This window comes from Lutra lutra, chromosome 1, assembly GCF_902655055.1.
Source record: "Lutra lutra chromosome 1, mLutLut1.2, whole genome shotgun sequence".
Taxonomy (NCBI): Eukaryota; Metazoa; Chordata; class Mammalia; order Carnivora; family Mustelidae; genus Lutra; species Lutra lutra.
In genome coordinates this window covers 113,316,285-113,604,642 of record NC_062278.1, presented here as the reverse complement: position 1 = coordinate 113,604,642, position 288,358 = coordinate 113,316,285, and the positions used below count along the sequence as shown (strand labels likewise).

General features: G+C 39.3%; 4 protein-coding genes and 1 pseudogene across 4 annotated transcripts in view; 2 read left to right on the top strand and 3 right to left on the bottom strand.

The window, feature by feature from the left end:
• CLDN1 (claudin 1) overlaps positions 1-1,171 on the top strand; it is a 16,345-nt gene extending 15,174 nt beyond the window's left edge. Inside the window, exon 4 of the mRNA XM_047732939.1 lies at positions 1-1,171. This exon is cut by the window's left edge and continues 1,503 nt beyond it. The gene's annotated coding sequence lies outside the window, so the exon portion shown is untranslated.
• A 22,618-nt stretch (positions 1,172-23,789) lies between these two features.
• LOC125082450 (60S ribosomal protein L32-like) lies at positions 23,790-24,276 on the bottom strand. Its single transcript, XM_047698170.1, has one exon. It carries the CDS (start codon positions 24,259-24,261, stop codon positions 23,854-23,856), a length of 408 nt encoding a protein of 135 aa, XP_047554126.1. The 5' UTR covers positions 24,262-24,276; the 3' UTR covers positions 23,790-23,853.
• A 108,486-nt stretch (positions 24,277-132,762) lies between these two features.
• Positions 132,763-285,490, top strand: P3H2 (prolyl 3-hydroxylase 2). The gene is made up of 15 exons (XM_047732912.1): positions 132,763-133,531; positions 252,253-252,405; positions 253,555-253,744; positions 258,815-258,946; positions 260,936-261,078; positions 261,412-261,501; positions 263,474-263,514; positions 264,835-264,929; positions 271,136-271,263; positions 271,820-271,915; positions 272,489-272,639; positions 273,498-273,615; positions 276,043-276,118; positions 281,156-281,296; positions 284,513-285,490. The coding sequence occupies exons 1-15, from the start codon at positions 133,046-133,048 to the stop codon at positions 284,603-284,605; spliced, it is 2,133 nt and encodes a 710-aa protein (XP_047588868.1). The 5' UTR covers positions 132,763-133,045; the 3' UTR covers positions 284,606-285,490.
• LOC125089329 (uncharacterized) lies at positions 167,873-168,017 on the bottom strand (annotated as a pseudogene).
• On the bottom strand, positions 274,014-275,170 carry LOC125102144 (hsc70-interacting protein-like). Its single transcript, XM_047732926.1, has one exon. The coding sequence runs from the start codon at positions 275,168-275,170 to the stop codon at positions 274,061-274,063; it is 1,110 nt and encodes a 369-aa protein (XP_047588882.1). The 3' UTR covers positions 274,014-274,060.
• Positions 285,491-288,358: the final 2,868 nt, after the last annotated feature.

Below are 288,358 nucleotides of genomic sequence, written 5' to 3'. Positions count from 1 at the left end.
GGCACCTTCCTTTCTTCATTGGCCCATCTCCTTTCTACGAACGGTGTCTAGCATGCTTTTGGTTCTCCGTTCCATTTTAACAATTGCTCTTAGTTTTCCTGACTGAGAAATTGCTACTTCACTCGAGCAAGATGATGTAATGGAAAGGTGTTGGCTTTGGTGACTGGAGACCTGATCTGAGTCTTGGTGCTATCAATTACTGTTTGAGTTTCAGCAAGGCACTTGGCTGCCCTAGATTCAGTGCCTCATCTGTAAAAAGGAGATTGTAATTCTTGACCTGCCTACCTCACAGGGCTGTTGTGGGGATCCAGTAAGATGGGATACATGTAAGTGTGGTTTTAAAAGGTAAAAAAAAAAAAAAAAAAAAAAAAAAAGTATACTGTTCTGGGGAAAGAATTAAGGATTTAAGTGAATTGGTTTAGGATTGCTTTTCAAATCCTTGAAAGGAGAGAAATTCTAAGAAATGGTTTTCTTGCCTTAATCTCTCATGTGATGAGACACTGAAGTGAAATTCGCCTTCTAAATGAAAAAGATTCTAAGGAAGTCTTAGTTTCTTCAGTGGGTGTGGCCTGATGCTTTTTATGGCTAAGCTTTTCTCCTTTCAGTAATGCAGACCTTACACTTAGAATGTAGACGTGCAAGCATCAGCAAAGCCAAGGTACAGAAGACTTTTTTGAATTAAAATAATTTGCAAGAGTATTCAAGGTGAGTTTCTGTTAAGTGATGCTATTAGAGGTGTTGCTTTAGCTGGCAGGGAGCACTGCTCAAATAGGTAGTTTGGGAATGGTAATTCATAGTGAAACCACATCAGGGGAGTTATCCAAAGGACTGCATCATATGAAGGTATGAATCCATAAAGTTTAGTATGTCTTCCAAACCTGAAACTCTATGTTCTTAGAAGGTATAATTCAAAGAGTCTTTGCTACATACAAAGGTTCTAATGATGTCTGAGTGTAAATGCATGGTGGTTACTGGTTGCTAAACTCTACAGAGAAATTGATAGTCCAAAATGGCCAACAGAATTGGTACACCAGAATTCATCCAATTTTGATATTTTTGTATTCTGCTTCTGTGCCTGGAAACAGACAAGTTTTGTAATGGGAATTTGTATAAAGCATTACTCTTTTTCAATAAATTGTGTTTTTTAAATAAAAAAAAAAATAAACCCTTAGCTTGTTTTTCTAATTATTTATTTCAAGATCACCATGCTTGAAAGCTGCTGTGGTTTGGGATAGGATCTGACTCACTTTATGAACCTGGGAATGCACTATCGTGCTTCTGGGCTATCTGTCAAGTAACTGAGTAACTCTGCCCACTTGAATGTCCTATTTCTCTCAAACTGAGTTTCTTCCTCATCAAGGCTGGTGGTGATAGAAGAGAATGCCAAGAGAAGTTGCTTTATTTTCCTCATCCACAAACAGTGGGTATGCTACAAATGATGACTAAATGGTAAAAGAGCCAACTGGAAAGTATTGTCCAAGCTTAAGGAGGGTGTGTTCCTCAGAAGATAGAAGAGTGACAGACGGTAGGCTAGAAATCCATTATTATTTTGGTAAAGGTTATTATCAAAACTACGTCCAAGGAAAGCAAGTGATGAAACACATTCACTCATTATCTGAAAATATCATTAATTGATAAACCCTTAATTGTAGCCTCTCCCTGGGCAATTTTCATATTAAAGAGATAGGCTTGTCAACAAATGATTATGACTCTGTGTGGAATTTCAGACATCAGCAGGTTGTATGAGAGACAAAGGTCAGTTTGACTTGAACTAATTAAGCAGATGCATCAGAATCCCCCTGTTTCTGCAGAATATAAGTCTCGGGGGGTGGGGTCCAGGCCCATGACATTTGAGAGGAAATAAAATACCTAAGTGCTCCTACAAGAACTCGTAAGAGAAAAGCCTGGATTGTAAATCATACCAAGTAGGCACACACTTTCATGTGAGCTCATCCTTATTGGATGCCATTATTCTACAAACCATGCTGTTCCCCTTTCCTCATGTAGGACTTCCTATGTGGATGTGTGCCCCAGTTCAGGGAAAACTCCATGCCATTTTTAATATTTCCCATCTTCAAGCTTGTAGCTAATCCTAATAAAATCTGGTAGTGAATTCTTTCCCTTCTTTTTGCATGTAGCAGAGGGGTAAGATTTCCTAGTACCCTTCTCTCCCACCCCAGACACATTCCATGTGCCCCCAACTTGCCCTAAAATCTCTACAATTAGCTGGTGCCATGGAAACTGACAGAAGTCCCTACAGATTCTAGGATGGTGTGGGGACAGCTTGTTGAGTACAAAAATAATCAAAAACATTCTCAATGCTCTGAGCCTCTGCAAACCTCATCCATTTTGTATACTCGACTTCTATTGGCAGGTTTTTCCAACATGGCCAGTATTGGCAATTGGACATGAGATAGGAATTTATTCATTTAATATTTACTAAACATCTATGATAGGCCCAGTGCCATTAAATGTAGACAAGGATAAATGATGTAGGAAATGAGCAGGACCCTCTGCTGGGCCTGCGCAGGGTGAATGATGTTGCGTAGGAAGAGAACTAACTGGAATCTGCACTGATTCTGCCATGGGTCAGCCACAGTGAGCTGTGGAGATCTCCATCCCTTGTTTTTCAATCTGTAAAATGAGGAGTTTGGCCGCAGGCGGTGGTTCTTATCCATAACAAAATCGGAATCACCTGTGAAGTTTCTAAACTTCCCAATTCCAGGGCATTATCCTAAGTCACAGCAATCAGAACCTCTGAGAGGAGGGTCGTAGGTAGTAGCTTCACAAGAGATTCCAGAATGCATGATCTGGACTATAACCCACTGGGCTGTGTCATCCTTCAGCATCAGTGATGCATAAAAATTGTTCTGGGCTAAACACATACCCAAGTACTCCATAGATTACACTGTTGTCTACACCCTTCCTCTAATGCTATGGTTTTATTTTCTGCCTTTTGTTGTTGTTGTTGTTGTTGTTAGTTTGTTTTGGTGAGAGGAGGGAAGGAGTTAAAAGGAAGTGGTTTTCAGAGACTACTGTTGTCTTTTTTAGTAAATAACGTATTTTCTTGTCATTTTCCATAATTTTAAATTACCTCCCCAAAATGGGCATTAATACAAGGCAAATTCTTTTTTTTTATTTTTTAATTTTTATTTATTTTTTTGCAAATTCTTTTTTTAAAAGCTGACTTCAATTTAACAAATAATACTATCTTAAGAGGATAAATGATTATAAAGCAGAGTCTGAGTTATTTTCCTCTGTTATATGAAATTTTCAGGGAAGTCCTTAGCTAAACCATAATCTCAATATATTTATTTTTAATTGATTAGTGATTTTACTTCATTTATTTCATCATCTCTATAACATAACTGTTTTGATTCTCTTTCCCACCCACCCCCCCCAAAAAAGTGAACACACACACACATATACACACACCTCAGTTTGGGAAAGGTAAAATCTGAAAACTGGATGAGTATTTCTTAATTAAGTTGAACTGAAATAAAGCACTTTATTCTCCCAAAGGAGCTTTTATTTTTTTTTAAATTTAGCACAAAAATTAATTCCATATGGGTTAAGGACTTGAATTGGAAAACTAAAACTCAAAAAATTTCAGAAGGAAAAAAAAAATCTGAGAACCAAGTCTTTATTATGAATTACAGAATTTTTTTATTTCTTTTTTTTAAGATTTTATTTATTCATTTTACAGAGATCACAAGTAGGCAGAGAGGCAGGCAGAGAGAGGAAGGAAAGCAGGCTCCCCACTGAGCAGAGAGCCCGATGCAGGGCTCGATCCCAACACCCTGAGATCATGATCCGAGCCGAAGGCAGAGGCTTTAACCCACTGAGCCACCCAGGCACCCCCAGAATTTTTTTTTTTAATGTAAAACACAAAAGGAAGCAATTTTCCAAAAAGGATGTTTACAACCCCATCAAAATGAAGAACTTCTGTTCACCAAGAACATAATAGGGACATACAAAGACAGTCCATAATTAGGAGTCGATATCACCACACAGCATATAATAAACAAAAATTTATTACCCGGAATATATAAAGAACATCGATAAATTAATTTAAAATATACAACTCAATAGAAAAATAAGCAAAGGTCATAAAAAGGCATTTCATAAAAGATGAATAATGTAAGGTCACTAAGATGCAAAAGTATGTCCAACTTCATTATAACTATAATAATAAAACCTTATCAATAAAATTAGTGAAATGTAAGTTTAGACAATAGGCATAATCCAAGACGTCTGATAATATAAATGTGGAAGGGAATGTGGATGAATGGTGGTGGGTCCCTCAATTGGTCCAACAAAGTTGGAAATATTGCTGTACTGTAAATTTGAACAACCAAACTGACATAAAAATGCACTACTGGAGAAACTCCTATAGCCGGACACATGAGCACAAATGACCACTCTAGTAACTATAACAACAAGAGAACTGGAATACTTCCAAATGTTCATTGATGAGAGAATAATAAATTGTGGTGCATTCATACTATGGAATATCTTGTAGGAGTGAAAATGAATAAAGTAGAGCTATACATAAAATAAATTATTTTATTCATTCAATGACTATGTTATTTAGAAATGTAATTTTGAGTCATTAAAAAAAAAAGTCCCACAGGGACACAATGAACATAATACCATTTTTATAAAACTAAGTAATACATTGTTAAAGCATATAGACATGAGATGAAACTATGGAAAAAGAAAAGCATAGGAATGATCAATACAAGATTCAGAACAGTGTCACCCACGGAAGAGAAGTGGGATAGGTGAAAAACTTCGAGGCATATGGATGTTGTTGGCTGCGTTCTAGTCCTGGGTTAGGTAGAGGGTTCATAGGTATTCATTATATGTAATTATTATTCTTTAAAACTTGCATGTGTTATATATTATTTTGTTTGTATCCAATAGTATGTCAGAAAAGACAATGAAGAGATATGTAATAAAACAAAGAAATGTCAGTAAGCTTTCACTTTTATGTCTCATTGAATAGAATGGTGTTCCCATGGCCACATTCCATAGCAAGTCGGGAAGTTGAGTTGCACAGATGTGCACACTGCTGCCTATCAATATCAGATTTTGCTTGCCTCGTTAGTTATATCACCTCAGCCAACTTACTAATGTGTCTCAGCCTCAGTAATAATTTGTGTGTGACCTAACCCACAGAGTTTTAGCAGAAATCAAATGACATATATATGTGAATGTCCTTTATAAACCAAAAACACTGAACAAATGTAAGGGATTATGGTTCTCAGGAATAATTCTCTTGGTAAAATGAAAGCCATTACCTTGACAATTTTAAGTGCACTGTTGATTGGATAGGGTCTTTTCTCTGATTTCATATATTAACCTACCTCCATATCTGTCTTCCAGAATAATACACAGACTCAGGATTGAGAGACTCATATTACAGAATTAAAAAACCAGGTTACTATTTCAGGCACATTTCCTGATGATACGACTTTTAAAAAGATGATAAAACATAAAATGCACATATAATAAAACTGTCTAGAAGCACCCACTTTACTATTTTACTTCTTCATGAGATGTTGGAAGGGAAGCAATTTTGCTAAAATGTTATCAGTGAAACTATCCTCTCCTCAATTTAGTGCTTACTCTGTGCCAAATCCTGATGCAAACAGAAAGTACAGAGATGAGTAAAACACAGTCTTTGCCTCAGGGTCACCTTTTTTGCAAACACCCAGAATGACAGTATTCTCAAGGTGGTCTATATGAATGATGTCCCCTAGAGATTGTGCCGTGGATAGCCCAGAAGCCCACACCGAGGACCTCAAAAACAAAACTCCTGAGGAAAATAAAAGTCAATGAGGGTACAAATCAGGTTGGGAGAAATAATCAGAAAAAGACAGTTTTCTATTCTTCAGAGCAATAAAAGTCTTAAGACCTAAAAACACCAAGTGTTGGCTAGGATATAAAGAAATGGGTTCTCACCCTCATTTACAAATGTATACTTGTCCATCACTAACTATAGAGAACCAATATCAAATATCAAAATATCTAAGAATATTGATTCTTTCACTGTGATCCAGCAATGCTAACTCGAGACAGAAATCCTTGAGTAGCAAACATACATGCATATCAGCGTGGCAAGTGTGGTAGAGGTGAGAATTTGGTGCTGAGTGCTAAGGAGCCCATAGGCAGGGAGCAGGTAAGAGCCCTACAGAGTCTAAGAAAGCTGAGAAGAAAGCACCTGACCAAGGCATGGTCAGGAACCTACCAGATGGACAAAAGAAAGAAAGGCAGTCACAGTGGAGAGCAGGGTAGGCAGACACAGGTTTACACAATGAAATAAATGAAATGCAGGAGCTAGGCTAAGTGACCCAGAACACTTGAAGCAAAAGTGGAAAAGAAAATGTGATAAAGCGGTGCCTGGGTGGCTCAGTGGGTTAAGCCTCTGCCTTCGGCTCCCGATCTCAGGGTTATGATCTCAGGGTCCTGGGATCAAGCCCCACATTGGGGCTCAGGCCTGCTGAGCAGAGTCTGCTTCCCCCCCAACCCTGCCTCTCTGACTTGTGATCTCTGTCAAATAAATAAATAAAATCATAAAAAATAATTAACAGTATTAAAAAAAAGAGAGAAAATGTGCTAAAGATGAGACATATGCAAAGATTCAAACTTCAGAAGGAATTTGGGTAGGTGTTTCACGATCTACAAACATTAAATAACTTTTTTTTCTAAGAATTAATGGGAAGATATGATATAAGCTCTAGAATTTAAGAAAATTTTACACTAAACCTCTTTTGATACTAGTCATCTTTAATGATTTTAAGGTCCAGTATTCACTCCCTCCTTCTAACTAAGGGCACTATGGTTTGTTTCAGAGAAATATCCTACATTACTCTCTGTAGGTATGGTTCAGATGGCCTGTCCTACCATCCAGAAGGATAGGAACATTGTATATGTGTATAAATATTTACAATTTTTGGAACATCAGTGTATTCGATATTCTTGGGTGGGCTGTAATAATCATGATGAATATTATTATAGAATATAGAGGAAAAATAGACAAGACTCCCTTGGACATGCATATCCAATTTTCCATCTCCATTTCATCCCTAGGAAGGTGGGTATGTCTGGTGGATTCTTCATATATTATGATTCTTGGTCTTTCTCTTGAAGAAAGAAATTTAATCCATTAGTGACCCCTGTCAACTCTACCTTCAAAATTCGTCCCGTATCGGACCATTTCTCTCTATCTGCTACTGCAGCCCAAACCACAATCCTCTCCTCTGAGACCATTGGGGTAACCTCTCAAATAATTCCCTGGTTCCAGTCCTATGCCCTAGAGTCTATTCTCCAAACAGCAAAAAGATTGGTCTTTTGAAAATGTAAGTTGGCTAATTCCCTGTCTTTATTCTTTACAGTCCTCCAGAATTTCCAACTAATGTAAAATGAAATCTGACACTAGCTATCTTCCCAACCTCATAACTTACCACTGTCCTCCTAAATCATTCTGCGCCAACCTCTGGTCTCCTAGCCAGCCCTGCAACACAAGCAAGCATCTTCAATTTATTGTTTTGCTCCCAGTTTCTCCCGAAAGAATCACAAATATCACATCGGAAAGGTTGTGTCTAATCACCCTATATGAAAAAGAGCCCTACCACTCTCTAGTCTCCTGTCCTACTTCATTTTTCCTAACATGACAAGAATGGCAGAATGTTATACTGTATATTTATTCATGTGTTAGTGTATTGTCTGCCTCTCCCTCTGATTAAATGCTTGATGAAAGCAGCAAATTTATATGTTTATATATTTATATATTTATATACTTGTTCACCACTATATCACAGAGGTCTAGGACCCTAGTGCCTATCCCATAGTAGACCTCAAGTAGTTATTAGTATATAAATTAATTAAACAAGTGAAGAGTGACTATTTTAAGGCAGAACCTATGAACCAAGTTGGACCAATGAGACTTCATTCTTGTTTTATTCTTTATTATAATTATTGGGGGGGGACCTTTATTTTTCTAGAATTTGCTAGATGAAGAAAGAAAAACCTATAGCTAAAAAAGTTAATAATAATAAATAACCCCCCCCCCCATGAGAAAAGCAACACTGTAGGTTGGAGAGGAATAGTGCCTAATTACACAATTCCAGCCCCTAGATGCAGCCATGCCTGAAGTTAGCTGTGACTCCACTTTTCAGTTATGGGCACTGGTACATTTCTTATTTTCTTAATTCTTTTGACTTAAATTCTGTCATTTGCTTCTGAAAGAGTCTTGTCTAATATAATCATCAATCTCTTCATATACAAATAGATCACGGTTTGGTAGGGGGCACGTTCACTAAACTCACGAAATTAATGTTGGAGCCCAGACTTAGGCTAAGAATGTCTGAGTCCAAATCCTGGTCCTTCTCCACTCTATTGCTTAACTGACTGCACAAATAGATTCAAACCTCCCCCTCCTCATGATCTCAGGTTATTGGACATTTATAAAACAGCTTAGTATTTGGGCCAAGAATCCTAGGAAATTAAGTAGATTGAGATGAAGTTCCTTGTGTTATTTAATCTTTTAAAATTTAAACTGCTCCCTCACCATGGGGGAGTTTAGCTCAGAAAAAAGAAAAAAAAAATTCCTTGAAAAAAAAATACTAGGATTGATCCTCTCAGTCAAACCTAAGCTATAGGTTCTCTAAAGAAAAGAAAATTGTTTTTATAAAGACTTGTTGTTTCCTCAGAAACTTGTAACATTCATGTGTTTTTTTTTTCTTTCCATGGTTTTATTGCACGTCATAAATCTTTTAATTCCCTGCATCCGGATGAATGTAACTGAATCATTGCTTCTGTGCACTACTGTGGCCTGGCCAACCCCCACAAATTCAACCTCGGGATGATCAGAGAATCTCAGAAAGTGTCCAGCCCAGTACCTGGCACATAGTAAGCATCTGATAACTTCTGTTCTTGGAAAAATGAACACAAATGTGTCTTTTCCATAGTAATGAGGAAGTTTGCAGGGCAGTTTTCCTAAATTTTGCAATTTTCAAGCTCTGAAACAATCACTTCTATTGAAGCCCCATGCTTTTAATATATATTAACAGATGATTAAAATAAAGCTAGAAAAAAGCAATCCCCACATTATATTTTGATTTTACTGGAGAAGAGAAAACATGAAATTTTGTAGATTTTATATAGAATTCTTTTGTAGAAATTTGATAGACTTTATGTTTTAATCCTCATTACTTTCTTATTGAATTTTTAAGACATTTTCAAAAACTCTACTTAACCCAATTTTTATAAATAATGGAGTTTCTAGTTTATATTCAAGTATTTAATATAGTAGGAGCAACGTAAGTAACACCTGAATCTGTCAGAACCAATGACTTGGTTGTTGGGATAAAATTAGGTTAAAGAATTTTGTTCTTTAGATGGACTTTAGAGTTGACTATTTTAAAATAAGGCATTAAAGTAATGTTTATTGAATATATCATTTATATGAATATACCAATTTGTATGAAAATACCAATTTTTTAACTCTTGACGGACATTAGTCAGTTGTTTAAACAGGGTATGCTGAAATGTTTTTACTACTCATGGTTTTTTAAACTCTCTTTAAAAATACATTACTGAGGGGCACCTGGGTGGCTCAGTGGGTTAAAGCCTCTGCCTTCGGCTCAGGTCATGATCTCAGGGTCCTGGGATCGAGCCCCATGTCGGGCTCTCTGCTCAGCGGGGAGCCTGCTTCCTCCTCTCTCTCTGCCTGCCTCTCTGCCTACCTGTGATCTCTGTCTGTCAAATAAATAAATAAAATCTTTAAAAAAAATACATTACTGAATTAATTCTCATTCTAGATTAAGATTTTGTAGCTCATGTATTCACTTTGTTAATACATTGTGCTTTTATGCTAATTAGCCTTTTATTCAACCAAAATTATAAGTTAAGTGCCCACAACAAACTGTATATGGTGTGCTCTGAACACTTACCTAACACTAATAAAATTATTACCAATTTTTTTTTTAATTGAGCTGTCTGCCCTGAAATAGTCTTAAAGCCAGGACTTCCCTTTATAAAGATTGTGAGACATGGTTTTAAACTACAAGTAGCTTAGAGGGTAGTGTTTTCAGTTAAAAAACAAAGAACAACAACAACAAAAAAAAAACGGCGCTCGCTGAAAAATCCTCTAGAGTGGGATAAATCTGAACAGGAAACAACTCTCAAAACTACTCATCTTCTTTTGGTTTCTCCTTCATAATTTGTTGTCAATACCCTCTCAACTAAAGCCATCTGAAATTTTAAGACTCCAGACTCAAGTTTCTTCAAAAACTCCAAACTTGATATACAGCTACTTACTCAACATCTCCGCCAGGAGTCTAATAGGAATCCCAAACAAAATATGGGCAAAAACAAATTCTTGATACCAAAGCAATCCAAATGAAAATTTGAGACTGTCGCTCCCTCTTCAGTTTAAAAGTGACTGCTTCTTCAGTGCTCCCGGCCAAAGTTTTAACTACACCTTCGACTGCTTTCTTTTACTCACACAGTACATTCAATCCATCATTGAATCCTGTCAAAATCTGTCTCAAATCTATCTCTCACCACCTGTTTCCAAGTCCCATCATCTCTCATTTGGATTACAGATGTTTCATTAGACCTTTTCATTGCTCACTGGGCTTCAGTCCTCATCTACTTCCTTGTGGTCTGATTTCTAGGCAGCAGCATGATTATCCTGAAACCCAGTTCATATCATGATATTCTTCTGCTCAAAACCTTCTGCAACTTTTACATCTTATTCAGAATAAAATTCCAACCACATACCTTGACCCATTGCCTGTAAATCCCCTTGCATTAGATGACCTTTGTTTCCCTTTCTGATACCATTCCCTCCCCCTGGCTCACTCTTTCTGAATCGCAAATAACCCTCACTTAGAAAAACCATATTCCCGGGCGCCTGGGTGGCTCAGTGGGTTGAGCCGCTGCCTTCGGCTCAGGTCATGATCTCAGGGTCCTGGGATCGAGTCCCGCATCGAGTTCTCTGCTCGGCAGGGATCCTGCTTCCCCCTCTCTCTCTCTCTGCCTGCCTCTCCATCTACTTGTGATCTCTCTCTGTCAAATAAATAAATAAAAAATCTTAAAAAAAAAAAAAAGAAAGAAAAAGAAAAACCATATTCCCAACCTAGGACCTTTGCATTTGCCATATCATCCAACAGCACAGCTCCTCCCTCAGAAAGCCGGGCGGTTCACTCATTCCTCATTACACTCAGGTTTTTGCTCAAATGTCGCCTTGTTTAAAAAGCCTTCCTGACCAACCTAAGCACAACATATAACCAAGACCGCCAGCACTGACTGACATCTTACCCGCATTTTATCCATAATTCTTATCACAAACAGATATATTATACATACATACTTAGGTGTATATATTTCATCTCCCCCAACAGAATGTGGGCTACCTAACCGTGGAGGATGTTTCTGCTTTGTTCACTGTTCTATTTCTGGCTTCTACAATTCTGCCTGGCCCAAAGCAGGTATTCAATAACTTCTTGATTAATTAGTAAGTAACTTTTCTTCTTTTCCTTTAACGTTATTCTATAGTTTATTCCGTGGATTCTTAACAAAGAGGAACTATAATAATTCTTCATGTCTGATTTTTTCCATACCCCTTTATAAGATATAGTATTGCACTTCTGTTTTAAGATACTCATTGTGAGGGTGCCTGGGTGGCTCAGTGGGTTAAGCTGCTGCCTTCAGCTCAGGTCATGATCTCAGGGTCCTGGGATCGAGTCCCGCATCAGGCTCTCTGCTCAGCAAGGAGCCTGCTTCCCTCTCTCTCTCTCTCTCTCTGCTTGCCTCTCCATCTACTTGTGCTCTCTCTCTGTCAAATAAATAAATAAAATCTTAAAAAAAAAAAAAAAGATACTCATTGTGAAATAGCAGAGGTATGGAATAAAAGATGAAATATTCTGCTTAGTTATACGTTTGTAAAATTCCAGGGATAAACTGACTACCTGACTACCAGGAAGGGAGATGAAAATGATAAGGAGGAAGGCAATATGTTTTCTTTGGTCAAAGTTCTCCCCTACCTAAGCCTGCTTAGAGTGGTACAATCTAGAAGAGGCTGAATCCTCCCTCCAGCCTCCTACAGGAGTGATCATCCTTTTACCTCCAAAGGAAGAAACTCACTGAAGTGCAGGGCCATGGATGTCATTAAGTCAGAAACTTCTCAGGTCTACCCTCAGGAGTACCTTTTAGTACATTATGAGATTATCTTCTATTTGTCACTAGAGATTTTTTTCCTGCCAAGTTCCCCAAAAACTACTTTCCAGATCTTCTGTCAGCCATGATCTTTAATCAAGCGTCAAAGCTGTCAGCATTTCTGAAGCTCAAAAACAGGCCCTTCTCTCTCCGCCCAGCCTCGAGGCCTTGCAGCAATGTTGTCAGGCTTTCTGTAACTGTGACTCAGCTCCTAGATCACAGAACGAGACACTGTTGTCTGAGAAACTCCTGGGAGAGACTCTTTTGTCATGAACATACATGAGGGCTAGATTATGGGAGGCTTGTCAGTGCCGGTGAATAGTAATGCCAGTCACAGTTCAAAGAATGAGGAGCCACTTACTTGGACATGAGCTTTCTTAACTGTCTCTAACCAGTTCTGGAATCTACAACGACACTTAAATAGCTTTATGATTAAGTCTCTTCCATTTACTACTCTGTGACCTTGGTGAGGTCATTAATCCTCTCAAAGCCTCAACTTCCTCAGCTTTCTTTGGGAATTATGGGTACCTAATTCATTGAGGTGATGTTGGTATTAAATAGTTACACTTCTTAATAGTCACTCAGTAAACTTATCTATTATTCGTTATCCTTTCCTTTATAATAGCATGGGGAAAATAGCATAAGGTTTATCTTCTAGTATTCTTTGCTATTGGTTCAGTGAAAGTTCCCACTTAGAAGTAACTAAAAGGTAAGCTTTGTCAGAAATTGTAAAAAAAAAATTGGATTATTGATCATTCCAATAGAATTTTTATATTTTGCAAATATATTGTTCTATTAAAAGGTAATTAGGGGCTTCTGGGTGGCTCCTGGGTGACACCTTCAGCTCAGTTGGCAAAGGCATCTGCCTTTGGCTTAGGTCATGATCACAGGGTCCTAGGATCTAGCCCTTTTCGGGCACCCTGCTCAGTAGGAAGACTGCTTCTTCCTTTCCTACTCCCCCTGCTTGTGTTTATTCTCTCTCTGTGTCAAATACATCAATAAAACCTTAAAAAAAAAAAAAAAAGACTGCATGACCCACAGGCCAAAATTAAAAGGTAACCAAGTACTTGAAGACATTCCACTTAATAAGTAGTATCATAATCATAAGACATTTTATTCAATTATTTAAACAGTTTGATAACTTTCATTTACATTTATCTTTTCTTGTCATTATTATCAACATTTACTCTCTATGGTAACTCTGGGTCTCTCAGATATAGTGGGTTTGGATTTTTGCACAAATGGTATGGTCCTGTCAAGGTGTTGCAGAAAATCATAAAATTAAAGGCTTTTCCAGTTCTGCAGCACAATCACCCAAATTCGAAGGTTTTCAAAGTTTGATGTTCAATCTTTTGGAGGACCCTGAGACTTGTTCAGGAATTTTCTGAAGTCAAAACTAGTGAGTCTTTTTTGCTAATGGTGTGAAACTTCCAGTGTATGAGCATGGATCAAGGCTTTGACATCCAACTGTACTCATAGTCACTGTATTCTTCTCTGCCACATCAGTTTCCTCCATTCATTGCAGTATATCCTTCAGGAAGTGCTAGGGATTATTGATTTTGTTAAACCTCAACCCTTGGCAACACACCTAGTTAACATTCTGTGTGATGAAATGAGAAGTATACATTAGGCACCTCTATTACATACCAAAGTATGATAGCTGTCTCAAGGAAAAGCATTTGAATGGTTATTTGAGTTGAAAACTGAACCAACTGCTTCTTTCATGGAATACCACTTCTACTGGAAAGGATGACTGAAGGTCAAACTATGGTTAATCAAACGTGGATATTAGGCAGCCATTTTTTTTACAAATAAGTGACGCTAGACTATCACTTCACAGAAAACAACTAAGAGTATTTGTCACCAATGATAACATTTGCACTTTCAAATAAAACTGTATATCCATTTATAGTTTGTAAAATGTGTATCTGCACCCAAGAGCTTGACAGCTTACCAATACTTAGACTTTCCTGATGAAATTGGTGGTATCAACCAAGATGAGTTGTCAACATGGTGGAATGAAATATACCCTCCCTGTAGAAGAGCTACATAACTTAGTGATCTTAGTTATCTACATAACCACTGTATTTCCCCTCATGGCTGTGCCAATTTACATTCCCACTAACAGTGTGTCAGGGTTCCCTTTTCTCCAATTTCTGGCCTAATCGCTGGGGTTAAGTCTTCTGGTAGTATGTTAAATGGAAGGGACGAGAGCGGGCACCCACGTCTTGTTCCTGATTTGAGAGGAAAAGTTTTCAACCTTTCACTCTGGAGTATGATGTTCACTCTGGGTTTATGGTCCTTACCATGTTGAGGTACATTCTTTCTATATATAATTTGTTGAGAGGTTTCTTTTTAATATCATGGAAGGGTGGTGAATTTTCTCAAATGGTTTTTTTTCCCCTCTATGCAGATGATATAAGATTTTTATCCTTCCTTTTGTTAATGTGGTGGCCACATTTACGGATTTGTATATGTTGAACTATCCTTACATCTCACAGATAAATCTCAGTTGGTGTGCTGTTGAATTGGGTTTGCTAGTATTTTATTGAGGATTTTTGCATTGAGGTCTTTCCTAGTTTTCCTTGAAGGTGGTAGTCATATCACTGCTCTACCTAGACCAGAAAAAAAATTAAGTCATGTCCCAGTCCTCTGGTATAAATCAAAATATCAGCTTTATGCTATAAAGTTTGATTATAAAATATCTAATCAAGAACATCTTAAGCCCAGAAGAACATCCTGTTTCTAGCCCCATAGAACTGATTTATGCACCTAGTCATAGGCAGAGGAATTGAAAAATGTCAGGAATTTTCTTCAGAGGCAGAGCCTGTCCTCAGATGCTAACCCATAGGAAGATGTTAGAGAAAAGAATATCTGAAGCCCGAGCATTGGCCAGGATCCAGAAAGGAGAAAAGGCTAGATTTTACATGTGCAATTACACCTTTGGAGAGAAGGCAGACATCCCCCCCAAAATTCCAACATGAGAGAAGTTCTTTTATGAGCTGCTGCCGCAAGCCAACAGAAAGAAAGATGCTTACCGTAATATCGTCCAGTGTCTGTCCACAGATAGATAATTCTTTTCATTACTATTACCAGAATATACCTTTAATTTAGTGTTCTGTTTATTTCATTCAACACTGATTGTATTAATATTTTTCATGGCTCTGCTTAGTCTCCATAATCATTGTTTTATCACCTAATGTTGTCCACTAAAAATGAGACATATTTTACTTAAATATTCTCTTAAAACTGTACATTTTAATTGTTTCCCATTTTCAGTTTGGTGATGTTCTCCTTGCATATAGCCATTTTCCTACTTTTAAATTTTCCTTGCTATGTTTACATAAATGGGATTACTGGCTATTTTTACAGTACTTCATATGTCTTACCAAACTGCTATCTAATGGGTGATACACAAATGCCAGATTTTGGCCTAGACATCACAAGGTAGAGGACTCCAAATTTGAAAATGTTGGTTTTTCAAAACTTTCTAAATCCCCTTTCTACCTGGTAAATATTCTACACCTTACTTTCTGTTATCTTTCTCCTCCCATTGACCAGTTTGCCAAAGCTCCAAAACAGATGATATCTTTTAGCCTTTTTTGGAGTTGAATAAAGCTAAAAACCCAGGGCCATAGTCAATGAACTTTTCAGAGAAAGATAACTGAACATTACTCTGAATTTACTCAGAAGCCTCACTTTCCTCTTTTCCTCTCCTGCTTTACTGTCCAATAAATTCTTTTGATTTGAGGACCTGCATCTTGCTTGCTTAGAATGTCAAAATTTCTGACTGGACTCTGATTGTAACTACCAAGTATCTTGAACAAGTCCTGGTTCTATCTGTAAATATTTTAATTATCTCCCAATGTAGCTCTATTGGTTTTGTACCTGTAGAATGAGAGTTAGGTGTTAACACCATCCACAAATCAAAGATCTCAATCTCAGTAGTTTGGCCAACTTGCTGTTCATATATTTTCTATCAGAACATTTGTACCCTGCTCTTCAGGTTCCCAGCACTGATAATTCACCTGATTTCCTAACTGATTTTCAGTGATTTTCCTTTGAAGATAGTCCATTTTTTAAATTATTATTCCTGGTACAGAAATGTATCTCCTATAATTATCTTGTTGGACTTCAGAGATTCTGTACAGGTCAAGATAGCATTTGGGGGCATTTCTGACATGACCAACTATTTAACATCTCTTTTGTCTATTTCAAATTTTTCATTCATTTTAATCTGATAATACCCACATTATAATGATCTATTCAAATCCTGCAACCTAAGTACATATATTAACTTCTTCTGATTCAAAAATTCATAGTTGTAGATGTTTTTCCCATGAATGTAGATGGAAGTTTCAGTATATTTGAGATCTCTATACGTACCAGGAAGGTGAATTTGCTGGGAATTCAGTGTTATTCGAACTAATAAATTATGTTACTAAAGTTAAAAATGAAAGGATTTTGTTGTAACTGTGCTGAAACTTGCCCTATATTTCTTTGTAATCCTTTCAGGATCTAGCATAAAAAGCTCTGCCTAGGGTAAGCACTTAAATATGTCTCCTTAGTGGGCCCTAGAGATAACTTTATCATCATATGCTTGGATTATTACTAATAAAGTTGCTTCAATTATCTTTTGCTCACATCATTACTAAAGTTAAAAATTTATAGAATAGTAATAATGGAAGCATCTCATGTCAGGATTCTGGCTCTCCGCTGAGGACTTCGCAGGCAACAGCTGCTAACAGGGAGTCCAGGGACTACTGAGCTCTTCTGTCCACTCCACTTCACAGATCCCCACCCCTCACATGCAGGGACAGCTGCAGGAAACAAGCCTGCCGCTATTCATGTTTCGACTTGCGAATTCCTTAGACACACCTTAGTCTCCACCTTTGTTTTGACACCTTGAATTTAAAACCTTATTTTTGGACTGCCTAATTGGCTCTTTATAGAAATTCTCAAGGTACTTTCAAGTACTTAATACACACACACACACACACACACACACACACACACACTCCTAGCAATGACCATAACTGCTTGCTATGGTATACTTTTCATTTTTCTAGTGAGCTGGTCTTTATAACTAGTAAAACAATACAGCTTTTCAGTCTAAAGAGATATCCAGGAGATGTATTATTCCACAAATCCTCTGTTCCTCAGTTATATAGCTTGCTGTTCTCTTCTGTGGCTCCTGATAACAATAACCAATGACAATAATCACGGTAACCCTAGCAGTAACCAATCTCCTTCTTTCTCTGTGGTCCAACCAAATGCTGACCACCTTTTCTTCTTGCATGTTAATAATTAAAGGAACAATGTGGTTAAGCATTCAGGGGTTTTTCTGAGTAGGAGCCTTATAGTTCTGCAGAAACTGCAAAACAAACCCAATCAACGAACACTGTTAAAGTCATTCACAACACTTTTTTTCCCCCTTAATTTTCAATCTAGTTGTCACTAAGTCATGCTTTTTTTTTCTCATAAATATACCTCAAACCATCTATTTTTCTTCAATATCTCTGCCACTACCTTAGTCTAAGCCACTGAACTATTTAAATACCCACAAATATGTGACCCCTCACCCATCTGTTCCCACCTCCTCTGCCAATCCCCTTAGACCAGTCCCTCCCTTTCCCCATGTACTGCTTGACATTGTAGGAGGCTCACGCTCCCAGATCATGATAACTAGGCTATGCGTCAGCTGGCTTCCTCCTGGTTCTGCCAATGGGAGATAGTGGCAGGAGATTGGACGACAAAGGAAGGAAGAAAGCAGCTATTTCCCTCTTCCTTCTGCACCATGGGCAGCCTCTCTGATACTGTCTGTCTTCTGTGATCTTGTTCCCATTTTCCATCCTTCCAGCTTCTGCCAGGAGACCCTGGACCCTAGGCACCAGTTTAACTAACACCTCCTTCCTTGGTCCTTTCAGCCTTGGTGTGTTAGAGACTCCTACTGTTGCTAACTCTGGGTTACCTTGTTGTCACCTGTTGACTTTAAAAATTTTTTTAATTATTATTTTTTTTTTTTAAAGAGAGAGAACACATGAACAAGGAGGGGCAGAAAGAAAGAGTAAATCTTAAGCTGTTTCCATGCCCAACATGCATGGGACTCCATCTCACAATCCTAACATCATGACCTGAGCCAAAATCAAGAGCCACATAGATGCTTAAACAACTGAGCCACACAGGTGTCCCATTACCTTTTGACTTTTAAACCACTTCATCAACTGCAAACTGTCAGCAGATTCTTCCCAGATTGGACCTGTCAGGAGAGAAATCTGACAACTACAACCAAGCAATTTTAGGGTCTAGCACTGTTGTCCTACTTGTTAACTCCAGTGGCACAAAGTAACAAAGCTATTATAATGAGATGTATCAAGACCCAAGACTACAAACCCACCCTTGAAACTGAATAAAGTCACCAGTTAGAAGCAAAAATCATCAACCACATAAAAACAAACAAAACAAAACAAAAACAAAAACAACAACAACAAAAAAAAACACCTTGTACTGGCATAAAAACAGACACATAGACCAATGGAACAGAGTAGAGAGCCCAGATATGGACCTTCAACTCTATGGTCAAATAATCTTCGACAAAACAGGAAAAAATATACAGTGGAAAAAAGACAGTTTCTTCAATAAATGGTGTTGGGAAAACTGGACAGCTATATGTAGAAGAATGAAACTCGACCATTCTCTTACACCGTACACAAAGATAAACTCGAAATGGATAAAAGACCTCAACATGAGACAGGAATCCGTCAGAATCCTAGAGGAGAACATAGGCAATAACCTCTTCGATATCAGCCACAGCAACTTCTTTCAAGATATGTCTCCAAAGGCAAAGGAAACAAAAGCGAAAATGAACTTTTGGGACTTCATAAAAAACAAAAGCTTCTGCACAGCAAAGGAAACAGTCAACAAAACAAAGAGGCAACCCGCGGAATGGGAGAAGATATTTGCAAATGACAGTACAGACAAAAGGTTGATATCCAGGATCTACAAAGAACTCCTCAAACTCAACACACACAAAACAGATAATCATATTAAAAAATGGGCAGAAGATATGAACAGACACTTCTCCAATGAAGACATACAAATGGCTATCAGACACATGAAAAAATGTTCATCATCACTAGCCATCAGGGAGATTCAAATTAAAACCACATTGAGATACCATCTTACACCAGTTAGAATGTACAAAATTAACAAGACAGGAAACAACATGCGTTGGAGAGGATGTGGAGAAAGGGGAACCCTCTTATGCTGTTGGTGGGAATGCAAGTTGGTGCAGCCACTTTGGAGAACAGTGTGGAGATTCACCAAGAAATTAAAAATAGAGCTTCCCTATGACCCTGCAATTGCACTACTGGGTATTTACCCCAAAGATACAGATGTAGTGAAAAGAAGGGCCATCTGTACCCCAATGTTTATAGCAGCAATGGCCACGGTCGCCAAACTGTGGAAAGAAGCAAGATGCCCTTCAACGGACGAATGGATAAGGAAGATGTGGTCCATATACACTATGGAGTATTATGCCTCCATCAGAAAGGATGAATACCCAACTTTTGTAGCAACATGGACGGGACTGGAAGAGATTATGCTGAGTGAAATAACTCAAGCAGAGAGAGTCAATTATCATATGGTTTCACTTATTTGTGGAGCATAACAAATAGCATGGAGGACAAGGGGAGTTAGAGAGGAAAAGGGATTTGAGGGAAATTGGAAGGGGAGGTGAACCATGAGAGACTATGGACTCTGAAAAACAATCTGAGGGTTTTGAAGGGGTGGGAGGTGGGAGGTTGGGGGAACCAGGTGGTGGGTATTGTAGAGGGCACGGATTGCATGGAGCACTGGGTGTGGTGCAAAAACAATGAATACTGTTACGTTGAAAATAAATTTTAAAAATTAAAAAAAAAAAACAACCTTGACTTTGAACTGTTTACTCCCCACATAGACCACTAATGATTGTTTACCATGTGGATTCTCTCAGGCATTTAACTCTTTCTTTTTGAATATGATGACTGGTGGGAGCTTCTGCATCTGGCTAGACAGACTACATGAAGGCAGATGCAGAGGCAGCAGTATACCAATGGTGCTCAGATGAAAGTCTCTGGTGAACAGGGTCTTTTTTGTTCTGTTGTTTGCACAATTACTGAGCAAAGAGTACCAGTATGGGCTTATCTTTAATTGCCAGACTCCTATGCAGTGCACACAAGCCCCTTTCTGCAGTCTTAGCAGTTTCTCAGCGATGTTGGTTGTCAAAACACTGTGTACTAGGGGTGCCCTGGTGGCTCAGTGGGTTAAGCCTCTGCCTTCAGCTCAGGTCATGGTCTCAGGGCCCTGGGATCGAGCCCCGCATCAGGCTCTCTGCTCGGCAGGGAGCCTGCGTCCCCCTCTCTCTCTGCCTGCCTCTCTGCCTACTTGTGATCTCTGTCAAATAAATAAATAAAATCTTTAAAAAAAAAAAAACTGTTTACGGTTCCAACACTTTGGACCACTCCATAATTTTAAAATGTACAGGCTTTTAAAAAAATATATAGGCTTTTATATTTATATCCCATGGAAATCATACCTTGAACCTGGCTAGGTCTTATTTCCTCACAGACTTAATTTCCTGTAAACTCATTGCAACAAAATTGGAAAGAAGCAAAAAGGCCTGAAACTGTATTTAGTCAGATGCAATGTAATGTTTATAGTTTGAAAATTATGAGTGGGAAACATCATGGTCTTCTTCCATTGGGGCTCTGACTACATGATTACTTATCTTCAAGCTGAGTTTTTCAGAAAAATGTATATATAAATATTTGGAAGACACAGTCCAGTCCTTAAGAAGTTCAAGATTAGTCATTTCACAAATGATGAAGCCCAATTATTTTTCTGAAAAAAACACAATAAATATAAGAAATGCTTTACATCGGGGCGCCTGGGTGGCTCAGTGGGTTAAGCCGCTGCCTTCGGCTCAGGTCATGATCTCAGGGTCCTGGGATCGAGGCCCTCATCGGACTCTCTGCTCAGCAGGGAGCCTGCTTCCCTCTCTCTCTCTCTCTCTGCCTGCCTCTCCGTCTACTTGTGATCTCTCTCTGTCAAATAAATAAATAAAATCTTTAAAAAAAAATTAAAAAAAAAAAGAAAGAAATGTTTTACATGGTTGCAAATAATTGAATGAGATCACATCTTATTAGAAAATTTAGAAAAGACTTCATGGAGGAGCCTTGAAAGATAATTGTGTTTCATCATGAAAAGCTAAAAACAGCAACAGCAAAGACATCCCAGGAATGTCAGAGGTACTTGTGGGGAGCTGAGAATAGTCTATTGTCTAAGGCTTCTCCTGAGTAGAGGTGATCAGTACCCAAAAGTGAAAAAGGGGTTGGGGCCATTTTGTGGAAGGTTTAGAACATGAGAATGAACAACGTGCGTCTTATCTGATAGTCAATAAAGAAATTTGTAAGGCAAGATAGCACTGTTTATTATTGTACTTTTGTATCTTACCGTTAACTTTGCTGCCTAGGTTCAGATTCTAGAATATTTAGACATGAAATATAGCAACACTCGAATTCCAAGAATAAGATCTAGCCAGTTCTTTTACTTAAAATATGAACATCTGGATTACTGCTTGGAGATTTAAGCAACTGGTATTTTTGTGCTTTGAATTCTTTGGGCACAAGAATAAATAGACTCATACCTGTACATTTGCACATTTGCTTAGTTTCATTACAGGCCATAAGACATGTCAGAATAGCTCAAGTCATATTTTCCTTCCCATTGTAAACATGAAGAGAAATTCAGGTGTTTTAGTTCAATTCACTTGATAGAGAATTGGGAAATTTCTGTCTTTTTATGGAACGTCAAGGAGGAAAGGAAGATTGTGCTCTGTATTACGGGTTAGAATATTCAGAGAAGATAAAAACCTATTTTTTTATTTTTTAAGTTTTTTTTTTTTAAATCATTTATTCATTTGACAGAGAGAGAGGGAGAGCACAAGTAGGGAGAGCAGCAGAGGGAGAGAGAGGAACAAGCTCCCCCACCGCGCAGGGAGCCAGGACCCTGGGATCATGACCAGAGCCAAAGGCAGACACTTAACAACTGAGCCACCCAGGCACCCCACATCCTATTTTTTTAATCAGCAGTTGAAAATGTTATGAAGAGTGTCATAAATCCTGCTGCTACAGTGAATCCCTGTGGAAACAGCCCATCACGTATAAATAACTGCTTTGCAAAAACCAGTACTGCTTTGCTAACTTACATTTGCAAAGACACTGCCAATGATAACAACCTTTTCTTCATTCTACGTTTCCTCCTTCTTTCCAATCATTAAAGTAAAACAAATCTATTTTCCTTTTTGTCTCTCTCTTCCCTTTCTAATCTCACCAAGGATTAGCAATTTTATTAATTTTTTCCAGCAACCAACATTTGATTTTTTTTAATCCTCTCTACAAGGTAATTGTTTCTTATTTCATTGATCTCTATATTTTCTATCTTTTGTTTTACTTCATTTGGACTTAGTTATTAAAAAAAAAAAACTTCTTGAGATAGATGAGTTAGGGTTCATGGATTTCCTGCTTTCCTTTATTTCTAATATATAAATTTAAAGATAAAAATTTCCCTCTAAACATAGCTTTTTCTGGATCATTTAGGCTTTGAAACATATACTTTTGTTATCATCCAGTTAAACATATGCTATAAATGTTAAACATATGCATATTTTATTTTACTGCTTTGTGGGTTAATTTGAAGTTTTTTGTTTTTTTTTTCTTTTTTAGACCCATTACAACAGAAGTTTAGTTGAGAAAAAAAGTGTATAGGACACTATCGTAACCTATGGTCACTATGCTGTGCTTTGGATCTCCAGAAGGTGGTCATCTTATAGAACAGAAACTTTGTGCCCTTGACCAACATCTCCCATTCCCTCTCTGCTCATCCCGTTCCTAATAAGTATCATTCCTCTCTTGCTTCCATAAGTTGGGCTTTCTTAGATTCCACAGATATGTGGGATTATACAGTATTTGTCTTTCTCTGTCGGCCTATTTAACATAATGTACCCAGGTCTATCCATGTTGTCGCAAATTGCAAGATTTCCTTCTTTTTTTAAACTAAGCACTGTTTCTTCATATGTATACTACACATTTTCTTGATCCATTCATCTGTCAATGGGCACTCGGGCTGTTTCCATATCTTGGCTGTTGTGAATAGTGCTGCTGCCAGAAAACAGGTATCTCTTTAAGATCCTGATTAATTCTTTTGAATAAAAACTCAAAAGTATTGGGGCACCTGGATGGCTCAGTGGGTTGAAGCCTCTGCCTTCGGCTCAGATCATGATCCCAGGGTCCTGGGATTGAGCCCCATGTCGGGCTCTCTGCTCAGCGGGGAGCCTGCTTCCCTTCCTCTCTCTCTGCCTGCCTCTCTACTTGTGATCTCTGTCTGTCAAATAAATAAATAAAATCTTTAAAAAAAAAAACCCTCAAAAGTAGCATTGCTGGATCATGTGGTAGGTAGTTCTATTTTTAATGTTTTGAAATACTGTTTTCCATAATAGCTGTACCATGAAGTTCATTTTTAAGTTTTTTTTTTTTTTTTTAGTTTTATGGTTTTATTAACACAAATATGACGTGCACAACAAGCTGTCTATTCATTTTCTTCGCTGCGCAGCCGGGCGTTGGGATTGGTGACTCTGATTGCCAGCTGGGCTGCTCTTTCCACAATAGCTTTGCGGTTCTTGGAGGAGACGTTGTGAGCAATCTCTGCACAGTAAGATTTGTTGCACATCAGCAGCACTTCAAGCTCCTTGACCTTGTGCACTAGGAACTTCCTGAAGCCGCTGGGCAACATGTGCTTTGTCTTCTTGTTGCTCCCGTAACCAATGTTGGGCATCAAGATCTGGCCCTTGAATCTTCTGCGCACCCTATTGTCAATGCCTCTCGGCTTCCGCCAGTTGCGCTTAATTTTGACATATCGGTCTGACTGGTGCCGGATGAACTTCGTGGTCCTCTTTTTAACGATCTTGGGCTTCACCAAAGGTCTGAGGGCAGCCATGATGCCTTCAAGAAAGAGGCAGAGATGGTGTCAAGCAGTCCTGGAAGTTTTAAGTTTTAAAAGATGTGACAATTTTTGTTTTAGCTATCTCTCTTTTAATTCGTTAATTTTTATTTTAATTTTATTTTGGTCAAAAGATATACACAGTAATGTCAGTCCATTGAAATTTGCTAAAATTTACTTTATGATTTAGAATATAATCAATTATTATTCAGTGATTAAAAAGAATGCATCACTTGAAGTTTGGAGTATAGTATTTCATGCATGTTAATTAGATCAAGTTTTTATCTATATTTTTCAAATATTCATAGAGGAATTTTTACTATTTTGTTAAATAGCTTTTATGTTATCTTATATAATTGGAGTCTGTGTTTTTAGTACAATGTGTGTTATTTGCATATGAACTTAAATTTATTATATCTTTGTGAATTAAATATTTAATCATTTTGAAGTCTGATACCACAATAACCACACCAGCTTTCTTTTGGTTAATATTTGCATGGCATATATTTCTATCCTTCAACTTTTATTCTTTCCATATCCTTGTTTTAATTGTATCTCTTGTGAACAGTGTAAAAGTTTTATTTATCCAGTTTAATAGTCATTCCTTTTAGTTGCAATACTTAGACTCCAATTAGATTTAGTTTAAATTTAACTTTGCTTGCTGTATCTGCCAAAGATTATGAGTCTTTCAATATGTTGTTTTATGTATTTCTAATTTTTTTCCTTTTATGTCATTCTAATGTTATTCTATTCATAAAGGTTCTGTCTATTTAGTGTGGATTAAATATTTTTCAACATAAAATGATTTTGATGCAGTATAATTATTTTTGCCTTGAATCGTCATATTTTTATTATTATTATTGCCACCTCCCTTTTCTCGTTTGCCTTTGTCTGATTATTTATTATCATTTTCATTCTTTTATTTTTAACCTGTGCATAAGTTTTACTTTAAGTTGGTGTCTTATACAGTTAGACTTTATTTTATTTTATTATTTCATTATTTTTTTATTTTTTAAAGATTTTATTTATTTATTTGACAGAGAGGGAGATCACAAGTAGGCAGAGAGACAGGCGGAGAGAGAGGGGAAGCAGGCTCCCTGCCAAGCAGAGAGCCTGATGCAGGACTCCATCCTAGGACCCTGAGATCATGACCTGAGCTGAAGGCAGAGGCTTAACCCACTGAGTCACCCAGGCACCCTATTTTATTTTTGAGTTTTTGTTTTTTTCCTAAGGAATCTAATCTACTTACATTTTTTATTCTTGCAAAGGCACAATATCTCTGCATAATGCTAAATTATCAATGGGCTATGGAAAGAAATAAATGTTCTCAAATGTCACCTGCTCCTTTCAATATGGGAAAGACTAAATTACTTAATGTATAAGGATAAGTGCTCTCTTATACACAATAATATTTCCATATATTTGTATAGTAATTAATAATTTATAATGTATTTGTATAAACATTGTATTAATCATTATATAGAAAGCATCTAGCAAAATATTTGTTACACAATACGTGTTAATACATTCTGTACTAGTTTCTTATAACATTGCTTTGAGTTGTGCCATAAGTTCACCCTAAAATCTTGTGAAGTAAGCAGGACAGATCTTATCTGATTATATAGAAGAAACTGGTCACAGAAATGGCATGTTTTGTACAGGAATGCCCATTTTTTAATAAAGAGAACTAAGACTCAAACTCTGTTCCAAAAATTTCAGGTACATTGCTTTGACCTTGAACTCTAAATTCCAGTTCTATTTTTGTAGTTTTTGTTAATGCATTCTTTCTCATGTAGATGTCATTGTTTAACAATATGCTGATCTAGTGGCTCTGGATGGCTCAGTCCTTAAGCTCTGCCTTCAGCTCAGGTCATGATCCCAGAGTCCTGGGATTAGTCCCCACAATGGGCTGGCAGGCTCCCTGCTCAGCAGGAAGCCTGCTTCTCCCTCTCCCACTGCCCCTGCTTGTGTTCCCTCTGTTGCTGTCTCTCACTGTCAAATAAACAAATAAAATCTCCAAAACAAAATGAAACAAAACAATATGCTGATCTAGTGTCATCATTCAAATAAAAACATGATTGTTTCAATAACACTATCTACAGTTGAGGCCACATATTGTTTGTTAAACTTATTTGAAGATAGATAAAATAAAGTTATATTATTTTCTAGTTTTTATCCCTCTCAATTGAATGATTCTACTGTATTCCAGCATGTATGGAAGAGTGGCAATGGGTTCCTAAAAGGCAGATGTCATTTTTAAAATAAAGGACCCTTTTGAGCTGCAGCTTTAGTCAGACTTTTTAAGGGAGAGACTGGCATCAGCCAGCCTATTCCACACAGTTGGACAGGAGCTGGCCTTGGCTTTTCTGAAAGGATAGTAACAAGGTGACAAGCTTTACTAAGACACAGAAAGGCTCTCCTAATTCCATTTACTATAATTTTTACGGATAAGACACACACAAAATCATTTTCTAAAAGTGATGAGGTATAGAAAACTCTCAGTGCTATGGATTTCAGCTAACTTCGGTGCTACTCCATTTTAAACATATAAATAAGCAGATGTTTTAGTTGGAATATTTGAAGACTTAAAAGCATTGAAAGCCTCTTCCTTTTTAGTTTAGTGTTATTTTAAAAAACCCAACTTCTTTGTGACAACTGGTCAGATATACGGAGAAAGAAATCTTAGCTATAAAAAGGATGGCGGAGCTGGAAAATTTCAGTGCATCGTAATTGCGGCTAATTCTGAGTGCATGGTGTCCATAGTTCTGTTCTAATAATATTTTCTCAAAGGTCCTTGATGAGAGAAATGTTTTCCTTTTATAAAATTTTAACACCATATTAAAAAATAATAAAGATAATTTGTATCCCTTTTTTTTTTTAGAAAGAGAGAGTGGGAGAGCACAAGTGGGGGTGGGGCGGGGACAGAAGGAGAGGGAGAGAGAGAGTCTTAGGGAGATTTTATCTCTGGACTCAGTCTCAGGACCCTGAGATCATGACCTGAACGGACATCAAGAGTCAGATGCTCAACCAACTGAGCCACCCAGGTCTCCTGTATCTTTTTATTATTAGAAAATGCAATCTATTTTATGCTTATCTTGAACACTTATATTATACAAAAATAGATTCTGTGGCTAAGAGGAGAAAACTTTAAAAAAAAACTTGAGGTTTTCAAACTGTGACCAAATGGAGTAAGCAAAAATCAGATTTCCCCAGATTCAAATTAAGCTACTAGAGACTTTGTTTTTTTTAAAAAAAAAAAAAAAAAAAAAGGATAATGCCCCAGGTGTGGGAGGGTGGGGAAAGATGGTGGAGATAGTGATAATCTTTACAAGATATAAGTACTAACCACGTTTGAAAAGGCTTAATACAAATCTATCAGCTTTTTTTTTTTAAGTTTATTTATTTATTTATTTGACAGGAAGAGATGACAAGTAGGAAGAGAGAGAGAGCAGGGGAAGCAGGCTCTCTGCTGAGCAGAGATCCCGATGCGGTGTTCGATCCCAGGACCCTGGGGTCATGACCCAAGCCAAGCGCAGAGGCTTTAAACCACTGAGCCACCCAGGCACCCCCAAATCTATCAGCTTATTGTTAAGTACTTCATTTTTTTCTTTTTACTATGATGGATATGTATAAAATAGGACATTTATATTGAGTGGTACTCAAATAAATATAAAATAATTTGAATTCTCATTTTCCTTTGTTATAAAGTTGAAGGGAACACATTAGAAAATAAATTCTTATCATTTATTCCAATAATTCTGTTGTGAAATCATTTTTAGTGTCTTTAGTATTTATTACACTTCATGATTCTCTGATGGGTTTCTATCATTACATTATAACATTAAAAGTATTTCTGTGGTCTGATATATTAGGAAAATGTACCTAAAATATTGGGAAGCATTTATATAGGAAAGAAAGAAAAAAAAAGTATATACATGTTTACATATGTACACACACACACACACACACACTTTGGGATGAGACAGTCCTAGACTTTAATTTTAGTTTTGCTAACTATCTGTATGACCTTGGGCAAATATATATACTTACCAAAGAACCTTTATTCTATAAGAAACACAAAGATGCTATGAGTGGAAGCACTGCCATTGGATTGGAAGGAACATCAAGATAACTTTCGATACTTTGATACTGGAATTTTTTTTTTATAACATCTATACTTCAAGCACTGTTGCTTGAAGTTCACTGATAGGCTTCAATTCATCTATGAATTGAAAGAGGTATAAAGAAAAAATATCGGGCGCCTGGGTGGCTCAGTGGGTTAAGCCGCTGCCTTCGGCTCAGGTCATGATCTCAGGGTCCTGGGATCGAGTCCCACATCGGGCTCTCTGCTCATCAGGAAGCCTGCTTCCCTCTCTCTCTCTCTCTCTGCCTGCCTCTCTGTCTACTTGTGATCTCTTTCTGTCAAATAAATAAAATCTTTAAAAAAAAAAAGTTTAAAAAAAATATCTATATGTGTCACATAGTAAGATAGTTATTCAATGTATTATCATATTATTCAAATTTCACAAAGATGATAATATATGATGATGATGATGATGATGCCTTTAGGCCTAAGAGCATAGATGACCTAAATCATGAAAGTGAGAGAGTAAATATATAGATGGACAATATCTAGACCATATGTAAAAACAGCCTCCTGATCCACAACCTGCAGGAACTTGCCCAGGAAATCAACTTCTTATCTATAATAAACAGCCCAGAAAGCCAACCTGCTACAATGGAGACTTGTAGGAAGCCAGATTGTTACCCCTAGTAATAATCTAGGAAGCTAAAGAATAACTTCTGTAATAATTGGCCCCAAGTGACCAAAATTCCATTATTAATTGACAACTTCTTTAATTTTTCTATTTCCACTTTACAGTCAACCAGAGAGTCAAATATGCACCCCTAACCAATCACATATGACAGCTTGCCTCTAGTTAGACCACTTATAGCTTCCCCAGGCCAAAAACTTACTTACAGTCATGATACTCCTGAAACCTTCCATTTTTTCCGCTATAAAGTTTTCCCAATCTGCATGTCTTTGAGTCTCTATCAGGATGCAAGCGATGGTCGCTGACTCCCTTCCTATAGCAAACTATCAGTAAATAGTTTACACTTTTCTTATTTAGTTGGTCTTCATTTATTTGCACAAAAGTTAATAAAAAGTAGGATTTAAGAAATGATTGCATGTGTACTATAGGCTACATGTGTAAGAGCATTCATTGTGACATAGTTTGCAATAGACAAATGTCCATCAATAAAAGACAAATACACTGTGGTATGGGTTATACATTGGAAAACCTTACAGTAATGAACAATGAACAAACTACAACTAGAGACAGCAACATGGAGGACTCCTCCTTTCAGAGAATAGGTATTTGTGATTATTAGGAAGATACATATGGGGGGATTGCAGCACGCCAACATCTGTAATTTATTGACCTGCCTGGAGGGTTCATGAGACTTCCTGCATTCACAATCCAGACTCCTTGACTAGAATACATTCCGTTCCTAGGATAAATTCACAATTACTTATTGGACTTGCAGTTTGGGTACAAAACGTGTGGAATATTCCAGCTACCGGGAGATAGGTTCTTGTTTCATGCTGAGACAAAAATTCTTTCCTGGTGGCACCAACTCCCCTTAAACTCTACTCCTAAATTCCTGTCTCATGCCAGATTTGTGCATTTCCCATAGCCAGAGTTTTCTGCTCCACAGTTGCTGGGAAAGACTGATCACATAATAAAATTGCTCTGGAACTCATCTGGATTCCTAACAGAATTCTAACCCATGTATGCAGCAGGCATACTTTTCTTAGACTGTGACTAGGTTTATCTTTCTTATCTGGGCTCCTTCTTAACTCATCCCATAAGGAATGAGAAAAATAGCTCTGAAATTATACCATAGAATTTCAAAACTCTGTTATATAATTTTCCCCATAAAGACTATGGTTAAAAGGACAGATCGCTCCTGGTAGGGTTTTGGTGAAGGTTTCATGGAGATGTCATGCTGTCTTAGGCCTTCAAGTCATAGAAAGTGCCTTTGTTTAATCATTTTAAGATATCATATGGCCTTTTCTAGCCTTTTTCTTATCCATTTTCCTTTTTTTTTTTTTTTGAAATAATTTTAGACTTAGAGGAAAGTTGCAAAAATAGGGTGGAGATTTTCCACATATCTTCACCCAGCATCCATCTCCTAATGTTAACATCTTGGAACTATATATGTATGTGTGTATATATATATATATATATAGAGAGAGAGAGAGAGAGAGAGAGAGAGACCAAGCATGTACATACCTCTATGTTTACATTTCTGTATCTGTGTGTGTGTGTGTGTGTGTGTGTGTGTGTTTGTATGAACACCAAGAGTCCATGCTGATATCTCTGATCCTATTTCAACACCACAAATTTCATTCTAATCTGAAATGGTAAGATTTTGACAACACAGGATCTTTCTATATGAATGCAAACAAAAACATAAAGGTTCAAAACCCTTAACTCTGCTGAAAGCATGGCCAGGTTTTACATGGATAAGGTTGCAAGAGGAGAGTCTTGGTGTGAAAAGTGCTGACAATAGATGGGGAAGGGAATGGAAGAGTGAGGCTGATACACGTACTGATAGAAGGCAGAGCCACACAATGAAGCCCACATAAAGCATCTGTTTCATTTATTATTGAACATAGGACTCCAACATAAATCTACATTTTAATGAGTACTTCTTGCCTTATTAGGAATTCTGTCTCCATCATGAATAAATTCTCTCCTCCATATGTATTTTTCTCATGTCCCAAGTCTACAGTCTCTGAGCACTCATGAGCAGAAATACATGCTCTTGCTTCCTGAAAGTTAGAGTCATCTATGTTAAGATCCATTTCCCCTCTCATGATCTTGGCAGCACCTAGGTTGTCCTCTGCCAAAATTCCAGGCAGCTGTGTAAAACATGGTGCTTGGGAACGAACAGCCATGCGGATTAAGTGTGTGGGTGCTATTGTTTGGTGAAAATTTATAGATTCCCCTTTTGAGTTTTAGATTTATAAGCAGCACAAATAATAATGTACTTGGTATAAGGTTGTAATTTTATTCAAAAATGCACATCTAACACTGCAAAATATTATTATGCTTTTGTATTATATAAGTATCTTCTATGACTTATCCAATTATTACGTTTAGGAATATTCACTGATTCTGGTGATTAACTTAATTATACCAGTTTCTTGATGGGTGGGATGGTTTGTCCTTTCCTATTGACTCAACAGTAATACTGTACAATCTTGTGAGCTTCCACTCTATTTAGGGCATTAGCTAAATATAAAGTTCCATAAGGTATAGCACATATATACCTTTTTCATAAAGACACTCATTCTACATCCAACAACTTCTGGCTTCAGCTCTGACAATATAAAGCACTTAGAAGTCATCACTTCTGTCCTTATAACAACAACAACAACAACAACAACAAAAGATGGACAAATTGAGAATCTATTTTTCTTGGACTCATCAGAAAAGTGAGATCACCAGGAAAGCTACCACCCAGGAAAGGACAGATAAATTCAGAGAAAAGCAGCAGAGCCATTTACCTGAAGTGAAACATACTAAACTAGTAGGAACACTTAAAGGATGATTTAAATGAATTGCTAGAGGCTGAGTATAAACTAGCATAAGAATAAGAAAATCCTGGGGGCTACACTCTTAGGGAGATTCCCACTTTTTTGTAGGTTTTACTTCCAGGTACCACACCAGGTTCTTAAGTTGAAGATCCAAGAAAGATGCTCTTATATCTCTGTCAGGAAGAGGAGAAGTATAATCATTGTGAAATATACAAACATTCCCCAGTAACAAAGGCCTACTCTCAAGGGAAGAAGACTACCAGAACCTTATTCTAGTTGAGGGAAGTCATTCTTCCCACTTCAGTCTCCTCTAGCCTTCCTGTATCACCTGAGTGGGGGAAAACTATATCACTGAAGAAATTCTCATGAAGGTCATGGCCAGAAACAAAGACCCATTAAAAGACTGAGATTTAATCATAGGATTACAGAATGTTTCCCTTCCCCCACACTTTACCACCAACAAACTCTAGCCCAGTAACAGTGGCTTAGAGATGAAATAGCTACAAGATATAGACTTTCTCTGGGGAAGAGTACTTGTGGGAAGGCCAAAGTCAGGACAGGAGACAAAACAAGGACAGGACAGGAATTGGAAGCCTCTGGCACTAACAACTGCAATAAGCATTAAAAATGGTCTAATTCCTGAGCAAGTTAACATAAATCCTTACATGAAAGTATTACTTACCTCACTTCCTAGTACGTGATACATGATATTCGGCTTTAAGCAAAAAATTATAAGATATGCCAAAAGCCAAAAAAATGTATGGGCTAAAGAGGCAAAACAACTATCAGAACAAGACTCAGACATAACCCAGATGTTGAAAGTATCAAAGAATTTAAAATAACTATGATTAATATGTTAGACTTCAATGGAAAAAGTGGACAACATAGAAAAACAGATGGGTAATATAATCAGAAATATGGAAATTCTTCAAAAGAATCAAAAGTAAATAATAGAAGTAAAAAATCTCTTTAAGAAATTAAGAATGCCCTTGATGATTCTACCAGAGACTGAACATGGATGAGGAAAGAATCACCTGAGTTTGGAGATAGATCAATAGAAACTCCCAGCTCTGAAAAGGAAAGAGAAAAAATAATAATAATAAATAAAACAACAACTCCAGAACATTCAAGAACTGAGAACAATTTCAAACAGTATAACATGCTTAACTGCAATACCTCAAGGAGAAGTAAGAGAGATGATGACTAGTTTATGTCTGAGGAAAGATGTCAAGATCCATTCTGAAGGCATGAGGAAAGCACAGAGCCATAATGAGACAGAAATAAAATATAACAGATCAGAAACAGGATAAACAGATGTGACAAGATTTCTTTGTTTTCCAATCCATTCCAGAATTTGCATTTTTTTTTTCCAGCTGGATGACTGTAGGGGCTGCTACAATAAGAGTCAGATCTCATCCTGATATCTAAGGGTCAGCCCGGATAGGTTGGGTCAAAGCTTTACAGCTTTGTTTGTGCAAACACCTGCCATCTATAGCATTCTGTTCTGTTTCCCCTTGTTTTTCCCTATCAAACCAACCTTCTCTAGAGACAGAATCATAGCAGGGATGAAAAATAAAAGAAGCTACACCAACAAAAGCCTCGTTTGGTCCTTTCTCAAGCACTTTTGATATTCTTTGCATATACAATACGATCCTTAGTTATAAAGTTGAGAAGAAAGCATGAGTTTTTCCAATATTATTATATCCTGCATAAAAAAAAAAATCTCCTTATCCAGATCCCTGGCCTGGCTTTCAAGGTCCACGAGGCTAACTTATTGTCTAGCATAAATTAAAAGCTTTCTACCAGCCTTGTTGAGAGTGGCTTTTTAGGAGATAAGCCTGGCAGCAGAGCAAGCAGGAAATGTAGAAGGATTTCCTGTGAAGGTGAACAGGGTCTGAACTGACAGTGGTGATCTTGGGAAAGAGTAGACTGATGAGGAAGAGATGCCATGGGACAGAATGAGCAGTGGGCAGAGATAGAAAGAGAAGCTTATGTTTGAGGACTTTGTAAACAAAATGTATTCCCTAACAAAGACACATTAGTATTATTGTTTATAGGAAACAAGACTTACAAACACGAGTGGAACAATGATGAAGTAAGCCTAATGGGAATCAAGTCTATATTTTAAAGAGTCAGAGAAAAGTTTGCCAAATGTAAGGGCAGCAGGTTATGAAAAGCCACACAGGTTTGATGTATTTGAACCTGAGGCCACAGACAGGAAGGAGCCAATGGAGATGCTTGAATGACATCAGACAGCAATTTGAAGGATGAGTAAGAGGAGGGAAGGTTGGAAGTAGCGATAGAAAAAATAAATAAATAAAGTCTTTGCAGGGTCTCAGGCTTGGAGGGAGCAGCACCAAAACCAGGCAGAGGGAAAAGTGAAGTTGGAGAAGACTCCAGAGTGATCAAAGGCATTTGGCATATACCTGTAGACCTGTTTCTCATCTCTAAAGGATGAGTGAGTGGCAATCTGACTGTCACTTCATCGCAAAGCTCAGAACAGCTCTGCAGCCAAATAGATGAGCGTACACAGTAGAAACCAGGCTTTGTGGGTTAAAATCCCTTCTCTGCTACTTACTGGATGAATATCCCTGTGCAAGTTGCTGACCCACATGTGCCTCCACTTCTGCCTTTATAGAATGGAACTTAAAACAATACCTACTCCAGAGGCTTGTGTAAAAGTTTATGGAATGCATGTACACAAAGAACACCATTCAGTGCACAATAAATGCTATGTTAAGAGTTGGCTATAATTATATATAGAGAGAGTACGTTGCTCAGTACCTAATGCACTGCTCAATAAATTATATAGCTTATATTTAAAAAATATAATAGTTGGGAAAAAATATAATAAGTGAGGACATAAAGGACACTAGTTCAATTCCACCCAAGACTCTGCCTCTAAGACTCCCCTTACAGCATCCTTGTCTCACACTTGTTCAACCTCTGCTTGAACAATTCCAATAGCAAGGAGCTCAGAGAGTCATTTCATGAAATGTGCCCAAACTGCAGGGTAAGATTTGCTCTTTGCCTCAACCTCTCTCCAGCTTCTGGCTAATAACCGTGAGTCATTGCCCAGTTACTCTCATCAGGGATCATTAAACCAACGCAGAACACAAAAAGACCCTGCCCTTCCACCAATGGTTGCAGCCCGATTTTCTTTATTCTGTGCTTCTCGTACAAGCTGTAAGGATCCACCTCCTTTTTTTTTTTTACCCTGTGCAAGTCTCTTGGACATTGAGTTTGATCCTCTGTCTTCTATCACAACCCTATGAAAAGTATAGACTTCCATATCCTTGTCTAATTAAGCAACTTCCTGCTGTACTAACTGGGGATGATATATGTAAAGAAACCTAAAACTTGATAATTAAAATAATTCAACAAATACTTATTGAGCATACATCAAATATTAGGCACTGAGTTAGAAGATGAGATTAATGAGTTAAATCAAATGTCAATCTTTCCCTCTAGGGCCTCAACTCTTATTGGAAAGACAGACTCCTATGAATAAATAAACTTCAGGGCAGAGTTCAAAATCAATTTGATAATAACAGACCCTAGACTTTCTATTCTGAGACTCTTGATGTTCACTTCTCTTACCTTATGCCAACAATGGCCATTCAAATCCTGGAATAGGTAAAAATAATAAGATTTTTTTGAGAATTTGAATATTGACAAGGATATCCATTGTGGTTCTTAACTTGGAGCACAAAAATACAATTATAAAAATGATAGAAAATATATGGTTGCAATGACATTATGAGTTTCTTTTGGGGAAATGTTTACCATGAATTTGAAAGCTGCACTGAACACCTAAAAATATTTCTTCTACTATCTTTTTTTTTAAAAAGATTTTATTTATGTATTTGACAGAGAGAGATCACAAGTAGACAGAGAGGCAGGCAGAGAGAGAGAGAGAGAAGCAGGCTCCCTGCCGAGCAGAGAGCCCGAAGTGGGACTCGATCCCAGGACCCTGAGATCATGACCTGAGCCGAAGGCAGTGGCTTAACCCACTGAGCTACCCAGGAGCCCCTCTTCTACTATCTTATATAACTTGTGAGAAAGTTGAAACCAAGACCAATGAAGAGACTCACCCAAATATGTGTAGGTGGTATGCCGAAGCAAGAAGAGGTAATGAGTTGATGATGGGGTATCTATAAAAAGATGTATTATAAACATTTGGAAATCTGCAACTAGTGTACAGGTCAGAGCCAGACAAAGGTTATGATGGCATCTCTTGAGCACCGAGGTACCTCAAGTTCTGCCAGTGAATTAAATTTCTACACAATAATTGTTTAGAGAGCGAAGATGAGAGCCAAAGGCTGAGTTGCATGGAAAATAATCATGGCTTGGTGAAAGAAGGAAGAAAAACTTGAGGAGTAGGAAAATCAATTTGCCTGTAAAATAAAGGAAAATGGGAAGAGAATAGTTTCATAGAACTTCAGAGATATCATATCTCAGGGTTTCAGAAAGAAATGAATGGTCACAGGTGGGATTCATCCCTGCGTTACAAGGATGGATCAACATTTGCAAATCAATCAATGTAATAGAACAAATCAATAAGAGAAGAGAGAAGAACGACATGGTCCTTTCAATCGATGCAGAAAAAGCATTTGACAAAATCCAGCATCCGTTCCTGATTAAAACGCTTCAAAGTATAGGGATAGAGGGAACAGTCCTGAACTTCATAAAATCTATCTATGAAAGACCCACAGCAAATATCATCCTCAATGGGAAAAAGCTTGCAGCCTTCCCGTTGAGATCAGGAACATGACAAGTATGCCCACTTTCACCACTCTTATTCAACATAGTATTAAAGTCCTAGCAACAGCAATCAGACAACAAAGAGAAATAAAAGGTATCCAAATTGGCAATGAAGTCAAACTCTCTCTCTTCGCAGATGACATGATTCTTTATATGGTAAACCCAAAAGACTCCACCCCCAAACTACTAGAACTCATACAGCAATTCAGTAACGTGGCAGGATACAAAATCAATGTACAGAAATCAGTGGCTTTCTTATACACTAACAATGAAAATACAGAAAGGGAAATTAGAGAATCGATTCCATTTACTATAGCACCAAGAACCATAAGATACCTGGGAATAAACCTAACCAAAGAGGTAAAGGATCTGTACTTGAGGAACTACAGAACACTCATGAAAGAAATTGAAGAGGAGACAAAAAGGTGGAAGACCATTCCATGCTCTTGGAACCGGAAGAATAAACATTGTTAAAATGTCTATACTGCCTAGAGCAATCTATACTTTTAATACCATTCCGATCAAAATTCCACCGCTTTTTTTCAAAGAGCTGGAGCAAATTATCCTAAGATTTGTATGGAATCAAAAGAGACGCTGAATTGCTAAGGAAATGTTGAAAAACAAAAATAAAACTGGCAGCATCACGTTACCTGATTTCAAGCTTTACTACAAAGCTGTGATCTCCAAGATAGCATGGAACTGGCATAAAAACAGACACATAGACCAGTGGAACAGAGTAGAGAGCCCAAATATGGACCCTCAACTCTATGGTCAAATAATCTTTGACAAAAAAGGGAAAAATATACAGTGGAAAAAAGACAGTTTCTTCAATAAATGGTGCTGGGAAAACTGGACAGCAATATGCAGAAGAATGAAACTCAACCATTCTCTTACACCGTACACAAAGATAAACTCGAAATGGATAAAAGACCTCAATGTGAGACAGGAATCCATCAGAATCCTAGAGGAGAACATAGGCAGTAACCTCTTCGATATCAGCCACAGCAACTTCTTTCAAGATATGTCTCCAAAGGCAAAGGAAACAAAAGCGAAATTGAACTTTTGGGACTTCATCAAGATCAAAAGCTTCTGCTCAGCAAAGGAAACAGTCAACAAAACAAAGAGGCAACCCACGGAATGGGAGAGGATATTTGCAAATGATAGTACAGATAAAAGGTTGATATCCGGGATCTACAAAGAACTCCTCAAACTCAACACACACAAAACAGATAATCATATCAAAAAATGGGCAGAAGATATGAACAGACACTTCTCCAATGAAGACAAACAAATGGCTATCAGACACATGAAAAAATGTTCATCATCACTAGCCATCAGGGAGATTCAAATTAAAACCACATTGAGATACCACCTTACACCAGTTAGAATAGACAAAATTAGCAAGAGAGGAAACAACATGTGTTGGAGAGGATGTGGAGAAAGGGGAACCCTCTTACACTGTTGGTGGGAATGCAAGTTGGAGCAGCCACTTTGGAGAACAGTGTTGAGATTCATCAAGAAATTAAAAATAGAGCTTCCCTATGACCCTGCAATTGCACTACTGGGTATTTACCCCAAAGATACAGATGTAGTGAAAAGAAGGGCCATCTGTACCCCAATGTTTATAGCAGCAATGGCCACGGTCACCAAACTGTGGAAAGAACCAAGATGTCCTTCAACAGACGAATGGATAAGGAAGATGTGGTCCATATATACTATGGAGTATTATGCCTCCATCAGAAAGGATGAATACCCAACTTTTGTAGCAACATGGACAGGACTGGAAGAGATTATGCTGAGTGAAATAAGTCAAGCAGAGAGAGTCAATTATCATATGGTTTCACTTATTTGTGGAACATAACAAATAACATGGAGGACAAGGGGAGTTAGAGAGGAGAAGGGATTTGAAGGAAATTGGAAGGGAGGGTGAACCATGAGAGACTATGGACTCTGAAAAACAACCTGAGGGTCTTGAAGAGGCAGGGTGGGTGGGAGGTTGGGGGAACAAGGTGGTGGGTATTAGGGAGGGCACGTATTGCATGGAGCACTGGGTGTGGTGCAAAAACAATGAATACTGTTACGCTGAAAAGAAATTAAAAAAAAGAAATAAAAATAAGGAGTGATGAGGAGGATGAGAATAAAAAAAAAAAGAAGTGAAGGTCAACAAATCCAATCATCTGGAGAGGTCAGGGAAATTGTTGACTGAAAATTGACCAAATGAGCTCCCTAATAACGTTTGGAAGTTATTTCAGAAGAACAGCGACTGCAGATGCCAGAATTCAAGGTAGTAAATTGGGGATTGAGGTTTGCTTTTCATATTAGCAAGTGTTATCACTCATCTCTTTGACAGGGTAACTGGGAAGACTGCAGCAGGACCCTTGACCTGCTGCCAGCATGGAATGACTCTTCTTTACCTCAAAGGAAGAGCTTCAGAGTTTATAGAGCTTGATGCTTCTCTCTGCTACCAGATTGCATGGCCCCTTTATTTTAAAAGATCCTTGATTGCTACATCTGAAGTTAGTGTGTATTCTTTTTTCTGGAAGTTTCCAACTAGACCCACATGTTCTACCACTGATTGGTAGTATTTTCTAGACCCTGGTTACTTCTTAATCCATGCTATTATATTCAGTTAATAAATAGCCTTAGGCTGAGCTCTGTGTGTTATGCCCAATGCCATGTGTGCCAACTAAAAATATAGAATTCAATAAGGCATAACCCCTGACTTGTGGGAGAAAGATGACACAAATATCCAATGAGTTTATGCAGATGAATGTGAAGTATTGAGAGACACAGTAGATAGAGATGAATTGCCTGAAGGCTGTCAACAGAAATTTTATTTTCTTCAGACAAGCTCCCAGTCCTGGGTCTCTTGCTCCCTTTCCCTTCCCCCTTCCTGTCCACATTAAGCTGTAGCAGGTCGTGGGTAGCAAGTGTTCCTATACAGGTGGAAAGACGTCATTTTAATAGTATGTTCCTGATTTTCTTGACTTGCCGGTTAATGTACCATCTGACTCACGGCGCCACAGGTATTTATTGCTCAACAAGCCAGGTGTGATAGCTCTGGCAGATCCAAATCCCACAGCCATAATAAAGGCTAGAATTTTCATTTAGTAAACAACTTGGTCTGTAATTTTGGTTTTGTTTTCTTACTTAATTGAGCTGTTACCTAAAAATACAGGCTTTTCAAAGCACAATTTTTACTGTAAATTTATTTCTAGAAAGTCTGCCAGCTTAACTGCAAAACTTAGAATACATTTTCCTTCTCTATTTTCTTGAATGTCTAATTAGATTCAGAATTTCTTAGAATCTTGTAATATCTGCATAGGAGTGAACCTTAAAATGAGCTAATCTGGGCATCCAATCTGATTCTTGAATCAGCTCGTCATCATTTCTACCACGTGGACATCTTGCCTTCCAGTCACTCAACAGTGGGTGGCATGTAACTAGACTTATGATCGGTCCTTAATACTGGGCTCTCTTTATAGAATGGCCTATTAAATATTTTGTGTGTTATGTTTTCTGGATTTTAGAGCAGATGCCTCATCATAACAATCCTATTATCTTAATGTTGCACAATTTTCAAATTGCTTTCACTTGCATTTCCTCCTATGGTTCTTACATTACCGTAAAGAGGACAAAACTAGTATTATCACCATATCACCAGGAAAACAGCCACCTAGGTCTCAGTCCTACTTTATGTGTTCTACCTCATACTATGATGATTGTCAAAATCTTTTTCAAAATACCCACATGACTGTCTCAAGAAGCTTTACCAGCCCTCAGTTTATGCTATTACAGATTCCTCAGGGACAAATGTATCATGTCCTTATGTTCAAATTAACTTGATGCCCCTCAGTGTGGTTGTATGGAGTTGGCTGGGGTGGGGAAGCTATATGTTCATGCTATTATGCTCCATCATCATTGTGAGAGAAAGAACACTATTAATTTTTCACTTGGAAATACATGTGGATCCTTCAAGAGGCCAAACCCTTTAAAGAGTAGCCAGAGTTTAGGCCAGGAGTCATATCAAACAATAGCCACTGCTGCGTTAGTGCCTACTACGTGGCAGTTGCTGTGCCAAATTCTCTGTACACATTATCTCCCTTCAAGGTGAGCTAATGACCACTCTGAGTTAAGTGTCATTAACTCTATTTTATAGTTGAGAAAACTAAAGCTTAAACAGTTTGAATAACTCACTCAATGGTGGATAGCAAGGGACTTCAGATTCTGGGATTTAAATCTAGACTATTTTAACCTGAAATCCTGAACTCTTAGATGCTGTGTTAGCATTTCTTCCAATGTGCTGTTGAGACTATGTACCTTGGATTTCCTGAGGTATCTGTCAATAAATCAAAGCTACCAGATGGGAATTTCTGGAGATATGACCCAGCCATCTTCACTTGGAACACTAAGGTTTGAGAATCATTACATTCTGCTATCCTCCCTCTCAAAAACTTTCATAAAGGGGAGGAAAGGGTGTGGAGAAGCTTTGGCTTCATTTTACACATGAGTGCTGCCACATTGTAATGACTGTGACCAGTGTTTACCGGATTTATAGCCATCAAAGGGTTGGTACTTGGCTATTTTGACACTGCACAGGATACCATGAATGATGCTGGAAAGCAGAAAGTGTTTGCTGCTTTCCACCCTTATGTTTAGAGACAATGAGGATAGATGAAAACTTAAAATCTCAGAACTTTTCTGTTTTGTAGAAAGTCTGCACACATTTTTAAATAAGATCTCTTCTTCCTGTTCCAAAGTCTCTACAAGAATGTGTTCCCATCTTCTTGGGCTATACCTGCCTCAGAGCTTTCTCCAAAAATGGTGGAAAGAATGAGTATACCTCACTGAACCACTGAGGAGTGTTTATTGAAGAAAGAGATGCCAGGAAGAAAATCATCATTTGCATTTTTCAGGAAGGTGGTGTCATGTAGAGATCACAGCTCCTCAAAAACTTTATGAAATGTATAAAAGAAGATGTCTATGGGCTGAGACATAGGATGCCTCAGTGTCTTCAGGGTTTAGAGATCCATCCAATATTGTACATGAGGAGACTTCATAATTAAATTATCAGTATGAGTTTGCACATCAAGATTGCTCCTTCTTGCCTTACTCTTATGTGTAGGTTCTGTTTCTTTTTTTAAAAAGAACTTTAAAAAATATATTTTATTTATTTGAGAGAGAGACAGAGAGAGGGAGAGAGAGGGAGCGAGCATGCCCAACCAGGGTGAGGGGCAAAGGGAGAAGCAGACTCCCTCCTGAGCAGAGAGTCTGACACCAGGCTCAATCCTGGGATTAGATCCCAGGATTCTATCCCAGGATTCCAGCATCATGACCTGAGCCAAAGGCAGACACTTGACCAACTGAGCCACCCAGGTGCCCCTGTAGGTTCTGCTTCTCCAGGGAGCACATCTGCCATTCTACTTTGTGATTCCACCAAGCCCTAATGCAGTGAAATACACTCATTTGGTGTTTTGTTAATGCTGATTATGAAAACCCAGTTGTAATGGGTATAGTGCACTTTTTTTTATTATGTTCAATTAGTCAACATATAGTACATCATTAGTTTTTGATATAAAGTGGAGAATCTTGATTATCAAAAGTTGGAGAAGTGAGATATTACTCCTCTGTATGTATACATGGATCCATCTATCTATCTGATTATCCAGTCAGAAGGGCTGCCTTGTATAGGCAATATACACCTCATTTTTAATGGAAAACATAGTTGTGAGAAATAAAGGTAGCTCCCCAAAGTGACAGAGCTAATGCCAGAGTCAAAATAGTAATTTAAGTCACTCCAAACTGAAGGCATTTTTGTCTTCAAGAAACTTCCATGGGAAAAAAAAAATCATTCTTCAAAGTGGGATGGAAAGTATAAATTACCATTGTTATTGCTGTACACTATTGATATTATTATGTCCCATGTTGACTTGGCTTCACTCCTTCTCAAAAGCTGATGCCTGTGCCAGGGACTTCATGATAATAAACTGTAAAAGATTTCCTGCTTCTGAATGTTTTGAGATTAAAAGTGCAGAATCTACTTGCCGGGCTAGGTATTGTTTTCTTTTCTTTTCCATGTGGGTGGTCTGCTGTGATTCCCAAGACCACCACTACTGCAGAGCTGGAACACTAGCTGATGGTGCACTAGGGAATTAGGAACTGTTGTTTTGTCTTCCAAAACAACAGCTGAGCTAGCCAAGCCCAGGTCAACATGCACACACACACACACACACACACACACACACACTGGCACACAAACATACACACCTGCATGAAGAGATTAGCCTCCAGCTTCAACTCCACCCACTCAGTCCCTTCATCAAAACGAGCTTCCCCCGGCTTTCCAAGGCTCCCACTCCCGTCTGCAGACATCTAGAAATGTCTGTGTGCTGATACCAAGACACCAGGGACAGGTTTACAAAAGGAACCTACAATTCAGTGACCCAGATTTCTCAAACAGCAGCCCGAGCATAGGATCAGAAAATTTTACATTTCGCAGGGTAGTTAGTTCTGCTATCTTGAAAATGCAGTCACTCCAGAACTGCATCTACCCCAACTTCTGCCTTTCTGTCCTGAGACTCCTTGTATGCACTGAGCCCAAAAAAAACCATTCTGCCACTCATCATGATATGCTGCCGTCTGGCTATTTGACAGGCATTAAGTATACTCAGCAAATCAGACGCAGGCCTGGAATCTATCTGCCCAGCCTCTGGACTCTTAATTTTCAAATTTCAATTTATTGTCTATGCAGCTCTTTGGAGAAAGGCTCTACTAGTAACTATCCATAGGGCTTTTACGGTGTGCCACTTTAAAGAAATGCTCTTGGTAAGTAATGTTGTGCAGTCCCCAGAGGAGATGCCAGGTTGCTGTGGGAGTCAGCCATATTTCAGCATTCCAAGTGAGGAAAAACTAAGCAAAGACCGGGGAAAGTACCTCTGACATGTTGGTTTTAGACAAACTTGTACTGAAAAAAAATGCAGTAGTATTTTCCCTTCTTTTGTTTGCCCCAGTGAACTTTTGTTCAATTAGAACTGTTCTTTCTTCAGAATCTGGCATCTGCTGTTCAAACCACCCCCTCATGCTCAGACATGTTTATGAACTTTTCTCAGAAAGTTCTGACATTACCTCTCTGGGAAATTTTGTCAGAAGCTTTTCTATGCAGCCAGACTTGAATGAATTCACGACTCTTCTGGCCACTAGGGCCTCCCTCAGAAGCTGCGGTGATTGGGGTCAGGTGGTCAATCTCTACCTTTTACAAAGAGAAATGGAGGAACGATAATGATCTTGAAAGATCAGTCTCAGGCTCATTCCTAGAATATTCTCCCATGAAAGGTGCAGCTTGGGACCTGCATAACTTTACCCTAGGTTCAGAAATTCCCCTGAGAATGGGTAGAAGAGGTGAATAGCCTCAAAAGGTCATAAAAGAGGCTAAGGGAAAAGGTAAAAATAGAAAGGATCATAGAAGAGCACCTGGGTGGCTTAGTTAAGTGTCTGACTCTTGATCTCATCTCAGGTCTTGATCTCAGGGTTGTGAGATGAAGGTCTGCATTGGGTTCCATGCTGGGCATGGAGCCTGCTTAAGATTCTCTCTTTCCCTTAAAAAAAAAAAAAAAAAAAAAAGGATCTTAACAAAGAATAACAGAAGGGAGTGTTGTGTTTTGGGAGAAGAGTCAGCAATGGGGGTAGCATTGTACAAAAGGAAGAAAACTCATGCCTGCTAAATAACTATTATGACTTAGGTCCTTGGGAAAGCACCTTAAGCATCAAATCAAAAATAATTTTCAAGGAAGATTGAATTGTTTCATATCACCCATCCCCCAAGTTCATATATTAAAGTCCTAACCCCCAGTACCTCAGAATGGGACCTTACTTGGAAACAGGGTTATTGCAGATGTAATTAGTTAAGATGAAGTCATTTGGGTACACCCTGATCCACTATTACTGGTGTTCTTTTTTTTTTTTTTTTAAGATTTTATTTATTTATTTGACAGACAGAGATCACAAGTAGGCAGAGAGGCAGGCAGAAAGAGGAGGAAGCAGGCTCCCTGCCGAGCAGAGAGCCTGATGTGGGGCTTGATCCCAGAACCCCAGGATCATGACCTGAGCTGAACCCAGGCGCCCCTGACGGTGTTCTTATATAAAGGAGAAAGTTGGTCCCAGACTCCCCAGGAAGGAAGACAACGTGAAGTGACGCAGGGAGAGGACAACCATCTACAAGCAGAAGAGAGAGACTTGGAACAAATCATTTCCTTATAGCCCTCAGAAGAAACCAACCCTCCTAATAACCTGATTGTAGACTTCTTGTCTCCAGAATTATGAGGTGGTATATCTCCGTTGTTAAAGCTACTATTTGTGGTACTTTGTTATTGAGAGCTTGGCAAACTAATACAGGAGGTATAGAGGACAAGGTCAAGCCACCCCAAGATGAGCCACTTAGGCATGAAGTTTATTTTGAGTTAAAAGCAGCCAAAACCCAGCAGATTTGGGGAAAGCTCTGCACCTACCCCACAAACCGCCTGAAAGGAATTAAGATAGAGGACCTGTTCATTTTTCCTGACTGTCTTTGGGATTTCCTCATCTGTGTGGATTCCTTGTTTGTGTAAAACTAAATTTTATTTTCTCCTGTTAATCTACTTCATGTCAATTTGATTCATAGTCCAACGAGAAGGAACTTGAAGTGCAGAGAAAATTATTCCTCCTTTCCTCCCAGTTATCATTTCACATAAGAGGAAACTAAAGCTTGAAGAGATACTCAGGCTCACTCCTAACAAGTGAGTTGGAGCTTGAACACAGACCTGCTTGAAGCCAAAGTCCAGTACTTTTCCCTGCCACCCAGTTAGAGCTTGTTGCTAGAACAAAATATGGCTCTCTTTGAAAAGAACATGATAATCCTGTGGTTTTCAAACATTTGTCTGGAGATGCCTTTGTTCACAGTGTAATGAAGAAGTTCTGTGCACTAAAACTGCAGTGGGTGACTGATGTCAGCCTCCTGTGACCGTCCCCAGTGACCTCAAAGAGGAAAAGAAAACCAGGAACACTGCTTGAAAACCACTGTATATAAAGGGATACCAGATGGGTACTAACATAGTACCGGCGTTAGGCATACCAGAGGGAGAAGAAATGGTCATTATTAAATGTTATTAAATGCATCATATAATAGCAGATATTGTACCCCCTCTTCCAGCATACAAAAAGGATGTAAAGCTTTAAAAACATCTCCATGTCAGTAGATGGACTATGTCAGAGAAAAAAGAGAACTAGATTGGAGGAAATGTGCCACTTATTAGCTATGTGATGCAGGGCAAGCTCGTTCCTCTCTGACTCTGTTTCCCTGCCTGTAAAGACTAGTTTACTGTGTATGACCCATGTACCTCACACATTCAAAGAAATGACTAATGACATGAGAAGAGCCTTGCAAAGCATGGAGCAAAGTACCCCAACATGATGAGGACTATTCTTTCGGTGAATTCTCTAAGCCTAAAGAAATTCCGAAAAGAAAGATGGATACCTGGTTAAACACCCTGAGGGATCAGAGAGTGACCTTGGGGTGAAGGTTCCTGATTCCCAAGCCAAGCCAGTACGAGTTGGGCTGAACACCATGTCAGGGAGAATCAGCACACCGTGAAATTATGAAGTGTGATCGTTAACCAGACCATTCTGCACCGGCCTTCCTCTCTGCATTCACCATTCTCTTTGAAGTCCATGACCTTGTATGTGTCACTGAACTGCTGAATGACTACTCATAACAGAATCGAGCATCCCAGCCCACCCTGCTGATGCAATCAGACAAGGTTCACTCTGCACAGCCGGAGTCCCGAGTCTACATTCAGCCTCACAATTCAAGTGGAGCGCGTCGGGGCGATTAAAACGTGTAAGACCTGCATTCAGGCATAAGCCACCGACTTCAGGAATAAGAACGATGAGCCTATGGTTCATTTTTGTTCTTCTAGTCCACTGGAAACTCTTGGACATTCATTGATTTTTCATGGGGAGTTCAACTAATAGTCAGCTAATAATAATGAAAGGGTACCATTTCACTTTATAGCTAGATTTCAAAAATTCCAGAATTTAAGAGGAAAGGAACTTAGAGGTCACTTAGCCCAACTCTCTCATTATAGAGCTGGATGAACTAAGTTCCCTCAGTGGGTAAGCAGGAGAGCAAGTTTAGGACTCAAGTCAACAATCTCCCAACGTTGTGTTGTATTTACGGACAACCAAAAGAATGGGCATGTTAGCATTACAGGGCTGCTGGGGAGGTTGAGAGGTGAGATCTCATTGGTACAACGTGTTTGGAGCCTCAGCAACACAAAGTGCATAAGGGCCTAAGTGTGTGGTTCTGTGCTGGGCATAGAAATTGTAGGTTGTGTTAGGTCACGGTACTTGTGAAATAATGGTTTGAATATATATTTCGAGTGGATGCATATATCAATGAGCTTTAAGTAAAATATCACACAGCTCAATATCCGTACGTATATTTTCATAAATTGCTACCTGGTGACTTAGTTTGTGATAATTTTGATAAATCTCATAAGAACAACATCTAAGGGGCGCCTAGGTGGTTCAGTGGGTTAAAACCTCTGCTTTTGGCTTGGGTCATGATTTCAGGGTCCTGGGATCGAGCCCTGCATCGGGCTCTCTGCTCAGCAGGGAGCCTCCTTCCCCCCTCTTTCTCTCTCTGCCTGCCTCTCTGCCTGCTTGTGATCTCTGTCAAATAAATAAATAAATAAAATCTTAAAAAAAAAGAACTTCTAAGACATCACTGGCAATCAATGAATTAAACAAAAATGAAGTTCCTTACTAGAATGGATAATAGCTTCTCTATGCAAGTATATATTCTGAATGTATGTATCCACATATCTACAGAATATACCTCAGTAGCACTTTAGGAAAATCCTTATAAAATAAAGTTTCACTTCTTCATATTTTATTCCAAGAACCTGAGAAGGGAAATGACGCATCCAGTTCTCACACTTGCTTGCTACACAGCTATGGGCAGATGCCTGAACTAATCTGTGTCTTAATTTCCTCCTGTGTAAAATGCCTCACAGACTGTGCTAAGTGAAATAATGTGTGTAGAGCACTTTTTAGGGATGAGCTCCTTTTATCACTAAGCATCCAAGTTCACACAGAGCAGAAGTGGTGCAGCTAAAACAAGAATCTGTGGTTTCTTTCTTTCTTTCTTTCTTTTTAAGATTTTATTTATTTATTTGACAGAGATCACAAGTAGGCAGAGAGGCAGGCAGAGAGAGGGGGGAAGCAGGCTCCTTGCTGAGCAGAGAGCCTGATTCGGGGCTTGATCCCAGAACCCTGGGATCATGACCTGAGTAGAAGGCAGAGGCTTAACCCACTGAGCCACCCAGGCGCCCTGACCTGTTTTTTTGTTTTGTTTTGTTTTGTTTTGTTTTGTTTTGTTTAAGATTTTATTTATTTATTTGACAGAGAGATGCAGTGAGAGAAAGAACATAAACAGGAAGAGTGGGAGAGGGAGAAGCAGGCTTCCTGCTGAGCAGGGAGCTCGATCCAGCGCTCAATCCCAGGAACCTGGGACCATGACCTGAGCCAAAGGCAGAGGCTTAATGACTGAGCCACCCAGGCACCTCAGAATCTGTGGTTTCTGACCCCAGTTTCTCTGCCCTTCCATTCTGCTTGTCCTTTTCACCTTTGTTCCACTGAAATGTTTGATTTCTCAGTAGTGTGTGGGTATGTCTTCCCTCAGAGAGTTTCTTCCCTCAATTTGGGGCACCCAATACCCCCCCATTTCCATTTTATTTTAAAAGTAGACTTTATTTTAGGAGTAATTTAAACTTTTCTAAATATCTAAATAATGAAACCTAGGTATTGCCAGCTTTCATTGCACCATTATAAATTGATAATCTGAACTTTATTTTTTTTTTGAAGGGAACAATATTTCACTCTTTTAGAGTACATTACCAAGATAAGATGCATTCATATCCATTATGTAATGTGATTTTCAAAAGAACCTTGTGAACTTCATACAGGATGCATATGATGGTTGAGGACCTGAAGTCCAGAAAAGCTAAACAATGGCAAAGTCTCAAACCATCGTAAGTGGCAGAGTGAAGACTGGAATCTAGTTCGAGGGCCAAGAACTCAAATTCCCATGAAATCTGGACGGGAGCAATACAACTGAGAATAGTGAAGTCTGTGGAAAAGCAGGGAGCTCCAAACACAGAACTGTTGGCTCAATATTCCCTGGCCTTCCAATTTTTAAAGAGAAGCCAGAATATTTTTATGTGAGATCCAATTTTTACAACATTTTGAATTCCAAATAAAACATATCCTTGGGCCACCTGAATGCAAATCTTGATGTAGACTTACAAATTCCTGGCCACATAGGCCTCTTTCTCCTGCCCAGACTGAATTTATTTCAGAAGAGATTATGCTTATCGAAATGTTTCTTTTTCTCTCAGGCTAGAACAAGCCAAGTCAACTTTTTCTAAACTCAAATCCTAGACTCGGATGTCTAACAACCAAGTCAAACTTAACATAACACTCTGTAGTCCTCTGAATGATCCTACCATCTACCCAGTTCCTCACACAGAGACCCCAGGAATCATTCTTTATTTTCGTCCTACCCTAGTGTCCCACATGCAACGTATCAGAATGTTCTGTGACTGGTCTCTGAAGCTAAGGCCTGGTCCAACTCTGTCTTGTCATAATACCGCTGTGAACTACACTCCAGCTACACTTAGTTCCACTTGTCCTGTGACTGCAACATTCTAACGGCTCACCCTGCCTCACTTTTGCCCCCAAGATTCCATCCTCTGCACAGCAAAGCCACCATTAAAAAACGAAAAGCAGATAATATCACACCCACCTTTGCTCAAAACCTCTTCAAGGCTTCCTATCGCAAGCAGAATAAAGTCTTAACCTTATGCAGCTCTACTTCACCAGGTTCCAGCCTAGCTCTTTTTTTTTAAGGCTTTATTTTATTTATTTGACAGACAGAGCACAGGCAGGCAGAGGGAGAGGGAGAGGGAGAAGCAGGCTCCCCGAGCAGGGAGCTCCATGCGGGTCTCAATCCCCAGACCCTGGGATCATGACCTGAGCTGAAGGCAGACACTTAAGTGGCTGAACCACCCAGGCACCCCGACCCTAGCTCTTTTGCTTCTTCTTCTCTCCCCCTTGATTGCTCCCCATCAGCCATGCTGACTTTCTTTTGGTCTCTCAAACACACTACTCTCACTGTCTGCGAAGACCTTCGCTACTTTATTTCTTCTTTCTAGAACATACTACTGGCCCAGCTTACTGAGTGGTGCTATAGCAGAAAAGTAGAGGCTCTGGGGCTAGGCTCCCTAGCTCAAATTCCAGCTCTGTCACATCTGGCCAGTGTTTCATGTCTCTGTGCTTCAGTATGTTCGTGTGGGTAATATGGAGATACTAAATAATAGTACCTCCCTTGTAAGGACTGCCATGAAGCTTAAGTTAGCTAATAAAAGTGGAGTGCTCACAGTCCTAGTACACAGCAGGCAGCAGGCTTATCTTCAGATGTTATCTCTGCATCACTACTGACTTCCTCTTACTCAGGTCTCAATTAAAATAACACCTCCTCAAAGAAGCCTTCACCAATTGCCTCCTAAAAGAGCCCCCTCCCATCTCTTTCACATTAGTCTTTTTTAAAATAACACTTCTTAGTAGCTGACATTTTCTTATTTGCTTATGTATCTGCATGGTTATAGAACATCTTTCCCCATTAGAATGTGTGTATGCTCCAAGAGGACAGGGGTTCTCTCTCTTTTTTTAAGATTTTATTTTTATGTAATTTCTATACCCTATATGAGGCTCGAACTCACAACCCCGAAATCAAGAGTTGCATCCAGAGACATTGCCAGCCAGGTACCCAGGGATCCTATTTTGATAAGCACCTGAAATACCTGAATTCAAAATGCTGCCATATTACCAAGAATGCCTGACTCATGGTGGGTGCCAGCGAAGATATATTGTGTGTGTGCCCCTCAGCATCACTGACATGCAAGGGTGCTTAATAAGGATTTGCTGAAACGAATGGCACTGAAATACTTCTTAGCATGCTTTCCCACTTAGGAAACTGACACCTTCAGAACTTTAGAACAGCCTGTTCTTGATTCCCTAATAAAGTACCATCACCCCATTAGAATTTTATCCCTCTTTCCATAATCAAGTCTGGAACAAAACAAAATGCTAAGCGTTTTCACACATTAGACACAATTGCACTGCAAGTGTTTAATGCTATGAAGAATTCTACATAAGAAATTTGTTCTTGGGCTTTCCCATTTTAGGTTATGGAACTCTAGTTTTCCATAGAGTTCAAAGAGAAATGCTATATGATTCTTCATTAAAATATTAGCAATAGAAAATCTTCGTCAAATAAAACCTCTCCATCCACAATTGCTACTACCCAGAGATGTTTTAAACTGTATTTGAGGGCAGTATCTTGCTTTTAAAAGTGACAGTTACTGTATCTGGTCCTAATAATATTGTGTATGAGGAGAGTCAACACAGGATTACGGTAGGAAGGATGTTGATTTAAAACCTTATTTAGCATAGGTGCAAATGAGACCCGGACTCAGACCAGACCAGACTCAGACCAGACAAGACCAGACTCAAGTGGTTTTGTTCCCATTCCAGAAGTTTCTCCACTATCTAAACTGAATGTACATATTCTTTTTTTTCCTTTTGACTTCCCATTTTTTAGTATAAAAAATTTCAAGCAAATGAAAAAAGGAACAAGAACAGTGTAATGAATATTTTTAAGTCCATAATCTAGACTGGACAATTGTTAATATTTTGCTATACATACATCATCAATTTTTTTTTTTTTTTTTACTGAAGTGGTTTAAAGTAAATTATCCATTGCATAACATTTTGTCTCTGTGACACATTTCCAAAAATCAGGAAGTTTCCTTATGTAACCACAATATCATTGTCCTACCAAACAAAATTCAGGATAATTCCTTAACATCATCTAATACCCAAATGATAGTCAAATTCTTCCAAGTGCTGTCATAGCTTCACTTATAACTGGTTTGTCTAACTGGGATCCAAACAAGGCATTGTCTCTGATAGCTGTTTCTTAACTCTTTTATAGTTTAAAATAGTCTCCCTCTTAAATGTCATATGATTTCATTTTATTATTTTGATTTTCAAAAATACTGACTTGTTGAAAAGACAGGCGAATTACTCTATAAAATCTCCACCCTCGAGTGGCCCAGTCCATTAAGCATCAGCTTTTGGCTCAGGTCATGATCTTGGGGTCCTGGGATTGATCCCGCATGGGCTCCTTACTCAGCACGGAAACTGCTTCTCTCTCTCCCTCTGCACCTCCTCTCTGCTCATGCTCTCCTTTCACTTGCTCTCTCTCTTTCTCTCAAGTAAATAAATAAAATCTTTTAAAAATTAAAAAAAAAATTTAAATGTCCACCCTCTCAGTTGATATAAATTCTTCCTTATTGGTGTTTGATTTGTTCTTCTATCCTCCATATTTCTTATGAATTGGAACACTGATCTAGAGACTTCATTACATTAACATCAAAGTGCCTCTATTTTTGAAGATATACATTAGCAGTCACTTCTCTATTCTAATCAATTGAACAAAATCCTGAAATTGACTTACAGAGAATAACAGGAAAAGCCAGCAGGTGGTGTGGGAAGGAGGAGAATATCCCAGTTATACCACTGCGTTCCAGGATTTGGCATTTAGCTGTGGTCCTCAGAACTTGAATGGATTTAAAGGGACACACAAAGGGAATGAAATGCAAACCAGAATGTTACCTTTATGATTTTCGCTGAGCTGCGTAAGCATGAAACCTCCTGGAATATTATCACTGGTAAGACTAGTGCATTTCCCCCTCTTGGCAGTGGTTTCAGAGCCTACTTGCATATCGGAATCATCTAGGACTCTTAAAAAAAATACTACCACCATAGATTCAGATTTAATTGGACTTGGAAGACGGGGCATTGATTTTTTTAAAACCTCCCAAGGTAGTTCAACAATGTTAACTACCTGGGAAACACTGCTGTAGGTAGGTCTAAGCAGAAGCCAAATTGTTATCAGAAAGTTGTTTTGGAAACATAAACGTAGAATTTGGGACGTTAGGGATATGAATAAAGAAAGTCTGAAAAGACAATACCAGTCAGTGGTACTTCAACATCTGTGCCCATGAGAGCCATTGGAATATGCTTACGTTAAAAACCATCGAACAAACAAAAAACCCAGGAAAACTGGATCCCTGCTTTCCACATCACTCTCATCTTCCCCATTTACTAGGGTGGATCCCTAGATGCTACTCTGGCACACAATAAAGGTGATTCTGATGTAGGTAATCTATGATCCACGCACTAAGGAACACTAGTCTGTATCATCTGGGATACACTTGCTTGGAAGAGTTTAGGTAAGACCAGTGTTGTTCTCAAACTTAAGCTGCCTCAGAAGGAATTGTAAGGCATGTTGAAACACACCCCTCTCCCCTAGCTTCTTTTTTTTTTTAATACTACAATTTTTTTTAAATTTCTTTTCAGTGTAACAGAATTCATTGTTTTTGCACCACACCCAGTGCTCCATGCAATACGTGCCCTCCTTAATACCCACCACCTGGTTCCCCCAACCTCCCACCCCCTGCCCCTTCAAAACCCTCAGATTGTTTTTCAGAGTCCATAGTCTCTCATGGTTCATCTCCCCTAGCTTCTGATTCAGTAGATCTTAGGTGGAGCCCACAGTCTGCATTTCTAACAAATTTAAGGAAGTGGTTCCCAGCCAGGTTTTTGCTTTCCAGGGGGACATCTGGCAGTAACTGAAGGCATTTTTTTTTAAGACTTAATTTTTTTGAGCAGTTTTAGGTTCACAACAAAACTGCCTAGAAGGTAGAGATTTTTTTCTCGGTACCCGTGGCCCTCACATGCATACCTCTCCATTATCAGCTACTCCACCAGCAATGTTTTGTCATTTCCCACAATATTTTGTCACTTCCCGGCAATATTTTGTCACTTCAAGCTCCCCCTTCTAATTTTTTTCATCTACCCTTTATGTCTCAGGCTATTGGAGACCTCTTCAAAGAACACTCCTCCACTACTTCCTTTTCGGACTCCTTTACAGAGCTCTTATGTGTGAACAGATTTGTGTTTTCTTGAAAGCCATCTCTCCCTTATAAGTCCTGGTCATGAAATAATTGTTAGTTTTGCTCAGAAGTGTTTGGAATGCTTTCATCTATATAGCAGTATAAAAAAGAACTTAAAATATAGTTATTTGGAGACAATAAATTGTATTTATAATTGTATTTTTTTTAACTTTCCATGATTTTTTTTTCATATATGATTTAGGCCAAAATACTGATTTCTTAAAGATAAAGAATCTTCTTAAAGTCTGGTGCACATATCTATGTTAGGTTAGAGTATGATATTAGGTTTCGTAAAATGAGAAAGGGTGGAACTTCTTTTTGGACTGAAGACCTCTTTTCACAGAGGTGGGAGAACCAGTCTTGCAGGTTTGAGGACAGCCTCTGGGGTGCACAGGTAACCTCAAAAGACCACAGGGCTTGAGGGTTATAATCATGATCTTCCTACTCCAAAGTGCAGGAGTGAGGCCTGGCATTCCTTATTTTAACCTTGATTTATTGTTTATGATGTATTATGATGATTTATTATTGTTTACTATTGTTCTGATTTACTGTTAATGCTGATTTATTGTTGCACCCGCACTTTTCAGAATGAGGAAAAATAGGTATTATAAGAGCTTGTAAAATCGCACCAAGAAAAACACCATCCGGTGAAGCAGACCTACAGGTGCCCAGTAGGAGAGACTGACCATTATACGAACAACTCTGAAACAGACAGAAAACCCGAGGGCAAGTAGACGCAGGCTATGACCTGTGGTTATATTTGATTTGAGTAATCAGAGGAGGCTTCACGAAGGAATTGCCTTAATGGTGCTGGGATTTGAAAAGGTAGAGCTGGTGAAGGACACTTGAGACTGAATGAACACTCTTGAGCAAAGATCTTTGGGTATCTGAAGACAGTGCAGGCGTTAAATGCATCTCGAACAGTGGCTGGAGCTCCAGTGACAAATACAGAGGCTTAGTGGAAATTCCCACTGACATGAACTGAACAGAAATAGTCATCTGGCTATTAGCGCTCACTTTAAGAACAGCTCCGAGTCTGGCTACATAATAAGGATCTTGGTGGGTATGTTGGTTTAAGCGTCTCTAGAAACTGTTGTGCTGCATCCCTACGGTAGACAGGAAGGGGGTGAGATATGGCAGGGCTGGGTCTCTCCGCCCTGGAAACCGAACTGAACTCACTCTTAAGGAACATAGTTAAAGCTTCACCTCTGGGTAGGACTGCATTTTGCATAGTTGTAAGGCCAAGAAGTGTCAAAGCACAGTCTTAACTGTCTTCATTATTCGCTGGAATTTTCCCTTGGGAGTTGTTTTCTTCTTTAAATCTTTTGCTCCCATATGCATATTACATTAAGTGGAATGTAGCTAATCCTCCGGTTCTCAGCTGTAAATAAATCCCCCATTGCTGAAACTTTTCAAACCCCTGCCTATTGCCTTCTATCCCAAGTGTGTTTTCTGTGACAGGACTGGGAATCTGATCAGAAAGATAAAAGATAAAGCAGGAGGACATCCGGTCATATTTTTCAAGAACCTTTAGTAAGCAATTGAATTAGGCCTTCAACGTAAGCAGACTCTGCGTTCCACGTAGCCACCCTGAGGTAACCGAAAGTGAGCCTAGTCAGCCCCGGGTTTGAGCAATCCCAGGGGAGGAGCCCTCTAACCGTGGTATTCTGATGATGGAATCAGCCCAGAATGAACTCCCTGAAAGATCCCAGAAAGTCTGATGTCATTTAAGATCTCAATTATCCAAGTAGAAGAAGAAGAATGTGAAGTGGGAATTTCCCCTGTCAGCTCCTTGGCACAGACCCCAAAGATCTGAATGTGCCACAAAAGGAAGCAGCTCTTCCTCTAATTCTGTAATGCTTCCCTCATCAGGCAGGGCTCTGTGAGTGGGGCATCTTAGATTTATTAGTAGGTCTTTGAGTCAGAAAGGATTGCCAGAGGTCAGATCAGGTTTCACCATAGGTCCTCATACAAAATATTCTGGAACCCTCAGATGGAACAGAGGAGGTCTGTGACAGAAGAAGCGCAGGCTTTAGAATCAGAAAGTTGATGTTGAAATCCCTCAGCCACCACACCTAGTCATGTGATTCTGGCTTAACTTCTCAAGGGTTTCACTGGAAAATGGAGTTTGGGAAGGGCAAGGTATTGACAAGAATTATGATGAGGACAAAAACATTTTTTTTAAAGATGTTATTTATTTATTTGACAGACAGAGATCACAAGTAGGCAGAGAGGCAGGCAGAGAGAGAGGGGGAAACAGGTAGCTGCTGAGCAGAGAGCCCAATGCAGGGCTCGATCCCAGGACCCTGAGACCATGACCTGAGCCAAAGGCAGAGGCTTTAACCCACTGAGCCACCCAAGCGCCCTGAGAGAAACATTATTTAGCAAGTACTTGCTAAGTTGCCAAGGAGACTTAGAGGGGATTTTATGAAAAGGATCCCTTAGAAATCATTCTGCAATATTTGTACATCATGTATATTTGTACAATCTATACATTTGTAAAACTGTAAAATTTTGTAATTGTAAAATTTTGTAACTGTAAAAGTGTGAAATTTTACCATTTTCAGGACACCTTCTCATATGTGGCCTCCTTTATTCTTCACAAAATGGTAAGATAGGAGAGTATCATTAGGCCCATTTTGCAGATGACGAAACCAGAAGTCAGAGAACTGAAGTGAGTTGTTCAAGGTTATACTCAGTTGCTCCAACACTAGGACAAAGTCCCATTCTTCTGATCCAGAATCCATGCCTCTCTCCTTTCTGTCCCTGTCCACAGCACTTAGTGCTCTGACCCAGGAAAGTTACAGCTTGGTTTGTTGAACCCTGTTTATGAGTCAGGCTCTGGGGAGGGAACATGAAAGGTGTGGGACATCACAGCTTTGGTTACCACATGTCCACCTTCAGCAGGGAGCCCGGGAACGTGGATATCTTGCATGCAAATCACATGAGAACCTATTCCAACCCTGCATTTTCAGATGATTCATTTGCTTGTTTTATTTCCAGCCAAGAATGCAGTGTCCTTTTCGCTTTGGAATGTTTACAGATGAGAGTTAGAGCCTGGGGGTGGAGGACAGCTTGATTATTACAATCATCTCAAATGGGGCCTGGTTTTCTACTCTTCCAGAATATTCTTCTTACCTCCTCTATGATATGGCCCTGGCCACTCCAGCTCATAGTGATCTCAAACTCTTTTTCCATGTTCATATGAACTCTGGGGTGAGTAACGCCTACAGGGCACTTGGCATCGTATGCTGGTATTCTGCCTGTGGTGATATTTTACTCATGGGTGTGTGTGTGTGTTTCTATTTCCTTGCCAAATGAAACTGGGAGTTCTTTAAGAGCAGGGACAGATATTTTTCACGTTCATCTTATACTGAATGATGGAAATCAGAAATGGAGATACATCGTGAACACTGTATTGGATGTGGAGTCAGATCATCTAGGTCAACTGCTCATTAGCTATGAAATGCTGAAAAAGACGCCAAAAGTCTGAGCCTTTGCTGCCTCTTGTAGAATATGAGAATATTAGTACGTATTTCATACTACTGTCATGAAAAGTAAGTGAAATAATCTGTGCGAAAGTACTTCATAACCTCATTAGGAGCTGTACAAATGTAAAGAATGTGTTTGTGGGGCACCTGGGTGGCTCAGTGGGTTAAGCCTCTGCCTCTGGCCCAGGTCATGATCTCAGGGTCCTGGAATCCAACCCCACATTGGGCTCTCTGCTCAGCAGGGAGTCTGCTTCCTCCGTCCCTCTGCCTGCCTCCTTCCTGCCTAGTTGTGATTTCTCTCTGTGTCAAATAAATAAATAAAATCTTAAAAAAAAAAAAAGAATGTGTTTGTGCTTACCTTTAGAAAAATGTGCATTAAATAGAAGGAGTCTGCTGGCACCAGCAGTCATGCACAGTGTGCATTTGTTTCCTCCCAGAGGACTTTACATTTTTATGTCCTGCTATGTAAAGAAATACAGCCACATAGAAACAATACCATTAATTTGCTTTTGCAAAAGTGAGAAAGATAAAAGATCTATGATTCAAAGAAAGCTGATACCATCCAGATACCAAGAATGTTCATTAAGAGCTGTCAACATTGTCACTTCATGGAAACCAGATCCTAGAAGTTCAGCTTTCACTTAGGAAATTCCATTTTATTTTATTTTACTTTTTAAAGATTTATTTATTTATTAGAGAGAGAGAGAGAGTTCATGAGTGAGGGGAGGGGCAGTGGGAGAGGGAGAGAGTGAACCTCAAGCAGATACCCCAATAAGCATGGAGCCTGATGTGGGGCTCGATCTCAGGCCCCTGAAATCATGACCTGAGCCAAATCGAGAGTCAGGCACTTAAACAACCGAGCCACCCAGGGGCCCCTGGAAATTCCCTTCTAAATTCCCAGTGTTCTGTGGGAATATTAAGAGAAATGACATAACTGTGAAAACCTCTAAGGGGATAAAAATGATTCACTCTCAGAATGAGGATGCTAATATATGCAGAATACATATACCTACCAGCAACTCTGAAGTGATTCTAAAAACCCAGACCCTACCTTCCCTTCCTACTTATCCACTTACTGTTGGTATCAAAATGGTTCCTGGTTCTGGGGCCGAGATCCTTCCATAGCATTCCCTCTCCTCTCTCACCCCACCTCTCATGTAGTAACAGTTGCTGCCTACTGAATACCTACTAGATGTCATGAGTTACATTGATAACTTCATATCTGAAATCGTCCAATATATCTTGCAATAAGGTTTTCATTGTTCCAGTCTTGTAGAAATCGAGGTCCCAAGAATCAAGTACTTCGCTTATAGTCCTTCATGGATCAGGTAGGGCCAGATTTCCAACTGGATCCCTGTGACACTTTGTCCTTGTTCTAATTTTCACTATATCCATGAATTCACAAATTTAGGGCCATTTTTCCCCTAATACTCATGAAATTTACAATATAACTTAAACATGCTTATCCTTATACCCCAAATTTTATGTATCATCAACTGTTTACAAATCACACTTTGAGAAACGCATTTTCCAAAGACTGTTGGTGCCCTACGAGCACACCTGTCCTTATAAAGAAGAAGACATAGGCAACCTGTGAAGGAAAGTCCAGGGAGGATGAAGCCCACGCCCTGTCTGCCTTCACTCTCCACCTTCTGATTTCCTTTCAACACCTCCCCAACTCATCAGCTCCAACCGTCTACTCCACTCTGGAAATTTCCACCACCATCTAGTCTCACCTTTCAGAATCCTTCTCTATGTTCTGTGTGTGGACAATTCCCTTTCATGCCCAAACACATCAAAGACAGAAAAGCACATGAAGTAGTAACTTTATTTTGGGGGGTTTTGGGGGGGATAGTAACTTCAAAAAGCATAAGGGTTTAGTTGTCCATAGTCTACTTGAAGAAGATATTTTCTTTCTTTCTTTCTTTCTTTCTTTCTTTCTTTCTTTCTTTCTTTCTTTCTTTCTTTCTTTCTTTCTTTCCTTCTTTCTTTCTTTCTTTTTTAAGATTTATTTATTTGACAGAGAGAGAGAACATGATTAGGTAGAGTGGCAGAAAGAGGGAGAGGGAGAGGCAGGCTCCCTACTGAGTAGAGAGCCCACCGATGCTGGATTCAACCCCAGGATCCCGGGATCATGACCTGAGTCAAAGGTAGATGCTTAGCCAACTGAGCCACTCAGATGCTCCAAGAAGATACTTTCTTAAGTGGACTACATAGTCTTCTCCTGGATGTCAGAACACCCTAAATAGTTCACTCCCAGAAGTCACTGATGTCATTCTGTCCTTGGATCTCTAGGCAGCTTGGTTTAGAACAAGACCTCATTTCCTCTTTCTGGTTGTTTGGTTGTGAGGGAACAAATACTGAGCTGGCTGCAGTCCTAGTCCTACCACTAAGTGGTCCTGTGTCACGAACAAGTGATTTTGCAGCTCTATGCCCCAGTTATTTACAGGTAAAATGGGGAAACAATTTTTGAAAGAGGTGTTTGTGATATTTAAATGGAATAACATGGGTAAAATACCTCTCATAGCATTTGGTTGAGTTTTTTATCAAATGTCATTTCCACTTTGAGTATCTGAAACATAGTTACTATCTGGCTATGATTGCTGGTTCCACGCTTTAAGAATGCTTGTCTTCTTTGGTTACATTTAAACTGTATTTCTTTCTATGCTCCTGGAGAGGCACTGTCCCCATGAAGACCTCTCTACATTATATCAGCTTCCTTGGCCAGACCTTCATGCTAAATCCCTGACTTCTGAAGGACGTGTCATTTTTCCCTGTTTTTTGGTCTGTAGGCAGCTAATTTAAAAGGAGAATTTATTACCATGACTGTTTTAGCCCTTTCTGGCTTAAAAATCCGTAATTCCTTTCTGATAACTATTCAAGTGCATACCACAACTCACAGGAGATAAAACAATTCACATGTCCAGTAGTGATAACATCCACTCAGCATATCAACGTTTGGCAAAATGTGAATATTTATCAGCAAGAATACAATGGGTGCACAGAAATCATGATATCAGTGTACTCTGATGGAGGTTTCGAAATTTCCCTAGTAACATGTAAAAGGATGATTTTCTGTTATAGAATTCTAAATTACCACTTGAATCCTCTAAAACCACAAGTGTTTCTCCTGCCTCTTACCTCCAACTATCTCCAAAAAAGCTTGCTTTGCTCCAACTCCTATCCTTTATTCTGACCAGAAAACTTATTTACCTTCCTACGCAGATGAAGCAGTTGATTTGTCTCTAGAGCGTACACATAGTCTTTCTCTCTTGCGTGGCACGCTGACCACATTCCTGGCCTATGAATGGAATCACTTTTCTTCTGAAGACTGCTAACGACTGTGTCTTCCATGAAGAGTTTCCACGGCATACTATGGGCTGCGTCTGTCTCCGTGTGGTCAGGATGAGTAAAGATGTGCGCCATGTTTCTATGACAACCTCTCCCTTCTTTGTTTTTCCAAAGGGGTCAGTTCCACCTTCATTTTAGTTTCAAATTCCGCAAGAACAAAAATGATGTTTTCCACTTCCTTAAGACTTTGCCACAAAATCAAATGCAGCATATTTTGCAGTGTGAGCCCTCAGGAGGTATAAATTCAGAAATTTTTGTTTTCCTCTTTGGAGATCTGAAGAAATCTATGACTTCTCCAGGAAACCTAAGTGACAAATTTCCATATAATTAAGACCAGGGTAGAAGTGATGTTGGGGGTCTGATGTCTGGACAGCTTCTATGGGAAAGGCCATTTTCTGACTTTATCTCTTTTTTTACTTTACATGTGGAGATTTATTTTTGATCCTATCTCATTACATTAGTCCCCTTTGTTCCTCTTTTTCCCTTCCTACTGATTTAGTAGCTGTTAGTGGCGAAAAGAGGAGAAATATTTAATACAAAATGATAGTACCTTGAAGGTGCTTAGGAAGTATTTGCCGAGCAAAGAACTGAATTGCCATCACCAGCACCCCACCCAAAACTTTTCCCCCCCCTTTGAGGAAAGGTGAGCCTTGTGTAATGGCATTGAGAGGCAAACTAGGTTTAGGATATTGAATATAAAGAGAAAAGCACCCTCTCTCGAGAAGGCAAGAAGCAGGAAAGCTGTAAAGGACAGAAATGAACTTTTTTCTCAGGCTCCTGCTACATGCCTAGTCAACTGGGGTAGTAAGATTTCTGATGAACCCTGAAATCCCTAACACTTCGGTCCCCAAAATCCAGGCAGGCGAGACCAGAGTAGATTATCACAAGGATCCCTTCAAATTTGTATTTTAGCATAAGAAATATATTTCAGTAATTTCTTTTATTATTATGAAGGAAGAAGGGAGAAAGAAGGAACATTTGGAGAAAGAAACAAGGAAAGAAAAAAACTGAAAGAAAGAAATAACCAAAGATTGGTAAAGAGAAATTGGCTTCTCTGTTAAAGAGAAAAAAGAATGAGGGGTGCCTGGGTGGCTCAGTGGGTTAAAGCTTCTGCCTTTAGGCTCAGGTAATGATCCCAGGGTCCTGGGATTGAGCCCCGCATCAGGTTCTCTTCTCAGCGGGGAGCCTGCTTCCTCTTCTCTCTCTGCCTGCCTCTCTGCCTACTCGTGATCTCCATCTGTCAAACAGATAAATAAAATCTTAAGAAAAAAAGAAAGTGAGAGAGAGAAAAAAGAATGAGAGGGAGAGAGGGGGAGAGAGAAATGTATCTGCCTGCGGATGATTTAAGGTTAAATAAATAATTAAATCAAGTAATTCTAGAAGTTATGTTCAAGTGGCTCCACCTATAGGCGTGAAGATTGTCTTTCCCATCCTTAGTCACTGTGGCCTTTCAAGTGACAGTTGATTGCTGACAGTTTAAGCCTTGAAGCAGAGCTGAGAGGGTTCTGTTGTCCCAGGAAAATGTGTTGCACATGGCTCTGAATAATGAGATGAACTACTCAGCTTATAAATATTGGAGATCTGTGAAATCACTACTGATTTTATTTTTAAGAGCTACATTAAGAGACCTTGTATTACTGAGACACTGTAATAAAAATTTAACAAGACCACACACTCTAGAGGCTGTATTAAAATACAATTTTTGTTATGATTTCTTTGGAGTCCATTCTCAGCCGTGCTGGAAATAACCAATAACCATAAATATTTATAACAAAATAACATCTTTTATAGAATGAAGATTTTTATGAAGTCATTTTTTATTAGTTAATCCTTTGAATAGGACAGAATTACAACATTGCCATGCTTTCAAATGAATAAATGTCAAAACCAAGACACAAAGAGAGACCATTACGCTAATTTGGATGCAAATTAGTGGCTGAGGTTCAAGTATTAACCTGACACAGAGCTGAAGAACTCGCTACTGAAGAATCAGTCCCCTTAGCTGCATGAAAGTAGCGTAAATGTCCTCCTCCCATTTCTGCCTCTGAAAATTACAGTGATACATCAAGGGTCAGATCAATTACAGCCTTTCCATCATATCTCCCTGATTTTCAGACTCAGGAAGTAACACTTTTTTTTTTTTAAATTCTTTATTTCTACCACGTTTTCCTTCTACTTCTTTTATTATCCATTTAATATTTATATGTGATGATTATTGACTTTATATTTATTCTGTGATTACTTAGTGGGCAAGGGGCACACATTCTTATTTGTCAGCTGTCCCAAATTTTCACTGGGATGAAAAGGAGTATCATTAATTATAGGTTAATTACTTCATTTACAAAGCACTGCATAGTAGCTGTCTCTCCTCTGTTTATCTTTCAAGTCTTCATTACATGGTTAACCAACTTGATAGTAAACTCACGTTTTACCTTTTTTTTCCTATCTACTGTATCAATGTTCTCGAGAGAAACATAGCCAATGAAGTGTGTGTGTGTGTGTGTGTGTGTGTGTGTGTACATACATAGTGGAGTGGGGGGAGAAGGGGTAGAGATTTAAAGGATTCACTTATGTAATTGTTGGGGTTGGGAAATTTGAAATTTGTAGAACAGTCCAGAAGGCTGGAAACTTAGGCGGGATTTCTATGTTATTTACGCTCAGGCAGAATTCTTCCGGAAATCTCCGCTTTTGCTCCCAAGGCCTTCAACTGATTGGATCAGCCCCACCCACAGGTCAACTGACCATAAAATTAACCACATCAACAAAATACCTTAAGAGCAACATCCATGGGATGCCTGGGTGGCTCTGTGGGTTAAGTCTCTGCCTTTGGCTCAGGTCGTGATCTCAGGGTCCTGGGATGGAGCCCCATGTGGGGCTCTCTGCTCAGCAGGGGGCCTGCTTCCCTCTCTCTCTCTCTCTCTCCCTGCCCCTCTGCCTACTTGTGATCTCTGCCTTTCAAATAAATAAATAAACTCTTAAAAAAAAAAAGCAACATCCACACAAGTTTTTGACCAAATAATTGGCACTACTACAGCCTACCCTAATTGACACATAAAGTTAGCCATCATATCCATCTTTTCTCAGACTCTGGTTTTAGAAGGACCCAGGCTCAGAATGTGGAAATTAATATAAAAAGAAACCCATTATCTTGAGTTAACATGATTTTTCTCCAGTAATAGAAGGTCAAAGAACTGGCAGATGAGAGCTTCTGAATATCTCCTTGGACATTGAAGGCCTCGAGAATAAATCTTTATATTGAGGACAGGATGCACAGTGTAGAGCATAGGCTCTGGAGCTGGACTACCAGAGTTCAAATGCCAGTGTGCCCCTAACAAGCTATGAGACTCAAAGCAAGTGGTAACCTTCGATCTGAATGATTTTTTTTTTCCTTTTCAAAATGGGGATATTAATGATGTCTGCCTCACTGGGTTTTGTGGGAACTGCATTAAAATATGTAAAATGCTTACAACAGTGTCTGCTATGTACTAAGCGCTACAGGTGTTATCTGTGGCAGTAATGATAAAAGTGAGCATGATGCGATGGTGGTGATGACCATCAGCAGGGGGAGAGAGTAATTCTGTAGATCGAGTTTTCTGTGAGTAAGGCCAAGAGATGATAGTTTTGTGGAGGACTTGTGAAAGACACAGACAGATGGTATGAGCCTGAGAGGAGCTGAACTCCTGAAGAAGGAAGAAGAAATTTTTCAGTTCGGGTTCTCAGGAGGAGGCAGGGAAAACACTTGTCTTCACCTGAGCTTCCTAGAAGACATACCCAGGAAACACTTAAGAGTTGAGATAAACCAGAATGTGAGATACATTGGAATTAGTCCAGATTATTTTTCAGAAAAAGAGATATTAGATCAAGTGTGTAGCATTCGGAAACTTCAGAACGATTGATCTTATTTAGAGCTTTCTCGGGGGGATGCCTGGGTGGCTCAGTCATTAAGCATCTGCTTTGGGCTCAGGTCAAGATCCCAGGGTCTTGGGATGGAGCCCTGCATCATGTTCTCTGCTCAGCAGGGAGCCTGCTTCCACCTCTCCCTGCTGCTCCCCTGCTTGTGTACTTTTTCTCTCTGTCAAATAAATAAATAAAATCTTAAAAAAAAAGATTTTTTTAAAATTTTTTATTTCTTTTCAGCGTAACAGTATTCATTGTTTTTGCACTGCACCCAGTGCTCCATGCAATTCGTGCCCTCTCTAATAGCCACCACCTGGTTTCTCTGTGGTTGGGGCGCCTGGGTGGCTCAATCAGTTACAGGACTGACTCTTGATTTTTGTTCAGGTCATGGTCTCAAGGTCTTGAGATTGAGTGAGATTGATAAAAATGACCTTTTTGTGTGTTGATTATATGGACATTTCACCTGTCATATGTACTGCAAATATTCATTCCTCATCTGTGTTTTTCTTTTTTAATATCATCTATGAAGTTTTGCTACCAGTCTTTCGATTGTCTGTCCAAACTGTCTGTGATACTCTTACACGGCGATACAATGTATTACTTTCATATTTAGTAGAACCTCTTCTATCCTGTAAGAGTAAAGGCAGAAGTAATTGTGAAAGAGGAGTAAAGATAATTTTTAAGATGCATTTTAAGGTTATAGTGATTAGAGTAGTATGATATTTTCTTAAGACCTTAATATATCACTTAGTCTGAAGATCTGACTGATGTGGAAGGAAGTATAATTTCTGGTATGGAATTGTCGTTTATCAAGTTTTCCCCCCCAAATTTTCAGTCTTCTTCTGTTGGGTCATTTCCATTTGTGCAGTGGATATATATTCCTGGAAAATGTGAAATTAATTATATATAATATATATATATATATAAATTATATATAATTAATAGCTCCAGTTGAGTAAGGCAGTCTCCTTTTAAGAAAAATTATAATACTGCTTTTGAGCTGGACCACACCTGTTAGTTCAGGGGTTCTATACCGTAGTTATAACAATCTACCTTCTATTCATTTCTGTCTCTGAAAATACTACATTTCTGTTTGTGTAAGCTTGAAATAAATGTGGAAAACACAGTACCAATTAGGGGCCTGGAACACTGTCCTAACACTGCACCTCACAGAACTTTGTAGCGATTTCTTTATAACCCAGAAGCGACTTTATTGCTTTTATGCCGCAGAAGTTCTCTATCTCCAGGGACGCAGGGAGAAGGGTATTGAAATTTCTTACCATTTTCTTCCTTGACTTTGTTATTTTGTTTTATTGACATCGTTTTAACTGCTGCTGCTCTTAATATTTAATACCAAAAGCACTACAGAATTCAAACACAAATAAAAATTTACTCTGTTTTTGTAAATTTCCATCTTGCTTTTTACTTTGATAAATGTGCACACACAAACAGATGTCATATCATAAAAATAGCCATTCTCCTTTGCCCTTTGACAAATAATATCTGTTGGGATCCCTCTCCCTGGTATTTTTTAAAAAGATTTATTTATCTACTTGGGGGGGGGGGTGAAGGGGAGGGGGAATGGCCAAGGGAGAAAGAGAAAGAGAATCCCAAGCGGACTCCCAGCTGAGCACAGAGCCCAATGTGGGGCTGATCTCACCATGTTGAGATCATGACCTGACTGAAATCAAGAGTCTGATGCTTAACTGACTGAGCCACCCAGGCCCCCATCTCTTTGGTATTAAAAAAGAAAAAAAAAAAAAAAAGATTTCAAGAACTAGCTATGGGTATCTCTTTTTTTTTTTAAGATTTTATTTATTTGACAGAGATCACAAGTAGGCAGAGAGGCAGGCAGAGAGAGAGGGGGAAGCAGGCTCCCCGCTGAGCAGAGAGCCAGATGTGGGACTTGATCCCAGGACCCTGAGATCATGACCTGAGCAGAAAGCAGAGGCTTAACCCACTGAGCCACCCAGGCACTACTAGGTATGGGTTTCTTTATGTAATCTTTAAGAAACTTTCTAACATATGATTTAATAAATGACATCTAAGTTACTAAAGAAGGAATGGCCAGTGTCAGACTTATTTTAGAATACCTATGAAATATCAAATATCATGATATTCTATTAAAAGAGCTACTAGTCAAGTAGTAAAGTCACCCGTGGCTCTTCATGCTGCCAGATCAACACTTATAACCTAATGGTCACAGTGGCTGTGGCAGTACATTTAGAAAGATACTTTCAGTCTGTGGGATTCTACTTCTCTGTGTATAAGCTGAATCTAGGTCCACCCATAGCTCTTCACCACAAAAAGGGGAAGAAAAATGAGATAATGTTTGTAAGTGTGTTAAATGTCTAGAACTCACTGTCTAATAAGTATAGAAGATCATTAGGCATGCAAGATAAAATTTAAAAAAAATTGGTTTTTAATCAATGAGACAAAGAGGAGAACAAGAGAACAGAGCATTTACTTCCATTCATTTATTCATTTATTAACTCATTCAAAAATGTCATTGAGAGCCTACTCTATCCCAGGCAGTGTGTAAGGATTGCAAAGTTGAAAATGGTATAGTCTTTTAAGGAACCATCTAGTGGGAGGAACTGATATAGCTACAAAGAGCTGTCATGAATTGATGAGATTGAAAGTGACTATCAGCAGTATGGGGTAGGAAAATAGCAGCTATAGAAAAAGAAAAGGGAAGTAGGAGTTTGTTGCAACTGACTTTTATTATGTAAAGCTATTGGGAATATTCTATAATATTTATAAACTGCTCTAAGAAAAAAAAAATTAAAAGATGATACCAGCACTACAATATCAGGGTCTCCTAGTATTTCTCTTAATTTTTATTAATTTCAATTAGCTTTCCTTAACTCATGTATGAAATTTAACCAATATTTTAAGAATGTAAAACTAGCTGAGCAGAGTGTGAATCTTACTCCATGGCCCCCAGCCACTACTCCACCATCCCCCCTCACAGGTACCCACTATGGATGGCTTTGTACAAATTCTGTGGTCCCCCTCTATAAATTGATGTGCATATACAAATATGTCAAATACATCTTTAAAAGATCAATGAGAAGCATTACTAAGTAACTTGTGTGTTGTTGTTTTTTTTTAATTATGATGATTTCTTGGAAATTTCTGGATCCTTTCATCATTTTTTAAAATCACTATTGCATAGAATTCCACAATATGATTTATCTTTAGAATAATATGGGTGTCTGAGTACCCAGGGTTGCTCATAGATTTTCCAAGAACGATTGGGAACGGAGAAAGTAAACGATTTCCAGATCTTTGACTTTCAAATGAACTTTTCCCTAAAATTGATTTGCCTGAGAATGATTCTATTGTTTGAAAGTCTTCCTCTTCTGTCTGCACTTTTGTGATCAATCAATCACCATTCACCTGTTTAACAGCAGAGAAGCACACTCTCACCAATCCTTATCATTCACTATGATGCAACTGCCTCAAGATAGAAATGATTTGGGGTACAAATCAAAAGACAGTTGGAGAATGCTTAGCTTCTAGGGGGAAGGGGTCAGGAGGAACAAGGCACAGAATGTTTTACCATATTGAGAGATAATATCAATTTAATCATGCAATTGGAAGAGCTTAGAATTGGAAATGAGATTGTTGTCCCAGGTTTTATATACTGTTTGAATTGAAAATGAAGCAAAATATTTGTGACACAAATATAAGAACTGTCATTGCTATCTGGATTATATGGCAGATATTTTTCATAAGTTGAATGAGTAAATTTTTAGCACCTAGATTTCGATGAAAATATATTTAAAGCATGTACATCATATTGAAAACATCAGAAATCATATATTTTGCAATAAAACATTATTTTCTTAAAGATTTTATTTATTTGTTCATTTGTTTTTAGACCATTCTCCATTCATTTAGATGGAGAGGAAAAAAGAATCACCAGCAGACTCCACTCTGAGCACCAACCCGGGACTCAGCCTCAGGACCCTGAAATCATGACCTGAGATGAACCCAAGAGTCAGATGCTTAACCGACTGAACTACCCAGGTGCCCCACAATAAAACATCATTATTAAAATAAAGTCAATGTCATAGTTTCTCAAAGGCCGTTTGAGGAACAGGTGAACAAATTTTAAAGATCAGTGTCTTATGATACTCTCCTATCGGTAGATGTCCATCATTCCTTCAATTGGCAGATCCTTATGGAACACCTACTGAGTGCCCAACAACTATTTTAAGAGCTGGAGGTATATGAGTGAATAATAATAAACAGAATTATCCAAGGAACCAAACCAAAAAAAAAAAAAAAAAAAAAAAAAAGACAGTTAAAAACAATATTGGAGGAGACAGAAAATAAATACACAAATTTGTAAAGCATAAAATATACGCTATGTCAGATGGCAAAAATGAAGTGTGCAATTTTAAATAGGGTGGTCTGGAGAGGCTCAGTGAGAATGTGATATTTGAGTAAAGGCTTAAAATAGGTCAGGGACTAAGTAAAGAAATACAGGCAGAGGGAACAGGAAGTGGGTGGGCCCTATGCCAAGGTTACATCTGGAGTTGAAAGATTGGGAAGGAGGGCGAAGCGTCTTGAGTAGGGTGAATCAGGAAAGAGTGTTGGTGGGGGTTCACGGAGAGGGGAAAAAGTCAAGGAAGGGGTGTGCTGGGAGGAGAGGAAGTGATGTTGAGGTAAGGTTAATAAGACTTGGTAAAAATGCTGGCTTTTACTGTGAGTGAGGTGGGAAGCCAGTGGAGAATTCTAATCAGAAGAGAAACAGGATCTGCTTTTCTTTTAAAAATCATTCTATCTGCTCTGTTAAAAGTAGACCACAGCGTAGCATGGTACTCTGGAGACCAGTTCGGAGGCTGTTTCTGTCATTCAGGTGAGAGATGGTAGTGGCTCAAACCAGAGTCCTCAGAATGGAATTGGTGAGCAGTGTTTGGAATCTTCGTATATCTTTAGACTACAAAGTCAGGCTGTATGAATTTCTGGCAAACTGAATATGAAGAAAGTGTTTCAAATATGGCTTCTAGAATTTTGGCCTGAGCTCCTGGAATGATGAAATATCTATTTATTGAGATCTAGGAGATGGAGGCAAGGACAGGTTTGGAAGAGAAGATCAAGAGTTTGTTTTTCAAGTTATGTGTGGGATACATATAAGATAAAGAAAAGGAGATGTGAGCAGGCATCTGGAGGTCAGAGAAGTATACGAGTTCGAAGCATAAATTGCCAAGTGGAGAGTAGCAGATCTTGAATCAGAACCAAGAGGCCAGAGGAGGTCACCGAGGACATGAGGATAGATGGAAGGGAGGACTTAGAACACAGTCCTGGGAACTGTGACCCAAGGAGTGGGAGGAGATGAAAAGGATGAAATCTCAGGGACAAGGAGGAAGGAAGACATTCAGGAGAGCAACAGGTTTTGGAAAGCAAAAGAAGTTCGTTTGCTTTACCATGTTTCCCATTTGTCATTCCTATTTAAAAAAAAAAAATGAAGCAATGAACATAAATCTTTGCGAACATATGTGACTATTTCCTGAGGATTCGTTCCAGAAGTAGAATTGCTATGTCAAAAATATGGACATTTAGAAATTCTATAGATTCTGCCAAACTGCCTTCCAAATCTGCTTCAGCAGTTGCTTACTCTTCCCGAGTGTTTGAGAGCGCTCATTTCCGCGTGTTATTACACGTTCTTAGTCTTTCCAGACTTTAAAAACAAGTAAAAATACCTGATTTGGATTTGCTTTTTTCTGATCCATTTCAAGTGTGAGCATCTTTTTACCAATGTATTGTCCCTTTGTATTTCTTCAGTGAATCCCGGTCCAAATCATTTGAGCATTTTTTTTTTATTGGCTTGTTTTCTTATTGATGTGTACATGTAGAAGCACTTTTATATCCTGAATGTAATTTCCAGTCTGTCACTTGTTGTTTAACTTTGTTTATGGTGTCTGTCATCACAGAGAAATTGAAAATTTTTATGTAGTTAAGTGTGTCAAACCTTTTCTTATGGCTCCAGGGTAGTGTTTTGCTTGGATTTCCCCCCACCATCTGGTTATAAAAATTACCCTGCATTTTCTCCCTAACACTTTTATAGTTTTGCTTTTTACATTTACCTCTCTAAGCCATAAGGAATTTATGCCGATATATGGGTTGAAGTTGAAAATAACTACTTTTTTTTTCCAAATGCACAACACATTTTGGCAACACCATTCATTGAACACTTGCTCTCTTTTTCCCTCTGATTCAAAATGTCACTTTAATCATCAGTTTAATTGCAATATTTTTCATGATTCTGTTTCTGGCCTCTGTGTGCTCTTCAATTGGCCTATAGATCTATTTCTGCATAATTTTATATCTTTTAATAACTATTATTTTATGATACTTTTCATTGTTGTTTAAAATTTTTATTTTTTTAATTTAAATTCAATTAATTAACATATAGTGTCTTTACATTTTAAACAAGTTCTTTACCTTTTGGGGTTATTGTTTCACCTTTTCCCTTTCATTTAAACATTAGAACCAATTTGGAACATTCCAATATACAAACAAATAAAAATCATTTGGGATTTTATTTGATTTGTAGCTAAATTTGGGGAAAGCGTGCATATTTATAATAATGGATCTTCCTTCAATAAGCACAGCATACCTTTTCATTCTTTCATGTCCTATGTCTAGGGTTCTAGAATTTTCTTCATGAATGTCTTATTCATTGAATGTTAGGCTTATTCTTAGTTAGTGTGCAGGTTCTCCTGGAATTTTATGAGGAAGAATATTTTGAAAAGGTGCCCAATATCCACTGTAAGAGGAAAGTCACCTCAGGTTTTCATATGTCAAGTCCTGTTGTTTGGCCATCAATATTCACATAGCATTTACAACAATTAAAATGTGTCTTAGGGTAAATTTTCTGGTTTTTCCAGTCCTGCAGTTAATTTACAGCTGACAGTAAGAGAACAGACCACTAGATGGCAGAATAAGCCGTCTTTCCCAGATTTGTGTAAATCTTTTTAGACAAGAAAGGGATCCATAACTCCACTGAGAATAAACAATGCACCAACATACACTAGTGATTTATTAAAAAAACAATATAAAATAGATCAATGATCCTGGACTCCAAAACAATTGCCATAAATTATACTTTATTAAAGTCCTCAAATCAACATTGTGGAGGTGGTGTGGTTTTTTTATCCCTTGAATTCATCTTCCTCACTCCACTGCAGAATGGTGGGTATTCTGTAGAGTTCAGTTTTTTACTTTCTGCTTCATCCTGGTGTTTTTTCTCCCCCAAATAACTACTGCAGAGTTTCAACCATCATCTCTGTACCCAGAACCCCCAAACTGCGTTCATGACACTGAACGCACTTTCATTCTCAGGTGTCATAGTTTTAATAATGGACCAACATGTCTCCTAGGCTACCTGGGTTTTTCTCCTCCTGTAAGGCAGATAGGTTGCTAGTATTTCTCTTCCCCCAGTCATTACTTGGCCAATACTTCTTAGGCAGTAGGTTGTATCCCATTAGTAGGTTGGGAAATTAAGTTAACTGTATCTAGCAATACAAAAAAAATGAAATATAGTGGAAAAATAATAGAGTGTAATGACCATAGTAAGGGAAAATATTCCTTCTATCAGATACTTGTGTCAGCTGAGTGCATGCTCTATGAGTATGTGTACTGGGTGATGATAAAAATGCATTTTTTACTGTGGGTCATGGTAAAAAATGTTTGAAGAAAAAAAAAAAAAAAGAAACCCTACTAGAATCTCTCAGACTTTATCTTACCTGATGAGGAAGTCAAGGATCCAGTTTCTGGATTTTAACAGGTCGCCTCATGTCTAGCCACTCAGTCTTGGCACAAATATTAAATTCCTATACTATGCCTCCAGGTGCACCAGACCATGAAATCTACCTAGAAGTCCCTCTAAAAGTCTTAGATGTCCTCCCCTTTCCATAGGTGCTCAGGTCCGTCAAGTTCCCCCATCTGTCCTGCCACAATTAGCTTCAGAGCTCCCTCAGGCTGTCCTCTAAGTGCTGCCCTAGGTTATCTCCTTGCCTGCCTGCTTTGCAAAAGTAGGTCTAAACCCTATTCATGCTGCAGTCCCATTAGACATTCACTTATTTGTCTTCCTGTCACTTAAAAACGAACACATTTGAATCTTCATTCATTTTATTTGTCCCAAATCAGCTCATATCTTGATTTTCACAGTATTAATAGCTTCATCTATCTGGTGCTCACTTAGGCTTGAGATCTTAAAATGACTATTAGGTTAGATGTTAAGAACATTATCTGTGGACTCAGAAGAATCTGTCTTTGGGGTAGCCAGTTCAGCGATTGGTCATGATTGATTTCAGCTCAGGTCACACTCTCTTTCAGATGGTGGGATCCAGCCCCACCTCCGACTCAGTGCTCCGAGCTCCAAATGGAGTCCTCTTGAGATTATCTCGGCCTCCCTCAGCCCCCTCCAAATAATTAAATAAATAAATAAATAAATAAATAAATAAATCTTTAAAGAATCTGCCTTTGAATATCAGCTTACCACTTTTTCCTCTGCGTGTCTGTATGCAAGTTTTTTAGCATCCTGAATCCTCCCACGCCCTCACTGATGCACTGGCGATGATGATGGTGTTTGTTATACAGGTGTTGAGAAGACCGATGTTATAATGCATTCAAAGCTCTTAACACTGTGTCTGGCAAATAGTGAGAACAGAGTAAATGTGAATTATTGTTTCTAATAGTAGTAGTAATGATAATAGCAGCAGCAATCCTGAAAAATCTCAACAGAATCTTTCATTTGCTTTGGTATGATCTGAATTCCCTTTTATTTATTTATTTATTTTTAAAGATTTTATTTATTTATTTGACAGAGATCACAAGTAGATGGAGAGGAAGGCAGAGAGAGAGAGAGAGAGGGAAGCAGGCTTCTTGCCGAGCAGAGAGCCCGACGCTGAGATCATGACCTGAGCCGAAGGCAGCGGCTCAACCCACTGAGCCACCCAGGCGCCCTGAATTCCCTTTTAAAAAATCTGAATTCTTTTGAGTTTTTGAACCTGCATAGTATGTAGCTTAATGTCTACTACATGGAATGCATTCAGTAATAAGGTGTGCCCATGATGCATTTTTTATTTTAATAATCTCTATTTATTTTAACTAATCTTTTAATAGTATCTTTCTCAAGTACATATTTGTGCCTTTTATATTGGAGAATTATTTTTTTCTAAAAGTACTGTTTATATTCCACAATTTTGTAGTAAAAATTGTGAGGTAGTAGTGTTGTTCCTTTTAAAAGAAGGGGGGAAATACATATCTGCCTTGTGTTTATAGAGATGAGATTAATAAAATCCACTGTTTCTCATGATGAAGTTCATGTTTTAAATCTAAAATGAGAAGTGTCAGAGCCTAAATGTTGGAAAACTACTCTCAAGTAACTTAAAAGCCTTTTTTCCTCCAAATACTTGATGTATTATGAAAAATTTAAATCATCTGGTTCCTTGACATTCTCAAGATATTCTGACAAGAATACATCTTCATTGTCATAAAAAAAAAAAAAAGAGAGAGAGATAAGATCTTTGGAGACACTTTGTTCCCTATGACATTCCTACATCTAAACCAGCTCCTGGCATGGTGCTCAACAATATTTACTGAAGGAATGAGTTAATAAATAAAAATAATCACATCCTAAACTTGCTCGTTAATATCCTGACAGCAGTCAAGTTATTAACCTCTAGAATATAATTCCACTTCTCTTAAAATGGGGAAAGACTACCTTACAGGTCTAGCATCACGTAGAACGAAACCTGTATGAAAATGCATGACAGATAGTAAACGTATCATTAGTCTCCTCCTCCTTTTATTGATGGAATGATCAAATTAATGGCCAGGTTAGTCTTATTAATAGAGGTTTTATTGTTTTGGTAAGACTATAAATGTGTAGGATCAACAGGAATTCAAGACTACTGTTTAAACATTGAATATGACTGCTAGCTCTAGAAAGGATTTCAGGCCATCTAATCCTACTGCTTATTTCATAGATGAGGGAACTGAGGCACAGATAGGTGGGGGTATGTATCTCTTTCCCAAAATCCCACAGTAAGTTAAGGACTTCAATGGAACCACATTCCAGATACCTTGATTCCACTACAACACAAGATAATCTTCTCTCTCAATCTTTCTCTCCCTCTCTCCGTCCTTCCCTCTCACTCTCTCCCCCACTCTTTTCTTTCTCTCTCTGTTTCTGTCTCTCTTTCATTTCCCCATCCCTCCCTTTACTAGGCGGCTTTCCAATGTTGGTGTCAGACGGTCATCGCCCAAGAGGGACCCACCAGAAAAGCAGGCAAAGTTAAGACACAGCATCTGTTAATGTTTTATTCTCATGTTAAACATCAGCTAGAAATTCGGGAAGAGCTCTCTGGGGTGGCCGGAATTCTGCAGCTCACATGCAACATCTGCCATCCACCCTGGCCTTTGAGACTCTGGAGCACTGATGGGAAACTACGGGGAAATGCGATGGCAAACGGTTAATCAAAGGGCTTCTCCATATGTTGCTGGCACCTGTGTTCAATAAACCTTTAGTCCTTGTATTCATGAAGTGTTTAGATATTTCATTTGCTGGGTTTCTTTTTCAAAATATTTATTGACTTGTATTTATGTCCATTATTTTAACTACATGTTCCTATATTATGTGTTAAAAATATTTTGAGTCATAAAAATAGTTTCTAAGAAGCAATGATTTCTGCTCATTTAAAACTTTATCTTTGTATAATTGCATTGATCTTTTAACTGAAATATGTTTTGCTTATTCAACCATCTCCCTTCTTCAGATTTTTTTAAAAATTACTGGCTTCTGTAAAAAAGGTATTTGTAAAAAAATATATAGGTGATATCATCTTTAAATTTTAACTTTTCTATTTAAAAAATCAACAAATTATCATTAACTTTAATAACTAATGAGTAGATAAAATCAGTACCATCATTTGAGAATTTTTAATTTCTGTAGACACTGAAATTTGACCTACAAAGTAGAATTAATTATATTTTAAAATGCCAATCATTTAGTCACTCTACTGTTTATTGAGCATTTCCTATTTTCTAGGCCCATGCTAGTGCATCTGTTACTGTACCACTTGTTAAAAAAGGCTTCATAGGGGTGCCTGGGTGGCTCAGTGGGTTAAAGTCTCTGCCTTCGGCTCAGGTCATGATCCCAGGGTCCTGGGATCAAGTCCCGAATCGGGCTCTCTGCTCAGCAGGGAGCCTGATTTTCCCCCTCTCTTTGTCTGCCTCTCTGCCTACTTGTGATCTCTGTCTGTCAAATAAATAAAATCTTTAAAAAAATTTTTTTAAAAAGTCATTATGCCTAGCATTGGGCTTTATGAATCAACAGAAAAACTTATCCCAGTGAGCTCAGCGACTTGTGAAGGACATAGATGTGTGAACATTAAACATACACAGAGTACTTAGGAGTTCTAATGGAGGTGGTCAAAGACAAAATCACCAACTTTGGGGCACCTGGGTGGCTCAGTGGGTTGAGCCTCTGCCTTCGGCTCGGGTCATGATCTCAGGGTCCTGGGATCGAGCCCCGCATCGGGCTCTCTGCTTGGCAGGGAGCCTGCTTCTCCCTCTCTCTCTGCCTCCTCTCTGCCTACTTGTGATCTCTCTGTCAAATAAATAAATAAAATCTTAAAAAAAAAAAAATCACCAACTTTACCCCAGATGGCTTCTCAGGAATAGAGGCAACCAGAAGGCATTCCTTTTTTTTTTTTCCTCTTCTTATTTTTTTTTTAAGATTTTATTTATTTAGTTATTTGAGGGAGAGGGAGAGAGAGAGGGAGAACACCAGCTGGCAGGCAGCAGGGGGAGCAGGAGCAGAGAGAGAGGGAGAAACAGACTCCCTACTGCGCCCTGAGCTGTATTTGATCTGAGGATCCTGAAATCAATTCCTAAGCCAAAGGCAAATGCTTAAACAACCAAGCCACCCAGCTGCCCTCCAGGAGGCATTTCTTAAAAGAAAGGTTTCTGGGGGTGCCTGCTCTCAGTGGGTTAAAGCCTCTGCCTTTGGCTCAGGTCATGATCCCAGAGTCCAGGGATCTAGCCCCGCATCAGGCTCTCTGCTCAGCAGGGAGCCTGCTTCCTCCTCTCTCTCTCTCTCTCTCTCTCTACCTGCCTCTCTGCCTACTTGTGATCTGTCTGTCAAATAAATAAATAAAATCTTAAAAAAAAAAGAATTCTTGAGCTACATCTTTGAGAATAATAGCAACTCACGCTGCAGCAACAGTTCAGGCAATGAGTGAGAAATCTTGGTAAAAAGATCAACTTGGATGCCTGGGTGACTCCATTGGTTAAGGGTCTGCCTGCAGCTCAAGTCATGATCTAGGGTCCTGGAATCGAGTCCCACATCAGGCCCCTTGCTCATCGGGGAGACTGCTTCTCCCTCTGTCTGCTAATACCCCTGTTTGTGCTCTCTCCCTCTCTCTCTCTAACAAATTAATTAATTAATTAACTAATTTTTTTAAAAAAAGAACAACATGTGCCAAAGCACCGAATGTGAGTGGCAAGATGTGATTGGGGAACTGAACACAGCGCTGGGCTGGGGGTGGCAAGATGCACTTGAAGCTGTAGAGTCAGGGCGGGACCGGTCATGCTAATCACTCTGCCTTAATACAGTACTGAGCTTCTGGAAGAGGGAAAAGCTTTGAGAAATAACTGTTTCCCATGAGAATTATCAATATGTTGAACAAATAAGTGATCAGGGCTGATCTCTATAAGTCTTCATTATTCCCTGACAGTAAGCACTGTTTTTCTTCAAACCCACCTTGAGTTTCAGGTGATTTCTCGGAGGCACAGGCAACCGAGACAGCTGAGGTTGACAAGATGTCCGAGAGAAAGAGAGAGAGAGAGAGAGAGAGAGAGAGCGAGCGCGAGCGAGCTCGAGGGAGCACGCGTGCAGGGTCCTCTTAGTGTGGGGTCTTGGGCTCTGGAATGTTAACCAGATGTTCCGACAGAGCTCTGGTTTGTTTTCCTTCTGACCATAGTTCTTACTTTATCTGGGAATGGAGGCTGGAAGTGAAGGGGCTTGCAGGAGTTCTAGGAACCGTGAAAGGAGGGAGATGAAAGCGTTGGCTTTTTAAATCTTGACTTCCGTTCCAGATACCAGTGCTGATCTTCCTTCACTGCTCCGAAAGCAGTCCACAGCTTCAGTTGGAAAAATAACATTTTCCAAAGCTTTTGAGCAGCACTGGTGGGACTACATTTGGGACAGAATGGGCTTGTGCACCAGCACGAGCCAGAGATAAAATTTATTGCGGTAACAGCCCTTTCTATGTGTTAAGCGCTACGCTAAACATTTTACAAACATGAGGTCATTTTTTTTTTCCCTCACAGTAATTCCATAAGGTAGGTATTACTTTTCCTAGTTTGCTGATTAGAGAGCCGTGCTTTGAGAAGTTAAGTGGTTTCTCAGGCTTCACCCTACAGTCTGCCTGTGTAAGAGCAAGGATTTAGACTCAAGTCTGGCTGATTCCAAAGCCTGCCCTCTGTAAATAAAGAGGCAGTTTTACATAGTGGAAAGAGCACTTTTTAAGGAGTCAGTCTGGATCTAACCTCTCCTTCTGACACTTAATTTGCTGTGAAATCTGGGTTAGGCCATTTACTCTGTCTCTTGGCTTCCCTACATGCAAAATGGGATTAATAATAATTTTATTTACCCCAGATGCTTCTTATGGAAATCAATGGAATTCATGTATATAAAAGAGATTTGATGATTGTTGTCAAGTGCTATGTAAAAAAAATTATACATCTTAAATTTCTTTCAAAGCCTCAGTCTTCTTACTTATACATTTGGGATAATACCAGTGCTGCGTATCTCACATGGATGTTGGAAGAAACAACCAAGATGATCTATGAGGAAGTACTTTATAAGCTGTAAAGTATTATACAAATGAGGTAATGTGCAAGCAATCACCTTATAATTCTAATAGGCTGTAAAGGATTATAGTGATTACTGTCAGTTCCTCTGAGACTAATAACATGTATCACTAGTTAATATTCTCTCACTTTTATTAAGTTCCTTCGATTGCTGTGGCATATATATGTTTCAAATAACTTGGCGTGGAACTTCCTCCTATCCAATTCTCCCCCTCCCAGCCCCTCTGTTGCTATAAAACAAGATGACGCCATTATGAAAGCAGCAGCCTGTTCTTTGAATGACCTGCCCAAGTCAGGGCTTCATGTATTACATATCCTAAGATCTGCACATGCATTAATACTATAAAAGAGGTTTTGTGTGAGAGACAAATACAAACACCATGAGGTCACTTCTTCCAGAATATAACAGGATGCAGACTCTTGGAAGAAAATAGTATAAATGTCCTTTCGGAAAATTTTGTCTCTGAGCTCAGAACACATTATAAATTTTTCCAGAACCCTCCAACATACAGTGCATCAAACAGAGTGCCTTTTCTTTTCTTTCCTTTATTTCTTTCTCTTTTTAAGTACCATTTTCAGAGAAAGGAGGAATAGCTGGGAGGAGTTCTGGTGGCTAATGTTTTCCAAGGTCAAATTCTGCTCTTAGGGCTCCACACTTTGCAGAGGGATCATTGTAGTGGGTCCAAAATCAAGGCCCCTGGCCCACTTTTCCAGCTGGGTGAATAGTTCAATTTTTCAGCCCTCTTCATCTGCCAAGAAGGTCAGTATGACATGCCGTTAAGTAAATATTGAAGTAGAAATCAGGAGAGCTGGCTCTATTGAATAATTCTACAAACAACTGTAGTATGACAAAATAACTACTTTTAATGAGGTCTGATAAGTACCTGACACCCCTTCACAGAAGCTTAACAAGCAGTGTTGAATGATGAAAAAATATATATAATAATGTAAAATAGTAACCAGTGAACAAAATTTCAATGCAAGCATTCTGATCTCTGTACTTCTAAATTTCTGGTAGCTCTGGCTATAGTATATGACTTGTTTTTTAAATAAGGGGAAAACTCCAGAGAAGGCATAAGAGCCACGAGTTGATTTCCAGCTGGTTACCTCCACGATGCTGTGCTGCCCCTGTGGTGAGTGAAATACCCTCTCTGAACTTCAATGTCCCCATCTATAAATGAATCTAGGTAACCTATTCTGTATCCAGCTCTGAGGATCACTTGTAGCTCTGTGAATCTACTCCTCCACTACAACACATAACGTTCAACCCTAGACCTTCAGTATTCAGTAATCGCTCAAAGCTAAATCCATTCCAGGAAGAGACATCAAACACACAAGAAGTTGTGGAGTGTTGCCTGACAGATAATACTGTCATCATTTCCTTTGGTGTCTTATTCAAGCATTTGGTTAACTATTGACTCCTTATCCAGAAACTCTAAGTAGCAGGTTGACGTCTTTTGCTTTCATTTCACACCCTGAGTAATCAATTTTTTTTAATTAGCATTAATAACTAATTATTATTATTTTCAATGGATAACTAATTATTAAATTTTATTGGAAGACTCAAAGACTGTGATTGTTGATCTTCAGACTTTTCTCTCTAGACCAGTGGTTTTCACTCATGATTGCACATTAATGTTATATAGCTTTAAAACAGAAGGATTTGGCGGGGGTAGAGGGCATCTGGGTGGTGCAGTTGTTTGAGACTCCTGATTTTGGCTTAGGTCATGGTCTCAGGGTCCTGAGATCAAGCCCTGAATCAGGCTCCTTGCTCATCACAGAGTCTGCTTGGGATTCTCTCTCCCTCTTCCTCTACCCTCCTTATTCTGCCCCCTATCATGTATGTGCTCTCTCTCTCTCTCTCAAATAAATAAATTTAAACAAAAGAAGAAGGATTTGGGGCCTATTCAGTGAGACTTGATTTAATTGGTCTGATTTAATCAGAGTAGAGTCCAGGCATTTAAAAAAGATTATTCAAGTGATTCTACTATGTAGTCAGTGTTGAGTGCTACACTAGAACAGAGTCTCTTAAATTTTAATGTACAAATAAATCATGTAGGAAACTTGGTCAAGTGAAGATTCTGATTCTATAGGTATGAGGCAGTGTCTGGGATTCTATATTTCTAATAAATTCCCAGGTGATGTTGATGCTTTGACCCTTACCACTAGAAGTGTGATCCATGGACCAGTAGCATTAGCATTATCTAGAAGATGTTAGAATGCAAAATCTCAGGACCCATCCCAGATCGACTGTATTAGCATTAACCAAAGAAACAGAACCAACAGGAGAAATATACAGATAAAGAGATTTCCTTGTAAGAAATTGGATCATATGATTTCAGAGGCTGAGAGTTCCCAAGACCTAGGAGAGCCAATGATGTTCCAGTCTGGGTCTGAAGGCCCAAGAACCAGGAAAGCTAATGCTACAGTTCTAGTCTAAAGACCAGCATTCCAAGTGTTGGAGGAAAATGTTTCAGTTTGACTCAGAAGGCAGGAAAAACCAATGTCCCAGCTCAAGGCAGTCAAGACTGGAAGCATTCCCTCTTATTCTAGGGAGGATCAGTCTTTTGGATCTATTCAAACTTTCAAACGATTGGATGAGGGCTACCCACATTAAGGGAGGGCAATCTGCTTTACCTAGTCTAGGAATTCCAGTGCTAATTATATCCAGAAACACCTCATAGAAACCCCCAGTATTATATTTGATCAAATACCTGTCCACCCCTTGGCCCCATCAAGTTGCCACATAAAATTAACTATCACATCTACTGAATCAGAGTGTGTTTTTTTTAACAGATTATGCATATGCATACATATAATGCACAAATGAAATATGTGAAACACTGCACTGTAATAACAATTCTCAATTTTTTTCCATTGACTGCTTTACACTCTTAAAAATTATTATAGAACTCTAAGTACTTTTGTTTATATAGTTATATCTATTGATATTTCCTATACTAGAAATGAATACTGAGTATTTTTGAAATTACCTATTTATTCACGAGTTTTAAATAACAACCTATTATATGTTACCATAAACAACACATTTTAATGAAAACTAACCATATTTTTTGAAAATCAAAAACTTGTGAGTAGAGTAGCATTGTTATACATCTTTGCAAATCTCTTTAATGTCTGGTTTAATAGAAAGCAGCTGGATACTTGTACTGGCTACTTGCTTCTGAATTTAATATGTGGCAATATTGTACATTATGTAGACTCTGAAAAATTGTACTCTACTCCCATAGAATAATGAGTGAGAAAAGACAAATAACACCTTAATATTATTGTAAAAGTTGTTTTAATCTTGAACACTCCCTGAAAATGTCTCTGAGATTTCCAGGGTTTCTGGGATGACACTGTGAGATATCTCTTGTAGAGACAATCTGTATAACTCCTTCCAAAACAGTCAACTTGGATCTCATCAGCAAACTTGCCACAATTCTACTGAAATCTGGGGCAATTACAGTATTTTCTGGAGGAAGCCAGCCCCTTTTACCACCAGCAAATTACACAGTACTGCCAGCAGTCTCAAAGACCAATGATTAGAATGTCAGCTTTGCAACCTTACTAATCCCTCATTGTACAGAAAGTTTTCTCAACTCCAGTGCTGTTGATATTTTGAGTCAAAAAATTCTTTGCTGTTGGGGGCTGCCCTATGTATTATGGAATGTTTAGCAGCATCCTTGGCCTCACCCACCATTTCCCTATTGTGATAACCAAAAATGTCTCCAGACATCACCGTATGGCCCCTGGATGGCAATATTATGCCTAAGTAAGAAGCACCGCATAGACTAAGAAAAACAGTGTGGTGGGGTTGGGGGCAGGTAAGGGTAGGAGTCAAGGCTCTGGGCTCTGATGTTGTCATCTATGTGAATGGTAGAACCTTGAACTGAAATAGGGAATAAAAGGGGAAGGGATGTCTTGAGAGGAAAAACAACAAATTCAAGTTCATGGTGCTGATTTTGAAATATCTAAGGGCTCTCTCTGCATGGTTAGAAAGTGAACAGAATTATCAAAGGAACTGCTCTCAAAAGGCTAGGAACAGAGGTTCTCCAGAGTCACAATGTAACTTTCAGAGAACATCCTGTGATTGGGTATAAAAAAGAAATTCTTTTCATTTGTTTCTTATGTTCCAGGCACTTCGTAAGACCGCTTATAAGTAAGAGGTCTAGCTAGTGTGGCCCTTCTACTGATGAGAAACTGTGATTAAGAGAAATTGAGTAACTATTTTTTTTGTTTTGTTTTTAATTTTTTATTTTTTCAGCATAACAGTATTCATTATTTTTGCACCACACCCAGTGCTCCATGCAATCCGTGCCCTCTACAATACCCACCACCTGGTGCCCCCAACCTCCCACCCCCCACCCCTTCAAAATTCTCAGATCGTTTTTCAGAGTCCACAGTCTCTCATGGTTCACCTCCCCTTCCAATTTCCCTCAACTCCCTTCTCCTCTCCATCTTCCCTTGTCCTCCATGCTATTTGTTATGCTCCACAAATAAGCGAAACCATATGATAATTGACTCTCTCTGCTTGACTTATTTCACTCAGCATAATCTCTTCCAGTCCCGTCCATGTTGCTACAAAACTTGGGTATTCATCCTTTCTTTTTTTTTTTTTTTTTTACAGCTTTATAAACATATATTTTTATCCCCAGGGGTACAGGTCTGCGAATCGCCAGGTTTACACACTTCACAGCACTCACCATAGCACATACCCTCCCCGATATCCATAACCACACCCCCCTCTCCCAACCCCCTCCCCCCATCAACCCTCAGTTTGTTTTGTGAGATTAAGAGTCACTTATGGTTTGTCTCCCTCCCAATCCCATCTTGTTTCATTTACTCTTCTCCTACCCCCTCAACCCCCCATGTTGCATCTCCTTTCCCTCATATCAGGGAGATCATATGATAGTTGTCTTTCTCCGATTGACTTATTTTGCTAAGCATGATACCCTCTAGTTCCATCCACATCATCGCAAATGGCAAGATTTCATTTCTTTTGATGGCTGCATAGTATTCCATTGTGTATATATACCACATCTTCTTTATCCATTCGTCTGTAGATGGACATCTAGGTTCTTTCCATAGTTTGGCTATTGTAGACATTGCTGCTATAAACATGCGGGTGCATGTGCCCCTTCGGATCACTATGTTTGTATCTTTAGGGTAAATACCCAGCAGTGCAATTGCAGGGTCATAGGGTAGTTCTATTTTCAACATTTTGAGGAACCTCCATGCTGTTTTCCAGAGTGGTTGCACCAGCTTGCATTCCCACCAACAGTGTAGGAGGGTTCCCCTTTCTCCGCATCCTCGCCAGCATCTGTCATTTCCTGACTTGTTAATTTTAGCCATTCGGGGACTGGTGTGAGGTGATATCTCATGGTGGTTTTGATTTGTATTTCCCTGATGCCGAGTGATATGGAGCACTTTTTCATGTGTCTGTTGGCCATCTGGATGTCTTCTTTGCAGAAATGTCTGTTCATGTCCTCTGCCCATTTCTTGATTGGATTATTTGTTCTTTGGGTGTTGAGTTTGCTAAGTTCTTTATAGATTTTGGACACTAGCCCTTTATCTGATATGTCATTTGCAAATATCTTCTCCCATTCTGTCAGTTGTCTTTTGGTTTTGTTCACTGTTTCCTTTGCTGTGCAAAAGCTTTTGATCTTGATAAAATCCCAAAAGTTCATTTTTGCCCTTGCTTCCCTTGCCTTTGGTGATGTTCCTAGGAAGATGTTGCTGCGGCTGAGGTCGAAGAGGTTGCTGCCTGTGTTCTCCTCGAGGATTTTGATGGATTCCTTTCTCACATTGAGATCCTTCATCCATTTTGAGTCTATTTTCGTGTGTGGTGTAAGGAAATGATCCAATTTCATTTTTCTGCATGTGGCTGTCCACTTTTCCCAACACCATTTATTGAAGAGGCTGTCTTTGTTCCATTGGACATTCTTTCCTGCTTTGTCGAAGATGAGTTGACCATAGAGTTGAGGGTCCATTTCTGGGCTCTCTATTCTGTTCCATTGATCTATGTGTCTGTTTTTGTGCCAGTACCATGCTGTCTTGATGATGACAGCTTTGTAATAGAGCTTGAAGTCCGGAATTGTGATGCCACCAACTTTGGCATTCTTTTTCAATATTCCTTTGGCTATTCGAGGTCTTTTCTGGTTCCATATAAATTTTAGGATGATTTGTTCCATTTCTTTGAAAAAAATGGATGGTACTTTGATAGGAATTGCATTAAATGTGTAGATTGCTTGAGGTAGCATAGACATTTTCACAATATTTATTCTTCCAATCCAGGAGCATGGAACATTTTTCCATTTCTTTGTGTCTTCCTCAATTTCTTTCATGAGTACTTTATAGTTTTCTGAGTATAGATTCTTAGTCTCTTTGGTTAGGTTTATTCCTAGGTATCTTATAGTTTTGGGTGCAATTGTAAATGGGATGGACTCCTTAATTACTCTTTCTTCTGTCTTGTTGTTGGTGTAGAGAAATGCAACTGATTTTGTGCATTGATTTTATATCCTGACACTTTACTGAATTCCTGTACAAGTTCTAGCAGTTTTGGAGTGGAGTCTTTTGGGTTTTCCACATAGAGTATCATATCATCTGCGAAGAGTGATAGTTTGACTTCTTCTTTGCCGATTTCGATGCCTTTAATTTCCTTTTGTTGTCTGATTGCTGAGGTTAGGACTTCTAGTACTATGTTGAATAGCAGTGGTGATAACGGACATCCCTGCTGTGTTCCTGACCTTAGCGGAAAAGCTTTCAGTTTTTCTCCATTGAGAATGATATTTGCGGTGGGTTTTTCATAGATGGCTTTGATAATATTGAGGTATGTGCCCTCTATCCCTACACTTTGAAGAGTTTTGATCAGGAAGGGATGCTGTACTTTGTCAAATGCTTTTTCAGCATCTATGGAGAGTATCATATGGTTCTTGTTCTTTCTTTTATTAATGTGTTGTATCACATTGATTGATTTGCGGATGTTGAACCAGCCTTGCAGCCCTGGAATAAATCCCACTTGGTCGTGGTGAATAATCCTTTTAATGTACTGTTGAATCCTATTGGCTAGTATTTTGGCGAGAATTTTTGCATCTGTGTTCATCAAGGATATTGGTCTGTAGTTCTCTTTTTTGTTGGGATCCTTGTCTGGTTTTGGGGTCAAGGTGATGCTGGCCTCATAAAATGAGTTTGGAAGTTTTCCTTCTATTTCTATTTTTTGGAAAAGTTTCAGGAGAATAGGAATTAGTTCTTCTTTAAATGTTTGGTAGAATTCCCCCGGGAAGCCGTCTGGCCCTGGGCTTTTGTTTGTTTGGAGATTTTTGATGACTGTTTCAATCTCCTTACTGGTTATGGGTCTGTTCAGGCTTTCTATTTCTTCCTGGTTCAGTTGTGGTAGTTTATATGTCTCTAGGAATGCATCCATTTCTTCCAGATTGTCAAATTTGTTGGCGTAGAGTTGCTCATAGTATGTTCTTATAATTGTCTGTATTTCTTTGGTGTTCATTGTGATCTCTCCTCTTTCATTCATGATTTTATTTATTTGGGTCCTCTCTCTTTTCTTTTTGATAAGTCTGGCCAGGGGTTTATCAATCTTATTAATTCTTTCAAAGAACCAGCTCCTAGTTTCGTTGATTTGTTCTATTGTTTTTTTTGGTTTCTATTTCATTGATTTCTGCTCTGATCTTTATGATTTCTCTTCTCCTGCTGGGTTTAGGGTTTCTTTCTTGTTCTTTCTCCAGCTCCTTTAGGTGTAGGGTTAGGTTGTGTACCTGAGACCTTTCTTGTTTCTTGAGAAAGGCTTGTACCGCTATATATTTTCCTCTCAGGACTGCCTTTGTTGTGTCCCACAGATTCTGAACCATTGTGTTTTCATTATCATTTGTTTCCATAAATTTTTTCAATTCTTCTTTGATTTCCTGGTTGACCCATTCATTCTTTAGAAGGATGCTGTTTAGTCTCCATGTATTTGGGTTCTTTCCAAATTTCCTCTTGTGATTGAGTTCTAGCTTTAGAGCATTGTGGTCTGAAAAGATGCAGGGAATGATCCCAATCTTTTGATACCGGTTGAGACTTGATTTAGGACCAAGAATGTGATCTATTCTGGAGAATGTTCCATGTGCACTAGAGAAGAATGTGTATTCTGTTGCTTTGGGATGAAATGTTCTGAATATATCTGTGATGTCCATCTGGTCCAGTGTGTCATTTAAGGCCTTGATTTCCTTGTTGATCTTTTGCTTGGATGATCTGTCCATTTCAGTGAGGGGAGTGTTAATATCCCCTACTATTATTGTATTCTTGTCGATGTGTTTCTTTGATTTTGTTATTAATTGGTTTATATAGTTGGCTGCTCCCACGTTAGGGGCATAGATATTTAAAATTGTTAGATCTTCTTGTTGGACAGTTCCTTTGAGTATGATATAGTGTCCTTCCTCATCTCTTATTATAATCTTTGGCTTAAAATCTAATTGATCTGATATAAGGATTGCCACTCCTGCTTTCTTCTGATGTCCATTAGCATGGTAAATTCTTTTCCACCCCCTCACTTTAAACCTGGAGGTGTCTTCGGGTGTAAGATGAGTTTCTTGTAGGCAACATATAGATGGTTTTTGTTTTTTTATCCATTCTGATACCCTGTGTCTTTTGATTGGGACATTTAGCCCATTAACATTCAGGGTAAGTATTGAGAGATATGAATTTAGTGCCATTGTATTGCCTGTAAGGTGACTGTTATTGTATATTGTCTCTGTTTCTTTCTGATCTACTACTTTGAGGGTCTCTCTTTGCTTAGAGGACCCCTTTCAATGTTTCCTGTAGAGCTGGTTTAGTATTTGCAAATTCTTTCAGTTTTTGTTTGTCCTGGAAGCTTTTAATCTCTCCGTCTATTTTCAATGATAGCCTAGCTGGATATAGTATTCTTGGCTGCATGTTTTTCTCATTTAGTACTCTGAATATATCATGCCAGCTCTTTCTGGCCTGCCAGGTCTCTGTGGATAAGTCTGCTGCCAATCTAATATTTTTACCATTGTACGTTACAGACTTCTTTTCCCGGGCTGCTTTCAGGATCTTTTCTTTGTCACTAAGACTTGTCAATTTTACTATTAGGTGACGGGGTGTAGACCTATTCTTATTGATCTTGAGGGGGGTTCTCTGAACCTCCTGGATTTTGATGCTTGTTCCCTTTGCCATATTGGGGAAATTCTCTCCAATAATTCTCTCCAATATACCTTCTGCTCCCCTCTCTGTTTCCTCTTCTTCTGGAATCCCAATTATTCTAATGTTGTTTCGTCTTATGGTGTCACTTATCTCTCGAATTCTCCCCTCGTGGTCCAGTAGCTGTTTGTCCCTCTTTTGCTCAGTTTCTTTATTCTCTGTCATTTGGTCTTCTATATCGCTAATTCTTTCTTCTGCCTCATTTATCCTAGCAGTGAGAGCCTCCATTTTTGATTGCACCTCATTAATAGCTTTTTTGATTTCAACTTGGTTAGATTTTAGTTCCTTTATTTCTCCAGAAAGGGCTTTTATATCTCCTGAGAGGGTTGCTTTAATATCTTCCATGCCTTTTTCAAGCCCGGCTAGAACCTTGAGAATCATCATTCTGAACTCTATATCTGACATATTACCAATGTCTGTATTGATTAGGTCCCTACCCTTTGGTATTGCCTCTTGTTCTTTTTTTTGTTGTGAATTTTTCCGCCTTGTCATTTTGTCCAGATAAGAGTTTATGAAGGAGCAAGTAAAATACTAAAAGGGTGGCAACAACCCCAGGAAAATATGCTTTAGCCAAATCAGAAGAGATCCTGAATCGTGAGGGGGGAGAAAGGGGATAAAAAGGGGTTCAGAAAGAAAGAAAAAAAAAAACTATTAAAAAAAAGAAAGCCGATAAAGAAAAAATATAAAAAGAGGAAAAAAAAATATATATATTAGATAAACTATTTAAAAAACGTTAAAAAAAAGAAAATGGTAAAAGTTAAAAAAAATTTAGCAGAAGAAGAGAAAAAGAAAAAAAATTGAAAAAGAAAAAAAAATTAAATTAACTGCAAGGCTAAAAAATCATGGGGAGAAAGCCATGAGTTCCGTGCTTTGCTTTCTTCTCCTCTGGAATTCCGCCTTTCTCCTTGGTAGGTGAACTTGGTCCTGGCTGGGTTTCCCGTAGATCTTCTGGGGGAGGGGCCCGTTGTAGTGATTCTCAAGCGTCTTTGCCCCAGGCGGAGTTGCACCGCCCTTACCCGGGGCCGCGCTGAGTCATCCGCTCGGGTTCGCTTTCGGGAGCTTTTGTTCCCTGAGCGCTTTCCGTAGAGTCCGGAGGACGGGAATAAAGATGGCGGCCTCCCGGTCTCCGGCCCGGAGGAGCCAAGAGCCCGGGGCCCCACTCCTCAGTGCGCCCTCAGAGAACAGCGCCAAATGACTCCCGTCACCCTGGCCTCCGGCCGCGCTCCGAGCTGACCGAGCCTGCGACCGGTTCAAGGCAACCCTGAGCTGAGAGTCACTCCTCGGGAGAGCCTCCATTTTTGATTGCACCTCATTAATAGCTTTTTTGATTTCAACTTGGTTAGATTTTAGTTCTTTTATTTCTCCAGAAAGGGCTTTTATATCTCCCGAGAGGGTTGCTTTAATATCTTCCATACCTTTTTCAAGCCCGGCTAGAACCTTGAGAATCGTCATTCTGAACTCTATATCTGACATATTACCAATGTCTGTATTGATTAGGTCCCTAGCCTTTGGTACTGCCTCTTGTTCTTTTTTTTGTTGTGAATTTTTCCGCCTTGTCATTTTGTCCGATAAGAGTTTATGAAGGAGCAAGTAAAATACTAAAAGGGTGGCAACAACCCCAGGAAAATATGCTTTAGCCAAATCAGAAGAGATCCCAAATTGTGAGGGGGGAGAAAGGGGATAAAAAGGGGTTCAAAAAGAAAAAAAAAAAAAAAGAAACTATTTAAAAAAAGAAAGCCAATAAAGAAAAAATATAAAAAGAGGAAAAAATATATATATATTAGATAAACTATTTTAAAAACGTTAGAAAAGAAAACGGTAAAAGTTAAAAAAATTTAGCAGAAGAAGAGAAAAAGAAAAAAAAATTGAAAAAGAAAAATAAATTAAATTAACTGCAAGGCTAAAAAATCATGGGGAGAAAGCCATGAGTTCCGTGCTTTGCTTTCTTCTCCTCTGGAATTCCGCCGCTCTCCTTGGTATTGAAACTACACTCCTCGGTAGGTGAACTTGGTCCTCGCTGGGTTTCCCGTTGATCTTCTGGGGGAGGGGCCTGTTGTAGTGATTCTCAAGCATCTTTGCCCCAGGCGGAGTTGCACCGCCCTTACCCGGGGCCGGGCTGAGTAATCCGCTTGGGTTTGCTTTCGGGAGCTTTTGTTCCCTGAGCGCTTTCTGTAGAGTTCCGGAGGACGGGAATGAAGATGGCAGCCTCCTGGTCTCTGGCCCGGAGGAGCCGAGAGCCCGGGGCCCCACTCCTCAGTGCGCCCTCAGAGAACAGCGCCCAATGACTCCCGTCACCCTGGCCTCCAGCCGCGCTCCGAGCTGACCGAGCCTGCGACCGGTTCAAGGCAACCCCGAGCTGAGAGTCACTCCTCGGCTCTGTCTCTGTAGCCGGCTTCCCCGTTCTAATACCGGTAAGCTCTGCGACACTCAGACACCCCCGATCCTTCTGCGACCCTGCGGGACCTGAGGCCGCGCTGACCCCGCCTGGGCTTCCAGTTAAGCCTCTGGAGCGATGTCCCTCAGCGGAACAGACTTTTAAAGTCCTGATTTTGCTCCGTTGCTCCGCCGCTCGCCGGGTCTATCTTCCCATCGCTTTGGATTCACTTCTCCGCCAGTCCTACCTTGCAGAAAGTGGTTGATTTTCTGTTTCTAGAATTGCTGTTCTTCTTCTCTTCAATCTCCCATTGGATTTGTAGGTGTTTGCAATCTTTAGATAAGCTATTTAGCTGATCTCCCGCTACCCGAAGTAGTCTCAGCCTGCTACTTCTCCGCCATCTTGACTCCTCCCTCGAGAAATTGAGTAACTATTTAAGTAAAAAACTCATGAGTCTGACTCTGGAATCATAAGACTCTCTATAACCTCTTTCTTTCCTCTCTCTCTTCTTTCTTTCATTCACCAAATAAAAATGGCCACCATGTTCCAGAAGATATGTATGCTTCTGGTATATACTAGGATAATGGAAAGATACAGTCTTTGTCCTTTATGGAGTTTTCAGTCTAACAGCAAAGATAGAAAATTAAACAAGGGATACTAAAGTGTGTTAATTGCCATTGAGAAATCACAGGGCCATAGGAACCTGTGGTAAGACTGCTTAGTCCAGTCTCCAAAGGGGACATGGTCAGCAAAGCCTCCATATAGGAAGTGATGTTTAAGATAAAATCTTAATGATGAGTAAGAATCAGAAAAAGGGGAGGGGAATTAAATTTGAATCTGAGTGAATATTGCGTCTCTATTTTTGCTGTTCTTTTTAAGTCTCAATTCTTCTATTTTGTTTAATCTTTTAACCTAATGACATTAATTGCATTTTGTTAATATATAACTTAAACATGTGGTTGTATTTATTGAAAGTACCTTCCTCTGAATTTTCTTTAAATTATAACAGGAAAAGCAGTACAGCGTGATGAAGCTTTGAAGCCTAGATTCAAATCTCAGAATTTGTAACATTGAGGCATTCAGTAAGACATTTCCTCAAAAATTTTCACTTATAAAATGACAACAGGCTATAGTAAAGACCATATAAAATAATATACATGGAAATACTTTTGCAATTGTAGGTTTTTATTAATAACTGGACTATTATTCTACCAGGTCGAAGGATCCACATGAGGAAAGTCATGAAATGGGAACTCGAAAGTCATGCTTGAGCAAAAGCAAATAATTCATATTAGCTGGAGCCTTGAGATTTGATGCAAGAAAAGACTGAAAAGCAAGTTTAGTCAGGCTGGTTGTGGGTCTTAAATATCAGAGGGCTTACTAAATTTAATAGGCGATTTATCCCATATAGATGATTACCCTTTATTGCTTTGACACCAAAGCAAGAGCCAGTGTTCTCTGGGGAACTTACTGCATCTAGCAGTATCTATAAAGCTTTTATAAATAACAATATATAATATGCTGTCATTTTCACAGCTGATTCAGAAGCAGTATAAATATTTCTTCAGTTTCCAAGTATGCTTAATTGGAAGTTGGGCTCTAGAAAACTAACAGATGCAATAATATTTCTAGGGTGCAGAAAGAGAAATATAAATGATAGGTTAATTGAGAAATATTTTAAGATTTTCCAGACTGTGACATGTAGTTGTCCAGCTAAGCCACTTGTGTGCACTTGGGGGAGTGGGGTTTGGGGGTGAGAGGGTCACAACAACCAGAGACTCAAGGACCAAGGATGTGGCCTCGATGAATTTGCACTGATATAATGGAGGACGCTGAGGTGAGCACAGGTGAAGATGTGGAGAAAGCAGTTGTGAATCAAGAGTCCCCAGAGAGGGGACACCTAGAGGCTATAGAATGTTCTGGTCTCAGACACAGAGAGAGGATCTGATTGAAAAACTTCTTAAAAAAATGTATAGTCCAGGAGAGAGGCATTGTCACACATTCTGGGGGTAGTTTTGAGAAGTCACAGGAGACCAGAAATGCATCTAGTGTTGTGTAAAGAACCTGGGTCTTGGGGTGCCTGGGTGGTTCAGTGGGTTAAAGCCTTTGCCTTCGGCTCAGGTCATGATCCCAGGGTCCTGAGATCAAGCACCGCATCAGGCTGTCTGCTCAGCAGGAAGACTGCTTTCCCCTCTCTCTGCCTGCCTCTCTGCCTATTTGTGATCTCTGTCAAATAAATAAATGAAATCCTAAAAAAAAAAAAAAAAAAAAGAACTTTGGTCCTACAGGCAGAATGTATACTTCTGAGGCCCAGCTAGTAACTATGAGCTAAAGTTTTCCACAAGTCATTTCACCACCCTGGGACTTATTTTCACCATCTGTAAAATGGAACAAAATTAGAGTCTTATCCACAAGGTTGTTGTGAGAGAGAATAATATTACATCCTCAAAGAGTTCTGTGCATTTGAGGTATTATATAAAATATAAGTTGCAGACCAGAGAACTCAATAAACAATGTTATTAGAAATAGGAAATGACTGATTTCATTTTAACTTTTTAAATAGTATATATGTATTTTTGGTATTTGGAGCACATTAACTTCTTAGGCTCTAAGCTACCCAAATTTTATTATAAACACCTATAGTTTCTTCCCAACAAAATTAAAAGAAAATTTCCATTTGAACAGTATAATAAATCTCAAATAAAAATGTAATTTAGTAATTAAAAAAAGAGGAGGCATGAATTGATGGCTCACACTACATATTAAGTCAAACGCAGGGTTAAAAATGCCCAATGTATGGTCCTTGCACAAAGTGTGGTTTGGACTTAGAATCCTTTTTCTAAAGAGAGAGAGAGAGGAAGAGCCTAAAGTTCAGAAAGTATTTAAAACTATCTCTAAAAGTCATTTCTATTTCAGGGATGTACATTCAGTGTACCTCCTTCACTGTGAAATAGGTTTCTGGGATAGGCAGAACCTCGGCCCATAATATTTTCCATCAAGAAGCTAGATGTCTGGAAGTGAATCTTCTGAGACATATGGTATGAGACATTTATTAGAGTTTTACATGCATAGTCATAGTGCTCACTAGAAAGCCTTGACTATTTTAAAAAGTCTTTTGAGTCCTAGAAAATGTCCATTTCTTCACTGCCTTGCCAACACAGAACATTACAAATCTTTTCTTAAACTTTAAAATTCTATGAGAGGGTAAACTATTCTTACTATTATATTTTCCATTTCTTTGAAAATTAGTGGAGTTTTATTCTTAAGAATTTTGCTCAATGTTGTGAATAAAACTACTTGGTCAGTAGGTATTCACATTGTTTACTTATAAGATATTTACAAATCTTTTCTCATTCTTTTGCAAATAATGTGAAAATGTCTGTTTTATGCAACCTGAGTATTATGTTTTCTAATACTCACCTCAAATGTTAAAGAGAAAATCTTATAAGAAAAAAATGGTTTGTGGGCAGGGTATGTGCTATGGTGAGTGCTGTGGAATGTATAAGCCTGATGATTCACAGACCTGGACCCCTTGGGCAAATAATACATTATATGTTAATAAAAATAATTAAAAAAAAAAAGGTTTAGTTTCTTTCCTTAGTAGGAAAGAAATTATTTAAGTGAAATTGAGATAAACATTTCTAAAGGTTAACTTATGAGAAATAAAAAGGGAAGGGATTCGCCTATCTGCCGAATGAATTCATTCCTGGGAGGGTAGAACAAAGGTAAATAAAGACAGGAATTTGGAGTGAAAAAAGTGAAAAAAGTCAGATCTTTTTATTTTTTTTTCTTTTTCTACATCTTTAATATTCTTAGAGTAAATTTTTATTGCCTTTTTATTATTATGTTCAATTAAACCAAGATACAGATCATACAGATGATAAAGTAATACAAGAATCAGAATTAAGGAAATACAAAAGTAGAATTAGGAAAAACTTTAAAATGAACTGTCTATAATTTGTTCCATGTACCCCATGACCAAGAAAAGAAAGGTACTATATTCCAGTACTAGATTCCAGGACCTTTTCTTCTTTCATGATCTGGTGTTCTGCCACTTTCCATTCTGCACTTAACCCTTGATTTTGTTTCCATCTTGTGACCGCTCTTCTGCCCTTTGGACTTGGCATGGGAACTTAGATTCCTTGGCTTTGAACTTTGTTGAACACTGAAGACGTTGACTCATACCCACCTTTTCAATTCCATGCTCTTGGATTCCTTGGGTAATATTCTTTGGGTCATAATAACTTTGCCTTTATTTTAGACCACCAAGTTCATGAGCAGCAGTCACACTGGGCTGCTGCAAGAGTATATCTGGATAGTTTGGGCAAAGGAGGTAGTGACAGGTAAAGGTATAGGCCTTGCTGATGGAAAAGATTACCTGAGCCTTGCATTTTTTCTTCATTGGTACGCAAACATATAGATCACAATGACTCTTAGTAGTAGTAATTATCTCTCATAATCCCTAAGCATGACTCTGTATCTTCATCACATGGGATTCCAAATGCAAACAAAGGCCTTCAACTCCACGTTTACTCACCTAGGTCCTTCAGGGTATAGCTAGAATACTACCTCCTTTATGAAGGCTTCCTTGATTCACCCAGGCTGTTAGTTACTCTCCTCTTTGCCCTTCTACAGTTGATTGAAGAAGTGAATAGTTGGTGCCGTGTTAGTTTGTAATGTTTCCAACTAAATATGCCTCCCCACAGCAATACTACGAATTCCTTCTGCTTCACCAAACCTAGCCAACTGCCCTGCATATCATAAGCCCTAGGTAAATCCTTCCTACATAAATGCTGGGCGATGCTGGTGACAAAAGCAAAACAAGAACTATCACCTTAATTCCACAGAGTGGATGAAGTATTGACATGTAAGAGACACAGAGGGCTGCCCAAGGGCAACATCAAATCTTAGACTCAAGTCCAGAGTCTCTGAAACTCATCTTGGCAATGTTTTTCCCTTCACAATACAATCTTCAAATCGAAGTGAAGTTTCCGTAGTGTAGTGGTTATCACGTTCGCCTAACAATCTTCAAATCGAAATGGAATAGTAGAACACTTAAACAGCGAAGCCCTAAAGAACCAGTGGTCAAAAGCTTAGACATGCTGAACCAGGGCATGAAAAATGCACTGTGTTTCTGTTCCCAAAACAAATGTTTCTTTTTTTTTTTTTTTTAATTTTATTTATTTATTTATTTGACAGACAGAGATCACAAGTAGGCAGAGAGAGGAAGGGAAGCAGGCTCCCTGCTGAGCAAAGAGCCCAATGTGGGTCTTGATCCCAGGACCCTGAGACCCTGACCTGAGCCAAAGGCAGAGGCTTACCCCTCTGAGCCACCCAGGTTCCCCTCCCAAAGCAAATGTTTCTAAGGTTAACATTTTACTTCCTTTTAATTACATATGAGGAAATAGTATATTCTTCCCTGAGCTTGTGCTGAGGGATGAGGTAGTAAACACTCAGTTTGTAAAACTCAGGATTTGTGGCTTCAAAGTTCCAGACTAGTGAAAAGATTCACAGATTAGGAATCTTTTGTTGTTGTTGTTAAGTTTTGCAAGTCTATTGGTATGCATTTATGGCTATGTTCAGTGTGTATAATGTTTGTCTGTATTTTAAATGGAAATTCCTTAGGGAAGTTGCACAAAGAAGGTTAATCTAATATTTCTCCCCCTTCACAAATTAAGGAAAAAATGCAGAGGTTATAGAGCAACTCAGGGACAGAGTCCTCATGTTCCAACCTTTTCTTGGCTCACTGAACTGGATAATGGGACAAAGAGCTGTTTTATGACTCCGCCTCCTCTTCTCTCCACGGTGCTTTGCAGGCTCTTATTCTGTGCAATGGAGCATACTCATTTAGAAATGTCTGTGCAACATTCAGAGTGGAGCTGGTGCTCTCAAGGCATGCCTTCAAAGAGCGACAGACCCCCAGCTTTCAAACAACACACCCTCATTGAGATTAAAGCTCTGTCACTGATCTCTCACCTACCGCTGTCCACTCCCTGACCCCCACAGCCATGCTCTAAACCTCTTCAGCTCTTTCTGGCTGGCGCTTACCTCTTCTCCTTCCACCTCACTGGAATTTCTTTCACCTGTCCTCCAGGATAAATTTCAGACACCTTAATGTGGCTCAGGAGGCTTTGATGGTTTGTCCCTGTGTCTCACCACCTTCATTTTTCCTCAGTCCTTTGTGTATTCTGTGCTCCATCCAGCCCAAACAACTTACAGTCCCATGCAAGCAACTTGCCTTTCTCCTGTCCTGTTCTCTGACCCGCGTAAATTCAACAACCTCTACTAGGAACATCCTTTTATTTTACTCCCCACCCCATCCCTTCTCCTTGCACCTTTAGCCTGAATGACTCCTACTTGTGCTTCTGCCCTTAGCTAATGTACCAATTTCTTCAGAAAGCCTGCTAAGCCCTGGAAGGTGAATTAGGGCTCAAGTGCTGGACTGGTTGACAACTGATGTTTATTCCTACTTAATACAAATGGCGCAGTCTTAAAGTTGTACATTGTTTCTTCTATTATACTCTCAGCAATGTGAGTCCAAAGATTCATTGTACTCATATGTACTCATTGTACATAGTACACCTTCAATATGTATTAGTTGAAAAAATAAAGGATCTAACCCATGAGTAAAGGTTTGATATCAAAGAGGTCTCAGTAAATTGAAGTTATATTAAAGTTATGTATATCATCTATGAGAATTAACATATCTAGAAAGACTAACACCTCTCTAGCTCTCACCTGGGACATACAAATATCACAGGATAGGGGAATTTGACCACATCATTATAGAACCTTTGCAAATGTTTGTTTTTGCTGTTTTTCATTGGGAGTAGAGCTGAAGACCACAATGGAACTCTGAAGAACAAAGCAGCTTAAAAACAATTCTCAGCATTTTCTCAATGTTACCAATGCTCAGGTTTTACTCTGACTTTGTCTTTAGATATTATCAGCCAGAGGAACCCAAGGCCAAAGTGTTTTGGCATTAGTTAAATAACCACATTTTTATTAAATGAAAAATGAGTCAGAGTTTCTGGTAATGAGTTTCTGGTAATGGTTTAGGGACATGCTTCTCCAACTTTAGTAGGCATGAGAATTCTGGAGAAGCCTGGAGATTCCCCAGTCCCCACACTCAAAGGTACTTGGATTATGTCTTATGAATTTTTATTTCTAACAAGCTCTCAAGGGAAGCAGATGCTAGCAGTTCGCAGATCATTGCCTAGAACTGGCTAGGCCACAATCAACAGTTATTTATTGAGGGTTTACAGTGTGAGAGACCCCTCAAGTAGGGCAAGATCCTGCCAAAAGGGTATGCAATCAATTCCACAAATATTTATTGTCTACCGTGCCACCAAGTGCTGGCTTACACACTGGGATTCAGATATAAATAAAAAGCCATCTCTGCTCTCCAAGGGCTCCCAGGGTAGCAACAGAAACTGACACTGGTTAATGAGAGTCTGATACAGGCTATGGCTGTTGAGATATGTAGTTTGCCTTCAGTAGAGCACAGGATAATGTATATGATGGGTGAAAATAGAAAAGGGAGTTTCAGACCAGAGCAGGAAGGGCTTCAAATCTCATCTTAAGGAACATGTTCATGATTTTGTTTGCCATGGGGGAAACAAGATCTTTTTTTTTTTTTTTTTTTTAAAGAGGAATAATATTAATAGCTTCCTGGAACACTGACAGTAATTTCTAATAGCAATCTGCCTGGTTATATGGACGAACTGAGGATAGAGACAGAGACTAGTGAGGAAAGGATTGCTATTACTCCAGCAAGAAGTAATGAAAACATAAAGTGGGGAATGGTTGTAAAATTGCCATCTGAATACAAATAAATAGCCCCCTGCAGGCCAGTGATAGAAATCCTGGGACTTTCTCATTCCTCAAGAATATTTCAGGCCCTACGAAGGCCTTATAAACCAATCTGTTGGCTCTTTCTTCTAGCTGAAATAAAGGGAGACATCAAATCCATTTTGTTTATTAACATATTCCCAGTACATAATAAAGTTCCTGGAGGGACGCCTGGGTGGCTCAGTTGGTTAAGCCGCTGCCTTCAGCTCGGGTCATGATCCCAGAGTCCTGGGATCGAGCCCCGCATCGGGCTCCTTGCTCAGCGGGGAGCCTGCTTCTCTTGCTGCTTCTGCCTGCCTCTCTGCCTGCTTGTGTGTACTCTCTCTCTCTCTCTCTGGCAAATAAATGAAATCTTAAAAAAATAAATAAATAAAGTTCCTGGAGCATACTACTGCTAAATATATGCTGACTTATTGCCAAGCTGGAAAAGGTCCTGGTGTCACCTAAACTCATCCATGTATTAGTTGTTCACAAACAGCAAAACTGAGACCAAAAAAGAAGGGTCAACTGAAATCAGGCATCTGGTTACCAGTAAAAGCAGGACTAGAACCCACATGTCTTGATTTCTAGTCCAGTGATTTTACGTATCACACCAAGCATCAATCGGGCTTCTATTAAAAGTGATGCTGTATCCAGGATAATGAGTTACTCCTGCATGACCTCATCATTTTCTGTTTGTCTGCCCCATGCTGTGGTCTGGCAGACAGCAACTCATTTAAGTCATCTGCTTCCAGCCAATGGCGCTCATGACTAAAACAATAAAATGTGTTTTTCTCCAATCTGTATCCCACTTTGAGTGGCTTGTTTTTCTCTGCCCTGTATTTCACTACAAGTCACTGCGACTTAATTCCACAAGCATTTCAAACGGAGAAAATAAAGTGTTTTAACAAACAAGAACTGCTGGGGGATATTAAATTCTCAAACCACATCTTCAGTGCAAAAATGTATCACATGGAGAATGCGCTGGAATCTCTTGGCCAAGCCTTGTAAAATGCCTCTGTTGTGAATGTCCCCAGCCACGTCCCCAGGAAAGCCCCTCAGTAAATGTACCGCCCTCCCTCGCCATGTAGGTTCTGGAGAGAATAAAGAGGAAGGGAGCAGTAGTACTGGAATTCCCGAGGGGAAATTTTCCAGGTTCCTACCATTTGCAGTTCTCCATCTGTGCAATGCTGTGATTATGTATATGCTTCACAGTAATACAGAGCTTCTCATATTTAAGAGAAGAAAAAGCACTGGTTTGTAATTCCAAAGTCAGAGACGTTGGTCACTACTCACAGAATGTGTGGCCTCAAATACACTCTAACTGAGTTCATTTTTTTTATATTAAAGGAAATAATAATATCTCACTGATTCATTAAGAACATTTTGGAAGAAATGTATGTATGTGCAACACTTGGGAAGTTTTGAAACAGTCATGTATTTAAACATTTACTAAGAAAAATCAATGTCTGGGTGACTGGGTGGTTCAGTAGGTTAAGCATCTGCCTGCAGCTTAGGTCACGATCCCAAGGTCATGGGATGGAGCCCTGCATTGGACTCCTTGCTCAGCAGGGAGTCTGCTTCTTCTTCTTGATGCTCTCCCTGCTTGTGCGTGTTCTCCCTCTCTCTGACAAATAAATAAATAAAACCTTAAAAAAATTAAAAAGAAAAATCAATGTCCACCTAGACGATTTCAATGTGGTCTTATCATTGGTGGTAGGGTATGAAGGTGGGCGATCTTTTTAGTAATTTGTCCAAGGCTTTCTAGTATCACTAACTTATATGTTTATATTTCCTTTTAACTAGATGTTTAGTGCTATAAAATTCCCTTCTTAAATATTGCTTTAGTAGCATCCCACAAATGTTGAGGATGTTTTCATTTTTATTCAATTCAAAATACTTCCTAATTTCCTTTTTGAAATCTTTGACTCCTATAGACTATTTAGAAGTATAGAATTTAGTTTATAAATACAAGAAACTTTTGTGGATATCTTTTGCTGATTAATATCTAATTTAATTCCATATTAACTTTAATTTTATTCCATATTAACATATACTGTAAGATGTGAATCCTTTTAAATTTGTTCATATTTGTTTTATGACTCAGAATATAGTCTATCTTGTCAAGTTTTTTGTGTATAACACTTAAAGCATTCTGCCCTTTTTAGTAGAGTGTTCTGTAAATGTCAGATTAAGTTGGTTGATAGTGTTGTTTGAGTTATATACATTTACTGAATTTGTGTCTACTTATTCCATCAATTATTGAAAGAGGAGAAATAAAATCTTCTACTAAATATGAAATTTGTTGATTTCTCCTTACCTTTATATCAGTTTTTTTTTTCTTCTTTCCTTTTGAAGCTATGTTTTTAGGCACATAAAAGTATAGGATTATTACGTCTGTTTGATTAATTAAACCCTTTGTCATTACGAAATGGCCTTCGTTTTCCCTGGTAATATTATTTGCTCTGAAATCTTTGTCTGGTGTTAATATAGCCATTACAACTTTCTTCAGATTTGGTATTAGCTAGTTATATATATCTCTTCATATTAAAATTAGTTTATTTAAGCAGCATATAGTTGGCACTTATTTTTTATACAGTTTGACAATCTCTGCCTTTTAGTTGGTACGTTTAGACTATTTACATTTAATGAGATTGTTAATATTTTTAGGCTTCAGTTTTCATCTCGCTTTTTGCTCTCTATTTGTCACCTCTTCTTTGTTCTTTTCCCTTCATTTTTCTGCCTTCCTTTTGGTATTTATTATGATTCCATTATCTCTCATTTGTTGTCTTATTAACTACAACTCTTTGGTTTGTTATTCCAACAGTTTCTTTACCTTATCACAATCTATACCTCCCAGTGATATTATACCATTTCATAGATGAGAACTTTATAAACATATACTTCCATTTCTCCTGACCTTTATGTTATTGCTGTCATACACATTGTTTATATACATATTATAAATAGCAGTCTACATTGATGATATTTTTGTTTAAACAGCTAATTATCTTTTAACTAGAATTAAGAGATAATTTCACAAAAATCACATGTATTTAACTCATACAGTTACCATTTCCAGGCTTCTTAATTCCTTTCTTTTTATCTAGTATCTTTTTTTTCTTCTTAAGAACTTACTTTAACATTTCTTGTGCAAGTCTACTGACAATAAGTTCTTTAAGGTTTTGTATGTTTCTAAAAGCCTTAATTTTGCCTTAATTTTGAAGGATATTTTCATTAGTTATAAAATTTTAGGTTCACATATTTTTCTCTGAATACATTCAAGATGCTACAACATTGTTGTCCTCTTTACATTTTTCCCTACAAGAAATCTTCTGTTATCGTTCTTTTTTCCTTTGTACATAACCTGTCCTTTTCCTCTGGATTTTTAAAAAAGGTTTACTTATTTATTTGTCAGAGAGAGAAACACAGCACAAGCAGGGGGGTGGCAGGCAGAAAGAAAAGCCAGATCCCTCCCGAGCAAGGATCCCAATATGAGACTCGATCCCAGGACCCCAGGATTATGACCTATGTCAAAAGCAGATGCTAAACCAACTGAGCCACCCAAGTGTCCCTTTTCCTCTGGATTTTAAGATTTTCTTTTGTTATTGGTTTGAAGCAATTTGGTTATTATGTGTCTTGGTGTAGCTATCTTCATGATTCTTATATTTGAGGTTTACTGAGCTTATCGAATATGTAAATTTATAGTTTTCACCGAAGTTGAAAAAGTTTGGTTATTATGTCTGCAAATATTCTTTTTTGTCCAACCTTTTCCCTCTTTCAGGGCCTTGAGTCATATGTAAATTCAGTAGCCTGACATTCTCCTACAGACCCCTGATGTTGTGTCTTTAAATTTTTTTTCTTTTTTACATTTCATTTTGATAGTGTCTATTCTTAGGAGTTGGATTCACTATTATTTCGTCTGTTATGTCAAATCTGTCATTAATCTGTATAATGTATTTTTCATCTCAGACATTTTAATTTTATCTCTAGAATTCAATTTGGGTCTTTTACCAATAACTTGCATGACTCTACTGAATAAAACTAGGATTTCCTCTAGGTTTAGAACACATAAAACACAATTATAATTATTTTAATGTCCTTTTTAATAATTTTAAAACATGTGTCAGTTCTTGTTTGGTTTTGACTGGTGAGTTTTTCTCTTCTTTACAGATCATATTTTTTTATCTTATTTTGTTTTGTTTTGCATGTCAAGTAATTTTTGATTGGATCACAATATAAATTTTATAAATTTTACACTGTGTGTTATGAGTTTGTATTCCTCTAAAAAGATATTTTTATGTTCTAATCCCCAGTACCTCAGGTTGTGACCTTATTAGAAAAATATTTAAGAGGCATCAAATTAAAATGAGGTCTTTGGGATGAACCTTAATATAGTATGACTGATGTCCTTAGAAAAAGAAAAAATTTGAACAGAGACAGAGATGCACAGAAAGAATGTGAAGACATGCAGGAAGAACACTTTGAAGACAATGATCTGAAGTGATGCATCTTCAAGCCAAAGAACACCCAAGGCTACCAGAAGTGAAAAGAGAGGCAGAGAATAATTTCTTCTCCATCACCTTCAGAGAGTGCACAATCCTGCTGGTACCTTGATTTCAGCTTCTAGCCTCTAGAAATGTGAGACAATAAATTTCTATTGTTTTAAGCCACATACTTTGGCACTTTGTTATGGAAGCTCTAGGAATGAATATAGTGCTCAATATTTTGTGTCTCTTGAGCTTTGTTCCAGTATGCTAAATTACTTGGAAATAGTTAGACCTTTTTAAGTCTTGCTTTTAAGCTTTTCTGAGAGTAGAGTAGTATTTATTTGAGAGCTAATTTTACCCTACTACTGAGATAAGACCTGTCTTCTGAGCACTCCACCCAGTGCCCCATAAATTAGGAGTTTTCTTAGTCTGGCTATGTGGAAAATGGCACTCTTCTTGCCTTCTGTGTGCTCCAAGTACTATTATTGCTAATCCTTTCAGGTGGCTGTTTCCCTGGCCTCAGGCCATTTCACATAACCATTCATTTATTAGTACTCTGCTGAATACTTGAGGGAGACTCTTTGCAGATCTCTGGGGTTATCTCTATGTATATCTGTCAGCTCTCTGGCTCTCTGCCATGCAAACTCTACTGACAATGTCTTCCCAGACTTTCAGCTTGGTCTTCCCAGTTATTGAATCTGTGGGTTCCTGTGTCAGGAACCTCACTCTCTCAAAGCAGTAAGCTAGGGCAATTGTAATACTTATTTGCTTCCCTCTCAGTGATTGCTGCTCCTTGTTGCCTGAAGTCCAAGCAATCATTTCATATTTTTTTTTGTCATTTTGTCCAGATGTTTAGTTACTTAAGATGTATGTGGTAGAGGGAAGAAAAGTAATTTTAGTCTTTGTAACTACAATTGCCAGAGGCAGAATGCAAGCTTTGCTCTAGTGTGATTAGTCAAACTTTGTTTTCATTAATTGGGTTTTAAGAAATTTCTTTCAACTTTATAACACAGTATTGGATATGTCGATACAGAGGAACAATTCAAGGACATATCAGGCATTTGAAATTGCTTGATATGTTGTACTAGGTTACATAATTGTGTGATCAAATAAGTACTATATTAATATACTGACTTACTGATGGAAAAATGTAGATTTGTCAGAGGAACACTTTGTGCTTCAAGCCATTTTTCTGGGTCAAAGGCAATTTTGCATTCTGTTTCATCTGGAAGCTCCAGACTTGTCAGGGCAAAGTGAACCAGAAATGCTAAGACATGATCCCATATGTTGGGATATATCACATGAATATTCACTCACAGATGTACTCACTATTGTGGTACTGCTAGAGATTTACCCCACCGTACACAGATATTACATGACATATTCTATTTTTGCACAGTTCCTAACCAAATTTTTAAAGAAAGATGGTGTATATAATCACGTATCCTCTAATATTAGATATATTTATATATATTCTTATATTAGGTATATTTCTGTAAGGAGAGATTTCCTTTTGTTCCAGTGTTAATGAGAGCTTAAATATCTGTTGCATTTTACACATCTGATGTCCGGAAGAATTTCCTACTCACTCTCTTCTGGGTCAATGCATTCCAAACCTTGTTTTGCCTTCCACTAACCTATATGTCATGTGCTGGGCATTACAGGATGCATTTTTATGACAATATGAGTTCTGGTTCTGCATCTTTATTCTTCACTGTTGGATGGGTGGACATAGTGGTTGTAGGAGTATGCCTGAAAATAATTCCAAGGGAAATATTAGCACTTGCTTACTTTTTCTTTTAAAACTTTTAATTTGGAAACAACTTTAAATTTACAGAGAAGTTTCAAAAATGAAATTTGTAAAAGAACAAATGTATTTACCCTATACCCAAATTCCCTTATTGTTAGTATTTTATCTCTGTTACTTTGTTTTTCAGATTTTCTCTCTTTTTCTCCAATTATTTACTTATTTATTATCATGTGAACTCATGTATTTTTTGACTCCACATTCCTATGTGTCCTTGTATATGCCTCTATGCCTTTTTTTAGCACTTTACTTTCAGGACTAACAAATTGTTCATCCAGCTCATTTTGACTTGCCCCAAGACTGGTCCATCCATAATTTTGACAGCCCCTATTCCTACCAGTGGAAATGGTTATTAAAGGCCAAGGTCTGTGTGCTGGGTGTGCTCATTGCTAATGGTGTGTAGCACTTAAACACTTTAACTGAAGTAATTGTATGATACCTAAGTATATTCCGCGGAACCCAATCTAAATGTATCTCCAACTCAAATTCAACTCTAAGGCCACACTTCGTGAACGGATGTGTACCAGAAGGAAATAGAGTGAAAATAAAATTTTGCAAACTTTATAGCATCGTAAGACCATAGGGTTACAATGCATGGGCTCCTCCCAAGCTTTAGAAAGAGTCTATAGAAAGTTTACCTTCATAAGCTTCATGGTAAATCTGTCTTGATCTGCTGAAAAGTTGATTTTGTCCCTTATTACATAGGGAAGGAAGGTGTCAAAATAAGAAGGCTTGAAAAATCCATAAAATTAGATTCACCAATGGAGTTTTGTGAAGAATTTTTATTCCACATCCGTTGATTGTTCTTAGCTCTTGAGCAGCTTCTTACTGTTCCCCATCTTATCTTTTTCTAATGGATTACTTTTCATCCAGTGCTTTATTGACTCTTGCATGTTCAAAATTGCTGAGAAAATAAAAATCTTGATATTATTTCATATCAACTCTATTATGAAAAATATGCTTTTATGACGTTTATGATATCTAGAGCATAGGCTTTGGGACCAAGCAGGGCTTTGAACAATTATTAAATAACTATAGCTAATTGGAATTAAGTAGTTTAAGACCTAGGGTGCCTGGCTAAGATGTCTATCACTTTGCTGTCTACAGCCTTCAGAATGGTGGGTTTTGCTATTGTTATTTTGTCAAATGCTGTACAATGAATACAAGAATTGAGAGCAAATGTTTAAAGGCATTGCATAGCATTTTGCCTGAGTATTTCATTTCTTCTGGAAGTATGATAAAGCATGGGACCTATATTTTTTATTTTTTTTTCTGGAAATTCATTTTGATTTTGTTTTCTAAAAGTATCAGTGTTTGACAAATGGGTGGTGGGTTGAAACAACAAATATATGGTTCTTCCCATAGCAACACAGGGCCCAATAGTCCCCCCAAAAGTCATTTTTGTTCTAACATATTCTACCACTTTATGATTCTAAGAAGCTTCATTATAAAAACAGCAATTGTCCAACTCTCACTTCCCTCTCAATGAAGCAATTTTTAGGTGCACAGGAAAACACAACTTTTGCCAAAGCTCTTGCCGTTTGCCAGCCAATTTTGATTATGAAAAGCTGTCTGGGCTCTAATCATGTAGTAGCTAATTCGGACCTGTCCAGACAAAATCATAAAAGGAATTATGAAGCTGGTTTTAGTATGAAGCAATGAATAGAGCACATGCTATGTTTCCAGTTATTTCAGGAGAAAACTTTCTTTAATTCTAATTCAAGAAGCAATGCCAAATTTCCAAAGGGATCTGCTCGTTAGTGTTTAATGCAAAAATTGTGAAAAGATATTCTTGACTCAATGTAAGAGACCAAGTTGTTCACATGCTCTAGCCTTCAAGAAATTAAAAATGTATGGATATTTATACCTTTATGGTGCCTACTCTGAATTCCATACAAAACCATCTTATTCTAGTGTGTAAATAATGTGTAGAATTCTAGTTGGCATAGGTATTATTTAACAGAAAAAACACCAGACTGAAATTTAGAAAACCAATTCAGGCTCCACTTATGTCAATGGATACTTAATCATTTACCTCTCTAGGATACAGAGGAAACATATGTTAAATGGGGAATTAAACAGGTCAATCTAAAATGCCTCCATTTCTAATGATCTGTGTTCCAAAATTATCTTATTTTCCATTTCTTAAAGGAGACATTTTATCCTAACTTTTTATTGAGCATTAACAAGTAATTGACCCATGCCATTTGAAAATAAGCAATTAATACAACAACAAAAAAATAGCTTAATCATTCTATTTTTAATTCTTTCTGAACTGAAGCCCCAAATAAAAATAAAGCAGACCATTTTTTGTGATTAATGATGATGTTATTGCTCCTAGGTTGCAGACTCTTCTTCTTCTTCTTCTTTTTTTTTTTTTTAAGATTTATTGATTTATTTTAGAGAGAGAAAGAACAAGAGAGAGTGTGTGAGTAGAGGGAGGGGCAGAGGGAAAGAAAGAAGCAAGCTCTCCCCTGAGCAGGGAGCCAGACATGGGGCTTGATCCCACAACCCTGACATCATGACCTGAGCTGAAATCACGTATCAGACACTCAACCAGCTGAGCCACCCAGATGCCCCTGAGTGCTCATTCTTGTAGGAGAAGTACATTCAAACAGATGTCAGAACAGGTGACAGCAAAGCACATAACTTGTCCCTGGAATACTCCAGGAGGCCTGAAAAGGCCAGAGAGTCCACCACACACTGCTGGCATCATGCTCTCAGATCCACTGGGATCAGTCTAGCTGCAGCCATCTTCATCTAATTGGGCCTTGAATGACTGACTGCTCCCTGCTAATTCCTATAAAGATGGGAGACCACATTTTGATCATTATTCCTCTCAAAGGCTAGAAGGCATACAAGAATGTTTTTGAGACCACCTCAAAAACATGGAACTCCCTTCGCTTGAATTAATGAAGGACACTGAATCAGTAAGTTGAGCCAAGCTGCTAAGAAATAGGGTTACCATATTCCAGGCTCCCAGACCAAGTTACAATTAGAGAAACAAAACTTATTTTTAGATGAGGGCCCCAGAATCCAGAGAGGTGAAACATGTTTATAAGTATCATGGGATTAAAAAATGTCACTAAGGCAAATTCAAAGGCCCCTACACCCAGAGTAGTGTTCTTTCTACAGTGTGGGGAGAGTAGGGTAGGGGCCAAAGAAAAAAATCTGTCTTAGCCAAAATGTCATCCAACAAGTACTAATATCACTCAAACAAGTGCTTTCAGGGTCCTTGATTGTTTATTGCAAATCCTCAGTTTTACTGTGAAGGAGCCAATCTGTGTTACTACTCCAGCCAAGGTGACCCGCCCTTTGGCAGGTTCACTAGAAACCTAAGGGTGCAGTTACAAAGGGCTCCTGTTTATAGTAGAACCATTCAAGAAATCTGGTTTTACTTTCACAAACAAATAAGACTCTTTTCCCGAGAGAGTGTGGATTAAATATTTATTTATTTATTCGTTATAAATTAGAAATAGTCAACAGAAAGTTTCCTCTACTGAGTGAAGAGCAACTTTGTGCTCTAATTTCCTGGTCATTTTAAGCCTCTATCTTGACCTCTCTCTGGGGTTGCCATGAGCGGGAGGATCTTCCTACCTCTGACCTTCAGTTCACCTCTTAAATTTTGAGGCTATATTTATAGTGTCTGACATGGCAGTGGATATATCTAAATACTGTCCATCATCCAGTAGTGTATAGTGAGTATCTATTATTTGGATTCTTACAGTCCTTCCTCAAGATTAACGTCCGTTCAATCTACCTTTCATAACACCAATATTATTTTACTGAAATGTACCCTTGTGCCCCACAATTCTTAGTAAGATATTCTGGACTCTTTACTAAATAACCCTAATTTCTAGGTTTACTTCCTGCCTTTTCTTTCTACAAGCTTTATGATTCAATAACATAATACTAAGCATTGTTATTAAAAATGACTTCATGTTTTAGATCCCTATGGCTTTTGATTCACACATTTCTCTTTTGCCTGCTATAAAAACTACTTTACTTAGTGGCCAATCTAGAATGTTCTATCGAGGGACACCTGGGTGGCTCAGTGGTTTAAGCCTCTGCCTTCAGCTTGGGTCATGATCTCGGGGTTCTGGGATGAAGCCCCACATCAGGCTCCCTTCCCCCGCCCCCCCGCCTGCCTCTCTGCCTACTGTGATCTCTGTCTGCCAAATAAATAAATAAAACCTTTAAAAAAATAAAATGGTCTACCTATATAGTAGTATTTTTACTCTTTTCCTTAGCAAAAATTAGTATTTCTTTCATATGTGTTTCCTTAAGTGTTTATGCTTACCTTTATAAGTATGAATGTGTGTGTTCTTTAGATACTGTGAATTCCTTGGGACCATGAACTAAATCTTGTGGTTTTTGATATCCTCAATGTCCTATATGGTATTAGATAAAGTGAATTAATAAAATTCACCAATTATTGTGAAGAGCACCTTATGGTTGATCTTTTTTTTGTGTATTTATTTTTGGTTGGTTTAAGATCAGTAAAGCAGAAGAAAAAATAAACAACACCCATGAGCCTACCAAACTGATAATAATGTATCCTATATGCTTCGGATTTTTAAAAATAAAATATTACACATCAAGTTGTAATACCAACCCAAACCTCAAGTCTCTCTCCAGAGGCAGTTGTCTTGTGGATTTGGGGCACACGCAATTTACTTTTTCTTATCTTTTCTAAATACATACTTGTATCAACGAATGAAATATATTATTCTTCTACATGTTTTTAGAAGCATATATAAATACTACCATACTGCATGTATCCTCTTTCAACTTGATTTTTCAATTATTACCTGTAAATGCCAATTATTAGAGTCTAAGTTGTTTATTTTTGACGTATGGTATTTCTTCACACAAATGTACCATCATTAATTTGGTAGTTCTTGAGCCGTTGGGCCTAGTTCTAACTTTTTGCTTTTACAATCAACATTTTAATGAACATCTTTGTAAATGTCTTCTTGTGGACTTATGTAAGAATTTCTCTAGGAGTTTTACCTAGAAGTGGAATTCTTAGGTCATTTCTGATGCCCATTTGCTCCTCAAGGGAATTTTATGAACTAGCAATTCGTTATGACATAGTCATATTGCTATAATTTTCTACACCGGTATTTACCTTATTGTTGTTTTGTTTTGTTTTGTTTTTTGTTTTTTGTTGTTTTTTTTTTTTTTGGTCAGTATTATGGCTTATCTTCCCTTCAGACTTTCCTGGCTCCTAAGCAGTAACTCCATGGATCTGATGCCATCAGATCCCTCCCTGAGAACAGTGACTCTCTGAGGTATTCTTTATTCACTTGGTTTCAACAAGTTTTGTTTTTGTTTTTGTTTTTTCATCTTGGTAACTCTGAAGAATTATCCTTTCCAATTTGCTGCTATTACTCCTCTGTTTCAGGCTAGCTATGGTTGGTCATCATATATATATATATCATATATAATCATCATCATATATAATCCTTCTACTTCCATCGAGTAGTCCGAGATCAAACATCACCCGCAGCTATCCCTGGACTGAATTCTTTTTCTTCCCTGATAAAATGTGACCAGATTCTATCAGATGCTCTCCCTGGTGCCTCATCTCCAGTTCCTGCTCTGCTTGCTCTCCCCACAAGAGTACCATTGGATACCTATCTACATTCCTGTCACACTTCTTCTGTGCCCTAACAGGTTGCTAGCCATTCTCTCACTTCTCCATTCCCCTGATGTTTCCCATAGCCTCTTCCTGACCATAATCTGGCACTCCCACAATGACTAGCTGATTCATAATCTTTTCAATGTCTGTTTTTTGGAGCCTCTGGGCCATGGCCCAGGAACAACAAGCTTTCCTCTGCTACCTCCACCCACTTTTAGTCATCAACAGCAAACATGGCTCTTGGTGTATCCAGCCTACATGGGCTTCTGACACTCATGTCTTGCCAGTTTAACTCCCTATGACTTCCAGGGGTGTTGGCCTTTTAACACCTGGATAAAAAATGTAATGTGGGTGGAGTGCACATACTGTGGTTCATCTCAGACCAGGCACTCCCTAGGGATGACAAATACTTCTAGAAGACTCCAGTTACCTGCCCCACCCACAGTCTCTAGAAGGAGCAATCTTCCATTTCACATATCCCAGCTTCTTATCCCATATCCCAGCTTCTTCCCCCTCTCTTCCCTTCACCCCCCACCCCCAGTAACCAGATACATGTAATTTCTGTGGCTTGGTTTCAAAAGATTATCTAGATCATTGGTTTACTATCCTGGCTGAACATTAGAATCATTTGGGAAACTTTATAAATTTACCAATGCTCCAGGGCGTCTAGGTGGCTCAGTGGGTTAAAGCCTCTGCCTTCAGCTCAGGTCATGATCCCAGGGTCCTGGGATGGAGCCCTGCATCAGGCTCTCTGCTCAGCAGGGAGCTGCTTATCTCTCTGCCTGCCTCTCTGCCTATTTGTGATCTCTGTCTGTCAAATAAATAAATAAAATCTTTAAAAAAAATTTACCAATGCCCCAATACCATTCCTAAAGATAAATGTTTAATGTCCCAATGTGGGATAAAGTACATATATTTAATAACTTCCCTCTTCCAAGTGATTCTAAAAGCAACCAGTACTGAGAACTGAGATCAGAAAATTGAACACACACTTTACTATCTAAATTAACATAACTTTAGAGAAGTCCAGGCCAGGAAAATGAAGTTCTAGATTATTTTATTGTTTGTTTTAAGAACTATCCCCCAAATCCATTTATTTGAACAGCAGATTACTCAAATAGCTCTCCTTACTCCTTCTTAAGACAATAGGTAACATCATCAAAATTATGAGAAGATTGTTTATTCAAGACGCTTAGAAACCCTTGCCCCTCTATGTCTACCAACCCTAAACTGTTATGTCACAAACTCAACCAATCTCAAGCTAGCTCCAGCATTGAAAGACTTACCTTAAACTAGACCTCTAAATCCTCATATATATATATATCCCACCCTTGCCTTCTTTCTCTATGAGATGCTACTGAGACGGCCAAAATATGGGGTCCCCCTTATGTGTTAAGAATAAACACTGATTTCTTTTTTTAAGAGGTTACTTTAGTGGTCAAAAGGTTGTCTTGGTGGTATTTCCAGGGAGTGGACAGTAGATAGATCACTTTCTGGGGCAAACTATTGTCTCTCCAGTCTAAGAGATCCAGAGGATATGGTCAGCTGCAGGTGGTGCTAGACCTAAGAGGTATAGCCAAGGATCATGGTCACAACAGATTATATGTAAGATGAATATGCCAAGGAAGCTGGTCATAAAGAGGAGTATTGAGCAAAAATATGCAGATAGCAAAAGCAATGGGTAGAAGAGTGTGGCCCCTGAGAGATGGTCTTCTCAGTATCTGGCATGCTGCTATATGTGAGGCATGACTATAGCACTTCAGTTCCTCACTTGGAAATCTAGTTAAGTGCTTGTGGTATTATGGCAGGACAGGTAACTACTCATGTATGTATTTACTGATTTTTCCTGTTTTACCAAGAAGCCCTAAGAAGTCAGTTATTGATGTAACAAGAAGGAAAAAAAAAATATACCTCTCCCTTCCTCACAGATGACAAAAAGTTACAAATTTTTGTATATCAACTAAGTGTTCCTATATCTGCTGAGTCAATGGGTAAGTACCTCTGAGCTGGACTGAATACATTAGTATATCCCTAGCTTAGAAAGGGGAGAAAGGAACCAGCCCTTCCACCATGAAGACTATTGCCCACCTACCCCTTGATTTGAACTAGTTTTTGTTCCTTGCAATCAAAATCTATTATTAATATAATAATCTCACTGTTATGGGGTATGCAGAAATTTCTAAGGCACTTAATAAAGATTTATCTTAAGCTTAAAAATAACCTTAGGAAGTAAATGTAATTGTCTTTAATTTACCAATAACTAAATGGATGTCCCATTTTATAACTAAAGTTGAGCTTGAATAACTTGCTTGAAGTCAGATAGCAAGGTGAAGGTACAGTTAACTCTAACCAGTTCCTCAGTCCCCATGTTATCATTCACACCTTCATAGCATTGCTCATTTCACTAGACTGAGGTGGGCAGGATAGCATTTCCACAAAAGGTTATATCCAAAGTTCCATCATGCTTTCCAGAGTAGTTTGTAAAGCTGTGCTATGGAGAGGAATTCACGGAGAATTATGAGGGTTAATAGAACTTTATTTTTCATGGCTTAAAACATCCCAAAAGTTTCAGATCTGATGAAACTAAATAAATGGAATATTTGGCTTAAAAAGAAAAAAAAAACAAATAAAAAAGTGAAAAACTTATTCACTATTACTTTCTCTTAATGATTACTAATGTTTTTAGCAGCTGTCTCTACAACTGCAGAAAGTCTCCATTTGAAAAAATAATTCAGTTATTTTTGAATGTCAAGGAAAGCAATTTTTTTTCTGTTATGGTGACTTTTAGTCCCAGTTAACTATGTTAATATAATGAATTACCTTCTTTTAAAAGAATTAATGTAATACTAAGACTTCTTTATGAATCAAAAAAAAATGTAATTACACTATATTCAACTCTATTATAGTCTTTTACCCATAGTCATTATAAGTACTAAAAGGTAATTATAATTAGAGACTATATCTAATTTTTTACTTTTCAATGTTAATACTCAACTGTTTCATCAGCTAGCTAATATGATCCATTGTGAATTTCCATTTTCTTTCTTTGAGGTTTAAACCATAATGATTGGCTAGAATTATCTAACAGCAATGGGGGCCCTGGTTACCTCCATTTTCTACACTGATATTGTTTCAATAAATTACCCACATGGAATGATTATAAATATATTTGCTTTTCTTTCTGAACACAGCCTGGTATCATTAAACATCTAGTAGAATCCAATGTTTCCTTAGTCTGTTTTTGTTAAAAATTCTTATGGCTTTAATAGGAAAATATTGGCACAGTCATGTGTAAACTGTGCATATTTCTGTCCTCTTAGAACTCTCAGAGACTTCTTTGCTATTCAGGCTTTATCCATCCATTCATCTACCTCAGCAAAGTTGATCATCTACTGACATTATTTATTTTTGAGTGTCTAGCCATCCTATCTGTCCTGGCCACTTGTTCATCCATCAAACGTGCTTGGGAAACAAGAATAAATACAGCAAAGTCCGTGGTTTGAAGAATTAAAGGGGAAGACATGCACATAAACAGCTATTTATAGGAACATGATACATGAATTTGAGAACACAAAGAGAGAGAATTCACCTACAGTATTTTGGAAATACTGGGGAAGACATCAGGATAAATCAAGAAAAACTTATTAGGGGAATGTTAGTCAAGTTGAATTTTTCTTTTATTTTTTAGTGTTTTCCCTTTTTTTTACTGAGGTATAATTAGCATGTAACATTGTATTAGTTTCATGTTTACAACCTAATGATTTGATGTTTGTATATATTGTAAAATGATCACCAGAGTAAGTCTTGCAAACATCTGTCACCATGCTATACATTATTTCCCCATGACTTATTTATTTTCTAGCTGGAACTTGGAAAGAGCAATAATAGGTAACATTTGCCGAGTTCTTAGGACAAGCCAGATATGTTTTAAGACTTAACATGTACTGGGCACCTTGGTGGTTCAGTTGGTTAAGCAACTTCCTGTGGTCCAGGTGATGATCCTGGTGTCCTGGGTTCAAGTCTAACATCGGACTCCCTGCTTAGCAGGGGGTCTGCTTCTCCCTCTGACCCTCCCCGCTCTCGTGCTCTCTCTCTCATTCTGTCTCTTTCAAATAGATAAATAAAATCTTTAAAAAAGAAAAAGACTTAACATACACTAACTTTTTTTTTTTAAGATTTTATTTATTTATTTGACAGAGAGATCACAAGCAGGCAGAGAGGCAGGCAGAGAGGCAGGCAGAGAGAGAGGAGGAAGCAGGCTCCCCGCCGAGCAGAGAGCCCGACGCGGGGCTCGATCCCAGGACCCCGAGATCATGACCTGAGCCGAAGGCAGCGGCTTAACCCACTGAGCCACCCAGGGGCCCCTACACTAACTTATTTAATCATCTCAACAACCCTATGATTTAAGTAGTAGTATTGTCCCATTACCTCATGTACTCTTTATTTTAAATGTGGGGAGATCACACAGTAGTTAAACGATTAGCCTTGTGTCACTTGGACAGTCAGCACAGGAAATTAGAATGGGGCTTTCCCTACTTAATTTGACAGAGGGACCAATAAGACATATTAGTTACCAAAGTACAAAACAAGCCCCTTCCTATCGATTCATTTTATTTGTACGTGAAATGATACCTGGGCTCTGAAATCTTGTGGACAGAACAAAAATAAAAACACTGGAAAAGAAGGTGTGATCCTGGGATTTGCAGAGAATTTTCTTTGGAAATATGTTGATATGCTCTAAATCTTTATGCCATCTGTTTTGTGTAGGGAGGCTGTGAGAGTCTTACTGAAAGCCTAACGAGAGGGATTTCAAGACAATAACTAAAAGAGCTTTAGAATGTGTTCTCAGAAAATGGGCATTACAAAGCACTGTGACTGTCTCTCTCCTGAGAAAGCTTAATTAGGCTGTAAACGAGGAGTTCTATAGAACAAAAACAGGCCTGGCTTTGGGGCTAGGGTCTGGAGAGGGCTTCTGCACTGTGATCCATCACTGTCCAATGGCTAAGGGATGTTTGAATGTTTCCAAGGGTCAGATAAGGGTCATGTGAAAGAAAGCCAGCAAAGAGTCTGTCCAAAATATCCTGTCCAAAAAGATTGCCTGTGTAACCCTGGATAAGCAGGTGCAGAAAAAAGAATTACAGACAACCACCTGGAATGAAGATGTCCAGGGAATTTAGGAGAGCAATCCAGCAAAGAATCACAACAGAACTCACACAAACTTCATCAAGGGATTTGAATCTTATCATTCATACCCAGAGAGCAGGAAAACACCCAACTAAGTAAAGGGGGAAAAAAAAAGTCCTACTTGTCACTTTTCCTTTTTTTCTGGCTTAGACTCCAGTAGGAAACAAAACCTGGAAATCTAGTAAGAGAAGAAGCCAGAGCAGAAAGACCTTGTCACCCTCATCCCCTTTCCCACTACAGACCTCCAGCCTGAAGTAGACCAGAACTTGGCCAGGAGAGCAATCAGCTGCTCTATCAGGTGCAAGAATTTGGCTAGTACCTCGGACAGACATTATAGTGTCTGAAGTCAGACTGTGTTTATACCGAAAATAACCATAAAATTATAACCTAAGAATTAAAGCCATGGGGCCTATGGACATTCATCCAAGATCTGGGAAGACTTACTCCACTGATTTTAATTTAAAAAATAGTGGGAGACACACATGTAGTTATAGTTCATTGATGTCATGAGCTCAACAAACAAGAGATACTAGTAAAAGTTAAAGTTATTGTTTCCAATTGTCCTGGTCCCTGAAAAAGAGACAGATCTCCAGATGTTTATAAGGGCAAGATCAAATGGTAACTCTTGATTAATTTCCATGTTTCTGTGAATCTGGCTTTTCTATCTAAAAATTATTTTTATCAGAGAAGGAATAGTGAACACTGAACTAGGATTATAGGAATTTCAGTTAAGCCTCTTGTTGTACATCTTGGTAACTCACTTAACATCTCATCTGTAAAGTAGGACAAAAATTGCTGTCTTGCCTACCTCATAGGGCTATTTTGAACAGAAAATGACAAAATTTGGTAGTTTACACAATGCAATGATGTGTGTGTACACCCATGTGGATAAAACTTAAAACAGAATTTGAAATATATGTAAAGAGTAGAACAATATGCAGAATATAAAATTGTATATAAACTAAAATACTTCCTGACACAAAGAACACTGTCTATATATTGTTCATGGAGAGATATGTACATATACATAAATGTGTATTCATGGTACATGAACGTGTATTCAAGATACATGGGCAAATGTGGATAGGGAAAATAGTCAGAGAGGACTTAATTTTAGCAAGAGGCTATTCTTAATCATTCCTTTTTTATAAAAATGACAAAAGGTTAACAGTTATTAATACCAGGCTGCAAGAACTCAGAAATTTCTGTTTCTCTTTGTACTTTTTTTGCATTTTTTGGAAACTTTTTTTTTTAAATAAAATCCACAATCACAAAAATACACATGAAGAATGAATTAGGAAGCAGATGTGACATGGTGGGCAAACTATAAAAAGCTTTAAAAGCCTAAAGTAATGCTCCAAATATATTGCAACTTAAAAAAACATTTTGTTGTTTATGTAAGTATAGTTGACATACAATGTTATATTAGTTTCAGGTGCCCAGTACAGTGATCCCATAATTCTATATGGTACACAGTGATACACACATGGTAGGTACAACCATGATAACTATAGTCACCATCTGTCATCATGTAATGTTATGACAATATTATTGACTGTATTCCCTGTGCTGTGCTTTTCATCTCCATATCATAAGTTTTAATTTTGATAATTAAATGGTGTCTAAGCCTCTTTTTACATTACATTATAAGAAATAACAAGGAAGAGGGAAAAACCCTGAAATATATGCTTAAGGGACCAGTTGACAATTTGAGTGAAAAGTATTTTCTTTTAATTGCAAAGCTAATATAGCATCTGTAATTTAATCAAGTCTGGGAGTCTGTGCCATGCAAATATTAGTCCAAATGTCTAAGCGTGGACCTCTATTTTTGAAGGCTCTTTTCTGAGTTCACATCATGAAAAAAATTTCAAGTGTTATAATTAAATAGCATGCCCTTTCTTCTGTTTGTAAGAGTAACACACGATTTGTGGATGATTCATAAAATATGAGTAAAGCTTTAAAAAATTAAAACAACCCATAATTCACTTTGCAGAGATAATAATTTCCTTCAAGTATTTTTTTCTATAAACATACAGTTGGTATTAGTGTTTCAGACATGTTTATGTGTTTTGTTCTTACCTCAGCTCTGACACCTCTCACTGCATTTCCTTGAAAGCATACTTTTACTATGGTATTCTGGTGAATGTTGCCACCGTCATTTATCTAACATTCTCTTGATGAACAGACAGGTTATTTTCAATTTCTTAATATTAGATATAATGTTCCAATGAATATCCTTACTTATAAATAGTTTTGCATGTTATTGGCCACTTTTCCTTCGAATAAGCTCATAAGTGTATTATCATTATGGAAATGTAAAATTTTCTAAGATAGTGGAAATATCTGACAAATTGTTCTTCTCCCAAAAATTAAAGTCCAGGTCCATAACACTTATCCATAGAATTTTATATGTTTTGGAATTTAGAAATTTGGGAATTTTAGGATGATAATAGGTTGCTTTAACCATCCTTCCTCAGGTAGGAACATCCTTCCTCAGGTATAGATAAAAATATCCAGTCAAGCAAAATGCATTTATTCTCATTAAGTAGAAAAAATAAAAACTATAAGTAGTGTCTTATCAGTTCCATCTGCTCTGCTAACAAAAAGCTATGAAAACTTTCAAACTTTGGAAGTGTAGTTAAGGGATTGCAGATCCATACCAATTTATTCTCCTTTTCAATGTGGATGAGAAGAGTAAGTAACAGAATTTTTAATGACTATTATTTTTAAATTTACAATTTGATAAGCAAAAATAGAATATTTTAAACATTTCAACACTTTTAAAAATGCTATTCATTTGTGTTGTCTTTCTTTTGGTATCCCTATTATGTCTTCTGGTCTTTTACAGTTGAAGCATTCATCTTATTGATTTGCAAGAACTCTTTACATTAAAGATAATATTTTGTATGTGATAGACATTGAAATTTTTTCACAGTTGATTATTTATATTTAATTTTAATATTTAAAAGTATGTAATTAAATCTACTAATCTCTTGCTTTGTAACTTAGTTACTTTTATGTTTCTGAAACACCTCCCCACTTATAGATCAAATATTGACTTTTATTTCTTCTTGTTTCCCTGATGGCTATAGATTTTATTTTTAACTTTGGTTCTGTTGAAATTTTATTTGGTATATGTTTGATAAAAGGGAAGGATTTTATATTCTTATTAAAAGTAGAGCTATTTCAGAAGATCTTTGGAATTCAATCTCAGGTTGTATTGGTATGTGTGTAAACCAGAGTCTTCAGGTGTTTGATTTTTAATCTGTTAAACAGAAAAAGAATGTTCAACAACAAAACCTGAATGCACAGATATGAAATATTTGCAGATACAAAATTCTTACGATTTGGCATTATTTACAAATATTTGTGTGTCTTAATTCAAATTGTACTTTATGTTTTACATGGATTTGATTCAACTAAGTATGGATAATAATACAAATTCCAAGTCCACACAAAATGTCAAAAATCAGTGTTGAGCCTTTCCTTCCAGTTCCTACCCTCAGCTTGCCCTAATTTTTGTGTTTTCTATTATTATTATTATTTTTTTTGTTTTGTTTTGTTTTTTGTTTTTTGACAGAGAGATCACAAGCAGGCAGAGAGGCAGGCAGAGAGAGAGAGGAAGGGAAGCAGGCTCCCTGCTGAGCAGAGAGCCCGATGCGGGGCTTGATTCCAGGACCCTGAGATCATGACCTAGCCGAAGGCAGAGGCTTTAACCCACTGAGCCACCCAGGCGCCCCAAGTGTTTTTTATTATTATTAATATCATCTGACTTAGATTGATTTTTTTCCAAAAGTAGTCTCTGAATCAAAGATATGAATACAAGGAGCATATTTGAGAGGTGATTTCAGGAACAACTGGAAGGGAAGTCGGGAAGGGAAATAGTAAAGGGAAGGAAGCCAGTGAAGGATGTGTTCTGGAGCACATTACTTTGGTGGCCAGTTGAGGCTCAGTTCTTCTGAAGATATCTCACAGAATGGAGAACGTACCTGAGTTTTATCACAACCAAGAGCTAATTTTGCTCTTCTTTCCTTCCCTTCACCACATCCTACTGTAGTACCATTTTCTAAGCAATTGCTGTCACTATCTCAGTAATATCTCCTCTTCCAGGGGTCCAGGGTCTCCCTACTTAATACAATTGTTTTTCAAGCTCCAGTCTAATCTTTTAAATGAACAACTGCAATGGCAAGGGCTTCGGTTGATGGCCATTCTCTATAAATAGAATATAAACCCTGAGAATAAATGGCCGCCAAAAACTACTGTTGTCTCTCTTTTTTGGCTTTATCTTACTGCTTTTTTATAACATATGGTCCAAGAAAACTGGGCTCCTTTCTATTTCCAAAGTATACTCCATGTTTTCTAAAAATGTACATCTTGTCATATTCTTTTATCTCTCTAAAAACGCTGTTATCTCTCCCTCATATCACTGTATTGAAATCCTAACCTATCCTACATGGTTCAGCTCAAACATTCCCTCTTTCCGAAAGTTCTCTGGCATTCCTAAGCTAGAAATAATATGGTCTTTGGAATTTATAAAAACACAAGTCATCTTCTACTTTGAATTGTTTGCTTTTATGCTCCTAGGTTGTCTTTTTTGGGGGACAGTGTCTATTATTTATTCTTTCATTCTCCATTAAGTCAAGAAAGTCCCTTGAGCACAATAGACACATAAGAGATATGTATTAAACCCATGTAATTACTATGAATCTTACTAAAGACAAAAGGACACAGAAACAATGAGAACTGTTTTCAAATATCATCAGAGATGTCAAGCAAATGGACTTAACTTTTTTCTTTAGTCATAGGATGATTTAAAAAAAAATGATGGAAGTTGCAGGGGCCATGGGTATTGAAAAAGGGGCTTTTTAAAAAAATTGTGTTATTTTTTGGGGTGCCTGGGTGGCTCAGTGGGATAAGCCTCTGCCTTAGGCTCAGGTCATGATTTCAGCATCCTGGGATCAAGCCCTGCATCGGGCTCTCTGCTCAGCGAGGACTGTGCTTCCACCGCCCCCCACCCCCCGCCATCTGCCTCTCTGTCTACTTGTGATCTCTCTGTCTGTCAAATAAATAAATAAAATATTTTTAAAAATTGTGTTATTTTTATCATCATAGAATACATCATTAGTTTTCAATGCAATGTTCCAAGAGTCATTGTTTATGTACAATACCCAGTGTTCCATGCACTACATGCCCTTCTTAATACCCACCACCAGGCTCACCCTTCCCCCAACATCCCTCAGAGTCCACAATCTCTCATGGTTTGTCTCCCCCTCAGATTTTCCCCAATTCACTTTTCCTTTCCTTCTCCTAATGTCTTCCATATTATTCCTTATGTTCCACAAGTAAGTGAAACTATATAACAATAGACTTTCTCTGCTTGACTTATTTTACTCAGCATAATCTCCCCCAGTCCCATCCATGTTGATGCAAAAGTTGGGTGTTCATCCAACCACTTTGGAAAAGTGTGGAGATTTCTCAAAAAATTAAAAATAAAGCTACCCTATGACCTGGCAATTGCTCTACTGGCAATTGCTCTACCCCAAAGTACAAATGTAGTGAAAAGAAGGGCCATATGTACCCCAGTCTTCATAGCACAACATCCACAATAGCCAGACTATAGAAAGAGCCAAGATGCCCTTCAACAGAAAAATGGATAAAGAAGATGTGTTCATATATACAATGGAATAATAATGTACTCAGCCATCAGAAAGGATGAATACCCAATTCATGGTGATGGGCACTGGGGAGAGCACATAATGTGATAAGCACTGAATAATGTGCCCAACTGATGAACCATTGAACACTACACCAAAAACTAATGATGTGCTATAGGTTGACTAACTGAATTTAAATTAAAAAAATAATTAAGATAAATTTTATGGTGAGGAAAAAAAAGAATACATTCTGGCAAATGGGGAAAAAAAAGGAAGCAAAAATCCATCTATGAAAGAAACATTTAGGGGCGCCTGGGTGGCTCAGTGGGTTAAAGCTGCTGCCTTCAGCTCAGGTCATGATCCCAGGGTCCTGGGATCGAGCCCCACATCGGGCTCTCTGCTCAGCGGGGAGCCTGCTTCCCTTCCTTTCTCTCTGCCTGCCTCTCTGCCTACTTGTGATCTGTCTGTCAAATAAATAAATAAAATCTTTAAAAAAAAAAAAAGAAAGAAACATTTAAGTTAATAACTTAGGAATGGGGGGAGGATTCAAAAGAGAGAATTATAAGGAAGACATCTGAAATCTGGACAGAGTTAAGAAAGTAAAAGGTGTTCTGTAAAAATAGAACAGTAAGTAGGAAAAAATTGTGAGAGTTAGGGCTAAGTTTGGGGTTGGCTAGATCATGCATTGATGTGTAGAAAAATCAAGGATTTTGTATTTTATCTCAACTACAGTGGGAAATCATTGAAGAATATTAAGCTGGGGAATGACATGATCATATTTACATTATTTTAATAGATCATTTTAGCTGTTGTATGGAGAACAAATTGGTCGTGGACGATCATGAAAGCTGGAGACCAGAAAGAAGACCACTGCAATTTGCCAAGTGAGAGATGATGGTGGTTTGCTCTTGAGTGGTGACTTGGACTAAAGAGCAAAGGGGTGAATTAAAGACATATTTTTAATTTTGAATAGACCAAGAAAAGTAGATCTCAAGAATAATTTTAAGTTTTTTGGTTTGAGCAATTAGGTGGATATTGGTGGATTTAATGATAGAAGATGAGAGAAGTCAAAAGAGATTGAGAGGAGAGGCTTGAGATAAAGAGATACTTCCTCTTATCTCTGGGGTTTCAAAAACAATTCAGTCAGATCTATCCAGTGGCTCTGTCTTTGTTGTCTCAAGTTTCTCCAATCTGCCGTCTGAGTATAAAATTATTGTTCAGAGTCCATCCCTGGACCTTTTTTGAATTTCCATTGTGTTTAGTTTGTATATGCACGGTAGTGGGAGGCTGTGTTATTTGGTTCACGACATCAGAAAGCTGAGCACTGAATCTCATTCATTGACTTAGTTCCAGGTTAACTGTGGGATTGATGATAAGGAAAATCCTTGGCTCTGATCTGTTTCATTATCAGTAAAATTTGAGAAGATTTGATCTACATTCATGGGAAAAAGAACAGAGATTATGGGTAAATACATAATTTGTCCTCATTGTTCTGTCCTTACAATGTCAGATAAGAAGCCCTCCTAAGAAGATGCCACTATAGAAAAAAATTTAACCCTGGCCCTTAGTATCTTCAAGACTTGTCAGAAAGCCTTTGTATTATATGATATAATTTCCCAGGAAAGGGATATAGGTTTTACCAATTAAATGAGGCAGCAAATGTAATACAAGGATTAACTCCTGTTTTCAGCTGTTATCCTACAATGATACAGAAGCAGATCTCTAGAGAATTTCAAATTTTGTGTGATAGAATCTGAGGTCTGGCAGTCTTTTCCACAGAGAGTGTAGAAGTTCACTGGTATTACTTTCCTGTGGGTATATGAGGAATGAAATGAGGGGGAAAATAGAGGAAAGTGACATTCAACAGAAATTCTTTCATATATCCTGAAATTTGAGAAACATTATTTCTCAATGTGCAACAATACCTCTAGAAAGTTAAATGCATTGCTTTAATCAGATTGTTTCCTTCCTAGCTAAAGTTTTCAATATGGAGGGATATCAGATGGGATTGTGGAAAAGGGGTAAGGACCAGTAAGTTTGAAATATCTAGTCCCTGGGTATGGGTAAACAAGTTGTTGTTGGTTTGCCAAAATCTGTTCTGTGGATGAGTGAGATCTTGAATCTTCCACTTGGCAGTATAAGCCAAAGTCCTTATATAGGGAATACCCAGGAGTCCAGACCAGGTGGGGAGATAATATCTATCATCCTAGATGTGTGGAAGCTTTTAAAATGATGAAGTGCTACAAAAATTGAAGTGATGTTATTTTCTGAAAAACTGATTATTATTGTCTATGAAATGACCATTCTTTTTTTTTTAAGGACTTTTTAAAAAATATTTTATTTATTTATTTGTCAGAAAGAGAGAGAGAATGAGAAGGCAAATGCTCAAGCAGGCCCAGTGGCAGAGGCAGAGAGAGAAGCAGGCTCCCCGCTGAGCAAGGGACCTGATGTGGGATTGGATCTCAGTGGGATCATGACCTGAGCCAAAGGCAGCCACTTAACTGACTGAGCCACCCAGGCAATCCTGAGATGACCACTCTTGAATCAAAAGTAACACCTCTGCCTCCTTAGAAGATCGACTTCAGTCACTGCAATATTTTTAATGAGGGGAATTCTTTATCTTTTGAGTGTACACTTGACTTCAGGAAACATCTATGCCACGTGAAGTTGATTTTGGGAAATAGGTTAAGGAAGGTTCTTTTTTGTTGAAAATTCAGTTTTGATTATAAAACAATTTGCAAAATATCTTTGTAAGTTCTTCCCAAAACACTGATGTCAAAATGGATCAGCGTGTGGCATCCCAGGGTGTCTCCTTTGAAGGAAGTTGACTATACAATTTCTTTCATGTTTATTTTAACAAATCAGCCTAGGATTACAGTTTGTGTTGTAGAGCCCAAGATCTGGCAGTCTTTCAGATGCCAAATGCAAGTTAGCCGTCCGTGTTTTCTTGTGGGTATATTGAGATTGAAGTGGGGGGAAAATGGAGATTTTACTTATAAATTTTTATATTTATATAAAATTTTATATATTTATAAAATAAATATATTTTATTTATTTATAGATTTTATTTATTTTATTTCTACAACTTCCATCACCAGGTAAGAGGAGAGAGTTATCCAAAAAGTTTTTAAGCGTATATGTGTGTATTTTTACTGTACCTTAAAAGTAATTATTAAAAGTTTGAAAGTGGTTTGAAGATAATATTAATTTTTAAATATAAATTGTCCCATCCTCCGATGAAAATAAATCATAAATCCAGGTCACTTCACTACTTATATTCTGAACCCTGCACCATGATAAAGGAGTCAGATTCAGTGGAAAAGAGGATTTAAGATATCAATTTGACTAATTATTTATTGTTTTGTTTGTTTTTTTCCACTTGAGCCACTTTATCGCTGCGTCTATTTCTTACCATCTGCATTTACCAAGTGTGGTGGGAATGCAGGGTAGCTCTCCCTCTACTCCTTATTTTCCCTCAATCCTCTTTGTGATTCTTTCCTATGGGTGAAAACAGAGGGCAGAAGGGGAATACACGTGTGGGACAGATGGAGCAGGAGGTTTCCCAGGGGGCTGGTGCGTATGGATCAACTCTGCAGTGCCTGGAGTTGTTACTATGCTACGGGTTGTCTCAAAACAATAACACCAGTCTCCTGCTCTACTGGCTGAGGCTGGCTGATATTTCTAGGCAAAATCAACAAGCTCTCAGCAAGCTGAGACTTTTAATGACCCCCAGGGAGCTTGGAAATTTGCTTGGGAACCGAAGTTTAACTTTCTCCCAGAAATAGATGTGGGGATATGGGAAGGAATGCTTTGGGGGACTATGAGAAATGTGATGACATTGTATTTTTACCATGAAAGAAGCAGAGCATACTTAGAGCTAAAAGGGATTTCAGAGCTCTCGTTCTATACCTTCCTTCACTGATGAGGGTAAAAGAGGACCACAATAGCACAATTAGTTCATGGCAGATCATAAGGAGATGGAGGATGTTCTGATCTCCTGTGCCAGCTTATTTTATGTGCATGTCTGTTTTGAAATTCAAGTTCATTCATTTTGTTCACTCATCCAAATAGCATTTTCTTTTTTTTTTTTTTTAAATATTTATTTATTTGACAGAGAGACACAGCGAGAGAGGGAACACAAGCAGGGGGAGTGAGAGAGGGAGAAGCAGGCTTCCCACCAAGCTGGAAGCCCGATGCGGGGCTCGATCCCAGAACCCCGGGATCATGACCTGAGCCGAAGGCAGACGCTTAACGACTGAGCCACCCAGGTGCCCCCCAAATAGCATTTTCTAAAACACAGACTTGGTGTTGAGATCTAGTAAATCTCTTTCTTCCCAGGAGACGAAGAGAATGATGATCATGAGATATCTCTTTGACTACGTTTCCATCTGGACAATCTGAACATGGTCAGCTACTGCAAATGAAAGGTAATTTGGAAGTGAACACAGCAGGAGTGGGCTGGAGATAGGACAGCATGGTGAAGAAACCACAGGCAGGAACCCAGCCAGGCTGCTGAGGAGGAACAGGTGGTCAGGTAATCAGGAAACTGGAATCTATTTTCAAGGGAGTTAAAATGAGTAGTGAAGTCAGAATCTAAAGTATTCAGGCATGATGAGTGACATGTTCTCCAGCAGAGGCACATTGTTGATTTTATGAGGGTACTGCCAATGTTTTTGAAGGAACCCCTTAAAATCATGATGATAAGCAAAAAAATCAATTTTAAGATATACTTTTGGTATTTTAGCTTTGATAATTTTATTTTGACTACCAAGTTTTTTTTGGACCAGTTTGAAAGTTTCTATGGAGAACAATTTTTTTATCCAAAAATAAGCAAAACTATTTTTCTTTCTTTCCAACCTTTTTCTCATATACATATATATACATATATATGAGAAAATATACACATATGCACATATATACATATATGTGTATACACACACATATATATATATATATATATATATATATATATGCAGTTTTCTTTCCATCTAATTTCCTTTTACTCTATAGTTGATAATGAATCTGATGGGTTGTTAATCTCTGTGTCTACAAAAGAGATTTTGGTAAAAGATGAGGCACTGATATATATATATATATTTTTAAATACAGTTTAATGAGTTTTAAGATTTTCTATTTATTTATTTGACAGAGATCACAAGTAGGCAGAGAGGCAGGCAGAGAGAGGAGGGAAGCAGGCTCCCTGCTGAGCAGAGAGCCCGATATAGGGCTCGATCCCAGGATCCTGAGATCATGTCCTGAGCCAAAGGCAGAGGCTTAACCCACTGAGCCACCCAGGTGCCCCATTTTTTTTTTTAAACTAAAAAGTGTATATATGATATCTTTTACTATCTCACAAGCAATTTATCCTAGATGTGCCAAGGCAAGGCTGTTAATGAGGTGCTAAGATTTCTGGGCCTAAGGCAGGGAAGAACTATATGTCTTCTTGAGATTTGGAGAGGCCTTATCCTACAGCAGGTCAGATGAACTGCTTGTACTTAACCAGATAACCAGATACTAGAGGACAGAATAGAAGAGCCTCAACAGTCCTTATAGAGGCACATCTAGATGCTATCCAGAGAAGTCGGGATGCTAGCAGGCAAGGTACCACAGGTCTGACCAGTCATAATGGTTAGACCAGTTAGAAATGTCCTAAAGGAAGGAAATGGTGGTGTAGACAAAACAGACTAGAATAATGAGAGAGGCAGGCACCTAACTCTAGAATTAGGGGCTCTATATAGCTCAGGCTTTATTGCCTTAATATTTGGCTCTTTTTATTTCCCTGTGATCCCAACAGAAGATGATCTGGAGGCTACCAGAAGGTTGGAGAAGTTGGCTGATTGTTGGTCTATTTAGGTAAGTAGAATGTTGGAGGTAAGCCCCTATTTTCCTCACCTGTCTTATAGCAGGCACTTTTAGGGTATGCTTCAGAATTTCCCTAGCTGAGGGTAGGCAGGTAAGTTTGATTTAAGGGTGTGGTAGCAAAAGTAATAGACCATTTGTTGCATATTAAAACCCATATTCTCCAAACCTGCGTTTCAGCGATCAAGGTAATATTTGGATATTTTTTGCTTCCATTTCTGCATCTACTCAAGTGGTTCTAAAACTGAAGTTGGAGAATTGATTAATCATCAATCCTAATATTCCAACAGCAGAAGACATAGATTCAGTTTCTAAAGTAGATTTCAAGGGCACAGCAGGCCAGTAGGAGAAAGTGGAGCTGACTTTTCAATGGAGAAGAAAACCTCCCCTGGATTAGGCATGACTGGGCCCAGACTTAGTCTCAAGAGTTTACAGCAGACCAGAGCCTGAAATGAGGACTCAAGGAGCCTATTCTATGGAGAACTCAGAGAAGGAGATGGGAAGAGGTTCTCAAAGATAGGCAAGACATGAGGATAATCTCAGAATAATGGATCACCCATACATACAGAGTAATCTCTCCCAGAATTTCTCATGAGTAGGATTTTTTTTTGGGGGGGGGGCGGTGCCACACAGTGATCTGGCAACCCTTCCATAGGAATGAATTACGACCTATTTACTTTAACACTCATGACTATTACTAGATGCATTGTGTCACCTGTCTAGTTGAATTCAGGGTCATACTCAGCCTCTGTCTAATACATTAGATTTTACACACACACACACATGTCCATATTTATTTTGCAAAAAAAAAAAAAAATTGTATGAGTCTGTGACTCTAGGTGAATGAGTAACAGAACAAAGTTGGTGACTAAAGAAAAAAATGTGCTTTGTACAAGTTTAACCAAAGCAGAATTTTGACAGGAACTATGAAGATTTTTGAGGACTAGGGAGAGGCAACACAATATACAGCAGGAAAGACAGTAAATGGGCTTCGGTCCTGGTGCTGTAACTTGTGAGCTGGCAGTCTTTGGCAAACCATTCTTCTTTTATAAGTCTTATTTTTCTCACTGGTAAAATTATAATACTAATGTCTTACTCAAAAAGAGCCTTGAAAGTGACATGTCAAAATGTTTGTGAAAAGAACTGGCATAACACCCAGCACACAGGATATACCCAACTCTCTTGATTTCAGTCTGAATTGTGTTTTTAGCTTAAATTATTTTGAGAATAATTAGCATTCTTATTTCCCTTTTTTCTTGTTCAACTAAAATGCTAGACTCCAGAGGAAGGAATTTAGAATGCCTCCATGACAGGAGTGTGGGGACTGAGTGTTTGCAGTGTTTTGTTTGATTTGGAATTGTAGAGCTCAATTAGGAATTAAGGTTAGCATAGGGACAGAGCTATTAAGGAAATTGGAAGGGAACAGACAGTCCTGGAATGTGGCAACTCCTGTTTGATTTTAAATGTAAGTTAAATATTAATTATTCTAAAAAAAAATCCCACAGAGCACCCCCTTCTTCTTTTTTTTTTAAGAATTTATTTATTTGACAGACAGCAATCACAAGTAGGCAGAGAGAGAGGAAGGGAAGCAGGCTCCCCGCTGAGCAGAGAGCCCCATGGCAGGCTCCATCCCAGGACCCTGGGATCATGACCTGAGCTGAAGGCAGAGGCTTTAACCCACTGAGCCACCCAGGCGTCCCCCCCTTTTTTTTCTTACACTGATAGATTGTTAGTGGCTTGCCTCTCACACTAATTTATTTGGAGGGGAAAAGAAAGTCTTCAGATGATCCTATTTGCGTAAGAAAAAAGTCTTCCAAACAGCTCCCTGTCGCCAGCATCAACAGCAGCTGACAGGGTTCAGTTGTTGCATAGTGAGAATTATTCTTTTCATTTTAAAGGAATCAAAAATGTTTGGGGCAAACAAGAGCCCTGGTTACACATGATCAAAATAAGAAAATATTAGATTTGCTTATGGAAAGTGTTGATAAAGTCTACTGCTGAAGTCTGAGGACACTTTGTATTGTTCCACAAGGATTTTGAAGAAAGGAGAGAAGTCAGCTTTGAAAACTACGCAGATTTGGAGAAAATAAGAAACTCCTGAGGATCTCCTTTTTTCTGAATTCCTTCCTGCTGGAGGTTCCCTAAAGCAAGTGGGTACTATGATGCAAACAGAAGTCGAAAGGAAATTCAAGCTTCTGTCAAGATTCATTCCAAATATAATAAAAAAGGAAGTGATTGAATCCCTTTTAAAGTTTTTGGATGGATTCTCTTGTGCTTTGGCTGTTCTCTGACTTTGTAAGGAATGGGGAACAAAAGCGAAATTACACTCTCCCCATTCATATCCATCTTAACAGACACTCCAACATCTGCCACTTCCAATGGCTCCCTTTTCCACATCATCTTTTTTTATTACTTTCCTGCATTTTTCTTTCTTTTCTCTTTCTAAAAATCTCACAAAGCTACCATCATCCAGTGCTCCTTGACACGAAGCATGTATGTTTGACATTTTGGTATGTAAAATGATTCATCTACTCCTACCACTGTCAATCTATGTGATCCATGGGCCTAAGCTTCCTCATCTGTAATATAAGGAAATTGATTAAGATTTGCAGTGCTTAAGCTATGTTCTACCACAATGTTTCTCAAGTTGAGCACTGTTGATACTTGAGGCTGGATAATTGTTGTAGGAGACACTCCTGTTCATTGTGGGACGGTTAGCATCATGCCCGGCTTTTATCCATTAGCTGCCATTAGTACAACTGTACTCCTCTTCCCTAGCTGTGGCAACCAATAGGGTTTCCTGGAGAGTAGAGGGAAGAATTGCTAACTAAAGCAGTGCTTCTCAAACATTGGTGACTATAGGAGCCCTGGGGAATGTAGTAGAAACATGAAGGCCCATACATGATTCTACTTCAAGAAGCCAGGGCACCTGTGCCTTTTACTAGTTTTTAGATACACAACAAAATTTGAGAACCACTGTTCATGAGGAATCGTACTGATGAAGTGACTCTCAAACTACGATATTGCGCAAAGAGCCTCAGGAACTTTTTAGAGTTCGAGGAAGGAAGGAAAGAGGCAGTCATCAAGGGATTTGTTAGAAACGCACATATTTAGGCTCCATCCCAGACTTAGGGAGTCAGAAATGCTGAGGTGCAACTCAGTTGTCTAAGAAATGGCCCATGTAAAGAGAAACTACATTCTTGGTACACCCAGCAAGACGTACAGATGTGTACAATTATGAGAGACCCAGGGAGGACTGCCTTTCAAACACAGGTTGATGCCACTGGGCAGAGCACTGCTTGGAATCAACTTCTCCATCCTGCATGGCTCTTATTGCTTTACGGTCATGAACACTTGTTCTGACCCAGCCTTACAAGGCAGATCAGATTGCCCTCCTTGGGGAGGAGGTATCTGAGGGGCGGCATGTCTCAGACTCATCAATCCTCCATAGCACCTGAGGTCCTGATCCTTAGCCTTACTCTTTGGGCTATGGTATCTACGCTAGACTAGTGGTTCTGAATCTTGGTTTCGTCTTAGAATCACTGAGGGAATGTAAAACAAACAAACAAAAACCCCCAAAACTTAATGCTGAGACCATACCCCAGACCAATTAAGTCAGAATCTGAGAGCCAGATAGCTGTATTTCTGCCCTTTGCAGGTGATTCCAGTGTTCAAGCAATATTGAGATGTCAATGAAATGCTTCCTATAAAGTCGTGTAGGATTTTTATAGAGGGAAATAAGGAAGAAAGATATGTAAAAAGTTTGAAAATGTCCAGTTTGGGGGATCAGTAGGATGTCTGGTATGGCTACAGACTCTTAAGCTTTTGATTCTGTGCCAATACTAGAGCTTTCCCCAAGTTTTCCTAGATCCTTCCACTAGAAGCTATCTTTGCAGTTTCTGCATTTCCATATTACTTTGAATCGAATCTAAGATGTACCACATTCTACTGTTACAGGGTTGCACTGTTCTTGTCTCACCAATATGAAAAATGAATCTCATGAACACGAAGGGAAAAAAGTGAAATGAAAGCTTCTTAAGTGAAGACATGAATAGAAAGGAAAGAAAAAGAAAAAGAAAAAACAAACAAACACAACTCTTGAGTGAGAAGGCTCCTGAAAGTGTTGGCACTGGGGTCTTTTATGGTCAGTCTTGTGTAGAAAACTGACCAAGGAATCTGGTAAATTTCTTATCAATATCATGTCACATTTGTATATATCATGAAAACTTCTTATTTTTATTTAGAACCAACATGGTAGACTTGTAACTGTCATGAGAACAAACAAGGTATTCCCTTCTCTCTGGTTAATATCTTACGTATAGGGGCGCCTGGGTGGCTCAGTGGTTAAGCCGCTGCCTTCGGCTCAGGTCATGATCTCGGGGTCCTGGGATCGAGCCCTGCGTCGGGCTCTCTGCTCGGCGGGGGGCCTGCTTCCTCCCCTCTCTCTGCCTGCCTCTCCGCCTGCTTGTGATCTCTCTCTCTCTGTCAAATAAATAAATAAAATCTTTAAAAAAAAATATCTTACGTATAACGTTTCTTCATATCTAGGATTTCTGTGAGTCTCCTTAAGTAGCCCCCTGCTGTTCATGTAGCCCCTTACCTGTCTCTCCTTACTTAGCCTTGTGCTATAGTCACATATATGCAATTTGTCTCCTTCCTATACAACACTATGAGCTTTCAGGGAAAAGAACCCTGGCTCAGTCATCTCTCCCTTCTCCTAGAATATCTAATTGAGAGTAGGCATCCAAAGATAGGAATTTAACTGACGTTTTATAAAATGATGTGGACATGACACCAAATGTAGGGATAATCTATAGCAAAGCCTCCTGGAACTTTATCTCCAGTCACACAGAAGGACTTCCTGGCCTAGTGTGCTTCAAAACCTTCCACAAGTGCACTGATAACTCCGGTCTCTGAGTCTTATCTGAAAAGAGAGAGAATCTCTAGAGAAAAAGTCTGGGCAGATGACCCAAGTACAAATTCTGGCATACTGAACATTCAAAGCTTTCAGTACACGCTCAGCTCCAGACTGGAGCTTTTCCATCAGTGAGATGAGCCAGAATGAGTGAGGTTTGGTGGAGAAAAATAATAACAGCATGATTCTTTGGTGTCCCTTGAAATTACAAAGCCAAGGCTGCTCATGGTCAGAGTGGTCAAACCCAACAAAATGAATGAAAGCATGAGCATAAAACCCCAGCAACTTCCTCAGCATAGTGGGGATTCCACAGGAAAGACTTTTTTTTAACATTCCCATCAACTACTTGATATGTGTGGCTCTTTCCCATCCCCCTCCCCTCTTGCTCACCATCCAAGTGGCCAAGGAGACTTTGGGGAAATCGCCACAGGCACTAGAACACAGGAATGCCTTCAGGAGGCAGGTTGGAGGAGTCAAGGGTCCAGTGAGTAAGCTCTCCGGAATCTCTTCGAGAGTCTGGAGCCAAGGGACAGGAAAGAGGGGAACACCGTGGCTCAGGAGGTATTTATGGGAGAGGAGAAGCAGAAGAACATGAAAGCCTCCAGCGAAAGTTGTGTTGAAGTCTGGCAAGCGTTTCTTTCAGCATTCTCATCCCTAGACTGATGTTCATTGCTTACGTCCAGGGGTACTGGGATTTTGAATTGCCTCTTTAGCTTTTAGAATAAGAATTTATATCTGAAAACCATTTGATGTGTTGAGATATTTGTCTCATAGGGAATGAGGAAACGGAGACTCACTGCGCAAAGGCACACAGTTGGTACACTAACAGGCAGACTGTAGGGACAGTCTCGCCCTCTTCCAAAGGTTCCCCAGGTCCTATGATAGGGTCTATGCCCAGAAAAGTGGGCTATTTTGCTTCTCTCTCGCTCCTACCCCTGCTCCAGTGCAGACACACAAACCCCTACAAAATGGGGTGCGAAGGCAAGGGAGGGACCCTTGGTAAGGGAAGAAGCTGCAAGCTTTTAATTCCACAGGCCCAGGTTTGAATAGTTTCTTTCGCCTTTTTACAGTTCTATACACTGAACTCATCGCCCGCCTTTCTCCTCAAGCCTTCGCCCCTGGTGCTCTCCTCCCAGCCTGAGATGGAGCTTCAGTGCTTCCTCTAAAGGTGAAGGGCTCTGCAAACTGCGAGGTCCCGCACCGATTCCAGAAAATGTATGAGTCCTAACGAGAGTCCTAATGAGACTCCTACCCTCACTGAGCCGGGTTTTATAAAGCGAGTATTTCCGCCCATTCTGCCACGCGCAAGGGAGCGCACGTGGAAACCTCTCGCCCTGGGCTGGCCTCAAGCAGCGCCCGCTCTCGGACTGACACCGGGCGGTGCTGCGCCTGGCGTGCGGGCGGCGCGGTCCGGGCCTGCAGGGCGCGCTGAGCGCCGGAGAGCGGCTCGCGGAGGCTCGGGCAGCAGGAGGAGCGTGCGAGCTGTGGGCGTCCCTTTAAGAGCGGACGGCGACCCGGCCTCCGCCTCTCAGTCCGCTGAGCGCTGCTGGTCACCTGGGGCTCGCGGGGCAGCCGGATCGCGGCGGGGCTGGCGCTCTCACCGCGGAGGTGGGAGACGCGACCCTGACGCCAGGTGCCGGGAGCCGTCTGGGAGCGTGGCCGTCCCGCGCCTCTCCGCGCCGGAGGATGCAGGAGCGCATCTGGGCGCCGCTGCCGCCGCCGCCGCTACTGCCGTTGCTGCTGCTGCTGCTCCCGCCGCCGCTGTGGGGCGGCCCCCATGACAGCCCGCGCCCCGAGCAGCAGCGTGAGCCCGGGCCCCTGCAGCCCTTCGACCTGCTCTACGCCAGCGGCGTGGCCGCCTACTACAGCGAGGACTACGAGCTGGCGGTGCGCGACTTGGAAGCGGCGCTGCGCAGCCACCGGCGCCTGCGGGAGGTCCGAGCGCGCTGCGCCCGCCACTGCGCGGCGCGCCGCCCGCTCGCGCCCCCAGGCGCCGGCCCCGCGGCCGAGCTGCCGTTCTTCCGTGCGCTGCTGGAGCGGGCGCGCTGCTACCGCAGCTGCCAGAGCCAGCGCCTCGGGGGCCCCGTGTCCCGCCACCGCGTCAGCGAGGATGTGCGCAGCGACTTCCAGCGCAGAGTACCCTACAACTACCTGCAGCGGGCCTACATCAAGGTACGCAGAGCGCACCGCTAACCCCTGCGACTCCGGGACACTCTCGAGAGCCCTCCCCCCCGCCCCAGTCCCGGAGCCCGCGCTCTGCTCATTAACCTTTCAGGGTGGGTGTCCTCGGACCTGCCTGTCCCGCCTTTGTGCATCTAGGGATCTGGTGGCCCAGGCTCGGTAACAAACACTAGGTGGGCCCTGCGCAAGCCTGTAGCTCCTTGGGCATCAACTTGCCTCTTGAAAAGGGGACTGCATTGATAAAATGATGCTTAAAGTACCCCTTCAGCACTAATTCCTGAGACGTGGGCAGAGCTGGGTTTAGTGTAAGGTCTAATCTCGCTTCATTTCTTGGTCCAACCTCAGCCCCGTTTCTCTTCCTTCTCCACTCCCCCATCCCTCCTACACTCTACTCTGCACCTTTTCTCTGAAGTTTACAAGAAAACATCCTCATAAAGCAGAATTAAAAGTTGACTTGCTCTGGAACAAATTTGTTATCCTCTACTCTCCCCTGAGCCTACAAAACAGTAAAGATCAGAAGTTAAAGAGAAGGTGTGGTGGGAGAAGTGGATCTCTGTGAGTCAGTCTTCGTAAAAGTACCCAAAGTGCTGACTGTGCCTCCTTTACTAGACAACTTCCAATTCCTGGAGGTAAGCATTGGAGTGAGTTATTTGACATCAGATGCCCAATATTCTCCTTTGGGGTTGTGTGTGTGTGTGTGTGTGTGTGTGTGTGTGTGTGTGTGTGTGTGTGTATTCAGCCCGCCTGAAGTTAGTGTCAGGAGGTATTCTGTGTATATTGGTATTTTATCCACATTCACAATTTTGAAGATCTATCTGGATGCTTCAGCAGAGAGAATTCAGTCTGTGCTTCTGGAAACACCCCTCTCTCAATCCATGTTGCTCTGAACTATACTTTCTCTCAGACTCTCTACTTTCTGGGTTTTATGTCAATGGGTCAGTGTCTCCTCCACACCTGCTAAAGTGGCAGCTTTGTGGGTTGTCCTCCTCTAGCATTAGCCAATAGGCCAAGCTGCATTTCTAGGGTGGCAGATATACACACCATGTACAGATCCACATGCACACTGTCCCACAAGGTCTGGGCTCCTGTGGGAAGAACACCCTGGACATGTGCAGTTGTTTGTGGAGTTCAGGAAATCACAACTGACACGAACTCTGAAGGCCCAGTGCTAGGGCCAAGGGACCGAGGTACTTGCTAGACTAATATCTTGGGTAAGAAATGAGGATCAAGCCTGAACCTTTCAAGGATTTGTCTTCTGCTTGTTTTTGCTTCTTGATGAATTTGCTAAACCATGCATTAAGTATAAATCTGATCTTTTTTTTGGATGAATGGCCTAATCTTTGGTGGTCTTAGAGAATCAGTCAGTGGCAGAGATGGAGGAGACCTTAAGTACCTGACAGCAGAAGACATCTTGAGCCAGTTCCCAGGATAGAACGTGGGTAGTTGAGTTTGGTCCTGTTAGCATGGTCTTCCCAAGAGTCTCCGATGTAAGGTTAGCACTCCTGCTGATAGTTCTGTCACACATTTTGGGGAGATTTTCCTTTCTCATGTCTGGAGAAGAAATGAATATTCTTCTCCAGTCCTATAAAAACAAATAACCATGAGGTAACTCTCAAAATGTGGGTTTCTCTAGTTCTGTAATTAAGCTTACATCACTGTTAATGTTACATAGATCAGTCATTCTGCTTCAGTCCCCTGGTCAGAGGTCAAAGAAGGTGAGGGTGTAGGTTTGAGATGCCTCAAATTTTTGCAGTGAATTGGTTATAGGAATTAGTTACTCAATGGCACCTTTGTGGGTGAACTGTTGGGTGTGATCTGATGAAGCAACATGGTTTTAACAAGTTCTCCCCAAAATATGTGAACCCATGTCCTAATTTCTGTTTGACCAGCAGTGTTCGTAAGAACAGAGTAAGTATCTTCTAGTAAGCAAAGCTTCTTGCATCTATATAATTGATAATCTCTTAAGGAGGAGATACTTGTATTTCTTTGGAAACTCACTTTTGATGGTTGAGTTTGTAGGAGTGTCTCTGTGAACGTGTAATAAGGAGTACCATGCTTCTTCTCCTCCCCTCTCCTAAGAGCTCCACAATTTCAGTCTCTGCTTGGCTTCCTGGGAATTTTAATCATAAACACATGCATGCGTGCACGCATCCATGCACGCAGACACCATCCTTTGAGAGTAAAACAAAGCTCTCAAATAACGACAAGGTGCTGTCAGGCTCTGACAAGTCTGAATTCAGAAGTGTTTGCTCCCCAGTGGTAGAATGTGGAGTTCCCCGGATGTGCTCAGATATGAGCACGGCCCCTCATGTTGTTGAAAAACCTTGGACCTCTGTGATCCAGTTTGCACTTGAAAAGGATGCTCCTGGGCCACATTGAATTCAATGAGGAGTTTGCAGCCAGAATTTGAAAACTATGAATCCTGTAATATGGTCAGAACTAGCAGGCTTCCTAGAGATAAGGAGGCACAGTTATTCCTGTGTTAGGATCTCCCAGCTGTAGAAGCTCTTGGGAGCTGCTGCTTCTCCACTGGACCCCAGTTAGTGAGCCACCGATGGAAGCAGATCTCTTCTCCTGGTGTGTTGGAGAGGAAAACGTATTGAGAATTATGAAATCCGAGTCCCGACAAGTTCAATTTCTCATTTCACTGATGAAAGGGAGAGCCAGTGAGGGAAGGGGGCTTATTCAGTGTTACATATTTAATGGCGGAGCCAACATGATTTGATGAAAGGAGCCCAGGACTGATATTCGGGAGTCTGGCCTTTGCCAATATCTGGTGCCTATGTCTGTGCTGTGCCCACTGCCCCGCGCCCCCCCACCCCCCGTCGCCTCAGGTCCCAGGGCATGCTACAATCCCCAGGGCTCTCCTTCTGCCAGATTTGGACAGCTCCAGGGATGAGTAGGTCCTTGTCCTGTGGCGTAACAGAGACTCATTGCATTTATCTTAAGCTCTGCTCTGTAGAATATTCCTTGAGAACGGGCATGTTGGGAATTTGTCTGGACAGCGATGAGGCAGTAGTTCTACTGGGTTCCTAGACACGCCTTTCTGTTTAAATGCAGGGTGAGACTCTTCAAACCTCGATTTTTATCATTTCAGATTGTAAGACATAACTCATGATTCATAGCCCAAAGCCCGAGATAGAACTTTCATCATGGTATGCTCTGCTCAGAAATCTTCCGTGGTTTCTCCATGCTGCCTTATAAAGCCCACATAGTTGAATGCAGCATCCAGATCCTGCCTCCCTGTACCTTTCCCGGGGATATCTCCCCCACTCAACCCCCTCCCCCCAGACGGAAGGATGGCTGCTTGGTCTTCTCTATCTGCTTCTTTTGCATACCTGGGTTTTGTTTATTCTCTAGGAAGCAGGTGGGCTCTGGCTTGGGATAGATCTAGAACTGAAATTTACCTCTTCAGTCTCTGGCTGACCGTGAACAAATGACATACATTTTCTGAGGTTCGCTTTCTCCATGTGTAACATGGGGAGATAATAGCACTTACCTGATTGATTTAGGTTAGATTTAAGAGAAGATTTATGTAAGGTACTCAGAGCAGGGCCTGTTTCTCAAAAAACAATGGAGACCTGTTTCTTCTTATTATTAATTTGATAGTAGATTTTTCCTCCTCCTTCTGTACATGTTCAAATTGTAACTGTCCTAACCCAAATATACCTGTTTCTGTGAGGCCCTCCTTCACACCCTTTGCAACTCTCACAAGAACACCCTTTGGGGCACTTGGGTGGCTCAGTGGGTGAAGCCTCTGCCTTTGGCTCAGGTCATGATCTCAGGGCCCTGGGATCAAGCCCCGCATTGGGCTCTCTGCTCAGCAGGGAGCCTGCTTCTCCCTCTCTCTGCCTGCTGCTCTGCCTACTTCTGATCTCTCTCTGTCAAATAAATAATACCTTTAAAAAAAAAATAAAAGAACGCCCTTTCTGCCTCCTTTGAATGTCCACAGCGAGGAATCTCTTCCTCTCATGTTTCATTTTGGACTTTGTTCTTTCAGAATTTATGTATTTGCCTATCAGTGATGTGAACTCCTTGACATCAAAGAACTATCTTAGTCACTTTTGTATCTCCCAAAGTGGGAGTTTCCAGATTGGGATGATTATTAGGTAAAGGATTATTATTAATCATCTGGGCATGAAAAATATGATTTAAAATGAGGGATTTAGGTAATGTAGGTCTGAGTTGGTCCTCAGCATCTATACTCCCCAAACATCTATAATGTATATGGATTTACATACAAATAGATATATGTACATAGATGTATGTAAATGCTCAGCGTATGTTTGTGGAATGAATAATAGCTTGGTTTCTTATGTATGAAATATTGTGGAGAAAGGTCTCTGAGTGGTGGCTGGGGGTTTTCTCACACTGGTTACTCGGTGTCCTGGCTGGTCAGATGCGGGACAAAGTCACGGAAAGACTAGATTCCTTGACTTCTCACTCTTTTCCTACTTGTAAGTTCTGGCTAATGTTGTAGAACTCTGTTCCTTTCCCCTCCATTTTTCTTTCCTAATTTAATTATTATTTAAAACTGTGCTTTAGAAAACCCTTGACACATTGTGCCTGCTTTACCTACATTTGTTGAGTTTAAACAAATGTAAGAAAGATGTATTTTTTTTCTCTTATCTTTGTGCTTGATCACCAGGAATAGTTTTGACAGTGACTGTTTTTCTCCCACTGTTCCCAGCCACTCAATAAAAACAAAAAAGCAAAAAAACAAAAAGCAAAAAACTAGTGGCGCTTATTTATTTATTTTTTTTACTTAAAACAAGCTTGCCCCTGCCTGTTTTGTTTCTGAGTTGGTGCTTTGAGCCATTTGACCTTTGTTTTTCTTCTCAGGATTGAAGGGGGGTAGAAAAGGAAATAGCAATTAAGTTAGGCAATCCTATCTCCCTCCCGAAGTCCTCTCCCTAAACTCCCTTTCTCTTGACCATAATCTATTTTATTAGTGGTTTCTAGAAAAGAAGAGTAAACTCAAGGAACTTTCTCACTTTTAATCTGTTTTATCAACTTCTTTTTCTTTCTAGATGAATGCCTTCACAAGCACAAAATGGAAACCCTAGGTCTCAACTGTTAGTTCAGAATAAAAACCTTTTGTGTATCCCATTTTCAAATCTCTCTCTTTTTTTTAAACATATATGTAGACTATATACATTTTGTCCCCAGATTATTTCAAATAGGAAGTTGACTTTATATCTTCTTGAAATAGCTGTTCTGAAATTTTCCTAGGGATTATTTCCTCTGGGGGAGGGGGGGCGTGGTGAGGCTTTTTTTTTTTTTTTTGTCTCATAATTGAGACTTTTTTTATGCTCGAGTCATCAAAATCCATTAGTACCATCTTTCTGTCCTGTTTCTTGGGAAGGAAACCCGGGAGATTGTTTGTCTAGCAACTTTTAGGTCCTGAGCCAAGGAATTGGAATCCTAGTCATCTCCCAGAGGGGGCAGGCCATTTGGAGGCTCTGTCAGCTCTTTATCAGTCTTCCCTCGAGATTACAAATAGTTAGTGCCACCAAGGCTTTAAAATTCAGTTTGATGAGAGTAGCAACTGCCTACTTACCTCATCCTTAGTCTGGTGAATCAGGGATTTCTTTGCAGGTTTTAATAAAGCAAAGCAGTAAACTGCTTGTCTCTCTTCCCAGATCCCATCTCTGAGAATCTAGTGTGTTCTGTCACTAATATCATTTGTCCCTTGCTAAACTCCAAAGGGATAGCTGTGTGGAATTCTTTTGGGAATGTCTGATAAAATGTCAACTTGCTTCATGGGGGGAGTTGACACATTCTGAAAGGTGGGTGGGTTCACCTAAAATTAAAATTTGCTGTAATGGTGGTTCCTTTGTACTGCCAAGGAATTGAGTAAACTGGGTTTCTTAGAATCCCTTAAAGATCTTCGAGCTGGGAGAGAGGGATCAGTATTTTGCTCAAGAAACGTAGGAAAGCAAGGGCGACAAGTACTATTGATTAGAACTATGTAATGCTACAGCTTGAAGGACCCTCAGAGATCTTGAAGTCTATCCGTGTCCCTTAACAGCTGATGACACTGGCCTCACAGTTTCCATGACAAATCAAGAAGAGTCAGTAAGCTGAGGACATAAGGTAGGTATTCTAATTTACAGCCTGTGCTCTTTCCAGACTCTGTGCCATGGGCATGGGTACCTCCTGAAGGGCGCTCTGGTGAATTGGGTGCAGCTGAGACCTGCAGTGGACCTGGTGCCTTTGGAGACAGAACAGACCCTAGACTGGCCTGCCCACCCTGCATTTTCATTCGCATGATATGTAGGCCACTCAGCCAAGAGTCATAGTTGTCTGGTGGAAAATTTTGCATTTCTTATTAGGAAAAATAATTTCTTCTGTCTTTTTTTCCATTCAGCTTTTCTCCTATAATTCTTTTTCTGTCCTTTTATCCATCCCTCCTTTCCTGCTGTCTGACTTCTTAGCTATGTAATTTCCATGAGAGCTAACCCTCATTTGCCAAATGGCCCAAACACATCTTTAAAAAAAAAATGATTTGGTACGCTTTAGTGCTGAGTGTATGATTTTTAGTTTTCAGGACTGAAGAGGGTTGCAGACTATTGTCAGAAGAAGCGGGTTTCACTTGGCCCCACACCTTTCTGCTTTACTTTGTCATCTGTACTTCTCTTTCTGCCTTTCCTTCCTGATCCCTTGTCCTGTCAGTGGTCCACACAGTGCAATAAGATCTGAAAAGGAGAAGATTGAGGGGGGTTATAGAGGAGAGAGAAAAGCAGGTAGTGGTAGAGGCATTGTCAGGTCTCTGGCTCTAATGAATTAAAGGCCACAGAGCCTCTTGTTTAATTGGATACACAGACATTGGCATCTGCCTCTGTGAAACTTTTTAATGTTCTTTTCCCTGGATGCCCTGTGCATGACTTGGGCATATGTTGGGAAGATGTTCCCCTCCCCTCCCAACATCCCATCTTTCTGTAGCTGCTCACTGCCACATTCATGGAACATCAGTGTTCTAACCATCCCATTTTACAGATGGGAAAATAGAGCCTGAGGGAATATCAAGTTGTCCAAATTTATCCAGCAATTTAATGGAAGAGCCAGGGTTAGAATCCAAGAACCCTGAGTTCCACATCTGTGACATTGCTGATAACTATTATTTGTAAGACTCACACTAGAAACAAAAACTCAACCAAATTAAAGTGAAACACATCATTTGTTAGTTGGGATAAGCCCAGAAAATAAAAGCTCCCTTATGCAATGTTATTTCCTGAACTACTATGCTGCCCACTTCTGAGAAAAACTCAGGTATAGGAACCTGGGTTAGTGCTCTTCCCCAGTAAGCCTAATGCAAATGAACAAGGCAAAGACTCTTCTTTGGAAGGGAAATGAAGGAATAGAGCCAGAGAGAGAGAGAGAGAGAGAAAGACCCAAGATGTCAGATTTTCCAGGAGCTCAGGGGTATCAGAATGATCCTACTGGAATTCATTATCTGCAAAAAGTAGATTTGGTTTTTGTTCAAGTAATGGGATACTGCTGAGGATTGCAGTGTAATTAAACTGGAACTCAGGAAGGGACTGGAGAAAACAAGAAATATAATGAAATAAATAAATCCAAAGCAAAACAGAGAAACTGTTAACAAACCTTCCATCACAGAAACGTTAAGTGAGCCAATTTTGATTTGTTTCTCCTGCTTGAATGCTAAATTTTTAGCTCTTACTCTGCCAAGATCAATAGGCTTGCATGAAGAAATCAACACATAATTAGGACTCCAGACACAGTGAATTACCTTAAAACCAGATTTGGCTGTTTTTAAAGGAATGACCTCAAATTATAGTATCAAAGACTAACCCAAAAGACCATACTAATTATTTCCCCACTGAAACAAGAGCTATTTCTTAATAATATTTCTTAGATTGAATCCAGAATCAACAGTCAGCATCTGATTTTAGTATGTGACATTTAGAAATGGCACCAGGGACAGAGACCTTCACAGTCAATCATAGTTTCTGTAGGATTGCCACAGACTCACTTATGCCATGAAGTCTGCAGGCTTTCCGTAGGCATTTCAGCTGGAGGGTCCAAATCTTGGCTTATTGATATTTTGGGATGAATAATTCTTTGTTGCCATGGGCTGTCCTGTACATTTGGGGATGGTTGGCAGCGCCCCTGGTCTTTGCCTATTAGATGGTGGTAGCTATACATTCAGGACCCCTCCCAGCTGTGACCTCCCCACCCCCAACAAAAAAAGTCTTCATACATTGCAAAATGTCTCTTGGGGTTCAAAATCATTTCACATAAAGAACCACTGATTTAAATATTTGGCCATATTTGAGATAACTGGACATTAAGGTGAGACAAGTACAAATGAAGTCTTTGACAATACATGCTAGATAGCAACGTGTTCACTAATCATGATATTTATGAAAATGAAAATGTTGAACTATAATTTGACACCTTTTATGAGGGGAAATGCATTGGAAATAGAGCTGCTTTTTCTAAGATGCAAATCCCGGGGCTTATATCCTACAGCTGGTCCTCCCCTGCGGGTGCACTAATTCGGCTTGCAGGAAAGAGCAGAGGCTCTGGCTTCACTCTACTTACACTTTTCAACTGAACGCGATAGGACAGGTTGCTGTAGCAATACAAACTAATGCTTTTTAGTGCTAAACTCCAGAATTAACTTAGGTCTCTTTCTACTCAGAGTGTACCCAAACTCAGTCGTTTAAAAATAATTCACTGCAACTCTTAGTTTTCTTGGGCTTAGCTCTGTGTCACGTGTAATCTTAGAAGAAAACTTGACCTAACCCTAAACAGAAGAAGTCTGAAAAGTGGGGACCATAAATAAGAGGGTGTCAGAGGAAAGAAGAAATGGCATAGAGATTGAGACAGAGAGAGAATCAGAAGGTGTCTCAGTCTTTTTGGGCTACTATCACAGAACACCCCAAGCTGGGTGGCTTATAAACAGCAAACATTTCCCTCTCCCAGTTCTGGAGGCTGTGAGGCCAAGATTGTGGCACCAGTGGATTCAGTGTCTGGTGAGAGTCCTGCTTTGCTAGGACTTCACATGGCGAAAGGGGTCATGAAGCTTTTTGGGGTCACTAATACAACATGAGGTCACTAATCCCATGCATGAGGACTCTGCCTTTATGACCTAATCACCTCCCAAATGACCACCTCCTGATACCATCACCTTGGGGACTAGGTTTCAAGACAGGAATTTCAGGAGGACACAAGCATTCACACCCCACCAAAGGGAAATAGGAAGATAAAGGGAGAAAGATGGAGAGAGGATAGAAACAATTAAGTACAGGAAAATAAGAGCAATGAAATCAAAAGAGCCGGGTCCTCCACGTAAAAGGATGCTGCCTGAAGTAACATGTGGGCGTCACACGCTGACATCCATGCCTGTCCTAGAGCCAGTCCTTTGGAAGCAAATGTTGGTCATTCTTCAGTGCTGTAATGCTGTAGGCCCCATTCACAGTACAGATGTTTCTGCTTTGAGAAAGCCTAGGGTAGCAGGGCCACTCCATTTCCTCAGTGACACAGAGAAGGAAGGTGTCCCTTTGGGGGAGATTCTACGTGCACAGCCCTGAAAAATCACCAAATGATATGACCCCCACCTCAAATAAATAAATAAATAAATGCCACAGGAAACCAAACAAAAAAGAGAGAGAGTCTTAGTAAAAATGCTCACTTTTAATTTACGTGAAACTATACTGCTTTCTCAATGCAGCTGTTAAAGAATTTTCCAAGCTCTGTTACGAGATGTGAAGATGAAGAAGACATTTTCTCTACCTTCAAGTAGGTCATAGTTCATTGAGGGGAATAAGTGCGTATCCAGTTATAATATGAATCCATCACTGGAGAAACCCAATAACTCCTATGTGATTATATGGGAGGTCAGAGATGTTCTGTATCAGAGCGATAGAATTAGATGGGAAGAAAGACAGAACTTAAAGATTTGTGGCATGTGAGGAATACCATTTAGAAAACACTGGTAATTTTAAACTTCGAGATAGGAAAACAGGACCTCAAAATAAAGACTACTGGAAGCAGGGATGCCTGGGTGGCTCAGTTGGTTGGACGACTGCCTTCGGCTCAGGTCATGATCCCCGGGTCCCGGGATCGAGTCCCACATGGGACTCCCAGCTCCATGGGGAGTCTGCTTCTCCCTCTGACCTTCTCCTCGCTCATGCTCTCTCTCACTGTCTCTCTCTCAAATAAATAAGTAAAATCTTTAAAAAAAAAAAAAGACTACTGGAAGCAGAGATGGTGGGAAAGCTGGATAATTCATTGAATCCAGAGTACAGGTTGTTTTAAGTGTACATTGGAGTGACTGTAAGTTTTAAAAGAATGTGTACTGGTCTGAGGCTTGAAAAAAATCAGTTTATGGTAATATATGAAATGCTGCCTTTTAGGAAATTTTACTAATAATTAGTTATAAATATACTGCCTCAAAGCGAAGTCCAAGTAGATTGTGACTTCAGTTGACTTTTTAAGTTTGTTAAGGACAATGTCACTTTGCTACTCGAGGTTTCTGTGAAATCCTAGGAGCAGCTCAACCTTCCGTTTAACACTACGCCAAGTTACTCACGGTCTTTATGATTCCATGCCTATCTCTGTGGAAGGATAATACAATCATCTTTAAAAACCCCACCAAAACCAAACATCGGACTTAGCTTTGAGGCAGTACAATTTATAACTATAATTCTTAGTAATAATAGATATTATTTATTTTGTTACCTTGTTTCAGGTATTATGCTAAAAGCTTTACAAAATTTTCCCCACCCAATTCTCATAATAACCCTACTACAGATCTTAGTTCAGTTGACCTTTGAACAACATGGGGGTTAAGTGCGCCAACCCCCACATGGTTGAAAATCCTCATACAACTTTTAACAACCCCCCAACAATCTAACTACTAGTAGTTTACTATTGTCCTGAAGACTTACTAATAGCTTAATAATCAATAAACACATATTTTGTGTTTACATGTATTATATACTGTATTCTTACAATAAAGTTAGCTAGAGAAAATGTTCTTAAAATCATATGGAAGAGGGGTGGGGTAAGGGGTAGCTCAGTGGGTTAAGCATCTGACTCTTGGTTTCAGCTCAGGTCATGATCTCAGGGTCCAGAGATTGAGCCCACGTGGGGCTTCCTGCTGAGTGGGGAATCTACTCAGGATTCTCCCTCTCCCTCTGCCCCCTGCCTGGCATGCGTGTACACGCTCTCTATCACGCTCCCTCAGATAAATAAATCTTTGAAACAAAAATAATAAGGAAGAGAAACTACATTTATAGCACTGTGCTATATTTACTGGGAAAAAAATCTTAGTATAAGTGGATCTGCACAACTCAAACCTACGTTGTTCAGTGGTTAAGTGTATAATTTTCATTTTGCTACAGGAACAGTGAAGGTAGAAGTTTAAATAATATGTCTGAGAACATACACTTAGTACAACATAACAGAGTTAGAATCTGAACACAGGTTTTTCTGATGACAAAATCTGAGTTCTCACGTACTTCTCATGGCTGGCATTTTGGCATCAAATGGACGTATATTCAAAAAGTCCTGCCTTTTATGCGTTGGGTCACCATGGGAAAGCTCACCTATATGAACCTAAGTTTCTTATCTGGAAAATGGGATAGTCATACCTACTTCAGTGGATTCTTATGAGAAGCTATTACTGAAAAGTTTGTCGGCTCATCTAGGTTGGCAGAAAAATACTTATTCTTTGCTGCTTGGCGTCTGGGCAGAAGGCAAGCTTGTGAGGGAAGGTGAAAGAAGAAAGAAAAGTTAAGCCAATATATCATGATAAACTGAGGGAATAATTACAATGTAGTAGGTTCAGAAAACTCTGAGGCCCAAAATACCAGAACCTGATCAGCCCTGTTTGAGCTACTGGATTCAAGTTCACTTCTCTACACAATGGAGCACAGCCTCCTCTCATCACTGAACTAAAACAAAAATTATCCTGTGACTGGACACTTGGGACTGTGTTGCAAAAAGTCCTTTTGCTCTCTTCCCCACTACATTTTCTGACCCTTCTATTTCACAATTTCCTTGAGACTGTGGCCTCTTCTTTGTATTTTTCCAAAAAAAAAAAAAAAAATTGACTCTGTTCAAACACATTCCAAACCTTCTCTGTTTCTTATTAGTAGATAAAATCTCTTCCCACAGACCAACACATCTTGGGAATTTTAAGCCCCTGTAAGCCTCTTCTCCACCCTGATCTTGAGTACCCTTGGGGGATGGCCTAGGTTTGGGAATCCAAAAAAACATCTCTTTATCACAGACACTAAAAATATGACTGCCTCTTCTGTACCAGTCAGGTAAGTGGTTGAGTACTCAACAATGGGAGGGATGATTAGTCTAGGATTAAGCAATTTAGGTTCTATCTCTAGTTTTTTTCTTTTTTTAAGATTTTATTTAAAATCTCAAAATTTAAGTGAAGTGGGGGGAGGGTGAGAGAGAGGGAGCACACAAGCAGGAGGAGAGGCAGAGACTACCCACTGAGTGGAGACTGTTGTGGGGTTCAGATCCCAGGACCCCGAGATCACGACCTGAGCCAAAGTCAGAGGCTCAGATGACTGAGCAACCCAGGTACCCTGGCTCTATCTCTGGTTTTATCACTAATGTTTCTCTCTAGGTCTTGAAGTGTCCTTTAGGAAAAGAGCAACATTGCATCGGATGGCTTGAAGAGCCAGTTTCTCTCTGCCAGCCTGAGATTCTAAAATGCTTCAGTGGACTGGCACTGTGATGCCATCTACCCGCGGAAAAGAAGAAAGTGATGAGATTCTAGTGGAGTACAAAGTAGAATGAGATACCATGAGTTTGAAAGGTCACAGGAAAGGAAGTCCTTCCAGTGTGTCTGATGCTAGTTCTCATCTTTAGATGGACAGTCACCGCAAAGCAGAACTTGAAAGAAGATCATGCTAGTATTAATTTGGTGGGACTTTAAGAGGTATTAGACAAACTTGGGTATGTTCAGGAAGGATAGAGATAGATAAAAGACTCAAACTATGTTTTATAAGAGAAAAGTTGAAATAGGAATGAAAAGACTTAAGAAAAATGGTTTTAAAAAGATCATTATTTGAGACCATTATTGCTGATCTTTATGGCACCAAGAAACTGAAGAACTAGGTCCATAGAACAGAAGTTACAGAGAACCAGATCTTGGCTCAAATCTGAGCGACTCAGATATAATCGAGAGCCCCAGGAGAAGGGCCTGAACAAGAATCTGACAAATGCTTCATAGGGCGGCTGCCTTTAAGGGTAAACAAGCACAGAAGTGATATTGAGGTAGATAAGATTTAACAGTTTTGTTTGTTTGTTTGTTTGTTTTGTTTTGTTTTGTTTTCCCATCCAGAGTTAATAAGACTCTGTGATCTTATGAAATGAAAATTTGTCTTATGCCCACAGATGGGTGATCATTAAATACTTTTTTTTAAAAAATGATTTTATTTATTTATTTGACAGACAGAGATCACAAGTAGGCAGAGAGGCAGGCAGAGGGAGAGGGGGAAGCAGGCTCCCCTCTGAGGAGAGAGCTCGATGTGGGGCTCAATCCTAGGACCCTGAGATCATGACCTGAGCCGAAGGCAGAGGCTTAACCCACTGAGTCACCCAGGATCCCCTAAATACTTCTTTCATTAGAAAAGTCCTACATCCCTTTTTCTGTCCTCCTCCTTCATTCTGGTTAATGAAATCTTAGGCCAGGGTCGCCAGCACATTCCCTATGAATAACTTACCTAATGTGTATAAGGGAAGAGAAAAAAAAAAAAAAAAACCAAAACAGTACCAAGCTTTAAAACACCCATGGGAACACACACTCTTGTAATATTTAGCTGTAACAATATCCACATGTATATTCCACATCAGTCCTCTGGTTTCTGGCTCAAGTGTCTGTGAGGTAACATCTGAAGAGGGTTGAGCTGCAGTTTCCGAGTACTGCGGAAAGTTTTTAAATTGGATGTGTAACAGTAGATCAGAACGTCCATGCATAAGAATTAAAGGTGGGTACCCCTGTCTTTGCACATGTGTCACAGTATACTCAGAAAACCCCATTTCATATAGAGAGGCTCTGCAGTGCTATTCTAATTTGCTTCAGTTCCATGCATTCCAGAGGCCTGTCTGAAAACCTGGCCATATTCCACACTGTACTTTCAGTTCCCAAACCTTTGCCAAAGTTCATTCTCATCAGTTTCCTATGTCGGTTGCTAGAGGGGTCTGCCCAGGACTGCCCACTTAATACTTAAAGATATGTTAAATATTCTTAAATATTTATAGAATCCCTTTATCTGCCTTCCTCCTCTCTGAAATGTCTTCCTCACTCTCTAGATGGGATGGGAAGTCGTGCCTGCTACTCCTGGGGAAGAGGGGAGTAGAAGTCCAGGCTTTCTGCTGAGCCAGCTGGCCAGTGAGGGGAGGGCATGGTGTCTTTCCCCTTGTGTTTGCTCAAGTAGGACACTATTGTCACAAACACTTCCATTCTGTTATGCCTAACCTTTCTGGTCCTACAATTTGACAGAGCATGATTTGGGGGGCCTTTTTTGTCCACCCCCATTGGCATTTCTAGGTTGTAGGCTTTTCCCAAATTCAATCTGGGATATTTGGGAGACAAAAAGGAAATCCAGAAAATTCACTATTAGGGTCAAGTGCTGGATCCCTAGTCAGTCCACCTTATTTGTCCTACCTTTCAGTCTTCCTGTGTTGGTCCTTTATAATACGTCCAGAGTTTTTAGGGGAAAATAAGGGGATATCTATGGAGAAATGAGTTTATTCCATCTTGCTCAGAGCCAGAAGTCTCCATGCAGACTCTTTAAGGAGGGATCTTTAAATTGTTGTGATGATGGTGAGCACAATCAGCCCCCAATTAGGGCCTGATTCCAAGACTCTGGCAGAGCTGTTGCCAGAGCTTTACTGCAGGAAGCTACAGAACAGTCTTCCTGATCTCTGACCAAAGGCTTCAGTCAACTTTCTTCTACCAACAGTACATCAAACCGAAGTAAATCAACTGGACTGTGACACTGTTCGTTGTTAGTATTCCTTCCTACTCCTGCTTTCAGCAGTGCTGCTCAGAAAGAAGTCCCAGCACTATTGGCGAGTTGCCGCTAGCCTGCCCCTTCACTTATTTATAGGTCCCTAGAGGAGACCCCTCTGATTTTACTCTCCACAAATACGTAAATATTTGATCATCCTGGTCTATTCTCCCAATAGGATACCTAATAAAGACTTGTCTACTATATTATATATGAGAAACCAATTTACAGAGGACTTAAAATAAGAAAAAAAAAAAATGCTCCTAAGTGACGATCCCCTCTTCTCATTCCCATTGTCCCAAAGTAAATATTACGCTACCATAATTAATACCACCCTCGTTCTACAGACTGTTACATGGAAGTCTCTGACCTAGACATTGATGCATAGTTGATATTACTGCTTGATTCTTTGTATTTGGTCCAACTTTATATGTCAATTTAAGATTAATGACATAAAAAATGATAACATGAAGCTGGGTGTGATGCTTTGGAAACAGTAGTAGAGGAAGGATTTGGAATGCTGTGGCTCTAATTATAAGATGCCGCGTGGCTATATGATGATGAACGTCCCATTTCTTGCTCTCAGTTTCTTCATTTATAAAATGAGGTGATTGAAATGTATAACCTTGAAATCTCTGCCAGCTTTAGTATATTTAGATATACTAAATCAGATGATATCTCCTCTGATTGAAAAAAAGTCATTAAATGTCTCTAGACTGAAACTTCCAGCAATTAGTTGTTTGCTCCTTGATTTGGTATTAATAAATCCTAGCATCTTACTCTCAACATGAACAACTTCAACGTTTAGTCACTGAAATGGATGGTAGGCTTAGGCAATATAGAATACTGAATACATTAGAGAGTAAAGTCAAGTGGGAAGACCCTTTGGAATCATAGAAAAAAGCTTTTGTAGTAGCATCAGCATCCTGAAGAAATATTTTGACCTTATCACTCAAGTCAGAAACTGTATCTCTCTTCTCTAACTCCAGTACTAGAAACAATGTTATTTATTTGCTACACAGTTCTATAAAGAACCTGAAATTCTGTAAGCTAATAGTTAAGATTCTATTTTGTTTAAAGTTTTCAGATGATTAGTAGCCCAAGATTAACTCGACCCGTATCATTTAAAACCTTAAAAGGCACAAAATCTGATTATAAACAATAGATTAATTCCATAGATTCCTGAAAAAGACTTTAACTTCTTTGAATCTCAGTTTCCTTTTCCATAAAATGGGGATACTACTAATATTCTGTCTGTGGAACAGATTTACTGTTAGCGTTGAAGAAAGTATTTTGAAAATGTTCAAATTCTATACAAATGTACAAGCATGGTCATCTTTTATTTTTAAGAGACAATGTACAGTTTATAAAATTGTTTTACCTTGTAAAATTGCTATTGCTCTATTAATAAAAGTTTTATATTATTTTTTAACCACACGAAATTGCTCATTTTTACTTGGAAAATGACAATATCCATCCTGGCCAATAAAGTTTAATAATATGGCCTAAAAGTATTTTTCCAAATGCTTGCAAGCTTACATAAATCAAATATGGATAGGAAAACCATAAGAGAGTATATGTAGAGACTTTTTTTTTGTCCTCGAAATTTTTAAGATATCTGACTTCCTTTAATACATTCCAGACCCATGCATGCCTTTATCCCTGGGGGGTGGGGAGTAGGCAGTGGACACTTTTGCTTAAAATAATACTTGGAGCAGGGATTGTTTGATAAGGCCAGTGGTTAGAATATTTGCAGCTTCTTGTTTTGAATTCCTATGATAACATCAGCTCCCAAAGATTATCTGGAAATTGGTGGGAGATCCAGCAGCAATAAAAATTGGGCCTTCAAGTTAGACTTCTAGATATGATGCATGAGGTAGAAAGAAAGGAAAGAATGTGGACTTGTGAGAGCGGTCTAGTAAGTGTGTGTTTGGGGGGGTTGTCTGATTAATTTTCAAGTCATAACTGGCATGATCCTCGAGCTGAAGTTATGTCAGTGCTGTGCTTTCCTAGGGCTTTTTGCTTGCTTTTGTTATATTATCCATAGCTTGTTTGGTTTTTGAGTCTGTATGTGAGAACCAAGCACCATTAGCAGAACAATTCCTCTTTCCTTGAAGGCATGCAGCCTATCCGTGACAGAGTCAGGACATGCATGACAGGTCCCAGGGCTCAGCTTCCTGAACTGGTTGTCATTGCCTTTGAGTGGTGTGAATTACCATGGAAATGAAGAGAATCACGTCTCACGTTTGCATCATGCCTAGAAATTTGTGAAGTACATTCACATGCACGTCTTCACTTCCTCGTGGGAGCCCTATGAGAAAGCTGAGATTCTTGGTTTTGTCCAGACACTGAGAGAATGGCGGTGTGACTCAGTGGAGGTTGTCTTGCTCCTACGCCAGTGTTCCTGCCAACATATCACAGCTGCTCTCTGTTCAGATTGGAAGCATTCTTTGTAGCCACAAAGCTATAAACTCTAATTAAAGTTTCCATTTCAAGGCTCTCATGATGCCATTTTTCTGTGTCTTTATCTTTTCTGATATGTGGTGTTTCCAAGCTAAAGAGACTATATTTCAGTCATTTGTCTTTCTCCTGAACATATGGGAGCTTTTTGCCCCATTGGATGTCTGTGCTCACTGATCTATGACAGCATGAGAGGGGCTGGGTGTGAGAATGCTATTTCCAGCCAGCAGCTAGCATGATGGCACAAATGAATGTGGGATCACCAAAAGTTTTTCCCATCGGTTCTGGAATCCATACAGCTCTCTTGCTCTCTAGAGCCCTTTGGCCAAGACTCCCAACTGTCCATTTCACATAAATGAAATGACCTTTACATAGACCTAGATTACGAGACTAGTTCTTGAGTTATGTTTGTGTTCCCTTTTAAAATCAAACTAAACATTCTATTTGTGTTTGGAATAAGCACTGATAGACAGTGCTGTCTCCTTCTCTGATCAGCTAAAGGTCTATAGGGTTTTCAGAATCTAAGGTAGTTCATTGAAAAAGATGATTTACAATTAAACATTTTTGTTGTTGTTTTGGTTTTTGCATTCAATCTATATTTACATGTTTTTCCCTTGATTTGCAGAGTTAGAATTATGATTTGTTTTTGTTTTTCAGTTTTCCCCTAAGTTGACATATATTCATGGACTTAGCCCTTTCTTGTTGTTCCTACTATGTGGCCCAAGAGAAACTTCAACTTAAATCTCTGCTCTTAAACTTTTGGATGGAATTTGTTCTTTCATGTTGAGGAATTATGTGCAAAATTTATTCTTTTGAGGAATAATTCTTCGTATTTTATGGACTTTGAGAGAGTTTGGCTTTGAGACACAGTTCATTATTATTTTTTATTTATTATTATTGTTTTTATTTAAGTAATCTTTACACCCAGTGTAAGGACTTAAACTCACAACCCCAAGATCAAGAGTCTCATGCTCTACCAACTGAGCCAGCCAGGTGCCCTGAGACACAGTTCAACTTTAAGCTTCTATGTATATCTTTGTAGTTTTGGGCAAGTTATTTAATGTATTTATGAGTCAGTTTTGTCACCCGGCAAATGAGCATAATAATAAATCTGGGTTGCCTTGTCTGTAAAATGAGCAGCTTCTAGAAGTAGTATGAACATTAAGTGAGTTTATTCATATAAAGTACTTAAATATGTCCAGTGAGTCATAAGCTTTTATGTTAAAAACTAATGGATCACAATTTTGGAAATACTGATTTTATTCTCTTAGTAAGTTTTCAAACTTGTGATATGGATTAGGTTTGGGCCAGCTGGTAGAATTGTTCTGATACAACCAAGCAATTGTGGTGGGTGTATTGGACTCAAGTGCAGCCAGACTGTTTGTTACATCAGGACTGGTGACCTTGAGTCAGCATTTCCGAGGCCACCATTGTCCCAATGCGTATGGAACTGTGCCTGGGTCCCAGGGATATTGCAGGGAAAATGTGAATCAGTAGGCTGTTTTACTTGGCTGCTAAATTTGGTTTACTGTTTCATAAATTAGGACATATCTGTCTAGAATGGTTTTTGTTGCCACCAGCAACCAGGGTCTTAGAATTGAAGGACATCAGATATGCAAGAGAAATGGAAAATAACTTCTCAAATAATGCTTTCTGTAAGAATCCCAAGGCTAGTGGCAATGCTGACGAGAGCTAAATAGGAAATGTAGCCCGAGGCTTGAGATTTCCTGCTTGTAACTCAAAACGGATGTGGAAACAACGTGAGGATGTGGTCCATGATTTTCCTTCCTGGGTGGAAGGAATAGCATCAGTATTAGGTTGCTGATTAGCAGTTTTTGCAATGAATGTAGCCCCACAGTTGCAGGCAGTACAAGAGAGATTAATTTTCCAGATCAGCTTCTTCTCAAGTCTGGTTATAAAACATTCCAGATTGTTAGCCATTGCTCTGTATCAATGTTTATGAAATTCTCAGAATGCATCGAAATTATTTTGACTTGTGCTACCCAGTACCATTTGTCTTCTCGGAAGTAGAGCTGAAAATGGAGAAAGGATGTGTGTTTTTTGTCATGGAAAAGGACACATAAATAACTTCTTTGGAATCATTTAGTAAACAATATATAAACTTACAATGTTTGATCTTCAATTTTCCTGGAATTTTCATTAAAGATTATTATGGTAAGTTTTGCCAAACTTAAACAAAGGCCATAAGCTTTTCAATCATTTCCAACATATCTACTGTTAATCCTGGAGACAATGCTATTGAACCAAACCAAACCAAAGCAGACAAACACTCCTTTTTGTACAGCCGCTTACTCTGACTCCCATCCCCCATCACATCTCCCCAGTGCCACTCCTGATCCCCCTCCTGGCCCCCGGACACCTTCCTTGAAGACTTCAGCTTCTGGCTCCTGAGACTTCAGCTTCAGCATGATCCTGGCTTTATATCAGCTCTCTAACTCCCAACCTGTAATTCAATAACCATGAGGGCATTGCTTTGATAGGTTTCCTTTAGTCTGCTCAAATTTCCTTTTTTTTTTTTTTTAAGATTTTATTTATTTACTTGACAGACAGAGATCACAAGTAGGCAGAGAGGCAGGCAGAGAGAGAGAGAGAGAGAAGATGAAGCAGGCTCCCTGCGGAGCAGACAGCCCGATGTGGGGCTTGATCCCAGGACCCTGGGATCATGACCTGGGCCGAAGGCAGAGGCTTTAACCCACTGAGCCATCGAGGCGCCCCTGCTCAAATTTCTTTATCTGATTTTTGCCCTTACTAGTTATCTTGTATTTCAGAACTTCTCTTGATACCTTCACCTCCTGTCTTCATTTACCATTCTGTCCAAACCATCTCCCTGCTCAGCCTCTTTAACTATTCACTGCTATAGAGGCAGGTGGGCACTGGCATTGCAATAAAGATTGAGTGTCTCTCTTTTCCTTAATCTGCTCTCCTATCAAGCTTTGAAGTAGTTAAGCCCTGAACATTACAGACCAGGGTCACAAAGCCATGCCTTTGGGATCTACCACTTATTGTCACCATGTACTCATTGCTAGGGGTTCAGGGTTGTTTGGGAGTTTTCTGCTGTTCCCCAATATTTTTTCTCAAAGTTGATGTTCAGAATCATTTTGAGTCCTTGAATCTGCAATTCTTTGTTCTCTGCGTGACTTTATTTCCTACATTATTAAGGCAAGTTTTAATAAGGGACAGAATTTAGGATGGTATGATGGGGAAGGAGAGGAGAAGGCATGAGTATGAGTCCCTAAGAAGGTGAAATTAATACATGTTTATATCTTTTTATGGATAAGAAAGTAAAGGTAAAAGAGCAAGATCAGAATTGACCCAACAGTTTGGAGCCCAGGTGATGGATGGCTTGTAATTCATGAACAAAAACAAGAAATACAGGAACGAAATTGAGGGGAAGGATGTGATTTTCCTTGCCATTTCTGTTCCTCTTTGTCCTTTAAAAAGTCTAATTATATGTGTTTAATTACCTTAAATAAAACAGGAAAAAAATATTACTTGAAATGAATGAGCTTTCAAAATAAAAGGGCACATACCAGAAGCCAAATAGCGAACAGGACAGCAAGAATAATCCTCTTAATAAGTAAGGTTTAAACCAACTAATGTTAAATAACTAGGATTGGAAAAATGCCATAAGTACTTTGCCCTTCCTCAAAAAAATCAAAAACCCAAAAACAAAAACTGAAAGACAAAAAAACAAAAAACAAAAAAAAAACCCCTAAACTCTCCCCAACCCCCCCCCAAAAAAAACAAACTCAAAAAAACAAAAACAAAAACAAAAAAACATGGAAGTGAGATAACACCTGTTAATGAGACTGCTTTCTAGATTTTCTATCTTGTCTTAAGTACAGGCTGTTTTGCTAAGCTGACTATCTCCTCTGAGGTTTTGTTTTTTAGCAAGACAGAGATTGCCAGAGTTGGTGAGGAAGTGTCACGTGGTTCATAGCAGCTTGACCAGAATATGTACATGGCCCTTGTGTAGGATTTCAGCTGAAACGTTTCCTCCTGGATAGAAATACGGTTTGGCTAAGACCTCCTGGAAAACGTGACTGCACGTCCTCAGTGACAAATTAGGAGCGCAAGGGATCTGGGTGGTTCCTACTTTAAAGCTCAGGTTTGGTTCTCTCCTCCCTTTCCCTGTTTCCCCCCCCCCCCTTAATATTCCAGCCTCTTTGTATCTCATCTTCTCCACTTCACAGAGTAGAAATAGATACTGAGTTTCCACCATCTCTTTACTCTCATGCTTTCAGAATGCTGTTTTCCTCTGGCAGCCTGTCCATTCTCTAAAAACTTCATTTGGCATCTTTGTTTTCAGTGTTATCCAAGTCTGTTAGGGGTCTGGCTTCTGCCATTGTTCCTTTAAAGCTTTTATAGATTGATACTAAAAAAAAAAAAAAAAAAAAAGCAAAAAACACTTTCTGGCATCAGGAAACATAAGGTACATATACATACTAACTAGTGCCAAATACCTGTGGAATTGTGCATCTTTCCCTAACCAAGTTGTCATTGGAGATGCACACATGTTATAATCACATTTCCTTTCTTTTCTTAAAGTAGGAATTAGCCTGGGACAGCCTATTATGTTATTGCATTAACTATGAATTAGGGAGAAGTGTGAAGTTGAGATTATGTTTTTGTTAAGTTAAATCACAGTTATGTTCACTTTGTGTTTCCACAAGGTACCTGTGACTCCTAGAACCACTTCCATTGATCTGAAAACTTTATTTCAAACCAGAAGGCATTCAGCAGATGTAAGCTTATGTTGTCTCTGATTTACCTAGCAAGTAAATTTGTGTCTTCAAATCAGAATTAAATGAAAGCCATCAGGCATAATTTTTGGATCACCCATTTTTTAAATTTATTTGCAGCCAGTGTTCCTCTTCACTTGTATTATAAAAACTTGCTTCAATGTTGCATTCATTTATGGAACAAACATCATGTACTAAACATGACAGAATCCCTGTCTTCAAGGTTCATAGTTTTGGGAGAGGGTAGGCAGATACATATGCCAAGTTTTAAATATAGTCTGTGAAAAGAACCATGAAAACACTGACGAGAGAGGGAGCAACTCAGGGTGAGTCAAGGAAAACTTCTCCGGGAGGTTGACATTGGAAGTCATGACTTTCAAAAGTCACCCAGAGGAAGCAGGGCCAGGTCCTCCAAATCATGAGTAACCTGGTTAAAGACTTGGTGGTTGGTTAAGTGTTTGGTGAGGAAATTCTACTGGCTGTAAAGTCCGTTTTCTAAGGTAATAGTTCGTAAAGGTTTTTTGAGTTTATAATCTGTTCAGTGAATTGTAGAAACTAATCTATAATAAAATGTTTGCCTGTTTACCAGATCAATATTTCATTTTAAGCAAGCACTTAACCCAACATGTATTTTTTAAAGACTCTATGTATTTATTTTAGAGAGAGAGAGAGCAAGCAACGGAAGCAACAGGGTGGGGGGAGGGAGAAGGAGATGATCTTCAGCACACTCTGCACTGAGCTGGGAGCCAGTCCAGGAGATGGATCCTGGGACCCTGAGATCATGACCTGAGCCAAAATCAAGAGCTGGAGGCTTAACCAACTGAGCTACCCAGGTACCCCTTTATTCAACATTTTTTTTTTTTTTTTAGTCCCTATGACCTAGTAGACCCCCGAAGGGAAAAGAAAAGGAAATACATGCTATCGCCTAAAAAAAAATGCCCAGTCATTTGAGGACATAGCCATGCTTATTTAAGTGAAAAACTTGTTTGACCTGATGCATAATGAGAAATGAAAAGATGCTGTTAGGCAGAGGAGGCAGCAGTTCTCAAAACTTAGCACAGGGCCCCAGATCATCTACCTACAGAGAGGATTCATGACTTCACATTCTTTCCATTTTATGGCACAGGCACCAGACCACAGCCTTTACGTCACCAACCATTGAGACTCTGCCAGGCCCAGAAAGCCTTCCCCACAAAGGCCCCCATTCATCATTTCTTCACTCTGTGATTGAAGTGTGATGTGGTATCAGGCAATGCTGGTGCTAAATATGGGATCGAAAACCCAAATTGCACTAGGGTGGTAGCTTTGTGGTTTCCAAGTCTTTTTTAACAGACCTCACGAACTGGACACCCATCTTGTTCTGCCCAGATGATTACAACTCCATGGGCTGGGAAGGCCCAGCGTGACAACCAGCACTTGTCTCCCAGCTTCTGACGTGCTTCCCCTCACATGTCTCAGAGCCTCCAGGGCTTATTCCTGTGAGTGCTGTGTCCCTGTACTGGTAAGATACAGAAAGAAGGCAGGTAGAGGATGGGGACTGAGGTGAGCATTCGAGACAGTCTTCTAGAGTCAGGAGAGACCATTCACCTTGTCCTGCCTCTGGTTAGGAGGACAGAAGCAGAAAGTCACAAGGAAGGAGAGATTAGACAGCTCTTTAATCTGGTCTCAGGACTTGGAGGGCCATCCTGTATTGCTCTTGTTTCAAATGGCTACTTTGGAACTTTTAATGAACTTCAACCTTTGGCTCACCATGTTGGAAGCTAACTTGGTCATTCCGTATGAATGGTGGTGGCAGGGGTCCTGGAAGTTAAAAAGACAGAGCATGTGGTGTGATTTGGGGGCTCCCATTATCTGCCTAGGAACACTGCCGGGTTGGTGGGGAAGAATTCTAACTAAATTAGGTCTAATTCTTGATCCCTCTGGCTCTCGTGCGTGCTGAGTACTCAGGGTATTGTATGTAGGGGACCTGAAGAGTGGTAGGGGTGAGAGCCAAATATCGCACGTTCCATGGGTGGAAGGAGGTTCATTCCTGAACATTCCCAAGTATCACAGGGACCATTGTCATGGCAGTCATATATGTAAAAATGCTATATGAAATTTTTCATTTTAATTAAAAATGAGTCTCATTAATATATATTTTTTTAAGTTTCTCATTTTTTTTTTTAAAAAGTTAGAAGCTATCTAAGCCCAGAGATTTTTCTTTGGGTCAGAATTTGATGTTCTTACAGGTCCATAGATGTTATTCAGGGAAGAAAAACCAATTTCCCTTTACCTCTTTTCTGATCTAATCTCATACGTTGTGTTTATTTTTACCCCTAAACTGCATACCAAATATGAGCCAAGATAAAGATATTTTATTAGACATAATTTTTATCCTTCCATTCCAACTCTGACTCATTTTGTTTACAAACCAGGCACAAGGGAGACACACTTTTTTTTTTTTTTTTTTTTTTAGATAGCAGTGTGCATAGAAGCAGACTTAATTCACACCGCTTTTCAGATCATCAATGAAATATGGAACTTTTGAGCTGGATGAATAATCTACCTCCTCTCCCTTCCTTCCAAGACATCTCAGAAGTTTGCAGTGTGGTCCGAGACAGTTATTTCACTGCATATTGCTAAAGGATTTTACCCCATAGTATGATTATCCAGTTGTAATATTGGGAAAAAAATAGCATTTTTTGTGATTCCAAAATTTTTTTTCCCTTTTAAAAAAATTAACATATAATATATTATTTGTTTCAGGGGTACAGGTCTGTGATTCATCAGTCTTAAACAATACACAGTGCTCACCACAACATATACCCTCCCCAGTGTCCATCATTCCGTGACACCATTTGTTGCAATCCCCCCCCACCTCTGGCAACCCTCAGTTTGTTTCCGGAGATTAAGTAAGTCTCTCATGGTTTGTCTCCCTCTCTGGTTTCTTCTTATTTCATTTTTTCCTCTCTTCCCCTATGATCCTCAATTTGTTTCTCAAATTCTACATATCAGTAAGATCATATGATAATTGTCTTTCTCTGATTTATTTTGCTTAGCATAATACCCTCTAGTTCCATCCACGTCATTGCACATGGTAAGATTTCATTTTTTTTTTAAAGATTTTATTTATTTATTTGACAGAGAGATCACAGGCAGGCAGAGAGGCAGGCAGAGAGAGAGGAGGAAGCAGGCTCCCTGCTGAGCAGAGAGCCCGATGCGGGGCTCAATCCCAGGACTCTGAGATCATGACCTGAGCCGAAGGCAGCGGCTTAACCCACTGAGACACCCAGGCGCCCCAAGATTTCATTTTTTGATGGCTGCATAATATTCCATTATATATATTATGTCTTCTTTATCCATTCTTCTGTCAGTGGACATCTTGGCTCTTTCTATAGCTTGGCTATTGTGAACATTGCTGCTATAAACATTGGGGAGAAGGTGCCCCTTTGGATCACTACATTTGTATCTTTAAGATACAAATACCTTGTGGGCACCTGGGTGGCTCAGTGGGTTAAGCCGCTGCCTTCGGCTCAGGTCATGATCTCAGGGTCCTGGGATCGAGTCCCACATCGGGCTCTCTGCTCAGCAGGAAGCCTGCTTCCCTCTCTCTCTCTCTCTCTGCCTTCCTCTCCATCTACTTGTGATCTCTCTCTGTCAAATAAAAAAAAAAAAAAATCTAGAAAAAAAAAGATACAAATACCTTGTAAGATATCTTTGTATCTTTTGTATCTTTACCCCAGTAGCACAAATTCTGGGTCATAGGGTAGGTCTATTTTCAACTTTTTGAGAAACCTCCATACTGTTTTCCAGAGTGGCTACACCAGCTTGCATTCCCGCCAACAGTGTAGGAGGGTTCCCCTTTCTCCTCATCCTTGCCAACATCTGTTGTTTTATGACTTGTTAATTTTAGCAATTCTGACTGGTGTGAGGTGGTATCTCATTGTGGTTTTGATTTACGTTTCCCTGATGCTGAGTGATATTGAGCACTTTTTCATGTGTCTGTTGGCCATTTGGATGTCTTCTTTGCAGAAGTGTCTGTTCATGTCTTCTGCCCATTTCTTGATTGGATTATTTGTTCTTCGGGTGTTGAGTTTGACAAGTTCTTTATAGATTTTGGGTACTAGCCCATTATCTGATGTGTCATTTGCAAATGTCTTCTCCCATTCTGTCTTGTCTTTTGGTTTTGTTGACTGTTTCCTTTGCTGTGCAAAAGCTTTTTATCTTTATAAGGGTCCAATAGTTCCTTTTTTGCTCTTGCTTCCCTTGCATTTGGTGGTATGTCCAGGAAGAATTTCCTGTGGCCAAGGTCAAAGAGATTGCTGCCTGTGCTCTCCTCAAGGATTTTGACACCATGTTCAGAGATAATGAAGTACTAAAATAAGACAGGGATTTTGAGGAATAAAAGGAAACAGTGAGTTCAAGATGCATTAAGGTTAGAGTCAAATAGATTTTGTTTGAATTTGGAGGATGAGTGGTTCAAGATGACCTCAACATTTGTTGTTTGGGTGATGGTGTAGTTAAGTGTTGCCATTGGTCAAAATGATCATTATACTGTAACGAGTTTGGGAGTTAATTTAGTGAGGCTAGTTTTGGTAATTGTCTTAATCTGTTTGGGCTTTTCTAACAGAATGCTATAGATTGGGTGGCTTATAAACAACAGACATTTGTTTCTGACGGTTTTGGAAGATGGGAAAGTCAAAGGTCGAGGCACAGACCTATTACAAATCTGGTGAGAGCCTACTTCCTGGTTCTTAGATGCTGGTCTTCTTGCTGTGTCCTCACATGGTAGAAGCAACAGGGGAGCTTTCTGGGGTCTCTTTTATAAGCCACTAATCCTATTGATGAGGGGCTCTACTGTTAAGACCTAATCACCTTCCAAAGGCCCTACCTCCAAATACCATCATATTGGTAATTAGGTTTCATTGCAGGGATTTTTTTTCCAGGAAGGGGCACAAACATTAAGACTAAGCAGTGATGATCCGTTCAGTTTATAAAGTTCTTCTCATTTCAGTACAACAGAACTATGTGGGAAGGATTATAAGACTCTTATTTTTAAGGGGCATCTGGGTGGCTCAGTCAGTTAAACATCAACGTCTCCAGCTCAGGTCATGATTGCAAGGGTCCTAGGATTGAACCCCTTACTGGACTCTTTACTCAGAGGGAAGACTGCTTCTCCTTAGGCCTGCGATTCCCCCTGCTTGTGTTCTTTCTCTCTCTCTCTCAAATAAATAAATAAGGTCTTTTAAAAAAGTAAGCAGTAATGAATAACAATTTTTATTCAAATCTTTTCAGTCAGTATACTTTGCTGTATTCAACAGAATTACTGGGAATATATAAAAGTGTGGATTTTTAAATTTAAGATGGAAGTAAGGTAAAAAGGAAGTTATTAGCAAAGTGAAAGTACACCACTTTTCTGTAATCTATGGGAATGAATGCAGGGGGACATTCACAAAACGTCAACTATGCCAGTAATTCAAAAGTTAATTTTGCAAATAATTTTGTTATTATTTTCTCCATCTAGGTTTCTAGCCTGTTTTCAAACAAACGGTTAAAAGTAATTGCTCTTAAACAATTAAGAATCTGCTACAACAGGTAAAAACATAGTCTGCTCCAGTAAGAGTGATAATTCTACAGAGGCATTCATTGACAAGGGGCATGTATAGTCTGTTAGATGGTGTGGAGCTACAAGTGATTAGATAATTGTGCAAGCACCCGTCTAGCAGTTGGGAAATTAATCATCTTCCTTCTGCGGCAACACTTGTGTTCTCCATTCCAAAGCCTGAGTATTTAACCACATATATCCGGAGATCTATTGTATCTCAGGGTGTTAGCTATCTCTATGGATGTTTGTATCAACAAACATGAGTATGTCCTCATGTTGACCCTCTTGATTAATGTCAGGCTATACTAAAAACCCTCAATCAAAACAACAGACAGCACAATGACCACATCTTCAGACAGTGCTGTGCAGCAGAAAGAGCACGGGGTTCTAGCTCTCTCTCCTTCCCCCTGACTTACTGTGACCCAGCAAAAAGCACCCTTTCCTGGGCTTCAGTTGTTACAACTGTGAAATGACTGAATTTCACCAGGTGCAATGTAAGAATAATTCAGCATCTACTCCAAGAGTAAGTCTCTCTTTTTTTTTTTAATATTTTATTTATTTATTTATTTGAGTGAGAGAAAATGCACACTCAGGGATGCATGCTGGAGCTGTGAGAGTGGAGGAAAGGCAGAGAGAGAGGTAGAAGCAGACTCCCCACTGAGCAGGGAGCAGAAGCAGACCTCAATCCCAGGACCCCAAGATCATGACCTGAGCGAAAGGCAGGTGTTTAACTGACTGAGCCACCCAGACACCCCAAAGAACAAGTCTTTAAGCCAAGTCCACATATACTCTCTAATTCAACCTTTAAGGTTAATGCAATGCTACTTTTTTCTCCAAAAATTATGTTGTTGTTGCTGCTGCTGCTGCTGTTGTTTTAACCTCAGTTAAAGCTGTGAGAGGTATTACTCCTGTTCTAGCATGGAGGAGACTGTGACTCAGAGTCCAACTGAGAAAAGATTAGAGCTGAGGTTTGTCTGATCCCAAAGCTCGTGTGCTTTGCGTTGTTTCATATTGTTTCATAGAAAGAAAAATAAAGAAATGGAATAAAGGCATTTCATGGAGTTGGCATATTTTTATATATTCATATTTTTTTAACACTTCATGAGGTTTTGAAGCTGCATGCCACTGGTCAGAATGGCAGTTTTACTTTTAGCATTTTCTAAAAGTAACTAAAAAAGCATTTTCTGTAACTATTCATTTATTTGGTTGATATTTGGATTTTATGGCGTCTTCACAGTGGGGCTTTTCTCCCTTTCCAATATGCTTTTAGGACTTAACAAATAATGTGACTAGGACTCTAGGTAGGTCTTCTGGCCAAGAGATGGAGAAAATTAAGACAGCTTTCTGAATGACTTAGACGTAAAATAATTTAGACACAGAATTTGTAAAATGTAGTTCACACGCTGTTTTTTTTTTTTTTTTTTAAGATTTTATTTATTTGACACAAATCACAAGTAGGCAGAGAGGCAGGCAGAGAGAGAGATGGGGAAGCAGCCTCTCTGCTGAGCAGAGAGCCTGACTCAGGGCTCCATCCCAGGACCCCGGGATCATGACCTGAGCTGAAGGCAGAGGCTTTAACCCACTGAGCCACCCAGGCACCCCTAAACACTGTTTTAGATGATGGGGAAGTTTGGTTAAAAACTGATAAGATTAATTGCCATCCAGATTCCCTTTGGGTGGCAGAGATTTCTTATTTATGTCCTCTTCCTATTCTGAAGCTTGCTGGCTACAAACAAGTGATGGAGGCCTTGGCGCAAGATGAAGGAAGGGAATGGTGAGGGATTATTCAGGAATTCTAGCCCCATACCCAGTATGCTATAGTATACACAATCAGCTCATTGGAGTCCTGACCTTGGGTTGATTCAAATGCCAACTCTGCTTTTTAAGAGCTGTTTGACCTGGGCTAAGTCATTGAGGGAATACAACACTCTCTAAATCTCCTTTTCATTAACAACTCAAGTTGCTTTGACAAATACCTATTGAATCGGAGAGAAATTTTTTTTTTTTCAAAATAATGAGCGTGGAGCACATTAAATAGGCCCTTAACCTATCAATTGTTACTGTAACAAAAACATCCACATTTTCATTGTAAAAACTCAGCCAGGTTTGTGGTTATTGTGTATTTGTTCATTTTCAAACAAGCTAGTTAGCTATTTTGTCTGAACGTTGTAAAGGCCCCGTGGGAGCCACAAGGCAAACTTCTCATGCAGAGCCCAGAGCTGCTCTTGGGTGCAATTGGCAAAGGGGAGGAAAGGTTTGATGTTAATCCAAAATGTTTCTGAAAGGCTATACATGGTTTGAGAATGGATTAGATCTCTATGGATGCCTAGGGAATTTTTATACTCCGTTAATTTTAGAAAGAACTTTTATTGAGAGCTGCTTTTATGCCTGTGATGGTGCAGGCCACACCACAATTACACATTTTTAGAAGGGTGGATCCTTTGATGACAGATATAATTTCTACCCCCTCATTTTTCCCCAGTTGAAAGATAACCATTTAAAAATCCTTTGAAAAATGGTTTGATCCTTTTTGCACATGCATATTTTTTTTTTCTCCTTCAGTCTTGAGGAGATTTATGTAGGCTGTAGTTTTTAGTTGAAAAGGACACACCAGGGAGTTGAATCCTTTCCTTAACCAAAATAGAAAGGGTGTGGGTTTTCTTCCTTTGATGTGGACAAGGCACACCTCCTCCCTAACACTTCTGATGATTTTAGTGTTTCCTGCTGTTGGGACTTTACTCTAAGCATCCCATCTTTTCTTCCTGTCTTTCCCTTAAACTATGGAAGGTGTTTTTGTATGACTTATGGCAAATACCATCTCTGAAAAATGATGCTGAAGAAGCAAGTCTGCAAAATTATTTTCATAATTGGGTTTTCACATTTTCAGAAAAACAGTTTTATCATAAGAAAAAGACCTGGATGTCCTTATTCACTAGTTGGATTTTATAACTTCAGGTGATTGCGGGTAAGTTCCATGATTCTCTGTGCTATGAGATTCTGGTTATATATACATATTCACTTACTTGAGCTTGGAATATTATGTTCTTTACCAAAATATGATGGCAGTAAAACTTCAATTTTCGTCAGAAATATGCATGTGCATGTAATCTTTCCTCAAAAGTGATTCTCCATTTATCCTAATGATGTATTGATATTAGTAGTGGTAATTAATTACTCTAGAGTATTATTTATTCTATACAAAGCACTCTGTCAAGCACATCTCCTGTATAAACTTCATAAAAATCCTGATGGTGGCATTATTATTCTTAATTCTTAATATTCTTAATATCATCTTTTAAGAGATGAGGAAACCAAGCCTACCTTCTGCATATCTGTGTAGTTAGGAGAAGGCAAATTTAAGATTTACATCCAGGTTCATCACACAAGATCAATGCTTCAACCATTAATTTGTTTGGCCTTGCAGCTGAATTTCTTGAATTGGACGTCTCGAAAGCCTTGGCAATTCAGAACATTTTTGTACCCCATGAATTGTAATTTTGTTAGAATGAGTAAGTGGCTGAGTATTGTCACATTATTCTTGCTACTGCCTTGGTCCTGTCATTAACTCTTTGAGTCACTTCAGCTTTTCTGCATTTCATATTATAATTCAGTTTATGTTCTAAGATAGAGTTGGCTTAAATTTGTCCTTTTAAGATTTTGAGGCAAACAGCACAGGGCAAGGTGTCCTAGGCCAGGCATATGGCTGATGTGCCTCTCCTCTAGACTAGACTCATGGGCTGGGGAAGGGGCCCCTTGTTCTTGGAGGCCAGAAAAAGAGAAAATGGTGAAACTAGGTGATAGCTCACTTTTGCAGTCACAGTCATTTTCTTGAAAAAAATTGAGGCCTTTTCCCTTTCTTCCGATCATTCTTTTTATTCCATTTGTGTTCAATTTTGTAGGATATAACATACAGCTTAGTGTAGAGGCCCTTATATTATAGCCACTTATTTTGGGGTCAGTGGTAGCCTGAATAGCTATATGTTTTTTACATATTAATTACATACTAAAGTGAGAAAAATAGGTCAGGTAAAATCTTAAAGACTGCTGTTGAAGTGTGCATCACTGTAATCTCTATTTTTAGCCTTTTATGTGTCAAAGCACTTTACAGACATGAACTTAATAAATGATACCATAAAACATACAAATGTTGTAATTTACAGATGGTTTTTTATTCATCATATTATTTGATAGTTTCTATAGCTTTATGAAAAAGATAGGAATACTTAGGCTTTTCCTGTTATGCAGGTGGAGAAACTGAGGCACAGAAGTTCCGATTGTTTGTTTGGAGACACTGCAAACCATGGTTTGTCTAACTGGGTATAAATGTTAGCCAGAGCTGTGAGCTTGGTAATCTAAACCCTAAATTTCTTTTGAAGCAAATTATTGTTTGTGTGGGGATGAAACATCAGCATGTTTCTTTACACTTAATTAAGAGGTACTAGAAGGTGTCTGTGAATTCAACAGATGGGAAGGCCATTATTTTTATTCTATCACAGAAGTTGCCTAGATAAGTGTTTTTTTTTTTTTTAATAGCTTTCCCCTTAAATTTTACAGAGATCATCTAGAGTCTGATTAGAAAAATGGCCCAAATCTCAATCTCTTTCAGCTTTGCCAATAAACTCATCTGGGAACAATGAGATAAAGACTGAAAGTCTTATCATTGACACCCAAGGCCCCTCATGCAATGCAGCCTTGCTTACGTGTAGCCACATCACCCACTATTTACACCCTGTATCTTCTACAGCTTTAATCAAAATATTGGCATTGTCTGAATTCATTCTGCTCACTTACGTACCTGTGATTTTATTTATGTGTTTCTTTTTTTTTTTTTGCCTGGCAGGTCCTACCACTACCCCCGAACTTATTTGCCAGACTGTAGAGTCATTTCCCTGACCCATCTGTGCCTGTGAATAATCTATGTGTTTTGTCTGCCTTTATTATAAGCGTAATATATAAACTGCTTTTCCCTACTATGTCACAATCACTGTGAAGTTGTTTACTGAATAGTTTTATAGTCTAAGCAGTGTCCTAATTACTTTTTATGCATCATTTAATGGCCTAGCATCTATCTCTGAAATTGTTAGTAACACCCTCTGCCATAGATGAGAAAACTGAGCACTGGCAGGTTGGCTCTGTAGGTCACACATTTAGTAAATAACAGACAGTATTTTGAATTTAGATCTATCTTCTTTAAAGCCAAGGCTTTTTACCATTAAATCATACTCCCTTGAGTCAGTGAATTAAAGAAGTTCAATGTCTTATACATTTCTGTGTACCAGTTCCTAGCCCCATGATTGATGCTGGTGGATCGTCAGTTAAGCAGGTGGAAAGTGTGAGGCAAACTGGGGAGTGTCTTTCTGTGTCTCCCCCCCCCCCCCCCAGAGAGAGTGATCTTGCAAGCAGGGAGAGGCAGAGGGGAGAGAGAACCTTAAACAGACTCCACATCTAGCGTGGAGCCTGACGTGGGGCTCAGTCTCACGACCCTGAAACCATGACCAGAGCCAAAATCAAGAGTCATTGGGTTAATTGACAGACTACCCAGGTGTTCTGAGTCTTTATCTTTGGGACATTAGTGGACCCTCAATCTCAGGAAGATCTGTTATTAAGAAAGTAAGGTATAACGAACTGTGGACATGGATCTAAAGGGATGCTGCCAGATCATATTCTACTAAAAATAAAATTTAAATGTGTTTATTGCCTCATTAGTTGCTTATTTACCATTCAATTTATGGTTTACTGTTTATGTATTAACTCAGTTCTCAAAATGATCCCCTGTGGTAGGTACTGTCATGTCCCGCTTTACAGATGTGGATTATTGAGACACAGAGGGGTTAAGGTGATGTCCATGGTTACATGGATAGTGAGTGGCTGAGCTAGGACTGGAGCATGGTGGACATTCAGGTTCCAGAGCCCATGCCTCCCACCACTGTGCATAGAGCTTACATGCAGACAGCTCTCCTACCCGCTGTGCCTCCCAGCAAAGTGCCCATGTCTTGACTTTGACTAAAAAAAATAAATAAATAAAAATAAAGCATGCCTACTGGTTTCTTTGCAGCTTGCCTAGAAGAGCAGAGTCTTGGTTTGCAGGAAGAAAGTAATGATCTTATCAAGAATAAATTAAAAAAATGAAAAGTTTGGACATGCACTCAGAGTGCAGGGAATTGAGTCTTTTTTTTTTCTTTTCTATGAAGTTAAGAGTGGGGAGAGTAACACTTGAAATTGCTATAACCCTTTCTAGTTTGTGAAAAAACGTATGTCATTTGGTCTTAACATATGCCCCCCTGTCAGTGGAGTTATTACTGCTTGTCTCTTTCCTTTGCTAGATTGTAAAGCTTCTTGTATACAATTCCCCCAAACCACTCGCCTTTAATAGGTGATAGTGAATGATGGGTGCATTGGGTAATGGAAGAGCAAACACCACCTTCCATTTACTGAGATCTCATGAGGGCCAAACGATTGACACATACTTCCGGGTTTTCATATTGGTAGTAATCATATTAGTTTTAGTCAAACATAAATGTAATCAAAACTGCCAAAGTGAGCAGTTTGATAGCCCTGACTACAGACTTTTTCTATGTTTCAACAAATGTTTATTGAAAGGTTACCAAATACTCAAGCCTGTTCTACACTTGATCTTAGCCAAAAGGCCGAGAAGCGATTACTCAAGCCTGTTCTAAGCAGAGAAGACAAAATGATAACTAAAAGAAAAAAACAAAAACACCAAAAAGCTAAAATACATAAAGAAACAAAAGAACCTGTGATCTGTGGATTCATGGAGTTAGCTTACAGTCCTGGGGCTTCGAGAGCTAAGTTCTCTCCTTTAAGTGTTTGTCTACTCTGCCTACCTCCAAAGCCCAGCTATACTTTATTATGTCTTCGGGAAGAGGATTCGAAGGGTTTAGAGGAGCTCCCTGTCCATCCTTACATGATGCTTTAAGCCATGTCGGAGGCAGTTGGAAGGGCCCTCGACTGATTTGCCTTGGGCCAACAGGAGCAGTTTTTTGAGTCATCTGAAAATTGTTAGATTTAATGACATTTTGGTTTTCCTGGTCTCATATTTCCCTAAGTTGTAGTTGGTACTTGAAATTTGGATGAACAGAGGATAAATTCTAATCCTGTTATGACTGGAGTTTGGTCTTAAGTGAATAATCACTGATTTTTCCAGGTTTCCTCTTTGTTTTTCTTTCTAAATGTGTGTCTAAAGGGTATTTCCTCTATTTACTGTTAAAATCAATACCGTGAAGGTAATAACTAAAATCTTTATCCTTTCAAAACCGTTTATCTTTCATTACCTCTTTTGAGCCTCACAATAATGATGTGAGGTGGATGCTTGCCGTCCCTCTTTACATGATCAAGAATCCAAAAAGGTGAAGCTGTATTCCCAAGTTCACCACTAGGCAAGGAACATTCTGTGTTTTTTGTACTGGACAACATTGCCATCACTCAGGATAGATTTCAAGACCATTCTGTTTGCTGGTGTGTGTGTGTGAGAGAGAGAGAGAGAGAGGGAGAGAGAAAGAGAGGGAGACATACAAAAAAGAGAAGGAAGAAAGTGGGGGAGGAAAAGCGTACGATCGAGAGACCTGGGGTGAGAGAGAAGAAACTCAAACTCAAGTGATTTTCCAGATCTGGATTCGGAGCTCAGACCCCTTTGCTGGCAGAGAAGGCTTTTCCTCTGTCTGGACAGGGGATGAGAGACGGACAACCATGAACAAGAGCCAATTGCTACAGATGACTAGGCAGAGAAAATGTTGAGAGTTGCTAGGAGACCAGTTGTGCTGTCAGGCTCAGGAATGAGAACATGTCGGATGGAGGGCACTGGGCTGGAATTTGTGTTATACACAAAACGTTTAATCACGCATGCCAATGGGACTGAGTCAGAGTCAACCAGGGCTAAAAACAGCCAAGAACGTTTTCCTACCTCTTTTTTGTTTTCTCTTTTTTATATTTGTGTATTTTTCAGGTACAGACTCCCAGTTAAAGATTCCACAGTGGCTACGGGATGCTTAGAAAATGTTAGTGCCTCTCTGAGGGAAATGGTACTGTGTTTCAAGCCACCATTCAGAATGCGAAAACTTTTCTCCAAAAATAGTAAGGAAAATAGGTGTTTTAGCTTGCGTCTCTTCAGAGCTTCTTTGAGGTAGTTGGAATTATTGATCAAGTGAATCATCATGGCTGCCTTAAAGTTAAGACTGCTCATACTGTTTACAGGAGAAGACCAACACAGTGTGTCCTTACCTGTCCTTGGAAGACCTCATTGCTGATTTCTGTGCTCCCACCAAGCAGCTGGTGCAGCCCTGAACTTGTTGTCTTTCTTCTGTGGCTTTCCTTTCTCCTCAGATAAATGAGGACGGGATTGTGCCTGACAGCACCTTATGAAATATTCAGCTTTTTTTGATAGCAGGACCACAGACACATGTCAGCCACTCGGAACAACTTACTTTCATCCCATGTACTGGGATCAAAAAGTCAACTTGGGACAGGAGGCTATGTGGATCTGTGAGAGAACACTCACTTTGTAAGAGTATATCCCTTATAGTGCAATTATTCTTTTCTACCTTTTATGCCAGTAGCTTCTTTCTTGTTCTAGTTTGTGTCGCTGAACCTATGATAGCTGCAATTAAGGGAGCATGTCACTATATTTTAGAATTGCCCGGCATTTCATTTCCTACAGCCGGGAATGTTCTGACTTTTGATAGTTTTTTGTCAAACACATCTTCTTTTTTGTCAAGATTCCAGGAAGCAGGGAGCACTTGGCTCTTGAAATCCAGAGTGTGTTCCTGCCAAAGCACATAAATATCTCAAAATTAAGGACACTTGCCCTTAATTACTTCTGTTTCTATCTATCTATCTATATGCATATATATATATATATATATATATATATATATACATATATATTATCTCCACATCTTTTTTTAAAAATATTATTTATTTATTTATTTGAAAGGGAGCAAGTGAGAGAGAGAGAGACAGAAAACGAGCTGGGGGGGAGGGGCAGTGGGAGAAGCAGGCTTCCCACTGAGCAGGGAGCCCAACATGGGGTTTGATCCCAGGACCCTGGGATCATGACCTGAGCCAAAGGCTGATGCTTAACCCACTGAGGCACCCAGGTGCCCTTCCACATCTTAAAAAAAAAAAAAAAAAAAAAAAAAAGATTTATTTATTTATTTGAGAGAGGGAATGAGAGAGAGAGAGAGCATGAGAGGGGAAAGGGTCAGGAGAAGCAGACTCCCTGCTGAGCAGAAACCTCTAGAATCATGACCTGAGCCGAAGGCAGCCACTTAACCAACTGAGCCACCTAGTCACCCCTACATAATACCACATCTTAAAATGGCTAGATGCTGCCACTGCTGGCCCTGAAGTTTAAGCCCAGGAAGAATAAACCCAAAGTTGTTCAAGAAATATGAACTGAATAGATGAAATGAAATCTGCTCGGTTCTCATCGAATACCATGCAGAGCAGAAGTTAATGTGACCACAAGCAGTTCAAGACCAAGCTGGGATTAAATATTCCTGGAGGATTTTCTCTGAAATGTAGCTGATACAACTTCAGAAGAAATACCTTCGTTTTGGAACATTTAACTATGAATCATCACAAAGTGTAGATTCGATTGTATTGTCCCTCTGATATAAAATCTGTAACAATCCCTCTACAGTATGAAGAGCCTGCCTGCCTTAGCCTTAATTCTGGGCTCTCGAGGTTTGTCTGATCTACCCTATCATTCAGCCCGATCTTCCACTACTTCTTTTCAGGGACCATAACTACCATCCCAAACTCACTCCTACTTGTCTCTTTCTTGGTACCTTTCCCTTTTACCTCCACATGTGTCCATCCTAGCCTTTCTTCGGAGCCTTTCAGGAAGCTTTTCCTGACCCCTGCAGTTTGGAAGGACGCTTTCCCTCTGTGTGTTCCTCCCAGTGCCTTTATCTTTTCCTGCCCTGGAGGACCATAACTTGTTTCATGTTCTGATTGTCACTCTGAGGCTGGGAACTCCTTGAGAACCGAGATCCTCTCTCTTCTCCCTTTGCATTGGTCAAAGGATCGCCCGCATTAGGTACTAATAAGTGATAGTGGAGTGGGTGAGTGCTGTCTGGAGGAAGGGCTGTTTGTCAGGTGTCCTCCTTTGGGGGGAGTGGAGAGCAGCTTGTGCAGAGCTAGAGGAGAGTTTTAGAAAGAAGTGATGGTAGTCAGAGCTGTTCTGATTGTCCAAGAGTTGGAATCTCTGTGTACATTCCTGTCTGTTGTGCTTCCCAGGTTTTCCCTTTCATTTTTGAGGGGTCCTACGAGGGTGCATGAGAAAGGGAGAGAAAAAGACAGGAAACAATAGTTGACAGTTGAAAGAGATGCTAGGTAAGGAGACACCAGCTGGCCTTCACTGGTGCCCCACCCTCTCTATCTTGTTCTCTTCTCCCTGTGACTGTAAGGATTTGGGATTGTTTCTACAATACTAGAAACACAGCTTTTGTAATTGTGGGAGTGAAATTGTGTTTGGAAAAGTGAGAGGTCTCTTTTCTCTTTACAGAGAAGCCTTAACTGTGAGATTCCGTATTTAGAGTCATAGTGCTTAGATGTAGAGTTGGACTCACTGAAAATGATGGTTTAAGATGAAGCGGTCCAATTACAGTTGAATGAATAGATTGAAATAGTACAAAGTGGAATGTTCTAGTTAGAGTCACATGGCTTTTTTTATGGAGATTCAGGAGTAAACCCAAGTGTCCAGACTTGTAGGTTCAGTGTCCTGTCTTCTGTTTGTGCAGTAGTGTTTCTTAATTTATTGATAAGTCATTAATTTTATAGCCTGTTTCAATAGCTGATCTGTCCACAGAAAGTAAACTGTGCTTGAAAGTATTCTTCATAATTTCTGTGTGTCGTGTTAAAAATTCAGGTAAGGTTCATACAGCTGCAGACACGATTCACCGCCTTGTCTTATTTGTAGGTATGGGCTTAGTTCAAAAAGAGCAAAAAGGTATGGGCTTAGCATAACAAATATAGCAAACATAACAAGCATAGCAAAAAGAGCAAAGCTTTTGGTTGTGCTTAAATGGTCTGTTTCCATTGTCACAAGCATCTCTTCCTTCGGCTCTCATTGGCGGGACATCCATGCACCAACGGCTTTGAAACAGGGATTCAGCTTGCCTGATATCAGCCCAGCTGTAGACCCTCTGCCCCCACTCTTTGCATTTGTCCTCCTTCTTTTGACCACATTGCTGTGGCTGGGAAAAATGCTGCCGCCATCATCCATCAGTCCTGGCCACCAGAGCTGCGGTCCTCAAGCTAGATGAAGGAGGGCATGTGGGCTTGTGGTGCTTCACGATCCTCTCACCAGCTACACTTGCATGCCTGTAGTTGATTAGCTCAGACTTGCCTGGAAGTTGAAAAAAGGCAGATTGTTTTTGGTTCCTTTTGAAAAATAAGGTTTTATCAAAACTCTTTGACAGTGGAATGACATCCAAGTCCTTGAGGCCTCTCTTCTCTGTGTAGCCCTGGAGTGGGCCAGAGAGGTTAAAGCAAATGACCCCGTGGGCTTCCTTCTAGCTCTGCTGCAAGTCTGCATTGAGAAAGCCAGCATTCGATGGGTACAGATCTTTCTCATCTTTTTTCACTGAAGCCTCACGTATACACAGAGAAGCACACAGCTCCTAGGCTGCAGTGGATGCCTCTATTTAACCAGGACTGCTTACCATCACTCGCTGTCCATTCCGAACTCTAGATTAGATCTCTTGGCCCATTAGTGCCAAATTCTGATCATCAGTGCTTTCACAGGGCTGATTACAAGCTACTGTTTATATTATCTCCATGTTTTTGTGTGGTTTTGTTTTTGCTATTTGCAGAGTGATAGAAGTGCAGTTTAAAAATAGTACAGGAAACAGTAACTCTGATATGAGAGACACTGTTACAATAGTGGTTTAGGAATAATATTTACTTTTTCTGAGATAATACATGTTCGTTGCAGACCATTTGACAACTACAGAGAAGCAAAGTACAGATGGGAAATTAAGCAATTGGTGCTCATTCAACATCCTCTCCCAGACCTAGCCTTTCATAATTTAATGTGCATCATTTCAGATATACCCCCACTAGGTATACATGTCTATTTATTTATTTATTTTAAATAATATACCCCACTAGGTATACATGTCTATTTATTTATTTATATAAATAAAATATATAAATATTTTTATAAATATAGCTAGATAAACCCCACTAGGTATACATGTCTAGTTATTTATTTATTTATTTATTTATTTATATTTTTATTTTTTTAAGATTTTATTTATTTATTCGACAGAGACACAGCAAGAGAGGGTACATAAACAGCAGGAGGTAGAGGGAGAATCGGGCTTCCTGCTGAGCAGGGAGCCTGATGTGGGTTTGATCCCAGGACCCTGGGATCATGACCTGAGCTGAAGGCTGGCGCTTAATGACTGAGCCACCCAGGCACCCCATATAAATAATGTCCATTTAAATGTCCATTAAATAACATTAATAATAAATAATATATAATATATATATATATAATATATATATTTATAATAATATATAATAAATAATAATAAATAAATAATTAATAATAAATGTCCATTTAAATAAAACTTGAATCTGGGTGCCTGGGTGTCTCAGTGGGTTAAGCTGCTGCCTTCGGCTCCAGTCATGATCCCAGGATCCTGGGATCGAGTTCCGCATCCGGCTCTCTGCTCGACCGGGAGCCTGCTTCTCCCGTCCCCCCACTCTGCCTGCCTCTCTGCCTACTTGTGATCTCTGTCTGTCAAATGGGTAAATAAAATCTTTAAAAAAATAATAATAAAAAATAAAACTTGAATCATATGGTATATATCGTTCTGTAATTTTTATTAATTAAGAATGTATAAAACGAAATCTTTTACATTTCAGATGGCAATAGTGTAACTATCTTATGGATATATTATAATCTATTTAACAAACAAAGTGCTCTCCTGCTTTGTACTGGGTACAGTTTGGTGCTCTCATAAAGACTACTGGGTGCTATCACTTTATGATACCCGTTCCCCTCATTTTCTTAAGGCATTCCTGGAGTAGACTTGCTAAATCAAATAGTGCACACTTTAAGATATTTGAAATATATGGCCACATCATCCTTGAGAAAATTGGCACCGCTTAATACTCAAACAGAGGCAGCTGAGAACCAAACGTGTTTTCTAGAATCACTGCCAGCTTTCTAGATTATACTCAAGTAAAGGAAATTCTGATAATTTGATGGGTACAAAATTCATTGTGTCTCAACATGCATTTTTATTGGTTATCAATATGAAAATTTCTTAAAAAATATATTTATTGATCATTGTTCTTGTCTTTTGCCCACTTTATTGAGGTATTGTTTTTCTTATTGCTATATAGGATTTATTTTATGGCTAAGGATATTAATCCTGTACATGTTTTTCCTAATTCGTCATTGTTCCTTGAATTATTTTTCAAACTCAGACCTGAGATCAGAAGATCTATCCAGAACTAATCGGAAATAAATCTTAAATAATAGAAAAGTAAGTTATCTTTTTAATCACTCTCAGATGACTTTTTCAGGTTTACAACTTTTTGATGGTTTGTTTGTTTCAACATGTGTGTGCCTCGAAAGACTCATGAATACTATAAGAAGATGATGAATGTAATCTTTCCTGGAACGGGAAGTAGTGAAATAGCCCAACAGTGCTTTTAAAATTCTCACTGGGATAATTTGGAATAAATTAAATTGTTCTACATTTGACATTGCTAATAAAAATTCATAGTAGCTATAAACCAACATTTGCCCATTGATTAGTGTGATGCACGATTAATTAGGAATTATAGAAGTAGACTGGACTTGCATGTCCCTGGAACTACAAGCAGATTTAACTGGTTTGCCAGGAAAAAAAACTTACTGAATATTTTAAGTTTAATTCGATAATTCTAGGTGTCAGATTCCTTTTAGGGACTGATATCTCTGTGTGTGTGTGTGTGTGTGTGTGTGTGTGTGTGTGTGTGTGTGTTTTAGAATAGGAAACTTCAAAATTAATATAAGCCTTTTAAAGGATTCTTATTTCAGCATTTACCTAGTAAACATTTGGATTCTGTCTGGATTCCTAAAACAAATCATGATAGCTAGAGTCAGTGTCATGGGATTTTGCTGAGTTCATGAATTTCAGTGCAAGTATGTCATTCTGGAACACGTTGGAATTTACTGAGGAAATTAGGTACTTAGATTTGATGTATCTCTTGGAAGCTAGTGGAAAAAATGTTCTAGAATCTGGAATGAAACCCAAAATGATCTTACTTTCTAAAATTTCTCTATAAATTATTTTCCTTGATTTAATTTATTCTGTCTTTAAATCACTTTAAAAAACCTTGTGCAGTCTATACTTAATTTGATTGTGATGTTCTGCTCTGGCCAATTTAACGATGAGCATTTCAGACTTAACTAACAGAAGTTAAAGAAGTGAGGGCAACATGTAAGCAAGAAACATAAAGCTATAGCAAGTGTGAGATAATGGAAAACCCCACTTCAGGCAGACAAGGTGTTTTTACTAAAGATAACTTTCTGAGGAGTCTGGCTGTTGGTATGGCTTGTTAGAACTAAGCGTGTTTAATGTGGGAAGCAGATTGGCTATGTATATAATCAAGATTTACTGTCCTATAAACTCTTGCTTCCTTGCTGTAATTGTGAGTCCTCCCTTCTTGCTTACAGCTCTTGATTATGCCAGAGAGGAAAAGGGGGAGGCAGCGTGACTAAGGCAAGTCCTGCATATTCCTCCTGAGGACACATTCAGTGTGTGTGCCTTCAGGAACTTCCTTGACATTCCTAGAACTTAGTGACATAAGATGAAAGATGTTGAACCAGGTTATTTCTAGATACCTTTCCATACCTTGTCATGTAGTATGACTTCTAAGAAAATGGGATCGATGTCATCAGATGAGAACACTCATATTCTCACCATCAATTCCTCCAGCCCACCGGCTTCTGAAGGCATATAGATATGCTGCTCTTTCTCTTCTACCTCAATAACATCAATAATAATGTGAAATAAATACAATAAAATTAAACAAAACTGTGTAAAGAACAATATGATATTAAAACTTTTGACTAGTACTTTGGGTCTAGCTTATCTCCTATAGCTTTCCAAAGAAGTTCATGGTTGCAATTCTTTTTCTCTTCTTCTTCACCTTCTTTTTTTAACTTGTGCATCATCAGTGTCTTTATAGCTACTGGATGATTCCATTGGCTCACAAACTTATGTTAAACACCTATCTTAAAACAAATAAGCCTCCTTTGACCTCGCTATTTCTCCAAAAACTTGTCCAGACTTGCTGTCTTTTCCACCTCTCCCTTCATTTTCTCCACAACTCATGCTAACCGTGTTCCTGTCTATACCTCTGCACTGTAATGGCGCTCATAAAAGTCCTCCGCAGCCTGCTAGAGCCAATGGTCAGTTATCTGCCTCCAACTTTCTTGACCTCTCAGCCATATTTCACTTTCCTGACATTGTATCTAGAACCCTTCCTTCTCCAGGCTTTCCTTCTCTTATTCTTGCTAGATTTCCTTCTTTTAACAGGGTGTTTTTTATTTCCTTTGTGGTCTCTTCCTTTTTTACTGACCCCTGAGTGCTGCACCACACCATTTCAGTCACTGAAGAGAGATCACACAGGGATAAAGACCGGGGAAGCATGAAAGGAGGACTGATTACAAATTTTACAGGGAAGAAGTTCTGTCTGGTGAAGAGATTTTATTTATGGAAAGAGCTAAAAATGTCCCTTCAAGTATATAATATCTATGTTGAGATTAGGAACAGATTTCTAGGGACTATGAACCCTCAATTTTTTCTAGCCTTGACATCAGTGAAAAGTCAGAGGGTGCTAACTCAGTGAGATTGTTGAGCTAATTAGGCCCCATACTGAAGGTAGCAATTTCCTTTTATTGGAAACCAAAGTCTTAGCAGTGTCCCAGAAGAGAAGCCAAGAATGTGTCACCATAGACTTTCTTGTTCTTCTTGGTATACTTTCTCCAGAGGATACTATTCTAGGATCTGGGGCCTATCCACATGGCAGCTGATATTCATTCCTTAATTCCCCAAATATTTATTGAGCTTCTGTTATGTGGAAGGCACTGATGGGTGATGCTGTCTTAGATAAATATACCAGAGAATAGAATTTTTGTTGGAACTATAATTAAAGTGCTACCTATGAAAATACTGAACTCTTTACTATGAAATACCTTTTTTCATGGTTTCTCAGGATGCCACTGGGCATGGGATAGAAAGAGGTTAGACGTTGTAATAGGGGATTTCATCAGTGGATTAAAAAAAAAAATTGCCACTTCTTTTTTGATCAAAGTCCAGAAATTATACTTTAATTTCAATTTTTAGACGTGAAAACATCGATAAGTAGGAGAACTGAACATTATTGCTTAAGAAAAAATATACATTATTCAGATCAGTAAATATCAGATTGAGCAAAGTAGGTGATCCTTTTAACAGATAAGCCTTCCCGTTCAGGAAATTGCAATTTTGGCTTTTATAAAACTGCCCTGTCTGTGCCTGCACCATCTTCCAGGAATAATGCATTGATCAAGTAATAGTTTTCCAAAGAAAACGAATCTCCTACATAGTGTTACTCTATGTGGCTTTGCCAGGTTTTGAGAATGTTAAAAATAGGAGACGGTTCAGATTTGACATCAGTTAGAGTTTACAGTAAGCCCAGTGTACCAAGTGTGGTGTTTCTAAGACTCAGTTTCTGTGAGAGAAAGAGATGGGGCTAACTTCCCACCAACATCTGTGTGTGTCCAGCAGGGCCAGCCCACCCCACTGCGGCCAGACTACTGGGGAACCTACAGAGTCACCAGTGGGGTTGGTTGCGGTATCTGGAGTTTTATAGTGTTTCAGAGGATGGGACAAGGTTGTCGTTTTCCTTTCCAGTTCTCATTATTTAGCTGTTGTTTTAGTTTTAATGTTTGTTGCAATTCCATTAGGTTAATTTCCTTTTTAAAGCTGTTTCAGAATGTTTGCTGACTGTGTATTCTCTTTAAAGCTTTGAGAAAGGATTTTATAAGTGATTTATAGAATTTATCTTTGCTTACATAAATAATCTTAAAAAAATCTCTTTATCAGATACTTATGGGTGGAAAGAATCTTAAGTATATGCCTATGGTAGGTGTCAGCCCCACATGTAAACTAAAATTTAAGTACAGGTGAGCAACACAAAACCATGACTTATCCAAAAGGAAAAGCCAAGAGAAATTGAGATGACAGAGAATGGAAGGAGGACCTGAGGGTCTGTCATTGGGAGTTTTTGTGTCACTATTTCTTTTTTATTTATTTGCACAAGTGAGGGAAATGACTAGTGAAAGGGATATGGAATTCACACAAGGATTTTTGTCTTTGCTTCTAAGGAAGAGACATGGAGCTCAAGTTTCCAGAGTGTGGAAGGGAATCTCACAATAATTTGTATTTCTTCTTCCTCCTTCTCTTTTCTCTTCCCTTATGTTTTGTTCAACAAATATTTCTTGAATGCCATATGTTAGGCATTGGACTAGGTAAAAAGATGGAACACATTTCAATCATACCTACTAAGAACTAAGAATCTAGTAGTGGAGATATCTACCAACACACACACACACACACATACACACACACACACACACACACACACACACACACACACTATAGCTAAATGTAAAGATAAACCACTTGTGAATGTTGTGGAAAGATTTATTATTCAGCTAGTGACTGTCAGAGTGCTTTATCCAGAAAGTGACATGTGAACCAAAGATAAGAAGGAAAGCATTCAGAAGACAGTGTACACAGGAGGAGTACCAGGAACAAAAGCAGAGGTGGGAGATGAGGGGCTCTCTAGCTTTTTTTTTTTTTTTTTTTTAAATAAAGAAGCTCTGCATAGACAAAGCCAGAGATGTAGGTTGGAGCCAGATTGGGACTGAGCTTGAATGGCATATTAAGAAATTTATACTGTAGATGGTAAGTCTTAAATGATTTTAAGCAGAGGAATTTCATTGTCAGATTTGTTTCATAAAATTATGTAGACAACACATTGCAGGAGGACAGACCAATGGAAGATGGACAGAGGCTTTCGTAGTAGCCCAGAAAGGCTTTCTCACATCACGGTGACAAAGGCAGATATGACAGCCTAATATTGTACTTTATGTAAAATTAAGGAAGTAGCACCAAAAACCAAACAATGTTTCTTTTCAAATGTTATGTTGACCAACATTTTGGCTGAAGAGAGAGAAAAAAAGAGAGTACAAGAATGAGGAAGCCATCGATTAGAATGGCATAGGTACAGAAAAAAAAAAATTGCTGTGTCTTTATTACTATAACTCTGGCTTTTGTAAAAGAGAAACTTCTAAGTCTTAGTGGTTTAAAACAGTAAGAATCATTCTCACATACAAAGTCCCCAAGTGGTGGTGGGTGGTGGTGGGGAGTTCTGTTCTCTGCCATCTTAAACGAAGGGCTTTCAGGATCTTCTTGGGTGTTATGACATCTCTTGGCCATTTGGTAGAAAAGAGAGGAGAAAGAGTTCAGGATTACATGGGAGGCTTTTCTGGGTCAGGTCTGGAAATGGCATACAACACCTGGATCCCTATTTCATTATCTAACTCAGTCTTGCAGCCACAATTAATACGACGGGGCTGAGAATTATACTCTAGCTCTGTGCCCAGATCAAAAGAAAGCAAGTTGAGCGAACAACTGGACAATCTCAGAAATACTGACAGGGCCTGCACTGACCCTGGGAGAAACTAGATTCCGTAATGGAGGCCATAGGACTCTTCTGGTGACCCTGGCCATCTTGCATTCTGGGGCAAGGGCTTTTGAAGCACAGACATCCTGTTACTTCCTCCTGCCAGGAACATGCTCCAGATACCATTTAATTTATCGGGGTGTAGATTTCCAAAACTGTACGGAGTTTCATCTTTTTAAACTGCGGACAGTCTTTGTGTTTCTTAAATCTATACATTAGGACGGTCACCTCAGTGAAGCCTAGGGCTGGGCCAGTTTTTGCCCTGTGCCTATTCCCAGTGCCTGTCAGAATGCCTCACACACTCTGAATCTTAGTAAGAAGAGGCCAGATAAATACAAATGTGAATGTATGAAGACAACAAATATTCAGGAGCTGTTCATTGTATTTATATCAATCTACAAAATAGATCCCTGCTTGAAACCATCCATTCCAGTCTCGAGTCTCCGTATCCTGACATGATTCACTTGCGCAGTCAGCCTTGTCTTGTCCCCTGACTCACTCCTCAGATGGGATCAGAAACAAAATGCCCCGTGTTCCAGAATTTTTTTTATTGAGAATGTTTATTCTCAAATTATTTTGTTTTAATGTTTACTTAGGGTTGGTTTAAACTTAACTGTTCATATAGGTTGTTGAGTATAAGCAGTCTCAAATCTAACTCATCACAGAAAAAGAATGGGGGCTCGTCAGTTTCTTTCCTTGCAGGAAATAGTTAAACTTTCTTTAAGACCTCTGCCTCTCTCTCTCCAGTACTTTGCTTACAGTATCCTCCGGTGACAGTTTGAGTTTCAGGGGCAACTCAGAGGGTCTCTGCTGGTCACAACACAAGCTTTGTTCATGCTAAGGATAATACGAACTCTAAAAATAATCATGACAATGGGTGAGAGGAGACTTGGACATATTTATATATCACTGAATGCCAAAATTGGAAACCTTACTAGAATATTATTTGAATCTATCTCTAATAAAACATATACCTGGTATTTAATAGAACATTATATTTGTAATCAGAGGCTTTTAAGGTTAAAAATGCAAAACAGAAGTCTAGAAGCAACTGTAGATATGACTTCTAAAAATAACTTTTTATTTATTTATTTATTTATTTATTTATTTATTTATTTTTGCCAAGTGGTGTCTGGTACAGTTGTCTTATTTAAAGACAGCCATTAATACTACAGTCTATCCTTAATATAATAGCCAAATGCACTGACCACAGTAAGCATTTAGCAAAATGCCTTTATCCCAAAAACATTTGCTTTTGCCTTTGGCATCCTGGGAAGTAGGATCCTAGGCTCATGCATGGAAATGATTAATTCTGAGTTTCTCATGTCAGGATTACTGTTTGACATTTTAATAATCCACAGCTCATGCTATCTGCAGACTATCCATCACTGACTAACTAGAAGCAGCCTGTCCTTTACAAGTAGCTGCGTTCCACACTTGGCACATTTTTCATAGGTAATGAACCAATTTGTAAAGGTAGTGCTCTTAGCTTTAAAATAAGGCATCTCAGGACCTATTTATTGGAGAACGTGGTTTGGTCCCAATACATTACCTTAATAGAATAGCTTGACATCACTTCTTTAAACAAATAAAGATCTTGGTAATGGAAGCTCAGAACAAAACTTAAAACTGTACAATAGGATCTGCACATGGCTTTCAAACTTGCCCTGCCTTCACACTTCTTCTTTTTTTTTAAAGATTTTATTTATTTATTTGACAGACAGAGATCACAAGTAGGCAGAGAGGCAGACAGAGAGAGAGGGGGAAGCAGGCTCCCCGCTGAGCAGAGAGCCTGATGTGGGGCTCCATCCCAGGACCCTGGGATCATGACCTGAGCCGAAGGCAGAGGCTTTAGCCCACTGAGCCACCCAGGCGCCCCTGCCTGCATACTTCTATTCTTGCTTCTACTTCTGGTATTCCCCCATGCTAGTGTCCTCTTCTCATCATTTCATGACATCTGGGTCTTGTTCCCTACTGAAGTCATTGGTGATGGTTGGGGTAGAGGGTGGGGTTAGCATACAGAAGAGATGTTTGTGTTAATAATTGCAATAGGGACTCACCTGGAAGCAAGATACTATTATCAGCCCCATTTTACAAATTTTAAAACCAGGGTATGGGGTGATTAAGTAACTTGTCCAAGGTCACATAGCTAATTAGCAGAAGAACTGAGATTTCAACACAGAGGGTCTAGCTTTGCTTTAAATTGGAATGCTCACACATGATACTAGTACCGTGGTTATTATTAATCCATACATATTGATTGGAAACCTATTAAATCCATAACATACAAGTATAGATATATACCCCACATAGAGTGATAAAAGCAATGAGTGATATATGGCTTATGGGGTTTCAGTTACTAGCACTAGTTCTTGAGAAATCATTTTATGTATTCATTTGAATTTGTTAAATGGGTTATTCCATGCAAAGCATTTTGAGACCAGAGAGTTCAGTAAAGTGATGTATTAAAGATTGTGGTAGGAAGGGATATGATATGACACATACATAGGTTTATGGCAGAAAGCACAGAATTAGGAAGTGCCAAAAGGCAGATAAACCTAAGAAACTGGGAGATTCACACAGAAAGATTAGGACTGAAGAAAATAAGGAAGGATTCTAGAGTAAAGAGAAAGTATTTCAGTTGAATTCTGAAGGATGGACAACATCTGAACAAAATTGATACAGGATGTCTGTGAAAAGGGACGGAGGGCATTCCAGGCAACTGAGGGAACATTTTGGGGGAAAGAGCATCATTTTGACTCTGCACATTGGAAAGTGAAAGTATGCTGAGACTGGAAAAGTAAATTGGCATATGGTGGAAGACCTTGAGGAAAAAGAAAGTCCATCTGCCCTTTATTGAGTACTTAATATACGCCAGACATTTGACATGTTTTTTTGTCATGTAATCTTCACAACAACCATGAATAGCTATTGTTTTCTGTATTCTGCCAAGGGAAAAAAAATGAAGCCTGGAGAGACCAAGAATCTTGCTCAAGGTCAATTAGTAATACTAGGATTCAAATCCAGGCTTGCCTGAATTTTAACACATGTCGTTTTCATTCCCTTGTATTCTATTTCTTCTGAAGGCCATGAAGAAACGTTAACTATTTCTAAAGAGGAAAATACATCAGTATCTTTACTCCTTAGGCACTAATTTACCTACTGATTGGGAAGGAGGCAAAACTAAGAGGTACTGGTGGCCTCAAGTAGAAGCACGGGGACTAAAAATTGGTCTGCTGGGCATGGTGGAATTAAACTCTGCAAGACTTGGTATTGTTTAGATATAGGACTTGCTGAACATAAACTGGGTGATCTATTTCTGTCTCTGAGTTTTGTGGTTGAACCTACATTCTTACCCTCCTGCTGTTGATCTTTGTAATTCCTGACCTTTCCTTGAGCCATTGCCTGTCCTTCCAGCTTATCCCCAGAGCGTTTCATTAAAAAAAATAAAGCCACATTGCACTAGATAAAACCTGCCCCTTAGCTCCTTGCATCAACCTTTCTGTGGATTGTGTTCTATGGGACATCACATATGGGATATGTGTTCTCATGGGACATCAGTTCTTCCTCAGTTGAAATTATTACACAATAAAGTCCCTGACACAGCATACTATGTAAGTGTTGTCCTGAGGCCCAGGGAAAAGAAACTGGATAAGGGACTGTCGGGCAGTTGTGAGGGAAGTAAGAAGGAAGGAGAAAGGACAGGGAAAGAAGATGTTGTAGTTTTGTTTTTGATTCTAGCTCAATTCTTTTATGAAAGCCCCCTGGTCAGAAACAATGGCACTGGATGAGCCAAGAGTCCTATCGTGAAGAATGAAGCCTGCTCTCATCGTAGCATCAGGTAATCGAGATTTAATGCAAGTCAGGTAATCATTCTTGCCATCACTACTCTCCCCTTCCCTGCATTGCTAGCGTGTTAGTAGGTGGATTTTGGTTTATAATCCACTCTGAATAAAAAACACTGTAAGTTTTCATAATGGGATTCATTGATTTATGAGACCATGGAACAAGATAGCACAAGTTATAGTTCGATGTGAAATCTTTGCTTTGCTCCTCGGGGATATATTTCATCTCAGGAAGTAGAGGTCATAGCCTAAATTAGGCTAGGGTGACTAAGGCACTGTATATCATTCAGTTACTTAACAACAGAGAAATGATGGCTTGACCAAAAGCACGCACAACTACCAAAAAAAAAAAAAAAAAAAATTTACTAGCTGGAATTAGAGCAAGTAAGAGGGAAATACGTCCGTGACTCACTGGCTGTTTAAAATATCCAGGAAATTTTTCTGCTAAGTCTGATTTGGCATTCATGGTACCTCTAATTCCCACAAAATTCATGTGTGAGCTCGAATACAGTTTGTGTTCACTAGTAACTTTCAGAAACTTGGCAGTTTTGGCTGTTGAATGACTTACAAGTTTGATATGAACTTCCTTATACATCCTAAGCCTAATTTAAAAATAGATCCCTTAGGTTAGGATTTAGCTATGTAGTTCATTAGTGGTGGGAGTTAACTGTACTTTTAAAAAATCTACTTCTTTCCCTTAACCTACAGGCATTTTGGGAACCTCTAAAACAGTGAATGTCCGTTAATTTGGGACCTCTCTCCAAAGACTGCTTAAGGGCAAACATTTCTAGCTATTCATTGCAAACCCCAGATATTTCTCAGACATTGGATTATATTTAAGCACAACAGTTTCATCAAACTATATATGACTCTTAAGTTAAACATATTATATATAGCCAGTTTTTAAAAGAAAATTCTTGATTTTGGTCGAAGCCTTAATATCTGAGTAGTCCAAGGTATTACTTTGATTTTTTTCTTCATTAATTCCGTCATAACTGGTAAGCAAAATATTTTTATCTTTGCTCTTAAAAATGGACCCATGCCACGCTGGGGCGCTTGGGCGGCTCAGTTGGTTGAACATCCAGCTTTTGATTGCAGGTCTGGTCAGGATCGGGGCATAAGATGGAGTACTGCCTCAGGCTCCTCACTCAGTGGGGAGTCTGCTTAAAGATTCTCTCCCTTTGTCCCTCCCCCCACTCTCTCTTTCTTTCTCTTTTGAATAAATACATCTTTAAAAAATAATGGAACCATGTCTCTTTGGGTTTCCCAGTGTAACTTACTTAGAATCATGATGGTATTCCATGGCCTTACAAAATCTGATTATGAGCAGAAACCTTCACTTTCGTGGTGTGAAAAACAAGAAACCAGTTAGGCATGTGAACTAGGGTATGTGATAAAGAGAGCAAGGTTAGGCCTCTTACAAGATACTCAAGGAAGCTCAAGAATATGTTTGTCCTGACTTCTTAGTTTGTCTTTCACATCCTACAGTGCTAGCCGGTCGAGGAGGCCCATACTAGTGGCCTCAGAGGAGCATGGGCCAGTGTAGTCATCAGAGGGCGGAATCTGGTGTAGGTGACCTCTCCTGGGAGCGCAGGGGAGCAGTGAAGGAAGGATATAAAAATGAGTAAGGAAATGTCACTTTTTCCACTTTTGGTAATCCGTGCTACTTTCGTGATGACACCATGGCTGGCGATACAAGGGGAGGAAATGGCCTTCATGACTGAAAACAGTGACCTTTCCAATTTTCCATTCTCCAGCGTTGGATGATGGTACCTGCTTTTGGTGCTGCCTGGTACAAGTGTGTGGGGAGTCCCTGACCCATGGAGATCATCCTTACGTGATACATTTGCCAAATACATACTGAGCACTTACTCTGTGTACCAGCTTTGTTCAAGTGTAGAGAACACAGGCCTGCCACTCAAAGGACACACAGTGAGTGGGAAGGGCAGACAGGAAGATAGGAAATTATGCTATTGTGGTGCGCTGGGGGGTAATAGAGGAATGTCTCCAGAAGTTCGGGGTAGGAAGCCACTGCAGCCCTGTCAGTGGCCGGGAACCAGGTGCTACCTGCTAGGGCCTGCTTCCTTTCTGGACCAGCCTTCGTCCCAGAGAAGGGGTAGGTGCCAAGAGGCAATCCAGAAAGGTGGTTATCAAAGCAGAAATTCCACAAGTGGATGTGCATGGTTGGAAGCTAATCAGAATGCCCTCTTTCCCAAATTCATTAAGCTAATAACACAGCAGGAAAAGAAAGCCACAGTATGGCTCTACAAATACTTGCAAAAGACCGCCTTTGGCCAGTTTCCTTTGTATGTGTGCCTTCGCTAGTCTTTTCCCAACATCCTTTTATTGTCAGGGAAGAACACTACGACCCCCTGCACAGGGTTAAAATAACAGAAGTAGCTCAAATGAAAGCTGAATTTTGCTGATCTTTTCACATCCTCCCTATATCTGTATCAGTAAAGGAGGGGGATATGGTGGGGGATGGTGGAGGACACTTCTCCCAGCTTCCAGCATGTTGTTGAAGCTGTCAAGGCAATTAAAGTCTCTTTTGCTCTTTTAAGTTGATGAAAACATATCACCCTTTCCATTCCTGGCCATTCCCCGTCTTCTCCTCATTCCTGCTCTGTTGCCAAGTTGTTTGTAATATTCTTCGGGGTTATTTACTCCCTATTCCATCTCAGAACTTTGATCCAAGTGTGAAACTCCAAAAGTCTATTTCCTACAGTTCCTGTGGATCCCTGCAGTTTTTCCTCTGTTCAGGATATACTTTTACCTTCCAGACAGTGGGCCATCAGTATCCCATGATCTTCACTGTGAAGTAAAAAAAAAAAAAAAAAAAAAAAAAAAAACCCTAAGAAATCTGATTGATGCTACTTGTACACAGAAGAATATCGCTTAATTTCTTATTAATGGAGAAGGAGTAGGTCTTCAACAAGCTGACTGACTGACATGGGCTAAAATCTATGTTCAAGGTATTATGCTGGCCCCTTAACGGTATGTGTAGAAGCATTCTCCTAAATGATGTAAGTCAGGAACTACTGAGGTGATGTTGGAAATTTCTGTGTTTTCTCCTGTACTCTTTTTTTTTGGGGGGGGGGATGGTGGTGAGGGGGGTAGAAAGGAGGCTGATTTTGACCTGCCCCAGCTGCTTCTCTGTCTCTGCTACCCCCATCCTTCACAGCCAGATCCCAAATTCTTTTCTCATTTGTGAGTATTTCAGCTTGAAGATCAGCTGTGCATTAGTGTTGGGAGTGACTTAGAAAGAGAAGGAAGGATGGGAGATCAGACCGTGCTGGTGACCCTCACCATCGTCCTCACACTCTGAAACTACATCTGTATCACCCAGTACTTTCCTAGTTCATTTCCTCTTCACTCTCAAGTTTCTAAGGGAAAAAATGCTCCTCGCAGTCAGTTTGTTTTTTCACTGAAATGTAGATGAATTAAAAATTCTGGCTAAAACAAAGACCTCATACTGCACCATATCTAGTTGTCCCCCCCTTTCTGCAACTTTGAATTTTGTCTCCTGCAGGAGAGACCTGCGAGGTTAAGTGTGGTAACTTCTTTCTTCTCCTCGGTGTCCACATCATTAATCTAGATGGACACTTATAGGAAACCCCTAAGGGAGCAAGTGCTCTCTTCAGAGGAAGGAAGGATGCAGCAGGGTTCCCCAGGGGAAAGGGAAGGGGCAGCTGTGAGGGAGGGGGACCTGAGAGGGGAGCTGAGAGAGGGAGCAAAGGCCTCCACAGGGCCTGACTCCTGGCTTTCAGATATGTCCCCAGGGACTTAGCCTCCTCTAGCTGTGTCTGAACCCTGAAAACCCGTGCTTCTCAAACTTTCCTGTGCATGCAAATCATCTGGGCAATTGCATTTGAATGTGGTTTCAATTCAGGAGCTCTGGGGTGAAGCCTGACACTAGCATTTCTAACAAGTTCCCAGGTGATGTTTTTGATTCTGTTCTAAGGATCACTTCACACTCTGAGTAGCAAGACTGGGACATACCCCTCAGTATGCAAAAGGAAGCAGGATAAGAAGATATTTAAAGTCAAGCCATCCAGACTTTTCAAAAAATTGATTTATAGGTGGTGCCGAATTCCATCTCTTTCTGCTCCAGTTCCCCTCTCCCCCCTCCTCCCTTGTCTGAAGGTTGGCAGCAGCTCCATCAGGCCTCTCTGGCTATAAATGAACCCAAGTTACCCTGAGATGAGGTCACATTTTCCAAAGACATGTTTCTAGTCTGTGGTGAAGGATCGGGGGTGGGGGGAGGTGTTCTGTCTGAGCAGTTGAGGCCTGGGAAGTGTAGCCTGTGTAAGACAGAGCAGAGTCTGGGGAGAGCTTGGATTTGAGGACATTCCCCAGGCAGAGAAAGTGGGGGGCCTGAGCAGCTGCGTGGGCTTTTCTAATCCAATCTCCTGGACTTGTGCAAATAGACTCTGTGCTGGCATGATTCAGGCATCCCAGTGGCCTGCTGCTAGAAGAAAGTCTCTGCCTTTTCAGTTGGCACCTATAAGCTTAGAGTTTAAGTTTCTTAGAGAGAGATGAATTAGCCAGATTTTCACCCAAACCTTCTTGAAATTAATGCTCCCAATAGATATGGCCTTTCAGAGTGTAATACTGTGATTTATAAGAAATACATATTTGGTAATTCTGAAAGCCAAAATATATTTCTCTTATATATTTGGTCTTTGTCTAAGGTTCCTGGCTCACAGCTCCTAAAACCTTGGAATATGCTGTGATAAGAGCCAAAAAGGTCTTCTGTTATGTTAATGAGATGACTTTTGGAAGCCCTTAGGTAACCTAAGGATGGGGACTGGTTGCCAGGAGAATCCACCAAGTGATTAGAGGGTTGGAACTTCGAATCTTACCTCCCTGGGAGGGGAGAGGGACTGTAGACTGAGTTCAATTGCCAAGGGCAATGATTTAATCAGTCATGCGTATATAATGAAGCCTACATACAGACCCAAAATGGACTGGCTTTCCAGAGCTTCTGGGTTGGTGAACACATGGATATGTGGGGTGAGCGTCATGCCTGGGGAGAGCATATAAGGTCTGGGCCCATTCCCACATAACTTCCTTGCTTCTCTTCCATCTGGCTATACTTGAGTTGTATCCTTTTATATAAGAAATTGGCAATCTAGCAAGTAAACAAACTTACTGACTATGAGCTACTCTAGCAAGTTAATCGTACTCAAGAAGGGGATTGTTGGACCCTCCAATCCAACGCCAGTAAGTCAGAGGCACAGGTAAACCTAGACCTGAGACTGGTGCTTGAAGTGGGAGGGACGTGGTGGTGGTGGGGTTTTGTGGGACTGAGCCCTTAACCTGTGGAATCTGATGCTATCTTTGGGTAGATACTGTCAGAACTGAGTTGAATTGTTGGTGTCCAAAGAATTGCTTGTTGGTATGGAGGAGCCCCCCAGCTCAATGTCAGAGTTGGTCTCAAAACCATTGGTTTTGAGACCAATAGAGCAACTTGAGTCCTGATACCACATATTCACAATACAATGAGAGTATTTAAAAATTTCCCAAAATTCATTTGAGAAGAATCTAGTTTAAAGTACATAATCTTTATGTGGGATGGGGGCATGCCTGGGTGGCTCAGTCATTAAGTGTCTGCCTTTGGCTCTGGTCCTGGTCCAAGGGTCCTGGGATTCCTGCTCTGTGGGAACATTGAGTTTCCTGCTCTGTGGGAAGCCTGTTTCTCCCTCTCCCACTCCCCCTTCTTGTGTTCCCTCTCTTGCTATGTCTCTCTCTGTCAAATAAATAAATAAAATCTTTTTAAAAATTACATAATTTTTTGTAGGTATTTACAGAACATTGCTTTGTGGAGTCTGTGTGTTCAGTACTTGGCAATACAGGTGTTAACCAAATGAGGTGGTAGCTGCCCTCGTGGGACTACTTATAGTTTAGTTGTGGAGACAGCCAAAGAACAATTGATAATAGTCTGTTTGGGTGTGGGGGGCTGTCATAACAAAATACCATAGACTGGTGGCTTAAACAGTGGACATTTGTTTTCTCATAGTTCTGGATGATAGAAGTCAGAGATCAAGGTTTCAGCTCATTCAGTTTCTGATGAGAACCCTCTCCCTGGCTTGCAAATAGCTATCTTGCCTTGGTTCTCATAAGAGCTTTCCTCAGTGCATGTAGAAAGGGAGAGATGGAAATGAAGGTAAAGATAGAGAGAGAGAGAGAGAGAGAGAAGGAGGTGGGCAGAGAGCAAGAAAGAGAGGATCCTATGGATCAGATCCTACTTTCATGATCTCATTTAACTAAAATTCCTTTCTTAGAGGCCCTGTCTCTATATTCAGCCACCACACTGGGGTTAGGGCCCCGACATACACATTTTGGGGGATACAAAAACATTTAGTCCATAATATAAACCCACAAATAATACTACCTAATTACAAACTAGGGCATATGCCAAGAAGGAAAAAGAGGCTTTTATCCTCCCAGAATATAAATATAAATCAGTAAACCTAGAAGGATAAAATTGAGAATGGTAGTATATTTTGTATTCATTCTTGGAAACCTAGAGTATGTTTTATTCATACTTGCTTCAATGTCCACATAATAATTTTTGTCTTCTTTTAAGAGAATATGATTGTTTTGTAAAATATAACTATGACCATTGCCTGACTCTTGGAATGTAATTAATAGTGTCCTACATATCTAAGTACTGGGCATTTTAGTATTTAGTGAAACTCAAGAAAGGGAAAAATAACATTTCATATCTGGCAAGAGTTCCTGTCCCAAAATTTTGCTTACATTTTGCTTAGCATCTAAAGGCCCTGGTTATATGAATTAAAAACCTTTTGGTTATCATGGTTATCCAAGTAACCATGTTATCCAAATAAAAAGGTACAATTAAAAACACATTAATGTGAATTTCAATTTTTCAGACATAGTTATACAAAAATTAAATATAACGTCACTCTTTGGCCAAAGAAAAATCAACTTGAGAAATTTCTAGTTTTTATCCAAACCAAAACAAACTTGGATGAGTAAGGAGACTACTGAACATAAGACTGTATATTATGTGCACCTTGTTATTATTCCTAACCCTAAAATGCACTACCAAGGCTTGTTTACAAACACAGAGGTTGGTGTTCTTTTTAACCATGCAATGCCCAGGTCATACATCTGTTTCTGTTGGGGAACATGGAAGTCCCCAGATTGATTGAGTCCCCTCTTTCAGAGAACAGGGAAGGCATGAATCCCACCCCCATCACTGAGGAAGGGGAGAGAGCTTGGGGAAGCCTAAAGAACATAAGACTTGACTTTCCTACTGTACTTTTCAGGAGACCACTCTTAGAGACTTGCGTTCAGTTCTTGGATAACCATTTAAGGTAGGTATTGAAGGTGGAGAACTATTCAGGCATGGAGAATGAGATAGTAAGGGAGTATACAACTCTGTAGTGTGAAAAAGGGAGACTATAAAGCTTAGTTCCCCCCCGGTTCTCACCCATAATGCTGGGAGGGATGGGGAAATTAGAGCAGTACCAGAGAGTGTCTCCACATGCCTGGTGGCCAAGTAGAATCCTTGTGGCGACACAAATCTTGGATTAATAGGTGAAAATTTCAGGATCATAGAAATTTCACAATGTGAGATAGAGCTTTGAAGCAGTGAGAATTGTTCATAGACAAATGGGCAGTTTTGGGTAGAGGAGGGAGTGATAGTGGCCTCTCTGTTGGGGTCCCAATCAAAGCCTGATGAGGAGAGGAGATAGTATAAACGATAAGAAGATCCTAGTGCAACAGCTGAACTGTAACTGGGAGTCATATCTCTTCCAGTGCTGAGATTTTCATGATTTTTCCTCCACCCTTGTACAGACACCCCAACAATTAGACAAAACCAGCCAGATGTCCCTTCTGAGATGAGCTCTCAGGTCAGTCTGAGTAGCAGGTGATGATTTCACCAGATTCTCAGAGACCAGACCAGCCTACTTGAAGATTGTTCATGATGTAGGTTCTTCTGACTATGATTTCTGTAGACCACCATAATTACATAAGCCAGATCCTTTCATTGCCTAAATTGCTTTATTGGTAATAAATTAGGCATTTAGAAACTAAAGTGTGGGTGAGGATGAGGGACTCTTATTAGGCATTATTTCAGTGACCTCAGAGTGTCCTGTAGTACCAGTGGTTAAGGTCATAATAAAGTCCACTTAAAGCCTTCTACATACATGGTCAGTTGATTTTCAGTTAAGGTATCATGGCAATTCAATGGAGAAGGGGTAATTTTTTCAGCAAATGGTGATAGGTTAGATAGCCATATGCAAAAGAAAAATGAGGCTCAAAATTTATCTCATATCATATATAGAAATTAACACAAATGGATTATAGACCAAAATGTAAGAATCACAAGTGTGAAATTTCTCTAAGAAAATATAGGAGCAAAATCTTAGTAATGTTGGATTTGGTGATTATTACTAAATAGGGAATGAAAGGCACAAACTATAAAAGAAAAAAAATCAAGAAATTGGACCCCATCAAAATTTAGAAGGATTTCTCTTCAAAATATACTTATAGGGGCACCTGGGCGGCTCAGTGGTTTAAACCTCTGCCTTCAGCTCAGGTCATGATCTCAGGGTCCTGGGATTGAGCCCCACATTGGGCTCTCTGCTCAGCGGGGAGCCTGCTTCCCCCCCACCCCGCCACCTGCCTCTCTGCCTACTTGTGATCTCTGTCTGTCAAATAAATAAATAAAATATTTTTTAAAAATACTTATAAAAGTAAAAAGTCAGCATGGACTGAAGGAAAGTATTTGCAAAATATTATCTGACAAAGGACATGTATTTACAGCATATAAAGAACGCTTACAAGGCAGTAAAAATACAACCCAATTTAAAAAAATTAGAAAAATTTTGAATTGACACTTCACCAGAGATGATGTATAGATGACAAGTATATGAGATGACGTTTGCTGTCCTCAGAGAAATTAATGACTTTTATATGAATGTTTTTAGCAGTTTTAATTGTAATTGCTAAAAATTAGACACAAACGTCCATTAACAAGTATATGGTAATACAAATCATAGTATTGACGTACAATGGAATACTACTCAGCAATACAAAGAAATGAACTACTGATGTGTGGAACAACATGAGTGACTCTCAGACTGTATTTGCTGAGTGAAAGAAGACAGATAAAAAAGTGTACATTGTTTAATTCACTTTACATAGTTCTTGGAAAATACTCAAACATAAAATGATAGGAAGCAGATTTGTGGTTGCCCCTGAATGAACAAGGGAAAGAGAGGAATTACAAAGAGGAGCAAGGAGGCTTTTAGTGGAGATGGATTCATTATCTTGATGGATTCACTATCTTGACTGTGGTGTGCTTTCATAAATGAATACAACTGTCAAAACTCATCAAATTGTATTCTTTAATTTGTGCAGCTTATCGGTCATCAATTATATCTTAGTAAAAAGACTTCTAGGAATGCATGCATATGCACACATATACACGCATACACACACATTACGAGTAAACACTCACACATGCACACCCATGCATTCTTCGTCAAGTTAATAACCTCCCTGCCCTCAGTTGGATTTTGTGTAAAATGGTGATATGTTAACTTTCCTCGTGGAGAACAGCAGTGCTGAGCACAGAGCAAGAGCTCAATAAACATTAGCTAAAACTATTACTCTGTGGTGGTTATTTTAAGCTTATTGATTTTATTCTGCCTCTCTGTTTTTACTTTATTTGTGAGAGCATCAGTTACCCAGGAACAAGATTGTACTTCTTCAAGAACTGTTTTCTGGAGTTTTTCATTTACTTATTTGGTTTTTGTTTGTTTGCTTGTTTGTTTGCAAAATCTGACTCTTATGGGAGCCTGAGTAGAACAGATGCGTGAGGAAGCCTTTCAAATGCCATTTACAGGCCTGAGAAGGGACAACCTTGTGTTCAGATACTTTCCAGCCTCCTCCACAGCTGAAATGCCTCCTTTGGCTGAAATGCTTCCTTCAGCATTTCTGTTTTGAACACCCTTTCTTGAGGGATCCTAACCCAGCTGCAAGAATTCACCGTGGGCTGAAACCTGGCAGATTAAATCCTGGGGAGGGAAAGTGATTTGAAAGTAGTATTTGTTCTTAAAATGACAAACAACTATTGTACATTTTCGTTATTTTCTGTGTTCCAATTAAATTGTTGGGGATTTTGCCTATCAGTGACAATTAGACACTTGGATTTACCAAATGGCAGATTTCTTTTACTTCTTTTAATTTTTTGAAAGAAAATAGACTAAGCTGTAACTTTACAAAATCAGTTCTTTAACATCTTATTATTGCAACTACTAAATGTTCAGGGTTAATATCTATTTTTTATTTTAATCTAGTTACAGAAGGTCTGTCTAACAAGTTATTTAACCTACTTTATATTAAATTTTTCATTATTTGAGCAAAGACTGAACTGGCATTGTTTATTTTAATGCCATAAAACTGTATGTCATTCCCCCCCCCCATTCCCATTCTGTTACAGAGAAAGAAAATAGAAACCTTACTGTGTACTGGTTGCCTATCATTGAGACTATGGTCATTGTTTTCTTTGGTTGCGTCCTTGATCTTCTATCATTCAGAGTGACCTGAGCTACTGGCAGCCTACTTCAGATTCCAAACTGCACCTCCATCAGTTTTGATTAACCTTGTCCTGTACCCGCAGCATTCATCATATCTCACATCACGTGATGGTACTATTACTGATGTCATAGTTGGTGGGTTAACATAAATGGTGTTACCCACAACTATGAGATTGCCTACTTGGGTTTGTAGATCAAGAAACTGCTGCTGATTAATAATCTAAATTTCAAAAGACATTTGACAGTGTTTTTCATTAGATTCTAAGATTCATGGCTAGCTAGAGAAATGGTTTCTAATTGGTGTTTCCTGGGTTTGTAATCGCTTAAAAGGAGTCAAGAAATCAGTACTAAACAGGAAGAAGGACTTCTGTGGTAAGCTTGCTGGTAGCTTAAAGTGATAATATTTGCATGAGACTGAGATAACTTTGTAAGATAACAGAGGAGAGAGATCCAACCGATTGTACAGAAGAATCTCTGTGATGGAGGGCAAAGGAAACTCTGTGGATTTATTCTCCTAACATTTTTCAGAAAACTCACACATACACCACAGGGAGCTACACAACTTCAGAGAAAGACTCAAAAGTTTAAGTAAAGTAATGGGGGGAATCAATGATAAGACATGTCTGCCAGACAAAAACTAATGAGATCTAGGACTGTGTTTGAAGAAGCATATCAGAATTTCTGTGTTCATTTCTGGGTACCTTCTCTTAAAAAAAAATTATATATATATGTATATATAATTTATAATATATTATATATTTAATACATATAATTTATAATTATATAATAAGTATATATGTTATTTTAAAGTAAGTATATATATAATAATAAATATATATGTAATAATAAGTATATATGTTATTTTAAAGTACTCTCTATACCCAACGTGGGGCTTGAACTTACAACCCAGAGATCAAGAGTCACATGCTCTATGAATGAGTCAGCCAGACACCCTCCTGGGTACCTTCTCTTAAAGAAGACCTACAGATAGGATTAGAACATGTAATTTGACAGATTCATTTAAGAATGCAGTTTTGTGTTTTTTTTCCTGCAAAATAGAAGACTGTGTGGGAATATAATTGTTGCCTTCAAACACCTAAAGAGCTATCACAGGAAAAAGAGGTTACATTACTCTTTTTTATTCTTCCAGAGTATACAACCAGAAATCATGGTGATAGTGATAGGGAAGTAGATGATGTTTCAATGTTAGGAAAATTGCGTTGACTTAGATCTTTTGTAGCACAGAACAAACTTCTTCGGAAAGTAGTGATTTTCTTCATCCCAGAAAAATCCAACTAGAGACTGTACAAACACTTTGGGTTCATTTAGATTAGCATTTCTCACAGCATGTCCTGTAGATCATTACCCTCATGAGATATTCCACAAGACTGAGTCAAATAGCTTTGAGAGATACGGCACGGAATATTGCCCACACAAATATTCATAATGTATGTCAGCATATCAGAGGTTCTGAAATTCCCACGATAAAGACACCTTATTTAACTTGGTGTAACCCTGTGTGTCTCAAATTTATTTAAGTCCTGAAAATGTCCACATGTCATAGACTTCAGAAAACACACTGAGGAATATAATTAAAGCAGGTCTATCTGGTGGCTTTGATTCCATGAAACCATTTTCTTCATATTTACTAACACATTTGTGTGTTCTTTAATATGTGTATGTGTGTCCATGTATCAGAGTGTGGATTTTAAGGCATGTTTATATATAACTGACAATTTTGAAACATAGTTTTCATCAGGGTTGATAAATTAATGGCATGATGAATAAATAATCCTTCAAGGATCCCAAATGCCTCAAGAAAACTACAATTCTTAACTTTCCCTCAGAGAGGTCATGAAAGCCAAATATATTCACCACACATCATCAACTGCTCATCAACAGAAAAGTAAGGCCATAACCCCAGAACTATTTTTTTTTCCTTCTCCCCTTCCCTCCCCTGCTGTTTAGGCAAAAAGCCAATTTCTTGAAATTGGTGAGGGAGGGCAGGAATGGATATGAGAGAATACAGGGTTGAATCACTTCTTAAACATCTGGTTTTATTTTTGTGCGAGCACCAGGCACAGAACTTAATTAATGTGACTGAAAATAACCATGTGTCTGTTGAAGCATTCGGTAGACCTTGTGTATGTGTGCTTCTCTTTCCTAAGAGCTCTGTGCTCCTCATCACCCCATCAGGTTTTAGTGAGGAGCAGGAATTATGAACGTGCATAGCGCTTTCTTTTCCTCTTCTCTTTTCTGACTTTCTGTACTTCTTTTCCTGTAGTTTTCTTTCTAGAAACTACCACTTTGGCAAGGGTTGAGGACTGAGTCATGGACGTGTCCTTATGTCTTCTGTAATTTGAAGCCAAAATCTGAAGTAAATTCCAGTACATCTGTGACAGGCAGCCGTTGGGCTCTTGAAATGCTGTCCACACACATATGCACACACCTGCAAAGCTATTTTTTTAATTCCTTTGGAAGCTTCTAGGACTGGGAGGACATGTAGATATGAAGCAACCAGGAGAATCCCTTTGCTCTCTCTACAGAATTTTTGTTTGCTTTTACTTGTGAGTGATATGATGCTGATCAAGAAGAAACATTGTTTCCAGAATATAGAACACATTGCAGTGATTTCCAACTCTTATCCCCATAGCCCAGTTAGACACTGTAAATCTCCAAGTCTGATAAGCTGCTCCAGCAGAATATTTGTGTGAATATTTTCTGTGAATATTACGTATAATACCTCAATAGAGTTAGCCAAAGAGATGAAAATTAATAGCTTTAAAATAGGCCAAAAACATGATATCAAGCTGAAATTTTAGCTTTTCCTGTCTCTATCTGTCCTTTTTTTTTTTAAACATACTTAGGCATTAGTGGCAGAGTCCATCAATAATCTACCATGTAAAAAGGATCTCTAATAAAATGAAACAAAATCTAATGTTATTTTCAAGCCATTTTTCTTAAATTAACAGAATCCATTTTTCAAATGAAATCATTTGAGTGATTGTGATTTTTTAAGATTTAATTATTTCAAAGAGAGAGGGAAAGAGAAAGAGTGCGGGCAGGGTGGGGAGGGGCAGAGGGCCAGGGAGAGAGAAACGCAAGCAGACTCCTCATTGAGTGGGGAGCTGGACTCGAATGCATCTGAGATCAAGATCTGAACCAAATCAAGAGTCTGACACTTAACCAACTGTGCAGTCAGGCATACACACCACCACCCCCCATTTATTTTTTTAAATACTTATTTATTTGAGAGAGAGAGAGGAATGATTGTGATTTTTTTTTTTTAGATTTTATTTATTTATTTGAAACAGAGAGAGAGAGATCACAAGGATGCAGAGAGGCAGGCATAGAGAGAGAGGAGAAAGCAGGCTCCCCGCTGAGCAGAGAGCCCGATGCGGGCCTCAATCCTAGGACCCTGAGATCATGACCTGAGCTGAAGGCAGAGGCTTAACCCACTGAGCCACCCAGGTGCCCATGATTGTGATTTTTAAAAAGGAACGAAGGAAGGAAGGGGAGAGACAGGGAAAGAAAGAAAAGAGAAAAAAGAGAAGAGCTGTAAATGGAGAGAGCTGTGGAGTTAAACTTCTGCCTCTACTGTGTCTATAGTCCTAGATTCACCTCTGAGGCACCTCCAGGAGCTTGCTGTGGAAACCACTGCTCTGAAATATGGGCAATCAGAAGGCTTATATGCATTAGGAAGGATGAAATGAGCTCTATGTGATGAAGTATAAGGCAAATCTCTATCAAGAACCAAAAAAATTACCTCTTTTTTTAAAATATTTTATTTATTTATTTGACAGAGGTCACAAGTAGGCAGAGAGACAGGCAGAGAGAGAGGGAGAAGCAGTCTCCCCACTGAGCAGAGAGCCCGATGTGGGGCTCGATCCCAGGACCCTGAGATCATGACCTCAGCCGAAGGCAGAGGCTTAACCCACTGAGCCACCCAGATGCCCCCCTCTTGTTTTTGAATAATATGGCCTAGCTTATATTTTGTTTTTCTTAATGTTATTACAACCCTAACCAGTGAAATGTAAACATGTATTCTTGGCCTAGATTTCCCAAGCAGTGTTATGACTCAGGATAATCTAGAGCTTTTTAAAACACAGGTTTCTGGCTCAGTCCCAGACATTCTGAACTGGAGCTCTCAAGGGGGGTTGGCATCTGCATCCAAAAACTTAAAATTAATTCATTAATTAACTCACCCCTGGAGATGAGTCTTTTGTACCCCAGGGTTTAGAAACTACTGCTCATGGTTACTTTTTTCCCCTCCCCATCAAAAGACAGAATTGTACAATCACTGCATCTTTAGTCTGAAATAATACTTTTGATTAAAAGCATGATGTTGATATTGGAGAGTAAAGATTGAAGGTCTAGGCCACCATTTTATTCCTAATGTCTATATATTTTTTTTCACATTCTTGATGTTGTCAGTGCTCCAGTGTCCAGTGCTTCTATTATAAGAAAAAATACAAGATTAAAAAAATGAATAAGGCAAAATCTTGCTCTAAAGAGGAAGATGTATTCATCTCTCTAGAACAAAAAGCAGGCTATCTTAAGTACCATAGTAGCGGGAAAATACAACTCTATGAGAACTCAGTGGGGTGGACTGCCTGTGTCTAAAAGTATTACATGAACATGGGGTAAGTGAAAACTGAGTTCTTCCTTGGAATGAGTAGATTCTTTTTTTGCTGTGTCAAAGGGGGTGTATATAGAATGAAGTCTACAGCAGAGGAAGCCTAGAATATGGACAGAGGTTCGTCACGTGCTAGGAGGGTGATGAGTAGGCTGGTGTAGCTCAAGTCCCAGAAGAAGCAGAGAGGATCCTTAAGAGTGACTGTCAAGTGGTCAAGTTTGGGTACTTCTTGAAAGTCTCAGGCAGAAGCACCATGTGGAGATGGTGAATGTTTGGGAATGATGGTGTACTGATAAGTAAAGAACATGAATGGGATGCGGCTGTGTTAGACAGGAGGAAGATTTGTATTCATGCTGAGGGAGTCTGGGAACATGAAGAGTAGATGCAGTTGACATGAGGACACTCAACTGACACTGGGTTGGTGACATTGTGGCAGTATGGGAAGACTGGAGATGCTATGGGTATGAGGAAGTGTATGGTAGGCAGGGGCTTGGCCTGATCGTTCTGATGGGCAAGGACACGGCTGGATGTGTGATAATGACATAATGACTTACTCTTAGCCACAATGATTTTTAACTTCAAAGAATTTGTATCTGTTTTAAAATGAAAGATATATATTTTGACTCTTTGTTTCTTAAAATAACTTGAGCAGTTTTTGCTTTTTTAAGGAATAATACTCATTCTTTGCCAAAGGGAGAGGGAAAACTATAAGACAGAGATAAGTAAAATGAAAAAAATGAAATCATTAGATAATCTTAAGCCCAAGGATAATAATTGATAGCAGCGATGAGGTGTCTTTTCATCTTTTTTTTTCCCATGCTTAGGAGCGTATGTTTCAAAACTGGCATCACTCTCCTACTATTGTTTGTAACCTATGTTTTGTACTTCCAATATATCATAAAGTTTTTCAATATTCTTAAATATATTCTATATTACTAATTAGAATGGCTTAATATGGTTTCATGATATAAATTACCAAATATTTCTTTTTTTTAAGATTTTATTTATTTATTTGACGCAGAGAGAGATAGATCACAAGTAGGGAGAGAGGCAGGCAGAGAGAGAGGAGGAAGCAAGCTCCCTGCTGAACAGGGAGCCGGATGGGGGCTCGATCCCAGGACCCTGGGATCATGACCTGAGCCAAAGGCAGAGGCTTAATCCACTGAGCCACCCAGGTGCCCCAATTACCAAATATTTCTTTAATTCATCCTAATGCTGGACATTTGAGTAATTATTTTATTTAATTATAAATTTTATTGAGGGAAATCCCTTTATATCAATTTTTTTTAAAGATTTTTTATTTATTTATTTGACAGAGAGAGATCACAAGCAGATGGAGAGGCAGGCAGAGAAAGAGAGAGAGGGAAGCAGGCTCCCTGCTGAGCAGAGAGCCCGATGCGGGCCTCGATCCCAGGACCCTGAGATCATGACCTGAGCCGAAGGCAGCAGCTTAACCCACTGAGCCACCCAGGTGCCCCCTTTATATCAATTTTATATTCATACCTTACTGTTTCTGTGAATTCTAATCTGTGCAGTTATTATGTTGAAATGTTTATATTGAATTATTTGCCATTGCTGGTGACTGTGGTAAGCTCTTCCAGCAATAGCATCTGTGATTATAGTAGCCCAGTCATCTAAAATGGACAAGGGCTCTGGAGTTCTGATCCTGTTGCCACCTTCATCTACCGTGGGTTGCCTTGTCCAGAACAATGGAATTTGGCTGCATTATACCTCATCTGACTCTTCATTTCTCCATCTTCCAGATAATTAAATCCATATTTTGTAGTTACAGGAGTGAAGGAGTTATATTTATCATTATCTCATTACCTTTTGTGTTTGGCACAGATTATCTTTAATATACTACTTCAAAATAAGTGTGACCTCTTGTGTAGTCAGGTTCAACCAGAAAAACAGAACCAGATATATATAGATATAGGAATAGATATAGATATAAAAATCTGTATTTATATCTATCTATCTATCTATCTATCTATCTATCTATCTATCTATACACATATAAAGAGACCTTTATTGCAAAGAAGCAGCTTCCATGATTAGGGCGCTGTCTTGACAATACTGCAATGCTTAGGACAGACCATCAGGAAGGGCAGACTTGAACTCTTGGCCGTGAGGTGGAGCTGCTATCTACAGAAGGAATTTATTTTTCCTTAGAAAATAATTCTTCCTTAGAAGAAATTATCTTCTTAAGGCCTTGCAAGTGACTGAATCAGGCACAATTGGATTATCTAGGATAATTTACTTAAACTGTTATGGACTTTTATCACATCTACAGAATACCTTCATGGCTACATCCAGGCGACTGTTGGACTGGGCACTGTAGCCTCACTAAGTTGACATGTGAAACTGACCATCACACCTTTGCCTTTAATTTTTATGATCTCTCTGTCTCCCTTTTTGTCCACTGTAATTAGAACTAGAATGTATAAAGGAATTTGGGGGTAGGGTGAGGGAAAGATAAAATCCAGTAAACAGGAAAGCAAGATACTGGGAAGAAGAAAATTTGAGTTGATTTTTTTTTTTTTTTCCCCTCCAGATGCCTTTTCTTACAATGACAGCCTTATTTTTCCTTGTTGAAGTAGAAGCAAGTTGAGAGATTTTGGCTTCCAGGAGGCTCAGATCTAATTGTGAAGCCCAGTTGCATTAATTTTCTCATCATTTAGAAATAAATTCAAGTTTCTTACCTTGGCTTACATGACTTTGCTGATCTAGGGCTTACGTAGGTTTACCATATATTACTGGGTTCCAGAAAAACCAGCAGAGTTTTTTTTTTTTTTTTTTCTTCCTCAAAAATGTCCAAGGGCTTGTTTTACTCTTGCCTTGACTACTTTCTCCAAATCTTCTTTCTCCAGGCCTTGTTACGGAGGTTCCACCTCAAATAGTACCTCCTCTCAGAGGCTTTCCTGGCCATCCTAAGGAGTTCCCTCTTCCGCAAATTACTCTATCTCACTATCCAATTTTTATTTTTATTTTTTTTTTTTACTATTTTCACTCATTTTAATTTTTATCATAGTAATACATGCATATTGCTTTTAAAAGCCAGATAGAATTTTTAGAATGCATAACTATAAAGGAAAGATTCCTGCCCGTACCATCTTCTTTCTCTTAGTCCAATCTTCAGATCCATTCAGGAAAGGTATTCTCTATTTGCAGGAATCCCCATACCTCTCTCCTGGGCTAAGCCTTATCCTGTGACTCCTGGGTCTTTTTCTTCCTCTTGGTCTATTTCCTTTCCTTTTTTTTTTTTTTTCCTTTTATTTATTTTCAGCGTAACAGTATTCCTTGTTTTTGCACCACACCCGGTGAGTGCTCCATGCAATCCCTGCCCTCTCTAATACCCACCACCTGGTTCCCCCAACCTCACACCCCCCCCCACCCCTTCAGACCCCTCAGATTGTTTTTCAGAGTCCATAGTCTCTCATGGTTCACCTCCCCTTCCAATTTCCCTCAACTCTATTTTGATGAGTTATATCTATAATAATCTAAGTGATTTCACACTTTTCTTAGTTTTTACGTAACTGTGCTCTCTCTGCATCTTTTTGAAAACAGAAACTCTTTTTGTTTTCTTCTAAATCATAGTGACTTGTGCCTCACGTGACATTTAGTTAGGCTTTATACCATACATATAGAAGGAATGGATGCATCCCAGTTTCCTTTCCAGATATAATTATTCCCTTATCCCTGTATATTTTTCTTTGTCTTTCCTTCTGACACTGAAATTTCTCATTATATATATATTTGTTGGAAGCTACCTTGTAATATTATTTTTGGAAGTTGTATGTATATGATCTGTTGATAAATATGTAATTTTACAGAATGAATCAAGTGTCCTTGGTGAAGTGTCTTGTGCTCCAGTCCTGAGTAGAAACTAATATACCAATGCCTTAGAATTCTTATAGGGACCACAAGGGAGACAAATGTCAAAACTATAGTCTGTGTGTGATGAGTTCTAAGAAGAGGTGTGGCAGCTGTTAGGGAATTGGGAGCCGAGAGAATGTGCCTTGGCTGAAATTTTCTGTATCATTCCACCATCCTGACTTTTCTGTACTGTAAAATTTCTCCCTTTTGGCATCTGGTTGGGCTGAAACTAATATGTCATATGTTAGGATTATGAAGTGTGGTGAGCAAGCAGTGGGTATCAGGGGAATAAATTCTACTTCTGCCTAAATCTGAAGAAATATTAGCTGATCATTTTCAAAATCTTGAGAATGGAGCTGGGCACCTATTCATTCCTTTGTTGTTACTTTTGTTCTACTTTTATTTTGTAAACACTTGTTTGACCCTGCATATCTTTTAACAGATGTGCAAATGCTAACTAAAAATAAAATAAAATATAAACAATATTTTTTATTTTATACTTATTTACAAAGTATTCACTATTAACAGGGAAGTCCAGTAAAGCATGATATTTCTGTTGTTCTAATTTGATTTCTCCCTGGAATTCATCCAGATAACATTCCAAAAGTCCTATTTTAGTAGGAAAGACCTGATTTTAAGGCAGATTTGCTAGGGAAAAAAAAATTAAGATGTGTTTTTTACTCCACTATGTGTGTATTCCAAATGTAACACTATTTTATGAGCAGCTAATAATTTCAAAATTTGAGTACCATAGCTAGCAGATATTTTATGAAAAATTTTGCACTCTTTTTTCTCTATTCCCTATATTGTTCTCCAGTAAGAGGAACTGGAGGAACATGAACTTAACTTGGATTGTTGGGATATCATTAGGGTAGTTTTTGATAATGGATTAATGATTATGTCCTCTCTAAGAATATTTCTGAATTGGAAATGCACTGCATAAGACTTCATCAACTCTTATGTTGATAGACATAAAAAGATGTACAACAAGCCAGACAGTGGATACCAAGCACAACAGAAATTTAAAAAAAAAAAACCACAAAACTCATATTTTCCATGATTATCAAAAAATAATGCTTGTGATTTATGATTTCTCTCTGCAGATGTGCATGTTCTAGTTCAGAGGAGAAAGTTTCCCCAAATCTCATTTGCTTTTATGAAGTCACTCTTATAAGAATGTAATTTTCTGTCTGTATCTCAATGCAGTAAGACCACCTACATTGTCAGTATTACTTGAATTATGAAATAATTCAGGTGACTGAGTTCTGTTTCTGGAAAATTTCACTGACATGGATAAAGGCAGGCAAATCATGTTTATTTACATATGCTTACTATTTAAGTGGTTGACCTTGACCCACAGTAAGTAGCTTTGCTAATGCTCATAAATTAAAAAAGGAATGTCTTCTCTAGCTGAAGTTAGTTTAGTAAACATAAACCTAAAATAGTAAAGGAGAGGAATGCTGCAAATGGAGGTCCAAATTTAAGTATGTTATTTATACAAATTTTTGGATTACTTTTGGACAGGATAAAAAAAAATTGTCATGTAATGACTACTTGCCAAGTATCCCATCTCACTGGTCAGACGGGATGCTGAATTGGCTTTGTGTTGATCAGTGGCAGGTACACTAAACAGTACACAGACCATAATGATTGCCAAGGGGGAATTCATTTTGCTGTAAGGAATGGGAAAATTGAACTCAGAGGGATGACGGTGTGGTTTGAGAACTGTCTTTGATTTCTGGAGTGACTGTAAGGTAGAAATGAGATGGGGTTTCTTAGAAGTGGCTGGGGAAGTCAAAACAAGTATAAATGAGAAGATTTTATAGGTTCATAGTGTCACACAGTTCGATCTCTTCCATGAGCCCCTCAACCCTGGTGGAGTTCCCACAGAGTCTGGAAAGGCCTGTGACAGTAGAGATACAGACATGAGGAAATTGATGGGAATATTTCTAAAGCCATAGATTTAAGTCTTCACATCTTCTCCAGTCACTGCTATTTCTGAAATATTTATCAAAGCAAAATGTCCAAGAAACTAGGAACAGAACACATACATATGTTATATTTTAGTTAAACTTTAGATGAGCAAGTAAGGATTATAGAGGCTTAGTATGTTGCCCAATAGTTGATAGAACTGGGATACAATGTGAGATCTTGTTGGCTTCAAAACTCGTTTTGTTTCTTTTAATTATTGCCTCTTCCTTCAAAGTGACCTTGCTGACTTAGCCATCTAGCTAATTAGATTTCCTTAACTCCTTCCTCTTCTGCAGTTTCTAGAGATCTAAAAGGGGACTGTGAGAGCAGAGGAAAGAATGTTTTCCTAAATGTTTAAACCTGAGTTTTTGCTCTAATTCTGCTATCTGTCCTCAAGAACCTTGAATAAACTTCCTACGCTCACACCATTCATCCCTGAGCTGTGGTGTCCCCCTGAGAAGTCTGGGCTTCTGTGGCCTCTGGGCCGCCTTTCAGCCCAGGTACTGGGCCTCCTGCCACTCCAGTGTCCTCCACCCACCTCGGGGAGACATGGCTAGCTGACAATTAGTGCAAACCTGTCCTGATTAATTATCATTATTCTCATTATCATTCGGAATCATGGTATATAAGCACCTGCTTGATACCAAGAACAGGATGAGGGCTTGAGAGAAGCATTCTATTTTCCTAATAATATCAATAGGTAATTCCTGCATAATGAAATTGTGCCAAGCTCTCGCAGGCTTCCTGCCCCCTGCCCCCTTCCCTTCCACCAACATCTGGTATTAACTCAAGGAGAGTAAGAAGATGCTCACAACGGTGAAATTGCCCATAGCAAATCAGCACCCTCATCCCCTCCATTCATCAGTGTGTTCTACGTGGCTTTCTGGATGGTAGAAAGGCTGCTTCCTTCATTTTGATTTGCTGCTTTACTTTGTAGAGGAGAAAAACCACCTGCATTTCCATGAAGGCCTATAAGAAGCCTCAGATGAGATTTTACTATAGGTAATAGAAACGTGATAAATGCCATGCTGCATCTTAACACACATATAATGCATATGCACGCACACGCGCACACACACACACACACACACACACACACACACACATTTTTATTCTTCTACCATAGTGATGACATAAAAATAGTTCTGGAGGGGCACCTGGGTGGCTCAGTCCGTTAAGCACCCAACTCTTGATTTCAGCTCAGGTCATGAGCTCAGGGTCTCAGGGAGCCCCGCTTCAGGCTTGCAGATTCTACTTGAGACACTCTTCCTTTCTCTTTCTCTCCCTCTCTGCCTTGCCCTGTCCCCTCACCCACTTGTCTTTTTTGCAAATAAATAAATAAATTTTAAAAAATGCTTTTGGAATTCTGTTTCATTCTGTATATTTCCAAGCACTTTCTTATGCTTACTTTCTCACTGCCTTTCGCTCACAGGCCATCTATCCAGCTGTGCTCTCTTACTAGAGATTATTTTAGGAAGACAAATAAAATGACCATCTCTAATGGTTACATTTCAAATGAACATGCTTACCTTCCTTCATCGTCAGTGCTAAAATGGATCAGCCTTCATTCCTACTCTGGCTTCCTACCAAAGTGTTATTGTACTTGAATGAAAAACAAACACAAGGGTTCACCAACTTTCTCCAGAATGTGGAGCTCTGGGGACACATTTTCACAGCTTCTTGTTACTAAGACAGTCGGCGTGCTGGAATACCACTTACCCTTAAAAGGGAACAGTAACTGCACGAGTGTAAAATAAGAACCATTCCTTTGAATTTGGGCCAAAAGGTTTAGTGTAGGGACTGCAAATGGTACAAAATAGAAAATCCAGCATTTTTATCCATACTGTTGTTCTGAAGGAAGATGTTCATTTTTAAAATCTTCTCTCACAGATCTAATCATCTCTTACTTTGACAGTAGCTTCAAAGTTGGTAGACTACTTTGATATATCCCACATTAGTTCTATGAGATAGATGGCCAGCAGTTATAGTTCATAACTACATATATATATGTAGTTTTATATATACATATACATATATGTGTGTATGTATGTGTGTATATATATATATATATATATATATATATATATATATATATGCATGTGTGTGTGTGTGTATGTGTTTGTATCTTACCAGAAAATGAAATTTGCTGGGCTTCCCAACCAAGGACATACAGAATGGATGAGGAAAAATTTTTGTAACCATGTCATCTGATTTCAAATACTACGCTCCTTCTGCTGTCTACATTGCAATTTCATGTAAACTTACAACAGACTATGGACTGGATCAGTTAAAAAACAAAGCATCAAATGTGCCAGTGATCCCCAGCCAGCAACACAGTGCAGAACCTGAGGTTCCTATTCCTTTCTCTCAGGTTAGTAGTATGTACACCATGAGTTCCTACTCCAGATAGATCTTCAACAAAATAAATAAATGTCTTCATCCCCCTCTCTACTCCTCTCCCATTGCATTCAGACAGTAGGGGCCAGTTTAGGGTATTTAAAGCAGCTAATTGCTAAATAACATCCAGGCAATTAGAGAATTTCATCATTAAGGTATTTCGCTCTGAGGAAAATGTGTGTGTGTGTGTGTGTGTGTGTGTGTGTGTGCATGTGTGCACGTGTGATTCCAAACTAGGTAAGAAAAATGAAGTAATTGCTTTCTTATATGTTGGGAAATATCAAAAAGTTGAACTTCCTGTGATCATGAATTTTTAAGTTCTGCTTACAGTACTGCTTTCCACTTAACAAATAAAAACTTTCCTTGCAGCCAATAAAGGCAGTTTGTTCCTCTCCCAGTCCTTGGGGACATCTAAAGCCATATAAAAACAATTGGGAGAAATTATTTAAGTTTTAAAATGTTAAGGGAGGGCAAACAATGGCCAGGCCAGATGTTGAGTTGTTGACCTGGGTCTTTGGGGCCTTTCAGGTTGCAGGATAGCTATTACTGGCTTTCAGCATTTGTAAGTCAGGCATGGAAACTTTTAAGCAGGCTCTGACAAAAGTACTGGTTTTAATTCTGTAATTGCACAAAGTTGAAGCCAGCTGTGAGCCTCTCAGGACCCCTTGTTGGGCTGAGATTTTAAATATTTTGCTGATTAGGCAGTAAAATTTTCTGCTCTTTACTCCCACCCTCTTTGTGAAAATATACTCTTAAAAAGCTTAAAGGAAACAGGATATGAAAATAAGAAATGAAGAACTTGTGTTGAGCACAGATTTTAGTACTTACCTAAAGGTCACACAACCCACCATATGGAGCTTAATTGATGACTATTACATATTAACTTTGTAGTAGATGCTCAGTAAATATTTGTTGGATGGACCACATGTTGGTCAGCCTAGCTTTTGTGTAGAGTGTAATAGAAATGTATCCAGTCTATCTACAAGACCAGTAGCTTTCCACAGATAATAAGCCAGTTTGTCCTAAATCAGGGCCACTTAATTAAGGACAAAAATGAAAAGCTGTGGATGACTTAAGTCAAAACCATCACCACTCCTAGAAAAATCCTACTTTACATATTTATGATCAGAAAGATGAAAGCCTGGACTCTTCATAAGCAATGGAAAGACTTTTCTTTAGTTCATACACTGATGACCATTCAGATCAGATTCCACTTCTGACATTATGATTTATAAGAAATGTCTATTTCTTAAATATTTGGTCTTAAAGTTCCCCAAACCCTTGGGATTTCCTGACTGATAAAGGCAATGGGAGCATCTTTTATTAGAATATTTTGTGTGGGGGCACCTGGGTGGCTCAGTGGGTTAAGCCTGTGCCTTCGGCTTAGGTCATGATCTCAGGGTTCTGGGATCGAGTCTTGCATCAGACTCTCTGCTCGGTGGGGAGCCTGCTTCCTCCTCTCTCCTTCTCTGCTTGCCTTTCTGCCTACTTGTGATCTCTCTCTGTCAAATAAATAAAATCTTAAAAAAAAAAAAAGAATATTTTGTGTGTTGTCCTCAGTTCCTATAATCACTTCAGATCCATAAAGATGAAACGGATATCTTGTTTTACATAACAAGCCCCTTCCCACCAAAATGGAGTTTATGTCAATGAAATGACTTCCGGAGAGCATGTAAGGACAGGGGCCAGTTGCCAGGATAATCAGCCTTGATTAGAGGGTTGGGACAAGTCCTACCCCCTGATTTCTGGGAAGACAGAGGGCTAGAGGTTTAATCAGTCAGTCATCAGGGGCCAGTGACTTAATTAGTCATGCCTTTATAATAAAGCCTCCATAAAAATCCAGAGGATGGAATTTGGAGATCTTCTGGGTTGATGAACACAGGGAGATTTGGGGAGAGTGGAACAGAGCAAGAGAGTTTGGAAGCTTCACACCTTAGCCTACGCATCTGGCTGTTCCTGAGTTCTATCCTTTGATAATAAACTGATAATCTAATAAGTACATTTTTTTTCTGAGTTCTATGAGCCACTCTGACAAATTAATTGAACCTGAACAGGGGGTCTTTGGAAACTCTGGTCTGTAGCCAGTGGGTCAGAAGCAAAGGTAACAACCTGGACTTGACGTCTGAAATGGGGGACAATGAGGGCAGTATTGTGGGATTGAGCCTTTAACTTGTGGTATGCATTTGATTTGTAGGACACTCACTGGTGTCAGATATTTCTTGTTGGTGTGGAGAAACCCTTTCACTCCCCCACCACACATAGAGGAAGTGGAATCAGAATCTTTACCATGTCTTATGAAAACATGATCCCCATTGTGTCTTAACTCTGATTTTCCAAAATTATTTTGCAAGTGCTAGATTCAGGAACCATTAGTTGACATTCTCTTTTACAAGCCTGAAGTAACTTCTTTATGCATACAGGTTTGAGCAACATGATCATTGATAGACCTAGTAAAAACTATTTAAAGGTTCTGGCAATGCTTTGCAAACAGTCCCATCCCAGATCTTTCAAATCTCCCCTGAAATCTATGCCAAGTGTGCAGTTGTCCTGTAACTGGTGGTCTCCTTACCCATAAAGTGTGAGATGAATTTCTGCAGTGCCAGCTCCAATGGACATTATGACACACATGTTGAATCGTTATGTGGAAAGAACTAAAAGGCTGAATATCCCTTTAAGAAATATGTAATGCAACTATAGTCACTGTTCTCATTTCTGAATAGTTCTCAGTGAGTTTTCATCCCTGTTCCTTATTTCTAGAGTGTATACTAATCATTTTAGCTACATCATATAAATGGAATATAGAAGGCAGCCAACTCAATTCCTTCACTTTATTTAGTCCTTCCAACCGACATGCTGAATACCTATAGACTGTTCTAGGCTCTGAGAGGAATAAGAATGAGTAAGTCCTATTTTCTATCCTTGACAAGTTCCCTATGAGTAGAAAAAAACTCAAATAATTTCTTATATCAATTTCACTTTCCTATAAGTTCCATGCTATTTTGGAAGTCTTTGGGGGGATTTACTGCAGTCTACCTGACATGACATGAGAGTCTTATGTGTATTACTGTTATGCTTTTTGGTAGACTTAGAACATCTGGAAGGTAAAGACTATGAACATCTGGAAGGCAAAGACTATGTCTTCTTTGTATCCCTTGTTCCCATTGTAGTTCTTAGTACATACTGTGAGCTTAACATATTTCTAAACTGAATGAATGATCCAATGGTTTTGCCACTGTAAAGCTTTTAGCTTTTAGCTAATAATCTAGTATCTGTGGGTCCTGTTTCCTCATCTGTAAGTGAGGATCATATATGCTACATCTTATAAATTTATGATATCAGAATTAGATGCATCCAAACACATGAAACACTATGGGAATATGTAAAAGCACTCTTACTAAAATCAAGTATGTGCTTTCTTTTAAATGTGAGTTGCCATTGAACTACAATTGACAATAATGTTTGACGGAATCTGAGAGGCCTTGTTATTAGTGGAGAACTCAACCATAATATGTCCCATAAAATTTTCCTTATAATGCATCACTTCTTAAAAAATAAGTTTTGGGGCTTTGTTTTGTTTTGTTTTTAAAGATTTTATTTATTTGACAGACAGAGATTACAAGCAGGCAGAGAGGCAGGCAGAGAGAGAGAGAGGAGAAAGCAGGCTCCCCGCTGAGCAGAGAGCCCGATGCGGGGCTCGATCCCAGGACCCTGGGATCATGACCTGAGCCGAAGGCAGAGGCTTTAACCCACTGAGCCACCCAGGCACCCCTTAAAAAATAAGTTTTAATGAAACATAGTAAGTCTAGTTTATTTTTCAAAAATTTTAACCTCTGTCTTGTCTATAAAGTGTGAATTATTGTGGCATATGGTTCTATTCAGTGTATGATAAATGCTGTGTGTACTTTGGGAAGGAAACTATAAGGTATGTTTCTGGCTTGTCTTGAGGAAAAAATAAATGACCTATTCAGCTATTTCCATTTCTGGTTTCAGTGATTAACACATCCTAGAGGAACAATTTTTTTTGAGGCTACAATGCCAGTTACTATCCTTATTTCATCCTTGGCATTTCAGATGGAATGTAAACTGAAAAACATTGAGATTTTACTTTAGATGACTTTTCCCCCTTCTGTTCTTGTGTCTTTCACATTTTTCTTTCTCTCTCTTTTTCTTCCTTTTCCCCCATTCTAGAGTGAGTTCTTCTTGTACATATCTGGGTTTTTATCCAGAAAGACACCAGTGGTGATTGAAATACTCCAGGGCCATGCCTAGGATTTGGGGGTAGAGTGGATGCTCAGGAGGTGAGAGGCCTCAGCAACAGGTTCTGGGTGTCTTACCAGACGGCTCAGCATAGCCTCCAAGAGGCTTGTAGCCAGTCAGGACTCCATGTTAGTGCCAGGTCTTGCCGGTAGAGGGGATGAGCATCTTAGGAAACTCCATGTTTTGTATTCTTCCATGAGATGGTTAGTCAAGTGCGGCCTCAAGTGGGGAGAGGTTCAAGAAAACAAAGTGTTTTATTCGCTGGTCCTAGAGAGAGAGAGTCACCACATGAAATGGGGACCATTAGCAGGGAGCAGCAAGGGAGCTGGCTCCACTAAGCAGCTGGGGAGCGGAGAGGGAGAGAGCCAGGACCTATGGACAAGTGCATTTGTTGTGAGTCAGGGTGGAGTACATAAGTAGAGAGCAGGAAAGAATTTCATTGCTGTATTGTTATGTCACTATATCGCGATCGGGAGAAGGCAGGAAGGGGAATCTGAGGCAAAGGCAGTCTTATCACACTGGTGCACCTGGACACCTGGGCAGGTGTTCACATCCTCTTAGTGGTGATGTTGAAGCAGCAGGAAATATGATTTTTTTAAATTTAAATTCAATTTAATTAACATATAGTATATTATTCGTTTCAGAGGTAGAGGTCAGTGATTTATCATTTGCATATAATGCCCAGGGCTGATTACATCACATGCCCTCCTTAATGCCCATCACCCAGTTACCCTGTCCCCATACCCACCTCCCCTCCAGCAACCCTCCATTTGTTTCCTATAGTTAAGAGTCTTGTCTGGCTTATCTTCCCCTCAGTTTTCCTCTTACTTTCTTTAGGAAAATACGGAGTTTTAAAATTCATAATATGGAGTGTTGGTCAACAGAAGTTTGCTCCAATTTGTTCTTGGATTTAGACATATCTCGACACCAACTTTAATTCAGTTTTATTTTTATTTCCCAAAAGGATAGTATCCATCATCAGTGTGAACTAGCTATTCTCAGGTATGTTTTTATATTGGAAGTCTTTGAGATCCACGGAGAAGTACAAGTTTAGCACAGACTGGAATATGACTTCATCATGAAAATAAATGGTAACCATTTATAGATCTTATTATTTGAACCAACACATTGATGCTCTCACACTGCTATGGGAATAACACACTGTGTTAATTTTTTTTTTTTTTTTAAGATTTTATTTGTTCATTTGACAGAGAGAGATCACAAGTAGGCAGAGAGGCAGGTAGAGAGAGAGAGAGGAGGAAGCAGGCCCCCCACCAAGCAAAGAGCCTGATGCAGGACCCAATCCCAGGACCCTGAGATCATGACCTGAGCCAAAGGCAGAGGCCTAACCCACTGAGCCACCCAGGAACCCATATACTGTTAGTTTTTAAGAAAAATTACGATTGTGTTCAACAAACGTTGAGTGTCTGTAACATGTGACACTAAGATAGATACAAAAAAAAGTAGACATAGTGTCCATAGTTCCATTGTTTAGGACGTGGTCTTATGAAAATGCCTTACTGTAAAATCCACATTTGTAATTCAAATGTGCATCAGCCATCTAAAATAACTTTTAAAGGCATGCTGATTAATAGCTACATGAAGAAAGCAGTATCATGCAAATAGGATGCTTGGCTGTGGGAGACTGAGGGATTGAGACTGAGGGATAAAGACTAATAGAGAGTAAAAAAGTCCATCTGCTAAAATCTGAGATCGTAGTATCTTATTGTTTTCTGTAATTTCTACTCAGAGTGATTCTTCCATGGAGTCCCTATTTTTTGTCGTAGCCCAGGGGTCTGTGTAACCCTCAAAATTATATGCAAAATTGTGTATATATGAGCATCATTCGTGGGAGAAATCTAAAGCTTATAGTAGATTTTCAAAGTAATAATCCAGTAATATTAAGATTCACTAATGCAGATTTTGAGTTATAATTTGCTTCCCTTTTAGGGAAGGCAGTGTTTGGTGGGAGGATACTAGAACTGGGATGGAAAGGCACAAATTTCAGCCCTTAATTCTTTCCATTCTAACAGTGTGACCTCACATGTGTGTAACCTACAATATCTTTATCTCTAAGATGGGTGAATATTTCCTTCCCTTCTGAAAGTCAGATGGATGATATGGGCTACAGGGATTATTACTGTTGTCTTAAATTGTTTGGGCTTCTACAACTGCTAATCTGTGATAACTTTTCTTTGTTAGTTGAAAATTGTATTATATTACCAAGTGATATACCCTTCCTGTCTTGCCAGTGTGATCAACTTAGTTTTTCTAAGGTTGTTATTCAGTTCATAGATTTGTGATGCCTTTGGAGGCCTTTTTTTTTTAAAGTGAATCAGTGCAAGTCTCTAAAAAACCATAGTTATTGCTTGGTCTACATGGTGGATGTGGTGGGGGCAGGTGGATCATTGCACTGGGGCAGAGCAGAGGGTGTCCCTGGCCTGTGTCAGAGGCTACAAAGGTAATTTGGGAGAAGTGATTTTATTTTCTTTGACTAAAGCTCAAATGTAGGTTTAGAGAGTGAGATTGAGGGAGAAATAAAAAAGAACAGAAATGAATGTGATTTGACATTAGAGTATGAATTCAATTCTCTATCTTGTCTCCATGCAACCATGCTGATATTCTTTCTGAAACTCAATGTTACCATTTTTAAAATGAAGATAAAGAAGAATAATCTCATAAATTATATTCAACATGAAATACTTGTATCTCTGAGATGCAGCTTGTTGACTAAAGTGATGCACCACTTTAAATGTTATTACTCATTAAGGAATAATCATTTCAACACAGTTCCAAAGTACAAAATAATTGGATCACTCCCTTGGAGTTTATTCAGATGGTATTTCACTGGTATTTTATTTATTCCAGTAAATGGAGTCTGGTCCGTATGCATCATTTACCATTTGTTTGGGGACCCATGCATCATTAGTGAAGAACAAACTTCTCAAATGAGAAATCAGACAAAATGAAAAGTGAGAAAGAATTTGGAAGAAAAAGAGTCCTGTAGTCAAAAGACAGAAGCTAGCAGGGAATACTGGAGAGTGGCAGAGGGGAGGTGGTGGCAGTCACCAATCCTTCCAGAAGTAACTTTTTTCTGAACTTGGAAAAATGGGACGCCAACGGATTCAGAATTAGAGCAGTGCAGACGGTGATCGCGATAGAGTAAAGTTATTAACAGGAACCATTCATGCAACTGCCAGCTTCGTGGACTCTTCACCGCAGTTTCCGATGTATGACTTGAGCAAAACTCCCGAACAGTTGGGCATGATTCCTGATTGTATCTCTCGGTACCTGCCCCCACTCCAGATCTCACTGCTAATTAGCAACACATGTTGAGGGGAAAAAGTCTAGTAAGACATTCCAATGTGAGATCTGGATTTGCTTTAATTCCCCAAATCCCCTCAAGCTCCACAGATGGTTCTTGGTCATTTGCTTTCTGTTCAGAAGGGGATAACTTTGAGTTATCAATAGCTCAGTACTCCCATCCTGCTGCCTTTTAGTGTGAATTAAGGTAAAGGGTATGATAACAGTATCAGTAAAATAGCAGAAACGAAAGGGAAACCCATGGGAACCTTGATGGGTGACAGAGAATTTTGATATATAGATCACAGCTGGTGGATCAGAAGGGAACAACAATAGAATGGATAATCTGCATATTGAATCAAGGGTTCAAAACAGAAAACAAGTTCTTTAAGGATTTAAGATTGTGTAGTCTTTAGAGAGTTAAAAATTGTTTATGTCTCTTTAATAAACCTTATGTTTATATAATATTTGATAATTTTAATGTTATATATGATTGGATGTTATATACATTAGTTTATTCAATTCCCAAATAATAATAGGGTGAGTAGAGTGTCAGTCATCCTCATACCTATTTAATATATAATGACCCAGAGAAGTTAACATTTTTTTTAAAGATTTGTTTATTCATTTGAGAGAGAGATAGGGTGCCAGTGGGGCAGGGGCAGAGGGAGAGAGAGAGAGAGTCTCAAGCAGACCCAGCACTGAGAAGCCTTGCATGGGGCTTGATCTCACAACCCTGAGATCATGATCTGAACCAAAACCAGAGTTGGACGTTTAACTGACTTTGCCACCCAGGTGACCCTAAAATGTTTTCTTAAAGTCATGCAACAAATAATATAGGAGTCAGGGCTCAAATGCTGGTCTTCTGGTGCCAAGTCCTTTGTTTTACCAATTATTCTTAATTGCCAAAGAACCACATTAAAAAGTCAATTACCATATGGTTCCACTTATTTGTGGAACATAAAGGAATAGCATGGAAGACATTAGAAGAAGGGAAAAATGTAGGCTGAGAAATTGAAGTGGGAGACAAGCCATGAGAGACTTTGGACTCTGGGAAACAAATGGAGAGTTTTAGAAGGGAGGTGGGTGGAGGGATAGGGGACCCCCGTGATGGGTATTAAGGGGGGCACGTATTACAAGGAGCACTGGATGTTATACACAAACAATGAATCACAGAACACTACATCAAAAATTAATGATGTATTCTATGGTGACTAACATAACACAATAAAAAATTTTAAAAAATAAAAAACAATGGAAAAAATAGTCATTCTGCAAGGTATTTTCAAATATTTCAGATGTATTTATTTATTTTTAATTTGCCTGGAGTAAATAGGCACCTTGTGGTATAGAGTTCTATTACTTTTGACAAATACAACAAGTTGTGTAATCACCACCAAAATTAAGATACGGAGCAGTTCCATCACCCCCTCAAAATTTCCTTGTGCTACCCTTTTATAGTGAACACCTCTCTTGCCCTTAGCCCTTTGCAGCCATTGATCTCCTCTTTGTTTCTCAGTTTTTGCCAATTCCAGAATATCTATAAATGGAATCAAACAGTGTGAAGTTTTTGGAATCTGGCTTCTTTCTGTTTTCAAAATATTTTATATGAGTGATTGGAATCACATGGAGGATATGTGATTATTTTCCTACTTTTAAAAATTTATGTCTGGAACTGTACAATCTCCTAGAAACAGCTGAACTCCTGTGTTTATTGTGAAACCTGATGTCCAAATTTGGAGGCAAATCGTTATTCAAATTACACCACTTGCAGCCTATACCCAACCCTGAGAATGCTTGTCTGATTCTCACGTTCTCTGAGTGTCTCTCCATCATTATCAAATGTGGCTTTCAGTGGAGATTATGAGGATAATTATTGATATGTGATTTGGTATATCACCTCCCTCTTTCATCAGCCTTCTGCACAATTTTATTTATAAAAGAGTTCCGTGCAATTACTTTTAAATGCCTTCACATCTTGTTGAGTCTTGTGTTGTCACTTGATAGGAGACCACATTAAAGCTGTATAGAACATTGTGTTCAGTTTGAATATTGTCTTAGAAAGTGTTTTGGAACATGAGCTTAAAATTGTAGGAACACCTATATCAGGAAAGTGGAGTATATCCAAAAGCAGAAAATACAAGCTTCCTCTTTGCCAAAGCACTGTATGCAAATTTATTTTTATTGAGTGTTTGATTATAAGCTAACAAAACCGTTGAGAGGTAGAGAACTTCTTCATCTTGAGTGATAGAATATGAATATTGCTCCTTTCTGCTTGGACAAATAATCAAAAACATGGGATTTCAGGCTAGATGGCTTCTGCAGTCTTTGGTAAATTGCTTAAAGCGTGGGGATTAAAAAGCAGAAAAACCAGGTGCAGGTAATTCGATAAGGATAGTTTTTCTTCCTTGGGAAATTTCAGAATTAGAGCCAAATGCCACATCCAAATAGCATGGACTGAAAAAGGGATGGTGTACAGAAGAAAATTGAAATGTTCCTTCCAGAACAAGACAGAATAGCTATAGGCAATGCAGTAGACATACACTAAAAACACCACAGCAACTAGTGAGATAAAGCATCTAAAATTTTCTCTTTGTGGTCATAAATAGCAAAAAGGCTAAAAAAAAAAAAAAAGATAATTTAATGTCAAGGAGTATGAGAAAAGTACCAAATTGAACCAGATACTTACTTTCTTTAATGGATTCCTTTGTAAGTTTAATATTAATCTTTAAGATTTACATTTTGGTTGTTTTAATTAATAAAAGGCAAACACCACAATACTGCTAGCTCAGTTAAGTCACATCTGCAAAAAAGGCCAAAACTTAAGAGTCTGTCTTGGTAATAAGGTGCCTTCTATAATCTAGTGACAATTAATGTAATTATAGACAGTGTTTCCAGGAGGAAATAAGAAAGCCTAAAGTTTTGATCTTACAAATCCAAAGCTCCAAACGTACCATGTAAATGTTAATGTTATGCTGCTCTTTTCCCGTGACTTCTGAGTCAGTGTCCAACTTTTCCTTCCTGTGACTGAGCCAGCGCTCTTTGCTTCCTTCCTCCCTCCTTCCCTCCCTTCCTTCCATCCTTCCTTCCTCTTTTCTGTTTTGCAATTTTACTTAAAATTTAATATTGAATTTTTATTCTGAAACCTCTTGAAGCTAAATCACAGAAGCTAAATCCCATGTTAACCAAGGAGTTAACCTGCGGTGCCATACTTTTAACTAAACTTGCAGAACTTATCCCAATTTCACCAGTTTTTCCACTATTGTCATTTTCTCTGCTATAGGATCTCACATTGAATTTAGTTGTGCCTCCTCAGTCTCCTCAATTCTGTGACAGTTTCTCAGTCAACACTTGGTCTTTAATGACCTTGACATTTGTAATGAGTAATAGTCAGTTATTTCTAGTTGAAATTTTAAAATTTGTTTATCCTGGGGTGCCTGGGTGCTTTAGTCCATGAAGCCTTCTGCTTAGGTCATGATCCCAGGATCCTGGGACTGAGTTTCATATCCAGCTCCCTGCTCAGTGGGGAGTTTCCTTCTCCCTCTGCCCATCTGCCTACTCATGCTCTCTCTTGCTTTCAAATAAATAAATAATAAAATCTGTGTTGCAAATTTTAGCTGAAACTGTAAATGTTTGTACCAGTCTGCATTTGTTCCTTTGTGAATTATTTGATCATATCTATTAGTTATGACTTAAATGTTACAAAATCCCCTTATATATTAAGACAATAACATAAATCATACTTGTTAAAGAATATTTTTGCTGTCATAAGTATGTCATTCAATGTATATAAGGATTAATTTTATTTTATTTTCTTAATTTATGTGTATTTCCAATGACAAACTTTTTCCTTGTGATGTCCTCTTATTGTTTTAGATGTGAGAAAGTCTCTTTTATCTAGAAATCAAAAATATTTAATTCTAGTTTTTTTTTTTAAAGATTTTATTTATTTATTTGACAGAGAGATCACAAGTAGGCAGAGAGGCAGAGAGAGAGAGAGAGGGAAGCAGGCTCCCCGCTGAGCAGAGAGCCCGATGCGGGACTCGATCCCAGGACCCTGAGATCATGACCTGAGCCGAAGGCAGTGGCTTAACCCACTGAGCCACCCAGGCGCCCAGTTAATTCTAGTTGTTTTATAGTTTGATTATTTTAAGGTATTTAGAATTTAATTGATCTGTAGTTTACTTGTAGTGTCTTCCATCACTTCTAAGCCTGAGAATATCAGACATAGTCACATGTATTTTATTCTAGTTTTTTAAAATATATAATTTGAAAAAAATTAGGGCATGTAACTCTAACCCATCTATAATTTATTAGTAGTATAATACTGGGCTAAGATCAAAGTGGTATTTTCTAAACCCAGTTTTTTCTAACATCATTTATTGACTTCATGTGCTATTCTCACTTTCTGAGAACATTTTTACCTCACCTTTCTTATATGAAGTCCTTTCTATTCTAAGGTCTGCTTATGGGCTATCCAGTTTGTTCCACTGATATCCCGTCCAGTTTTCGCTCATGAATTGATTATTTTAATTACTGTGGCTTTATTTTAGCAAACTCATTCTCATTACTTTTGATTTTCTTTTCTTTATTTTTTTAAGATTTTATTTACTTATTTGACAGAGAGAGATCACAAGTAGGCAGAGAGGCAGGCAGAGGGAGAGGGGGAAGCAGGCTCTCTGCTGAGTAGGGAGCCCGATGTGGGGCTCGATCCCAGGACCCTGGGATCATGACCTGAGCTGAAGGCAGAGGCTTAACCCACTGAGCCACCCAGGTGCCCTACTTTTGATTTTCAAAATGTACTCTGTTCTGCCTTTTCATTTTTCCATGTGAACAACAGAATCATTTGGTAAAGTTCTAAGAGAACCTTATTTTTCTAATTATTTAGATCTTTTCTCTTAGTGAAATTTTATAGTTATCTTCATGTAGCGATAACACATATAATGGTCAGTTTTAAAGTTTGTCCATGTAATCTGCAGACATTTTATTTTCCCATTATACATTTAAAATGTTTATTAAAGTAATAGAGGAATGCTATGCACTTTATATAATTAACTATTTTTGCAGGTATTTAATTGAACTTTTAATAAGTCTAATAATTCAGCAGATTTTCTTGGTTTTATCAAGTAATGATGAATTTTATCTCTCCTTTTCTATAATTTTTTGTTGCATCTTGTTTTATTGGTCAGAACAGTTTATTTATTTATTTCTTGAACAGTTTCCAGTTTATTTATTTCCAAAACAGATTTAAATAACTCTGTGGATAAGGATTTACCTAATATTTGTCATTATGAATTTGAGTCAGAAGCTATATTGAATGTAAGGCATAGATCAGATACTTTAATAATAAAAAAAGAAAAAAAAAGGGAAGTCACCAATTTCCTTTTGCCCTCTGGCACTTCTAGAGGATTATCAGTTGTGAGATACTGACCTCAACTTGGCATATTAATATATAGACCTCACCAAATAAAATTGTCAAGTTGGGTTACTTAAGAATAAATACAGGCAACAGTATGCAGTTTCTAAAAATCTCTGTATTTCTGTGATCTAAGACTTTATTTCTTGTCATTATCAGTTAGAGATTAAGTAACAGGTCGACTTTGATCTAAGAACTTAATAGAGAATTGAATCCCAGCTGTGGGGATTGGGAACTTCTATTCGGATATTGGGAGCCCCATTAAACCAGAAAATGTACAAGAGGTACCTGTGATATCCACATTTACCATAGACATTCAATAGATATTAACTACCCCCCTACTCCAGCTTTTAAGAGATAATCAAATATTTAATCAAGAAAAATTAAAAAGGCCTGTGAATGACTTTGTGAGTCAGGGGTAATTTCAGGCTTTCTGCCTCCATCTTGGCTTCCTGGAAATCTCTCCCTGTTTCCCTCCCTCCCCTCTCCCTTAGTCGAGGTCCAGATACAGCATCATTTTCTTCTCTCATATCAGCAGAGATTTTTTTGGGCTTTTAAAGGATAGACTTTATAAGGAAACTAAAAGAAAATGAAACAAAAATAAAAATAACAATAAAATCGCAATAGAACACAAGGTTCATTCTAAGAATCATAGAATTTCAGTTAATTCTGGTGGTATCATTCACTGAGTAGCAAACCCTATGCAGGGCCCTGGAAAGATGAGCTCAAGATACCTCTGAAGATTAGGTCAAAAAGACCTTTGGTCTGAGCTGTGGTTGCTCATTGGGGTGCACCACTGTGAGAACATCCCAACGTGGAAACATGTAGCAGGGAACATTCCTCTTCAAGTTTCTGGATTCCAGAGCTGTACTGGAAAAGCTCTTCAGATGTGAATTTCCCTGTTCTTCCAAATCCTGACTTTGCAATAAGTCCTTCACTCTGATTTTTCATTCTGTAACAATAGGACTCAAAGGGAATCTCAGTCCTACCTGTTTTTGCTTTGGGGTATCCTGGCTGAGATGCCTTTCCAATTCCTCTTACTAAATATGATAATTATCCCATTGAGGATAAGGGTCACATTTATCATTTGTCTCTTATTAGGTATGGTGCTTTAAATGTGGCTTCCAGATCATAGAAATTGTGAGAATCATGAATCATGCTTCTAGAAGTGTGTGCAGATAGTTGGAACTTGTTGACAGAAATAGAAAAGCCACCTCAAATGAAAAGCCAAAGAATAGAGTATAGAGGGCTCATGGAGCAATGTGGACAGAGGGGAGGGTGGATGCCCAGACCCAGCACAGAAGACGTCCTGTGTGCAAAACACATGGACCAGCATGGGGGTAGGCGGGGATCAGACTGGGATGGGGGAGAGCAGCAAAGTGAAATCCAGAGAGGAATGATGAATGGGATTAATAGTAGATGGTCTATGATGCATTTAAGATTCATCAAATATTAACTGTATCTACTATATTTAGAGATCTATTTTATTTAGTGAAAATATCACTAATACTTACAAGCACTTTTATAGGTCAACCACTGACCTCCTTCTCTATAACCTAATGTTACGGTATAAGGTCAGAATGAATTATTTTATTCTAATATTTTTCAGGTACCCAGGATTACGGTGTTTTACAAAGGGGTGGAATTAGCTGTGAAAAAAAGGTTGAGATACCCTATTTCTGGTTGCCCTTGTAGAAGAATACAGAAGGATAATACCACGAGGCATGTTTATTTCATCCCGGCTCATAGTTAAGGTATTTTTATCTGTTTGGAAGTTTCTCTCTCCAGAGCTAAGCAGCAAGGACATAGTTAAGCATCATAGCTTAAAAATCACATGCCTCCAAGCCAGACTGCCTGTGTTTGAGTTGTGTTCCATTATTTCTAACCCCATTTGTTGGGTTTGGCCAGCAAACCCTGAGATGATGAAAGAAAGGATTATTCCCGACCCCTTAGTAGGAGAAAGGAGAGACCTGGGAACCAGATGCTCTAGTGACCAAAGACCTTACGCCAAGCTCCGTCTCCGTTTTTATTGTGAGTTTAATCCATACACCACGTGCAAGGCAAGGAGTTCATGTATGTGACCACTACAGGTGTCTGTATTTTAAACATCTATTCCCTAGATGAGAACCTTGAGCCACAGTACGAATCGGGCCGCTTTCAGCCAAGAAACTTCAAAGGAGGCCCAGGGTTCTGACACTCCTCCTTTGATTTTCAGTTAGTCTCATCCAGGGAGTCGGATTCGATCGATCCAGGCACTGTGAATCCCCATACCCGTTAGCTTGGACAATTTCTTTTTAGTGCTCAGCACCTCGGTTCCCCCAAATAGATAGGACTATATATTTACAGTAGTAGCTGCTGGCAGTAGTACCTCTCTTATGAGATTGTTACGTGGCTTAAATGAGTTAGTGCTTATAAATCACCTGAAACTCTGCTTGGCTTGTAGAAAGTACTGTTGTTTGAAATAAAAATGTAGACATTCTCTTCTTACCTAAAGTTTTTCATTTTGAGTGTCCCAATACACAGCGAACATTCATTCAGCTGGTAAGAACATGCATTTCACTGCAAATCCATACCCAGATAAGAGAACAATTAATGTCTGTAGGACCCATGCAGTTTACAAAGTTCTTCTCATTTTGGTACAATACTATGTGGAAAGAATTGTAAGAATCTTATTTTTAAGGGATGCCTGGGTGGCTCGGTAGTTTAAGCCTCTGCCTCTGGCTCAGGTTATGATTTCAGGGTCCTGGGATCGAGCCCCACGTTGGGCTCTGTGCTCACCGGAGATCCTGCTTCTCCTTTTCTCTCTGCCTACCTGTGTTCACTTTCTATCTCTCTGTCAAATAAATAAACAAAATCTTAAAAAAAAGAAAATCTTATTTTTAAGTAAATCAGCGAAGTGAAAGGAAATCAATGAACAGTTGGATTTATGAATGGATGCATGGATGGATGATGGGCAGACAGAGGATAGGTATTTGTTGGAATGAATATTACAGGTCTGCACAATTTGAACTTTAAGAATGGACTTTATTTTTAAAAACCGGATGAGAAAGAGTTTACATGATCTAGGAACAACACATTTCCAGAGAAGAGAAAGCTAGTTTTAAAAAAAGGAAATTGGGAAAGAAAAAATGTGTTTTGTTTTTTTTTTTGGATTTATGCATTAAAACGGTATCGCAAATCTAATTATTATAAAACAAAAAGAAATTTAAAAGGAAGACTTTAAAAACAAAGTGAAATAAGCCAATTTAATTTCATTTTTCCAGGTTTAAGAACTGCCAGAAAATAACCGGAGACAGAGGCAAATTATTATTTCATGAGCTACAAAGATGAATAAGAAAAGAAATCGCTTTTGTACTTTCTGATTATTTCTCCATCAGATTAAAGCATTTGCAAAAATGGTGTGAAATATCTGAAATCACCCAAATGTTTTTTGTTATGTTAACTTTTTAATTCAAATGTCTGATTATGTGGAAACATTTCATGTTGGGTGTTGTGCAAGCATGGGTTTCCAGATGCCTGTAGCTTAGCATTATTTTAGGCTAGCCATCTGGAGGACTCCAGCCTGGTGTAAGGCAGAGATCGCTGGTTAGGGTCTTGAGGACTGAGGTTTCCCAAGTGACTTTAGGAAAATCATCCTTCCTTTCTGGGTCTAAGGTTCTTCTTTATAACATTGAGAGATTTGGACTCAGTGATGTCCCTAAACCCTTTGCAGTTTTATAACCACCCAGTTTTCACTCCAGCATTTTAACTGGGATTTTGTAGCATTGCTTCCTTTTTGTTTTGCAATTTTGACTCAGTCCACTCCTCCTTGGAAAATGAGTACTTAGAGGGCTTTTCTGAAAGGCCAGCTAGGCTTCAGGCACTTCAGCAGGCTTAAAATAATCAGCATGTGTCTGTAGTAGCTGCCCAGCCAGACCACGCAGAGGAAAAATCACCCCACCCCTGGATGGGCTTCACACTAGAGACCCATACTTAACTGTGACCTTATTTATCTTTGCTGTGTATCAGAGACCGAACAGACAGAGCAGGCTTTCATGAAAGGGGAAGGCGCTGACTTTTAAGATGAGACCTGAGGTCAGGCCTGTTCAGCCATGAAAAAGAGGCTTAGGAGGGAATGTCCTTGAAGGACTTACCTGGCTTCTTCTTTGGAGTTCCCGCTGGCTGATACTATATTTGGGAATCCAGGAAGCTGCTTTCAGAAAAGGGCTGGGTTAAGATAAAGAGGAGGAGGCACATTTAATTAGGAAGGTTTGGGCGCCTGGGTGGCTCAGTGGTTAAAGCCTCTGCCTTCGGCTCAGGTCATGATCTCAGGGTCCTGGGATCGAGTCCCGCATCAGGCTCTCTGCTCAGCGGGGAGCCTGCCTCCTCCTCCTGTCTCTCTCTGCCTGCCTCTCTGCCTACTTGTGATCTGTCTGTCAAAAAAAAAAAAAAACTTACGTTTTGGGGCGCCTGGGTGGCTCAGTGGTTTAAGCCGCTGCCTTCGGCTCAGGTCATGATCCCAGGTCCTGGGTTCGAGCCCCGCATCGAGCTTTCTGCTCAGCTGGGAGCCTGCTTCCTCCTCTCTCTCTGCCTGCCTCTCTGCTTACTTGTGATTTCTCTCTGTCAAATAAATAAATAAAATCTTAAAAAAATAATAATTAGGAAGGTTTTCCAGGTCTTCACCAGGCCAAAGAATATTTTAATCGTGTTTACTTTTTCCTCAATCTCTTTGACTTTCACATTATTAAGATAACACATTTGTGTGCTGATTTCATGTCCAGGGGCTGATTCAGTTTTCCTTAAATCACTCCCGTGGTTTTCACCAGAAGCCTGGTGTATAATGTCATAGCCTTTCTGGAGGTGGCAGCCACCACAGCTAATGGAAAAGACTTGGAACTAATTCGGTAGCTTTCTACTCTGTTACAGAAGTAGACTAACTGCAAACCTTTCTGATCAAAAGTCCTCAGGTCGTGATTGGGATTCATGGCAGAATTGTGTCCATGGGGCAAGGCGTGGTAAATTCCATTTTCATCATCCACAGTGGATCAGACATCCACTCAATGTCTACCCTTCCCAAACACTCAGGATAACAAGAAAGATAGGACAAGTTCTTGTCATTACAGGGATGAAGGCAGACTTCAATAGAAATCATTATAGCAACATCAGTTGTGTGTTTGTGTGTGTGTGTGTGTGTGTGTGCATGCACTCACATGCTCTAAATAATATCATGTAGATTTTTCCATGTGTTCCTCATAGCAATTCCTTGAGGTAGGCCATGCAGGCATCGTTGCTGCTGTTTCATCAGTGGGGTTACTAAAACTAAGAAGCCAGCACAGCGACTTGGCTGAGGTTCTTCAAGTGGAAGACAGACTCAGGTCATTTGTCTGCTTACTGTTGCAAAGTGCCAAATTATAAGTACTGGAAATGACAGTAAGCATCCTGACATGTATGGATGTGGGGATAGAAGGACATTCTCCTGTAAGAGTACGACAACAAATCGTTGAACCAGTACTAATGAATATTTTTTTGGACAATTTTTCAGTTCTGAAAGCGAAGCTTCACCTCTGCAAGTATTCTGAATATGAAATCCTCACATTGTCCTTGTAGACTGGAAAGAAATACCTTGTATTTTGGCATAAAGATTCTTCCAGGGGAAAATGTGGTTACGAGTAACATCAGTATCATTCATCTCCGTTGCCTGAGAGGAGTCTGTGTTCATAGACACTGGGAGGGCCAGTCCCCCTTGGGTTTTCCTCTCCTCTGTTTGTCTAACTTGCCTTTCCTTAAACGCCAGGTCGAAGAAGTGACCGGACTGAATCCTCCCAGTTATTGAAATGAATGGCAGCTAGCTTGGCTTTCTTCTGGGAGGCCTTGGTCAAACTGGATTCCAAGTCTCCCCTGTGTGTTTTGGATCCAGATGAGTGGTATAGAATCCCGTAGTTTCTTCCTACATAAGTCACAGTAGCACGAAGCTTTATGCATCTATTTTTATAATAGTCTGGCCCATGACCACATAAGAAGTTTGCAGATGTCTGTATCAGAGGGGAAGTTAAAAATATTTACTTTGCCCTAAAATAAGGAACAATTTAAATCCAATCCCAAGTGATACAGGCAGACATACATCCTTAACCACTTAGAGTTCATCCCCTCCTTACGGAAATAAACTAGGAGTGGGAAGGAATAGTTAGAAAGTCCTGAAATACTTACCTAAGCTTTGTTTTTCTCATCCAAAATGAGATTATTAACACCTGCCTTGGCATGATGTTAAGAAGACTAAATAAGACAACATATTTAAAGTGCTGAGCACAGGGGTACAGTACATGATGACCACTATTATTATCATTGTTACTTTGCAGAAATATGCATATGTTTGCAAGTGATCTTGAACTGAGAAATTGTGAATAGTTGATTCAGTAAGACAGACCACAATGTCTAAGAGCATAATTTAAAGTAGCTGCCCCTTTATTAGAAATTCTCTTTGCCGAGCAGAACACTTCCTCATAAAATTTCATATAATTCCTGAACAGGATAATTCATATAATTCCTAAAAGCTTTCATACTGAGGGGATCAGTTTATAAATATCTGTAGAATTGACCACTGTACCTTCACACACCTGCCAACTCATGGCAAAGATAAGCTGAACACATTTTTTTTCACTGATTTGTCCTAATCTGTTATCCTTAGGTTCATGTGTGTGTGTGTGTGTGTGTGTGTGTGTGTGTGTGTGTATGGGGGTGCATGTGTCTACCGCATTAGCAAGTTTTCTCTGGCATTAAAGCACTTTTCTGCTCTCTTGGGGTCAATCTGCACCATTCTAAAATCCTGAGTCATTTGGTTTTAATCACAAAGACAAGATCATTCAAGTCAAAGGGAGAAATCTTTCAGGAAATAGGCTGTCAAGAGATATAATGTTCAATTGTTTGCTTGTGAATCCACAAACAAAACTCATCTTCTGTTCCAAGACCAACAGGGGCCACAGAACCCACAGGACTCAGCATCTGGGACCCCACGTGCCCAATGCATCGTGGCATAGATGTGTGGCTCCACGACAAACACAGAACTGTGTACTGCTGGCAGCGAAGGTGCTAAGGAGAAACCCAGAGGATAATAATTTCTTTTAAAATCTATTTCCCGTTATCCAAGCTGTCTTAGGGACTTGTTTTGGTTATTGTCAGGAGTCAGATATATTTACCATGCCTCTGCTGGCTCCGTGGAATCAACAAAACTTTCGCATCCCATGTGTGTGCTATTTAGCCTCTGGAAATAATGCCTCTTTTTGAAATATTTTTTGGGATGATCCCCAAGCTTTTTGTAACTAAAGAACCAACAGTAAAAAAATTTTTTTCTTTCCTGAGAGAGCAGCTGAGGTGGCTTAAATTTATACTACTAAGTAGAATTTCACTGCCTCAGTCATGGCTCTCTGATTTATGAAGGAACAAGAAATGACATTGCCATATGATACACTGCTTCCTTGAACAAAATCCTGTAGACGATGGAGAGGCCATTCCTGACTGACAGGACAGCTGGAAAGGATCTGAAGAACAAATGCAAGGGAACAGGGAGAGAAGATGGGGCAGATTTCCCTGAGACAGAGAGAGTTGCCACCTTATCTGCCTTCAGATCTAAGATAACTGTGGCCCATGATAAAACTATTCTTAAAGGAACAACATTTTCCACTGAAAGGACTCATTGATTCAGTGTACCTATGTTGGAAGGGCTACCTTAGATCTATTTGGAATGGTCATGACAAGTGGATTGAAGACCAGTTGCTACAAATTCTAAGACACATTCTAGTCATCATAAGAAGTGGCACTGGAAAGGCTAGAACTGCCCAAAGCCAGGATGGGCTGCTCTGGAAGATAGTGAGTTTCTGCCACTGAGTAGTCAGTAAGAAGTCACATGACCATTGATGGGACTTGAAGAGGATTCAAGCACCAGAAAAGAGGGTGGAGGTTTGGCCAAAATAACTCTTAAGGCCATTTTCGTCTCTAAGATTCAATGGAAAAAGCAGTGGAATATAGTAAATAATGTTAGATTTATAATTTCCAAACTTATCATTCTTTTCACAAAGTACATTCCAGATTAAAAAATAAAGTACAAATATTAATCATTATTATCCCTACTGTACTTACGAAGTAATTAAATTAAGACAGATTAGGATTTATCATACACCCAAGCCAGCAGTAGAATAGGAAGTCTCCCCTGTGATCTGTTGTGGATTTCTTCTCCCCTCAGGATAAATGAGCCATAGATGTAGTGACCAGTGACTGAGGTGGAGGATTGAAAGGGCAGCAAACTAAAGAGCAGGGCATGTTTCACAGAGACCTACTATCGCACCTGAACTCTAAGGGAAAATATTCCGTCAAGAAATAGAATGCAAATACCCCTCCTGCCCTCACCACACACATACATACACACAAACTTCTCCATCTAGACTTTTCTAATTGCTTACTTTGAATGGGCTTTTTATCTTTAGCCCTACCCTTGGGGCAGAGTTTCAGGCTGGGCAAGAATTAGCAATCATAGTCTTGCCGAAAGGGATTTCTAAAGGTACTGGTTGAACCTTAGCTCATTCCAAGAGTACCCAAAAAAGACTGAAGCGTTGACTTCTGGATCACTGCTATTTCTACTGTAGAACACAGTCTCTTATTGACATGGGAGGAAGATTCTGGGATGGGAATGAATTATTCTTCAGTGAGTGAAGCAAGGTGGGGACAGCCACAGGGTCTCTAGGTAAGGCTTGTTATATACTGACGCGTCCTTGAAAAATTGTTCAATTTAGTATCTAAAATGGGTTAACTTGATTATACTATTTATACCTCTCATTCTTAGAATTTATATAATCTAGATATGTAAATGTAGCAGGCTAGAAGTCCCCTTAAAGATCATCTTGTCCAGGAGAGGAAGTAGCAGATTCAGGGATACTGATTGGCTTGCTTAAGGTTACTCAGCAAGCTGCCAGCAGAGCCAGAACTAAGATCTATGGCTCTTGCCTCACATTTTCCTCCTTACATGAGTGGCTCCTTCCTCATACATTTAGTAAAGAGTTTTTTGCAACTGTTAGGGGCGCCTGGGTGGCTCAGTCGGTTAAGTGTCCACCTTCAGCTCAGGTCATGATCCCGGAGTGCTGGGATCAAGCCCCACGTCTGGCCCCCTGTTCAGTGGGGAGCCTGCTTCTCCCTCTTCTCTTCCCCTGCTCCTGCTCTCTCTCTCTCTCCCTCAAATAAATAAGTAAAATCTTATAAAAAAAAAAAAGAATTTTCTGCAGCTCTGAAGACATTGCCTTGAGGACACAATGTTGTCTATTGGAAAGCGTGATATAGATCAGAGTGATAGATAAGAAGATTCCCATACTATGTCCAAGGCCTTGGAGATGCCACAAGACCTCTAAGAAATGACAGAGAAGACAGTGAGCCCCTTATTTTGACTCAAGCCATGGAAAATGTTGTGGGTCAAAGTTGATGTTCATTTAAGTATGTTTACAATGTAAACCTCTCCTTTGGCCCAGTTTCCCATTTTCTTGTCATCAGCCTCAGCTGCAGCCAACTGTAACTCCTTTTCCAATGCATAGCATGCTATTTTTAGTTGTAGTTACTTCACCTGGAATACATTTTTCTATCCACCCTCAGCTGTCAACCCTTATCCATCTGTCAAGGTTGATACCAAGTCTCCCCTCCTTTAGTGAGCACCCACTCCGCATATCCATGTTACATCTTTTTCAAAGACCAGCACAACTATCTTCTTCATGAATTCCCCCCTAATTCCTCACCTTAAGTAATAAATGCTTCTCATAAATCTGCTATGTATTGTCTATATTTTGCCACCAAACACCCCCACCCCAGGAGAGTAGTCTTTTTTCTTGGAGAAGAATAATGAAGAAAAGATAACATATAATTTTTTGCCTTTTTTAAATGGGATCAAATCAGACTTACTGATACCTAACACCAAATTCTTGGTCTTGGTGCAATATTTCATAAGCAAAAATTATGAGGTGATGATTTAATTGACTCTTATTTTTTTTTTTTTTTCTTCATAAAGGATTTCAAGCCATCAGCATTTGGCAGCCAGAACCATTCCATTTACCCTCTGGTTCTGGAAAAGATATTTGAAATCGCAGCAGTATGCAAAGCCAGGGTTGTTAAAACCATCAATTCCCTAAAGGATGTCAGAAATCCTAAGGGGAAATATTTACAGGGAGAATCTGTTTTCTCTGGAATTTACAGATTTTATTTGTCTATTTTTTTCTTCTAACGTGTCTCACCCTTGCCCCATTCCACGTGGCTAGAAGACAGATCTGCTGGTCTCTCCATTCAGTCCATCCTTCTGTAGCTGGCTAAGTGTATGCCTACTTAAGTAGATGTCTTTCAGTTAATCAAAGTTGGCTAATAAAATTTGCTAACAGCAAATAAAGTTTGCCTCAACATTATCATTAGTTTATTTTTATTTTTTAGAAAGGATTTAGAATGATCTGGTTGTTCCAATTTAACCAAACTCTTTGGAAAAACAGTTGTCTGGAGAGTACTATATTTTTTTCACCAGCTACCAGAATTTTAATAACTTGGTGACCTAATAAGTATCACCCATTTTGAGTTAAGTGTTCTTTCTGTGTATTATCACATCACTCTCTTTTGTGTTTTGCTCACTGTCTGATTTTTGTCTGCTTATTTACTTGTTGTAGCTCTCGCAATGTTATTATCTCCTATTATATTGATGTATTTGAGAGACACACTCATGCCCTGTGTGCCCATCGTGTACACATGGCTAGCCCACAGTGACAATCAGTGTTCCCTGAGTGAAAAACTACATGAACAGCTTTTCATCAAGTTCTTATTGAGAACCTAAAATGTGCCCAGGAGGGTTAATCACCACAAGTACAATAACCAATCAGAGCCACAGAAACACAGCTTTTTGTGAGGTGACTGTACCTCGAAATTAAAAAAAGAGAAGATGGTTCTCTCTTGTTTTTCTACAAATAAATTCCCTCTTTCCTTCTCCTTCCCTTCCTCCCTTCCTCCCTTCCTTCCTTCCTTCCTTCCTTTCTTCCTTCCCTCTCTCTTCCTTTTGCAAAATCTCTTAATCCTCTGTATGCTGATTTAAAAAAAAAAAAAAAAAGTCTTCAGATCTCTAGAGAACCAGTGGAGAACTCAGGTGTCTCAATGGGTGCTATTAATAATGTGAGGGAAGTACTGTGAGTTCAGGGATCTATCTGGCATGTGAGATTTGGTTGTTCATGGCAGACACAGTAGAGGAAACAATGTCTAGACAAACTACTAAAGATAAATAAGAAATAATCAGGCGGAGATTTTAAAGGAGAATTTCCCAAGCAAAGGAATATAATAAACTCAAAGAGAAGAGAGTGAAGAGAGCTAGACAAAATGTAACCAGGGCATATTTAGAAAGTAACAGAGAATAGTGAGAAGTGAGTCTGGGCAGGTAAACCAAGACCAGTCAGGCAGAAATTGGTGAGTCATATAAGGAATTTGAACTTTCTCCTCATACCAGAGGGGGAGCCTTTGAAAGTTTAAATCAGAGAGGGATAAGATCAGATTTGTATTTTAGAAAGATCATTCTGGCTTCAGTGTGGTAAAGAGCTTAAGGGGAGCAGGAGTTCACCAGAAAGTTCCCCACAGCTATTTTCCTTTTTGGATTTAGAGGTTAGACCTTTCATGCATACTGTGTGCTTGCACACTAGTGCCCATTCACGTACGTATACACACACGCACACACACACACACCAGAGCTTTTTTAGAGTTTCACTCATTTAAATTATATAAATCAAATTCACTGGTGTCTTTAGCAGATCTTCTTCCAAGATTAAGCCCTTCCCTGATGGGAGTATTTTTTATTCAAAAAATCATGGTAAACCTAGACTTCTGCTTATTTTCTCATTCTGCTTCCATTTCTGATTCTTCAAAACACACACATACCATATGTTTGTTGTTGAAAATTAGAAAACAAGATAAAAGGTAACAATTACTAAGTCCTAAAGTAAGTCCCGTGACTGTGCTTGAACACAGCTAATATGAATATTTGGCACATAACATTTTTTGTGAATTTCTGTTGCATAAATGGATTCATACCATACATAGCAGTATGTAGTCTGCTTTTTTTCTTTCAAGAGTATATTATGAACATCTTTGCATGTCTTATTATTCTCCATAGGCATATAATATCCTACTATACGATTGTGCTGTAATTTAGTCCATCCCTGTTGTTTGAAATGTCACTTTTAATTTGATCAGATCATTGTATGTGGAATCTTAGAAATTCTGTTTCACAAAATTAAGATGACATTTCCCAGGCAGACTTCTCTGGTATTACGGGTTTTTAGCATTTTTCAGGAATTTTACCAGCTAATTAAAATAATACTAGGAAAGTATCTTCCCTTTGGGAGTTTTTCATGTTATGAAAACTTTTTACTTGAAATAAAATGAAAGGAGATGCTTAGAGGAAGAAAGTCTTGATCAAACTCCTTTTCATAATAAACCAAAATGGGAGGTTTAAATGCCATAAATAAAAACAGATGTGCCACTCCAGAATGCCTAGAAGAGAAGATTCATTTGACCTGAAATGTTTAGTCCTATCCTAAGAAATAATAAAAAGGAAAGAGAGTATTTTAATTTTCACTTGGAACTCTTTTTTTTTTTTTTTTCTTGATCTTGATCCTGTTTTAATGTCAAAGTGCCTACTGAGGTAATGTCATGATAGTTTAGTGGAGCGAACCTGAATTAAAAGTTAGTGTGCCCTGGTTAAGTTGCTAGCACTGTCTTAATTACTTAATCACTTGAGAGAATACAGCAGAGAGATTAAGGTCCTGAGTTCTGGTATAAGACCGCTTTGGGTTTAGAGTCAGATTCAATTACTTATGGTTTTCAATTGTCTCAATTGTAAATGAAGTTATTGACTTCTACCTTACTCTTACTTTTATTTTTAAAATGTGCTGTATTATTTTGCTAAGGCTGCTATTAAAAAAAAAAAAATACCACCGATCGGGTGGCTTATTTTTTTCACAGTTCTGGAGGCTAGAAAGTTCGAGATCAATGAGTCTGCAGGATTATTTTTTTCCCTCCTTGGCTTGCAGATGGTTGCCTCCTGACTGTGTCCTCACATGGTCTTTTCCTCCCTGTGCCAGTGAACCTGGTGTCTCTCTGTATGCCCTAATTCCCTCTTATAAAGACATTAGTCAGATTGGATTAGGGCCCACACTGAGGGTCTCATTTTAACTTAATTACTTCTTGAAAGGCCCTATCTCCAAATATAGTCTCATCCTGAGGTAGTTGGGGTTAGGCTTTCAGCACCTGAACTTTAGGGAATACATTAGCCCATAACATGTGGTGATCTATGTAAGACATTTATTTCAGGTCTCTGGCTATATGATCAATAATGGTACCAACTCTTAGTGTTTAGCTTCTCTGAGCTTCCTTTCTGTCATGATAAAATTGAGATACTAATATTTGCCCAATCTATATGTGATGACGGCCTGAGGTAATTTATGATTTTCTTTGTAAGGTAACTGGTATTGTTTGTTTGAGATACACACATACACATTTACTTTCTTCCCTTTGAGAATATACTCACATTGGACATAGACATTTGCTTTTAGCTTCTTTTTCCGCAAGAGCTGGGAAGAGGAACAGTAGGATTTAGCTTCCTGTTGGTCTCCCTTTTCTTCTTCACCATCTTCTTTTTTTTAAAGATTTAATTAATTTTTTTTAGAGGGAGAGAGAGAGAGAGAGTGAGGGTACAAGAGCAGGGAGAGGGAGGAGACTCCCCACTGAACAGGGAGCCTGAAATGGGTATTGATCCCAGGATGCTGGGATCATGACCTGAGCCAAAGGCAGCTGCTTTGGGCACCCCAAGTCTTCCTTTTATTCTTATAGGTCTCAGCATCCTCAGTTCCTGAATAGGAAAGCACATGGTTAATAATTATTGGTTTATACAATCATTCTCAATCATTTACCTGCTCACATGAGGGAGGAGGCAAAGATGAATGGATGTATAACAGACTCTCTCGGCCTTGCTGTCTGCAGGTAGAGGCAAGTGAGAATTCCTCTAGTGCCTCATGGGAGTGTTTTCAAATGAAAAGAATGAAAGCTGCTTAGATTATTTTGTAATGGGACCACATGTTCCTCTGGGTGGAAAGGGTAGAGGTGGCAATTCCCAGATGGAAGGCTGTGCTCATTTTAATGACTTGGCTGAGATTTCTTTCTGGTTGAAAACTGAACTTACTATGGCATCTGTAAAACATAAAAGGCTTTAGAGTAACAGAAGTGGGTCTTCCAGAAATGGGCTATGTGGCAGTTTAGCATTTTACTGGCATGCCCAAGCAACTACTCTGGGTATGTGAGTCTGTGGCCTGGTTGCGTAGTGTTCGGGATCCAAGAGCAGTTGGGAAATAGACCCAGGGATTAAGGGGGTGCTGGCACCTGCGTCTAAGCAGGATTGATTTAATCTATCTATCTCATTCCAGACCATCCTATGTTACTAGTGTAACTTAGAAACATAGACTTCTCTACAGTGACACAGTGATGTTTCTGGAAGTCAGTTTCAAAAGATTCAGCTTATTCCAGTGTTCTGAAATTTTCAATTCTCCCCCAAATATGACACAATGTGTGCTTAGCTCCAAACCCACACGAGTCTGGTCTCAGCATCCTTTTTTAAGTATTCTCAACTACTCCAAAGCCCATTCTCGACACTTGTACTCCCAACAAACTGATCCTCCCATGGATGACACTTTTTTTGGTATGCTGTCCCTGGCACCTGTCCCTGTTGAAATCCCATCCATTCTTCATGCTCCATTACAAATGCCATATGTGTAAGATCTCCATAGAGACCTTCTAGATCCCAAACCACCTATTTAGAAGTGTTCTTTCCTACTTGGAATCTTTACACTTTTTTTTTAAACTTCTTTTATGGTCCCTTGCTCAACCCTGAATTATAGGTATTTTTTTTTTTTTTTATTTCCCAACCCGTCCCACAGAGTAGCTATTAAAAAGCAAAAACTATCTCCATTTTCTCTCTATCATTCCTCCTTCCCCAAAACTCAGAACAGGACGCTTATTGAATGTTGATCAGGTTGAACTGAAAGTCAGAGTAGCCTGAGCCTCAGAATTCCTAGATATACAAGGCTTACAGTACCCTCTGCAGACAAAATGGGAACATTGGACTCCATTTATAGAAGATTATAGTGGCACTCTTTTCTTAGTACAGACCAAACATCCAGCTGCTAAACTACAATATAACATTTCCAGGGGAAGGAGCCAATGTAAATTCACAGTATGTGTAAAGTCAAATTCAGAAAGCCTGAGATTTTTAAACCACTGAATATAATTTTACAGTCTATTTGATATGATTTTTCTAGGCAGTGTTTCAACTCAAACCAGTCTCTTCATTTGAACACAGTCTCATAGTTCTCTTCTATACTCATTAGCAGCCACTTTGCAGCATCAAGTTGCCTTATTCTGGGTGGCATGGAGAAAGGTTTTCCTTTATGACTTATTTCGGTTGTGAGTTTTTTATATGCACTTGTCCAAAATGATCCACTCTTTATTTTCCTGCTGAATGAAGAGGATTGGCCACTTAGTCTTAGACACAATGAGGTTTACTAGAAAAATCAGTGACTTTGGAATTAGAAGACCAGGTTGTAGGATCCAGCACTTCTGCTAGGATCCATGTGGCCCTAAGAAAAATTTCTCACTCTATGTTTTAGATATCTTATTTACATAAGTGTAACAGAGGAGGGAGGCTTATACCATATTATGTCTAAGGAAAATTCCTCTCTTAGCATTTTGGGATTCTGAGATCAGTTAGATGATGATTTTACAACTAAAGCCATTCTTCCATCAAAGTTAATGAAATTTACCCAAAGTGTGTGTGTGGGTGTATGTGTATATACACAACAAAGCAGAGTCTCAGAGATCTGGTTAGTCTTGAGCCACTCTGAAGCAGAAGGATGGTTCTTTGATCAAAAAAGTTTGAGGGGCACCTGGGTGGCTTAGTGGGTTGAGCCTCTGCCTTCGGCTCAGGTCATGATCTCAGGGTCCTGGGATTGAGCCCCACATCGGGCTCTCTGCTCAGCAGGGATCCTGCTTCCCCCCCCCCCCTCTGCCTGCCTCTCTGCCTACTTGTGAGCTCTCTCTGTCAAATAAATAAATAAAACCTTTTTTAAAAAGTTTGAAAAATATAGAATACAACATTGGATTCATGGGAGTTAACTATCACAGTAATTAAAAGTCTCAAAAGTCTTATTCTAAATAGTTATGTTTAACTTTTATCTTATTTAATTCACTATAAGGACTTTTTTTTTTTCCTTTTAGTATGTCTTATGATCATCCAGGGGAATATCCTTCCTAGCAAGGGTTACTTACAAACATAAAAACTTTTTCCTGTCCCTCTGGATTATAATAATTGTTCATACCCTCACTCTGGAAAGTCTGGAAGTCTTGCTTTCTATGGACCAAAGACCTCAGGTGTGCCTCAGGTGTAAACTCTGCCCAATACTCAATCCATCAGCTCTTCAGTCAAAGTTCTTTTCTGCTAAAACGGTGTACTCTTTTGCATGCCTTCTCATTATATCAAATGTAACCTAGTTCAAAATGAACTGATTATTTTCTCTATCCCCATAACCAAATTTCAGAACCACCTTTAAGAAATAGTGAATTCCATTGCTATTTCTATCATATTCCTAATCGCCTGACTTCAAAATGTTAAAGATTTAAAGTTTTAAAGATAATTTTTAAATCATATGTTTTCTTGATTAATGCTATAGACCAAGTTATGTCCTGCAAAATTAATATGTTGAGCCCTTAAGTCTCAATGTGATGGCATTTGGAGACAGGGACTTTGGGATGTAATTAGGTTTAGATGAGGCCATGAGGGTGGGGCTGTCATGATAGAATTAGTGCCCTTATGTAAAGAAACACAAGAGATTTTGCACACTCTCTCTGCCATATTCGTACACAATGAAAAAGGCAGCTATCTGCAACCAGGAAGAGAGCTCTCACGAAAACCTGACATGCTGGCACACTGACCACAGACATCCATCCTCCACAACTGTGAGAAAACAAATATGATAGTCTGTAGTACCCATTTTATGGTATTTCATTTTAGTGGCCCATGCTGACTACAATAATCAACTTGCTGCTGCTTTATCTAAGAGAGTATTATAATGTTCCCCAGGAATTTTGCCTCTTCATTCTCCCCTTAGTCCCCATTTATGCTGGAATAACCAGGTTAATCTTTCCAATAGGGAGAAGATATCGAGTTGATAATATACCCCCATTCTCATACCCTTTTTCCTTCTGAGAAATGAGAAGTATCTCAGACCTATGGTTTCTTCTTCTGCATATAAGGAGCTTGAATTTTGCCATTATATCCTCCCAATTAGCAAAAATGCCAAACAGATTGAAAAATCAACAATGCTTCTAGGATCCATAAAGGAGGTGAGGACACAGGGCAAACCACCGCCTGCAGGATTGAAGAGAGAGAGGATCATAGTCAAATTCAGAAAGCCCAAGTTTTTTAAACCACATTCTTCTCAAGCTCTATGGAAGATTCACCAAGATAGACCACATGCTGGGACATAAAATATACCTTAGTCATTTAACCAAGTGGGATTTATTTCAGGTATGAAACACTGGCTCAGAAATCAAAAATCAATTAATGTAATCTATCACATTAGCAGGCTAAAAAAGAAAAATCACATGATCATATAATAGATGCAGAAAAAATATTAGATAAGATCCAACACCCATTCATTATAAAAATTCTCAGTAAATTAGGAAGAGAAAGGAATTTCTGTGATTTGCTAAAGTATATCTACCAATACCAACAGCTAATATCATTCTTAATAGTGAAAAATTTGAAGCTTCCCCACCAACATCAGGTACACAGGCAAGGATGCCCCATCTCACTACTTATTTTTAACTTCTTACTGGAAGTTCTTGCAAATGCAATAAGGCAAGGCAAGGAAATAAAAGGTATATGATGGGGAAGGAAGAGATCAAACTGTTCACAGATGACATGATCATCTATGTAGAAAATAAGAAAGAATAGAAAAAAATTTCCTGGAATTATAAATGATTATAGCAAGTTTGTAGGATACAAAGTTAGTTTTTTTTTTTTTTTTATACAAAGCTAATACACATAAGTCAATCACTTTCCTGTATACTAGCAATAAATAAGTGATATTTGAAATTAAAAACACAAAATAAAAAAATCTTAAAAAAAGATGAAATTAAAAACACAAAAACATTTCCATTAGCACCTCACAAAATAAAATACTTTGGTGTAATTATAACAAAATATTTACAAGATATAGATGAGGGGAAATACCAAACTCTGATGAATGAAATCAAAGAAGAACTAAGTAAGCAGAGATTCCATATTCTTAGGAAAGGAAGACCCACTGGTGGCAGTCAGTTGGGAAGATGTCAGTTTTATAGCTTCAGGATAATCCCAATCAAAATCCTAGTTTCTTTCACAGATACCCACAAACTGATTCTAAAGTTTATATGGAGGGGGGAAAGACTCAGAAGAGCCAACACAATATTGATACAGAAGAACAGAATTGGAAGACTAACATCATCCAACTTCAAGACTTACTATAAAGTTGCAGTATTCAAAACAGTGAAGTATGGCAAAGGAATAAACATATAGATCCCAGAAGAGAATAAAGAGCACAGAAATAGATCCATATACAAATAGTCCACTGAACTTTGACAAAGGACCAAAGACAATTCAATGGAATAATGTCTCCAAGTAGTGCAGGAACAAATAGACATCCACATGCAAAAAATAAGCCTACACAGAGAACGTATGTCCTTCACAAAAAATAACTCAAAATTGATCATGGACCTAAATGTAAAACTGTAAAACTTGTAGAAGATAGCATAGATGAACTTGGGTATGACAGTAGATTTTGGATACAATATCAAAGGTACCATCCCTGAAAGAATTGAAGGCTGGACTAAATTAAAAACTTGTGTTCTGCAAAAGACAATATCAAGAAAATTGGAAGACAAACAACAGTTGAGGAAAAAAATATTTAGAAACAGCACATTTGAGATAAATAGTTGTTATTCAATATGTAAAGAACTATTAAAATTCAAAATTAAGAAAACAAGCCAATTAAAAAATGGGCCAAAGATTTTAACAGACATATCACCAAAGAAGAGGTATGGTTGACAAGTATATGAAGAGAATCCTCCACATCCTATGTCATCAGAGAAATGGAAATTGAAACAACACTGCAGCACACCTTTAAAATGACCCAAATCCAGAATGCTGAGAACATCAATGGTGGCAAGGACGTGGAGCAATAATACTCATTCATTGCTGGTGAGAATGCAAAATGGTAAGGCCACTCCAGAAGACAGTTTGGTGGTTTATTACAAAATTACATTGCTATTACTATACCCATCTAGCAGTCTTGCTCCTTGATATTTACCCAAAGGAGCTGAAAGCTTGTGTACCCACAAAAAGCTATACATGGATGCTTATAGCAGCTTTTTATTCACAATTATGGAAATTTTGAAGTAACAGAGATGTTCTCAATAGATGAATGGGTAAACTGTGGTACATCCAGATGATGGACTGTTATTTAATGCTAAAAAGAAATGAGCTTTCAAGCTGTGCAAAGACATGGAGGAACTTTAAATGTATAATACTAAGTGAAAGACACCAATCTGAAAAGACACACTACTCTATGGTTTGCAATTATATGATGTTCTAGAAAAAGCAAGACTATGGAGAAAGTAAATAAATCAGGGGTTGGAGCGGGAGGAAAGAGTAGATGGAGAGAAGAGGATTTTAGGGCACAAAAATGCTCTGTATGATACAGATAGATCCCTGTCATTATACATTATACAGTCCGAAGAGTGTACAATACCAAGAGTGAAACCTGTGGACTTTGGGTGGTTATGATGGGTAAATGCACTTGACCACTCTGGGTGGGGATGCTGATAATGGGAGACATTGTGTCCATGTGGGTAAGGGAGATACAGGAAACCTCCCTTCTTTCCTTTCAATCTTGCTGTGAACCTACACTTACCCTGAACAAACAAATAAATAAATAAAATCTGAAGAAAGAGGTTTTCTGTAGCTAACTCAAATTTGTATTTCTCCAGTCCTTTTTGGAATGAGGCAGGGGAGATTTTCTTGACTACACTCATACACATACACACATAGCTGTATCTGTTTCTCTTTATCCAAGAATGAAAACACTTTGGTTTCATATTCGTAGAGCCCCACGGTATATTCCTATTTATCCTTCTACCCCATTACTCTGTAATCTAGACCTTGCATGTGAGCCAGGTTAGCCAAATGACTCTTCTATAAAGATGAGAATCATTCTCATTTCTCCTTGCTCACCTAATCCTGTATCCGAGACATTCACGTGTTTTTCATTCTTTATGACTCAGCCTCAGTCCCACTTTCTCAATGAGGCCTTCCCTGAACCTCTCAGGTTCAAATTTCTCTCAATTTCTGTAGCACTGTGTTGCCTGCTACCCACTAATTCTGCCCTCTAATCCTGTAGAAACTTAGTTCTTGATATTAATAATTTGTGTACATCTCCTTGACCTACTGGAGTGTATTTAATAAAAGGTCAAGGACCATATTGTAAATATTTTATATCCTCACAGAACATCTATCATAGTCCTTTCTATGACAGAGGTGATCAACAAACACTTGTCACGTGGGCCAGATATACATGAATTCACCTCAACTTTGAAATAACAGGGATTAAAATCCCTAATGTGTGTTTGTGAACATTTTAATAAAAGACTTAGGTTTTAGCCACAACCTTGCCATTAATTTTCTGTGTTCATCCTTTTTCCACCTGAGGCCATGGGACTAAATAATTGAAAGGGTCTTTCTAGCCCTCGTTATCCGTGGCTAATGGAAATTAGTGTTCACAGATCAATGCAGGTGCCACAAAAGTAACCCAAGGTTTGATGCCACCTGGTAAGTTCAACAAATAAGTGAATTTTATCCAAGCTTTAATCTCCTCAGATATTCAGATGGACTGGAACTTCTTTCCAGTACAGTCTGTTGGCTGAGGTACAGAGAAAATGCTTGTGTTTATATTTAACTTGTGTATATGACAGGGATATTGAATTTACAATATAGCCTGAAGGTTATAGCTGTGGCTGAATGCTTTGAGAAGGGCAGGTGTGATGCCAGAGGACCTTGGGGAACGCAGAAAGAACTCCATCATCAAAACCACCTCTTTAATAAGAACATGTGGCCTGTCAGGTTAGGAACACCCATTAGTCAGCTTGATGGGTTGGATACCTGAAGGGACCTTAGGCTCTCCTTGAAGTCCCCTCTGAGAAGGGTCTTTGGAGTGAAACTCCCTTTGGCTTGCAGCCATGGTACATTCCTTTACATGAGATGAAGTAAATGTTTTGAAATACATTTTGAAGTAAATCTCCCCACCCTTATTGGGGCTAGAGAGAGTTTGTACTTCAAAGGGGAATGTGGCATATTTATACCAAAAAGGTACAAGTGGAAAAGCCTTTGATTTGCTTGTTTGCTTTTCTTATATTGCTTACAGTGGAGTGGTTTGGGTGGAATGTTAAATTTCTTTCAAAAACACAACATAGAAGGGAGACGTTGGAAATTATAACAACAGTGTTTTTCTGTATGGACACTAACCTCTGATGCTCTCCCCAGATCATCAGTTTTTCCAGGCTATCACCAATGTCACCCTAGCACTCTTAACACTTAAAAAAAAAATTATTTGTTTTTTAAATTTCTTTTCAGTGTTCCAGAATTCATTGTTTTAACAAGGCGAGGCTCAATGTATTACTTCTTTTCCCTGACTCTGTGCCCCCAGCTGCAATCCACTCAGGAAACGTAAGTGCTTAGGAGAGAAACAGGAAATAAACCACACTTTGGATCTCAGTCCTGGGGGCTCCCGTTCCTTCTTGCCCATGACAAGCATTTTGTGCCCATCACTTTATTTCACAAAACAATGTTGCAGGCACACAAGGCTTTGAAATTCCTTCTCTCTCTCTCTCTTTCATATTCTCCAGAGTAAAAAAAATCAGTACCAAATCTTTATTAAGCTATTTCATGTTGATTTTTGAAGAATAGCTTAGAACAGAAAGCCCAAGTCAGTAGTTAATTGCATGTTGCAGTCATATTTGACAAATACAGTCAAACCATTGCAACTTTGTACACTTCAGGGAGGGGGGAACCTGCTCTGTCTTCTGATGACTGCAGAGACCTCACTCTGGTGGTGAGCAATTAGGGAGCTGGCTGTTGGCTCCAGGGAAGTGAGGGCCAGCTAGAACTTTTTTAATGGCTCTCTAGGAAAAGACAAAATTCATCTCCATTTATCATAATGAAAACCAGGCAGAAGCAAAGCATGAGTGAGCTGTTAGAACAACAAAACTTGTTTTCATATGGTAAAGTTCAATAAGGGCTACTCTGTTTATCCCAGCACTGGCTTCTACATGATCCTACTGTTTGTATCATAAGGAGCCCTTGGGAATAATGATCTAGTCCTCCTGGACTGGGCCCGAGGTGAGGTAGGGGATTCATCTCCTAGTTTTTGAAGAATTTCCAAATAGGAAATGAGTAGTCACTCAATAAATGATCACTGTTATTACTCTTACTTCAATCAATTGTACTATGAAGTGCTTTTCAAACTATACAACAATATGCAGGGTAAATTCTGAACAACAACCTCTTGAACAAGATCATGCTTGCCAACATGGGGGCCATGCAGGAGAGAACAGTTCTGAGCTTACAGAAGGGAGACATTGGATTTGTGTTTATTTTTTATAATCAGATAAATAATAATTTATATTATTTATAGTATTTTTATTTATTTATTATAAATAATAACATTCTTTACCAGTTAAAGGAATGATCCCTGCAATAGTTGTGGGATGTTGGCAAAACTAGAATATGAAATGAGTGACATCTTCCTTTCAAAGAAATTTCTGAAGAGGTTAAAGCTATGTTTCCAAAAACAGTAGCAGGAAGCAAATGTCAGAGAGATCTTGGCCTGAACCTTCTTTTCGGTAAGGATTAGTCATCCTCTGACACCTCAAGGGAGACTTCTGGACAATACTGTAGAGGTTAAGATGCCTTCCCAGATATTCAATATTACCCTGTCCTAATGTTTAGAACCAAAAACAACAGTAGCATACCAATAAGTCCCACACACTAGTTTCATTGGCTCTGGGGCAGAGATGACTTGCCCACATTCCATCACCGAGACAGTTCTCTCTCCTTACCAGCGAGCATCCAAGTCTTGGCTGTCCTCTTGTTAGGAAGTTAGACAATACAGTCCACAGATGGCTTGAGGGATTTTGTCCAGTTAAGTGCACACGTATTTTTTGGCTAATATTCTGAGGTTTTCTTCTTTTTCAGAAACTTCAAGGCCTTTTTGTTTTAAGTAGTCTCTAATCTGACATGGTATGTTTAAAATTCCTGCTTCTTCACTTTAGTGTTTTCCTTACCCCAGAAGATGTTTTTTACTTAGATAAGAACCTTCTAGCAGACTTAGCGGATAGGATCTGTTGTTGCACTGAGCTCATAAGGTTAACCTCATTTGACAATGGCTACTCATCATTAGTGTTTAAAATTAAGTTGTAAATATCAACTTGAAACTTACCAGTTTTTAGAAAGAGCAAGCAAGAGTGTATTAATCTGTCCCAGGACTGTAAGTAATTGAAGGAAAGAGTATAAGCACTTTGGCAAAAGAAAATGCTTTAAAAATACATATTCTTCCTTTCCAGCTTACCCCAATAGAGAAAACGTTACTCTTTAGAAATGTCATGTCCCATCTAATCCTTAACAAATAGCATTTTGAAAGCTATAAATATTTACTTATATCCATAACAACATTTTAGACTAACTTTCCATACATGCAAAGATAAGTTCATTTTCTCCATTAACATGAGCACCTAACTTGTGAATTAATATGTATTCTAAAGCTAGAAACTTCTAAACACTCCACATTAAGAGGTAAGAAAGAATTTAACTACTAGAAATGTCCCTTACTACAGGAGTTTATCTTGTGAATAAATTATACTTCTCCTGTGTCCAGAAGGACTTTGAATTACCTAGCTAAAACAATTATTTATATCATTAGATTTTTGAAATGGAATAAAAAACAAAGAAAGTCGAAGAAAAGAGGGAAATACACCAGCTTCAGTTTGGTATGCTAGAAACCCAGCATAATACAGTTGTTGTATATGAGAATAAAATTTAGCTCTGAGCTTCTTAGTAGCCAAGATGAAAAGGGCAATGCACTATGTTATGCAGTCCTCAGTGTCTGGTAAAATTAATTCTATAAATCTGTCAAGAGAAACAAGTGATTGCTTTCTATAACAGAATTATAAAAATAATTCCATGTGTGGGTCTTTTTACAAGCTATAGTAATAACATTAAGGGAAAGTAACTCTCCAGAGACTGTGAGATGAGAATGCAAAGTTGTTTTTTATATAGCTATTTTTTTACTCTCTCCAAATCTGACTACATTATATGGAAATGTGTAGGACTTTTCTAAAATAAAATTGAATTCTCATTAGCAGCCTGGTCTTTACATTTGAAACACTTTAATTCATAGGATTTAGTTTAATCCAATGGTTTAAAAATTGCTTTCAAATTTTGTTTCAAAACTTACTAGATTTTTTTAAGATTTTATTTTATTATTATTTTATTTATTTGTCAGGGAGAGAGCACACAAGCAGGAGAAGAGGCAGGCAGAGGGAGTAGTAGGCTTCCCACTAAGCAAATAGCCAGATGCAGGACTCAATACCAGGACCCTGAAATCATGACCCTAGATACCAGGACCCTGAGCTGACAGCAGATGCTCAACCGACTGAGCCACCCAGGAGTCCCCAAAACTTAATAGATCTTTATTTTAAGTATATTCTAATATGTTGTTCAGTTTTTAAAATTATTTATTCGGTTTTGTAAAGAAAAAGTAACCGAGTTGGCAAACATTTGAGTTAAATTTGGAGACATTAGCAAATGCTACAAAAATGGGTGGTGTCACCATTATTAAACAAAGAACCACCAAAAGACAAAAATCCTTACTGTTCCATAAAGGGACGTTTAGTTTTTAGCTCATGAATTTACAGTGTTGAGCCTGATGTACATGTTATAATCTAGTGAATTTTCCTCCAGCTAGTGTGTTTATGCTGCTAACTAAAACTTAAAAATTCAGCTGTGGCCTAGAAACAGGATGTCTTTAGTGTTTACATGCTTGTCAGTTGGTAAGAAACTTCATATGGGGTTAAAAATTCCCTGAAGTTGTTATATTGTGAAATTTAAGTAAAGAGCCAAGGCAAGAAAATACAGCACTTCATCAAGATATAATGCATGAGGTCGGATGAATTCTGTTAAGTTAGGGTGGTGAAAGCCGAGTGAGAATTCCCTTCCTTATTGGAAATGTGGATGTTTGAGGAGAAGAGAATGGAAATTACTTATTTTGGGCTTGATGTTTTACCCTGATTGTATAAAAAGACTTCAGAAGCTAGGAAGTAATCTTAAATACTCTATCTCAGAAGTGCAGTGTTCTTTATATTTTTCAATGTGCTTTAGAATTTCCTTTCTTGCATATGTCTTACAGGCTGTCCTACATTTCATATTCAGAATATTTGAGCTTCATATTTCTCTTACTTCAGAAGACAGGGAACTTGTATATTTTCTTTAAAATACGTTTGGAAATTTTAAAACTGTTTTCTTTTATATTATGTGTCTGGATTGGGAATTAGCAAGAATAGGCAAAGAATAGGCAAAATCGGGAGAAAGAGAAAAGAATGTTAAGAGAGAGGGGAGAAAGGCAGTGTATGGACCCATGCTTGTCCTGTTTTTATTTTGAAAAGTAAAAGCATCGTCTCTTACCTGACTGAGTTACTGCCATGTTTTCTTGCCTATTACCAAAGATTTGTTTCCCACATAGCAGTCTGAATGATCATTTAAAAAATTTATTTATTTAAATGTTTTATTTGACACAGAGTGAGAGCACGAGCGAGCTGGGGGAAAGACAGAAGGAGAAGCATATTCCCTGCTGAGCAGATACCCTAATGTGGGACTCGATCCCAGGACACAGAGATCATGACCTGAGCTAAAGGCAGCTGCTTAACCCTATTCATTTATTTTAAAGATTTATTGATTTTATTTTATGCAGAGAGAAAGCACATGCAAGTGGGGGTCAGGCCAGAGGGAGAGAGAGAGACAGAATTCCAAGCAAGCTGGGACACAGGCCAGTCCCAGGACCCAGGGACCAGGATCTAAGCCGAAATCAAGAGCTAGATGGTTAATCAACTGAGCCACCCAGGTGCCCATGAACTGTCATCTTAAAATGTGTATTAGATATTATTTAAAATTCTTTAAAGTTTTCCTCTTGCACTTAGAATAAACTCTACCATAGCCTATGAGCTGTTGGTCTTTCTCTAGCTTTTCAAAGATCTCTCTTTAGTCTCTGCTCTGCTTTTAAAACATGTCAAGACTTTTTCCACTTGACTTTATTTCACCAGGAAAGGGTCCTTTCATTTGACTCTCTTTTGCCTGGAATGTTCTCCCTCCCATTCTGCTCATGCCTGGCTGCTCAACATTTAAGTCTCAGCTGCAAAATACCCGAGCAGAGGGACCTTCTTTGACTAATTTACCTGATTGAGTCCTGCTTCCATCCGCAGCCCAGCCAGATCTTACAGTGTTGTGTGTTCATTTATTTCTTTATAGATTCCACACAGTCTGAAATTAATTTCATTGATGATTTAAATACTTTAGACTTGTCCCCTTTGATGAGGCTGTAAGTATCTAGAAAGCAGGGTCTTTGGTTTTAGGTATTCTCATCAACTATCACAGTGTTTGGCACCAGTTCAGTACAAAATAAATATTTGCTGAATAAGTGAATGAGTGAAATGAAGAATTTGGGTATGACTGGAGCACTGAGACTGTGTTTATTTTCTTGAACAGGAATGTGGTAAATTATAAAAACATCTAGAAGTTCTTCTAGGGGGGCGTGGGTGGTTCCGTCGATTAAGCATCTGACCCTTGATTTTGGCTCAGGTCATGATCTCAGGGTCATGGGATCCAACCCTGCATCGGGCTCCCTGCCCAGCATGGAGTCTGTTTGTCCTCTCCCTCCACTCCCCTCCCTCTACCCCCACAGTGCTCTCTCTTTCAAAAAATAAGTAAACTCTTTAAAAAAAAAAAAAAAAAGAGATACAATCTTCTAGAACCTTTTTGGGGAAAAAATTTGCATAATGGCAGGTGAGGAAGTTATGCTAGAAGGTGAGTTGAGGCTAAATCCTGGAGGTTTTGAATGTCGTAGTACATAGTTTCTGGAATCTCTTTTGTGGTCAATGGATAGCTACTGAAGGTTTCTAAATCGTCCATGTGTCCTTGTGAAATGTTTCTTTATTACTTGCTATGGAAAACTACTAGGGCGTCAGAAGAATTTCATTCACTCACCAGTGGACAGAGTAACTCGGGAATGTCAGCAGGGTGTTGATTTAATCATCATTCACTTCTTTTTCCGTGCAGTTTGACTGCCACGTACAGTCTTGCTTCTGGTTTGGCAGGAGAAAATCTTCGCCTTAGTTCTTCACAGCCTAAGATGAAATCACCCAGTGCTTCTTGAAGGCATTTCTGGCCAGTATTTCTCATATGTCGGTGGTTCGGTTGGCTCCCTTCAAAATTTGATACCATCTTGTCAAATCATTCACCTTTTCTCAGTTGCTCTTTATTTTGCAATGTATTTTTCTAATGTATAGCGTTACCCTCTCCTGTGGTTTATCTTATTTTGGTCTTTTTTTTTTTTTTTTTTTTTTTTTTTTTAGGATTTATTTATTTACTTGACAGAGAGAGAGAGGACACAAGTACGCAGAGAGGCAGGCAGAGAGAGTGGGGAAGCAGGCTCCCCGCCGAGCAGAGAACTTGATGTGGGCTCGATCCCAGGACCCTGAGAGCATGACCTGAACTCATGACCTGAAAGCAGAGGCTTAACCCACTGAGCCACCCAGGCGCCCCTATTTTATTTTGGTCTTAAAGGAAGTCCAGTGAGGAGCCTTCCAGTACAGTTTGCTTTTTGTTTGTGTCAATGAAGTTGTGGGTTAGCTGAAAACTAGTACTTACAAGGCCTTATAATAATCTCCATCCCAAAATATGGCATTATATGCAGCATATACGTGTTTACCCCGACTTTTCCTACCACTTCAAATGTATATATCTGATTTCTCAAATAGAGTACAAAGATATCAAGATTCTAGTTAAGATAATGGCTTCTTTTATAGACCTTGGCAGCCAGTTCCAGTTTCCTGAACTGGTTTACAATGATTTAAAAACCATGGCCAGTTCATGAATAAGTTTTATGGTTTAACTTTAAGCATGGAATCTTATTATTTATATTGAGGAAGATGATATGATGCTCAATACTGGGTTATAAATGGGGAAAACAAAGAAAATGAATGGGGAAAACATCATATGTGCCAAAACGAAACAAAACAGAACAAACAACTATGATAAAATTTAAGAAAAGGAACTAACTTGTCAGTGGTGGCTGGCAATTTTCAGAGCTATGAAACACTCTTTGTTGGTAACCATTATTGCAAGATCTCAGTGTGAGTGGTGACTTTGGAGATGTTGTCATTAAACTGACTATCCTTTTCAGCCAGTAGAGCTTATGAAGCACACTCACATGTAATATACTTTTTGATTTGTGTGTAAAAGATTTATTTGTTAGAATTTCTTTTTTCCTCTTTTTTCCCCAGACATATCATATACATAATCCATATGTAAAGTAGGTGGAAAACAAACAAGAAAAAGAAGTCATATGGTCCCTATTCTCAGAGAACTCTACTAGAAAAAACGGATATACTCAGGGAGGTACAATATACAGCAGAGTATGATAAGTGCTCATAGAGGAATAAGGATAAGATGGTATGGCTGTACGTGACTGTGGCTATCATGCTGAGAAAAGATCCCTTAGAGAGGCAGGATTTAGGGTTGGCTTTATGGGATATGTTAGATTTCAATAAGAAAAGACCAAGGGACAGAGGCTCTTAGACCGGTGGAACAGCCTAAGCAAAAGACAAAGGTAGGAAAGTGAAAAAATAAATTTATGTTCTGTCAATTTTAATTAACCAGAGTATATCAGAGTGTATTAGTAACTCCCCTGGACACATAGATTACACCATCATCTTTTCCCCCCTTTTTTAAAATTACTTGCATAGGTGGAATTTAGTGATTCATCATTTGCCTATAATATCCAGGACTCGTTATGTCAAGTGCCCTCTTTAATGCTCTCACCCAATTATCCCTTCCCCCCACCCATTTCCCCTCCAGCAACCCTCAGTTTTTTCCTAGAGTTCACTGTCTCTGGTGGTTTGCCTTCCTCTCCAGGTTTCATGTTATTTTATTTTCTCCTTCCCTTCCCCTATGTTCATCTGTTTTACTTCTTAAGTTCCACATGGGTGAAATTATATAGTATTTGTCTTTCTCTGACTGACTTATTTCACTTAGCACAATACCCTCTAGTTTCATCTATATTGTTGCAAATGTCAAGATTTCATTCCTTTTGATGGCTGAGTAATATTCCTGTGTGTATGTGTGTGTGTGTGTGTGTGTGTGTGTGTGTGCGCGCACGCGTATGTGTGTATGTGTATACCATCATTATTTACATCTTTGAAATGGATGGATCAAATTGTATTCTGTTGTTTATTTTTAAGGATTTTAGTGATTTCTGAAGCACATTTATATGTATTACACAATTAAAACCTTCTGAAATCCTATATAGTAGATAGTAGTATGGGGTTTTTATGAGCATTTTTTTCCTTTAAGGATAACTGAGTCAGGGGCACCTGGGTGGCTCATTGGGTTAAGCCTCTGCCTTCGGCTCAGGTCATGATCTCAGGGTCCTGGGATCGAGCCCCACATCGGGTCTCTGCTCAGCGGGAAGCCTGCTTACCCCTCTCTCTGCCTACTTGTGATTTTTGTCAAATAAATAAAAATCTTGGGGCGCCTGGGTGGCTCAGTGGGTTAAGCCGCTGCCTTCGGCTCAGGTCATGATCCCAGGTCCTGGGTTCGAGCCCCACATCGGGCTTTCTGCTCAGCAGGGAGCCTGCTTCCTCCTCTCTCTCTCTGCCTGCCTCTCTGCCTACTTGTGATTTCTCTCTGTCAAATAAATAAATAAAATCTTTAAAAAATAAATAAATAAATAAAAATCTTTAAAAAAAAGGATAACTGAGTCATAAATTTTTAAATGATTTTTTCAGGTTTATTTGGTAAGTGTAGACACATATCTAATTTAGAACCTATTGTTTTTCTTCTATACCTATATACTCGACACTATAGATGTCCACACAGTTCATATTTAGTGAATAAGAAGTTGAAAATGTAAATTAAGAAAGAAACCACATCCAAAATTCATGATTTTAACAGCCAAAATCATTCTGGGAGCATAGAATTGAGGACAAAGGTAAAAATGGCAGGGGCAGTTGACAAGGCAAAAACTTAATGGAAGGAAGGCCAGTAGCTAAGGGTATACAAATTCAAAGGGAAGGTTTTACTATTATTAAACAAAGTTAAGGATTTCAGGTCTTAAAATAGGGCAGTATGGTGAGGGTTAAGATTACTTATATAACACAAAATGGCAATAACTGGGGTCTTGGGCACTCAGTACTTCTATTCCTTATTAATACCTGACTGGCAAGACTGTCAAAAACAGACTCCGTTGAATCAGATATGCTGGTCCCTGATTTTATGTTTACTTCTTAATGACAATGAGTTTTCATGTCTTCATACTGCAAAATAGATCAAACATAATTTGGAATTTACCATGAGAAAGATTGCCAATATGAATATTCACTTTTCTGATATGGAGCAAAGAGAACTGTCTGTATACATTCTCTGTCTAAAGCATAGAGAAAAATGTCTTAAATCGAGTAAATTCAATTCTATTTTGTTAAAGGGTGCATCGCTGCCTTACACAGAGTACAATGTATTGTGTGGTTTAGGAGAAGATTTTGTACTGTCTGTGTAGTGGTCACTAAAATTTCTTCCTTTTGTGTTGATGAGAATCAAAGTTGTAAGGCTGGAATCAGGTATTTCAAAGGAATGTGGTAAAGCATTTTATGTGCTGTATTCAGCATTTCTTACACATTGGAACAGTTTACTCCTTTTAATTTTGTATTCTTGGGCACCTGGGTGGCTCAGTGGGTTAAAGCCTCTGCCTTCGGCTCAGGTCATGATCTCGGAGTCCTGGGATCGAGTCCCACATCGGGCTCTCTGCTCAGCAGGGAGCCTGCTTCCCCATCTCTCTCTCTGCCTGCTTCTCTGCCTACTTGGGATCTCTCTCTCTCTATCTGTCACATAGAAAAATAAAATATTTTTAAAAATCATAATTCTGTAATCTTCACATTCTAAAGCCCAGTAAATTTGGTGGAGTGGGAGGTAGACTCATTCCCATCCTTTGGAAATGCATAGGTTTGTTTATGCCCCATTTTCAAGATTAAAGGCCAAAGGAACAAAGAGAAAAGAGAAAATAAAAGATAAAAATGTCAAAAACATGAATTAGAGACGACACAGCATTGGCAGTTTTTTATTGTGACCATGAAGCAAACAGAAGTACAAAGATTCAGTTTGCCAGAAAGGCAGGTGGTTCAGGTCCCAGTGGGTAAAGAATGAACTTGGAGTAGAGCACATATAGCTATTTTCATCAAAGCCTGAATAGCCACATATCATTTTAGGAGCTCTGTTCGTTAACCTCCCACTTTATAGTATAGAGATTGCGTACAGCGAATATGAACTGGAAGCTGGCCCTGCCGCTTTAGCCGTTATCCCTTGGACTGGTACTGAGCCGGGTTAGAAATATTTGCCTTCATGTGGTCCTCTTCTTTTCTCCATAGCTTAACCAGTTGGAAAAGGCAGTGGAAGCAGCCCACACATTTTTCATGGCCAACCCCGAGCACATGGAAATGCAGCAGAACATTGAGAATTACAGAACAATGGCCGGCGTGGAAGCACTCCAGCTTGTAGATCTGGAAGCCAAACCACATCTAGTGAGTGCCGGGGACCCTTGCCTTAATCAGAAAGAGCTAGGTGTTCCTGAGTTTCACTGGACTCCAAGCAGATTCCTGTGAATGGGTGTCTCAGGTTGATTCTCGATTCCTAATACGGTAATGGTTTTATTTTTTAGAGTTCTCAGATGAAATATTGTTAGTACTGGGGTTGAAAAAATTGAGAGAAGGTGAAAATGCTCTTAAAAAATAGTATGATATAGTGAAAAGTAGAGCATGATATAAACATCTGTCACCCCCTCTAAACCTCTGTGCCACCTCCAACCTTTAATTTTACACATGGGAGTTGAAGCCAGTACGAACTACTCAGGTCACACTGTGATTTCCCAGCTCCCTGCCCATTGGTTTTCTGTTGTACCTGTACTTTTCAAATTCTGGTATTTTAAAGCTATATAATTTTTTTTTTTTTTTTTTAGTTCTTAAAGTCTTTTTTCAAGTCAGTAGTTCACGTTGAAGGAGGCACCTGTCTACTCCCCACATCGCTAAGAAATATGCCGTGTCCACTGGTTTTGACCTGAACTTTCCAGGAGACCTCTCTCATGCCCATGTTAGCTATATAATTTTTCACTTAAATGAAAGCTTACTTGAAATCACAATAAGTTGGGAAGGCTTTTTTTTTTTTTTTTTCAATTGGAGAGGTCACCATTCTTGACATGTGACTTCCAAGATGGTTGAAGAACAGGATAAGAGATTTTCAACTGAAGCATTATTATTATTATTATTATTATTATTAAATTGGGACAAGCCTGGAAATTGGGTGTGTCATGGTCGCCCACATCAATCTACTGAATGTTGTTGCATGCCCATACCTATATTCAGATGGGGTTACAAAATGGTGTCTTGCATGTTTGTGCTCAGGAAGAATATGAAATTGACTGGTGCCACAGCATTCACCTTGCTCAATAACACCATTCTTATTTATAATTTCCTGAAACCAGGGAAGTTACTTTTTGTCTCCCAGTAAAACCCTCCATTATTCTTCCATAGCCCAAGAACCCAGAGTCCCCCTGCCCAAATGATCCTGATTGACCATGAATCCTGTTATTCAAGTTCTCCACAGGTACTCTTTGGAAAAAATAAATACGTGTGTGTGTGTGTGTGTGTGTAATTTTTTTTTCTGCTTCTTTGCAGGAGAGTTACAGTGCAGGAGTTAAACATTATGAGGCTGATGACTTTGAGCTTGCTATCAAGTACTTTGAGCAAGCTTTAAGAGAATATTTCAGTGAAGATACGGAGTGCAGAGCCCTGTGCGAGGGGCCTCAGAGATTTGAAGAGTACGAGTACTTAGGGTACAAAGCTGGTTTCTATGAAGCCATTGCAGGTAAAGCTTATTTTTTTCCCTTATTTACTTCCTGATTATAGAAAATGCAGTCTGTAAAACTACTCCATCAATATGGAAGTATAAATTGTAAAAAATGAAAGATAGAGTAACCTATCCTATCTCCTATAAATAAATCTACCTAGTTTAAATTTTGGTGACTGTGCTCCCAAACTTGTTCAGATGCATATGTAAATGTTTCTGTATTTATTTATAATTATTATTATTTTTTTTAAATGAGACAATACTGTGAATACTGATTTTGAGCATATTTTTTTTTGTTTTATTTTATGCTTAACAATATAGTGTGGACTTCTTCTCATGTAAGTAGTATGTGTGGATCTACCTTATAGTATTGAATGGTTGTGCAATATTCCAATATATGTGGAAAACATAATTAATTTGACCAGTCCCCTTACTGACGAATATTGGGAAGTTATAGGTTTTCATTTTTACAAACAATGTAGTAGTGAATGTTTTTGTATAGTTTTCTTCAGTTACTTAAAAGAAGTTTTTATTATCTATGAGAATGTAATATATTACAAAGTGGCATGTAAAATAGTAGGTAATGTGAATTATACATTTATTGCAGAGATTAGCTAGTTAACCATTTATGGTGGGAAGCATTTGAAAAACATACAAAAATAAATTCTATTTATGTTAATAATATAGGTGTGAAAATAAAACTGTTAGAAGAAAATGCAAGAGGGGCGGCTGTGTGGCTCAGTTGGTAAAGCATCTGACTTGTGATTTTGGCTCAGAGCATGGACTCAGCAGGGAATCTGCTTGAGGATTCTCTCCCTCCCTCTGCCCTTCTCCCTACCCGTGCATGCACTTGTGTTCATGCTTTCTCTCTGTCTTTAAAATAAATGAATAAATCTTTAAAAAAAGAAGCAAATGCAAGAGAATATGTGTATAATGGGAGGAGAGGAAAACCAGTTCTTAGCATGACAAAAGAGAAGATATATGAAGACAAAGATAGACTTTACATAAGATTTTAAATACAAAAGATACAATAAATCAAGCCGAATTACAAATGACAAGTGGAAAAGTTGCAACATATTTATAGACAAACAGTTAATATCTATAATATTTAAGCAGAACCTGTAAATTATTATTAGTAGTCATTTATTTCTGATTTATGGATAGTCATAATAATGAGCAACATTTACATAGCAGTTACACTATGCAAAGCATTTTATATATTTATGTATCTTTTAATCCTCTAAACAACTTCTGGTAGGTAGATGGTAGTGGTATCTACCATCTTCTCCCTTTTTTAAATGAGGAACTTATACCTCAGAGCAATGGGATTAAGGTGAAGCTGGGAATCAAATCTAGGCTTTTCTCAGTTTAGGGCACATATTTTAAGGTCTACATAAATGAAAAATGGACAAAGGATAACCTATTCAGTAATGAATGTTTAACAAATATCTGTTGAGTACATATTGTGTTCTAAGTTATAAATATGTATTTTAAAAAACAATGTTCAGCTTCACCTATACATGTAGAAAGGCAAATTAAGGAAGTGAGTTTGCTCTTCCCAAATGCCGGTGTTTTTGGTCTCCATGAAAAGCACCCCTCACCTAGCAGTTCAAACCAAGTCCCCAAAAGTTATTTCCTTTAATTCCTTATTTAGATTCCTCCTAATACCTATTCTCCTCTATTTGTTACCAAACTCTGATAGGTGGTACTTCCTAAAAGCGTGGGAGATTCCCTGGTTCTCTCCATCCCTTTTGCTACCACCCTGATTCATATCCACAGTATATTTTATCTTATTTTTTTAATTTTTATTTATTTGACAGACAGAGATCACAATTAGGCAGAGAGGCAGGCAGAGAGAGAGGAAGGGAAGCAGGCTCTCTGCTCAGCAGAGAGCCCGACGCGGGGCTCGATCCCAGGACCCTGGGACCATGACCCGAGCTGAAAGCAGAGGCTTTAACCCACTGAGCCACCCAGGCGCCCCATATCCACAGTATATTTTAACAAAGGCACTGTGATAGCCTCCTTGCTGGTCCTTGTGTCCTGATGAGGTTTTACCCTAGGCAGACAGAATGGTCTAAAAAAAAAAAAAGAGGAAAATATGTTCACAGAACCTCCCCCCACCATCCCCAGCCAAAGCCTTCCATTGCACTTGGACTAAAACCCAAGACCTTTAATAAAGACATTCATGATTGTGCACTTGTGTATAATTTCATCCCCTCTCTTTCTGTCTCTTTGATCCACTCCTGTGGCATTTCCTGGAAATGCCATGTTCATTTCCACTCACAGACTTTGAAAGTTGTTGTTTTCCTCTATCACTTGCCTAATGTCTTACCTTGTTAAGTGCTTAATCCTCAGCCCCTTAGTATATTGACTGGCTTAGTAAATATTCATTAAATGAATGAGTGGAAGGAAAAAAAAGAAGAGAAGAGAAGAGAAGGAAGGAAGGAAGGAAGGGAGGAAGGGAGGGAGAAAGGAAGGAGGAAGGAAATGACATAACCATCAATCACATTTCAGATTAAAAGGATTAATAATACTGTATGTTTTGAAAATGTAGGTCATAAGTTGTCAAGGTCTTTGAGAGGGACAATTGGGAAACATCTTTCAAAATTTAGATTAAGCAGTAGACTGAAAATCAATTTGTTGGATGAACTATTTGCCTCATAGTCAATTACCCAAAACCAACTCAGTTCATCTAAAATCAGTACCAGTATCTGAATTATTGAGGATTTTTCCCCCCAGGTTTTGTTTTGCTAAGCCTCTGGCACAGTATTTCCTTGCATTTTTGTGAGCTCTGCTCATTCGAATGTCAGTTTTATGTGTGTTTCACATTTCAATTGTTAAGTATTTGTTTACACTTACTCTTTTATTTGGGAATGCTTTTCATTTATTAGAGTTTATTACCTTGTAGCTGTGTAAGGATGTGTGCCCTGTCTCCACCTCCTCCAGACTTGCCTCCATCAATGGGCACTGAACAGCTTTGGCAAAGGTCCTACATCTGATTTAGGAAAACTGACAGACAGATTCCCACAGAACAACATGTAATGGTTTGCATGAGGTCATCATAACATGTTGGTTGCTGGAAAAGAATAGAGATCTCTTAACTCGGGCTCTTAATACTTAATACAACTATCACCACCATTACCCCCGCTTCCAGTAAAGAAAACTGATTTTAAAAGTCACAGCTCTTGACACTCAGTCAAATATTATATATTACAGAAATATGGCAAGTCTTCTCGAGAATTCAACACATGTTCAATTTATTATGAGAAGGGAATTTTAAACAGTATTCCCACAGAAGTGTCTTGGATCTCAAATGTATTAAATCATAGTAATTGCACAATAACACTTGATACAGAAAGGAGACAAGAAACACAACTTATGTGTTATCCTAACTCTGTGAATTCTTGTCTGGTTCAAAACTGTTCTAAGGGGTGCCTGGGTGGCTCAGTCAGTTAAGCATCTGCCCTTGAGCTCAGGTCTTGATCCCAGGGTCCTGGGATCTAGCCCCAAGGCCATCTCCCTGCTCAGTGGGGAGCCTGCTTCTCCCTCTCCCTTTGCTCTCCATCCTGCTTGTGCTCTGTCAAATAAATAAATAGAATCTTCTTTAAAAAAAAAACAACCTTCTAAATTAGAGGTGAAACTGGCTTTTAAAATACAGAATGGCAGGGGCACATAGGTGGTTCAGTCATTAAGTGTCTGTCTTGGGCTCAGGTCATGATCCCAGGGTCCTAGGATGGAGTCTTGCATCAGGCCCCTTGCTCAGCAGGGAGCCTGCTTCTCCTTCTGCCTCTACTCCCTTTAACTTGTGTTCTCTCTCTGTCTCTGACAAATAAATAAATAAAATCTTTTTAAAAATAATAAAAAATGAAATACAGAGTATATTTAAGAAACCAGAATATTTTAATTTTAGAGTTAGAAGAACATTAAAAATACAAATGTCTTCTCAATGTAGTTATTTATTTCCAGGCATGCTTGTTAAAGCCCTAAGGAATATAATTTTGTGACTCTCATTTTGTTTTTCTTTGTATGTTGTGTTGAAAAATAACCTTCCTTCAGATTTTGGGTTCTTACTGGGTGTGTTTTCCACCTCTTCCTTTTGCATGTCATTTGGAATTAGGAGGAGTGTGTGTTAGAAGGTAAAGAGGAATGCCAGTGGCCAGCTAACCAGGAGAAAACAGTTGAAGGTTGTTTGTCATTTTCATAAGAAATAAAACAGCTATTTGTTGGCTATTTATATAGCTGTTTATTTCTACATACTACACAAGTAAACAGAGCTTATTCTTCCCTTCCCATCCTCCTGCTGTATTTAAGAACCAGTGGATTGTAGGGATTATGTTAGCTGTTCTGTGTTGGGTTGAGTTAGGTCATGCAAGAACTGGCCCATTTGCCTACACACCAGAAGAGACACACGCCCTTTCTGTTGTGCTCTAGGGTCCCTCTTCAAGTCATCAAGAGACAAGCCAAACTGCCCAACAGAGAACCTTTGAGAGGTTCTCTGTTGAGAGGAGGCAGTTGTAGTAAATTAAAATGTGAAGTCATGAAGTCAGACGATTTTATCATCAGTCTCAAGAGAGCCTGCTCTGCGCAAGCATGAATAAAATCTCCTTTCTGGAGAAAACCTCCAGCTTCATTATAAAAATCAAAGTTGGGGCAAAATGTAAGAAGTGTTTGTTTCTCTGGGACATTAGCTACTTTCGTTTCCTCAGCCCATGTGTGGATGAGTGAGAGCCCAGAGCTAAAGGGAGTGTGACAACCCTATGCTTGAGAATCCTTAGCTGTTTACAGCAAGAAGGATGGGACACAGAAAGGGGAACAAAGAGAAAGAGGCAGAATGTGTATCTAAATTCTTGAGCTTTCCGCCATATCCTATTTTAGCAGTCCCTACAGTATTAGGATTTCCAATGTTCAGGCGGTGGACTATTCTATAACTGGGTAGAATAGGTTCCTGATCAATATTGGCCACACCCCAATATAACATCTATATACACCTATAAATGTATGTATATGTGTGTGTGTGTGTGTGTGTGTGTGTGTGTGTATGGCACGCCAGTGAGTGGAAGGGACCCACCTCTCACTCTTGTCTTCCAGATCACTATATGCAGGTGCTGGTCTGTCAGCACGAATGCGTGAGGGAACTCGCCACTCGCCCTGGCCGCCTCTCTCCGATTGAGAACTTTCTTCCCCTTCATTATGACTACCTACAGTTTGCCTACTATCGAGGTAAAGCATGGATCGTCCCGGAAGACCTTTGGGGAAGGGGTGTCGTTCATCATTACAGACATTGAATTTTCCTCTGTATTTCCCACTTTACCATTACCATTGAGGCAATGTGGGTTTATGGCTTTTTTTCTCTCATCTCACATCACCGCCACTCAGGCCAAAGAGAGCACTTGTGAAACCACAAGTGGGCAAATGCTGTGATGATGTCCTGAAAATTTTCTTAGACACATTTTACATGATTTTCAATTTAATATTAAAAGGTCATGTATTTGCAAGTTCAAAGACCAAATATCATAAAAGTCTCCCTCTCTTCCTTTTTTTCTGCAGCCCAATTTCATGCCCTACAACCCAGTTTCTGATTTATGTTTTTTTAAAACATGTATACACACACACCCTAACATATTTCCCCCTCTCATACACAGAAGGTGGCATATTATTTACACTGATTTTTTACATTGCTTTCTTCACTTAATAATATATATAAGTAAGGAGGGTGCGCGTAGGTGGTGCAGTTGGTTAATCATCTGGTTCTTGATTTCAGCTTAGGTTATGATCTCAAGGTCCTGAGACGAAGCTCATTGGGTTCTGTGCTGGGCGAAGAGCCTACTTAAGATTATCTCTCTCGATAATAATAATAATAATAATAATAATAATAATAATAATAATAGTACCAGGGGTGCCTGGCTGGCTCAGTTGGTAGAGCATGCTACTCTTGATCACGGGGTTGTGGGTTTGAGCCCCATGTTGGGTGTACAGATTACTTAAAAATAAAATCATAAAAAGTATTTTTTAGTAGGTTGGATCTATGAAATTACCCTTTGCTTAGGTCAGTAAAAGCCAAATTTCGGCAATTTTATATGGTCTAACCTAATTGTATTGATACATGGAGATCTTCCTCATTAATTTTTCTTTACATCCACATGCCATTGTACTGTAATTTATTTTATGTGTCTCCTTACTCATGGGTATTGTGTTGTTAGTAACTGGTATTTCAATCAAGGATCAAATGTGTAATATTTTATGTAAGTTAGTTCATATCCACAAGTGAATATCTATAGGATGAGTTTCTGGAAGTATGAGTCCTGTGTCAAATCATTCATTCATTTTAAATTTTGATAGATGTTGCCAAATTTTCTTCCATGTATAGTACATTTTTCATTGCTCATCAACAGAGTATATTGTGAAATTTTAGATTATTACCGAATCCCACTAGGTGAAAATTTTTATCTCAGTATAGTTTTAATTTCTATTTATCTAATTGAGAAGGAGAGATTGAACATCTTTCCTCACGCTTATAAGCAATTAATAGAATTGGGATTGCTGAAATCGGTTTTAGATGTCGTGTGGTCGAACTCAGGACAAAAACAAAATTAACTGCCAAAATTCTGCTCTGCTTATTTGTATTAACTAATGGAAGTTGTCAACAAACATCTTCAGGTGGAAACTTGTAATAATTGATGTAAAACATCTAGCACCAAAGCAGACCAAAGGTAGTACCATTTTAAACACCTGAAATCATGCCCTTCCTTTTGTCTGTGGCTATCTCTTTTGAAGTATGATTAGCACAGAGTGTTGTATTAGTTTCAGGTGTACAACTTGATGACTTGACCATCACTCAGGGCTCATTAATGATAAGCATGGTCACCATCTGTCACCAAACAACGTTATTACAGTCTTACTTTATTCCCTATGCTAAACTTTTCAGCTCTGTGACTTATTCATCTTACAACTCAAAGTTTGTACTTCCTGATCCCCTTAATTTCCCCCATCCCCTCACGCACCTCCCCTCTGGCAGCCATCAGTTGTTTCTCCGCATTTGACAATCTGTTTTGGTCTGTGACCATTTCTGCATATGCTGTTCAGCTTCACCTTATCCTCCCTCTTACTCGTGTTTACTGCGGACCTCTCACAGGCATATTGAAGTATTTCTTACAACCCCCCTAGGTGGACCTAGCCTGACTCTAATGCTACAACTCCTTGGTCTTTCAGTTGGTGAATATGTGAAAGCCTTGGAGTGTGCCAAGGCTTATCTTCTCCTCCATCCAGATGATGAGGACGTCCTAGACAATGTAGATTACTATGAGAGTCTCCTGGATGACAGCAGCGACCCAGCATCCATTGAGGCCAGAGAGGTGAGACCAAGGTCCTGAGAAGAAACTGCATTCTGCTAGATGCTCTAGGCAGAATTGGTAAAAATGTAGCACTGCTCTGGAAGATATCTAGCCATTGAGTCAAGGTTCTAGAAAGCAGTTCTTTTGTACTTCAGTACTAATGCCAGAAGCATATTTTTCTCCTACATGACAGCTTGTGAAAATCTATTGAGAAGGAGACTTTTTGTGCAGCTGTGAATATTTTTTTAGCTCACTTGTCACTGTCTATTGAAAAATATTTCCACTTGAACATTTATCATATTTCTTAACTGTTACTTAAATATAAACTTTTCATTCATTTCTTTTTTCCTCTAGGATTTGGCAATGTTTGTGAAGCGTCATAAAATGGAATCAGAACTAATAAAATCAGCTGCAGAGGGCCTGGGATTTTCATACACAGAACCGGTAAGAGCAAAGAGGGAAGAGGAAATGTGTTTTAAAAGAATACTCAATTGACTTCTTTTTTTTTTTTTTAAGATTTTATTTATTTATTTGACACCGAGCGAGAGAGAGAGATCCCAAGTAGGCAGAGAGGCAGGCAGAGAGAGAGGAGGAAGCAGGCTCCCTGCTGAGCAGGGAGCCCTATGTGGGGCTCCATCCCAGGACCCTGAGATCATGACCTGAGCCAGAGGCAGAGACTTCACCCACTGAGCCATCCAGGCAACCCCTCAGTGGACTTCTTATTCATGATTTTATTTCCCAGCTTGATTTACTAAAGATTTTTTTTTTGAAATTCCATTTGCCAATTTTATTTATTTATTAATTTAAATGTTTTAATTATGTTCAGTTAGCCAACATATAGTTTATTGAAGAGTCTTATCTCCTGTCTTGTATTAACAAAACCCAGGGAGGCAGGGGTGGGTGTTTACTCAGTGTATGATAAACATTAAAAGACTTTAATAGATCTCCATATCACTGAGATCCAAAGTCAAAAGCAGATATATTTGGGGGGAAGAGAAATGTTTTGCACCTGTTGCATTTGCCTCAGGATTGTTTTATGTCTTAAATTCTGGATGCAAGCTTTTGTATTGCTCCTACACATTTTAAAGACTAGAAAGACTTCATACAGAACAAAATCAGTGTCACCTGTACTATTCATCATGCTGACTTTTCTCCACTTGTCCATGTTGACTTTTAGTCATTCTTCATGTGAAGATACAACTTTGCCGGTACAGAGAGATTTCTGTTCTGATTTTTTTTTAAGTTGTCATAAGCAAGTTCTACATTTTTACAGCTTTTAAGATGATTTTTAGCTTTGTAAATAGAATTGATGTGCAATAAATTAACTGTTCTCCTGACACTGGACGTCTGATTTGTTTCTGATTTCTTTCTACCATGTTTAATGCATGAAACATTTTCCCTCTGTATTGAACTATGCCCTATGAATAAATTACCAGGAATGGGATTATTCTGCCATAAAAAGACATGAGAAGTTTTAAAGTTCTTGAAATTGCTTTTCTAAGGGAATCTTCTGATACCTTCACTGGTTCTAGAAGTGCATAAAGTACCAGTTTACTATGAATACCTCAGCAATGAGAAATAACATTAAAAATCATTTATATTTCTTATATACAAAATGGTATATCACTGTTGTTTTCATTTGTATTTCTTTGATGGCTAACAAAAATTAACTTTTCACATATTGTCATTAATTACTTATTCTGTGACCTGAATTATCTGGACATGCCTTTTTTCATATATCTGTTAGTTAACTATATAAGTTCTTTACATTTGTACCTGTCACATATTCCTAAAAAAGTACTATTTGTAATTTATCCTATTTGTAACATTCTTTTCATTACTGTTTTATGTTTTTATTGGCATATTTTAAAAATTAGGAAAATTTTTAAGTATACTAATTCTAAATAATGTTTATAGTATGCTTATACCTGGCCTTACTTATTATTTTTTTAATTGCATTCAATGTCTATAGTATGCTTATACCCAGCCATACTTATTATTTTTTAATTGCATTCTCCCAGGAAACTTCAGAAAAAGTTACTTTATGATCCTGCACAGATAATTAATCAAGCTGGACTTTCTTGTTTGTTTTATTCATGAAACATAAGGGAGTTGGACTGAATGATCTCTTAATTTTCTTCCTGACATCAAATTTTATCCACTTCTTGGATAAAAAATATAAATACTTAAGCTAATTCCCTTTTATTTTCAAAAATCCATTTGTGCATCATTTTATCTTTGCCCATGTTTCATTGCCTTTAGGTTTTCTTTTTACTAATTAAAAAAATATTGTATCTTAATACAATATGCAAGTTTCCCAATGTTTTAGATCTTTTGAGTGTTTTAAATTTATATTTTCTCTTTATGCATTATACTTTAGTGACAAAGCTATTGATTTTTTTTTAATTTAAAACAGAATTATTGGATCCGGTATGGTGGACGACAGGATGAGAATCGGTGAGTTCTTCATTCAGAACACAATCAGTTTACTTTTAATGAGAAGAAATACTTAGAGTCATACCCATTATAAGGATCTTAGCTCAATGAAATAGGCAAAAAGATATAATTAAATGAATTCTACACTGGGAATTAGAAGCTCAGCCTTCTGGTCCCAGCTCGCTCTTTCTACAGTCATGTGACCTTGGGTGCTTTGTTTTCCTTTCTAGTCTTCTGTGTTCCCTCCAAGGAAGGGGTTGGATCAGGTGATCTCTGAAGGTGACACCTTCTGTGGATTCTGTTTTTGATTAATAGAATAGAGCTTAGTTTTTTCTTGTTAATGCTGAATTCCCTTACTGTATTTGAAAGCAGGAAGCCCAAAAAGTTTCACTGCAAGCTAAACTACTAGGTGTCATTAACTCAATCAGAAATGAAGAGACTTCATTTTTTGAAATGATAGAAGTAAAAAAAATCAATTTACATGTTACAAGCAGTTTGAGGAATCATAGAATCTTGGAGTTACATGTTTGAGCTGATCTGGTCTAGCCTGTTAATTTTCCAAATTCAGAAATCAAGGTTCTGACAAGGCAAAGGACTCTTTTGGAGTGTCACCATGAGGGACTGGTAGATGAAAATCTTCCTATTCAAAATCTTGTGGTCTTTCTCTAGGTGGCAAGGCCTCAATCCTGGGTGGTTTAAAATTATTACAAGAGGGGCGCCTGGGTGGCTCAGTGGGTTAAGCTGCTGCCTTCGGCTCAGGTCATGATCCCAGGTCCTGGGTTCCAGCCCCCCGTAGGGCTTTCTGCTCAGCAGGGAGCCTGCTTCCTCCTCTCTCTCTGCCTGCCTCTCTGCCTGCTTGTGATTTCTCTCTGTCAAATAAATAAATAAAATCTTTTAAAAAAATTAAAAATTTAAAAAAATAAAATAAAATTATTACAAGAGCTCCAAGAGTAGACATGCACAGTTGGATTTGTTCAGTCTGTGTATATTGAAAGGATATCATGCTGTGATTTGTATATTTGCCAAGTTTGAAACTTGTGTCTTCTTTTTTGGAATAGTCGAGAACCACTGCACGAGATCATGCTTTATTTCAGTTCAGCTATTGTTTGGGGTGTGCTCTATGCTCAGGACAAAAATAACAACACTCCAAGCATTACAAAGATGTACGTGCTAATATTTTTCTGCTCTTTTGAGACTTAATGTCTAATCTCAAGAAGGGTGAAGTTATGGATACAATTAACTGTCAAGAAAAAAAAGGGTGCTAAGAAGAGTAAGGTGCCCTTTGTCTTTGAACATCCTTAATCAGTGGGAAATTCCATTTCAATTGTTTTTAATGGGCAGGGTCCCTTCAGGAGTGAACGTGGAAGGGGCAGAAGTTCATGGATTATCAATGGGGAAAAAGTCATCGCCCAAGATAGATCGAGACTTAAGAGAGGGTAAGTATCTGTGTACTTCTGCTTACAGGAGGGAAAGGAGGAGGTTGGACTTGGCTCGTTGTTATTTAAATTAAGGAAGAGTCCACTTTCTCTGGAAACTAAGGAGTAGGACTAAGCTACTATATTTTATGACATTCTGAAAGCAAGACTTGAAAACAGTGTCTCAGATTTGTATGTCATCACCTTTGGTTTCCAACAAAAGTGTTTCCAGATTCACTCCCTTATCTGTTGCCCACAGGAGTCCTGTGGACTAGGCAGGGACAGAATGATCAGTTGATTACCTGAGGCTTGGAGAGGTCACGGGGCTTCTGTAACCTAGAGAGTGAATGCCAGACAGTACAGAGTATACTGCACATCAGAGGAACTTGAAGAGACAGGTCACAGGACTATCAGCTGAGTTCATCTACGGTGCTTGAAGCACATATATTCGAGCAGGACTCCGAGTGGTGAGTAGAATTTAGGTTGCATTGACAGTGGTGTGGAGGAAGCCATATTAGTGGATAAAACAATGGAACAAAGGCACAGACATGGAGAGAGCAGAACGTGATATATTTACGTCAGATCAAAATTCATAGAAACACATGTAGAGTGTTGTCAAAGTAGTTTTTAGATAAAGCTAAATGTTGTTATAATTTATAATTTCTCAGGCAAATTTATACACAGTTCATTTGAATACTGGAAGCATCTCATATGAGACAACTGTCCCCACTTTCCAGGCAAGAAAACTGAGGCCCACGGAGATACAGTGGCACGTCCAGTGTCTCACAGCTCATAATGGGTTGAGCAGGCATTCGAACCCAGGTTTTTGAATCCAGATCTAGATCCCATTTTCCCTTACTTAGCTGGAGGTGGAACATAAAAGTGTCTAGAGATCCAAAATGCATCCTTTATTGATTAAATAACAGCAAGATAAGCAGGTTTTAAAAACCTGCGTTGAGAAGTACAGTACTCCTTTCCCCCACAAGATAGTGTGACAGCACATTCCTCCAGCTGATTGGAAAACATCTGGCTCTCCACAGCTCTCACATTTCCCAGCCCTTTCCTTCCTCAGCTTCCAAGTCAGTTTGAGGCAGTAAACAGGATAAAACACTCATCTAATCTGACCTGGCCCCCAGTTTGTAGCCACAAAGCCTAAGCTGTTCTACAAATGCCAGAGTTCCATGGTCAGCCAGAGTTCGTGTTGCTTTTTAGCTGAGAAATCACCCAGGAAGTACGTGCCAGGAAGCCAGCACTTTGCTGTAAAGGTTTGGGAAACTCCGGGATGGTTGCCAAATTTCAAAGCTTTTTTTTTTTTTTTTTTTTTTTTTCCCCCTGGCTCCCCAGGACTTTGATGTACAGCAGCTGACTAGGAAGGCTAGCATGAAGAGTAGATCAGGAGACTATACCCAGGAGGGGGAGAGACCGTGACTGGCTGGGCTACCAAAGTCTATCATTTCTGTAGAGTTTGCTTAGTTGAATGGGCTACTGAATCTTAGGATGTCCTCTGGGAAACCACTGGAAAGACTTCTGTGGAGTCACTGGAGATTTAAATAGTTTCTAAATTAAGAACAGTGGTAGACAGAGGCAAAGTTCCCAACCAGAAAACGCTTTCCTATCTCAGTCTGGCTCCAAGCACATGTCAGGGAGGTAAGAAAGCTTGCATGCTTCACAGAGTAGACTATATTTCAGCTTTTCTCCTCCTCCACAAAGCGACTGTCATCTACTTGGTTGCCTGACGGCAATTAGTAGCATTTGCACTGGACTTCTCCGAAGCATTACAGGAGTGGCCCAGGACCATGTCCCAGACAGACTCCAGTCCACGGAATATGCCTATCATGAAACTAAGAACACCCATCCCTTACCCATTCTCCTTTCACGTGCCAGTTTCCAAAGGTCCTGCTCCACAATCATCCCCGTCAGTATAGTAGAAATGACATTGAACTTGGAATCAGGCATCCCAGTTTCCAGGATTGGTTAGTCTATTGTGCTGTGGTGTGATGGACACCTAGAGACTTGAGGTCTTTGGGCTCTGTGATCTTCAGCTGTAAAAGAAGGGCAACAACTTTGTGCTGAGGAACAGTGTGAAAAGTCTTCTGTAGACGGTAAAGGGCTGTGCTCACATAAGGTCTGGTTACTTAGCACATCCCTGTTGTGACTTGTAGGACACTGTAATATTTATGGTAAAATGCTGCTTCTTGCCATGTGAGCCACAGGCGGTGAGCACAAAGGAGTATTTTCCTAGATGATCCCTCTTTATTGCAACTGGAGAATCCGAGCCAGGCACATACTTTATGAATGAGAGAAGAATTAAGTTGTTTAGCTAAATCTCCTTGAGCTGTGGTTAGGAGTTGGCTGAAGCCATCAGATCAGGCCCCAGGAACCACAACTTATTGGACCACAGTTTTATTTTTATTTTAATGTTTTCCTCTGTCTGGTGTGCTACTAGTCACATACTACATGTGTGTGTTTCAATGACAGTGTTTGTTTTTCCTCCTCCTCCCTCCTTCTCCTCCTCCTCCCTCCTCACTCCTCCTCCTCCTTCTCCCTCCTCCTCCTCCCTCCTCCTCCTCCTTCTTCTTCTTCTTCTATTTTTTTTTTCCTTTTGGCTAGTGGGTGGGTAGTTGGTTGTGTCTTGTGAAATGCATGTGTGGGAAGCCTCTGTATAAAAGTCTATGCTCAGTGGTGATTGTGTTAACTACATGAAAGGCAGGTTTCTAGTATGGATTCTGCCTGAAGCTATGAGTGGGCGGGTAGTTAAGACTCCTTTGTACTCTGTCCCTTCTCCTGATCTTTGTATGTTCCATGTGGTGTGACTAGGAGAACTGGCAATGTCCCTGTAGCCCTTTGAAAATATACTCCTTTATACTTATTAAGATGCCACACTTAGAACTTAACATAATAGACCAGGCATATATTCCTATAATACTAAATAATCAACATTGTAATAACAAATACTTCTACAGAACTTAGGAATGATAGACATTTTTCTAAATGTTTTAGTTTTAGTAACTGTTAAAAGTTGTCTCTTGAAAATCAGGTCATTATATTTAAAGTTCATATACTCTCAAGAGAGGAAAGGAAAAAATATGATATAATACAAACCAACCTGGTTCACTCAACCCTTTATCTGTCATCCATTTCTTTTTGACTTTTATATTAGAAGTGCTTTTCAGTGAACCGACAAGTCGCTTGTCTTTCTTGTTGAAGGAACACCTCTTTTACCTTTCTAAGTGGGAATGGAATATGTGGTTTACTTTTCCAAATATTTGGGAAACTGCCTTAATTTGGCTATGGATCTTAAACAGCTACGTAGATTAGAGCAACTTTTCCCAAACAACCTGTGTTTTATGTTAAGAGGTCCTGTTGGGGAGAGGAATGTTCTCCTGGTCTTTATTGCTGCCAAAATAAATAAATAAATAAATCACAAATGTAGCAGCTTACAATAATATGCATTCACTATCCCACATTTTGGGGGGTCAGAAATTTGGGGGTAGCTTGTCAAGGTCCCTTGCTTCACAGTCTGGCACTGGCTTCCCTCAAGTTTTTGATCATCTCTGAGGTCTCACTTGACTGGGGAACTATCTTCTTCTCAGCTCAGAAGATAGAATTTCATTCCTAAAGTCTTAGTGGACAGTGGTCCTCAGTTCCTAGTTGACCACTGGCTGGAGGAGGCCTCCTCATTCCTTGCTGCATGAGTCTGTCTACAATGAAAGCTGAGAAGGCAATAGGCAGACTCTGCCAGCAGGATGGAAGTTGCAGTCTCATGTAATTCAGTCACAGAAGTGATGCCCCATCACCTTTGCCATATTCTGTTGTTAGAAGTGTATTCCAGTCCCCACTCACACTTGAGAAAAGCAAGTTACGTAAGCCCATGAATCCCAGGAGGCAGTGATCATCAGGGGGCCGTCTTACAGTCTCTCTGCCATAGGACCAAAGGAAGGAAGGAGAGAAGAAGGAAGGGAGGAAGGAAGAAAGGAAGGAGAGAGGAAGGAGGAAGAAGGAAAGAAGGAGGAGGAAGGAAAGAAGGAGGAAAGAAGGAGTGAGGAAGGAAAGTTGGTTTTTGTGCTCAATTAAGGGAGATAACTGCTTCATGCTCTCTTGATAGTCAGGATATCCATGCCTATTTACATATTAAAAGTTCTAAGAAGTCCTCTTAAATTTTATGTAACCTAATACTTCCCAAACATATTTGATCAAGAAACTCCTCTTTTCATCAAAAGCTTTCTGCAGAACAAAGGCTGAGAAACACTGAATTGTGTATGTATGTGTATATATATATTTTTCTTTGTTCATCCAAAAGATTGGTACTAAAACTATACCTTGTGGTCATATTCCTGGAATCTGAGAAATTCTTTATTTATAGATTTCTTGTGACAATCTAAAAAAATTAATAAGGGCAACTAGCAGGTCATGTAAATAACCACCTGATAGCCAAGTCCCACCATGAGACTTCACACTGCAGTGGGTGAGGCTACTAACCCACTGGCACCTGTTGGTGATACTTCAGTGGCTGAAGACTAACAAAATATGAAGCCCAACAAATGTATAAATAATGTATCAGGAGCAGACGAAGGCCCAAATTTATCATGGTACACTACAACTTCATAGTAATTGCAATCGAGAGAAGTTGCAGTGCAATGAGTCATTACACATCAGAAATACTATAAAGGATGCTGGCTCCAAAGAATCTGGGCCAGATCAGTGAGTAGAACATTCCTGTGGAATGTAGCTTTTTGGTTCCTGCAAAATAACATTAACCATTTCATTAATATTGTTAACTTGAATTTAGTTAGTTTTATGGTCTTGCTTTTATTTAATCTTATGAATTGCTTTTGGTATTACAGTTATATGAAACTGTAAAGATAAATAAATACGACACTTACAGTTTTATAATTGTAAGTGTGGAAGCAAAATTGGGATAAAATAATGTGTCAGCACTGCCTCTCCTTAGGGAACTTTTCCTTTAACGGATAACCATATATTATTAAAGATTGGGAGACGCTGTCTTTTTATCTTAATACTCCACTAATGGTGGACTGTAATGAATCTTTCATCATAACTAGAATATTAATAAACGTGGTGCTGTTCCTTAGTTTCACCAATTAATTTTAAAGGACTAGAGGGGACATCCATTTCCGTTGGTTTCTTCCTTCTTCACCTGATGTGCTGTAGGCCCATGTGTTGGGGACCATTGAGGGAGAAGAAGGGAACAGCTGAGCCCTCCCCGTGCCTCCCTCCCAGGTGGACTCTTATTATTGACAGGCATGTGTCAGGTCCCTTAGGAGTTTATAAAGACCAGAACATTTTTTTTTCCATTTCTGTTCAATTTTTTAGCTCAAGCTGGTTGCACTGCGTTACAGCTGAAGATTTCCTTGCCAACAGAAGCTTCGTCCTTCGGTTCTGTCCTCTGTGAGGAAAGAGCCTGGTCAGGTCTAGATTTTTGTCATTAACCACCTAAAGCATGACCCCAAATCATCTCCTTTTGAAAAGCCCACATGGGCTAATTTCTTGAAGTTGTGGGCCCTATCCAGGGAGAGAGCCAGGGCCTATAGGAAACTTTCCCATGCATAGAAAGTAATATAAAGATTTGCCCAGAGAACAGAAAAAAAAAAAAAAAATTCCACAAACAAGACCATTTAGAGTCAATTAGGTGGCGGGAAGGAGACTAGGAAGGAGTTGGCTGGCTTGGGTGTGGCTGTCCTGATGGTACATTTACCAGCTGAGTTTTCTAGTGAAGATATTTCTCTCCATACCAGTGAGACTGCGGTATATATGTCACGTATGGGGGCACAAACATGTGATCAAGTAATGTGATGTTTTAACAGGGTGAGGATCCAAGTGTTGTGGGGAAGGATGTGTGCAGTTACAAAGAAAATTCTAGAAGTTCTCTGAACATCATCCTGTGAGATTCCTAGTCTGCTTTGCAGGATCATTGCTGGAATCAAATGAAAAGATAGTGTAGCAAACCCACAATACTGTACAAATGTGACACCATTATTGTGATGTTATGGAGAAACCTGGTTGTCAGACATCTGTCTTTTTCCTGAATCCACAGTGTACATAGCAAGATTCCAACGTGTCTTTGCATTCTTAAGTATTCATGAGCAAAAGTATTCATGAGCAAACTGATTCTCATGAATTTCACATTGAAAACTGATGGGTGTCCTGTGCTCCCCCCACCTTGGGAACAGAGGTAACAGAGAAGACGGTATGTTCTGTCTCTTCAGGTGGCCCTCTGCTCTATGAGAACATCACGTTTGTCTATAACTCGGAACAGTTGAATGGGACCCAGCGGGTTCTCCTGGATAACGTCCTGTCAGAGGAACAGTGCCGGGAGCTCCACAGCGTGGCCAGTGTGAGGACCCGGGTGGGAGGGGAGCCTGATGGAGCTGACCTGGTGGGAGCCCTGGAGCTCTCTGGTCCTGGTCTCACTTGGAGTCAGGAAACCAGGCCTGAAATGTCACTTTCTTTAGGACAAGGACATCAGTGTGGGGGCATTTTCATAGCCTGCATTGGGATGATTTGAATTTTGTCCAGATCTGGACACAACTCCTGGATCTGTAATAGTTAGTGACTTTATACCTAGGACAATAGCCATTCAGCATGTGTTCTGCTACCATATAAAGTCACTGGGAAATCTCTACATTTTAATCAATAATTAACCAATATATTGAACATTGATAGCCTGTTTCTACAAATCTAGTATTTCATGATGAACATGGAGAGTGAAGTCTAAATGAAGATACCTCTTTGGATGGGAAGAATTAATGATATCAGGATCCTGGTATAAAATAAGGTTGGGTCTGAGCATTGACTGTGGTCCTTAGTTTCCTGGAAGTCAGGGCAAAAAGGGAGAGCTGATGAAGTCATCACTGTCATTAAGAAAGCATCTTCTTGTATTTTGCTTCCAGGGAATCATGCTTGTTGGTGATGGATACAGAGGGAAAACTTCACCCCATACACCCAATGAGAAGTTTGAAGGTGCAACTGTCCTGAAAGCACTCAAAGTAAAGTCGTAGCTTGGGTTTGGGTTCCTAAGAGTCCATCAAATACCTTCTGTGCATGTAGACACAGGAAACAGGAGAGTCAAGATGGTAGAGGTGTCAGGAGAAGTGAAGGGAGAAAGCATGAAATGATATCTCCATGGTTTTAAATCACTCCTTGGTTCCCTTCATTGAGTCATCAACTTATCAAACATTGTAGATCCTAAATTCATATCTGACAAATAATATACAGCCCCCTCTCCTCCCCATCCTCAAGGAGATCCTGGGGCAATGGCAAAAACGTACTGAACCCCATGATGATTCTGCCCCAAATCATGTGTTGTTGGGGAGAAAGGAGTGTTCTCTGAGAGGAGACAAGAGGAAGAGATTAGGTTTCAGTGTTCCCACTGTGATGAGGAAGGATGAATTTCAGTGGCTCATTTTCCTAACCCAAATCCAAGAGCAGCATAAGGCTGTATTCCCACTGGTCAGTGCAAACGTGATCCTCTTTACACTGCCTTACTGGAACCTAGTGCCTGTTTTTTCTCACGCCTTCCGGTCAACCCAGCCCGATTTCATGCTCTTCTTTGTCTTCAGTTTGGTTACGAAGGCCGAGTTCCCCTGAAGAGTGCCCGTCTGTTTTATGACATCAGCGAGAAGGCTCGAAAGATTGTAGAATCCTATTTCATGCTGAACTCAACCCTGTATTTTTCCTATACACACATGGTCTGCCGAACAGCCCTGTCTGGTAAGATTCCAGAGTCTGAACATTTTCCCTCCTACCCATGGTGAAATGAGAATGGAAAAAATGTAAAACAATGTTCTGTTACATGTTAGACTCATGGTTTAGCAAAGTTGTAAATTCCCCAAACAGAAGCAGCTTGTTCACTCTTTGCTCCCCCTTCCCTCTGTTTCTCCTTGTTTGAGCCCCTCAAGTTCCAAAAGGCCATCACTTTGCCTGTCTTTCCTTTCACAACCATTTCCCCTACTTGCTTAAAGTCACACAGAGAAGGGCATTCCTGCTTTAGGTTTCACTTTGCAGGGAACCAGGAACCTGGAAATTATAGTCCCCCATCACACCCTGAAGCGTTAAGTGGTTGCATAGAAGATGAAGGGATTTTTCAAAGAAATGTTCTTAAAAAGGCAGAGACCGCCTCACTTGTGGTTGTTGTCATGATTTCTCTCCTAGATCTTCTCTTCCATGCCCTGTTGAGTGGGAGAGGAAGAAGAATGTCATGGGAGGAGACTGACATGTGAACTTTCAGCTGAATCAAACTTTTCTTTTTACATTTTCATTTCACTCCTCTCCTTCGTCTTTCCTGCATGAAGTCTGACCCATGGAATGCATGGAATTTTTATTTTGTATCTTCATATCAAGAAACTTTCACAGGAGAACAGGCAGGCGTGATTTGTCCACAGTTTCACAAGTTTGCACCAAAGCAGGACCCGTCTCTTGACAGCTCAGTCGGTTCGTTCATCTCTGTGGGTCTCTCTTGTATCTCCTCAAATTCACAAAGGGCACTAGTGATGGGAGAAGACAGGCTGTCAGCTTGGCTGGTGGAGGTTCCTGCTCTCCTGTCATCTCACCTGTTTCCTTTTCCGGCAGGTCAGCAGGATAGAAGAACGGACCTCAGTCACCCCATCCACGCTGACAACTGCCTGTTGGATCCTGAGGCCAACGAATGTTGGAAGGAGCCTCCTGCGTACACGTTCCGGGACTATAGGTACAAGCATCACCACCTTCACTGATGAAGCTTTTGCTCAACAGTTACCAACTCTCCATGGAAACTAAAAACCTCATCTGTTTGGCTTGTCATCAGATTCATCTCAATGAAGCAGAGATTCCCAAATAACCTTCCTGAAGCCACAACCAGGAAGGGACTTGGTCATCTCAGATTTTTTTTTATGTTTTTAAATATTTTTAAGGTTTAAAAAGTGTTTAAAGTTTGTAGTTCCTAGTAGGAAAACATTATCTGAATGAATACCCTAATGGCAACAATTGTAGAATGTTTCAGTTGCCTGGGGAGCAGAGGGGTAGGGATTCTCTTCACAGCACCCCAGCTTTCTTCATGAGAAGGTCGGAGGTACACTGGTTTGTATTATTGCGACATCCATTAGGTGATCGAAGTTGCTTTTCCTTCAGCAAGGGCTTTATTTGTCAGAAGGGCATTATGCTTGACCTCCAAATTTGGCTGACAATTTACTGATGAGATTCATAACCTTTGGGTTGCTCTGATATTTTGACATATTCGCTGGGTTCTGGGCCACCTCCTGGAAGGCCACCATAACTTCTGGATCCCGCATGGCTGCAAGAACTTCCGGATCACTAAGAGTTTCATTGAGCCCAGGCATTCCCGCCATTCCAGGCATCCCCCCTGCCATTCCAGGCATTCCTCCAGGAAAATTACCAGGCATTCCTCCAGGAAAGCCTCCTGGGAAAGAGCCATACTGAGCTCCTGATTGTCGTCTGGCGTCTTCCTCCCTCTGGGCTCTCTCATGTTCTTCCCGAGCCTTCTTAACCCTTTCTAATCTTTCTTTGATCTCTCGCTCTTCACGTTTTCGCTCATATTTTCTCCGATGTTCAGCAATTTTCTGAGCCCTCGGTTGAACTTCTTTCAGCATTGCACTAGCATCTTCATCATAATCCAGTTTACAAGCAAGGGCAAGATCATGTGCGGCTTCTTCCCAATGGCCCAGAAGTCTGTGTGCTTTCCCTCGCCACTTATAAGGCTGAGCTGAATCAGGATTTATTTCAATAGCTCTGTCACAGTCTCCAATGGCAGCATTTGGCTTCTGTACTTTGATGAAGACACTGGCTCTCTTGGCATACAGAATGGCCAAGCGAGAATTTAGTTTGATGGCATCTGTGAACAAGTCAATGGCTTTCTGTAGTTCACCATCATTTAGGGCATCCATGGCAGCCACTTTTTTATCATTTGCCTGATCCATCATTTCCTCAGTTATCTCTACATTTTCATCTCCCATTTCTTGAGGGGCATCGGTATCTGGTTCAATCACACCTTCATTGTCAATTTCTAGATCACTCTCCTCATTTGATGGTTCATCTGTCTTTATGTTTTCCTCCACCTTCTTACTATCTGGTTTTTCTTCCTTGATACTGTCTTCTGATTTAGTTTTATGAGTGGCAGGTGGTATTTTACCCCCCATGCTCTCCACCCACTCCCACAGGAAACGCATTTCCTCGGTGTGCAGAATGCTCGGATCCTGCTTACACATTTTCACGAAAGCCTGAAGCTTGCCCACTTTGCCGGGGTCCATGAGGCAGAGGCAGGGTCAGGCGGCAGGGACGGTTGAGGTTGCGACCTGATTCCAGGCGCGGGTACTAGCTCAGCGTGATCGTGTGGAAGTGGTCATCTCAGATTTTCACCGTAAAAATCCAAGCACGTTTTTGTTGTACCTTAATCCATAAAATGCCCATTTTGTTTTCATATTAAAAAGTAGAGTTTCCTTATTTGATCATTTGGCTTTCACTGAAACGTATCCCTTGTGGGACATGTATCTCAGTCTGAGAACCCAAGGGTCTGCTGTCCCAGGGCACATAGGGGTCTTAAAATATCACTCACCTATGTCTGCCTTCTAGAAATAAGAAACTGGAAACTCTGAGGAAAGATTGGATGATGTTCTAGTGTCTAAAGAGAAGTCACCATGTATTTAATTGTGGTTAATTACTGCCATAGAGTGTGCCATACAAAAACATTTATTGAACACCCCCTAGCAAGACTACAGCTCTTGGAGCTTTCTAGCTACATGGGGTGGGGGTGGGTGGGAATACATCCTTTAGAGTTACAAGCATAAGAGGTAAGAGGGAAGAAGAGAATTATAAGTAGTGTGGGCAAGTTCGAAGGAGTTGATTAAATCTAGTTAGGTTTTCTTGGGAAAAAGTGAAATGGGAGATGAAATTTAAAATATCATTAAAATGTTAGCATAAGTGAAACAAGTAAATATTCAGGGGTATGACCCAAACTATATCTGATCTTACTCTTTAGGGTTGAGAGGGCCGGTTATTTCAATGTCCAGTTCAAAGGAAACTTGACCAATCAGGCTGGTCAGTTTATTACATCTCCAGTATGTTCTGATGAATCTGTTGTGAGCACATAATTGTACAAATGGTTTTCTCTTTTTTCTTATAGTGCTCTCCTGTATATGAACGATGACTTTGAAGGAGGGGAATTCATTTTCACTGAGATGGATGCCAAGACCGTGACGGTAAGTAAAACTATACAGGCAAATTTTTGTGGCATTTCTTCATATCAGTCTTGCTATTTTTCTGAGGATTCATACTGTTGGATTTCAAATATCTGAGCTTGAGAATTCAAAAGGTGCACAGTTGGCCACTGAATGTACACATCATAAAATGTTAGAGATGGATTCATCAGTGAAATCTTCCAGTCCATTTTACAGATGGGTAATTTAAAGAATAGGTATATGAAGGATTTGCTCATGATTACATGACCAGTTAGTGTTAGACTTGAAATCAGAACTTGGGTCTTCTCATTCTTTGTCAGGTAGTCTGATGGAAACACAAGAACACCTATTTCTAAGTTACCTATGCCTAGGACTAGACAAATAGATTCAGTGGGATAGCTTTTGAACAATCTGGTGTTCTCCATGCTTGGATTGAGCATTGCACTCTAAACCACTAGTTATCAAAATTACTGTGTACGTATATATATGCTTGTGACTGTAAGTAAACCTGTATCTGAAAATTGATTTATACACATTACACACACACACACACACACACACACACTAAAGATGACATTCTAAACACAACTCCATAAGTAAAAAGCAACAGTTAATTTCAACGAGGTAAACCAATGCCTTTGGAAAACCAGTCTACTGAGTTATAGACCATAGAGCCAACCTCCTTTAGACTTTAAGCCAAAGAGCATACACCAGGGTAGGCAAAACACGTTTTCCAATTGAGGATATAATTGAAATGTAAATAGATTATGAGATACATCTTTCCTCTTTACAAAATCTAAATAGTTGAAGCATGTATCTGATAAACTTCAAAGATTTGGGGTTATACATACTATTTTCACAGCTTTTTCCGAGTATTATGTTTTCGCTCTCCTATTTTGTGTCCTTTTCTTAATAGTGAAATACCCATCTATCATTCATGGCATACCGCTAGGATATAAGCAGATGATATAAAAAATTCTGTACTACTGGCTTTGAAAGAGAACTCTGCGGAGATTCTGGTTAAAATTGTCCAGAAACCTTGGAATAATTAAGAAAAATATTTCATACCATTTCTTGCAATTAAGTGTATCTAAAAAGTTATGATGCCTCTTGGTTTGTTGTGAAAGCTTAAGTATCAACCGTTATTTTAATGCTTCATGATCTGGAAAATTAAATCAGGATTGATGATCCAGATCATTGCTTCTAATCCCAACACAAAATTACCATTAAAAAAAAAAGTCTCTGTGGAGAAAGCATTTGGTTTCTGAGCTCTTCCAACACTAGAACAGATTTTAAAGTGCTTGCAGCTCACACAGTTGGAAAGGAAAAAAAAAAAAAAATCACAGGTTGAAAAGATTTCTTTGCTTCTACACCATCTAGTGGCCATATTTGGAAATGCCCAATGTTTGAAAGCAAGTGATGCCTGGAATACCATGTGAGAACAAATAATTCATTAATTGTTGAATGCAAGTTAACTGTAATTCTGCTGTTTAAAGATATGAAAGCATATAATCCTGATCTTCTACATAGCTATACTTTTAAGAGAAAGGTGTAAGTATTTTAAAACGTACTGAATCTCACCCCCCCACCCCAAAAAAAGTAAAAGAAAAATTGATTTAAACAGTATTTTGATTGAAAAGCTCTAAGTTGATAGATTCATTTTTCCCAATTTAGCTCTATTTCAGATTAATACATACAGTGGAGTTTTTGGACCATTTTGTTAATAATAAAAATTCTTAGGTAATCAGTCCTAATGACAAAGAGAAATGATTAGCTTTACTTTTCAGCTTTCCTTTCTTTGGCATAAGGGACAAATGAAGCAGAGAAATGGCCCAACTTGGGGCTACAGAAGGAAAAAAGTCTTCTAAGTTCTTTACTTTGGAAAAATCTGGGAATTACACAATTCACTGAATGGTGGCTAAAGATTTACATTCATTCAAGATGAATACAGCACAAAGGCTTCTCTGACTTTGAATCATCAGTTAGATGGAAAGCAAAAGGAATGTTCCTTTATCATACTTGGAAGATACATAGATCATTTTCAACACCAGCATATTTGTGAAACATAAGTATTTTGGGATTTGGGTTTCCTCTGTGCAAATTTGGGAGAGGTGAGATTTAATAAGTTCTATTTGCATCACGAAAAATTAAATTCAATATAAACTGTGTTCCAAAAGTATGTTTACAATCATCTAAACTTCAGGACATATTTTCCTGTAAAAGTCATGTCATAAATGAAGCTTGTTTATTCCTTTCCGTGGCTAATGTGTAACAGGTGACACTCTCCATTTGATAAGATCAGTCACGGAGACTTGCGAACCTATGTACCTCTAATCAATTCCAAATGCTTCAGGCAGCTGATGGTGTCTTCTCTTAAACTTTCCCAAGTTCTTCATGTGTAAAAACTTCTTTCAATTCCTCCTGTTCCATCAGAGATAAGGCATCAAGTTGTCCCCACATCCTATCTTTAATACTGTAAAATGTTACTGGTGACCCTTGATGGTCACATAGAAGCAATGGCGCCTACATGTGGTTGAGTGGGCCCAGACCAGCACTCAGGAATGAGCCTCCCAGAAAACCGGAAACTAGATCTTAAAGCTGTGTATATGGGAAGGCTTTCCTATCCTACTTCATGTGTTTCAAGTATCATTAATTTTGTTGTTTCTACGTGGAACGTACAACAAATTCCTTCTCCAGGGAAATGAAATCAGATTGATACCAAAGGCACCCATAAGTAGCGAACTCTTCAGATTTGCATCCGAAAAGTCATCTTGACAAAGCAGCATAAGTAAATCAACTCTCTCCAGGAAAGACAAATCACTTCTCAATTATTGTGAAGAGAAGAGTAACCAGAAGGTGACTGCTTTTCTCTGCTCGTCTCTCTCTCTCTCTCTCTCACACACACACACAGGTTTCAGACTTCTTGACTTCTCCACCTCCCTCTGACCTCCCATGTGTATCTTACAGTCTAGGGATACCTATGTTAGGCAGCATCCAAGGACCTCAGGAAATTTCTAAATATTCCTCCTGAAGCCGGCAGTGAAAACACATAGCCATCCCCTTTTATGGTGAAGGAAACCAAAGGTTCTTCTAATGGGCATGTATCAATCCAAGTCAATGCAGAAAATAACTCCTTAAAATGGGCCCATGTCATCAAATAGTAGGATTTTTTTTTTTTCTTTTACTCTACTTTTCTAAGCTCTGCTATGGAATGAGTACTGTTTCTGTGTTTCTCAGAAAATTGAACTCTACTGACATCTGATGCTTTTTTTTTTAGTCTTTAAAAAATTAACTTATAATGTATTATTTGCTTCAGAGATACAGATCTGTGATTCATCAGTCTTACACAGTTCACAGCACTCTCCATAGCACATACTTTCCCCAGTGTCCATCACCCAGCCACACCATTCCTCCCAGCCCCTTCCCCTCCAGCAACCCTCAGTTTATTTCCTGAGACCAAGAGTCTCTTATGGTTTGTCTCCTTCTCCAGTTCGATCTTATTTCATTTTCCCCTCCCTTCCCCTATGATTTTCCATCTTATTTCTCAAAATCCTCAAATCAGTGAGATCATATGATAATTTTCCCTCTAACCCTCTAGTTCCATCCATGTCATTGCAAATGGCAGGATTTCATTTTTGATGGCTGCATAATATTCCAGTGTGTGTGTGTGTGTGTGTGTGTGTGTGTGTGTGTGTGTGTGTACATCTTCTTTATTCGTTCATCTCTCAATGGACATCTGGGCTCTTCCCATAGTTTGGCTATTGCAGACATTTTTCTACTATAAACATTCAGGAGCACCTGCCCCTTCAGATGACTACCTTTGCGTCTTTGGGGTAAGTACCTAGTAGTGTAGTTGCTGGGTCATAGGGTAGTTCTATTTTCAACTTTTTGAGGAACCTCCATGCTGTTTTCCAGAGTGGTTGCACCAGCTTGCATTCCCACCAACAGTGTAGGAGGGTTCCCCTTTCTCCGCATCCTCGCCAGCATCTGTCATTTCCTGACTTGTTAATTTTAGCCATTCTGACTGGTGTGAGGTGATATCTCATGGTGGTTTTGATTTGTATTTCCCTGATGCCGAGTGATGTGGAGCACTTTTTCATGTGTCTGTTGGCCATCTGGATGTCTTCTTTGCAGAAATGTCTGTTCATGTCTTCTGCCCATTTCTTGATTGGATTCTTTGTTCTTTGGGTTTGTGTTTAATAAGTTCTTTATAGATTTTGGATGACATCAGACACTTCTTAAAATACAGATGCCAGGCCCCTTATATTCTGTTGCTCAGTTCACTAGTCTGGAGAACCCGCTCATTTGATCGGACACTCTCACTGTCCTCACTCCTCTTCTCTCTCTGCCCTCTTCCCCTGAACATTACTGAGTAGTTTCACCTGAGCACAAGCTTGGAAGGACTGTGTTCATCACTGCAGAGCCTGGAGGCCATGGAATAGGTCCCTCCAAGGAGGAGAGTGAATTCACTGAGCACCAGTGGGCAGGAATACTATAGTGGGAACTAAAGTATCATATGGCATTAGACTTGACTTTTAAAAATCTTCATGTTATGAAAGGCTCACAAACCAGACACGTACAATTGAGGCATGAAAAATGTGCACCCATGGAGCCACTACCTAGATCAGTAATAAAAGGTACCAGCACTCTTGTGCACTCTTTGACTTGTTTTTGTCATTCCCCAGATATTAAATGGGCAGCTGCCATATGCCAGATTCTGTGCTAGAGCTAAAGGTCGGGAAATAAAGTAAAAAAGAGCCTTTGTCTCCATGGAGTTTGTCAGCCATAGGGTCGCCTGTGTTGGGCAGTGACTTTGTGCCCTTGACTGTGCCAGCCATTTTACCTGAACACTTTAATGTCTGAATCACACCTTATTCCGAGCTTACCTTTGTTTCACGTGTGAGGAAATTGAACCAACCCATGTCTACTCCAGCCCAGGATTCCATTATTCCTTGATTCAAAACTTGACCTAAATAATCCCATAGAAGGATGGAGAAAGGGGTCGTAGAGATGCTCCTGATATGGAAAGGAGAGTCTCATTTTCACCTTCTTCCTCAGGCCTCTATCAAACCAAAGTGTGGCCGTATGGTCAGCTTCTCTTCTGGAGGAGAGAACCCGCATGGAGTGAAGGCAGTCACCAAGGGCCAGAGGTGTGCCGTGGCTCTGTGGTTTACCTTGGATCCACTTTACAGAGAATTGGTGAGTGTCTAACCCCCACCCCCCGAAGGCCAAGTAGATGTCCCAAAGACCTGCTTTGTGAACTGATTTATCTGAAAAGTCCATTAATTGTTTCATAACCCTTCAGGGATCTTAGAGATCATAAAATCAATCAAACTATTATAGAGTCCTTTCTTTCTGGTTTCCAACACTGGCTGTGTTTTCTAAGCAAGAACAGATTTTTCATGATGAAGCAATTACACAGCTGTTGTGTGTAGTGTGAGTCTGAGAGAAAGAAGAGGGGCTAGGAAGGTAATTCTTGATCAGGGAGGTTCTAATAAGAAAACGTTTGAGGAAATAGTGATGGCAGTCCCTAGTTAGTCTTGAGCTTATTACCAAACTGTGGCATCAAGAGAGAAGAAACGCTTTCTGCTGGGCACCAGGTAGACTTACCTATTTTCTCAACAAATCATTAAGACGAGCGCTGAGGGGTGCCTGGGAGGCTCAGTCGGTTAACCGTCTGCCATCTGCTCTCATCATGATCCCAGGATCCTGTGATTGAGTCCCACATTGGGGTCCTTGCTTTGGGCTCCCCTTTGAGGAATTCAAAGCAAAGTAGAAAAGGAAATAAGATTGCCTGCCACTCCCCCTGCTTGTGCTCACTCTCTCCCTCTCTATCAAATAAATACATAAATAAATAAATAAATAAATAAAATCTTTTAAAAAATAAATAAAAAATAAAAAGAGCACTGAATAATTTATGAGACGTGTAGGAGATGGTGAGTCAACCCGAAACCTGAAAAGTTTGTTTTTATTTACTATTGTTAACTTAAACACTGTATTTAACATATAGTTTTTATTATACTGGAAGTAGACACTTAACCTGGACCCCATCCTTCTGGATGCCCCCCACCAGAGCTTATGGTCTCTCTCTGTGAGGCTTTAGAGGGAGGAGTTAAGACCAATGGGTGGAAGGAAAATGTTGGCTCAACATAGTAATGACTTAAAAATTGTTGCTACCCTTTGGTGGAGTTGTCTGCCCTGGAAGTAGCAAGTTCCTTGTCCCTCCAGTCAAAGGCTTGGCATGGGATACTGAGACTGAAACTGAAACTTCACGGCAGGGGCTAAACTGGTGTCTTCGTCTCCTTCAGCCCCGGGTACTGATGAGTTATGAAAATCTAGTCTTTAAAACAGCATTCGATCCAATTTTCTCTTTGGATACCTAAATTGGATCCAACTTAGTCAGAAACTGTTTAAAATTCATTCCTGTGTCTCATGCATTTTGCCATCCAATCTAACTCACACAGATTTTAGGTCACATTCTGTAAGCATTCTTGTACTTCACAGATGTTTATGGAAGATCTCTGTGCCTGGGCAACCCTGCTCAGTAGGTCATGGGGGTACCACGGTGACAAAGCACTGTCCCTGACCATGAGGGGCTTGGAGAGGTCCGCAAGGAAGTAGATCTAAGACAGCAGTGCACATTTTATAGGGAGCATCAAGGAAGACTGACTTGTAGAGGCTCACTCCCTGCTGGGGAGATGATAGCCGGGTGCCCAAAGGGACAAGTGTCCTGGTCCTGACTGCAGGGGCTGGTGGCAGGCAGAACACTCAGTTCTGAGAACTTCAAGAGGCACTGAACAGTCTTCCTCAACTGTGATTCCTTTCTTTCCTTGTGCTCGTCCACTCTGAAACATCAGCACCTCCCCTGCCTCCACCCCACCCCCCCCCCAACTGTGCTCCTGTACCAGGGAATCTAGGCAAATGAGCAGATGGGGAAGACGAGACAAACTCTTGGAACATCACCACACTCTTTTCTCTCTCTAGTGTTCAATTCAGCAAACGTGGAGTCCGTTTCATTACTCAGTATCCCAACACTCTCTTCCAAGATATTTTCCATCAAATAAACTTAACACAAAGTAAATTCTCTTGGCTCCTTCCCAATTCAGAGGGTTCGGGAACTTCTCCAGAATCAAGCAGTAGCGGCATCTAGTGGTCACAGGAGAGAATGACCAGAACCTCTTCAACTACTGGAAAATTGAGCGTATGGGATTCCCAGGCTCCACATTGTGATCAGCAGGGCAGTTTTACAGACTACTGACATCTGTCTCCATCTGCAAGCATTCTGGCTAAATTGATAGAGAGTGTGACCTAGGTATGGAGAGCTTTAAAAGCTCCCCAGGTAATTCGAATGTGCAACAAACTTTCGGAGTCCGGAGTTGGGCACCTCTTCTCAGATGGAATCCCTGAGCAAGGAAAGCCTATGAAGGAGTCAGCAGAGCTGGCAGATTTCCCTGCTGGTTATAGGTTGTTTTAAAGGTATCAATTCTCAAAGAGTAGTTAGCATTGTAGACTCTGAAGAATGCGCGATATTGGAAGCCTGGAACATCAAACAACAGGAACCGGTACAAGGGTTGTGAGCATGAACCAGATGGTGGTGTGGTTGGGACCGAAATGCTAGGGGCCCCTCAGAAGCACATGCGAGCCGGGTGTCAAATGGGGGTACGATCTGGAAGCTTCAGCATTTGGGCTAAGAGGTGGTGACAGCCCAAATCTGCCGTTCTCTAGTGGGACTGATTTGGCCTCCTAGGGTGCATTCGGCAAGGGCTAGAGACGTTTTTGGTTGTCAAGACTTGGAGGGTGGCGCTACCAGGTCCCCATAATGGGCAGAGGTCAAGGCTGCTGCTAAACATTCTACTAGGTTTGGGACTGCACCCAACAACAAAGAATTCTCTGGCCTAAAATGTCAGGAGTGCCAAGGTCGAGAAATCCTGCCCTAAACTCAGGCAGCCATAGCGGGCACTGTAAAGGGGGTAGAAACTGGAGGGAGAACAGACAGGACTTGGTGATTTATCTGGTCCAAGGAGCCATGGCTGGGCTTGGAGGGCAAACAGGTGAGCAGAGGCGGTCTTGACTGAGAGAGAATTGGTGAACAGGACCGGCATAGGTGTGTGGGGGAGAAAATGCTGACTCTGGCTGGAACGCTGGATTGATGCCCGTGGAACCACAGTGTAGAAAGGGTACTAGTCGGTTGACTACATAAGACTTCCGGGGAAGAGAGAAATTTTGGAAAAGTTACTGCTTAAGACATAAGGAAGTCAGGAGAAGGCACCACTGGGGAGATGGAGATGAGGTTCCTGAACCGGACCTAGCTCCCATCTCTGCACAAAAAGATGCTCAGAAGTGTTTGGGAAGCACCTGCCGCTGGGACTGACCATGGTTCCTGTAACAGAAATGTGTCGGTTACCTGTTTTGCAGGAGCGGATACAGGCCGATGAAGTGATTGCCATCCTGGATCAGGAACAACAAGGAAAGCAAGGACTGAATATCAACCCCAGGGATGAGCTATAAAAACGAGGGAAAGACAAGTTCTATCAGATATTTATTTAAATTGTTAATCTTATGAGAACCCCTTTATTTTTGTACAGAGCCATGATATAAATTAACAGGTCAATCCGAGTCGCCAGATCCCCCTGCCATGCCTGCTGATGCCCGCTTTGCCTCACTCAGCCTGTCTGTCTCGGTCTCTCATGGGATCTTCTGTCCCCATCCCCTCCGCACACACAATGACGCACGTGCACGTCCTTTGCTACAGATCCGAAAGCTCTGGAGGAAAGAATAAGTTTGTTCTTGGCAACACTACACCTGTCCTGCGTGCTCCGGTTCTAAGGTTAGCGTGTGATTGGACTCAGAAGGCTTTCGGGCCCCATGCCCTTCAGCAACACCCTCTCCCATTATGGGGGCCACAAGTTGGAGTCCGAGGAGCACCCAGCGGGGTCTGCGCTGCCTCGAGTGTCCCTGATCCTCTCAGAAGAGTGCTGCAGGCGATGGAGGGGCCCAGCCTCGCCAGGGCCCTGGTGGAGTCACTGGCCCTGGTATTTTCCCCGGAGAGCAGACTTGCACTGGAAGCTTCGATTCCTCCTCCACAGTGCTCCAGGAAGGACTGCCCTAAGACTTGTGTCTTTAGAAAAGGTTGTTCAGGGGGTTGAAGTAGAATGACTCCTCACCCCCGTGCCTTTGGAAGAAAATCTTCAATCCGCCTGAATTGGGACACCATTGACATGTTGCCTGAGTGTGGGGCCCATTGGTGAGAAGGGACATTTTGTAAGACAAGTGGATTTCGGACTGATTCCCGTCTTCAGCTTCATGTATTTTGGTGTCCCTTGTCTCGGCTGCTCTCCAGTTCCCAGATTCATGCTTGTGTCTGATTGTTTAATACAGGGAGGCTGATCCTAACACCTGGCATTTAGTTTTCTTCTCCCAAATGTTTGGTGTGTCTTTAGGTAATGGTTTTGTGGCTTTGGGGACAGCCCAGGGACAACACCGGGGTATGACTTGTTTTGCTGCTGTTTCAGGGCCACAAGGAAAGTGGAAACACTGCTTTGGAAGGCACGGAAATGGTTAGCAGAGGTGTTCCTGCAGAGAACATCTGGTCCCTGGCCAGAATGCTAAGGAAGCCTTGCAAAGACATTATTCAGGGTGGAGCTGAGGTGGCTCCAGTCTTGGGAAGGCTACTAACCGGTGGCAGAGATTACTTGCCTCTGGGAGGGGCACTGGTACATGTAGTCGTTCTTTAGAAAACCATCAGATGTAAACGTTCACTGAAAAATCACATTTATTGGTTGCCTTTTATGACCTTGGTCGATGGTTAAGCACATTCATCCTTTGAGACTGAAAAATTGAGTCACAGTGAGTTATGTGCCATCTGTTTTCCACCCAACCTTCAGTTGGGAGAAGAGAAGGAACGTTAGGTTATAATCCCAGCTGGGTCCAGTATGCCCTGCTGTGTGACCTGGAGCTACTGTCTTTCCCTTTCTGGGTTTCAGTTTCCTTTTCTGAAAATGACATACCAGCTTATAATTGTTTCCCAAGCCCTTTGGCCTCTTGCTTTAAATACAACACCGAACCAATAAAAGACACAAACAAAGCCGATTTTAGAAATAGGCACCAATACCACCAAATTTACTTGCGCAAACATTTTGAGATTTGGGAAGGGGTTCCTCCTGCGTCTATGTGATTCGAAAACTTTAAACCCAATTTTAGGGCTAAAACTCCCCAAGCTTTGGGAAGGCGGATCTCTGTTTGCCGTCTCACAGAGAAGTGTTTGCTGGCACACAGATCTGCTGATAGGAGAATCTGGGCAAGATCTAATTTCTGTTTTCTGGCAACGAGGCATCAACAAAGAAAACAGTCTTTGGCTCCCTTGTTGTTCCCGCTTCCTGGGTGCCGTGGTAGCTCCAGGAGAGGCTGGGTCTCTGGCACCAAGGTGGGGATTCTGCCCCACAGAAAGTGGAGGCCGGCCTCTAGAGCTGTGTTATGGGTCCGCGTCTCGTGCCATGGGCTGACTGCACAGGGCGGTGATTCCTGTTTTTCAGGCCGCCCGTGGTGTTGTACACCTGGGACACCGTGTATCCACTTTTTTAAAAGACTTTATTTATTAATTTGACAGAGGAGAGAGAGAGATCACAAGCAGGCAGAGAGAGAGGGGAAACAGGCTCCCTGCCAAGCAGAGAGCCTGACGTGGGGCTTGATCCCAGGACCCTGAGATCATGACCTGAGCAAAGGCAGAGGCTTAACCTACTGAGCCACCCAGGTGCCCTGCACTTTTTTTTTTATTAAGATTTTTATTTATTTATCAGATAGAGATCACAAGTAGGCAGAGAGGCAGGCAGAGAGAGAGAGAGGGAAGCAGACTCCCTGCTGAGCCGAGAGCCCAATGCGGAGCTCGATCCTAGGACCCCGGGATCATGACCTGAGCCAAAGGCAGAGGCTTTAACCAACTGAGCCACCCAGACACCCCCCCTGCACTTATTTTTTAATCAGCTCCCCATCCAACCAGACATAATTGTGTTCAGAGAGTTAGGGAGTGTCATAGGAGGACTTGAAGCCGATCTGAGCCAGGGTTGCCAAGTAGAGTTTATGTGAGAATGTCTGGCCCAGGGTGGCGGCCACTAGAGGAGGGGGGGGGGGCTTTTTGATTTGGCCAGAGAAGGTGCTTGTTCCCCAGCCTCTGGACCTGGAGAGGTGGGTCTGTGCAGAAGTGGGGGCCTTTTTCTCATTCACTCAGCAGCACTGTCTGTGCTGCAGACCACCCCGGCCGAAAGGCCCACTTTCTAGGACCTCAAGGCCAGTCCTCTTCAGCTAAACCACTTGGGGAACTTCCACTTGTCAGATGACCATTGGGTGAAAAGCCTGCAGTTTCACAAAGCTTTTATTTTCGCCCTCTTACTGCTCTGGGTGCTTCTAAGCCAGAGCTTGCTCATACACTAGAACTAAGGAGGTGTTCTGGGTACAGATCCTGAGGCCTGCTTTCTAGATGAGGACATGGACAGCAGTGAAAGGAAGTTGCGGCCTGTGGTCACTCAGCTTGGAATGTTTTTGTGTGAGATAGGAATACAGCCCTTTGAACAGGAGGTGGGGGGAAGTACGAGGGCTGTTTCCTTCCTTGGCCAAGCTTCCAAACATATTAAATATAAAATAATACATTAATATGAAGAGAAAATTACAATTTTTTATAAAATCTGAACTTTTGCTCCTCTCTCATCTTCCTGCTGAGTGATATGTGAAGGCGTATTTCCCCTTCTCTCCTCAGAGATGTATTGAATACAGGTTGTGTAATTCAATGAGATCAGCCCCACTTTGGAAAAAATTCCATGTGCCAGGCTCTGCCTTCATGAAACTCACAGAATGAAAGAGGGTTCTAGTCAGGTGTCTTTTTCCTTTTCCTTCAAAGCGGAGAGAATCTTGAACATAAATTTCTTCTTGAGAAAACACCGACACGGGACAGAGTGATATTCTTGGATATGTGGGGTGCTTTCTTCAGAGTCCTGAATATAGTTTATTTGACAAGAAATTTTAGTTTTAATACAGTCTCCGTCATTACTGGGCACAAAGCACTTTTTGGCACTTATTCAGTTGAGGAGAAGCCATGGAATGAGTCACTACCATTTAATAATATATACCTGTGAGTTTTAATTGAAGTACAAATGCTGAAATATTTCACATGAGACAGCCACAGGGAACAACTCCCTCACTGACGTCAAGGAAGGAGGTAATGGGGGCCACCTCACCAATTCCTTATGCCAAATAATGAAACATTCTGAG

What these genes read in the sequence shown, in the direction of transcription:
- P3H2 (XM_047732912.1), top strand. Translation starts at nt 133,046, where the DNA reads ATGCAGGAGCGCATCTGGGCGCCGCTGCCGCCGCCGCCGCTACTGCCG. An exon ending in TTTCTATGAAGCCATTGCAG is followed by an intron (nt 253,745 to 258,814) that starts GTAAAGCTTATT and finishes CTTGTCTTCCAG; the next exon opens with ATCACTATATGCAGGTGCTG. An exon ending in TGGATGCCAAGACCGTGACG is followed by an intron (nt 276,119 to 281,155) that starts GTAAGTAAAACT and finishes CTTCTTCCTCAG; the next exon opens with GCCTCTATCAAACCAAAGTG.
- LOC125102144 (XM_047732926.1), bottom strand. Translation starts at nt 275,170, where the DNA reads ATGGACCCCGGCAAAGTGGGCAAGCTTCAGGCTTTCGTGAAAATGTGT.
- LOC125082450 (XM_047698170.1), bottom strand. Translation starts at nt 24,261, where the DNA reads ATGGCTGCCCTCAGACCTTTGGTGAAGCCCAAGATCGTTAAAAAGAGG.